Raw genomic sequence first — 288,358 nt, forward strand, 5'->3', positions numbered from 1 at the left:
CTTTTCTTTTCTTTTTTTCCTATACCCATTGATGTTTCCAGGTTTTCAGCTTCTCCAGCACCCAGCATAGGATATATGAAGCAAAACAAAACAGAACAAAACCTCAGGGAACTCACTGCTTTGTCATTCCTTGGGTTCTGAGTTCTAAAGCCAGTCTGCCTTCTTGTCTACTTTTCAGACTCTTTTTACGTTTGTTTTATAACCAGTGTCCAGGGTTTTAAACTGTACTTAGCAGGAGAAATAGGGAGAAGTACACCTACCACATCTTTCTAGAAACAGAAGTCTCACTCGTTTTTTTTTTTTTTTCGGTACGCGGGCCTCTCACTGTTGTGGCCTCTCCCGTTGTGAAGCAGAGGCACCGGACGCGCAGGCTCAGCGGCCATGGCTCACGGGCCCAGCCGCTCCATGGCATGTGGGATCTTCCCGGACCGGGGCATGAACCCGTGTCCCCTGCATTGGCAGGAGGACTCTCAGCCACTGCGCCACCAGGGAAGCCCTCACTCGGTTTGTTTTTAAACTTCATTTTATTATGGAAAAATTTAAACATACACAAAGGTAGAGAAATTAGTAGAATGAATCCCCTTTACTCAGCTTCAACAATTTTCAATGTTTTGCCAATCATGTTTTATTTATTTTCTCCACCCCAAGGTTTGTTGCAGTCTTTTAACTCAAATCCTAGATATAATATTACCTCATTCAATGTGAGTGTGTATCTATAACAGAAAATAGTTTTTTTGCATAACCACAATGCCATTATCACAATTTACTAACTAATAATAATTCCTTAATGTAATTAAATACTAATTCATATTCAAATTTTCCTGATTGTTTCAAGAAGTATTTTTAAAATTGATTTGTTTCAAAATAGGACCTAAACCAAATGTAATGTTGCATTTGGTCATTATCTCTCTTAAGCCTTTTTTAAAAATCTTTAAATTTCCTAAGCTAGGCACAGAAAGACAAATACTACATGGTGTCACTTATATGTGGAATCTAAAAAAGCCCAACTCATATAGCTGAGAGTAGAAGGGTGGTTTCCAGGGGTTGGAGGGTGGGGGAATGGGGACATGTTGGTCAAAGTGTACAAAGTTTTAATTATGTAGGATGAATAAGTTCTGGGGATCTAATGTACAGCATGGTCACTGTAGTTAATAATGCTGTACTGTATACTTGAAATTTGCTAAGAGAGTAGATCTTAACTGTTTTCACCATTAAAAAAAGGTAACTATGTGAGGTGATGAACATGTTGATTAGCTTCATTGTGGTAATCATTTCACAATGTATACATATATCAAAACATCACATTGTACACCTTAATATATACATTTTTTATTTGTAAATTATACCTCAATAAAGCTAGAAAAGAATTTGTAAGTCTCCCATCTTTCTTTTCCTCATTCTCTGTTATTTTCAATTAAAAATACACTTTAATTTTTAGAGCAGTTTTAAGTTTACAGCAAAATTGAGTGAAAGGTACAGAAAATTTCCATATACCCTCGTCCCTCACATATGCATAACCTCCCCCATTATCAACAACCCCCACCAGAGTGGTACATTTGTTATAATTGATGAACTTACCTTGACACGTCATGATCACCCAGAGTTCATAGTTTACATTAAGGTTCATTCTTGGTATTGTACACTCTTTGGGTTTGGATAAATTTATAATGACATGTATCCACCATTATAGTATCATACAGAGTATTTTCAGTGCTCTAAAATCCTCTGTGCTCAGCCTATTCATTCCTACCTCTCCCTAACCCCTGGCAACCACTGATATTTTTACTGTCTCCATAGTTTTTCCTTTTCCAGGATGTCATGTAGTGGAATCATACAGTATTAGTTTACCTTGTAGTTGTTTTATTTAAACATTTATTGTTTTCCTCATCTTCTTTTAAATGCCATTTATCATTTAAAAATGGGTCATTTTTCCTATAAAAAATTCCACATTCTGGATTTTGCTGATTGTTTCTTAGTGGTGACACTGAACTTGTTCTTCTATTTCCCATATTCACCATCAACTGGGAATTAGAGCTAGATACTTGATTAGATTTAGGTTCAGTTTTTATATTTTTGGCATCAATATATAATAGATGATGCTGTATGATTCCTACTGCATCACATCAGAAGGCACATAATATCTAGCTGTCCCACTCTTAGTGATGCTAAAATTGATCAGTGGGTTCAGGTGGTATCAACCTGATCCCTCCATTGTAAAGTTCCCCATCATCATTTGCCTAATCTTTCTTTTCAATCCACTCATGATCATTGCCCTAGATTAGTGGTTCTCAACCAGAGATGATTTTGTCCCCCAGGGGACATTTAACGATGTCTGAAGACATTTTTGATTGTCACAAGTGGGGTTGTGTGTGTGGTACTAATAGCATCTAGGGAGTAGGGACCAGAGATGCTGCTAAAAATCCTACAATGCATAGATAGTCCCCAAATAAGGAATTATCTGGCCCCAAATGTCAATAGCACTGGGGACGAGAAACCATGGCCTAGATTTATTATTTCACTAGGGATTATAAATAGTGATATAGTAATTCTATCATTCCTTCTGCATTTGCTATCTGAAATTGTTGCATAAAGAAGAATATCATTAACTATGGGAAAGGTGGGATAAGTTCTTAATTTTTATCTTTATTAATTTTTGCAACAATAATTTGGTGCCCTAGCATCATCCAAGGGTGACCAATGTTTTTTTTTGGTTTTTGGTTTTTTAAAGTTATTTTTGGCTGCGTTGGGTCTTCATTGCTGCATGTGAGATTTCTCTAGTTGCGGCGAGTGGGGGCTACCCTTTATTGCAGTGCGCTGGCTTCTCATTGTAGCAGCTTCTCTTGTTGCGGAGCATGGGCTCTAGGCACGCAGGCTTCAGTAGTTGCAGCACGTGGGCTCAGTAGTTGTGGCTCATGGTCTCTAGAGCGCAGGCTCAGTAATAGTGGTGCATGGGCTTAGTCGCCCCGCGGCATGTGGGATCCTCCCGGAGCAGGGATTGAACCCATGTCCCCTGGACTGGCAGGCAGATTCTTAACCACTGCACCACCAGGGAAGTCCCACCAATGTTTTTTTAATGTCATTATGAACTCATATTTTATACATTTGATGGTTGATTAATTGCAGATTTTTTGATGCTCTAATATAGGCAATAGGAATATATAGGCAAATATAGGCAAATAGGAACTCCCCTTCATCTTGGATCCTGTGTTCTTTTGACATGACTACTTTAGTCTTTGCTATCTTCCTTGCTCTTTGACAAAAAAAGATGTCCCAGGATCATTTTGTACATTTCCTGTTAAATACCTATAAACAATTATTTCTTCAAGGAAGATTGGTTCCTTTTGGTAGGAAATGAGATTTAGAGACCACAATCTAGGCATTAAATATACACACTGCTAGTAGGTTGTCATTGCTGCTATATCTTTTCAGTGGACAGAGCTAGGAAATATTTATTTTTAGAAAGAGAAAAATAAATAAATCATAAGTTCATAATGTTTCTGTAAATATTTGTATTTCCTCATCTTTCTTACACAAAAGCTAACATACTACTGTATATATAATATTCTATACTTTGCTTTTTCCACTTAACAATATATCCCAAATATTACTCCTAAATATTATATAGAAATCTATCTCATTCCATAGTATTCCATTTCATTTTATTAAAATTTTTTTGCAGCTTTCCATTTTATGGCTCCACTATAATGTATTCAACTGGTTCCCTAGTGGTGGACATTTGTTTTCTCCCAGTCTTTTGTTATTTCACATAGTGTTGCCCTGTGCATATGTCATTTTGCACTTTGTGCATAGTGTTGCACTTTGTGCATAGTGTTGCCTCGTGTATGTGTCATTGTACTTTTGCTGGTGTATGTTTGGTTTATATTCCTAGAAGTGGGACTACTGAGTCAAATAGTGAGTGCATATGTAATCTTGCTAGACATTGCTAAACTCCCCTCTATTGAGGTTATATAATTTTGTCTATATTGCTTTTTGTGGTTTTAAAAACGAATAATACTTACTTGCAACTAGTAGATAAATAGATCTTGGTGATCTAATGCACAGTGTAGTGAATATAGACAACAATATTGTATTATAATCATCAAACTTTCTAAGAGACTAGATCTTAATTATTCCAACCACAAGAAAGAAATGATAATTATGTGATGTGATAGAGGTGCTAACTATCTCTACAATGGCAATCCTATTACAATATATAAATGCATCAGATCAACACATTGTATACCTCAAATTGACACAATGTGGTATGTCAAATATATTTCAATAAAAATAAATGAAATAAATAAGAATTTAAAAAATAAAAATAGGAATAAGGTTTTGAAAAAGAGGAGAAAGTGTGATTAAGATTTTAAGTACCAGTTTTGGTACAATACTACAAGATCTACCTTTCCCACCCTTTGAACTTGAAAGAGACATTTAGAACAAGCACAGAAAGTCAGATTCCACACTTTGGTGAATAAAATGGGAGAATATGTTCTTCATTGTGCCTCTGTCTAAACTCAGACCCAGGGCCATGCTATATTCCACAGGGCCAACCTCCAGCACTGGAAACAGATTTTGGGATTCCAGTGTTTTTCTAAAAGGCAGAGGTAAGATAGGTGGTTGGCCAGATGTGCACCAGCATGCAGGAGGCTGTTCAGAGCCCATGTTATGAAGCAGAGAGGTAAGGAATCAAAAGTGTAAGTCATTGCAGCAACACGGATGGACCTAGAGATTATCATAACAGGTGAAGTAAGTCAGACAGAGAAAGACAAATATCATATCACTTATATGTGGCACCTAAAAAAAATGATACAAATGAACTGATTTACAAAGCAGAAATAGATTCACAGACATAGAAACCAAATTTATGGTTACCAGAGAGGAGAGGGCAGGGGGAGGGATAATTTAGGAGTTTGGGATTAGTAGATACAAACTCATACAAACTACTATATATAAAATAGATAAATAACAAGGACCTACTGTACAGCACGAGGAACTCTACGCAATACCTCATAATAACCTATAATGGAAAAGAATCTGAGAAAATAATACATTATATATATGTATAACTGAATCACTTTGCTGTATGCCTGAAACTAACACAACATTGTAAATCAACTATAAATCAATACAAAAAAAGAAAGAAAAAACATATAAGTCAAATGGGGCAGCAGTCTGAAGAGGTATAGTCAGAGTTGCTGAAGACTGAGGGAAGCTAAGAAACAGACTACTGGAAGCAATATGTGGTGAAAACTGGGAAAATGGCTGGTTAGCATATGATGTAGTATATAACCTACATCTTTGCTGTCATCCCTCACACGCCTGACTTTGCTCTCTCTATGAGCCTTTCCTTTCTTTCAGCCAACAAAAGGCCTGGGCCATTGGAATCACATGGGTGAGGCTACCCAGGGCTCTATGTGTGCTTGAAGAAGGCCTTAACTTCCATTCTCTGCCCCCTTCCACACCACTAGGCCTGCTGCTTCCTTTTATAGGGCTTGCATCTCCCGGAAGCCTGTGGTGGATCCTGATGAGCCCATCACTTAGTTCCCTGGTTGCTGGTATGGCTCTGGGGATGCAGGGTGCAAGGCCCTGTCCTGCTACAACGATGAGCTGGGCTGCTGAGCTGGCTACCTTGGTCATTATGACCAGGCCAGGAGGCTGGCTATTCCTGAACTTAGGGCAGCTTGGCATGGCCCAAATGGGATGGGAAGAGCCCAGCTGACCAGCTCCCAGACCTAAGGGCCTTAGTGCTGAGTGAACTTGCCTTTTTCCCTTTCTTTAGCCCAGTGAAGACTTGCGGACCACTAGTGGGACGTCAGGGGCCTGGACAAAGTAGGTTTCGGATATCTTATTGTTGATGGTAGATATATTCTGAATGGGAACAGGTATAGAAGCAGAGAGTAAGCATGAGCAAATTCAAGGTACTTATTGTTTTTGTGCCTTGGTTTCATTTGTACAGTGAGAATAATATTGGGACCTACCTCATCAGGGTGTTATGAAGTTTAAATAACTTAGTAAAGTACTTATCAAATAGGTGTGCCTGTAGTATCAGAAACAATAAATGTTAGTTACTTTTACTTGATTATAATTATTGTATGTAAATCATAAATTATATCATGTCATTCCCTTGCTAACCCCCCCAATGATTCCCATCATAATTGGGATAATATTCAAATCCTATACAATGGTCTATGAGGCTCCAGGTGATCTTGTCCCTGCCTACATCTCTATACTCATCATCTTGTACCACTCTCCGTCTTCCAAATTCAAGCCAATCTGGCCATATTTTCATTTCTTAAAATCATCAAGCTTCTTGTCTCAGGACCTTGCACTTGCTCTACATGTTTATACTCAGAAAAACAAAACAATACAACAACAAAAAACGTGAGAAACTAAAAATCCAGAATCCATAAAGTTTGTGAATCTTGACTACATAATAATATTAAACACCATATGTTTAATATCACCAAATGAAATAAAATATAATAGTTAAATGATAATTGGGAAAATAAACATATGACAGCCAAAGGACTAATACCTAGTAATCTAAACTCTAGATTCCAACTGCTGGGTTTGAATCCCAGGTACATCATTTACTAGCTGTGTCACCTTGGGTTTCATTCAATCTCTCTATGCCTCAGTTTCCTCATCTGTAAAATGGGGATTTTAACAACACCTACTTCTTAATATTGTAGTGAGGGTTAAGCAATTTAGTAGAATGACTCTTGGTATACTTCAAGCATCATGTAAGTTTTACTTATTATTAGGGTTACTAAGAAGCCAAAAGAAAACTAGGCAAAGGATGTAAGCAGGCATTTCACACAAAAAAAGGTAATACAAAATAATCAATAAACCTGAAAATATGGTTGACTTCACTCATGATGAAAAGCATTAATTTGTTTATTTCACATGTATTTACATATGTTTTAAGTGCCAAAGAGGCATTGGGAATAGAATAGTGAACATCTTACTCTCATGGAGTTTACATTATAGTAATTGTGTGTGTGTGTGTGTGTGTAATATTTAATACATCATGTGGTAATAGTGTTTTGAAGAAAAATAAAGCAGGGATGGGGTATCATTTTATATAGAGGCCAAGGAAGGGCTCTGAGATAAGGTGATAGTTAAGCAGTGATCTGAAGAAGTGAGGGAGAAAGCCATGAGGATTTCTAGGGCTAGAGCTTTCCAAGCAGAGTGAACAATAAGGGCACAGGTTTGGAAGCAGGAGCCAGCTTAGCTTATTCAAGGAACAACAGTACGTATAGTTTGTTTGAGGCAAGGCTGAGTTGATAGAAAATGAAGTCTAAGAGACTGAGGCCAGATTCTACAGGGCTTTACAGAACAGGATAAGGACTTGGGACTTCACTAAGAGTGAAATGGAAAGCCTGCTCACTTGGGAAATGTATTCAGCTACGCATAACAGGGATCCAAATAACAAAGGCTTAAATAGGATGATGTTTCAAGTGTTATATTGATTCCAGGACACATCATTATTTGATGTACCAAGAAAGAGGAAAAAAACGCTGGCAAATATAATCCACAAGCTGTCATTCAAAGATTTCAGAGATGTTGAAGCATGAAGAGATGTACCTTTTAGAGTTGGTAACATACGGCATTTTTTTCTCATGTAAGATTAGGTCCTGAGGTAATCAGTTTTTTGGTTGCAAGATGGCTACTCAGCTATAGCCATTAAATCCTCATTTCCAGGAGGAAGAAGGAGAAATGAAGAAAGGGGAAATGCCTTTTATTCTTCCATATTAATTTTGTAAAATTCTCCTCCAAAAATCTCATTGGAATTTTTATTGGCATTGCCTTGGTTGTGTAGATCAACTTAGAGAGTGCTGCCTAATGTCCAGCATATAGTGCTAAGTTGCTGGTCCATACGTATATTACAGTCTCATTTATTTTTCATAAAAAGGATAAATGTATAAAACATGCTTGTATTTGCATAGAAAATTTCCCAAAGGATACATGACAAACTGTTAATAAGTGGTTATTTTAGGGGAATAGAACTGGGTTTGATTGGCAGGGGAGAGAGGGGCTTTAACTTTTCATGTTATGCCTTCTTTTATCCCCCTTTTAAAAACCACAAATATTGTATATATTACTATATATATATACAATAATATATACAATGTATATATTATTTTATAATAACAAATATAAACCAGCAACCTTAAAAGTGGAGTGTGGGGCTTCCCTGGTGGCGCAGCGGTTGGGAGTCCGCCTGCCGATGCAGGTGACACGGGTTCGTGCCCCAGTCCGGGAGGATCCCGCATGCCGCGGAGCGGCTGGGCCCGTGAGCCATGGCCGCTGAGCCTGCGCGTCCGCAGCCTGTGCTCCGCAACGGGAGTAGGCCACAACGGTGAGAGGCCCGCGTACCGCAAGAAACAAAAACAAAAACAAAAACAAAACAAAACAAAAAAAAGTGGAGTGTGTATTACCCTGGGGCTATAGGACTTTCCAAGGGGTAAATAAGCACTTACAGTTTTAAGGGGATCGATTTCTACATCCTCAAATTTCATTTTCATATTTCCTAAAATTGATCTGCCAGAGAACACACTAGCCGTGGAAGAATCAAGCTGGATCTCTTTTTCCATCTCCCTTTTCACAATAGTCCTTTTTGCACTTTACAAAAGAAAAGCATATCTTTGAAAAAATCCTCAGGGAACCAGAGAGACAGTTCCAAACACTGCTGCCGATGGTGAAGAAACAAATTGCTCAAACAAATGAATATATTGGTATCAAATCCTTTTGCAATTCAGATGGCTTCCAGTAAAATTGAAAGCGAACCCAATGGAGCTGTCAGCTGGCTAATCATGAAAAATAATTTTGAAGGTAAATCATTGTGTAATTTCCCCCCATATATCTTCAAAGGAGTTCAAATACTTGAGTGATACTGCTAAAACAAAATATTCATTCCCATTTACTTATTTATATAAAAGAGGTTTCTGTGTGCTAACGTTTAACCAAAAAAAAGTAGGAAGAGAATTGATGCTGAATCCTGCCTCACTCTAAAAATAAGCAATATTTATCTATGGATACACCAACCTTTAAAAAAAAAAGACTTATCTATCTTTAGTAAATTTTTGTTTTTATGTTTAATAATTACCCATCAAAATTTGTAATATGTTTACAATTTTTTGTAATATGTTTACAATTTTTTTGATCTATCATATTGCAATACTAATTGTCATGATAACTTGAGCAAAAGTAAATTCTGAACAACACTTAGAGCTTTAGGATCACAGCAACATTTAAAAAGCATTTAAATAGCAGAATATACACATATTTTTGCTGCAGGGAAATACGATAGGATAATCAATAAAATCATTTCAAGTGCAAAAATATATATTATAAAGATAAAATTCTATTAGAAGAATAAAATGGAATTGAGAATCCAGGGAGAAAAGGGAAAATGTACACCTTCTAACTATCAAAGAAGAGCTCGGTTATGAATTTTTAAAACATGACGGTGGCTCTCAAATCACTAACGTATTTAGGCTTCACTGCTTTCACGTAAAACTGTCACGTTTTGTTTGTGAATGTTAATATCTGTCAGAAATCACATTATGTGCAGCTTGACATTTTGGATGCAAAATTTGAGATGTCAACCTAAATGTGTGTGAAGGAGCACAACGTTAAAAAATATTTTAGAGAGCATTTTGATATAAACCAAGTTTTATATAAATATACAAAACAAATATCAGAGGGAGCATCATATACTCTCTTGCCACCTTGTGGCCAGAGTTGTATTCAACCCTAGGCATGGCAGCTGTAATGAGGAGGGGGGTCTCTTCTTAGGTCAGTCCCTCTGGCTAGCCTTCAGTCAGGTCTTTGTGAGGCAGAGATGGTGGCATTCGCCCAGGACTGAATCCAGACCCATACAAGCACGAAGCATCGAAAGGATTATGCTGGCCCCCCCCACCCGCCCCCGCATGTGATTCAGAGCAAAAGCAACATGCAATCAGGAAAGGAATGTAAGGAAGTACAATAAAATTCTGACTTTTCCCATGAGGACTGTTTAAAAAAAATTGAATGTCAAACTGTTTCTGATATTCTTTTCTTGATTCTTTTGTTTTTGGTGTCTCTTCTCTGCTGGTGACCTAGACACTTCCTCAGTCTGCCTTTTGGGGAACCCAGCCCTGATTCTGGCCCTGGAGCAAGTGTGTTTGGTACAGCTCCTAGTACAACACCTGGTCTGGGTTGGAGCTGAATAGACATTTGTCGAGTGAGTGAATGATGGCAGAGTCGCCCCTTCCATTCCAGAACATGCTGGACGTGGGGGCTTCTGCAGGAAGATGATCCGTAAAGCAGTCAGGTTGCCATGGTTAGTCTTCAGTGGCAGATAGCCTTGGGTGCACTGAGATGTTTAGGTCTCTTTGACGTCTGTTACTCTGTGGAGGTGGGATGAGAGTATCTCCTGTGCTTCCCCGCCTCCACCCTTGCAGGAGCAGGATTCCTTCAGTGGGTGCTCTAGTTGCAGTTCCTCTTGTTGCAGGCCAAAAAGGGCAGGCATTTATTGGAAGGATGCTGAAAGGGGAGGCACCAGGGCAGCTCTGGGGACCTCAGGTGTATGGGAATCAGCATCCTATCCTCCTTAGGGGCTCCTGATTCCTGACAACCACCTCCTGCTGCTGACCCCAGGAGGCATAGGCACATCCCCCTACCTGGAGGAAGGGGCCAGGTGGAGGGGTGATATCCAGCGCTAACCAGGGAGAACTCTGCCACAATGTAATCAGGCAGCACAGCCCCACGGGCCGGGCCGGGCAGTGCAGTGTGTACTGGGCCAAGGCCGGCTTTCACCAGGACTCAGGGGCCAGACTCTTCCTGGAACAGTCTCCCTGGCTCTCGAGCATGGGCTATCTGCTTCTCCTGAGCCTTGTGCTGACGCCTGCCCTGGGCTGCACTCCCCGGGACCAGCACCTGCGGTCGCTTCCCAACATCCCCCAGCTGCCCAAGACCTAAGCCGCTTGTCCTGGGCTCAGTCTTCGTGGGCCCCTTGGTGCTGCTGCCCACTGCCAGCAGCTCTCAGCGCAGCAGCGCTTCCCAGACGCGTGGCCGCCCACTCCCCCCACGGGTAGCTCCACAGATGGAAGCTGCTTCCCCGCCCCTCCCACCTGCTGCCCGACCCGGGTCTCTGCTACGGCTTGAGGGTCTTGGGACAGTGTCCTGTAGTTCAGGCCCCTCTCTCAGCTGTAGGGGAGATGCCAGCAGCAGGCATGGCCTTGTTGTGCCTTGTTCCTCCCACTGCTCCCGGGGCGGCTCAGCGTCTGCTGGGCCAAAAGGCTGGCTGCCAAACCCTCAGCCCACCCTTGGCCTTGGGAGCCCGAGGAAAAGGTGAAGAGGAGGCGAGGAGCAGGCACAGACTGTGCAGAGCACCAATAAGATGGGCGTGGGACATGCCTCTTCGGGCCCGGTGGCCTTGGGAGCTCTACCCCTCTGGATCTGGGGTCCAGGCCTGTCCCAGAATGGAGCTGGGGCTTCATCCTTATGGGGCAGAGCAGAACCTGGGGTGGGCGGAGAGCCTGGGACAGGGATGGGGACACGCTCAGTCTCAAAGATGATGGCCTATCACAGCTTCTGCCAGCGCTCCTCAGGACCCGGCCTCTGGGGGCCCATTGCCCAGCCCCAGGGGCGTTTCTGGACTTGGCTACCCTTCCGTCCCTGGCCCCGCAGGGCTGGGGGAGGATACATGGATGAAGGGAAGGACGAGGAGAGGGGAGGAGACGATGAAGGGGGTCAGAGCAGCGATTGGAGCCGAGAACTGGAAGCGCCTTAAAGAGACTGCGCGGTCCCCGCCCCCCTTCCCGCCAGCCTCAATGAATTAGAGCTGTGTTTCCCAAACTTGCCTGATCATAAGAATCCTCTCGGGCCCTAGTTAAAGATACAGGTTCCGGAGCACGTCCCTTCGAGACTCTGATTCAGTGGGGCTGCGGGTGGAGCCAAGGAATCTGTAATTTTAACACGCTCCCCACGTGATTCTCGTGAACAAGCAAGTTTGGGAAATATTGAATTAAAGGAAACGGGGCCTGGCTGCCGAGCGGCCTCCGCTAGAGGGCTACGGCGGGAGGATTCCCGGGGGCGTCGCCTGCTTCCGCCGCCGCCTCCTTCAGTGAAAGTCCCTTTTGGTTCCAGCTGCCACAGCCACCGCGCTCCCTCAGGCCGGGCGGGGGACACCCCAGGTCTGCGTGGCCCCCGCGCCACCACGCCCAGTGGCCGCCCGATCCCTGCGAGCAGGGGGAGGAGCCGCCGCCAGTGGAGGCGGAGGAGCAGAGGAGGCGGAGACGGCGGAGACGGCGGAGAAGGCGGAGAGGAAGGTGGAGGCGGAGGCGAAGGTGGAGGGGAAGGTGGAGGCGGCGGGGAAGGTGGAGGCGGCGGGGAAGGTGGACGCCACCGAGAAGGTGGAGACGGCAGGGAAGGTGGACGCTGCCGGGAAGGTGGAGACGGCGGAGGGTCCGGGCCGCCGGGTAGAGCTCAAGCTGGAGCCCGAACCCGAACCCGAGCCGGCACGGGAGGCGGAGCAGGGGCCGAAGGGGGAACCGAAGCAGGAGCCAGAGGATGAGAACCCGGCGCGGAGCGGCGGTGGCGGCGGCAGCGACGAGGTTCCTCTCCCCACCCTTCCCTCCGACCCCCCGCGGCCCCCCGATCCCTCCCCGCGGCGCAGCCGTGCCCCCCGCCGCCGACCCCGGCCGCGGCCGCAGACCCGGCTCCGTACCCCGCCGCAGCCTAGGCCACGGCCCCCGCCCCGGCCCCGGCCCCGGCGCGGCCCTGGGGGCGGATGCCTGGATGTGGATTTCGCTGTGGGTCCACCAGGCTGTTCCCACGTGAACAGCTTTAAGGTGGGAGAGAACTGGAGGCAGGAACTGCGGGTGATCTACCAGTGCTTCGTCTGGTGTGGAACCCCAGAGACCAGGAAAAGCAAGGCAAAGTCGTGCATCTGCCATGTGTGCGGCACCCATTTGAACAGACTCCACTCTTGCCTTTCCTGTGTCTTCTTTGGCTGCTTCACAGAGAAACACATTCATGAGCACGCCGAGACAAAACAACACAACTTAGCTGTAGACCTTTATTACGGAGGTATATACTGCTTTATGTGTAAGGATTATGTATATGACAAAGACATTGAGCAAATTGCCAAAGAAGAGCAAGGGGAAGCTTTGAAATTACAAGCTTCCACCTCAACCGAGGTTTCTCACCAGCAGTGTTCAATGCCAGGCCTCAGTGAGAAATATCCAACCTGGGAGACAACCAAACCCGAGTTAGAACTGCTGGGCCACAACCCAAGGAGAAGAAGAATTACCTCCAGCTTTACCATCGGTTTAAGAGGACTAATCAATCTTGGCAACACGTGCTTTATGAACTGCATTGTCCAGGCCCTTACCCACACTCCGATCCTGAGAGATTTCTTCCTCTCCGACAGGCACAGATGTGAAATGCCAAGTCCCGAGTTGTGTCTGGTCTGTGAGATGTCTTCGCTTTTTCGGGAGTTGTATTCTGGAAATCCATCTCCTCACGTTCCCTATAAATTACTGCACCTGGTGTGGATACACGCACGGCATTTAGCAGGGTACAGGCAACAGGATGCCCATGAGTTCCTCATCGCAGCATTAGATGTCCTGCACAGGCACTGCAAAGGTGATGATGCCGGGAAGGCAGCCAACAATCCCAACCACTGTAACTGCATCATTGACCAAATCTTCACAGGTGGCCTGCAATCTGATGTTACCTGTCAAGCCTGCCATGGTGTCTCCACCACGATAGACCCATGCTGGGACATCAGTTTGGACTTGCCTGGCTCTTGCACCTCCTTCTGGCCTATGAGCCCAGGGAGGGAGGGCAGTGTGAATGGGGAAAGCCACATACCAGGAATCACCACCCTCACGGACTGCCTGCGAAGGTTTACGAGGCCAGAGCACTTAGGAAGCAGTGCCAAAATCAAGTGCGGTAGTTGCCAAAGCTACCAGGAATCTACCAAACAGCTCACAATGAATAAATTACCTGTCGTTGCCTGTTTTCATTTCAAACGGTTTGAACACTCAGCCAAACAGAGGCGCAAGATCACCACATACATATCCTTTCCTCTGGAGCTGGATATGACACCATTCATGGCCTCGAGTAAAGAGAGCAGGATGAATGGACAGTTGCAGCTGCCAACCAATAGTGGAAACGACGAGAATAAGTATTCCTTGTTTGCTGTGGTTAATCACCAAGGAACCTTGGAGAGTGGCCACTACACCAGCTTCATCCGGCACCACAAGGACCAGTGGTTCAAGTGTGATGATGCCGTCATCACCAAGGCCAGTATTAAGGACGTTCTGGACAGTGAAGGGTATTTACTGTTCTATCACAAACAGGTCCTGGAACATGAGTCAGAAAAAGTGAAAGAAGTGAATACACAAGCCTACTGAAGTGACACACAGACCTACCTACCTGTAATGGAAGATGACAGCACCCATACTACAACTGGCATTGAGATTTAAAGGACCTACTTGCATGGCCCACGGGCCTGACAGAGTAAGAATTGAACAGTTCCCAGTGTCTAAAAGGTCCTGATTGGAAGAGAAATAGAAGGGGCGGGAGAAGAGGCTCTAGTCTAAGCAGTCATTTAAAGGAAGATTAAATGGCAGGATGCTCTGGGTGGGGAAGGCAGGAGCAGGGAAATCCTGACACTGGTACATATCCTATATTCCTCCAAAAGATTGTGTGGGAAAGTGTGGGGTGGGAGGGGGGTGGTGTGGGGGGGGTGTGTGCCCTTGTAACCATAAAACATCTTTCTCCATGGGTGTTTCAGCTTCAACTGACCAATCACATAACAGTTATATGTCTGGGGGGAAAAAGGAAAAGTTCATACAAATGTAGCCCATTACATATATGGGTATGAAAGCGGAAAAGTGGAGGAGGCAGGGATATCTCATTGACAAACACCTTTGCCAGTTTCTTTGTATTCGTGATTTTTTGTGCTATTAAATGCAGTATTAAACAAAGAAAAGCCCACATGGGCCTGTGAAACAAGAAAGAAGGGGGCTTTTGTATAAGGGGAGCAATTGCTCCAAAGGTAGAGAAGACAAGAGACACTGTAAGATAAGCAACCAACACAGACAGGCCTCAGCTAAGAGTATAGTGTGTGAGTGTTTTTTTTTTTTAAAGCTGTATGATATACTTGAGCAAATCAATGAACCTCTTTGCGATTGTTTTCTCATCTGTACAATGCAGATAATTCCTACCTTAAAGGGTTACTGTTAAAGATTAAAGGATATAAAATGTGTCAAAGTATAAAGTAAAAAGGCTTGGAACTTTGTAGGGGCTCAGTAAGTGTTCGTTGGATCTGAAACTTCTTTGGACCAGGACCAGAATGCATTAGAGGTGAGGGTCAGCCCTACCTGAGACCCATGGACAGAAGGGACACACATTGTGTCACATGTAGTCACACACACACACACACACACACACACACACACACACTCTCTTATAACTCCCTCCCTAGTACTGTCTACTTGGAGCCCCAAGGCAGTGGATCCCACTATTTTCCCTGTGTACAGGGCATCCCAGTCGGTTCCACACCTGGGACTGGGGGGAGAACCACAGCTGTCCCCCCAAAGTCATTATTCTGTCCATTTGGAAAACTGTCATGTTGTTATCATGACTCAGCACCCCAGTGATGGGACTCAGGGCCAGTAGACTGACAGGCTTCCACGTGAGGGTGTTGGTGGTCTTTGCCCTCCAAAAGCATTATGGGCATAGCTATGTTCACCTACAGGCATAGATCAGGAGAAAGACTGTTTTCCAAAGCTCACTGGTCCATCAGCCCAGAGGTAGTGGGGGAGTGGCATGTTGGCCTCCTCTCTTGATTCTCACGGAGGGCAGAGTGGCCTGTGGAGGGCTAAGCTCAAACAGATGGGATGTGCCCAGGATGGGTTAAGCACTGGTGGTGGTTCCTTCTTTTCTCCTCAGCATCAGATACAAAAGGACCTAGTACCTAGAAAATCCTGAGGGGGAGGAGGGGAACTGAATGTTTCAGACCCATGGGGCTTGGATTCACTGGCTCTGGTAAGAGGCTGGGCTCCCCCAGGGCTCCCCAAGTCTACTTCATGGTCAGCTCATTTGGAAATGTATATTTATTTGTGTGGTTGTGGATGCATCCCCCGCTAGCTCATAGGCATTTTTAGGACAGGGGTTTTGTCCCCTCTTGTACCCCGGGCTATGTCCTCAGCCCCTAGCACAGACCCTGGCACATAGTATTTGAAACATTTTCCAGATGGATGAATTAACCGAATCACCTTCCTTTCATAACCAAATTTTCATCATCCCCCCACCCCAAGGCTCATAATCCTCAGGAGAAAATGTAAAAAGTGTTATTTTTGATATCTTGTAGGCTGGGGGAGAGCAAGAGGTAAGTGGCCTCAGGTGCCACTTGGCACCTTCATGCAGGTATCTGACTCCCCTTTGGGATGTGCAGGAGCCCTGCCTGGGAAGACCGCCATGTCCTCCTTCCTCATCTCTGCCACAGGAAGAGTTCAGTCGGGCATGTGCCACCAGATCCTGACTGCTTGCACAGATGCTGTCTTTTACATTTGTAAAACGTTTTCATTTGGAAATAATTTCAAACTTACAGGAAAGTTTCAAAAAAACCAAATAGTATAAAGAACAGATTTACCTATTGCTAACATTTTACCCCATTTGCTTTATCGTTTGCATGTATGCACTCCCGTGTGTGTGTGTGTGTCTGTGTGTGTGTGTGTGTGTGTGTGTGTGTGTGTGTGTGTGTGTGTGTGTTTGGACCGACTGAGGACAGATAACATCATGGCCCTTTATGCCCGAGTACCTCAGTGTGCACTTCCTAAGAATAGGCATGTTCCCTACATCACAGTATAGTTAACAGCTTCAGTAAGTTAAACATTGGTATAATACTATTGTTTACCATTTGTACTCCAGTTTTGTCTGGTGACCCAATAATGTCCTTAATAGCATTTTTCCTCTTCATCACAGGATCTGGTCCAGGATGAGGTATTGCTTTTAGCTGTCATGTCTCTTTAGCCTCCTTTAATCAGGAATATTTTCACAGCCTTTCTGCATCTTGTATGGCATTAGCATTTTTAATAGAATATTCTTCATTTTGGGTTTGTCTGATACAGAAACTGTCTTTTAAATACCCTGTACTCAGGAATAGTTCTAAGAGATATGAATGGCGCGAGACTGCTGAAGCTGATCTCCCTGTCTCCACCAGAGGGAGCAGCTGTACCTGGCAGTTCCTGATTGAAGCATTCACCTCTGTCTGGAAAACACCATTGTCCCTCAGCAACAGGGGAGCCATTCAAGCCCAGCCCTATGCCCCTACCCATCACCAACCCCCAAATTGAGCCATGGAGTGTAACAGCAGCAGGGCCTGCTTTCAGATCACATCACTGTGGGAACCAGGGCATCATGTATTTGGCAGGTATGTGGTACCTTGAGCTCAAATGCCATTCAGGCATGTTTGAGCATGTCTTGTACATGGGCGGGCACCTCCATGGTTGGGGCCTTTAGGGGGATCAGGAGGTAGCACCCTTGGCACCTTCATCAATATTCCCATGGTGGGCACAGCAGCAGTGGGGTGGCAGGGAGGGCGTAAATACTCCTGAAGGAGCTTCATGGGCAACGCACATAAAAGTGGGGCCCAGAATAAGTGAGGAAGAACATGGGAGATGCCCAAAACAGATTGGTTTGTGACATACTGGGGACTTTCAGACACAATTGGGCTATTTTACATGGGGGCTGGAATTCCTGTGTGAGCAGATGTGGGCAAGAGCTGGTGAAATTTAAGCTAATTCTTTAACTGAGACTCTCTACTTCCACAAGCTGATAAAGCCAGGGAAACCCAGTTCATATGTAGGTTTATGATCTGGGCCCAGAAGGGTACAGGCAAAAGATGGGTGCTCACAATTGGGGGCCTTATCCACCCATAGAGCTCAGGATGAGGGACCAAACAATGGGGTACTTACCTTTTACCCACTACACATGCTTCCCACAGTTTCTTGGCCTAAGAAATTGGAAATCCAATTTCCAATTGGATTTGGAAATCCAGAACCCTATCACTTCCCATTTCCTGGAGTAGCCAGGTGCTAAAACTTACTCTGGCCTATAGTTCACATTTGGTAACTGCCTCACTTCTTCCCCATCCACAGGGAATCCTGATCAGGGATGCCATCAACCAAGAGGTCTTTTCCAATCAAGAAAAAGCACTGTATAGCACATAGAATTCGACTCAACACACTGTAATCACTGTAAGAGAATATATAAGACTGGTAAGAATATGGAAAAGAATATATATATGTCTCTCTGTAAGTGAATCAAGTGGATGTACACCAGAAAGACACAGCATTGTAAATCAGCTTTACTCCGCTATAAAAATAAAGATAAATTACAAACAAACAAACAAACAAAAATGGACCCCATACTACTCATTGTCATAACGCAATAGACCTGGTGCCAGGAACCTATGTTTGCACCAAATGTGTATTTCACACCCAGAAGCAAAGGCCCTGGTCCTCTGAGAGTATGTATCCGAGCACCCACAGTAGTGTGTCATTTACACACTGACCTTCCCCTGCAGGTGACCTAATGCTACTTTTAAACTCTTGCATTGAAGCATATCAAATATACAGGAAATACACATATCATCAGGGTACAACTTCATGAATTTCTACAAAATGAACACACCTCTGTAAACAGCACTCAGATCAAGAAATAGAACATTACCCATAAGTCAGGCCCCCTTTCTGCTTCCTTATAGTCAATAACCCCGAAGGGTAATCCCTATTCTGACTTTTTTCACTGTAGATCAGTGTTGCCTTTAAAGTGCCATCTATAAAAGGAACTGTTCAGTATGTACACTTTTGTGTCTGGCTTCTTTTGCTCAACATTATTTTATGAGCTTCCGATCTGAAGTCTTGTTGTCAAGAAAAATTATGTAGAGTGTCATTATTTCTGCCTAATGAACTAAAAGTAAGGGTTTCCTACTCTTCCTAGTGATTTCTCACTTATTGAACCAATTCAAAGGGACCCAGGCCATTGCAAAGTTGGACCTTGAGAGGGTCTTTAATCACCTTCATGTACAAGAAAACAGTGGATGGAAAAAAGCCTGCCAGATAAGTTTGGGCTTATTTAGGCACCCAGAAATGTTAATTTTGGGCAAATACTCCAACCCTGTTCCAATAGCTCCTGAATAGGCTACTCTATTCTAGTGAGGCCTCAAACTTAAACGTGCGTCAGAATCACCTAGAGGGCTTGTTAACATGCAGATTGCTGGGTCCCACCCCCAGAGTTTCTGATTTCAGTAGTCCTGGGATGGGGGCAGCATTGAGAATTTGCATTTCAAACACATTTCCAGTTGATGCTCATGCTTCTGGCTCTGGGACCACACTCTGAGGACCACATTCAATTTCTTTTCACACTGTGGTACTTGGTGCCCAAGGAATCTATGAAGATGGCCCTGGAGAACACCTTGGGGAGCTAGAGGAGGGGCAAATTGGTGAGAATCAGGAACTCTGAAATATAAAATTAATAAGAGGGAGTTATTGATTTTATATTTGGGTGTTCCAAGTAATATCTGAAGAAAGAGTTCTGCTACTAAAATTTTGTGAAGTTGAAAATCACTCTGCTAAGGAACTTTAGACCCCAGGGGAGTGATGTATTTAAACTACATAGGTGGTGTATCCAGAGAATGATCCAACATGCTACAGAGACCTGGCCTCATATGTACCCTTAATCTACATGGTCCTGAGGGGGACTTAATTTCCTTGGAACTCAGAGAAGTGCATATTTATGAGGATGGATGTGATAAGAGAAAATGCTTAAGTATAACTACAGTGCAAAATCATATGTATAAAGTATGATTTTCTTCTGGCAATATAGCACACTAAGACGACATGAATAGTGCCCCCCTCAACTACAAACACATAATAACACTAGATAAACTGTAACAAAAATTTTAACTTATAGCTGAGCTTAAAAAAACAAAAGGTAAAATTTCCAGAGAAAAAAGAAAAAGCCAGTCTAGTAATTGTAAATGGACACTGCAATAACCTATTTGTGGTATTGGTTCTAGATATCAGGCCGTAGGGGCTGGGGCTCAGAGCTGCGAATCTAGTGCTCATGCAGGTACTGGCAACACAGCCTCAGGTCCACCAGAGGCAGAGAAGCTGTAATTAAAGCCTCTGGATAAAGCCTTTAGTAGCTTCTCTGTTCATTAAAAAGGGGTTTGGAGAGTAAGCCATGAAAAGTCTTATGCTCTCTCTGGAGCCACAAGAAGAAATAAAAATCCCAGGCCTATGTCATATGTGGATATGGGGTCTAAATTTACCCTACTGTGTATAATGGGAATCACATGCTGAAAAATTAAAACAGAAATTGGAGCAGAACAATTCAAACCTCTAGAACCTCAGCTAAAGCAAACACATTTTTACAATACTGGGCACATAGAATCCCACAGAAAAAGACAATATCTGCCCAAGATGTACTCAGAAACAAACAATAAAAAGATTGTACTTGCAAAGAAATGACATGCCACGAAGGTGAGTCACCAGTTGCCACAAGGAGGAGAATTAGTACTCCGAAGAAATACTGATGAGATGGACTTCTACTCTTTTTTTTTTTGAGAGTGGAATAAGGACGTTTTCAGAAAAAATAAACCTAAGAAAGTTCAGCAATAATAGACAACTAAAATAACTACTGAAAGATGTACTTCAGGAAGAAGGAAATTGAAATTGGAGAGGAGGAATGAATAGGAGGCAAGGAGCAGTGAACAAAAATTGGTAAACATGGAGCAATCTAAATAAGCATTAAGTGCATAAAACAATAATGTTGAATCATATGGAGGTATAAAAAAACTGGCACTAGAGCACAAAAACCTGTAAAACAGCAGGAGGCTATTAACATTTAAAGCATTCTAAGGCTCTTGTATTGTTTGGGAGGAGAGTAGAGATATTGCCTGCGTTTGGACCTTGTTAAGTCAAGTATGAATGTTTAAACATTTAAGAGTGTGGACTTCTAGTTTCTGGCAATGGCAGACTTGGTTATTTGATTCAACTTTCCTACTGAAGTAATGAAATATACTGGATAAAAAGTTTCAAAACCACTGAAGAGCTGAGAGGACAAAGGGAAACTTTCAGGCCAAGTTTTGGATGAAAGCTTGTAACCAGACAGGTTAAGTAGAGTATTGGCACACCAAAGCCAATTTGCTCTGAGGGCATTTGCCTACATTGCCCACCTGAGCTTTGAACCAGTGGCCACACGGGGCTGGAGGGAGAGAAGTTAAGGCTCAGGGCCAGCCCATGGTAGGGGTTTAATAGGAGACCCTCTCCACATTAAGCTGAGACCCCAAAGAACTACATCAGCTGTATAAGGGCCAACCAGAATGAAATCTGCCCCCGTTCCCAACAGTCCCAGAGAACTGTACAAAAGGCTGTCTAGGCACCAAGCAGAGCTCTCTTGCTAAAAATAAAGGGTATAAAAAAGGGGAGTGGGGGGGCTTCCCTGGTGGTGCAGTGGTTGAGAGTCCGCCTGCCGATGCAGGGGACATGGGTTCGTGCCCTGGTCCGGGAGGATCCCACATGCCGCGGAGCGGCTGGGCCCGTGGGCCATGGCCGCTGAGCCTGCGCGTCCGGAGCCTGTGCTCCACAACGGGAGAGGCCATGACAGTGAGAGGCCCGCGTACAGCAAAAAATAAAAATAAAAAAAAAATAAAGAAAAAGGGGGAGTGGGATGGAGAACAGTATGGAGTTTCCTTAAGAAACTAAAAATAGAGTTACCACATGATTCAGTGATCCCACTCCTGGGCATATATCTGGGGAAAACTCTAATTCAAAAAGATACATGCACCCCAATATTCATAGCAACACTATTTACAGTAGCCAAGACATGGAAGCACCTAAATGTCCATCAACAGAGGAATGGATAAAGAAGATGTAGTACATATACACAATGGAATATTATTCAGCCATAAAAAGAATGAAATGATGCCATTTGCAGCAACATGACCTAGAGATTATCATACTAAGTGAAGTGAGCCAAACAGAGAAAGACAAATATCATATGATATAGTTTATATGTGGAATCTAAAAAAAAATGATGCAAATGAACTGATTTACAAAACTGATATAGACTCACAGACATAGAAAACAAACTTACGGTTATCAAAGGGGGAAGGGGAGGGATAAATTAGGAGTTTGGGATTAAAATATATACACTACTATATATAAAATAGATAACCAACAAGGGCCTACTGTATAGCACAGGGAACTATGCTCAATATCTCATAGTAACCTATAATGGAAAAGAATCTAAAAAGAGAATATATTACATATATATATAGATGTATAACTGAATCACTTTGCTGTACACTTTGCTGTAACTAACACAACATTGTAAATCAACTATATTTCAATAAAAGTAAATAAATAGATTATAAAATTTTTTAAAAGGGGGGAGTGGGTAAAAAAAAGTCATCCCTGAGAAAATGAGGCCACACTCCAGTCCTCAGATTTGCACCCCTATCACCCATGGCCTGAATCAGCCAGGGAACTTCAAGCTATTACTTTGGATTTAAGTGGCTTCCAGACAGGTAGTACTCCATAGTACTCAGTAGAAACAAATACAAAGCCTCTGGAGGAGAATCTATCCATTCCAGGCCTCAGGGAACCCCCACAAATAAGTTTTCAAGGGCACAATGACCAGAAAACAGACTAAAATTGGCATACAAAGAAACAAGGCAACTTGAGTTAGAAACAGCAGGGATGAGAAATAACAGAAACAGACTCACACAGATTTCAGATAAGGGAATTACCAGACCCATATTTTAAAACAACTATGCGTACATGTTTAAAGAAACAAATTGTTAATTTGAAAATATCCACAGGGAAGAGAAATCTATAAAAAGTGATATCGCATATTGGGAAAAAATGAAAAATAACTTCTAGAAGTGAAAAATACCAACTCAGTAAATGTATCTGGCAGAAATGTGGACATAAGTGAAGAGAGCATTAATGAGTTAGAAGATAAACCCGAAGACATGATCAAGAATGCTTTATGGAGAGACGAAATGAAATAGAAAATACAGGAAAGAGAGTAAGAGACGTGGAGGATACAATGAGAAAATCTAGCACACATCTGATTATAGTGTGAGAGAAAGAGAATATGAATATTGATGGGGCAGAGTCAATATTTGAAGAGATAAAGGCTGAGAATATTTCTCATCCTAATAAAAGAAATCAACCCACACATTCAAGAAGCCCAACAAATCCTAGGTAGGATAAATAAAAAGAGGTCTAACCCAGACTCTGCAAAAAAACAAAGAGAGAGAAAATGAAGTCAGAGAAAGATGACAGATCATGTCATAGGAACAGTCATTAGACTGACAGCTGACGTCTCAACAATCAGAAGATAGTGGAATGATCTTCAATTTGCTGATTGTTAACTTAGTATTCTATGCTCAGCAAATTTTTTTTTAAAGAATGAGAGTGAAATAAAGACATTTTCACACAAACATTGAGATAATTCCTCACCAGCAGATACTCACTGAAGGAAATTCAAAGGAGTGTATTGTGAGTAAAAAGTAGAAGGAAAATTATCCCAGATGGAAGATATGGGATGAATGAAAGAATGAAAAGTAAAGATGATGGTAAACATGTGGACAAATGTAAATAAATATGAGGTATTAATAATCATTGGTAGTCTAGACTTGAATACTAGACAATAATAAGCATGTGAGTTGGGACAGTCAATGGAGTTAAAATGTTCTAAACTCTTGTATTATGTGGAAGGAAGGTAAAGGAATTTTTTTTCATTTTATACTTTTGTAAGTTAATTATGCATGTCATTATTTCTGAGGTAATCATTAAAAAATAGAAACATAGTGCAGTGCATAATTTCCTAATTTACACACTAAGGGAGGGAGAAAATGGAATAATTTTTTTTACTTTTTTTTTTTTTGAGGTAAGTGGGCGTCTCACTGTTGTGGCCTCTCCCGTTGCAGAGCACAGGCTCCGGATGCACAGGCTCAGCGGCCATGGCTCACGAGCCTAGCCGCTCCATGGGCAAGAACCTGTGTCCCCTGCATTTGCAGGCGGACTCTTAACCACTGCGCCACCAGGGAAGCCCTGGAATAATTTTTTAAAGACTATATAGGGCTTCCCTGGTGGCGGAGTGGTTAAGAATCTGTCTGCCAATGCAGGGGACATGGGTTCAAGCCCTGGTCCGGGAAGATCCCACATGTCGTGGAGTAACTAAGCCCACGTGCCACAACTACTGAAGCCCGCGTGCCTATAGCCCATGCTCTGCAACAAGAGAAGCCACCATGGTGAGAAGACTGCGCACTGTAACGAAGAGTAGCCCCCACTCACTGCAACTAGAGAAGGCCCGCGCACAGCAACAAAGACCCAACACGGCCAGAAACAGAAACAAAAACAAACAACAACAACAAAACCTATATAACTTCCAAGCTACTGAACGGGAAAAACCCCATCAATCAAATTGAAGGCAAGAAAGGAGAAGAAACATAAAGAAGTGCTGAAAAATTAGGGTAAATAGAAAGCGCAAATAAAAATGGTGGTAACAAATCCAAATACAATAATACAAGACAACAATAATCCACATGGATTAAATTCTCCAGTTAATAGTGTCAGATTAGATTTTGAAAAATCTAGCCATGTGCTCTTTAAAAGAGACATATCTAAAACAGAAGGTCACAGATTGGAAGTATTAAGGAATGAAAAAAGATATTCAGGAAAATCCTAAATGAAAGAAAGCTGGCGTAGCTCTGTTTATAACATACAAAATAGATTATAAGACCAAAACCATTATTAGTGATAGAGAGCATCACTATGTAATGATGAAAGAAACAGTTCAGTAGGAAGATATAAAAATTCTAAATTTTATATATTTTGTAACATAGCTTCAAAATATATAAAGGAAAAATGGTCAGAATTATGAGGATAAACTGACAAATCTATAATCATAGTGGGAGATTTTAGCATACCTTCCTTAGAGACTGTTAGATTAATCAGACAAAAAAGCCAATAAGAACATATATCTGAACTGTACAATTATCAAGTTCAATCTAATGGATGGATATATATATATACACACACACAATAATATATATTACACACACATATATATATACATACACAAACACACACACACTCACAAATACATTGCCATGCACATAAGAGGTAATACATACACTTTGTTTTCAAGCACACTTGGGATATTGACCACATTCTTGGCTATAAAGTAAGTCTCAATAAATACCACAGAATTGGTTTCATCCAGATCACTTTCCCTGAACTAACTTAATTACAAATAAACAACAACAACAAGCTTTAAAAATTGTTTGGAATGTTTAAAAAACACTTTTAATTAGCTCATGGGTTAAAGAAAAATCATAATGTAAATTAGAAAGTATTTAGAACTGAATGATAACATTGATATTGAAACTTGTGAGAGACCGCTTAAGCAGAACTTAGGGGGAACTGTATGGCCTTTAATACTTTTTATTAGAAAGAAGGCTGAATTTTAAGGACTTAATCATCTAATTCAGGAAGTTAGAAAACTGACAACAAATTAAATGTAATGAAAGCACAACAAAGGTATAAGCTATGTAAGATCATAAATCAATGAAATAGAAAACAAGAAAGCAATAGAGAAGATCAATAAAACCCAAATCTGGTTCTTAGAAAAGACAAACCTCTAGCAAGACTGAACAAGAAAACAAGAGGCACAAGTGAATAATATTAAGAATGAATAGGGGGCTTCCCTGGTGGCGCAGTGGTTAAGAATCCACCTGCCAATGCAGGGGACACGGGTTCGAGCCCTGGTCCGGGAAGATCCCACATGCCACAGAGGAACTAAGCCTGTGCGCCACAACTACTGAGCCTGCGCTCTAGAGCGCGTGAGCCACAACTACTGCGCCTGCGTGCAACAACTACTGAAGCCCGTGCACCTAGAGCCTGTGCTCCACAACAAGAGAAGCTACCGCAATGAGAAGCCCGCGCACCGCAACAAAGGGTGGGAGGGAGATGCAAGAGGGAGGAGATATGGGGATGTATGTTTATGTATAGCTGATTCACTTTGTTATACAGCAGAAACTAACACGCCATTGTAAAGCAATTTATACTCTAATAAAGATGTTAAAAAAAAGAAATAATAAAGAGTAGCCCCCACTCACCACAACTAGAGAAAGCCTGCATGCAGCAATGAAGACTCAATGCAGCCAAACATAAATACATGAATAAATTTATTTAAAAAAAAGAATGGAGTGACAAAATTACAGGTACAATGGATTTTAAAAATAATTTTAAAATACTACAAACAACTTTCTACCAATAAATGTAAAATTGTAGATGAAACGAGCAATCTTCTAAAAAAATATAACTTTGCAAAACTTATTTAAGGAGAATAGAAAGCCTAAAAGTTATATAAATATTTTAAAAATTTGAATCAATAGTTAGTAAAAATCTTCTCTCCCCTAAACTAAATTAAAAAATATGTTTCTAAGGTGAGATCTATCAAATCTACCTAATAGAAACTGTTCCAGGAAATATAAAAGGACGGAATACTTTCACATCATTATGTGCAACAAATATATAATCTTTATGGATAATAACCAACTTCACTTAGAAACCTAGACACAAGAATCCCCAAAATGCTAGCAAACGAGCAATGTATAGCAATGTATATGAAAAAGGTATATCATGTCCAAAGGATGCAAGGATGGGTTAATACTAAAAAATCTATTGAGACATTTGGCTAAAGATGGAGGGTTGAATCCCGCATTAGCTCTTCCTCTCTCCCAAGACCCCACTAAATTAATAGTAAAGGAATTTTATTTATTTGTTTGTTTATTTAGTATTTATTTATTTTGGCTGCACCGGGTCTTAGTTGCGGCACGCAGGATCTTTTAGTTGCTGCACATGGGCTTCTTAGTCGCAGCATGTGGACTCTTGTGGCATGCATGCAGGATCTAGTCCCCTAACCAGGGATCAAACCCGGGACCCCTGCATTGGGAGTGCGGAGTCTTATCCACTGGACCACCAGGGAAGTCCCTAAAGGAATTTTAAAAAGCAACAAATCCACAAAGATAAGGAGAATGAGAGAGTATATAACAGCAATAAAGTTGGGAGATCTAGAAAGTAGCTTTGGTTTCAGCTCCAATATGTAAAAAGCTTAGAAGTTATTACTCCCATTCTTACAACAAGAAAGCTGGGTGAACTGAAAATAGATTATTTTCTTATACCGTCAGAGAACTGAAGTCACAGGGCAAACTACCATCTTGAAATCTAGAGAGACAGGCAGATTCAAAGAGATTCAGCACCCAAGATGTGCTTACCTGGAATAGAAGCCAGTGGAAGCCATAGCAGTGAGGCCACTTACTTAACGAGTAATTTTGACATATTGCTGAAAACTGAGTTTGGAGAGGGAGAGAGAATATATATATATATATATATACAGAAGAAATATTTGAAGCAATAATGGTCCAAAATTATTTACATACACAAAACTGCAGATCCAGGAAGCTCAGAGAACACCAAACAAAACAAAATAAAACACAAAAAAACCCACACCTAGGCATATTCAAACTTCAGAAAACCAAAGGCAGAGAAAGTCTTGAAAGAAGCCAGAGAAAGCAGATGGATGAATGACAACTGACTTAGCAGACCCAATGAAAGCTGAATCCTAAAATGGCAGTGGAGCAAATAGAGAGCCAACCCAATTTATGCCAAGAAATTCTCAAAACTCTCAGGAATTGATGTCGCCAAGAACCTCTGAAATTAGGGGTGATGGTGAGACCAAAAATAGAGGGTTTATTTGAAAATTTAAGAAGCAGTTAGTACTCAAAGAAAAGCCCAGGAGCAAATGGTTTCGCTGGTAAATTCTACCAAGTGTTTACAGTAGAATTAACAACAATCCTTCATAACTCTCCCCCAAAATACAGGAGGATGGAACACTTCCCAACTCATTCTATGAGGTCTGTATTACAACTCATACCAATGCCAGACAAAAATATTACAAAACTATAGACCAGTAATATACTTTATGAAAGTAGATGTGAAAATCCTCAACAAAATACTAGTAGACCAAGTCCAGCAGCATATAAAAAGGATTATACACCATGACAAAGTGGGATATATCCCATGATGCAAAGTTGGGTCGACATATGAAAATCAATCAATGTAATATACCCTATTAATAGAATGAAGGAAAACAGGTGATTCTCTCAATAGATGTAGAAAAAGGATTTGACAAGAAAAAAAAAGACAATAACAAGAGTTGACAAGGATGTGGAGAAATTGGAACCCTCGTACATTGCTGGTGGGAATGTAAAATGATGCAGTTCCTTGGAAAACAGTTTGGCAGTTCCTCAAAAAGTTAAACACAGAGTTATCATATGACCCAGCAATTCCACCCCTAGGAATATACCCAAGAAAGGTGAAAACATATGTTCATACAAAAACTTGTACATGAGTGTTCAAGGCAGTATTATTCCTCATAGCCCAAATATAGAAACAAGCCAAATGACCCTAAACTGATGAATGGAAAAACAAAATGTGGTATACCTATAAAATAGTATATTATTTAGCTATAAAAAGAATGAAGTACCAATACCTGTTACAACATGGGTGAATCTTGAAAACATTATGCTAAGTGAAAGAAGCCAGACACAAAAGGTCACTTATTGTATGATTCCATTTATGTGAAATGTACAGAATAGGCAAATCCACAGAGACAGAGATTAATGATTGCTGGGGGCTGGGGGAGGGGAGAGTGGGAGTAACTGCTAGTGGTTGCAGGGTTTCCTTTGGGGATGATGAAAATGTTCTGGAATTAGATAATGGTAATTGTTGCACACAATCCTGTGAATATAGTAAAACCCACCAAATTGTACACTTTAAAAGGGTAAATTTTATAGCCTGTGAATTGTACCTCAAATTTAAAATGTAGATTATAATAACAGAATATTTCTCAAAGAGTTGTTGTGAAGGTTCAAAGAGATAATGCATGTTTAGTCTTTAGCAGAATTCCTGGCATCATCACACTATCATAAGTATTCAATAAATTAAAGGTGCAATTCTTTCAAAAAAAAAAAAAAAGAAGCAGCAGCAGCAGTAGTGATACCAAGCAGGACCCTGTGGAGCTCCTTGGCACAAAAGCCTTCCTGTGTCCCCCATTTCTTTGATTACAGGAAATAGGCTTCATTCAGCCTCCAGGAGCTTCCCTGAGTTCCAATGGGCAGGTTCAAACAGTTGCTAATTAGGGAAGGGAGGAGATGCAAAACCAAAGAGAAATAGTCAAGAGAAACAATAGTGCAGGCTTGGGGCAACGTCTTGGTTCCCCACCGATGGAGACACACAACAATATCTTTGAGCCCTTTTGCAGATACTGAAACCTCCACCAGGTGAGAGAAGTTAACGGTTAACGATGGTATGCTGCCCAAAGCTGCCCACAAGCACGTAGACCCCTGACAGGTTGGAACCAAAAGGTTAATGATGCCGACTCCCACTTACCTCACCACCAACCAACCATAAGACTGCCCACGAGCTGATCATGCCCCCTTTGAACCATTACTATAAAACTTCTCACTACCCTTTCCAGGTTGGGACACACAGTTTTGAGGGCATTAGCTTGCCGTGGCCCCCTTTGCCTGGCAAAGCAATAAAGCTATCTTTTCTGCCTCATCCAAAACTCTGTGTCTGAGATTTAATTCGGTGTCGGGGTACAGAGGCCGGATTCGGCTTCGTTAGTTATACCCCAGAACCTGTCCCCTCTTCCTGTCTTCAACCATATAACTTCCTCTCTCCCATCTAAGCTGAGAAGGAGATTTATTCTTTGGAGAGGGTAAAAAAGGATCTCCATACCAGGGGACAAAAAACATAGTTGAAGATGGGGGTGATATCCTGAAAACAGGGGGTTAAGTGAAATTTTACAGAACAAATGACCCACCTAATTGCAAGGGAAGCTGCAGAAATGCTGTGTGCCCAGATAGATTTGGATGAGCAAAACTAACAATCTCTGCCACAAGGTAAAAACTGACAAAGATTTTCTCCTTGACCAAACTTTAGTCAGGCTCCTCTGAGACCTCTTTTGGACTAGATCTCATCCCTGGGCCCTGTCATCTGCCTGCCTAGTCCAGTTTTACCAGGAATCCTGCTAAGTTATTTTAGAGAGAATCCCCCACTTTGATGTCTGATCACCCTGGCTTGCCTTCAGCAAGAATCCTGTTAGGTCAGTTTAACAAGAATCCCCCTACCGCGATGTCTCCTCTTAGTAATTTCTCATCCACTGACCCCCTTATTCTGCCCACTGGCTATAAATCCCCACTTATCCTTGTTGTATTCAGAGTTGAGTCCAATCTTTCTCCCCTATTGTGATAGTCTTGACACCTATCACAAAAGTCCTGAATACAGTCTTCCTTACCATTTTAACAAGTGTCAGAATATTCTTTTTAAAAATAATATCAAAATAAAATAACATGAGTTGGAAGTTGTTGCCTCTGGGGAGTGAGAAATGGGGGAAGGCTAGAGGGGAATGTAGTTTTTCATAAAAAGCCTTGTAGAATTATTTGACTCTAAATGCTTATGTAACTTTGATAAGATGCAAATCTAAATTTAAAAATTATTTAAAGGAAATCTATAAAATTTATCACATTAACAAATTAAAGAAAAATGATATTAATAAATACATTTAAAACATTTAATAAAATACCCATTCATGATTTTTAAAATATTTCAAACTAAGAGTAGAGAAATTTTTCTTAACCTGATAGAGAACCAAAACTCTACAGCAGACATCATACTTGAAAATAAAATATTAGAAGCATTCCCTTTAATTTCAGAAATAAGACTAGGGTGCCTTTATCACTTGACTTTACATTCTATTTTATATTTAGTCTGTACTGGCGGTGGGGGAGTTCCTAACCAGTGTAAGACCAGGAGAAAAAGGTATAGGAGTTGGAAAAGACTCATTATTTAAAGATGATAAGATTAACTAGATAAACCATTTATTTTAGTTAGGATTCTCCTAAGAGCAGACCCTTAGACAGTAGGATTTGGGGACAGGTAGTTTATTTGAGAGGTGATCCAAATAAGCACAAGTGAGGGAGTGAGGAAGTTATATGGGAATGGGAGAAAAAACAATACAAGATATATTAATGAGCTGGTTAGCACTATGCGTATCTGGGAATCAACCTCACTAGGACCCCCTGTGTGCCACACATGTGGCACATGTGTCAGAGCCACTCCGCTGAAGGACAGGGAGATAGGAGCATTTATCCACTGACTCTCCCCACCCCCATTGGTTGAATATTACCCCAGAGGTGTTAGCTCCCCCACAGCCTTCCCGGTGGTGTCTCCAAGCTCTTGTTTTGCTGGACAAAGCCCTCAAGGAAAGAAGCAGAGACACTCATGCCTTTTAGGAGGAAAGTAGTCAGCTTGACAAATACCTTCTACCACAGCTGTAGATGAACACAGAGATGAGTCAAGGGGTATGGGACAGGGCATCAACAGTACCCCATTCGAGAGAGTTTACAACAAACTATTAGAACCAACAAGAGAGTTCAGCTGTGTTGCTGGAGACAAGATCAGTGTACAGAAATCGAACATTCCTATGTGCCAGCAACAACCTATTAGAAAATGTTTTTTTAAAAAAACTTTCAGGGGCTTCCCTGGTGGCACAGTGGTTAAGAATCTGCCTGCGAGTGCAGGGGACACGGGTTCAAGACCTGGTCTGGAAAGATCCTACATGCTGTGGAGCAACTAAGCCCGTGCGCCACAACTACTGAGCCTGCGCTCTAGAGCCCACGAGCCACAACTACTGAGCCCACGTGCCACAACTACTGAAGCCCGTGCGCCTAGAGCCCGTGCTCCGCAACAAGAGAAGCCACTGCAATGAGAAGCCTGCGCACGGCAACGAAGAGTAGCCCCTGATCTAGAGAAAGCTGGCGCGCAGCAACCAAGACCCAACGCAGCCAAAAATAAATTAATTAAATAAATAAATAAAAAATAAAAATAAAAGACTTTCACAATAGCAACTAAACATATAGTGTTCCTAGGAATATCTAACCAACAATGCAAAACTTACATGGAATATGTTAAAAATTTCATTGTAACACATAAATATGACCTAGATAAATGGAGAGATAGAGCATGTTCATGGAATTTTTAAAAATCTCACTAATTTAAAATTCAACACAAATCCAATTAAAATACCCAAAGATTTTTTCATGTAACTGGGAAAACAAATTTTAGAATTTATATGAAAAAACAAAGGGCCAAGGACAGCCAAAATAATTTTGAAGGAGAAGAAGGTATAGATAAATAGATCAATGGAGCAGAATAGAGAATCCAGAAAAAAAAATCCACACGCATATGGAAACTTTGTATTCAACAGAGGGAGCATTACAAATTAGTGGGTAAAGATAGAAAATTTAATAAATCTGCTGGGACAATTGATTACTCACATGGAAAAATTAAATTAAGCCAGTACTTGACATCGTAACCCTGAAAAAAATTTCAGATAGGTTAAAGTCTTATATGTGAAAAACAGAACTTTAAAACCTTCATAAGAAAATACAGGAGAATATAATAACTTCAGGATTTCTTATACAGAACATAAACAGCAAAAGGCATGAAGGAAAATATTCCAGATGTAACTTGAAGCCAAAAAAATTTGTTTTATATATTGAAATTCTATCAGTCCCTTGAAGAATAAAGTTTTATTTATTATTGCAAGAGCAAATTCTGCAATAATTAATGATTGGGCAAGCTGTTAATTTTATATCAAAAAGTGATTAAGAGATTTCAAATAGTTAAATAGGGACATAGGTTGACCTTTAATGCCAATATTAAGAGACAGTATGTTAGCTAGACAATTTTAGGAAAGGCATTATATGCTTTTTGAACTAACAGATGTTTATGTTATTTTATATAATAATCCAAGGCAGAGTAATAGATATTTGATTATACAATAATTTTATTGTTTGTAAGAGTTGTTTCCACACAGAGCATTCATAACGTTAAACAAAATAAAATTTAAGAATTACATTTAATTTTTAGTTGCTTAGTTCCATTTAGACTATAAGCCTTATTTGAGAATTCCTCATAGCTTGTGAAGATGGATTAAGAGCAATATGTCATCTTTTCCATGTCAAAATTTCGTGTGGTAGAAAAACTCCAAAATCATGTATAACAACATTTATTATAAATCACCTTTAGTTCAGACTTAAAGATTATAAAGAGTTCAAAAGGAAAAAGTTTTAGAGAAAAATGAGAAGTGCCCTAAGTATCTTATTCTTTTTTAAAAATTTTATTTTATTCAAATATAATTTGCATGTTGTGTTAATTTCTACTGTACAGCAAAGTGATTCATATATTCACATTATACATATATATATATATATATATATATACATTCTTTTTCATATTCTTTTCCATTATGTTTTATCACGGGATATTGAATATAGTTCCCTGTGCTGTAGAGTAGGACCTTGTTGTTTATCCATCCTATATAAAATAGTTTGCATCTGCTAACCCCAAATTCCCAGTCCATCCCTTCCCCTCCCCCGGCCCCTGGCAACCACAAGTCCGTTCCTACATCTGTGAGTCTGCTTCTGTTTCATAGATAAGTTCATTTGTGTCATATTTTAGATTCCACATATAAGTGTAAATATCTTATTTTTCCACTGATCTCAGTGGAAGGTGAGTAGTGTTTAGTACTAAAAATGTGCACTCTAGTAAGCACAGGAGGAGTCTAGCTGCTGACAGCACTGAGAAATTCATATTCCTGCATTATAATGTCAAATTGTTAAAAGTTTGTTAATAAAATTGTAATTGTAAAAACACTTACTGATAAAATTTCAGAATTATTCTTGTAATTCAGGAGTTTATGCTATGATAATGATATTCAGCTTTGGCCTTGACTTTGACTGAACATGGACGTCATTCATGTGTGTTCCGTGTACCTCTATTATCCAGAATATAGAAATCACTCTTATAAAGCAATAAGAAGTATATACAAACCAATGGGAAAAACGAGCAAACAGATATGAACTGGCAATTCACAGAAGGGGAAACCCAGATGGATGACATTCAATTTGACTAGCAATTAGGAAATGCAAATTAAACAATATTGAGACACATTTTCATACTCATCAGACTGGAAAATTTTTAAAGTCTGAGAATATCAAGTTGGTATCAGCAAGGATGTTAGAATAACTGGGATTTTCATATACTGCTGGCTGGAGTATATATTGGTACCACTTTAGAGAACAGTTTGGAGTTTGGTTGTTTTATTTTGTTTTCTCACAGGTTTTGAAAGGGACGTGGTACTAGCCAGCCACTGGGCTTCTAGGTATAAACCCTAGAGAACTCTTGCACACAGAGTGTTGCTTTTTTTTTTTTTTTGTGGTACACTGGCCTCTCACTGTTGTGGCCTCTCCCGTTGCGGAGCACAGGCTCTGGACGCGCAGGCTCAGCGGCCATGGCTCACGGGCCCAGCCGCTCCGCGGCATGTGGGATCTTCCCAGACCGGGGCACGAACCCGCGTCCCCTGCATCAGCAGGCTACTCTTAACCACTGCGCTACCAGGGAAGCCCAGGGTGTTGCTTTTTATAGTAAAATTTCCACCAGTGAGAGATGAGATGACTAAATGTTGGTATATTAATATGTGGAATGCTTTATAAAAATAAAAATCAGTTAATTTGGTCTATATGTAGCCACAAGGATAAATCCTACAAACATAATATTGAGTAAAAAACAAACTTGAAAGTTATACATACAGTTTGATATTATTTATATAGAATTTAAAAAATACACCAAACAGTACTAAGTACTGTTTTTATGGACACATACCTATAAGTGAAAGTATAGAAACATTGATGGGAAGAATACAGATAAATTTCAGAATAGTAATTACCTTGGGGGAGGGAGAGAGGGGAGTGGATCTGGAAGAAGAACAAAAAGGGGCTTCATCTGTAGTATCTTATTTCTTTAAAAAGACAAATAGGGACTTCCCTGGCGGTCCAGTGGTTAAGATTCGATGCAGGGGATGCGGGTTTGATCCCTCGTTGGGGAACTAACATCCCACATGCCGCACAGTGAGGCCAAAAAAAAAAAAAAGTATGTAAGCATGCCCAAATAACAAAATTTAGGGTACATGTGTATTTGATATATTATTCTGTGCACTTTTCCATATGTTTGTAATATTTTATAATAAAAGTGTGATTTATTGCTCTAACCCACCATAAGCAACACCAAAAGACTGATAACAAACTGTAAAAAATAGTTACAATTCATATCACACAAGGCTTATTTTCCTAAAATACAAAGAACTCCTACAAATCCATATGAAAAAGACCACAGTAAAAAATGTGGGCAAAGAATATTGACAGTTCACAGAAAAAGAAATAAAAGTCTCCTACATGTAAATGTTTCTCAACTTCAGTCATAATAAGAGAAAGGCAAATTAAGACTAAGTTGAGTTGCCATATTTTCTATATTAGATTGGCAAGGATTAAAAAAGATTACTAACCCACCATAGTGGTGAGGATGACAGAGAGATATTGTTGGTAGCTATTAAATGGATACAGCCTCTGTGTAGAGCAATTAGTCAAAATCCATTGTCCTAATAACTGTAATTTATGGTAAGTCTTGAAGTCAGAAAATATAAGCACTCCAACTTTGTTCTTTTTTTTAAATATTTGTCCTGGCTGTTTTATATCATTTGTATTTCTACCTAAATTTTAGAATCAGGGAATTCTCTGGCAGTTCAGTGGTTAGGATTTGGTGCTTTCACTGCGGTGGCCCATGTTCAGTCCCTAGTTGGGGAACTAAGATCCCGCAAGCTGTGCAGGGCGGCCAAGAAAAAATTTTTTAGAATCAACTTGTCAATTTCTACCACAAGGGCTTCTGGGATTTTGATTGAGATTTCATTGAATCTATGAGAAAAAGTTTGAGGAAATTCCTTTCTATGCCTAATTTGATGAGAGTTTTTGGTTGTCGTTGTTGTTCCTGAGTAGGTGTTAAATTTTATCAAGTGCTTTTTCTGAATCTATTTAGAGAACCACGTGGATTTCCTTTTTTAGTTTGTTAACATGGTGAATTTCGTTGATTATTTTTAAAAGGTTAGACCAACTTTCTGTTACTGGGGTAAATCCCACTTGGTCATGATGCATTATCCTTTTTATATGTTGCTAAGTTAGATTTGATAATATTTCGTTAGGAACTTTTCCAAGTAGGCTGAGGAGAGAGATTGGTTTTTAATTTTCTTTTCTTGTGATAGCTATACTTTTGGTGTCAGAGTAATGGTAGACTCATGATTAGTTGAGAAGTATTCCCGCTATTTTCTGAAACTTTCTGTAAGACAACTATTATATCTTCCTCGAATGTTGGATAAAATTCACCAGTGAATGCATATGGAATTAGGGTATTTTTTGTTGGAAGATTTTAAGTTATTTCTTTTATTCAGATGATATAGGGCTATTCAGGTATTTAATGTTTTTTTTTTTTTTGCCGGTTTTGGTTTTGTAATTTTTTTTAACATCTTTATGGGAGTATAATTACTTTACAGTGGTGTGTTAGTTTCTGCGTTATAACAAAGTGAATCAGTTATACATATACATATGTTCCCATATCTCTTCCCTCTTGCGTCTCCCTCCTACCCTCCCGATCCCACCCCTCTAGGTGGTCACAAAGCACCGAGCTGATCTCCCTGTGCTATGTGGCTGCTTCCCACTAGCTATCTATTTTACGTTTGGTAGTGTATATATGTCCATGCCACTCTCTCACTTTGTCACAGCTTACCCTTCCCCCTCCCCATATCCTCAAGTCCATTCTCTAGTAGGTCTGTGTTTTTATTCCCGTCTTACCCCTAGGTTCTTCATGACCTTTTTTTTGTTTCCCTTAGATTCCATATATATGTATTAGCATACGGTATTTGTTTTTCTCCTTCTGACTTACTTCACTCTGTATGACAGACTCTAGGTCCATCCACCTTACTACAAATAACTCAATTTCGTTTCTTTATGGCTGAGTAATATTCCGTTGTACATATGTTTTGTTTTTGTTTTTTGGGTTTTTTTTTTGCGGTACGCGGGCCTCTCACTGTTGTGGCCTCTCCCGTTGCGGAGCACAGGCTCCGGACGCACATGCTCAGCGGCCATGGCTCACGGGCCCAGCTGCTCTGCGGCATGTGGAATCTTCCCGCACCGGGGCACGAACCTGTGTCCCCTGCATCGGCAGGCGGACTCTCAACCACTGCGCCACCAGGGAAACCCTCCATTGTATATATGTGCCACATCTTCTAGGACTTGGTCTGTTTCTTATAAGTTGTCAAATTTATTGCAATAAATATGTTTAAAACAAAACAAAACAAAAAGCATATATTTATACTAAGCAAATTCACTTGTAGGAATTTATCCTATAGACATACTTGCATACAGGCAAAATGATATATAAGGTTATTTATTGCAATGTTGGAGACAACTAAACGTCTATCAATAGAGAACTGGTTAAATAAATTATGGTATCTCTAGGCAATGGACTAAAATGCAGATGTTAAAAAGACAACTCTTTATGTACTCAGATGGAATAATTGTCAAGATATGTTAAGTGAAAAAAAAGCAAAGTACAGAACAGTAAATATGAAATGCCACCATCACATGTGAATGTACTATCTATTCCAAAGATATGGTTTCAATTATGTTAGCTATATATATGTGTATGTAGTATTAACCTGTTGTCCACAAACTTGAGTGAAATAAATACAACTTTATTTCAATAATTCAACCTAATTTCTGCCCCTGAGCCCCCATTTCAGTTATACTATCTCAGACCTATCCCTATCTACCACCAAGTTGGTGCTATAATCCTGATATTTAATTTATTTGTTTGTTTGTTTATTTATTTAGAATTATTATTCTATTTTTTAGAGAACAAAAAGATCTATTTTTACTTTATACTTATTTTTCCAATAAAGGCAGAATTAATAATTAATACACTGTAAATAGAGAATGCTCATTTTATATATAGTAGTGTGTATATGGTAATCCCAACCTCCTAATTTATCCCTCCCTGCCTGATATTTTATTTTATTTATTTATTTATTTTATTAATTAATTTATTTTTGCTCTGTTGGGTCTTCGTTTCTGTGTGAGGGCTTTCTCTGGTTGTGGCAAGCGGGGGCCACTCTTCATCGTGGTGCGCGGGCGTCTCACTGTCGTGGCCTCTCTTGTTGCAGAGCACAAGCTCCAGACGCGCGGGCTCAGTAGTTGTGGCTCATGGTCCTAGTTGCTCCGCGGCATGTGGGATCCTCCCAGACCAGGGCTCGAACCCGTGTCCCCTGCATTGGCAGGCAGATTCTCAACCACTGCGCCACCAGGGAAGCCCCTCTGCCTGATATTTTAGACACTGCCAGGATATCGGAGATTGGCAGCTAGTCCTCAATCATCTGTCCCCATAGTTTGCTGCTGAGTAAATCTTGGACCTTACAGCCCCATGAAGTCTGGTGGCTATCTGATGAGTCCATACCACAGTGGGACATGTAAATCTTTCATAATGCTGCTTATTGTACCATCTGCTGAGATGCACCACACAGCAATACAGATAAACATATGACCATGGTCAAGTAGATAGATAGATGATAGATAGATAGATAATCACCTACTACATGTCAGGCACTTTACTGGACACTGGGAAAATAGCAGTGTCCCTGCTATCTGTGAACAAAACAGAAAAAAACCCCTGACTTCATGGAGCCCATATTCGAGTGGAAGAGGAGAAGCCTAACTCCAGAGTACTTCTTTTTTTTTTTTTTTTTTTTTTTTTTTTTTGCGGTACACGAGCTTCTCACTGTTGTGGCCTCTCCCCTTGCGGAGCACAGGCTCCAGACGTGCAGGCTCAGCGGCCATGGCTCACTGGCCTAGCCGCTCCGTGGCACGTGGGATCTTCCCAGACCGGGGCACAAACCCACGTCTCCTGCATTGGCAGGTGGATTCCCAACCACTGCGCCACCAGGGAAGCCCCCAGAGTACTTTTATGAGGATGCTGGAGTAGAGGTTGAAGCCCATCTTGCCAGTGGAGTCCTAGAGAGGATTTGGAGGTTTGTAGGAATGAGAAGTGGGACTGAAAACAGGGGAATAGAGTATAGATCTGCAATGGAAGTAAACATAAGCAGCCCAGCAAAAACTGGAAGGCCCCTTTGTGAAGATATGGTGTCACTAAAGGGCTTGACTCACATGGATCTGATGAATCAGAGGCATGGGCAGGGAGGGGAGTGGGGGGAGGGCCATGGGAGCATTCCCCGGGTGTTGGGGAGGAGTATTTTATCACTGATATTTATTTACAATTTCTGATGTTTGGTGATAATAAAAATCAGATTGAGTTTTAGTTGTTTTTTATTATTATTTTTAAATTATCTAAAGACAATACACTCCTTTATTGCCTTGCCACCCAGTGCAGAAAGCTGTTCCCACTACCCTTGCCCTTGGTAGGGCATGACAAAGATAGAGATGTTCTCCTAGAACAAATAAATTAATATGATTTGAGACAAGGTATTTGATACATTAAACCTATATCAAGGATGTGGACTGCTTTATAGTATTTTGCAACAGGTAGCTGACCCATCAAAATATGAGTGGTAACCAATTCAAGGCCTATGCATAGAAACTAGGGGGAAATGAGGAAAAGAGAAAGGAACATAAGCAAAAGGCAAATGAAGAGCATACACAGTGAGAAAGGGTACCAAAGAAACACTGGAAGTATTATAGATATCATGATGGTATATAGATACCATAGGTTATCATGATGGTATATAGTTATTATAGGTATCATGATGGCTCTTTAAAAAGAGAACAACTGAAAAATACTAGGGTCAAAAGAAGATATTGAAGACGGTAGGAAATTAAGAAAACAAGCTTTAAATCTCAAAACAAAATAGAAAAGAAAAATAAATTACAAAGCCACATTAGAAGCAAACAAGAAAAGAAACCCCACAACTGAAAAGGTAGAAACACTGTGAAAAGGCACAAGGAAATCACACCAAACAAAACAGAAAAGATCAATAGCACAATGATTATATATAGAGAGAACTACAGCTGATAAAGAAGATGAAGTTGGTGTGATATGTATCCCATTTCAGATACATAAATGCTGGATACATGTAATGGAAACAGAATACATATAGCCATGTTTAGAATCAAGAAAAGGAAATTCCCAAGCACCATAAACAAAGAGGGAAGGCCAAGTTAGATCAGTGACGCCGAGCTGAAGCTGAAAATGACCTAAGCAGGTATCAGATTTTGGCATACACTAGCAGTGATAATGAAAGGGAGGTCTAGGGACACCTCGGGGTCCCCAAGATCCTTTTAGGGGTCCACAAAGTCAAAAGTATTTTCACAGGAATGCTGAGATTCTCTTTGCATTTATCACTCTCATTTATCACTCTCTCCATCAAGTGTTTAGCAGTTTTCCCGAAGCTACATGACCTATGATACTGCAACAGATTGATGCAGAGCAGATATGAGAATCCAGCTGTCTTCTATTCAGCCAGACATGAAAGAGATTTGCAAAGATGTAAAACAATGAGATTACATTTTTTGCATATTTTGGAATATATAGTCACTTTTCATTACAAGTATGTTATTTACGTAACATGTATCCAGCATTGTTTTAAATGAATTAACAAATTAATATTTAATTTTTAAATCACTTGTAACTTCTATAATGGCAAATACTGATAGATATAAACCACATAAACAAAAGCTCTTTAGGATGTTCAATAATTCTTAATTTTTGTTTTTAAATGAATGTATAGTAAAATTGATTTTGTTGGCATACAGTTTGGTGAATTTTAACACTTGTATAGGGTCATTCAACGATCACCACAAACAGAATAATAAAAAAAAGTTCTATTACCCCCCAAACTCCCTTGTGCTACCCCTTTATCATACCATCCCCCCACCCCTAAGCCCTGACAACCACTGATCCGTTCTCTGTCACTATAGTTACATCCTTCTGATAATGTCATATAAATGAATCATACAATATATAACCTTTTGAGACTCGCTTCTTTCCTTCAGCATAATGCCTTTGAGATCCATTCCAGTTGTTGGGCGAATCAATAGTTCATTCCTTTTTATTGCTGAGTAGTACCACAGTTTGTTTATCCATTCACTCACTGAAGAACATTTGGGTTATTTCCACTTTGGGGCTGTTAAAAATAAAGCTACTGTGAACATTCCATGTACAGGTTTCATGTGAACATTTCTCTAAGGTAAATACCCAGGAATGGGATTGCTGGACCATATGGTAAGTGTATGTTTATAAGAAACTCTAAACTGTTTTCCAAAGTGGCTGCAACATTTTGCATTTAGAAGAGCAATGTAAAAGCATTCCAGGTGCTCTGTATCTTTGCTAGCAATTGGTTTTGTCTGTTTCATTTTAGCCATTCTAATATATATGTAGTGGTTTTAATGTATATTTTCCTAATGGTTAATGATGTTGAAAATCTTTTCATGTGTTTATTTTCATCCATAAATCCTCTTCGTTGATGTGATTGTTCAAGCGTTTTGGCCATTTTGTTTTTTGGGGGGGAATTTTTTTTTATTCAAACAGAAATTCACAAAAATTATAATCATCCTCATCAGTTCACTCAGTCCCATGTAATTAATTTTTTTTCATCTTGATCTTTTGTTAGCACTTTTATGAATTCATCAGTTTTCCATTAGAGTTCTGAAAATGCTTATTCATTCAGTTCAGCAGTATAGTCAGTTATCAGAAACCTGTACTTGTCAGAGTCTTTTCCATGAATTCCTTGAAGATGAAACCCTTTTATAGGAACATTTTTGCAAAAGCATCAGAGTACACCCAGAACTGTCTGTAAATGACAAAATACTTAAAAGTGACCACGGTTAAAGATTTGATGAAAGTTCATAATAATGCAATTGACAAGGAAATTCAGTTATTTCTGATATACATTTTAAAGTAATAACTAGAATTGTGACTTATAACATTATACCAGAACATATAAGATTTTTAGAAATTTCATGTAATGTCTGAAATATTTATATTAACATATTTCCATACAATGGCCATTTTTTAATGGAGTTTTTATTTTCTATCTGTTGAGTTACGAAAGTTCTTTATGTGTGCTGGATACAAGTCCTTTGTCAGATGTGGGAATTGCAAATATTCTCTCCCAGTCTGTAGCTCCTCTATCATTCCCTTAACAGTGTCTTTCACAGAACAAAAAGTTTCTGTTTTGACAAAGTCCAATTTAGCATTTTTTTCTTTTATGGATCATGTTTCAGTGTCATGTGAAAAAAGCTCTTTACCTAACCTCAGGTCATGAAGCTAGTTTTCCTACGTTTTCTGTTTAAAGTTTCATAGTTTTATGTTTTACATATAGATCTATTTTGATTTTGAGTTAATTTTTCTGTAAGGTATAAGGTTAAGGTTGAAATTCATTTTTTTGTACATCTAATTCCAGTTGTTCCAATGCCATTTATTGAAAAGACTACCTTTCCTCCATTTTAGGAAGGTATGAAGGTGCCTTTACACCTTTATAAAAAATCAATTGGTCATATTGGTGTGGTTCTGCTTCTGGACTCTCTATCCTGCATTGATCTATGTGTGTGTCCCTTCACCAATACCACACTGCCTTGATTTCTGTAAGTTCAAAGTAAAGTTCACAGTTAGTCTTAAAATCAGATAGTGTGATTACTTTGACTTTATTCTTTTCAAAATTGTTTTAACTATTTTCATTCCTTTGTCTTTTCATAGAAATTTTGGTATCAGCTTGTCAATATTTTTTTAATATCTTTTTTGGAGTATAATTGCTTTACAATGGTGTGTTAGTTTCTGCTTTATAACAAAGTGAATCAGCTATACATATACATATATCCGCATATCTCCTCCTTCTTGCGTCTCCCTCCCACCCTCCCTATCCCACCCATCTAGGTCACAAAGCACCGAGCTGATCTCCCTGTGCTATGCGGCTGCTTCTCACTAGTTATTTATTTTACATTTGGTAGTATTTATAAGTCCATGCCACTCTCTCACTTCGTCCCAGCTTACCCTTCCCCCTCCCTGTGTCCTCAAGTCCATTCTCTATGTCTGCGTCTTTATTGCTGTCCTGCCCCTAGGTTCTTCATAAAAATAGAACTACCATACGACCCAGCAATCCCACTCCTGGGCATATACCCTAAGAAAACCATAATTCAAATAGAGTCATGTACCAAAATGTTCATTGCAGCTCTATTTACAATAGCCAGGACATGGAAGCAACCTTAAGTGTCCATCAACAGATGAATGGATAAAGAAGATGTGGCACATATATACAATGGAATCTTACTCAGCCATAAAAAGAAACGAAATTGAGTTATTTGTAGTGAGGCGGATGGACCTAGAGTCTGTCATACAGAGTGAAGTAAGTCAGAAAGAGAAAAACAAATACCGTATGCTAACACATATATGTGGAATCTAAAAAAAAAAAAAAAAAAGCTTGTCAATATTGACAAAAAACTATTGCTGGGACTTTGATTGGAGTTGTGTTAAATGTATAGATTAATTTGGGGAGAACTGGCATATTTACTATGTCGAGTCTTCCAATCGATGAGCATGATATGTACCTCCATTTATTTAGGCCTTTTCTGATTTCTTCCATCAGCATTTAGTAATTTTCAGCATACACTTTTGGGTTTTGGACTTCCATGAGTCCAACCAGGTTACACCAGAAGAAATAAAATGGTAAACTTACTGATAATTCAGTAATACTACAAAATCTAGTCTTCTTCCCCTATCTACTCTATTATTTACTTTCAGAGTACTCAAATAGCTGTTCCATGCATTCTGTCCAGGTTTTACAGCTATATTTAGTGGGAGAGACAGTTTGGAATTTGTTTACTCTAACTCAGCAAAACAGAACAATAATTTTTAAGTGTAAATAGGTTCTGAGATGAAAAAGTTTGAGAATCGCTGCATTTTAGGTACTGGAGTTATAATACCCTTCCAGAGATGGACGATGTGGCCACAAAGCAGAAACTGAGTTCTATCCATTAAGCCCTGAGCCCTTTCACACAAAGGGAACTAGTAAAATTTCACCTACAGGGCCTGAAATACAGCAAAGAAGCTCATCATTTGTCCAAGACAATAGGTGGAAAATGGTCACCTATAAAAGAAAGGGCATATAGTGAATAACTTCAAAATCATTAGGGATTTTTAAAAAAGTGATTAATCCAAGAGAGGCAGGAAAAGAGGGGGAAAAAGAAGAAACTATGATTCAAAGATAACGCAGGGACTTTCTCTTCCAGTCATGATGGAGTAAAAGGAACTGGGCTTACCTTCTTGCCTTAAACAACTAAAAAGAATGGATAAATTAATAAAACAATGTTTTTCAGACATTGGACATAAGGCAGCAAAGGACACTGATCCTTGAGAGAAAGGAAACAAACAAAGTGAGCCCTATGATTACCTCAGCTTACTGCCTGGAGAGTTTTCAGGTCACAGCACAGGCAGGGGGAATCTAAACAGAGCTTGGCAGTCTTCCTGAGTCAAGAAGACTGAGCTGAAAATTCAAGGAGTACAAGGTGATTAGATTCACAGGGCATAGTATTGGGTTGGGGGGAAGGGGAGAGGGAGAGAGAGAGACAGAGACACAGAGAGAGAGAGACCAAGAGTGAGAGAGAGAGCATACTTGAGAGCTCTGGAAATATGCAGTGGGTTCTCCTAGACTCTTCAGCTGAGTACTGATCAGCACATGTATGTGAGGAAACTACCCAAGGCCAGGAAACGAATTACAAGAAATGAGAATAGAGAACAAGTTTATGAGCTCAAACTGGATTGGGAAGATTTCATATCCCCAATATCCAGAGTAGAGAGATCTTGTAATACATAGAGTTTTGGGTAGAGTACTCAGAAGAATAGTGCCACAGTAGAGGACAATATTAGCCTTAAACTGCTGTCTGATCTGTTGGAGAAAAACTAAAAGTACAATTTTCTGCCAATCCAGGAAATCCTCTCCATGAATCTAGACAAGAGAGAAAAAGTTTTATTATTGAATAGGCATTAAACCAGACTGTGATGCATTACAGGCAATCTGCTAATGAGATTGGAAAGAAAGAAATAAATCCCATTCTTATGTATGCCATGTATCTATTACATACATGTTTTTAAATTATAACGTGTCCTTATGTAAGAGGACTTGAAAGTACTGTTTGCTACACATTCTTTCGTAGTTCATCCTAAGTTCACCTGGTAATTGGAGTAGCCATCTGTGCTAGTTAATTGCCTTTATCTGAAGGAAAAATACAGCTTCTCATATCTCTGTAACAAGCAGGTGCTTACAGCTTAGGGCAAAGCACCTAGGCTAAACTCCCAGGATGCCAGAGAAATATAGGGGTGCTATCTTCCTTGATGTTTATTTATTTATTTATTATAAATTTATTTATTTATCTATTTATTTTTGGCTGTGTTGGGTCTTCGTTGCTGCCCACAGGCTTTCTTTAGTTGTGGTGAGTAAGGGCTACTCTTCGTTGCAGTGTGTGGGCTTCTCATTGAGGTGGCTTCTCTTGTTACAGAGCACGGGCTCTAGGTGTGGGCTTCAGTAGTTGTGGCATGTGGGCTCAGTAGTTGTGACTCGTGGGCTCTAGAGTGCAGGCTCAGTAGTTGTGGCACACTGGCTAAATTGCTCCACAGCATGTGGGATCTTCCCGGACCAGGGCTTGTACCCGTGTGCCCTGCATTGGCAGGTGGATTCTTAACCACTGTGCCACCAGGGAAGCCCCTTCCTTGATGTTTACATTTCAGAGAGATGGCTCCCAGTCCCTTCATAAAAACATTTCTGGATTAGAAGGCTGGCAAGAAGCTTATTTAGTCCTTAAAAAAGATTTACATACATATCAAAGCAACAGAGGATGAATTCACAAATACTAGGTTTCTCAAGGAAAAAACTCTAAGAAAAGGGAGAGAAAAAAAGATATCTTTCCTTTTTGGCAATAGGGAAAGTTCAATTTTATTTACTCTTCCAGATTTTACCTTACAAAGATTAAAAGCAACCCTCAAAAGGATCAAATTCTTTCCAAGTAAGTTAACTGTATCCCAGAGAAAGCTAAAAATCATTAAGAGAAATACAGAAAATTTAGTACCAAACAAGATAAAATTCACAATGTTTGGCATCCAATAAGAAATTACCAGGTATGCAAAGAAGTAGGAAAATATGACTCATATTAAGGAAAATATAATCAATAGTAACAGACCCAGAAATGGCACAGATGATATAGTTTCTAGATAAGGCCATTAGAACAACTGCTATAAATACATTCCATATATGTAGAGGAAAGTAGGGGTATGTTAAGGAGAGAAAAGGAAGATATAAATAAAGATCCATATTGAATTTGTAGATATGAAAATATATGTCTATGATATAAAATACAGTGGATGGGATTAAGAGCAGATTAGACATGACAATAAAAAAGACTAGTGAACTTGAGGACATAGCACTTAAAATGATTCAAAAAAGAAACACAAAAATGAAAAGTCTGAAAATAAATGAACAGAACACTAGTGAGCTATGGGATGACTGCAAGTAGCCTAATATATATATATGATTCCCAGGAGAGGAGAGGGAAGAGGGCAAAGAAAAATAATTAGGAGAAATAATGGCCCCAAATTTCCCCAAAATGATAACTCTATAAACCTATAAATCTAAGAAATTCAATAGACTGTGAGCACAGGAAACATAAAGAAAACTATATTAAGGCATATCAAAATCAAATATCTCAAAAAACAGTGATAAAGAAAAAAAATACTAAAACAGACCAGAGAAAAGACACATTATATACAGAGGAGCAAATATCAAAATTATACATATTTTTCACCAGAAACCATGAAAGGCAGGAAACAGTGAAGCAACATCTTTAAAGGATTGAAAGAAAAAACTGTCAACATTGAATTCTATACTCAGTAAAAATATTTTTAAAAATGAAGGAAAAATGAAGACCTCTGCTGACACATAGAAGCTGAAAGAATTAACCACCAGCAGACCAGTACTATGAGAAAGGCTAAAGGAAGTCTTTCAGGCAGAAAGAAAATACCCAGTGGAAACCTGGATCTACATAAAGAAATGAAGAGATTGAAAAAGGAAACTATGTGGGTAAATACTGTTTCTTGTCCATATATTACAAATTTCTAGACTAGATCATAGGTAGCTTAAAGCAAAAAGGATACAATGTATTATGAGGCTTATATGTAGAAACAAAATGTATGAAAACAATTGCACAAAGGCAAGGAGAGGGAAAGTGGAAGGATGTTGATGTAAGGTTCTTATACTGTACATGAACTGTTATTACCTCAAGGTTGATTGTGATAGGTTAAAGTATACTGTAAATCCTAATACAATCAGTAAAGTAACACAACAAAAAGTTATATTTAATAAGCCAAAAAGGAGATAATGTGGGATCCAAAAAAAAATCTCATTAATCCAGAAAGAAGACAATAAAAGAATAAAAGCGGGGGGACTTCCCTGGTGGTACAGTGGTTAAAAATCTGCCTTCCAATGCAGGGGACACGGGTTCAAGCCCTGGTCCGGGATGATCCCACATGCCGTGGAGCAACTAAGTCCGTGCGCCACAACTACTGAGCCTGCGCTCTTGAGCCTGCAAGCCACAACTACTGAGCCCATGTGCCACAACCACTGAAGCCCACACCTAGAGCCCATGCTCTGCAACAAGAGAAGCCACTGCAGTGAGAAGCCCGTGCACTGCAACAAAGAGTAGACCCCACTTGCTGCAACTAGAGAAAGCCAGCACGCAGCAACAAAGACCCAATGGAGCCTAAATAAATAAATAAATAAATAAAAGAATAAAATGGGAACAAGAACAGATGGGATAAAGAGAAAATCAATAGCAAGATGGCAGAGTTAAATATGATTATATCAACAGTCACATTAAAGACGTGTGGTTTAAATACCCCAATTAAAAGGCAGAGATTGCCAGATTGCATGAAAAAGCATGACCCAAATATAGGCTGCCTACAAGATACTCATTTTAAATATAAAAAGATAGGACTTCCCTGGTGGTACAGTGGTAAAGAATGCACCTTACAATGCAGGGGACAGGGGGTTCGATCCTTGGTCAGGGAACTAAGATCCCACATGCTGCAGGGCAGCTGAGCCCACTTGCCACAACTATTGAGCTCACGCACCTCAACTAGCGCCCATAGGCTGCAAACTACAGAGCCCATGCACCCTGGAGCCTGCACACCACAACTAGAGAAGAGAAAAACCTGCATGCCTCAACTACAGAGAAGCCCGTGCACCACAACGAAGAGCCTGCATGCCTCAATGAAGATCCCACATGCTGCAACTAAGACCCGATGCAGCCAAAAATAAATAAAATAAATAAATAAGTAGTAAATAAATCTTAAAAAAATAAACCTGCTGCACACTTAAACAATAAATATAAAACCACAACTATATTAAAAATAAAGGGATAGAATATGATATTCTGTGCTAATCAGAAGGAAGCTGGAGTGGGTATATTAGTGCAGGACAAAATAGATTTCAGGGCAAAGAATTTTACCACAGATAGAGTGTCATTCATAATGATAAAATGGTCAATTCATCAAATAACTGAACTTCAAAATGCATGAAATAAAACCTGAGATCTTCAAGGAGAAACAGATAAATTCACAGGTATGAGATTCCAACATCCCTCTCTCAATAAATGATAGAGGGCTTCCCTGGTGGTGCAGTAGTTAAGAATCCACCTGCCAATGCAGGGGACCCGGGTTTGAGCCTTGGTCTGGGAAGACCCCACATGCCGCGGAGCAACTAAGCCCATGCGCCACAACTACTGAGCCTGCACTTTAGAGGTCGTGAGCCACAACTACTGAGGCCATGCACCTCATCTACTGAAGCCCACATACTTAAAGCCTGTGCTCCGCAACAAGAGAATCCACCACAATGAGAAGCCCGCACACCACAACAAAGAGTAGCCCCTGCTTGCTGCAACTAGAGATAGTCCGCACACTGCAACAAAGACCCAACACAGCCAAAAATAATAAATAAATAAAAATAAATTAATTTAAAGAAATGATAGAACAAGGAGACAGAAAAATCAATAAAGGTATAGAAGACAAACAAAACTATCAACCAACATGACCTAATTAACATTTATAGAACACTTCACCCAAAACAGCAGAATATACATTATTAAGGGTCATACAGAATATGACCAAGACACCAAATTCTGAGCTATAAAAAGTATCAATAATTTTAAATGGCTTCAAGTAATACAAAGTATGTTCTCTGACCATAAAATAATTAAATTACAAATCAATAACAGAAAGATATCTGGAAAATCCCAAGATATCTGGAAACTAATTAATGCACCTATAAATAACCCATGGGTCAGAGAATAGGAATCACAGGGGGGACTAGAAAGCATTTTGGGCTGAATGAAAATGAAAATATGACTTACCAAATGTAAGGGCAACAACAAAGCAGTGCTTAGAGGGAAATTATAGCACTAAACATTTACATTATAAAAGAATAAAGGTCTCAAATAAATGACCCAGGCTTTCATCTTAGGAAACTGGAAAAAGAGAAGCAAATCAAACACACATTAAACAGAAGGATAAAAATAGTAAATATTAGATCAGAAATCACTGTAATATAAAATGGGAAAAAAATCAATAAAACCAAAAGCAGTTTCCTTGAGAAAAATCAATATAATAAATAAATATCCACTCAGACTGAGTAGGGAAAAAAAGAGAAGATACAATTTACTTGTATCAGATATAACACAAGGGAACATCACTACAGGTCCTAGACATATTAAAAGGATAATGAGGGAATATTATGGACAATATTATAGACATATTAAAAGGATAATGAGGGAATATTACGAACAATAGTTCACTCTAGAAGAAATAGATAACATACACAGACCCATAACAAATAAAGAAATTAAAATTTTATTTACAAACCTTCCCACAAAGTAAACTCGTGGCAAATGGCTTCACTGACAAATTCTACCAAACATTTAAGATGAAGGAACACTTTCTAACTAATGCTATGTGGCCAGCATTACTCTGATACCCAAAGGAGACAAATAAATTTGAAAGAAAAGAAAACTACAGACCAATATCTCTAACAAACATAGATGCAAAAATTCTTAAGATTTTAGAAAATAATCTAAAATATCATGAACAAGTGACTTATTCCAAGACTACAAAGAGGATTTAATATCTGAAAACCAACCAATGTCTTTCACAATATTAAAAGATGAAAAAATAACAAACCATATGATCACTTCAGCAGATTCAGTAAAAGTACTTTACAAAATCCAAGATCCTTTCATGATAAAAATTCTCAGCAAACTAGGAAAAGAAAGGAATCTCTTCAATCCATTAAAGAAAACCCACAAAAAAACTCTATATGTAACATCATATTTATGGTGAAAGATGGAATGCTTTGAGTCCAATCAGGAACAAGGGAAGAATATCTACTCTCTGCTTATATTTGTTATTCTACTGGAGGTCCTAGCCAATACAATAGAGCAAGACAAAGAAATAAAAGGTATACAGAGTAGAAAGGAAGAGTTAAAATTCTGTAGTCAGATGACATGATAGTCTACATAGAGAATGCTAAGGAATTCACAAAAGAAGCTACTAGGACTAATAAATGAGTTTAGCAACACTGTAGGGTACAAGATCAATAAACAAAAATCAATTGCATTTTTATATACAAGTTGCATACTATTGGAAGTTGAATTAAAAAACTATGCCATAAAATACTTGGAGATAAAAATCTAACAAAATATGTGCAAGAACTATGCATTGAAAACTAGAAAACATTGCTGAAAGAGATTACAAAAGATGTAAATAAATCAAGAGGTATATCCTCATCGTGGATCTGAAGACTCAATATTGTTATAATGTCAGTTGTCCTCAAATTGATTTAAAGATTCAATGTATTCTCAATAAAAACCCTAAAAGAATTTTGTACAAACTGACAAGCAAATTCTAAAATTCATGTTAATTCCAAGAAGTTAGAATAGTCAAATACAATTTTTTAAGGGGCATGCAATTGATTCCAGGGTCAGATTGTATCTTCATTTAAAATTTTATATTTTATTCAATATGGATTTTTACATTAATTTTGATTTTTTAAAATACTGAAATAAAGCACTATTTATTACTGAGTTATCTTGGTGTCTGCTTAAATTTATTTCCAACTTTTTTGAGATACAATTGACATATAACATTGTGTAAGTTTAAGGTGTACAATGTGATGATTTGATACACATATTCAAATACAATTTTGAAAAAGGAGAATAATGTTGGAATGCTTACAACAACTGACTTCAAGACTTATTATAAAGGTACAGTAATCAAGACAGTGTGGTATCGGCATGAATATTGGTAAATAGATCAATGGAACAGAATAGAGAGTCCAAAAATAGGCCCACAGGATTGATTTTTGACAAAGATGCAAAGGCAATTCATTTGGAAAGGATAGCATTTTCAACAACTGGTGCTCAAATGATTAGATATCCACCTGCAAAAAAGTAAACTTTGATGCATGCCTCTCCCCATTTATAAAAATTAACTCAAAATGGTCATAAATCTGAAGCTATAAAACTTCTGGGAAAAAACATAGTAGAAAATCTTTTTTTTAAACCTTGAGTTAGGCACATATTTCTCATAAATAATGCCGAAAGCATGGCCTATAAAATAATAAATTGGTAAATTGAACTTTATCAAATCGAAATCTGTTCTTAGAAAGATGTTGTTAAGAGAATGAAAAGACAAACATCAGATTGGGATAAAATATATGCAAATCCATACTTAACAAAGGACTTGTATCCAAAGTGTATATAGAACTTTCAAAAGCTGAATAGACCTTTAACAATTAAATAAGTCAAAATGGTAGTAAAAAATCCACTTAAGGAAAGGCATGAGGCCAAAATGACTTTACCATAGCTTTTTTTTTTTAAAGCCAACCTTCAACAATTATATAACGTCAAATTTCCTGGTGAATAGGACACTCATTTTTTGAGGCTAGAATAACCTTAGTGTCCAAACCTGACCAAGACAGGGCATGAAAAAAATTTTAGAGGCCAATCTTGATTATAAACATAAATGAAAACCTAACTGAAATACAAGCAGATTTATTCCCTCATGTATATTTTAAAAATATGCACAAGTAGGGTTTTCCCATTGTTCAAAAGTGATTTAATTAGAGAAACTGTTAATATAATTCACCACACTAATAGTTAAAAAAGAGAAAAACCATATGATCGTCTTAGTTGTAGAAAAAGTAACTGTTAAAATTGAACACCCATTCATTATTTAAAAACAAACAACAAAACATAAGATATATAGAGTTGAAAAAGGATACCTGCCCAAAATCTACATGAAACCCAGTGCCATTATCATCCAACATTAAATTGGAGGTTCTAAGAATGCACTAAGATGATAAAAGGAAATAAAAACAGGAATAGAGACTGAAAAAGAAGATAAAATATATATAATTCACAGATGACATGGCTCTCTATGTAAAACAGCTACGAGGATCTATAAAACTATTAGAATAAGAGAATTCAACAAGGTTGCTAGATATAAGAATTTCTCATAAATGTCAATAGAGTTCCTGTATGGTAGCAATTAACAGTTAAAATGTAATTTTAAAGAAGGATTTCATTTGCAATATAAAAAAAACTTATAAGGTATCTAGGAATAAATCTAAAACCAGTATTTTACTTAAAATAACATATATACATATAATACCACTTAAAATTTATTTCTATCTATTTAATTATTTATACCTTTGTCTCCATTCAATCAAAATTTTGAGTACCTACTATGTACCAGGCACTGTTTTTAGGGCCGTAGATACAGTGATAAATGAGACAAAGTTCTAGCCTTCATGAAACTTATATTCTAGTGGGAGGAAGTGATAATAAATGAAATGAGTAAAATATATAGCCTTGTAAAAAGTGCTTGAAGAAAAATAAATCAAGGGAATTGATGACAAAGGGGGTGGCATTTTAGGAGTGGTAGAAGGGAAGGATAAGACATGTGACTAGAGACCCAAATGAAGTGAGGAGCTTGCCAAGGGGATATCTGGTAGGGGTGAGGGTGAGGGTGAGGGTGAGGAAGGGCTTTCTAGGCGGAGAGAGCAGCAAGTGCAGAGGCCCTGAGGTTGAAGAGTATGGCAAATCCAAAACAGCAATACAAAGTTAGTGTGTCTAGAGGAGAGTTGTGCAGGGAACAGATCATAGGGCCTTTCTTGCATGCCATGATAAGGTGTATGGATTTTTGTTTGAGTAAGATGGGGAAGCTATTGGAGGGTTTTGAACACAGGAGTAGCATAATTTGATTTGTGTTATGAAAGGATCACCTTGACTTCTGTGTTGTGAACAGAATATAGGGTGGCAAGAGTAGAATCAAGGAGACCAGTCAGGAGAATATTATGGTAATCCAGGTGAGAGATCATGGTGTTTAGGAATGGTAAGGTAGTGGTGGAGAAGGTGAGAAGTGTATAATTCTGGGTACATTTTGAAGAGAAAACCAAAAGGGTTTGCTAATACATTGGATGCGGGGTGTGAGAAAAAGAGACAAACCAAACAGAATTGGGGATACAATTAGAGTTAAAGCTATGGCCAATGTATTTTGGCCTGAGTAACTGGAAGGATAGTTTTCTATCAACTGAGATGAGGCATGGTGGGGGTGGAACATATTTTTAAGGAAAAAATCAGGGGTTCAGTGTTGAACATATTAAGTTTGAGACACCTATTAAACATCCAAGTTGAGATTTCAATAAGGCAGTTGTATGATCTGAGATTTAGGGGAGATATTAGGTCTAGAGTAATAAGTTTGAAAGTCATAAGCATATTTTTAAAATTTTATTTTATTGAAGTATAGTTGATTTACAATGTTGTGTTAGTTTCTGGTTACAGCAAAGTTATTCAGTTATATGTATATATAGTAGTTTGCATCTGCTAATCCCAAACTGCCAATCCATCCTCCCCAACCCCCATTCCTCTTGGCAACCACAAGTCTGTTCTCTATATCTGCGAGTCTGTTTCTGTTTTGTAGGTAAATTTATTTGTGCCATATTTTAGATTCCACATACAAGTGATATCATATGGTATTTGTCTTTGTCTTTCTGACTTACTTCACTTAGTATGATAACCTCTAGGTGTATCCATGTTGCTGCAAATGGCATTATTTCATTCTTTTTTATGACTGAGTAGTATTCCATTGTATATATATATATACCACATCTTTATCCATTCATCTGTTGATCGACATTTAAGTGGCTTCCATGTCTTGGCTATTGTAAATAGTGCTTCTATGAACATAGGGGTGCATGTATCATTTTGAATTATAGTTTTGTCCAGATATATGCCCAGGAGTGGGATTGCTGGATCATATGGCAACTTTATTTTTAGTTTCTGAGCAACCTCCATACTGTTTTCCATAGTGGCTGCACCAATCTACATTCCCACCAACAGTGTAGGAGGTTCCCTTTTCTCTACACCCTCTCCAGCATTTGGTATATGTAGGGAAGTCACCAGCATATTAATGGTAATTAAAACCATGAGACTAGATGAACTCACCTAGGGAATGAACATAGAAAGGAGGAATAAGAGACCTTATTAGCCATTAATAAGCAGCGTATTAGCCATTCTGTTCTTGTGCAGTTAGGTTTTTAGATCTAAGTGGTGGACTCTATATTTTTTCCTATTCAGCATGGTATTTTCTACTTTTGTCAACGTTAGTGTCTTTCCCTGTAGTTTCTGTTGGAAATACCACTGAGTCCCTTGTCTCTCCCATCCTCACCTTTTCACAGCTAGGTCTATTAATTTCCTTAGCTGCAGTCAGTCCAGTCCCAGTTGCCCAAATAATTCATACTGGAAGCACAAAGAATTTCAGAAATATCAAGGTATTCCTCAGTGGGGCTTAGGATCCAGCTGCTGTCTGGCTGGGAATAGAACTCCCGTATCCAGGACTCTATCTCCATTGGTAGGAGTGAAGGGCAGGCCCTGAACACCCACCCTTTTCTCCCTCTAAACACTCACAGACTTGCCACCACAATTTGCCTTAGTATCACCAGAACTAAGCTCTTTATGCCTTTCAACTTTGTTTATGTCAGTCATCACAAAAACCCTGGGACTCCTTGCTCACTATCTGAATATTTCATGTTCTATCCCCATCTCTTAGCCCTGAAATCCTTCCACTTTGACCTCTAGAATCATGGTTCTGGTTTGCGCAGGACAATTCCAGTTTACACACGGTGTGCCACCATCCTGCCCAGTTTAACACTTGTCATTCTCATAAGTATCCCAGATTGGATGATAAATTATATAGTCATCTTAACTAGTACTCAAAGTCTTCAGCAAAATCCTCTATATTCTTTCCTGGTTTGCTGAATGCTTCCCTCACCTTCTTAATCTGATTGAAATCTAGATCTACCCAAGGACCTTACAGCCCTCTCGAGCAGTGGTTATTTTTATTGCCACAGCTTGAGGTTCCTCACTGCTATTTTCAAGTCATCCTCCCTTTCTCCTCCCTAAAAATCCCCATCTTTGAATTTCTGTCACAGAGTATGTTAAATATATTATACATGCTATATAATATTTTAGTTTCTGTCTCACTGTAACTCTCTGCAGTTAATCCTGTCTTAATTCTTTGTGATTTCAGTATCACAATACCTGATCCTTCTAACACCCTAGCCTCTCAGTCCCTTGAAATCCTCTCTTCCAGTTTTCTCCTCCACCTAATTGCAGTCTCTTGCCTCCATTTTGTCATTACCAATGACTCCTATCCCTCTCCTATATCACTGGAGCTGAACATGGCTGGAGAAAAACACAAAATGACACTCTCGCTTTAAATTCAAGACCACGAACCTCAAGTGGGCACTTAATGTTGCCAGGAAATCACATAATATTATCCCAGTCCATTTACTCTCCCTGTTTCCTAGACAACTATTTCATACCTTCTCCCTTTAAACCTCTAACACCTCCGCACCCGTCCTCACTCTCAGCTCATGACCTTGCTTCCAATTTCACTGAGAAAACAGAGGCAATCAGAAAACAGAGCTCACAAATTTCTACCACTGCATCTACTTACCTACCTAAATCTATGTATATATTCTACCCTTTCTCCTATGACTATGGATGAACTTTCCCTGCTCTTAGCTGAGGCCAACCCCTCCACTCCTCTTTTGGCAATTTTCTCCTCTCTTGCCCCTCAAGCATAATTTTTTTTCCTTCTATAGTGTCTTTCCCATTAGCTTCAACCATGCTGTTATTGCTCCCATTAAAAAATTTTAAACATCTTCTGTTGAGCCACCCTCCCTTGTTCTCTACCCACTTGATTTCTCTGTTCCCCTTTACAGCAAAATTCCTCATTAGAATTGTCTATACTCGATGTCTACAATTCCTCTCTTCCCATTCTTTAAAAAAACTTTTAATTTTGAAATAATTATAGATTCACCAGAAGTTGTGAAAATACTACGGAGGTCCTTTGTAAACTTCACCCAGATTTCCCCCGCAGTTACATGTTACAAACTATAGTATAATATCCAGTCCAGGAAATTGACAGTGGTACAAGTGTGTGAATACTTCTATGCCATTTTTATCACATGTGTAGATTTGTGTAGCCACCACTGCAATCAAGATACAGAACTGTTCCATCACCATGGAGATCTCCTTCATGCTATTCCTTTCTAGTCACTCCCCTCCCTTCACTATTCCTGATCCATGGCAACCACTAATTTATTCTCCATCTCTACAATTTTCTCGTTTTGAAAATCTGAAGTAAATGGAATCCTATAATATGTGACCTTTTGAGATTGCTTTTTTACACTCACCATCCTTGAGATCCATTTAAGTTATTGCATGTATCAATCATTCCCGCTTACCCATTTCCCCGTGTTTTATACAAAAAGGGGGTAGAAAGCAGTGCATGGGGACGGTGGCAGCGTCCCTGGGTCTAGAAGTGGGTGGTGATGCCATAGGTCTCAATCAGGTCATCCACGACAATGCCAGGCATGGTGCTGATCTTGGCCAGCTCACAGTGCTCCTCGGTTCTGAAGTGAAGACAGCAGTTGAGAAGCTGTGGTGACGAAGGTCAACACCACATTCTGTAGGACATAGTCCACACGCTTCATCCACCCGTTGCAGGACTTGTGGCCAGCGCAGGTGTGGCAGCACAGTGGTCAGCCTGTTTTGCAGCTTCAGCAGCTGCTGAAGCCCGATGCCACTATCCAGTGTGACAAACCACGTGAAATGCTTGTTCTCCCACACTACTGACTTTTTGCTGGGCCCCTAGGTGACCCTCCACCTGGGGTCCTCCAGATCATGTTCACTTGGGTGCCCACGTGGACGTCTGCCCACTGCAGCAGGCATATGCCCCCAGAACTCTCCTTGGCTTTCAGCAGGTACAGGTAGACCATGAGCTTGTGGTCTTGGACAGACACGCTGAAGCCCAGCTGAGCATTGTCCACCATGAGGTCCACGTTGTACACTTTGAGGGGTCTTGTCATCCCAGAACCTGAGGCTTAGAGTCTTGCTGTCCTACTGGTAGCATAGCAGTGAGGTGCTCTTCGGGACAGCCATGGCCAAGATGAAATGCTTCACAGTGATTACCTGGTGGAAGTACAGTTGGGCGCTAATGGAGACCATGCCCCTCAGCTTGCTGGCCCACAGGCTTCACAGGAAGCTCTTCTGGCTGATGGCTGATACCAGATGGCAGTTTCAGTGACACAGGGTGGTCATAGGCCTCTTCTGTTCCGTCTCATATAGCACCTTGAGCTTGTTCTTGGTTATATGCTAAGTATATATTTAGTTTATTAAGAAAATGCTAAACTGTTTTCCAGAGTGGCTGTACCGTTTTACATCCCCACCAGAAATTTATGAAACATCCAGTTTCTCCACATCCTTGCCAGCATTTAGTATTATCACTGTTTTTTTTTTTTTTAGCTTAGCAGTTCTAGGAAGTGTCTAGTGATATCTCACCATAGTCCTAATTTGCATTTCCTTAAACGCTAGTGACATTGAGCATCTTTTTAGGTGTTTATTTCCTTCCGTTTATCCTCTTCAGTGAAATGCTTCTTCATGTCTTTTGCTCATTTTCTAGTTGGATTATTTGTTTTATTTTACTGTTCAATTTCAAGTGTTCTTTATATATTCAATTCTTTTAGCCCTTGAAAAATGTTGTGCCATTTCATTCTGGCTTCCATGGTTTCTGATGAGAACCATGCCTTCATTCAAATAGTTCCCCTCCCCCTAAGTAAGGTGTCATTTCTCACTTGGTGCTTTCAAGATTTTTTCTTTGCCTTTAGTTTTCAAAAGTTTGATTATGATGTATCTTGGTGTGGATTTCTTTGCATTTATTCTGTTTGTGATTTGCTCAGCCATTGGATCTGTAGGTTCTTTCCCCAAATTTTGGAAAATTTCAGTCATTGTATTTTCCAGTTCTAAAATTTCCATTTGGCAGTCCCTATCAAAATACTCATGACATTTTGAGAAATCAATCTTGAGAAAAAAGAACAAATCTGGAGGTATAACCCTCCCAGACCTCAGATTATAGTACAAAGCTGCAGTAATCAAAACAGCATGGTACTGGCACAAAACAGACACATAGCTTGATGGAACAGAATAGAGATCCCAGAAATAAAACCACACACCTATGGTCAACTAATCCATGACAAAAGAGGCAAGAATATACAATGGAGAAAAGACAGTCTCTTCAACAAGTGGTCCTGGGAAAACTAGACAGCTACGTGTAAAACAGCAAGAACATGTGCTCACATTATATACAAAAATAAACTCAAAATGGTTTAAAGACCTAAATGTAAGAATGGAAACCATAAAATGCCTAGAAGAAAACACAGGCAGAACATTCTTTGACATAAATCATAGCAATATTTTTTTTTAGATCAGTCTCCTAGGGCAAAAGAAATAAGAGCAAAAATAAATAAATGGGACCTAATTAAACTTAAAAGCTTTTGCACAGCAAAGGAAACCATCAACAAAACAAAAAGACAACATACTGAATGGGAGAAAATATTTGCAAATGATGTGACCGACAAGGGGTTAATATCCAAAATATACGAACAGCTTATACAACTCAATGTAAAACAAACAATCCAATAAAAAAAAATGGGCAGAAGACCTGAATAGAAATTTTCCAAAAAAACATACAGATGGCTAACAGGCACATGAAAAATTGCTAATTGTTAGAGAAATGCAAATCAAAACAACAATGAGATGTCACCTCACACCTGTCAGAATGGCTATCACCAAAAAGTCTACAAATAAGAAATGTTGGAGAAGATATGCAGAAAAGGGAACTCTTATATACTGTTGGTGGGAATGTAAATTGTTGTAGCCACTATGGAAAACAGTATGGAGGTTCCTCAAAAAATTAAAACTAGAACTACCATATGATCCAGCAATTCCATTGCTGGGTATATATCCAGGAAAAAATGAAAATACTAATTTGAAAGGATACATGCACCCCAATGTTCATAGCAGCCCTGTTTACAATAGCCAAGACATGGAAGCAACCCAAGTGCCCATCAACAGACGATTGGATTAAGAAGATGTGGTGTGCGTGCATGTACTGTAATATTACTCAGCCATAAGAAAGAATGAAATTCTGCCATGTGCAGCAATGTGAATGGACCTAGAGAATATTATGCTTACTGAAATAAGTCAGACAAACACTGTATAATATCACTTATATGTGGAATCTAAAAAAATACAAATGCACGTATATGCGAAACAGGAACTGACTCACAGATGTAGAAAACAAACTTGTGGCTAGTAAAGGGAAGAGGGACGAGGGGAGTGACAAATGAGGGGTATGGGATTAACAGACACAAACTACTATTTATAAAATAGATAAGCAACAAGGGTATACTGTATAGCACGGGGAGTTATAGCCATTAGCTTGTAATAGCCTATAATGAAGTATAATCTGCAAAAATACTGAATCACTATGCTGTATACATGAAACTAATATAATATTGTAAATCAACTATATTTCTATTTAAAAAACTGTACTAAGGATACAATTTCCATTTGGTTCTCCTTTATGTCATCTATTTCTTTGCTGAGACTTTTTCATTCACTTCAAACCTGTTCAGAACTGCTCTTTGAAGCACTTTTATGTTGAATGTTTTAAAATCCTTGTCATATAATTCCAACATCTGTGTGACATAGGTCTTGGTATCTGTTGGTTGATTTTTCTTATTTGAGATTTTCCTGTTTCTTGTTATGACAAGTTATTTTCATTTGTATCCTGGACAGTTTTGACATTATGTGATGGGACTCTGGATCTTACTTAAATCGTCTGTTGAGCTGACCTCCTCTGATACCATGTCAGAAAGGGGATGCGGCCTTGTTACTACCAGTTAGAGGTGGAAGACCATATTTCCTACCTTGTTTTCACTGTGAGGCAGGAGAGGCACTTGTTACTATTGGGAAGGAGTAAAAAGAAAGACAAGAAGGGCACAGTTTACTGATCCCATTCTTAGCAGAGAGCAACGTTCTCTTCTCAGAGCCATGTTCTTTACTCCACCAGTAGATGGCGCACATTTCCACGTGATTAGATTACAGAGCGCGTCGTTCAATGGGGCCCTTCTAAACCGAGCCTGATTTTAATAATAACCATTCTTTCTGAACTATGTACCTGGCTATTTACATTCACCATTTAGTTCTTAGCGCAGCGTTGTGGAGAAGCTATCATTATCCCCACTTTAGAGATAAGGAGTCAGGCTCAGAGGTAAAATCTCTTGCTCAAGCCTGGATTCCAAACTACCTCTCTGATTCCAGAATCTCTGTTCTTTCCATCACACCATCACGCCAAGCGGTCTTTTGGAAAGCCTAAGGCAAGTTTTTCTAATTGGTGGAATTCTTGGGAGGCTCTCTTTGACTGGAGGGCTTTCTTAGTGCAGCTGCCGCAAAATGCAATAGGAGTCAGAGACTAATTTGGGCTGTTTCAGACCAGGCAAATCACTTAATCTGCATGCCTCATCTTCCTCATCTGTCAAATGGGAATGATAAAATCTGCTCTACTTAATTCCGAAGGTGGTGTTATGGTAGAAGCGGGAGAGAGATGTGAAAACACTCTGCAAAATAGGAAACACTAGAAGTATGATGTATTCAACAGTTTATTGCTGGTCCATGACAAGAAATTGAGATTAAATGTTTCAAAACCTTAACAGAAAATTGACAGAGTAATTTTATGTCTGTTGAATACAATCAGAAAAGAATTGGGCTTGTATTTCTCTTTTGTTTTGATTTCATTTTTCTAGTCATTCATTTTTATTGTGTTATATAAAATTATTGGTACACAATGGATTTGGGGGAAAAGGGTCCTTCACCATAAATGGTTTGAGAAGCTCTGCTGATGAATATAAAGGAAGTATAGGACATGGACCGTGTCCTCAAGGAGCTCTCACGGTAGTAGGTGAAAAGGCATCACAGTGGTTCTGAGAAAACACCACCACTACTCTGTGGGCTTGCACTGCTGCATGGAAAAGAAGGCAATACAGACCTGGATGGAATACAGAGTAGAGACCTGCACATCCTCAAAACCACTCTCTAAATGAACTCTCTTATTTGCGCCCTTAGAGCTTAGCAGCTCTAATCTAAATAGAATTGGACTTCTCTCAAATAGAGGGCAACCTGATATGGGATTTATACAAAGTAAAATTTCTCATGAAAACCGTCTGTCAAAAATTCTGCTGGGCCCAATTAGAGAACTATAAAGACTGAGTTTTTGCACAACATAGACTTTCTAGTATATGCTCACAGGCTAACAGGATCTTTCTTTAGCTGACACTAAGGCAGGAAGCTGACCAACTCTCTCTTCAATCTAAATATCATCCTTGACAGGCTATTCAAAAATTTTTCTATATTACTTTTTAAGATGCATAATTGAATAGGTAATACACTTCCATGGCACAAAATTGAGAAAGTACACAGCTCCACACCTTCCTTTTTTTCATAGAATTTTACATATAAGCACATAAAGAGCATATATAAAATAGAAACTGAATCACTGTGCTATACAGCTATACACCTGAAACTAACACAACATTGTGAACCAACTATACTTCAATAAAAAAGTTAAAAATTACATTAGTTATTTGATCAATCCTCTTCTGATGGAGATCTTGTTGTTTTTTATTTTTATTACTACAAACAATTGCACACAATAGTTTACACCTATGCAAACATAACTGAAGGAGAGATTCTTAGAAATGGAATTTTTGGATCAAAGCCTCATGTATTTAAAATTTTTATTGCTATTTCAAAGTTGCCCTCAATTGACTAATTGCACTCCCACCAGCAATTTGAGAGGACTCCTCCCACCTCCAGCTTTGTCAACACAGTATATTACCAACATTTTTATGCTTTACTGAGGGTAACTCACTGTGGTTTTCATTAGTGTTTCTCCAATCATGAGGTTAGCTACCATTATGTCCTAGAAACCATTTGTTAATTTTGATACTCAGCTCTCTAGGTACAAGGTGATTGGTTTTTTTGCTTTTTATTTTTTAATTAATTAATTAATTTATTTATTTTTGGCTGCGTTGGGTCTTCGTTGCTGCACACAGGCTTTCTCTAGTTGCAGTGAGTGGGGGCTACTCTTCGTTGTGGTGTGCGGGCTTCTCATTGTGGTGGCTTCTCGTGTTGCAGAGCATGGGCTCTAGGCGTGTGGGCTTCACACGCCTGGGCTTAGTTGTGGTGCATGGGCTTAGTTGTGGTGCATGGGCTTAGTTGCTCCGTGGCATGTGGGATCTTCCTGGACCAGGGCTCAAACCCGTGTCCCCTGCATTGGCAGACGGATTCTTAACCACTGCACCACCAGGGAAGTCCAGTACAAGGTGACTGCAAATGATCTTAGATCACTCTATTTTCAGACTTAACCTACTGTCTTGATAGATTCCCTGAGCTACAGAACTTTGTTCATTTCCTTTTATTCTGCCCCATTTTTTTAGAACTATTCCAGGCATCCCTTGGGCACCCCAGATATTTTATTTTATTTATGCATGGTATTTTATTTTCTTTTTTAATTGAAGTATAGTTGATTTACAATGTTGTGTTACTTTCTGGAGTACAGCAAAGTGATTCAGTTATACATACATACATATATTTCATATTCTTTTCTATTATAGGTTATTACAAGATATTGAATATAGTTCCCTGTGCTATGCAGTAGGACCTTGTTTATCTATTTTATATATAGTAGCCTGTACCACTTATTTTATTTTAAAACTAGTATCCCTAGGGGCTAACACGTGCCTGGCACAATAGTAAAGACTCAAACAAAATGTGGAACAAATAAAGAACAATACCAGAAACATTCACTTACTACTTTACATGGCTATGTACTCATGTAACTATTTCACTCTGGATTTGCAATGACAATTTCAAAATTAAAGATAAAGCTGCTTTATTATTTACAATAGCCAAAACATGGAAGCAACCTAAATGTCCATCAACAGATGAATGGATAAAGAGGATGTGGTATGGAATACCACACACAATGGAATATTACTCAGCCATAAAAAAGAATAAAATAATGCCATTTGCAGCAACATGGATGGACCTAGAGATTATCATATTAAGTGAAGTAAGTCAGGCAGAGAAAGACAAATATTATATGATACCACTTATATGTGGACTCTAAAAAAAGATACACATGAACTTATTTACAAAACAGAAAAAAGACTCACAGACATAGATAACAAACTTATGGTTAACAAAGGGGAAACGGGGGGAGATAAATTAGGAGTTTGCGATTAACATATATACACTACTATATATAAAATAAACAACAAGGATCTACTGTATAGCACAGGGAACTATATCCAACATCTTGTAATAATCCCTAATGGAAAAGAATCTGAAACATTATATATATATATATATATATATATATATATATATCTCAATCACTTTGCTGTTCACCTGAAACTAACACAACATTGTAAATTAACTGTACCTCAATTTTAAAAAATGGTTAAAAAAAGATAAAGCTGCTTTAGATATGACAGTTTAGGTGCCACTGTGACCTATTGCTCTAAAGGTTTTTCTTTTGCAAAATTAACTCTAAAATGCTACATTTTATTATACAGAGAAATCCACTGTTTTATTGTATCTTTATAATTAACTTTTAAGATCACATTGTGTTTACTCTTTACTTTGTAAGACCTGAAATGGCTCTTGACCGAAAGTCTGCTGATCACTGTGGGGGGTTGGGCGGGAACATTTTTTCAAGTTTTTCCAAGGATGGGGGAGGAGAACAGAGGGTCTCATTTATGTTGATCTATCTACACTCTTTTGGCCAGATCCACTTGTGACCGTGTACACACACTTGTGGGGCACCTGGCTAAGGTTCTCATGGGGAAGAGAACAGAGTTAACAGAATCCATACCTCCTGATTAAATTATTAACTTTGCCTCATTAGCACCACACTCTAACCATTGCACTTGGGAAGGTATTGTTGTATAGGCATTTATTACTCACCACATAAATAACTCCTGCAAAACTTGTGGATCCAAAGGAGGCTTATTAATCATCATCACCATTAATAGTAATACTAGCTCACATTTATTGAGCACTTAACATTTTCCAACTATTTAAAATCTATTAATACATTTTATCCTATTATTCATGTTACAGATAAGAAACCTGAAGGAGAGTGAAACTTGAACGACGTGACACAGCTAATAAGTGTCTGAGTCTGGTTGGTTCTGAGCCCAGGCAGTCTGGCTCCAGAGTCGATTCACGTAACTGGTTTTGTTTTGCAATTCGCAAAAGATAGAATGTTCTTTTATGGAGTGTACTCCTAAAACAGGAGCCCTCCGAGTTGTCAGCGGTCAGTGGCGACACCACGTGGTCATCTGGTTGTACTGCAGCCCTCATACTCTCCATAAATCACTCCTGCCCAAGCTCTCCCAAATAAACCCGTATTCCACGTAAAGCCAATATTTGCTCGCTCTACAGTGGTGGCTTCCAACCAGATTGCCATCCTGCAACCATCTTTTTCTTGTCTCATAGGGAAAGGCATCTTTTCCAAGCTTAGCTTGTATTTTGCATCTCATTTCTATTTCATGTATTTTACTCCACTATTTATCCCCTCCTTTTCTTGCCTCTTCAATTTCTGTTTCACTAGTGTCTCTTCCTGCTCAACCTACAGGTAAGCTCTGGTTTCTCCTATCCTGCAACGACAAAAGCCAAGCAACCAACCAACCTCTCCTTGAACAATTACTCCAAATTCACCTTCTTAAAGAAGAGTGACAGATATTAACTAGACTTATTGTGGTAATGATAGCGAGTCAGCACACCTGAAACTAATATAATGTTATATGTCAATTATACCTCAACTACAAAAAAAGAAGTGTCTCAATAAAGGGATTACCTTGCTCAAAAACCTTCTTTTTCAATCACTTTCTGAATTAAGTACAAATCTCAGTCCAACATTCAGGATTCTCCAAAATTGGGCCTGAATTTACCTTCTGGTTACATCGCCTACAACTTCCATACACTTCTTTACCCTAAGCTTCAACCATGGAGGACTACTCACAGGTCCTCATATGTGATTTCTTGCCTGCATACCTTTGTACAAGGTGTTACCTCTGCTTGCATTTACCATCATCAGAGGACTCAGCACAACCTGCCCTGATTCTTTCTAGTCGCCTGTGGCTATCCCCCACCCATGCACCCACCCACCTATATACTGCCAGTGCCTGAAAGCAGAGAATAAATGTTCTCAGGTGAGAAAGTAAAAATTAGCTTGGACTGAGAAAGCAAAAACCTGGCCTTTCATCAGGCTGGAATAACAGACACAAACAAAACCAGCTGTAAATTTAATGGGGAACAATATTTCTCCCAGAGACATGCTGCAGCTGTAAGAGGATAACAGTCTCCTTATCTGAGTGACCACCATGTTTTTTACTCACTGAGAAACTTTGTTTTCTACAATCATAGACTATCAGGAACTTTGCTGCTTGAAATCATATCAGTGAGAATAAAACATTCCACATCTGTCTGGAGTACATACGTTTCTTGGATCCAGAGAAGCAGCCTCAATTTCCAATCCAGGTGCAGAGCTTCAGATAAGGGGTATCTGGACACAACATTCCACATCTATCTTTACTTTGTGGTTCCCAAGGAAACAGGACTCTGGGTTCACTTCGAAGTCCAGACCTGATGTTGACCCCCTCACACAGCCCTGCTTTGAGCTTACTAAAACAATGCTTCGTTTAAAATTCACTTAAACTCCACCCTTCCCCCCAACACCATAATGACTTTTTTTTTGTTTGGTAAGATGTCCCATGGTTTCTCTGGTGTGCCGTCTCCCTTGTTGCAATAGGTCCAAAAGCCGGACTTTTTTGATTATAGATTTGTCCTTGGTGGCCTAGTGCTGACTGGTCTAGGATACAGGTTTTGTATCCCACACCACTTAGCTTGCCCAAAGCAGGCGTTCAAAATTGTTCACTACAGTGGACTCTGAATTAGCGTACTGGGGTTCTACTTAGATTACCTGGATTGATTATATAAATTCTAGTCTCAGTTCTGCCAGTAAATAATTAGCTGGATCATGTTAAGTAGGTCAACAAACCCCAAGGGCCTGTTTTCTCTTTTGTAAAATGAGGGGCTGTTTCTTCCAAACCTAGGCCAAAGGGCTTTGGAGTCAGGTAGACCTAGGTTGGAATCCCAGTTCTACCCCTTACCAGTCCTGTAATTTTTGCTTTCCTGAGCCTCTGTTTTGTAATTATTAAAATGGAGACAATACCAAAAACCGCAGTGTAGATTTTCCAGTGTTACTATGAGGATCAAGTTGGCTGTTACAAGCATCACTATATTTGATCACTATTCATACTACCACTATTATGTGAGCTCGGACAACCTTTCTGTGCCTCTGTTTTCTTATGAATAAAAGTGGAGAAATAATAGTACGTACCCCAGTGGGGTTATTGTGCACGTTAAATGAGATGAAAAAAGTAAAGGGCTTAGAACAGTGCCCGGCATATAATTAGAGGCTCAAAATACGTGAGCTAATGTAATTAGTATTAGATTTCTACCACTAACTATTCTGTGGGCCAGAAGCTCAGGATAAACAGTTTCGTTTTAAGAACAAAACCAAAAAAACATACCGTAGGCTCGAAAGAGTGAAACATAAAGGAGCATTTCTTTTTCAAAAGCAATTGACACGCCCAGCACTGGGTTAGGACCCGCCCAGTCCTCATTAAATATGGCAGCGAGCAGGGCCGACCTATTGCGGCTGCGCGCGCGGAAACTCCTCTGAGCACCGCCTTCTCCGCGGATCTCCCCGCCCTGCTGCCTCCTGGGCAGGCATCACCTCCTCCGCGCTTCGGCAGAGGTGTGGGGAGAGGGCTGGACGGGGCGCGCACGCGCAGGCAGCGGCCGTGCTTGGCAGATCCTTGCGAGGCGTCTGTCACATGAGCCGCGCGCCCGCTCCGTTCCCCCTCCTCCCGGCTGGGCTGTGAATGAAGCTCTGCAGGCTACGTGGGGCGCTAGCTCAACTTAGTGTCCCGGACGCCAGAGCCGACTGAGCGCTCGGCCCGCCGGCGGCGGGCACGGGCTCTGCCGCTCCGGACCTCGGCGACAGGTAAAGACGAATGGGCTGTTCCTACCCCAGCAGGTCCTTGGCGGGCCGCTGGCCCCCGGCCCACCTCCGGAGCACTCCCTTGGGCTCAGCGACACAGGGGAAGCGCTCCCCCGCTGGCTCCGTACCCGGGAGATGGGGGTTCCCCGTGCCCGGCCGCTGCTGCTTGGCACTCGGAGGAGTTACACCGGCCAGTTCTAGCCAGTGCAGGGCGGCATCTTCCAGGGAGCCCAGCCCTATTCTCCGAGCCAGGGTCCCTGCGCTGTCCCAGCGAAGTTTCCTAGCGGAGCCGCGCCAAGCCCGCCCCGCTTTTGAATGGGGGAGGTTAGCTGCAGGCGTCCCCTTTCCAGGACTGGGGCAGGGTGGCTTTGGCTGGTAAAGCCCTGTCGAGGCCCCGTTCTTATCCATCCTGCTCTGGACTGGCAGGTTCGTGTGGGTCGTAGCGAAGCCGAGTCCACACTCTCGGAAAAGTAGTTGCTCCGTTTTCCTTTTCCCACTTAACGCGGGGAGCTGGTTCTCTCTAGACTTTACAGGCTTGCGCTTGAGCGCCTTCACCCACCCCAAGGGCAAAACTTTACCTTCACATTGATGCGCGTGTACTTTATTAATATTTCAGAGCAAATCAGTTTCCAGGAGTGCCAAGTGAAGTTGTACGTGTGCCCGTGTGATAACGTCAGTGTAAGCTACCCCGAATAAGTGAGGGAAATCCAGAAGTGTGGAGTACAAAAAGCCAGTAAGAATCTGCTTTATGAACGCTTCATACATTTATTAGCAACTACCCGGGTTTGACTACGGAGATGTTAAATTCTCCTGGTCCCACGAGGCGCGGAGCAGTACTATTTAACTGCGCGCTAAATAAGAGGGAAAAAAAGGCAAACCAAAACAAACTGTCCTGGGTGCCAGATAAGTCATCAGAGCGCTTTTTCCTGGTGAATTCATCCTGGGACTTTGTGAGTTCCTAGTTTTCTTGGACTTCACAAGCCTTTCCTTATCCAAAGCGTTGTCTTTTCTCTATCGGCTTTTTGGGATTAGTGTACACATTCACACTTTAGTCCTTTAAAAAAAGGTATTTAAAAAAGGCCAAAATGATGGCTCTCAAGTTCGTATTAGTCTTCAGTATGTATACGTTAGCGTTTTCACTTAAGGGGTGGAGGTGTTGCTTGTATGAAAGCTATGGAAATAGCAATCTGCTTTGAAGTTCCCCAGGTCAAAAAGGTGAGGACTTTTTCTTAGAAAAAGCAGATTGGCTTGTATGCTACAAAAGGAAGACTTAATGAAGAACTTGTTTAAATGGACAAGAAAAGCATTTAATATATTCACCTTCTGAATCAAACGAAGTAGTCAGGCCTTTCATTTTTTTCTCCCATTCCTAGCGCCTTTCATATCCTTCCAAGTAGTACTGTCCTAAGACTGAATTTGACATTTTAAAAATAGGAATTATCTGAATTAATTTGGTTTTACTTAAATTAGTATTCTTTTTTTTTACATTTTTCTTTTCCTTTGGTTCTTTTCTTTCCTGATTTTAAAAGCAGTCTATGCTCTCTACAGGACATTGGCAAAATGTGGGAAAATATAATGAAGCGGAGAGGAAGCACCACGACCTTGAGGGCATCGCTCTTCAGTTTTTATTATGCCTTCTTTTCTTTTCCTATACGAGATCTGTTTTAAACCTTTTAGTCACAAAATTTCCTCTCCTTTCTACAAATTTTTTGTTGCAGAGTTGGGTGTTTTGGGGAGGTTGGGGAGGGCATCGGATATTATGCTGTTCTTCATTCCCCCAAAGTGTGGAACTTTGAGATAGGAGAGACACTTAATGGTTATCTCATCCAACCACCCATCCTTTGAGATTCTGAAACCCACTTAGTGAAGATCCAGTGATTCATGCAGAATTGGACAGCACTCAAGGGCGATATTAACTGACTCCAGATCTCCCCATTTTTTTTTTTGGTGAGATCTTGTTGCTTAGGTGGAAACTTAACACTATCCATGTCTGCTTATCTTTGAAAGAGAGGTCCAGAGAGGGACAGGAGATGATTTTCAAGGATTTGAATGTTTTTCATTTAGGTATTTGTTTTCCTGTTGATATTTTCAGGTTCTGGGCTTGAGCATCTTGCAGAAAACGAGACGACACAGCTGCTGTTCCATCTACATCCCAGTCGAGTCTCCCCACAAAACTGGGGGGTCCGGGAAACTCTGAGCCTGTGACCCCAGCGTGGGAGAGAATAGGATCAAGATGGCCATGTGGCAGGGTAAGAAGTTAGCACTTATGCCTTCAACTGGTTTTTCCTCCTCTATTCTCTATCCCAGCCCAACCCTCCAAGCCAGTGGCAGGCAGCCAGGCAGCGGTTTCTTTAATTTAACCCTTTGTCTTCACCAGGACAAAGCATATTGGTTTAAAAGGAGTTGCTGCTAGCTGGAAGTTCAGATTATTTTAAAGTAGGGGTGGAGGGGGGTGTGTGTTTGGGGGGGTAGGAGTAGCGGGAAAATGTAGTGCCAGGAGCATTTTCAAAGAACTCCCTTCATTTTAACGTGTGCTCGTGGGGGTTGTAGGTGAAGAGATGGAGGATATCTTTTCATATTTCTGTTTTTTATTTGGTTCCGGCAAATTTCTATCATAAGGTTTTCAAAGGTCGGGGAGACAGATGTCAGCACCTCCTTGACTTCCTCTTCGCAGTAAAGACTTGAAAGCATATTTAGCGTTATAATGATTATATTTGGTGATAGAAGGGAAATGCCTATTTTAATATTATGGAACGACTTGAGAGCAAAGCTCAGTGATGTCTTGCCTGATAGACTATATCTCTTGTGAACCTGTGAATTCTTACCACATATAAAGTTACTTTTTATTTTGGTGGGGTTGGGGATGGTGCCCTTTGGGAGAGTATCAGAATCTCCAGGGGTGTGTGGGATTTTTATGTTTATCAGAAGGGAATGTGGGTTTAAGAAATGGTAGACAAACACTACCCAAATTGGTCTGTGACCCACAGAAGGTTAAGGGCCACTTATATGCAGTAGAATGAAAGGAGCTTGAATGTCCATAAATATTCAATAGGTAGGTTTGTTGGTGGTCTAATGTATCTTTTAAAACCGTCTCCAGTTGGTTACAGCCGTAAGAAGAATTTTTGATGTGTGAGGGTTGTCAATTTAAAGATACTTTTTGATGTGAGATTCGGCCTGCATCCCTGCTTTGACTCACACAATGGGCATTTATCAGGAGGAGTTTGAATATTCTTGTTTAAATCCTGAGACATTCTTTCATTCAACAAGTAGAATACAGAGATGAGTAAGATGCAGAACCCTAGAGGGTTCCTTGTCTTATGGGGGAGACAAACATACAAACAAATAATTGTGTCAGGTTGAATAAGTGTTATAATAGGGAGAGATGCAAAATGTGATGGACGTCCAGAGAAAAGCATGATGAACTGTGAGTTTTGAGCTGGGCTAAAAAAAAATGAGTGGCAGTTTGCCAGATGGGCAACTGAGAGAATTGCATTCTGGGCAGACAGAGAAGCACTGTTTGGGAACTTCCAAGTTGCTCTGTTGGACTCGTGTGAGATGTGTGGGCCACGACCTCAGATGAAGCAGGGAAGGTAGTAGGAGGCTGGATAACAAAGAACCTTGTATGTCCTAGGAAGGATTTTACACTTTATCCCGAAGACAAAGATTCTAAACAGGGAAGTAACATAATCAGATTTTGTTTTAGAAAGATTACTTTGGCAGCAATGTTGAGGTGGGGTTGGAGCCGGAGAGAATGAAAGCCAAGAGGCAGTTGGGAGGTTTCTGTTATAGTGGTTTAGGGAAGAGATGGTGAGGGTCTGAGAAGAAGCAAGGGCAGCAAGGATAGAGAGAATGGGATGAATTCTAGAAATGTCCTGTGACTAGATGCAGGGAGACACCGAGCCTGGGTTGACAGCCAGTTTGGGTGCCTGGGGCCGGTGGTGCCGTTCACTGAGATGGGGAACATGGGAGGTAATGAGAGGGGCATGGGGACTGTGGGAAGTTACTGTGCAGCATTTGGTTTGGCCTGTTTTGTTTGAGACACCTGTGAGCTGTCGGGTCAATGTTTAAAAGACAGTCCTGAAAGTATAGAATTAGAGTTTGTGTAAGTGGGGAGCTAAAGTTTCCTAATGATGCATAAAGAGCTTGTGTGTTTTCTCTCTTTTTGATGGAAATGTCATCAGTAGTTAATGATTTATAATAAAAACATTTTAATGGATAACAATTCTTAATAAAAATGTCATAATTTCTTAATAAGTAATATATTTTGCTATCTCAGGCCCTGAAATCCGATCTGCTTAAGATTACATTGGAGGAAAACAATTTTCCTAGCATTAGTGAAGAGGGGAGTATTCCACAGAAATAACTGCAATCATTCCTTGTTTTCTGCAACCTCTGAAGTGACAAGCATAGTACAATGATAGTTTGGGTGGCAGTATGGTAGAGTAGTTAAAAGTATGGGTCTAGGTTCAACTCCGTTGGTTCTGTCACTTGGTAGCTGTGAGACCTTGGGCAAGTCCCTTAATCTTTCTGTCTCAGTTTTCTCTTTTGTAAAATGGGGATAACAATAGAACTCACCTTATAAGGCTGTTGTGATGATTAGTTAATATTAAACAAAACACTTGGAACATAGTAAGTGTCATATAAATGTGTGCCATTATTATTAGTAGTAAGACATTTAGAATATTGTCTATCATATAAGTGCTTAGTAAAATTTAGCAATAGCTGTTATTGTTACTACTACTACTTCTACTGCTGTCATTATTATTTGCTATAGCCTGGAGTGGGCCTGGCACCCTGTTCTGTGGAGGGAATTTCAGGTTGTCCTTGGAAGGCCTGCCCTGTAGTCATCTGTTTGGGTCTTTATGTAGAGGTTTAGATATGAAGAGATCCTTAGAAAACATCTAGCCCAACCCCTAGAGGTTAAGTGACATACCCACAGTCAAACAGGTTAATAGTAGTGATAGGACTAAAACCCAGGCCTCCTGATTCCCTATTCCAATATTCTTTCCATGGACTCGTGGAAGAGGGAATGTGTGGGTCTGTCCCCAGCTCAAGGGAGCTCTGAGTCAATCTCTGGATCTAGTAGAGGAACTCTAAAAGCTAGAGGAAGCCAAGTGTCGTTAGTCTCTTGGGTCAGTCCTGTCTAGTTCCTTCATGGAGAATTGGATCCGAATTCCCATGCCTCTTTAACATGGCCAACATTATTATTTTTGACTTCGTTTGATGGAGTCCTCTAAGACATTTCCTGGCCATTTTAAACAGAGTGTACTGGGCATAATTTAATATCTTTGATAACTCAGGGTCATCATTAATAACATCGGTTTCATTGGTCTAATGGTCAAGGAAATATTGAAGAGAATACTAGCCAGTTTAGGGCGGGATGAGAGTGGAGACTTGTGTTGTCAGATCTCATTTATTTATTCAATTAACATCAAGCACCAGTTGTGCACCAGGCACTGTGCTGAGCTCTAGAGATGCAGTGGTCAGTAAAAACAGGTATGGGCTCTGCTCTCACGGAACTTACCAACGAGGATAAAAGTAGAATTTCAAGCTTATGAAATGCTTTATTTAACAAATGTGCTGAAGTAACTTGGAAAAATGACACCAACGTAAATTTAGAAGGATTAAAATAGGGTTTCTTAATAAAGGAGGCTGGTGCATCGGAATTGCCTTTTAAAAATATTCCTGCTCAGCTCTATTTACAATAGCCAGGACATGGAAGCAACCTAAGTGTCCATCGACAGATGAATGGATAAAGAAGGTGTGGCACATATATACAGTGGAATATTACTCAGCCATAAAAAGAAACGAAATTGAGTTATTTGTAGTGAGATGGATGGACCTAGAGTCTGTCATACAGAGTGAAGTAAGTCATAAAGAGAAAAACAAATACCGTATGCTGACACATATATATGGAATCTAAATAAATAAAAAAATATATATATATGGTTCTGAAGAACCTAGGGGCAGGACAGGAATAAAGACACAGACGTAGAGAATGGACTTGAGGACACAGGGAGGGGGAAGGGTAAGCTGGGACGAAGTGAGAGAGTGGCATGAAGTTATAAATACTACCAAATGTAAAATAGATAGCTAGTGGGAAGCAGCCACGTAGCACAGGGAGATCAGCTCGGTGCTTTGTGTCCACCTAGAGGGGTGGGATAGGGAGGGTGGGAGGGAGACGCAGCGGGAGGAGATATGGGGATATATGTATACGTATAGCGGATTCACTTTGTTATAAAGAAGAAACTAACACACCATTGTAAAGCAATTATACTCCAATAAAGATGTTAAAAAAAAATTCCTGCTCAGTTCTCATCCCCCCCAGTTGTGATTCAGTCTTAAGACCTGAGCATTTAAAGAAGTGCTGTAAGCAATTCTGATGTGTAATCCTGTTTGGGAACTGCTGCATTAAAGAATTAAAAGTTAAAAAAAAAATTATAAAGAAACTGAAAAAATACAGAATACTCATATAATCGTGGGATAGGGAAGATCTTTGTATGCATAATATGAAAGGTAGAATAATACAGTTTTAACTGTGTGAAAATTTAAAATTTCTGCACAAAACCATAAAATTAATGAGAAAACTGGAAACAGTTGCAAAAAGACTCATTATCCTTAATATGTAAAGACTTAACAGCTCAGTGAGAAAAATACAAGTATTTTACTAGAAAAAATGTGCAAAGCATGGGAGTAGGAAAATACATACTCAGAAATCCAAATGGCCAATAAACATGAAAAAATGTTCTATCTCAGTAGTAGTCAAAGAAAGGGGGAATTAAAATAGCATACTATTTTCTCCAATATAATTTGCAGTGATTGAAAAGGAATGACAAAACGCAGCTTTGGCAAGGACCCGAGGGAGCAGGCATTTGCATACACTTCTGGTGGGGATGTCAATTTGGCAATATTCATCAAAAGCTTTAAAAACCGTGTTTACCTTTTCACCCTGCAATTCCTTTTCTTGGAACTCATCCTAAGGAAATAATGAAGGATGTGCACAAAGATGTATCAATAAGGATATCGATTGCAGCATTTTCTATACTAGGGAAAATTGATAACACTTGCATTCTGATGCATTGATACAATGCAATACTATAGTTACTAAAAATGATACTGTGGAGTTATTATACTTATTAACGTAGAAATAGGTTCATGATATGGTGTTAAATGGTGGGGTTGGGAAGCACATCCCAAATTATCAGTAGTTAACAGTGTGGCCTCTGGGCTTAAGAGCTGGATGGAAATCCCAGCTTTATGAGCTTCGTGGTTTTGTGAAGTTACTTACCTTAGTGTTCCTCAAACTTCCACATCTGTTAAAAGAGGGATAAAATAGCAGCGAACCTAACAGTTCTTAACTTGTACGTCCATTAGGATCACCTGGGGATCTTTTAAGCCCACCCAAGCCCAGGCCTCACACAGGCCGATTAAATCTGAATCTCTGGGAATGAGATGCAGCACTCCGGGAATTTTGAAGCCCCTGGTGACTCCAGTGTGCAGACAAGTTAGGGAACTGCTGAGCTAATATATAGGATGGTTGAAAGGATTAAATCAGAAAATCACGGTGCCTGGCATGTGGTAAGTACTTAATACATGATAACTATTATTAGTAACTGTTACTTTTTCTTATTAATAGTATGGTCCCATATTAATATATGTGGTGTGTCCATGTATGTTTTGTACAAAGAAAAGTCTAAGAGGATAGACACACGAGTATTTTAAAAAGAAATTACGGTTGACTTTATTTTTACTTATTTGTATCTTCCATTTTTTCTGTACATAACATGGGTTTCTTGTTAATTTTTAAAGGTATAATTTCTGAAGGAAATATCAGATATATGTACACAGCTTTATATACTAAGGTATTTATAAGTGGTGAAAAACTGAAGACAATTTCCATAGTAGGGGAATGTTAGTAAATTATGGCAGGTCCACAGATTAAAAATCCAGACCAATGCTGAGGAAAATCTTCATGACATAATGGAAGAGTATTGGGATTATTCCTTTTCTGTCTTCAATTTAAGTGGGGCTTTGTGTATATCTCTGTCTTTACATGTTATGTATATACCTGTGAATATATATATCCACCTTTGCCAGTGTGGATCCCTCAAGTTGGGACTGCATAACTAAAGCAGTTGCAGTTTTATTTTTTTACAGCTTTTTTTCCCCAAAATGATTTGTAGTTGTGTGTGTAGCACTTTGCCCTGCTATGTGTGCTCTGCAGTAAAAACCAAATCTAATATATTTCAAAAAAGAAAATACCTATGAATGTGACAATAAATACAGAATAGATGGGAATTATCCAAAGTTGTTGACATGGCTATCCCTAGGTAGTAGGATGCATTTATATTTTTTCCCTTTTATTTTTACTTTCCAAATTTTATGTAATAAATGTATTACTTTTAATAATTTGGAAGTGAGGTATAAAATAGCAGTGCCTCCAACAAAGAGTGAATTGTGTGGGCTTCTGTACAACTGTTTCAGCCTCTCTGTGCCCCCCTGCCTCCAAATTAAAGGAAAAAAAACAACCAAACTCCTGAGGGTTTGGTTAGAGCAGTTTTTTGCTACTAATACTTCCTCAAGTACTCTTGTAACTTTTAGCTGTCTCTCCTACTGACTCCAAAAACTCTTTTGAGAGTGAGATTGGGGACAGGGAAAGTGTACAAAAATGGAGAAATTACACTTAATTTAGTGTGGAAGTTACATAATAAGGTGGCGTGGCAAAGTATGTCAGGTAAGGGTGAAAATAAAACAGTTGCAATGAGAAACTGTTCTGTTGGCTTCAGATCCAAAGGAAGTAAGTTTCAACTTTGCAGTTTTTTTTTTAAGCACATCACAGTGTATTTGTAAACACTCTGGTGATTTAGCTAACACTTGGGGGCCAAGGGGAGCATCACAAAGCAGTCAGTGAGTTGATAACAGAACTTCAGTGTGAAATCTAGATGGCTGTGTGGCTTGATAGTTGGACCACCATCACCTAGGAAAAGCCATCTGGTTCTGTTCTGTTGATCAAAACGTTAGTATCTGTGTGTCTCATCTCCGACAGGTACAAGAAATGACTTCTTTGTCTCTCTGCATTATTGCCCTTCCACAACTCCTCAGCGGGGCAGAATGGGGGCGGGGGAGAAGGATTATGATGAAAAACGTTGAATAGGGGGTAACTAAAACCAGTCTTTCAGAAATTTTTTCTGTAAGAGCCAGTCATTCCTTCCCAAGCGTACACTGTGGAAGGAACATGGGCCTTGGAATCCGATACACCTGGATCTGAACCCAGCTCTGCCAGTTGGTAGCCAGAGTTCCCTAAGCTCCAAAAGCCTCAATTGTCTCCTCTGGGGTCAAGTGTAGTCTCTGGAGACAGACTCCCTGGGTTTGTATCCTGGCTGTGTCACTGATAGCTATGGGCAAGTTATTTCATCTGTGGGCCTCACCCTCTTCATCTGTAGAATGGGGTTAATAATAATCATACTTCAGGGGGTATATGGCCTTACTCTGTACTATTTACAATTGCATGTGAATCTACAAATAAAGTTTTTACCTCAATATAAAATTTTAATTAAAAAAAGAACAGGGGAACAAGGACTTTCTCCTACATAACAATAATAGTGTTCACACACGGGGAATTATCATCTATACAATAATTTTATCTAGTTTATAGCCTATAATTACATTTTTCTCAATTATCCTAAAATATCTTTTATAGCATTTCTTGAGGGGGCATTTAGTATCCAATCAAGGAGGAGGTATTTGATTATCTCTCCCTTTAATCCCCTGTTCCTTTTCCTTTGTTTGTTTCAATACATTGACAGTTTTGAAGAGTCCAGGACAGTTGTCATGTAAAACATTCCTCAGTCTGGCTTTGTGTGATTGTTTTCTTGAGATTAGATTCCAGTTCTGTGCTTTTGGCAAGAAAATTACATAGATGATGTTGTGTATGTCCCACTGCATTACATTTTGGTTGAAGACATGTAATGTCAGTTTATCCCATTATTGGTGATGCTAAGGTAATCGCTTATTAAGGAGGTGTCTGCCATATCTCTTCATTGCTGAGGTTCTGTTTTTCATAGATAATTAATTAAAAAACCTATGGTATGGTACTTTAAGACCTTGTGAATATCCTGTTTCCCAAATCATTCATCCAGTAATTTTAGCATTAATTGGCAATCTTTACCTGAATTGTTGAAAAATGATAATTTTTCTAATTTTATCATCCCTCTTTTTTAAAGCTAGAATTCATTTATAATGAAAAGTTCCCCCACATTTTATTTTATTTTATTAAATTAATTAATTTATTTTTATTTTTGGCTGTGTTGGGTCTTCGTTGCCGCATGCAGGCTTTCTCTGGTTGCGGCGAGCGGGGGGCTACTCTTCGTTGCGGTGCACAGGCTTCCATTGCAGTGGCTTCTCTTATTGCAGAGCACGGGCTCTAGGTGCGCAGGCTTCAGTAGTTGTGGCACGTGGGCTCAGTAGCTGTGGCATGTGGGCTCTAGAGTGCAGGCTCAGTAGTTGCGGTGCACAGGCTTAGTTGCTCCGCGGCATGTGGGATCTTTCCGGGCCAGGGCTCGAACCTGTGTCCCCTGCATTGGCAGGCGGATTCTTAACCACTGCGCCACCAGGGAAGCCCCCCCACATTTTATTTTATTTTATTTTATTTTCTATTTAACTATAGTGGATTTACATTATTGTGTTAGTTTCAGGTATACAGCGTCAGATTCTTTTCCATTATAGGTTATTATAAGATATTGAATATAGTTCCTTGCACCATACGGTAAATCCTTATTGTTTATCTATTTTATATATAGTAGCATATATCTATTAATCCCATACTCCTAATTTATCCCCCCCTCTTTGGTAACTGTAAGTTTGTTTTCTGTGTCTGTGAGTCTGTTTTGTAAATAAGTTGATTTGTATTATTTTTTAGATTCCACGAATAAGTGATATCATATAATATTTGTCTTTGACTTACTTCACTTAGTATGATAATCTCTAGGTCCATCCATGTTGCTGCAAATGGCTTTATTTCATTCTTTTTTATGGCTGAGTAATATTTGTGTGTGTGTTTGTGTGTGTGTGTGTGTGTGTATTTCTTTATCCATGCATCTGTTGATGCACACTTAGGTTACTTGTGTGTCTTGGCTATTGTAAACAGTGCTGCTGTGAGCGTTGGGGTGCATGTATCTTTTTGAATTAGAGTTTTCATCTTTCAACTGGAAAGGATCTTTTGAGGTGATCTGTTTCCAGTGTCTCATCTTGCAAAGGAAGAAACTGAGGCCCAGGGAGACTCATTCTGGGTCATACAGCTGTCTCGTGGGAATGCCAGTCTGTTAGCTCTACTGCATTACACTGCCCCCCATTCCCCCAGGCTTGACTATTTTATAATTTTCTATAATTGTTAGTCTTTCCCTACTATTGCTTTTCCTACTTTATTGCTGCTTTGGAAAGTTTAGGGTTTTTCCCCCCAAAGCATTGTTTTGTCATTGAGGTTTCCAGGATGTGTTTTTCTTTTTCCTGTGCCTCTGTTAGCATTTTTGAAATAAACTATAGGTTCCTTAGGTTTTAACCGGGATTATGATTCAGAGCTTCCTGTTTCATGTAACGCTGTTCTGTGTGTGGTGGGGCAGGGGGAGGGGGGCACTATGGGTGGCAACAAATGCCAGATTCTTCTTCTTCCTACCTTCTGTTAACACGCAGGTATTTATAGCCCTGTGGTCAGACCAGAGAAGCTGTTGAGGAGTTAATAGGATGAAGTAACCCCCGTAGTAATGACATATTTTCATGCTTTTCAACCCAATACCATTCAGGGGTGAGGTAGCATTTTATTGTATTTATTTAGGATTTCTGCCCTGACTACTTCCATGAAGAGCATCACAGAAATTGCAACATAGAAATAAATCCAGGACAGGGACGATCTAGTGGCAATGAAATAGATGTTATCAGGTGTGTGAGATATTCTGGGCACTGAAAATTTTTTTTTCCTTTTTTCCCCACCTCTTCTTTTCTTCTTCTGGCCCCCACACAAAAAGATAAGCACACTAAATTACATCACTGACATCTCCTGGCCATAAAAAGTGTTCAGATATAGAGGAGCCCCCTGGCCCTGTCTGTACTGGGTCTTATGGTCCTTCCACTGCCCTTCCTTGGCCTGGCCTGCTGTGTGGCCACCTATGACTAAGCACTGAATATTCCCAGGTTGAAATCATGATCATTCCTGTTTAGTTTGAGAGTGATGAGAAGCAGGTTGGCAGGGGAATGGCCACCGTCCAAATGCCCAACTCTGCCAAGGGCTTGTTTTCCTTGGGTTCTGGACCCTGGTAATAAATAATAATAGTAGAACCCCTCTTCTTACATTCGCTGTATTAATTGAACTACCATCTACCCAGATATCAAAGCCAAAATTCTGTGTGGCATCACATGGTTCTTGCTCTTCCCCACGTGCAGTCCACCTTTGGTGGCCTAGAGCATTTCAGTAGGTCACATTCCTGGCAAATGTCTACTTATCTTTCAGCTATCAGCTCAGAGGTCATCTCTTCTCTATAGCCTTTCCTGAAACCTTGCACATCCTCTGGTAAAATTCGCCTTTCCTCTCTTTGTGTGTTTCCACACTATATTGTATATCCCTTGAAGACATTGACTATTTTTGTTTAGTACTTTTGTTTTTGTGTCTGCCATGTGCCAGGCACTGCGTTAGGTGGGTGCTGGGGGTATAGTAGTGGCCACAAAAGTCATGATTCTTGTTCTCCTAAGTCTTACAGTCATATGGGGGAGTTGGAATGCAAACAAATAAATACAGAAATATTTCATTGTGAAGTGTCATGAGTGCTATAATGTCCTCTGAAAAAGAATAATAAATGAGACATAATTTATTGGGAGGGAGGGTCTGGGAGGAAGTGACAAGTTCGGCTGAGACTGAAAGATAAGCAGCAGTCATCCAGGTGAAGAGTTGGGGGAAGAGCATCCCAGGCAGAGGAAACAAAGTGGAAATCCCTGAGGTGGAAAGAACCTGAATTCTTCCCTAGCATGGCCCAGTGGGGCTGTACCATAGTGAAGGAGGTATAAAGGGGCACGGGATGAAATTGGAAGAGTGGGGACTTCCTTGGTGGTCCAGTGGTTAAGACTCCATGATTCCACTGCAGGGAGCACAGGTTTGATCCCTGGTCAGGGAACTAAGATCTTGCAAGCCGCGTGGCACAGCCAAAGGGAAAAAGAAAGAAAGAAAGAAATTGGAAGGGTGGGCAGGGGCTGGTACACAGGGTTTTGTAGGCCATGTAACGAAGTATCCTAAGTGCAGTGTGGAGGCTTTGCAGATAGATTGGACAGGGCAGGATATCAGTGAAGGAGAGGGTAGTGTCTCGTTCACCTTTGCATACCAGCTGTCTAGTAGAGAGTGCCTGCCACATACTATGGGTTCATTGAGTCTTTGTTTAATGAGTAATACTTGCCTGGCCTTCCTGCCACGATTGCCATGAAGATTAAAGAAGGTAAGATATGCTAAAGTGCTTTGCAAAATGTAAAATGTTAAACAAGTGTTATTCTAGATGCGATTCACTAGATTCTGTGCAGTGATGCTTACAGATGTTCACTACCACTGGGGGAAAAAAACCCCAAATTGTTAAACTAGCAAAATCTCTCTGGTGTTAGAGATAATTGTGTTGCCAGGAGAAGTATAGGTTTCTCTTCTGTGCTGAATTCACTCAATAAAATCTCCGAGCCTAAAGAGCCTAAAGAATTCGTTATTGAAGAGCTGGATGAATTGTGAGGAACAGTACCTCTGAATTTGCATTTGGATGGGGCAAGGCTAATCAGGCTAATCACAGCAAGGTGTGGCTGCCACCAGCCATGGCACCTGGTTTTCTAGACTGTGTTAAATAAAGTAAAAGATGTAACAAAATCATCAGTGTGCTGCTATTTTTTTTTTTTTTTTTTTGCGGTACGCGGGCCTCTCACTGTTGTGGCCTCTCCCGTTATGGAGCACAGGCTCCGGATGCACAGGCCCAGCAGCCATGGCCCACGGGCCCAGCTGCTTCGCGGCATGTGGGACCCTCCCGGACTGGGGCACGAACCCGTGTCCCCTGCATCGGCAGGCAGACTCTCAACCACTGCGCCACCAGGGAAGCCCATTGTGCTTCTATTTTCGTGTTAAATATTTAGTTCCCTATTTGAGCTGCAGGAACTTCAGACCAGGTGATTGATTTTAAAAAGCCCACCCTCTGTGCAGTGTTGGTGGGAGTATAAATTGTTAGAGCCCATTTGGAGGGCAGCTTGGAAGTCCTTATCAAAATGTAAAATTCACCTTTTGTCCCGGTGAATGTAGTCTAAAAAGGAACTGCACAAAAGTATATGTTACAAAGATGTTAGTTGCCTCGTTGTTGCCATTTTTTCACTGTCGATAATCATGATGTCCATCATGAGAGACTGGTTATATTAATAACGGTGTATACGCACTATGGAATGTATTTCATTAAGAAGAGTGAGATAGCTCTCTATATAATGACAGAGATTGATGTCCGAGATACATTTTAAGTGGGAAAAGAAAGGTGCAGAATGGTATTGTATGATCCCATCTGTACAGCATAAAGAAGGGGAGAGTTATAGGATAGATAGATCTAACTTTGTAAATATATATACTTACATATGCATAGACATTTTCTGGAATGATGCACATGAAACAATTATCAGTTGTTACTTGTGGATTAGGGATGGCTAGGGTTTTTTCATGTTCACTTGACACTTTTCTGTACTGCTTGACTTGCTTACAACAAGCTATAATGCCTTTAAATAATAAACTTTAAATAAAACCTGTATTCCACACAATTCTTTTCTTGACACTATTATACTAAGAAATAAAAGGTGTAATAGTGGTTGAGGTGAGAGGTCAGGTCTGAAGCACCAGAGGCAGAGTTTGGGCAAATCTAAGGCCTCAGAAAGCTACCAGGGAATCATCATGACCAGGAGGCTTGGGGGGTGGTGTGGGGTGGGTGTGGCTCTGTTTAAAGCTTAATGCTAAGAAAGTGAGATAAAATTAGGTAAAAATCAGGATTTTGTTAGGGTTTTTTTTTGTTTTTTGTTTTTTTTTTTTGCGGGACGTGGGCCTCTCACTGTTGTGGCCTCTCCTGTTGCGGAGCGCAGGCTCAGTGGCCATGACTCACGGGCCCAACCACTCCGCGGCATGTGGGATCTTCCCGGACCAGGGCACGAACCCGTGTCCCCTGCATTGGCAGGCGGACTCTCAACCACTGCACCACCAGGGAAGCTCAGGTTTTTTTTTTTTTTTTTTTTTTGATGAAGCAATTTTAATTATGTCATTAGTTTTGATCTGTGGGTATTTTAATACCTAAGTTGCATAGTTATTGTATTTTAGGACACAATTAAACAATTACGTGTCTCAGTGTCTGGATAAATAGTTCTTGTTCTTGTTCAACTTGTTTAAATATTGTAAGTGAATGCTAGGCTACAGTTTCTCGAGCTTTTTGCTTAAGGACCCGAGGAGGAATGCAGGTGTAGTCTTAAGTTTGAAGCGGAGAAGATTTAAGTTGACTATATTTACGTAATAAAGTTTTGATTAAATTAAATCCTCAAATGCTTCAGGTTCATTTTAGCCCACTCTCCCCCCACCAAAAGAAGGCTTTTGCCTGAGCTACAAGAGGTAAATGGAATTTCTAGCTGAATGTCCTCTTGATTTGGTGTAATGAATATTTCCTTCACTCAACTGTGTGCACGTAGAGGTGAGTCACTAGCCAGTCTTAACTGACCCTGGTTCTCTAATATTTGGAATTTTAGCCAGGTGATGGATGATAGAAGACTTAAAAATGGGTTAAGAAGCAAGACATGTTTTACTCTAGGATGTATAATTGTATGTGTAATTGGGCAGGTGGCAGAGGCTGGAGTGAGAAAGGCTAAGCAATTTCAGGCTGTAGATTGGTGTAGAAGGACTGGAATCATAAAGAGTGCAACTTTTGAGAGATGTTTCTGGTTGGTGAAACCGTAGAGCATGAGGAGTTGCCTGGAGTGTGGCTTTAGACTGAACCTGAACCTGGACCTGGAAGTTATGCTTAGAGAACCAGACAGGAAGATTCTTGTCTTTGCTAGTGATCAGAGAAGCTGTAAGAAACAGCCCCACCTTGGACTAGGCATAAAGGAGGGGGAAACTGGGACAAGAAACAGAAATCCTAGAAAGACAGAGAAGGTCCTGAGCGACAAATGGGCTGAACTTTGTATCTGCTGAGAGCCAGAAGTTGACTGCCCTGTGTAGAAAATGTTGCTGAGAGGCCTAACTCCATAGTAAAGTGTTCTGATTTGACTGAGGTCGAGGAAGAGAAGAGAACAAATAATAACGGCTATCATTTATCCAGTACTTGCTGTGTGCTTCTTCCAAGTGCCTTACATGCATTAAAAAAATAAATTTATTTTATTTATTTATTTTTGGCTGCACTGGGTCTTCGTTGCTGCATATGGGCTTCCTATAGTTGTGGCGAGTGAGGGCTACTCTTCATTGCGGTGCGTGGGCTTCTCATTGTGGTGGCTTCTCTTGTTGCAGAACATGGGCTCTAGGCACGTGGGCTTCAGTAGTTGTGCTCATGGGCTCTAGAACGCAGGTTCAGTAGTTGTGGCGCATGGGCTTAGTTGCTCCACGGCATGTGGGATCTTCCTGGACCAGGGCTCGAACCCGTGTCCCCTGCCTCGGCAGGCGGATTCTTAACCACTGTGCCACCAGGGAAGTCCTGTTACATGCATTTTTAACTGGTAACTGATAGAGCCTAGATCCAAGGCAGTCTGGCTCTAATGACCTTGCTGTGGTACTAATGAGGAAGTGAAACGATCTCAAGGCAGTTAAGAAGGCAGAAGACTTGAATAAACAGTTGATGGATAAGTGAAATGGAATTTTGTGGCCAAAATTCTGGATTCTTCCTAAATTTAAGTAATTTAGTGAGTATCTTTTGTGTGAAAGACACTGCTAGGTGTCACAAGTGGGACTAAGAGGAATCAGAAGTAAACACTGTCCTCCCCACAGCTAATCTCTGAGTAAGTTAAAATGTGTAGAAATAACTGTGACCCAAGCTAGTGTTAGATACACATGATAAGAGAGGTTTAGAATACCATAGGGGTTAGGCAAAGGTGAGGAGGTGGCACCTGAGGTAGACCGGGTAGTATGGGGTAGGTTCTTCTGTGGTTGTTGATGTTAGAGATATGATTTCAGGCAGCAAAGTACAAGGTACATTTGAGAAAATGAGAAAAAGTGTCATGCCAGGCCTGTTATATGCATTATATGCATTGTCTCATTAAATCCTCATAACAACCCTTTATTGACCAAATGATTTAATGTCAAAACCAGGACACTTTTAATCAAATGGCATTAGTCTAGACAGAGACTGATCCAGGAAAACCAAGACATATGAGGCAGTTGGTATCCTCATTTAACAAACAAGGAAAACGAGGCTCTTAAGTCACATAGCAGGACGTGGTAGAGCCAGGACTTGAATCCAACTCTGGCTCACAAACTAAAAGGTCCATACTTCATTCTGCAAGCAGTGGGGGCGGGGGGGGGCAATTGAAGGGCTTTTTGCAGAGAATGTCATGGTTAGAACTATGTAAGGCAGATGGGAAGGAGATACTGGAATTGCAGAGATTAGTTAGGAGATCGCTGAAAGAGATTCAGGTAGAACAGTGTGAGGGCCTGGATATAAGAAGTTAATTTGGGGGAATTAAAGGAAGGGATAAATGTGAGAGCCATCACAAAGGAAAACATGACAAAGCTTGATTACTGGTCAACTTTGGAGGGAGAAGAGTAAAGGACAACTCAGGATTTCAAATTATTTAGTGAAAACGTTGTTAACCAAAAGTAGCCATTGTAATGTAGAAAGGTAATGTGAGTTTTCATTAGCATTCTAGACTAAGAGGAAATCTGCTTCTCAGTACAGTTGACTTACTGGGTTATAATCAACAAATTATTTAACCCTCCTTTGCCAATATTTACTCACCTGTAAAATGTAGTGTTATCTGTCACTAAAAAGCCCCTGAAATAGCACAGCTTGTCTGAATGGATTTTTTTACCTCCATCTTTTCAAAATTTGAGAGCTTGTGCTCAGTAAAGTGAACTTGAATCCCAGTGTTGAATACATTCATTTTTATATTATATCAGCAAAACAATAATCATAATATTGATAATGATGTGTTGTCTCCCTCTTCTGAACTTCTGCTTCTGTTACCGCCTTTAACTAACTGCCAGATGAATTCTAATGCCCGCCTTATAATATCTTTTCTATCATTGTCTTAAACTGTTTCTTAAAATCTTTATTATGGTTTAACTTATTGAAATGTTTATCTTAGCTCCCCAGATAGAGTGTAAAATACTTGAGGGACAGGAACATACATGTTCCTAATGCCTTAAATAGAAGCACCCGGGAAATAGTTATTGATTTGATTTGACCAGTTCATATGGTACAATATGACTGCCCTCCTTTTGTTTTGTCCATTATACTTTATTAATATGGCCTCAAATAGTATTGAGTTTTTGGCAGCTACATCTTACTATGAGCTTGTAATGAGCCTAAGGCCTACTTCTTACTCCAAGTATGTCTATGTCTGTCTGTCTCTTTCTCTCTTTTTAATTATTTTTATTTACAAAAACCTTTCTATCTAGGCTTTTACTTAAACATTAATGTAGTTAAATTTTTATTTGTTTGTCTTGTTAGTTTTTGCATTATTATTATATATATTTTATGAATATCTTTATCCAAGTAATTAATAAAATTTTGCTTGGTGTATTAGTTTTCTATTGCTGCATAATAAATTACCACAAACTTCGCGGCTCAAAACAATACCCATTTATTATCTCAGTTTCTGTGAGTCAAGTCTTTCATGGCTTGGCTGGGTCCTTTGCTCAGTCTCTCAGGCTGCAATCAGTGTGTTGGTTGGGACCACAAGTCTCATCTGAGGCCTTGGGGTTTTCTTCCAAGCCTACATGGCTGTTGGCAGAATTTAGTTCTTTAGTTGGTTGTAGGATTGAGGCCTTCAGATCCTAGGGGCCACCTGTAGTTCCCTGCCACATGGCGTCTCCAAAGGCACTTTACAACATAGCAGCTTAGTTCTTCAAGGCCAGCAAACCATAAAGTCTTTATGTCACCACAGCAAGAAGGAATTATAATAATCATGGGAGTGACATCCATCATCCTTGCTGTGTTCTGTTGGCTAGAAGCTACTCACAGGTCCCACCCACACTGAAGGCAAGGGCATGAACACCAGGAGGTACGAATGATTGGAGGTGGTCTACAAGTGACTGCTACACTTGGCATAGAGCTGAATGAGGCTAATTGAAGACGTGCAACTTACCATTAAGACATTAAGGGACACTTACTGAGTAAGGCTGCTCTAACAGCTGTGACTCTAACTTTATTGTCATCCAGTGAATGTTTTTTTTTTTCATCTTGCTTACAAAGATATAATGAGAGGTGATGTTCAGTTATTCGCCTAATATCATTCATCATGTGGGGCCTTCCATTGAGACAAAGAGCACTGGAGCAGGAGTAGACTTGTGGAGACAGAGATTCCGGTTTGGATGCCTATAGGTATCCAAGTAGAGATTCATCTCCCCCAGGTCTGGGGCTTACGAGAGGGTTTGGGCTGTGTAATAGAGATTTGGGAGTCTTTCATATAAAGATGGTAAATGGAGTCTAGGGTGTGTGTATAGTTTGAGAGGGGAAAGGTGCCAAGGGTGAAATTCTGGGGAAACCCAAGTACTTTGAGTGAGTCCCCTGACCTCCCAATCTAACAACCCAAATGAAAAAGGAAACAAGTTATGCTGCTTCAGAGGAAAAGTTGTATTATTTTTGTCTGCTTCTGTCTTCAGTCCCATCTCTTCCTGTCTATTCTAGGTAGCATGTATCCAATTATCCCCCCTTTTCTTCTGGTATCTTTTCTTTCTTTCCACTGGACCCATTCGCTAGACTATCCATAAATGTTGTGGTCTCCCTTTGCTGTGCCCTCTAGCTACTAATACCTATCTAGCAAGCAGCCTAACCTTTCTGGGCCTCAATTTTCTCAAAGATTGAGTGGCAAAATATAGGCAGAAGGTTATGATTTTTAAGAAGCCTCTTTCAGATCTAAATTCTGTTCTGCTATCTTATTTTTCTCCCCCTTTCCCTTTTTGGTCCTGTTGACAGTTCAGTTCCTTTTTGAAACTTCCCTCCCTTGGCCACAGAGTTGTTGTACCCTGCTAGTTCTCTTTCTGCCTGCCTCTCCTGCTGTTGCTTCCTTCTGCCCCCTAATTATATCCATATTTGGGAGTGTCCTTTGCCTTTTCTCCCTTTATATTCTCTCCCTGTGAAATTTTGTCTTCTCTTCTGGCTTCACCTCTTTTGGTTTTTAATTATAGAAGTAACACATGATTACATGTTTATCTTAAAAAAATAATACAGAAGCATCGTGAGTAAAAAGTGAAAGTTGTCTTTCAACCTCCTCCTTAGAGGTAACCACCATTATCATGTTGGTGTCCTACCTTCCAGGTGTTGAGTCACAAACCCATAAACTTAGCTCTAAACTCTACTTTTTCACCTATAACTGCAGTCTGAATACCCTTAACTTGAATGCTCTACTATCAGCCTATCAAATGAGTTAGCTGAATGACTTTGGGCATGTGGTTGATGTGATTCTTTCTGTGGTTGTTTCTATTCTGTGGTTCTTTCATTGTCTAATGTGTATTTATTTTTGTGTCCCCATCGCGTTAAAGATATTCCTTATATGTTTGGTTGATCCTATTATTTTATGGCTGATAAGCTCTCATTAGTACTCCTTCCCAGTTCTAATCCCAAAGAAGTAGAATAACCCTCTGTCAAAACTTTAGATGAAAAGGTGGATGACTGGGTATAGGGCCCAGTCACTGGGAACCAGAACTTGTGAGCGGTTAGGTGAGTAAGAGGAAGCATGGGGATTTGTTGGAGGAGAATAAAGTGATGGATAGTTTATTGGAAACTTTGATCAGTAAATTAAAGCCAGGGTTCTAACATTAAAGAAAAATATCATGGGCTCTAAAACTTAAATATCTTAATCTAAAATATTAGCTACCAGAATCACTATTTGTGTGAAAACATTGTTTTGGCTCTGAAAAAGATATATGGATAAGCTCTGCAGTGTAATGGGTCACTTTACAAAAGTATTTTCCGCTGTATGTTTATTAAACGCAAATTTACTGGTAAGGTCATGCCTTTTGAGAATCCAGATTGCCAGTGGAAGTTGATTACTCCATGTCATTTTTTTTTTTTTTTTTTGTGGTACGCGGGCCTCTCACTGTTGTGGCCTCTCCCGTTGCGGAGCACAGGCTCTGGACGCACAGGCTCAGTGGCCATGGCTCATGGGCCTAGCCGCTCCGTGGCATGTGGGATCTTCCCGGACCGGGGCACGAACCCGTGTCCCCTGCATCGGCAGGCGGACTCTCAACCACTGCGCCACCAGGGAAGCCCACTCTGTGTCATATTAATGAAGCTGTGTCCTAAGCAGATGACACACTGAAAATTGCAGGTCTCGGTATAAGCTTAATTACAAAGGAATTGAGGGTCACCTCAATGTCTGGAGGCATTTCTGGTTTTCACAACTGCGGGGGATGTTACTGGCATCTAGTGGGTAGAAGTCAGAAAAACTGCTAAATATCCTATAATGCCCCCCACAGCAAAGGTCAGCCCCCTACAACAAAGAATGATCTGACCCAAGATGTCAGCAGTGCTGAAGTTGAGAAACCAGGGAATTTGGGGTTGAGAGAGATCCATGGAGGTGGTCATTGATGCCCCTTTGTATTTATGCTGATGTCCTGTAATTCTTAACCTTGGAAGATAATGATGATTGTTTGGATTCCAGTGATAGTAGCATAAATATCAGATAAAAGACCCTTATTTGCTTTTCTAGCTATTCTAATTATTTGGATACTAAAGGAAATTATTCCCAAACTTTGTCAATACTCATTTTTTCAAGGGAAACTTATTGCCAGAACACTTAAAGAGAGATAAACAAGAATGCTAAGACCTGATGCAGTTTTCAGTTATTGCTCTGGTGTTCTAATTCTTAATCCTGAATACTGCAGGTGACCTTATCTTAAACTGAGATATAGCTCAGGAGTTTAAGTTGCGTTGCCCAAGGTCACATAGTGATTTAATCAACCCTGGGCCAGAAATCAGGTCTCCTGATTTCTAGGCTATTGTTCCTTCAGTTCTGCCATCTCTTCTGTGTTGCTGCTTTTCCTGAAGAGCACAATCAAGTATGTCAAGATTGGATAGTCTTAGGTGCTGGGCATTTTGCAGATTTTTGCAAGAATATTCAACCTCACCAACAAAAATAACCTAAAATACTGCAGAGTAAAACTCAAGGAGTTATACTTCTCCACCAATTAACATGGATGCAATATTACACAAATGGGGGGTGGAGCTTAAAGGAAGTGGTAGGGTAAAAGGACTGTTAGTATAATATAGCTGGATGGCATTTCTCTAAGCTACCATTTTGAAAAATGTTGCCTTTTGGACTGACTCCCAAGCTCCATTTGGCTAGCACTTCGGAATTTTAAATGGGTAAAAAATATGATTTTCCGTTGCTCCCAGCTGCCCTGCATGGTTTAATAGACGAGTATTTATTTATTTATTTATTTAACATCTTTATTGGAGTATAATTGCTTTACAAGGGTGTGTTAGTTTCTGCTTTATAACAAAGTGAATCAGTTATACATATACATATGTTCCCATATCTCTTCCCTCTTGCATCTCCCTCCCTCCCACCCTCCCTATCCCACCCCTCTAGGTGGTCACAAAGCACAGAGCTGATCTCCCTGTGCTATGGGGCTGCTTCCCCCTAGCTATCTATTTTACGTTTGGTAGTGTATATGTGTCCATGCCACTCTCTCACTTTGTCACAGCTTACCCTTCCCCCTCCCCATATCCTCAAGTCCATTCTCTAGTAGGTCTGTGTCTTTATTCCCGTCTTGCCCCTAGGCTCTTCATGACCTTTTTTTCCCCCTTAGATTCCATATATATGTGTTAGCATACAGTATTTGTTTTTCTCTTTCTGACTTACTTCACTATGTATGACAGACTCTAGGTCCATCCACCTTACTACGAATAACTCAATTTCATTTCTTTTTATGGCTGAGTAATATTCCATTGTATATGTGTGCCACATCTTCTTTATCCATTCATCCGATGATGGGCACTTAGGTTGCTTCCATGTCCTGGCTATTGTAAATAGAGCTGCAATGAACATTTTGGTACATGACTCTTTTTGAATTATGGTTTTCTCAGGGTATATGCCCAGTAGTGGGATTTCTGGGTCATATGGTAGTTCTATTTGTAGTTTTTTAAGGAACCTCCATACTGTTCTCCGTAGTGGCTGTATCAATTTACATTCCCACCAGCAAAGCAAGAGTGTTCCCTTTTCTCTACACCCTCTCCAACATTTATTGTTTCTAGATTTTTTGATGATGGCCATTCTGACCAGTGTGAGATGATATCTCATTGTAGTTTTGCTTTGCATTTCTCTAATGATTAATGATGTTGAACATTCTTTCATGTGTTTGTTGGCAATCTGTATATCTTCTTTGGAGAAATGTCTATTTAGGTCTTCTGCCCATTTTTGGATTGGGTTGTTTGTTTTTTGATATTGAGCTGCATGAGCTGCTTGTAAATTTTGGAGATTAATCCTTTGTCAGTTGCTTCATTTGCAAATATTTTCTTCCATTCTGAGGGTTGTCTTTTGGTCTTGTTTATGGTTTCCTTTGCTGTGCAAAAGCTTTGAAGTTTCATTAGGTCCCATTTGTTTATTTTTGTTTTTATTTCCATTTCTCTAGGAGGTGGGTCAAAAAGGATCTTGCTGTGATTTATGTCGTAGAGTGTTCTGCCTGTTTTCCTCTAAGAGTTTGATAGCTTCTGGCCTTACATTTAGATCTTTAATCCATTTTGAGCTTATTTTTGTGTATGGTGTTAGGGAGTGATCTAATCTCATACTTTTACATGTAGCTGTCCAGTTTTCCTAGCACCACTTATTGAAGAGGCTGTCTTTTCTCCACTGTTTATTCTTGCCTCCTTTATCAAAGATAAGGTGACCATGTGTGCATGGGTTTATCTCTGGGCTCTGTATCCTGTTCCATTGATCTATATTTCTGTTTTTGGGCCAGTACCATACTGTAATAGACGAGTATTTAAAAGGGAATAGGGCTTCCCTGGTGGCGCAGTGGTTGAGAGTCCGCCTGCCGATGCAGGGGACGTGGGTTCATGCCCCGGTCCGGGAGGATCCCACGTGCTGCGAAGCGGCTGGGCCTGTGAGCCATGGCCGCTGAGCCTGCGTGTCCGGAGCCTGTGCTCCGCAACGGGAGGGGCCACAGCAGTGAGAGGCCCTCGTACCACCAAAAAAAAAAAAAAAAAAAAACCGTAAAGGAATAGAACCAACATTGATTTGCATTATGAACTTAGGAAATATACTTAGTTTCTTCATATGCTCAGTTCCTTCATAAAGTAAATGGAGGATGTTAATGATAAAAGTAGTTAATTTTTAAAAATATTACAGGTATCTTTTACTGAGGATTAAGAACATCCAAAGGTACAATGCTATTGATAGAACCACAAAGGTTGGAAGGGTATGAGGTTTGTAAATTGTCATAACAACAACAACATAAGAAGTTCTTTACACACATTATCTCAAATTATCATAATTACCTTACAAAGTGGGCCATGTTATGTTATTTTACAGATAAGAGAAATGAAACTCACAGAGTTATTCTGGGTGGAATGTAGAACTACTTATTTAACTTCCTACAGGTAGTTAATATTTATTGAGTCCTTACAATTTGCCAGGTACTGTTCTAAGCCCTTTACACATATTATTAAACTTCAGTACAGTGCTATAAGGTGAATATTGTTATTCCCGTTTTGAAATTGAGGAACCTGAGGTAAAGAGAGGTTAAATAACTAGCTTTTATAGCTAATAAGAAGTGCCTGATACGGATCGAGATATGCTCTAAGTGGAAAATACCCACTGGATTTCAAAGAATTAGTATGATAAAAAATATAAAGCATTTCAGTAATTTTTAATATTGATTACATGTTGAAGTGATAACATTTTGGATATATTGGGTTAAATAAAATCTATTATTAAAATTAACTTCATCCTATTTCTTTTTACTTTTCTTAACATGGCTTCTAGAAAATTTAAAGTTAACATGTGGCTGGCATAAAGTTAAAATTTAAAGTTGACATAAAGTTAACATGTTTTTTTGTTTGGTTTTTTTTTTTTGTGGTACGCAGGCCTCTCACTGCTGTGGCCTCTCCCGTTGCGGAGCACAGGCTCCGGACACGCAGGCTCAGCGGCCATGGCTCACGGGCCCAGCCGCTCTGCGGCATGTGGGATCTTCCTGGACCGGGTCACGAACCCGCGTCCCCTGCATCGGCAGGCGGACTCTCAACCACTGCGCCACCAGGGAAGCCCAACATATGTTTTTATATTTCTGTTAGATGACACTGCTCTAGAGAGTTTTATCAGGCTAGCTCCTGTGGGTGGGTGATATCTTACCCTATTATGTACATGAAGCTAAAAGCTGAGGAAGGCAAAAATATTAAATACCTTGGGCTAAAGTTTGCTGCGGTCACCAGTAAGTCTCTAAGGGGGAACTTCAGGGCTATTCTCTAATGCTTGCATTAAGGGGTGGGGAGGGAAGATGCTTTTAAACTTATGTAAGTTCTAAAGTTTTAGTCCTGTGCACATCTAATGAATAACTGTGGAAGACACTGTGTTGACAGTATGGCTCAGATAAAAATCAGTGACTTGGACCTTGCCACCAAGAAGCTTATTATCTACTGATAGTGAAAGAACCTGTACCCACGAGACTCTACATAAAGTCATATGTAATGAGTGGTAGAATAGAAACAAAGGGCTTAGAATCTTACGAGGACAAGAAGTAATTTGCAGCTGTGGTGAGGAAGAGGGAAGGCTCAGGAAGGAGGTGACATTTGAGCTGGTTGGAGAAAGATGGATAGGATTTTAATAGATGTCCCCTCTGTACTCCCAATGACATGCAGAAATTGGTGACAGTTCATTGAGCTGGCATGGTTTTCTGCTCACCAGACGGAAGCTCTGTGTGGCACAAGATGGAGAGAGGTCCTGTACATTGAAATGGGGATTTGTTAAGGACCCGTTTGTGTTGCTGTGCCTTCCTTTGGCAGATCCTTTTCTTGCACAGACATGGAAACTTCCGCTTACGGAACAGCCTACTTATCTAAGTCTTTTGATTTCTAATCTCCTGGATTAGCCAGAGAGCAAGTGTTGCTTAAGCACGTATCTCGTGCCCGTGCATATATTTTTAAGTATGTATAGATGGATGGGCAGGCAGATAAATTGTTTTTAAACTGTGGTTACAATGGACCAACCTTGAAATTTACATTTAACACCAATTTGTTCTTATAAATTGTTGTCTAATCTCTCAAGAAAATAATTGTAGCTCTTTCCATGGGGAGGAGTAAGTAAGGGGGTAGAAAGAGGCCAGAAATGTTATTCTAACAGAAGCTTCTCTACCTTGAAATGGAAGAAGTAGAAAATAAAATCATTCCCTCTCCCCCCACCAATACCACTGTGTTTAATTCTCTCCTGTCCTTCCACCTACCAATTGTGCATCATATTGACTGGTTTTGGTTTTGTGTGGAAGTCATTTGGCATTAAAAGACTGTAAAACTCTATAGCTTTAAGCGGTGGGGAGTCTCCACCCTATACTTGCAGGGCCTTTGTCTTCTAGGAAGGTTTTGTTTGTTTGTTTGTTTGTTTTATGCTAATAGAGTTTTGCCGCATTAATGTACAAGATGCTGCAGTGACCCCTTCCTGCTCTCCAGAGGATACCATACAGTTCATTAGTTTTTCCTTTCAGAGTCCAAAATGGTGAAGCTACAAAGGGATGCTGTTGTAGAATGTTAGTGTAACTAAGTCCCTTAAAAATGAAAATCCATCTCTTCTCTTAAAAATATTAATGTCATTCATTTTTATTGTAACCAGTTTTTAAAAACTAGAAAATACAAATAAGGGACAAAGAAAAATTTTAACATCCCAAATTTTAAAAAAAGAGAACATTTTTAACACCCGTGTGTGTAGGCTTCTAGGTTGTGTGTATAACTTTAACAATAAAATGAATTGTACCACTTTATAAACCACCTTTTTTCGTTTTTACATCATGGACCTATTTCTCTATTGTCATCTCTTCATTTACAATAACACTTCTGAATGCCCCATTGTATTGTTGTACCATGATTGATTTAACCAATCCCTTGTACATTTGTTTCCAGTTGTTGTCTATCATTACCAGTGTCACCATGAACATCCTGAGAGTTAAATCGTTGGTCATGTCCTTCACTGATGAATACTTTTATTTTACAGAATTGGCGTGGTTTTGTTTTTCTTAAGGCTTCTAATGAGCTATTCAGTCACCCCAGCCCTTAATTCCCTTGAAATGCTGTAAGCATAGCCATTGGCTGCTTCTGAATGCAGGTTGCTTATTGTGACGACCTTGGTTTATTTTTCTCTAACTTTTTTTTCAGAAATTCATCTGGATTTGACTCAACTTTTTATCTTCTTTCTCTACTTTTAATCATATACTCCATACCCCAAAGACAGTTCAGCCTACCAACTATTAAACTGACTTTCAACACGGCAGGTTTCTTTCTTTTTTTAATCTTTAATGAAGGAAAACCCTACTTTTATTTCCCCAGAGATAGAAATCTCAATTTATGTTCAAGCAGAGAAAACTTGTTAATTAAAACTGTCAAAGTGGAGTGAGCTTTGCGAATTTAATATATGTTGCATCAGTTGATGGGGGCAGGGGTTGAAATAGGAAATAATTCCCAGGTACTTTTGTGATTCAGTTATGATGACACTGATCTTCTGTTAGATCTTCAAACTGCAGATTTTGATGAAACCAAAACTGATCTGAATGTGTGGAGAACTGTACCACTACTTCCAAGGTGTCTTAGCTCTTTGGGCCTTATCCTGTTGCCTTCACTCTCAGACAACCTGCTTTAGAGCTAGTATTTTTTTGTTTGCTTGTTTTGCTTTTTTTAAAAATATCTTTATTGGAGTATAATTGCTTTACAATGTTGTGTTAGTTTCTGTTGTACAACAGAGTGAATCAGCTATAAGTATACATATATCCCCATATCCCTTCCCTCTTGTTTTACTGTGTTTGTTTGTTTGTTTTCAGTTTAGGGGCAATGTGGACATAACACACAATAGCATTGCTCTTTTAGTTACTATGCACATTGCATTATGCTGTTTTCCTCACTCATAAATCTAGGATAAGACTGAAATTATAGAATTATGGTCAAAATACTCTGCAAAAAAACAAAGGAGAGCAGATGTATAAGGAAATAACATAAACAACCATTACAAGATTAAAAATATATGTGTAAGAAATATTTTGACAGCAATGTCCCTTACCTTCCTAGTAAACTATATATTTCTTTTAAAAATGTTACTTTTTTTTTTGTACTAGAGCCATACCACTTTCAGAAGGGCACCACTTTGTATTTCCAGTCCAAATTAGCCTGTCATCTAAGATTCCTAGAATCCTGTTGGCTTACATTTGATTTAGTCCAGCCTCTGACTCAGGCTAGCAGTCCACTCACCCTGCAGTGGCCTCAGCGGGTGATTGTTCCAAATACCCCACATGTAGTGGTTCTGGAGTGGGGCTGCCTGAATTTGAATTCTAGTTTTGATACTTCACTAGCTGTGGTTATAGCCTTGGGCAGATTATTTAACCCCTGTGTACATTACTTCTCTCATCTGTGACATGGGGATAATGGTACCTACCTCACGAGACTGTTGTGACAGTACTTATATCTTCTAGCACTTTCTTGTTGCTCTTACCGCTATTGGTATTTCACTGTCATGAAGATTGAAATGTTTGAAAATCCTTCTTTATTTTGATCTGAAATATCTATCTTTGTAATCTCTAACCACTGTGCTGCACAGAAAGAAAAAAATCTAACCCTTTCCCTACTTGCCAGACATTCAGATATTGGACAGGTAGGGACACAGTGTGAAAGCACGTTGTAAATTGTAAAATGCCATGCTACCTCCAAAGGAGTATTTAATATTATCATTATATCATGGTCTACACTATAATTATTACTTTAAAATTTATTTTATTTATTTATTTATGGCTTTGTTGGGTCTTCATTGATGTGCAGGGGATTTCTCTAGTTGCGGCGAGCGGGGGCTACTCTTCTTTGCGGTGCGCGGGCTTCTCATTATGGTGGCTTGTCTTTGTTGTGGAGCACTGGCTCTAGGCATGTGGGCTTCAGTAGTTATGGCACGTGGGTTCAGTAGTTGTGGCTCGTGGGCTGTGGAGCGCAAGCTCAGTAGTTATGGCGCATGGGCTTATTTGCTCCATGTCATGTGGGGTCTTCCCAGACCAGGGCTCGAACCTGTGTCCCCTGCATTGGCAGGCAGATTCTTAACCACTGTGCTACTAGGGAATTCCCTACACTATAATTATTATCTAATGTGTCCCTTGCATCTGCCACATTGTATGTTCTCCAGGCTAAGTGTTTTGTGCTCCTTCTAGTGTTATTCATATAACAAGATTTCTAGATATTTAATCATCTTAGTTGCCTTACTTGGGATATACTCTAGTTTATTCACGTGTCCTTTAAAACATGGCCCCTAGGACTTGAACTTGGTCCTCTATATGCAGTCAGATTAGTGCAGAGCACAATGATAATATTTACCTCCACCTGCCCTTAAAAAATATATACTTCGTCATGAAGTGGAAAATTGTATTGGTTTGAGGGAATATTATCATTGTGTTGGCTAAAGGGCCTTTTCTTTTTAATTAATTAATTAATTTGGCTGTGTCGGGTCTTAGTTGCAGCATGCAGGATCTTCATTGCGGCATGCGGGATCTTTTAGTTGTGATGCATGGGCTCCAGAGCACGCGGGATCTTTCATTGTGGCACATGGGCTCTAGAGCACGCGGGCTCAGTAGTTGCAGTGCATGGGCTTAGTTGTCCCATGCATGTGGGATCTTAGTTCCCTGACCAGGGATTGAACCCACGCCACCTGCACTGGAAGGTGGATTCTTAACCACTGGACCACCAGGGAAGTCCCTAAGGGCCTTCTCAAGTGAACTCCCATTAAACCTGTTGAATATTTTAAAACTTGCCTTCACTTACTTTTTCACCATTTTTTGAGCCCTTTTCTTTGTGCCAGGCGTGGTGCTGTGTGCTTGGGATACAATATGGTGGGCTCCACCTTTGTCTCTATTGTATTTCAGTCCCTAGCACAGCCTGTTGATATTTTTGGATTCCAGTTTTGTTTGAAACCAGATTAGCTGAGTCTCTATGTTTTATATCATTCATAAACTTGATCAACATGCTTCCTCTGTGTTCCCTAACTTGTTGGGTTAAAAATGGTGTCTCAGTTGTGTCAGTACAGAGCCCTGAGATGAGCAGCTAGATCTCCTTTTGTGAGGTGGACATTGATTCGTTAATTAGTGCTCTTTAAAAAAAAACCTTGGGACTTCCCTGGTGGTGCAGTGGTTAAGAATCCACCTGCCAATGCAGGGGACACGGGTTCAAGCCCTGGTCTGGAAGATCCTGCATGCTGCGGAGCAACTAAGCCCGTGCACCACAACTACTGAGCCTGCGCTCTAAAGCCCACGTGCCACAACTGCTGAGCCTGCGCGCCACAGCTACTGAAGCCCGTGTGCCTAGAGCCCATGCTCCGCAACAAGAGAAGCCACCACAATGAGAAGCCCGTGTACCGCAACGAAGAGTAGCCCCTGCTTGCTGCAACTAGAGAAAGCCCACACACAGCAAAGAAGACCCAGTGCAGCCAAAAATAAATAAATAAGTAAATTTATAAAAACAAACCAATAAAAAGACCTTTTTTTTTTTTTTTTTTTTGCCTGCACTATGCGGCTTGCGGGATCTTAGTTCCCCAACCAGGGATCGAGCCTGGGACCCAGCAGTGAAAGCGCCGAGTCCTAACCACTGGATCACCAGGGAATTCCCGTAAAAAATCTTTTTAATTTGAAATAATTATGGATTCAGAGGATGTTGCAAAGAAATATATAGAGAAGTCCGTGCACACTTCCTTCCAGCTTCTCCCAGTGTTACCGTCTCACCCAACTATAGTACAGTATCAAAATCAAGAAATTGAACTTGGTACGATCTGTAGAGCTTAATTCAGATTGTGTGTGTGTGTGTGTGCGTGTGCATGTGTGTGTGTGTGTGTGTGTGTTTAGCCCTATGAAATTTTATCACACGTGTGGCCTTGTGTAACCACCACCACGATCAAGATACTTAACTCTGGCATCAGTGCAAGACTCCCTTGTTCTACCCCTTTATGGCCACATCTCTTCCCCCTCCCGCATGTCTACCCCCTTGGCAACTGTTCTCCTTCTCTATAATTATGTTGTTTCATGAATGTCACATAAATGGAATTGTGCAGTGTGTATCCTTTTGAGATTGTTTTATTTTTACTCAGTGCAATTTCCTTGTGGTTCATCCAAGTTGTTGCGTGTATCGATAGTTTGTTCCTTTTTGTTGCTGAATAACATTCCATTAGCATTCTTTTTGAGTATTCCATTAGTATTCTTTTTGCGTAAGGTTATTCAATCAATCATAAATCAACCTATCTGTATAACAGTGCAGAGCACATCTCGCTGTCTCATGTGAATGTATTCTACAGGGGAAAACACTTGGTGGCATTACCTCAATCTACCAGTCTCACTACCTACCCATTGCTCATAACTATAAGTTTAATACCCCATTGTAGACTGTTTTTCATCAAGATCAGCAGTCTTTGATTTCTGAGCTGTTTTAGAAATATCTGACTTTTGAAAATTGGGCTGTTAGTTGTCCAGTTATAGTCTTCCTTCATTTTTGTAGTTGGCTGTGATTTTTCAGAGATACCAGTAGTGGCTTCTCAATCAGGAATGTTGGGTATCTCAGTAGCATGCGGTATTCTTTTTTTTTTTTTCTTTTTGCGGTATGCGGGCCTCTCACTGCTGTGGCCTCTCCCGCTGCGGAGCACAGGCTCCGGACGCGCAGGCTCAGCGGCCATGGCCCACGGGCCCAGCCGCTCCATGGCACGTGGGATCTTCCTGGACCGGGGCACGAACCCGCGTCCCCTGCATCGGCAGGCGGACTCTCAACCACTGCGCCACCAGGGAAGCCCCGGTATTCTTTATGTGGGCCAACAGACCCAAACTGATTTGAAACTGTTTGCTTGTCTCAATATTTCAATATCTGTTGGGCTCTGACAAACTATTGTTCACATTTGTGCCACCATTTTCAATTTGAAAATGATCCTTATCATTTAAGACGGAATCAAAATAGGAACTGAGTCAGTCATCCCACTGGTGTTCTTGCTCCCTCACTTGCTCTCTTTGTCACCTGTTCACATATATCTTCTATTTAGGGTTGATGATCTTACCTCGAAAAATCTGAGCTTGCTATAGCTACATTAGTTCCTGTAGCCTACCAGCATGTTTCCTGTGTAGCTACATTGGGTTCTTTACTCATTTCTCCTTTGTTCCTTTCAGGATCATGGACGATTGATATTATGAGAACTTTCCCCTTGAAATCTTTTATTCCTCTTAAACAGTAGTCCACTTAAGAGTCACTATGGTCTCTTGTAGAAATGTCCATCCTTAATATCTGGGGAATATCTTGGTACCTATCACACTTTTTTGTTCTTGATCATTACCCAACAGTACTTAAGATGATATCATGGCTGTATCTCCTAAAGTTTCTTTAACTTCTACTTTTACCAATCAGTTCTTCTTTCTTGGTCAAACTTACAGAGTTGTAGTTCCCTTGCTGCTTCCTCAGCCTCCTAAAGGATGAAATTTCCCTCTTATAAGTTCAGTACAGCCCTTCCCCTTCCATAGACATATTGTTCCCTGGCTGACACTCCCTTCTCAGGTCCCTTGTGGCCTCCAGAACTCCTGTTCTTTGGTCAGGAAATGTCCGTATATTCTCAACTATTTTTCTGGAACTCTTTGCCTTGATGACACTATTTTCTTCACTACCCTCTTAAATGGAAGCTGCTCATTCTCTCATAGTTCCTCAATCTCAAAGCTGGCTTCTGCTGCCAGGATGTTGTTCAACACCATCCTTTTCCTTATTCTTGAATGCACATGCCATTGGGTAGTGTACCAACTCTCTTCATTGGCATAATCTGATCCCTGGCTTACTTGCTCAAATTCTTTGAGACCTCTGGCACCTAGCTTAGTGTTCTGTGCTATCCTGACTCCTGGCATAATCCTAGACCATGTCAGTGGCCACACTGATGCATCATCAAATGCTCCAGCATAACACTTCCTTGACCTCCAATACTGTGACCCTCATTTTTGGTCTGCCTCAGTAACTTCATCTTATGGCCACACTTTGGGCCTTGTCACCAGCTGGTACTGTCCTACCTCTGATATTTCAAACGCTGAAGTTCAGTTTTTTGACTAGTACCTTTAGCCTTCCACATCCCATATTCCCTTCCTCTCACAGAACCTTTCTGACCTCATCGTCCCTTTTCTTTTCTTCCTGACTTTCAGTCCTCTCCTACTTCTATGGTCTTTCCCACTCAGTCAGCCATTTCTCACCCCTGCTAAACCCTGCCAGCCATTTGATATCAATTCCCACCAGTATCCTCAATTACCTCACGTCCCTCTTGTTCCCCTGCACCTGCCCTGCCAATCCTTGAACCTCGATGGACTTTAGCATATGTTTTCTTCCGTCCTGTTCCCAGGCTGCTGAGTTGTCCTCGGGAAAATCACCTCACCATGCTGATTATATCCATGACCAAACTGTGATTTCTGACCACAGCTGGATCCTCAACGGCTGCTCACTAATCCTTTTTTACACATTCCTAGTTGGTTCCTTTTCCAATTTCCCACAGCATCTGTTCCATTTTCTTACTGCACCCCTCCATTGCCCTAATTTAGCCTTCCCTATCCCCAATTCCTTTCAGCAGATAATCTAGTTACGTACTTCCCTGAAAAGATAGAGCCCACTGGTCACAGACTCTCTTTCCCTTGAAACATTTATTTCCATGGCTACTTTTATCTTCATTCTTCTCATATCGTCTTTTCCAATGCTTTTTACTTATCCCCCGATGCCTCCTTAATGATATTCTCTGTTCCATTCATCTCTTCCTTCTGTCTCTTTAGTATTTTCCTCAAAGAACTCTTTTTCTTCTACTTGCACATATCCAAGAATCCCTCTTTCACTTACTTCCCCCAAATTCCATCCCTACAGACTAATGGGAAATCTTTTTTGTTTATTTTATCTGAAAATTTCTTGAAAGAGCCATCTATGCTTCCTCATTTTTCAGCCTTCAACTCATAAAATCTGGCTTGTGCACCCTTCCCTCTAGTAAAAACTGACCTCTCATAGGTTAGCATTGACTTTGAAATTCAGACTGTGTGGATTCGATGTCCCGAGGTACAGAAAACAGAGGAGGGAAGGAAGGAGTGTGTGTGTGTGTGTGTGTGTGTGTGTGTGTGTGTGTACATACAAGATTGCCCATGCTTGTTTAGAGGGGAAAAGAAGTATCAGGGAGAGGGGATAGAATTCAATACTATACATTTCTTCTGTTCCAGAAAAGTTCATAAATAACACGATGTAATAACATCACTTCTTTCTCTTTGCTTTATTCTCAGCTGTTGTTCACTGTGTTTCCACCATCTGGTTTATTAAATTCCATAAGAAAGTACTACTGCCTTTTTACTACAAATGATGATGAGGATGATGATGGTGATGATGGTGATGGTGATGATGATGATAATGGCCACCTTTGGGGTGCTTACTCTGTGCCACATACTGTGATAGATACTTGAATGTATTAAATAGCCTTTGCTTTTCATAAGAGCTTAGTGAAGTAAGTATTCTAATACCCATTTTATGGATGGGCCAGTGATGGTTCAGAGAGGGTAAGTGTTTTAACCAAGATTACGTGACAAGCAAGAGCCAGCACCCTGGTCGGCCTGACTTCAAACCTCTCCTTAACCATTATACTTTACTGCCTTCTGTGATCTAGTGCCAGATGCCATCTCACTCCTTCTTGATGATGGTAACTGTGAGGTCATTGCTTTCTGGTGTTTGAAGTGCCCCAGTGACTTTGTGTATTACTACTACTCTTTAAATCAGTCTGAGGACTTCTAAAGCCCTAGGCATGATTCTAGCTCTTTTTTTTAAAAAAAAAAAAACATCTTTATTAGAGCATAACTGCTCTACAATGGTGTGTCAGTTTCGATTCTAGCTCTTTTGTCTGGTTATCTCTTGAAGAGCAGAGGGTGTCTCTTCCACTGTGGTTTTTCTTTCTACGTCACATTTTTGGTGGTGTTTTTTTCTTTTCCTTAACATTTTCTTTTAAGTCCATATTCATCATGTTAATGAATCTCCAGCAAAATCATTTCTTCCTTGTCTGTGTGAAATTTCCCCCTCCTTTGCCAGAAGTTCATCATTCTGAGATCTTAAGTGATTATCCAGAGAACTACATCCTATTCTTTGACATCATCTAAGTAGCAACACTCATTTCCCATATCTTCCCTTCTGGTCAAGAGTCATGACCTTCAACAAGGAAGAAGAGGTAGAAAGCTCCCACGTGCCCCTAAAGTCTTCAGTTTTCTGCCTAAACTTACAAAGTCAGTAGATATAGTCCAGGTTCTTCTTGGTTGTATAATTTGTTGCCAGATCTAGACATTTTCAGGACTGAAAATAAACTGGAAGATGCATGGCATCCATGTCCATCTCACTGAAAGAGTCAAAAAAGTCCAGGATGGGAGAATTAGCTGGGACTGAAAAAAAAAAGTCAGCTCTTTCTGTTAATTGGGCTGGAAGGACAGACACCAATGAAGACAACTGCAAAGTTAACAGGAAACATTGTTTCTCCCAAAGTCAGGCAGCAGCTGTAAAAAGCCATAAAGATATACTCTTTCAGTGAATACTGCTTTCTTGTTAATGGTGCCCGAGATCCACTTTGCTGTTCCCATCCGTTACTGGGGATTCCCAATTGCTGAGCTGCCCTTGCCTCAGAAGAGCACCCAACCCTTAGTTTATCGCCGCTTCTCCTAATCCTGCCTCAAAAATAATAACCAATCCAGAACTGATCCCCACTTTCCTTAGGCCCTTCTCAGAATCATTCAGAAACATCCCTGAAAGATGTTTCCCTTCTTCTCGTTGAGCAGCATCCCATGGTTCCTCTGGAGTGCCCTCCCTTATGATGCATGAATAAATCTGACTTTGTCAGACTATAGGCTTGACCTTGGTGATCTCTAGGTGATTAAGCTTGAAACGTCATTCTCACCTTGAACTTACCCCAAATGAGAGCTTGGCCTATTTAAAAAGTTCAAGCCTGGCCCAGTTCCATATTTTCTGCCTTGAGAATGAAGGTCCCCACCCCGTTCCTGGCCCAACCAGGTATAGTGCCGATAACAGATTGATAGGGTGCCATCTTAGCCTAGAGGCAATAGCATGAGCTGAAAATCCAGTACTGGAACGAGATTAGGGACCTGACATACCTGGGCCAGTACTACAAGTGACGGTAAAAGGGGTGCAGACTTAATGAACAGCCAGCCAGTGACTCCAGAAAGAGGTGGGTGGTGAAAGAAGTGAGAGACATACGTTGGTTTTAAAATTTTTTTAAGGAAGTATTTGACTTGAGGTGGGGGCAAGAGCAAGTGATTCTGGGTAGAGCAGAATGACTTGTGTAAGAGGATGGAAGCCGGAATGAACAAGTCATGTTGGAGCAGTAACCCTTCCCTTGAGACTGGAGAGGCAAAGAACAAGAAAGCTGTGTTTGATCTCTCTTCCCAGTGAAGTACATGGTTTGAGGACTGGGGAGAGGCTGATTAAGATTTAAGAAGAGACTATTGCAACAGGTGGCCATCACAGTAATGTAAAAGTAGTCTAGAAAGGAGGAGGAACAGAAATGTCTGGCAGTACCCAGGACAAAGTGGTAACCACTTGGCTGCTTCTTTGAGGACACTTTACTTGCTACCTGTGGAGATGATGCTTTCAACTTCTGCTCACCTGGGCCACTCAAAGCAAGGAAATATTTCTTCCTGCTTGATTCCAGCCTTTCGTTAGGAAAAAGGGAATTTGATTTCCCACCTTAGAAGGTATCTCAGGACAAACGTTACAAACCAGCTCAGTATTCCCTGCAAAAGAGGGATAACAGGTGAATTCCATGTCATTTACTTTGTTTTTGTTTTTTTTTAAACATATTTATTTATTTGGCTGCACCAGGTCTTAGTTGCAGCACGTGAGATCTTCGTTGCCGTGCACAGGATCTTTGTTGCAGTGTGCGGGATCTTTAGTTGCAGCATGTGGGATCTTTTAGTTGCGGCATGCGGGATCTAGTCCCAGGGATTGAACCCGGGCCCCCTTCATTGGTAACGTGGAGTCTTAGCCACTGGACCACCAGGGATGTCCCCATGTCAGTTACTTTGAAGACCTGTGCTGTTTCCCAGTGAGGCCATTTAGGGTACAGTCCATGTTCTTGCTGTTTGTGGACCATTAAGTCTGTCTTTTTTTCTTGTTCTCACCAAAAAGTGCTAAGGAATGCCTGCATTGCATCATCATTTTGGCTTAAACCAAAGCCTTAATTCTGCTGCTTTTGCAGTGAACTAGCACCTTTCTTATCTTGGGCAACTTCATTGAAGTTGGTTAACCGGTTAGGTGGTAACTCTACCTCTTTTGGGTTATTTCCTATTTGGATGGGATGCATGTTGCATTTTTAACTCTGACTATAAAAACAGTAATGTTACTTTTGGTACATTTGCTTTGGTCTGGAAGAATATTTGTTCAGCAACCATTTATTGAACACCAACTGTGTGTCAGAAAATATCAAGCAATGTTTTGAATAATAGAGCTGTTTTGTTGAAATTAGAGCAGCAAACAAGGTATGTTCTTTTGAAAGAACTGTTACAGGAGGAGTAGGTGAGAGATTACTTCTTGAAAAAAACTTCATTAATTCCATCCAATTGTAGGTAAAGTCACTGTATTTTAGCAAAAAGTGTAGCTTGAAACAAACTTTTGCCAGTTACAGCTTTAATGAACAAGTAGCAGTGTAGTGCCAGGCTTTGTTCTAAGCACCTTACAAATAAGAACTCATTAATCCCCAACAACCCTGTGAGGTAAATACTATTTTCACCTCCATTTTATAAGTGAAGAAACATGGAGGTTTAACATCTTATTCAAGGTTACAAGATATTAAGTCATGATGTTAGGATTTGAAATGCAGGCAGTTTGTGCTACCTGTATTAAGCTGCAAGTAGATTCTTTCTGAAGGACGTGTAAGTTTAATTTGCTTAATTGAATTTGTCATGCCCCCGAAATCCTGCTTATGCTGTTGATCTGTTTATTGAACTTTCTCCCTTTTTGAAGATATTTTTCTACCTAGCTATAATCCAGTTTATGACAGATTCTGAATTAATAGTATTTATTTTTAATTTTTTTTATTTTTATTTTTTTTGCGATACGCGGGCCTCTCACTGTTGCGGCCTCTCCTGTCGCGGAGCAACAGGCTCCGGACACGCAGGCCCAGCGGCCATGGCCCACGGGCCCAGCCGCTCCGCAGCATGTGGGACCCCCCCCGGACCGGGGCACGAACCCGTGTCCCCTGCATCGGCAGGCGGACTCCCAACCACTGCGCCACCAGGGAAGCCCTAATTTTGTTATTTTTATTATTTTTTGCTTATTTTTTGAGTATCTACTATGTGCCGGGCACTTGTCTCCAAGGCTCATTCTTTCAGCCATCAAGAGTGTTCAGTTCCACAAGCCGTCTCTTCCATTGCTCCCTCAATAGCAGATTCCTACAGATCCCACATGGGACAATTTTTATCCTGCCTTAGTCTGTTAGTGACTGAGTGTCCCAAGTTCAAGGAAAAACCTTTCTTGAACTTCATCAATATCTACATGACTGAAAATTGTGTCACATACAACAAAGCATATGTGCTTCCAGAGCAGCCAGCAGGGGGATTGAAATAGGTCTGTCTTGTGTTGTCTCGTGCTGCTCATTCCACTTGGAAGTTGAACGCACAGGCTCATACTCCTCAGCTTAAACCAGGAACATCAAAGTGACAGAGGGGCCGAAGGATCTGCCCAGGATTGGTTTAATGATTTGTAAGAATCTGTTCGGCCTTGAGAATGTGTGATTTTTATCTTTTTTTTTTTTTTTTTTTTTGGCGGTACGAGCAGCCATGGCTCACGGGCCCAGCCGCTCCGCGGCATGTGGGATCTTCCCGGACCGGGGCACGAACCCGTGTCCCCTGCATCGGCAGGCGGACTCTCAACCACTGCGCCACCAGGGAAGCCCTTTATCTATTTTTTAATCAGCTTTATTGAGACATAATGACACGCAATAAACGGCACATATTTAAAGTGTACAATGTGATAAGTTTTGAAATATGTATACACCTATGAAGCCATCACCACAATCAAGACAATGAAAATATCCATTACCTCCAAAAGTTTCCCTTTGTTAATTCCTCCCTTCTCAGCCAGTGGAGACACCGCCCCGCCACCGACCCCCCCACCAATCTGCTTTCTATCACTACGTGTTAATTTGCATTTCCTAGAGTTTTATGTAAATGGAATCATACAGTACGTAGTCTCTTTTGTTTGGCTCCTTTTGTTCAGCATAATTATTTTGAGGTACAGCCGTGTTGTACATACCAACAGCCCATTGCTTTTTATTATCCTATTGTGTGGACATACTACAGTTTATTTATCCATTCCCCTGCTGATGGACATTGGAGTTATTTATGGTTTTTAGCTACTGTGAATAATGCTGCTATGAACATTTGTGAGCAAATCGTTCTATGGACATATGCTTTCATTTCTCTTGAGTAAATAGCTAAGATTGGAATGACTGCGTCATATGGTAGGTGTATGTTTAACTTCTAAGAAACTGCCAACTTGTTATCCACAGTGGTTGCTGATGGTAATGTAAAATGGTAGAGTCAGTGAGTTTCAGATGCTCCACGTCTGTCCCAATACTTGATATGGTCACGTATTTGACTTTGGCCATTCTAGTAGGTGCATGGTGGTATCTCATTGTAGCCTTAAATTGTCTCTTACTTTTAACTCATTTGTGTCATTATATGTATATATTTTTAAAAATAAATTTATTTATTTATTTATTTATTTTTGGCTGCGTTGGGTCTTCATTGCTGCGCATGGGCTTTCTCTAGCTGCGGCGAGTGGGGGCTACTCTTTGTTGTGGTGCGTGGGCTTCTCATTGTGGTGGCTTCTCGTTGTGGAGCATGGGCTCTGGGCGCGTGTGGGCTTCAGTAGTTGCAGCACATGGGCTCAGTAGTTGTGGCTCGTGGGCTGTAGAGTGCAGGCTCAGTAGTTGTAGCGCACGGGCTTAGTTGCTCCGCGGCATGTGGGATCTTCCCGGACCAGGGATGGAACCCGTGTCTCCTGCATTGGCAGGCGGATTCTTAAACACTGCACCACCAGGGAAGTCTCTATTTATTTATTTTTTAATTGAAGTGTAGTTGATTTACAATGTTGTGTTAGTTTCAGGTGACAGCAAAATGATTGTTATACAAACATATATTCTTTTTCAGATTCTTTTCTGAATGTTTTTCTACTGATAGACCTGTGCAATAAAAAGATTTGTGAAGCAACCCATCAGAGTTTGACAAAATGCTTTCACTATCAGCTCAGCTGATCCTACCACCACTCTGTGACGCAGGCAAGATGTATTTTCCCACCCCTATCAAATATGGAGAAACACTGAGGAATTTACTAAAGATATAAAGCTTAGCGATTGTTAGACCTGGGCCTCAACCCCAGGATTTCTGACCCCAGAGTTCATATGTTTCCACACCAAGTGACCTTGCTGAATAAGCTCTCAGCTGTCTACATGTGACTTTTCTACTTAGGAATTTTAAAGCCATTTAAAATCATATGATTCTACAGCCTGTGCCGGCTGCTTGCAACATACAGATTTGAAGACGTTGTGGCTCAGTGAGGTTAAGTGGCTGTTAACTTCCTTAAGCAAAGTAGGAAAAAGGAAACCTTACTGCCATTTCCCTTCCTCCTCTCACAAGGACCCCCCCCCCCACATCCTCAGAAATGTTTGACTTGACTAACAGCAACATTTATATGGTGCTTTACCAATTATAATGCATTTTAATACATTCTTTCATTTTAGATCCACACCAACCCTGGGAAAACAAGTCCCCAGGTGATGCATGTGTACCTTCAAGTCTGAGAAGCACTGGTCTAGGGCACTGACCCTTCACTTCTACTCAAGCCTGGCTCTCACCAACCTCTCTGGCAGTGCCTTGTCATGGCCTTGTCATGGCCGGTGCCAGAGAAACTTTCTCTGTAGTCAGACAGTTTCTCTTTAGTCAAAGGTGGCAGTCTTCAGAGTGGGATATACAAGACAATCTACTAGGATGTAGGAAGGAAATAATTAGGAAAAAACTTTTTGGACATTTCTCCAGCTGTTCTTCTATCTTCTTTTTTAGCAGCTTTATTAAGATATAATTCACACACCATCAGCTCACCCATTTAGAGTATATGATTCAATGGTTTTAATTATATTCACCCCCAACCCTAGGAGACCACTGCGCTACTTTCTGTGCCTATTCTAGACATTTCATATACATGGAATCATACAATACGTGGTCTTTTGCGTCTGGCTTCGTTCAGTCAGCATAATGTTTTCAAGGTCCATCCGTGTAACTGTACTCCATTCCTTTTATTACCTAATAATATTCCATTGTATGGATGTACCATATTTTGTCTATCCATTCACCAGTTCACGGACATTAGGGTTGTTTCCACTTGTATACTATTATGAATAATGCTGCTATGAACAGTTGCATACAAGTTTCTTGGTGGACATATATTTTCATTTCTCTTGGATATTAACTGTGTTCCTTGATCAATATAAACGTTATGTGTTACATTTTGAGAAAAGAAAACAATAGAAAAGTGAACATGATTCTTTAAGGGAATTAAATTTTTATTTCTTATTTGGCTTTCCATGTTATCCCTCTCACTCTCTCCCATTTTATTGACCTTTTATTTAGCTCTTTACATGTCTTCCTGACCGCTGCTTACTCCTGTCAGGGATGCTGTGAGGAGAAATGAAACATTTATTATTGAGTAACATTGAAGTGCTAAGTACTTCACGTTTAACTTCATAAAAACCTATGTAAGGTTGGTGCTGTTAAACCCACTTAAGGATAAGGAAACTAAGGCTCTGAGATTATAACTTGTTCAAAATCACCTAGTGATTAATAGGCAGATGTGAGATGAGCCCACTTCTATTTGATTCCAAAGCCCATGCTCTTTCCATAGATTGTCTACCAGATGAATATTTATTGAGGTTTAGAGGACAGATCTTGCTTCTCACTGAAGACACCAGAATGGATGTATGGAGTGAGAAAAATAAGAAGTGAGGGATTATGCCAAGATTTTGATGAGAATACATGAATGGGGTATGTGGGAGGTGGAAGGGATGGTAGAGGAATATAGAAGTAGAACCTAGTTTGTGGAAGGAAGGTGTTGGCGAGTGTTCAGTCTGGGACATACAGAATTTGAGGACATCATTCATTCAGGTGATACTTAATTTGAGTGGCTTGTCTGTGCCTGGCATAGTTCAGGATTCTGGAGATACATTGAAGAAAGGCCTAGTCATGGTTCTTGCCCTAATGGAGATTGTGGGCTTAGTAGGGCAGACAGACAAAAACAATTATAACTAAGTGTAATGGGTGTCATGATAGAAGTGAGGAGAAGGATTTAATTCAGGCGCCTGGAGAAAGTGATTCTATGAGGCTCCGGGGTTAGTAGAAAGAAGTTTAAAATGGCTATAGCTTGGATAAACAGTAAGGTCCTACTGTATAGCACAGGGAACTATATTCAATATCCTGTGATAAACCATAATGGAAAAGAATATGAAAAAGAATGTGTGTGTGTGTGTGTGTGTGTGTGTGTGTGTATATACATATATATGTGTGTATAACTGAATCACTTTGCTGTACAGGAGAAATTAACACAACATTGTGAATCAACTATACTTCAATAAAACAAATTTAAAAAAATAAAATGGCTATAGCTTAAGGTACAAATGGGGGAAGGACAGAGAATTACCAGAGACGGATATAGGAGATAAAAAGATTGAAGGGTTGATAATGTTGTTTTCCCCTAACTAACTCCTTCCTACACGGGGGGTGGGGGTGGGGTGGGGGGGAAGATGGTTGCCTACAGCTACAAGGAACAACTAGTAGTTCCCTGACTCTCATGCTTGGTTGCCTCCATGCCTTTGAGTGTGCCATGACCTCTGCCTGGAATTTTCCTACCCCATCCCTTTTGTCTAGCCAACTCCTGCCCATCTTTATCGTAATCTTTCAGAAAGTCTGCTGTGACCCCTTGTTCCGTGTCCCCACAGTTTCTTGGGTCTACTGATCACACTGGCTCTTCTATTAATTGTAAGTGCCTTAAGAGCAGGGACCTGTTCATCGACCTGAGTAGCCCCCCAGTGCTTGACACATAGTAGGATAGATGCATGGATGAATTAAACAAAAATGATCACATCTGGAGAAAAATCTGCATTTTATGAACAAGAGGAGGAGGCTTCATTACTTCATTAAAAAGAGAGCTTGGCTGTCAGTCTAACTCAGTGGTTCTTAACCTGGGGTGATTTTGCCTACCCTGGCCTCCCCAGCCCAGAACACTTGAAAATGTATGGGGACATTTTTGGTTGTGACAGTTGACTGGGGGGAGGGGGCAGGTGTCTACTGGCATCGAGTAGAGGCCGAGGATGCTGCTAAGCATTCTGTAGTGTACAAGGCAACCCACCACAAGTTACCCAGCCCAAAATGTCAGTAGTGCTGAGGTTGAGAAACCCGGGTCTAACCAAGTTTAGCTCTCTTCTATGTAAAGCAGTGGTTCTCAAAGTGTGGTCCCCACCCCGGCAGTGGCAGCATCCACCTGGGAACTGATAGAAAGGCAAATTCTAGGGTGCCATCCCAAAGCCACTGAAGGAGGAACTCCAGGGATCAGCCCACTCTGTTTGAACAAGCCCTCCAGGGGGTTCTGGTACAGGCTGACATTTGAGAACCACTTCTAAAGTCAAAAAGTGGGTTAGCAGGAATTCCCTGATGGTCCAGTGGTTAGGACTCTGTGCTTTCACTGCGGGTGGGGGGTGGGGAGGTGGGGGGGGAGCGGGTTGGTAACAGAGCCAGAACCAAAACCCCAAGAGACTCCCAGCATGGGAGTGGTGGTTAAGGAATAATGGTAGAACAATCCACAGGAGGTAATGGTTACCAGGGTGAAGTGGTCCTTGGTATCAGATATTCCTGAAGAACTGCTAAATATGAGAACAGGCAAAGGGAGTTGAGACTGCTGCTGATAGTTAAGACTCCTGAAATGGAGGGCAGCGAGGATAATGTCATTCAGAAGTGACAGGTTTGAGTAGGGGGGACCTGAAAGCTTTCAGTTTGCAGTCATCTATGCAAAAGAACTGCTTGTTAAAATTTGTATTTAATGTTAGGCTTCTGGAAATAACTTGCCAGGACTCTCATCCTTCTAACACAGCAGCTCTTATTCTTTTTGTGTTTTCTTTCAGGCTTTGTCTATGTACATAAGTATTTTTACAGTGGAGTGTTGCTGTAACAGTACATAAAAAGGTGTTTTCAAAGGTTATGCCAGAGCGGTAGGCAGCAAAGGTAAACTGGATCCCATGACCAGTTTGTTCTGCTTGGGGGAAGGGTGGTTTGGTGGACTTGGAGGTCCTAGGAAAAGCTAAGCAGGTGCCTTAGGCTAATTTTGGTTCTCTGGGAAGAAACCAATAAAAAAGCCAACTTCAGAACAGAAATTTTTCTCAAGCCTCATTAAGGAAGTCAAGGATATAGATAAGACAATGGGAGAGGAAAAGTCTCCTTCAGGGGAAAAGCTTGTATCGTAAATAGTAGATACCCAGAGCGATTTGGATTGGATAGTTTTCTAAAGAAGCTTTTTATTGAGTGGGCGTGAGGGTAGAAAAGAATTTTAGAGCCTTGTCTATGTTGGGGGAGGGAGAGTTAAAATAGGTGCTGGTATTAGGGATTTGTTTCCCTAACAAGTTGAGTATGTTAGAGAAATGCTGACATTGAATATAATTTTTTAAAGCAGTTATTTTCCATACAAGGCTTTAAAAAAATTCTCTTTAAAAAGAAACTTCATGACTATATGTGTGTCAGGCACAGTGCAGTGAATCTTTAAGCACACTTCATAAGCCAGGGAAATTAATGGTGGTATCCCCAGTTTGTAGGATGAGGAAATTGAGGCTATAAGAAGTAAAATGATGGGCCTGGAGTCAGGCAGCAAGTAAGTGTCAGGGCTAGAATTCTAAACCCTGGTATGTTTTTCTGCAAGTCTACTGTAATTAACATAGCAACAGAGTTGCTATAGTGATCAGTTTCCTAGAGGTATCTGATATATCTTCATACCTCTCCTTATTGGACTACAGTCAGTACCCAAGGTTGAACATCAGGACCACAAGGGGAGTTTTCAAAATATGTGTGTCTAGACTTCCCCCAAAGAGGATCTATGGAGGGAGACTGAAAAAAAAAAAAAAAAAGAACCACTTTCCCCCCACCCCCATTTCCTCCTAGTGCCTCCTCTTTCCCAGAAGCCAGGCTGTACAAAGGCTGATTTTAGAGTGTGGAGCAGGTGGCGGGCAGGGCTGGGCCAGCCAGCCTCAAGCCAATTCAGCTGTGATGGTGACAGCTGCTCCTCTCCAGTTGCCCATAACTAGCAGATCTCAATCACCTGGAAGAGGGACAGGGAGCAAAAGGGTCTTTTGTGGCCATGGGCAACTGGCGTCAAGCTTTCTGGATTCCAGTTTTCTCTCTGTTGCACATCAACGGTGTGACATTGGGTAAGCTGATCCCTTAACTACTTTTTTTTTAAAGCAGTTATTTTGCATAGAAGACCAGGAGACAGGATAAAGTAGTGGTTGGGTAGGTTTGGTCTGTAGACTCTCCCAAAAGGATGGACATTTTTTCCAACCAAGGTGGAAGATAAAGGTAGGAGCAAAGTATCTATGGATGGAGTGGGGTGTATATTACTTGAGGGGACAGCAAGATTGAAGGAGTGTCTGTGGTTCTGTTTTAAATGGAAGGAGTGGACCACGTGTCACTGGAGATATAGGGGTCCCTTGGAGGCAGTTGAACCAAAGGCCCGCACAAAGGTGAGGAAGAAGGTAGTCAAAATGCAGGTTAGGGGGCCAACTTTGCAGAGGATGGGGGGAATTTCATCCTCTGAAACAAGGAAAAAGGTTGAATATAATATGTTTTTCTTTACTGTATACTAATATACCTGAAAAGAGGGCAATATCTTCCCCACAACTCTTACCTCTGTGTCCTTATGATTTTTAGTGAAAGACAGATGTTTTGTGTTCTATCTTCATTTTATTTTATTAAAGTCTTGCCTACAGCCCACTTCTTTTCACACCCTCCACCACGGGCCACACATTTATCATTTTTCATTTTTGATGGCTAGATTTTAGTCCGTCACTAATATACCACAGTTTATTTAACCATTTACCGATTTTAAAACTTTTGGGAAGCAGATGATTTCTTTGAAAGAATGAACTTGTCCACAGTTTTCTCACATTGCTCATTTCTGTGTATCGCAGGATAGTTCTGAAGCTTTGCATCTGCCTTGAATTATTTCTGTCCATTCTTCAGACTCAACAAAATATAATTCACTTTCAGCCCATCATACATATCTACTCGTTTGGCCGTGTCTTTGTGAATTTAAAAAATATCCTCCATTATTAGGTAAGCGTTAGGTGACTTTTTAGCTCCTCTGCTTGCTTCACTTCTTTGGCTATGCTTTCTCTACTTTTTGTTCCCTATAATTTTTTTGTATTGAAGCAACTTTACTTTTATAAATTCTAATTAGTCACATTAAAGGTCTAGTACTGTCTAATGTATTTAGGATTAAAGATATAAATATTCTTATGATTATTGGGATGCCGAATTAATTATATATCTGTATGTATCTCTTAGTTTTATATTACAGAGTTAAAATAACATTTATTTTTATTGATATAATTAACATATAACATTAAGATGTACAGCATGTTGGTTTGACACATTTATATATTGCAATATGGTTACCACGGTAGTGTTAGCTAACACCTCTATCATAAAATAATATTTAACATCTAATGCCACTTTTAGAATAAATTCAGCCAGTCCTTCACTGTTGAAAGCTTTGTTTCTCTTCATAATATAGGCTTTAATGAAACAAAATGATTAAAATAGCCCAAAATGCCTTTTTAGAAGTATGTTTTAAATGTTGTAAAATCACCAGAAAGTGTATAAAAGTTATTTATTGATAAAGAAGCTTGTGACTGGAAATATTTTCAACCAAATTTGCAAAAGCAGTTTCAGTTAATGGCAGAAATAAACTGGAGAAATATTTATGAAAGATTGCCAAACAGATTTAGGCATAAAAGGCTAAAAATCTGAAATTAAAAAAAAATCTGAAAGGAACTGAAATGCTAAAAACATGCCCTAAAGGTTACAGAACTATCCTAGTGGTGCATGGAAATAGTATAAAAAATGCCAGGGACCAAAAAATATGGATTTTTTTCCTGTTTGTTGCTTTAACTAATTCATCTGGAGCCAATAGAGTACTGTAACCTTAAAAACTAGTATCATTTGTCAGGAGAATAAAATGTGGCTGTAGCATTGAATTTTATTACAGAGTTAATAGGTAGTGCTTTAATCGCCGATGAGGCTAAACAGTTTTCAGTGTTCCTTTCTTGGTGACTGACGTAAGATTTTTATATTTTTTAGCTACTTACCCAAAGGAAAGTAGTATTAACTATCAGGTTGTATCAGATCTTTATTATTTTCTGTATTAAGTTCTTTTTCCATCAAAATCATGGCTGCTTTTATCTGTATTGCTTTCTTTTTAAACTTTGTAATTTTTTAATGTACGAAAAGCTTTATTTTTATTTAGTCATATTTCATCACCCATAGGTGATAATTTCTTCTTTTGCTTTGGTATTAATAAAATTCTTTCACACATTGATTATAAATGTACCTTTCCATTTTGTTATAGTGTCTCATAATTTAAAAAAAAACTGAATCCTTGACTCATCTGGAATGAATTTTAATTGTTTTCCCAAAAGCATTTATCGAAAGTTCCTTTCCCCAGTGAACCGTCATTTCTCACACTGTAATTCAAAGACATTGTGTGAATTCTTTTTCTGCTATCCATTCTCCCACATAGTTGAAGTTGCTTGAATCCTATTCTAATTTCAGATTTCATGGTAAATGCATTCCTCCATCTGTGAGCCTTATACATATCTTTCCCTACTTAAAAAAATATATTTCCCTACTTTTTATTCTGGAAACTCAACCCTATACTACACCCTAACCAAAAGAAAAACAGTGATAAAACAAACAAAAAACTGCATCTTGAAATTGCATGGAAAGATACCATAGGTATTTTATTTTATTTTTCCATGCCTCAGCATCTCAGTTTTAGCAGATTTTTATTCCATTTATTTACTTATTTTTTAAGTCAAGTTTTCAAGTACAGAAGTCAGGCCTTTCAAGATTCAGGATTTAAATCCAAATATTACTAAATTCATTTCTTTCTGTTACTAGTAGCCAGAGAGCAGCAGCTGTTGAGCTTTTGAGAGAATAGCAAAGAACACAGAGAATGTATTTGGACTACCGTTAATTGTGTTCAAGCTAAAATATGAAGCTGAAACCAATAGAATAAACCTTCTAAAGATTAAATTCACCAAACTCTCAGTGGCATCATTAAGGAAATTAGTCTAAGTCCTCGGGTCCTGTGTTGAAGGCTTTGTGATGCTTCTAACTGGAGCCAGTGGCCATACGTCTTCGGGAATGGCGGGGGGGGGGGGGGGTGGGGGGGTGGGGGGCTGGGAATTATCTTGGCTTTTGCTGCCGTTCCTCTTTTCCCTTTGACTGCCATTATCATCCGTGCTCATTTCTTTCTGTGTTTTTGATCTCCTAATTTTGAGCTGTTTTTCAAAGTGGCAACAGAGACAAAACAGTGTTTTCAATGCAGGTGACATTTAGGAACAAAATAAGTTGGAAGTTTTAAGACTAAATATAAAATCCCTTTAAATGTCCTGAAGGGCCAGGGGGAGCCTAAATGTAGAGGAGCCCCTTGCCCCCTGGTGGGAAACTTGTAATGTCGACTTTCAGGATTCCTTTTTACATTCCAACAAGTAGCATCATATAAAACAGGATGGGGGAACTTGTATTTTATTTTTTCTATCAAGGGTCACTGACCCACTGAAAGATTTCATTTAAGGATCACAAGTTTAAAAAAGCAACTTTTTAAAAGTAAAGAAATATAACATGTTCCGTTCATCTGTTTTTAAAATTAGAAAAAGGGAACATAAAACCCCCTATTCAGTAAATGCAGCAAGTACAATAATTTACAAGAAGTACTTGGGTTTTACGTTATTGGCAGTTAGAAGAGAAACAGAGGAGAAGGAAAAAGCGGGGAATACTGAGTTACATTTACATAAAGGCTGGTCTCCCTGTAAAAAAATAGAAACAGAAGCAGCTAGATAATGCCAAACTTTGCCATTGAAAGCATTATAGAAGTTGCAGTGCAAGTTTGTATGCATGTGTGATTTAAAACACCAACTGTTTATATTATTGTACATTTCTTACACATTCTTGTCTCTCTCCTTTGTTTCTATTTGTGTGTATAGAGAGAAAATCTTTCCACATTGCTTTTACCATTGGTTATGCAGTTTTTTGTTTTTGTCATTGATAGACCTTTTCAGCTAACATTAGTTTTTACACTTCCATGTATCATGATATAACACTTATTTAAATGGTTGAATTAAATAATATCACCCAAGTTCCTTGATATTAGAGAGTGCATGTTTCGTTCATGTGTGTATCACTTGAACAATCAGTGAGTGACGGGAATAAGTGCTATATTGGAGTTGGTTTAATCACATCTCTGGGATTTTTAAAAAAGATTATGAATGCAATTGTGACAATTATCTTTTGTGCAAAGCACCCTTTATAAATGGGAGAGGAGAGATTTACTTTGGGGAGGGGGGCGACCTGTTCCTGAACTGAGAGTACTGGGTCAGACAGTTGGTTTATGGGGTAATATAGTCAATAGCATCTTGAGTGTGTCTTCATTATCCCAATAGCCCACAGTCATTTGGCTTTATTGTTTTACTAACACAGTGGGTGAATATGGTACTAAGTAATCATTTACTTGTGGTTTGTACATCATACTGTCACATTACAGAAGTAAACTTGACAGGATTCAGCAAACGTCTATGCAGAAATGAAGGCCTAAACATTTCTGTATTGTATTAAACTGTTGTCATCTTTGCCATAGTTAGTCCCCACAAAGTATATGTGGCCCAGTTAGGATAACTCTTGGGTTAACTTTTTTTGGTGGCTGTTGCTGTGGTAAAACAAATTTCTGTAGATGTTTATTATTGGCATGCAATAGATTTTTGAGATTTTATCTTATAATTTGCCCCTTTGTTGAAGTCATTACTTTTAATTTTGTTTCTTGAATATCTTGGTCTTTCAGGTTATATAACTACATAATGTGCAAAAACTGCTGTTTTAATTTTATCTCCTTATACTACTTGCTCATTTTTCATGTGCCGTTACAATGGTCCAGTTTTCTAACATGATTAATCAGGAATGGTGACTAGATATCTTTGTGTTTTTCTGCTTTTTTTTTTGGATGAATACCTCCAGTGTGTCTGCTTTAAGAATAGTGTTGACTTCTTTCAGACATATCATATTTATAGTTAAAAGAAAATCCTTTTTTAAAAATCAGAAATGAATTTTCAGATTATTTAAACCATATTTATTCACTTAATTTTGTGTTTATTATTTTTCTCGTGAATCGCTGGTCTTATTTAGAAATCAGCCTTGCAACCTCAGGCTAAAACCTGAATGCCCATGAAGATCAATTCTTATAAAGTGTTGGTATATGGTTTGCTAAAATTTCATTTAGAATTTTGCATCTACGTTCACAGATAAGACAAAACTATAATTTTCCTTTTCAGAGTTTAGCCATAAATGAGGTTTAGTAATCAAGCTGATGTTCACCTCATGAAAATGAATTTGATACAACACTTTTAGGAAACATTTGTGTAATAGGATTATTATTCATTTACTATTTAGACATTTAAGTGCCATTTTTGTTTCTTTTGAAGTTTGTTGATAATGTTGCTTATTTCTCTGGTCTATTTAGAGTCCTTATTTCACTCTGGGTACTTGGGCTTTTCTTTTGAAGAAAGTTATTCCTTTTCTTTTTTAAAAAAAACATATTTGCATATGGAATGCCCTAATAATGTAAATCATCTTTGCATGAATTATATATCTTTAAAGTCAGTAATTTGTGTGCTTTTCTCTTTCGTTGAATTGTACTACCAATTTCTCAATTTTATTAGTTATTTTAAACCGCTCTTTTCTTAAGAGTGGCATGTAGAGCTATGAATCTATTTTGATTCATATTTGAATTTTAAATAGTCCCTTACTTTCTTGGTTTAGTTGTCATTTAAGAAAGATATATTTTATAATTTCCATGTGGTTTGTGTTCTTTTATCCCACTTTTATCTTACTGCTTTGTGCTGTGTAAAAATCCTGCCACTTCATATTTATTGAGAATGTTTTTGTGTCTGAGTATATGATAAATATTTTGTGAAAAAAATTTTCTCAAAATTTTCCAGTTGAATATTATGATAAACCTGATAGTTGTATTGATTGTTTTGTTTAGATATATTGAATTCTTTCATTGTTTTTGTTGCTAATTCGATTTCTCACATTCAAATAATGGAGCAGTTCTCCAACTAGAATTGTGTTTGTCATGTTAAATTGATCAATTTTTTGTTTTGTAAAAAAACATTAGATTTTCTTTTATTTCCAGGATATTTAAAAAATCATTATCTAGAGCTTTGAAAAATCATTTTATGGGCTTCCCTGGTGGCACAGTGGTTGAGAGTCCGCCTGCCGATGCAGGGGACACGGGTTCGTGCCCCGGTCCGGGAAGATTCCACATGCCGCGGAGCGGCTGGGCCCGTGAGCCATGGCCGCTGAGCCTGCGCGTCCGGAACCTGTGCTCCGCAACGGGAGAGGCCACAACAGTGAGAGGCCCGCGTACCGGAAAAAAAAAAAAATCATTTTAAAATGTCTGTTTTTGGTTTAAAATTTGCTTTTTTTTAAAAAAAATTCTGTGACTAATATCTTTTAAATTACATTAGCAAACCTAAAAGGAGTAGCCTTTTTAAAAAGAATGAAGTATAGTTGATTTACAATATTGTATTAGTTTCAGGTGTACAGCATAGTGATTCAGTATTTTTGCAGATTATACTCCATTATAGGCTGTTACAAGATGATGGCTGTAATTCCCTGTGTTGTACATTGTATCCTTGTTGCTTATCTATTTTATACACAGTCATTTGTATCTGTTAATTCCATACCCTTAATCTGCCCCTCCTCCCTTCCCTTCTCCCTTTGGTAACCACAAGTTTGTTTTCCATATCTGTGAGTCTGTTTCTGTTGCCATTTGCAGGAGTAGACATTTTTTAAATGTATTTTTATAGGGACTTCCCTGGTGGTCCAGTGGTTAATACTCTGCACTCCCAACGCAGGGGGCACAGGTTTGATCCCTGGTTGGGGAGCTAAGATCCCACATGCCACATGGCGCGGCCTAAAAAAAAAAAGTAGTTTTGTAATCAGTTAGGGTCAGATTTTATTTAAACCAATCTATAATTATTTTTATTGGATTTACTGCATAAAATTTAGCATTGTGATTATCCTGTATTTTTCACTTAACAATGAACTGTTTTTCTTTTTAAATTCATGCTCTAATAGATTTACTAGATGGTTCAATGATGTGGAAGGATAGCCTTAATTCCTTAATTTATAATATTGCCTCAGTTTCTTATAGACGTGCTCAGTGATTTTTTTATTTTTAATAATCTAATGGCTATTTGCCATCGAATGGTAGTCTTTCTTATATACTTGTTAGGCCATCTATCTTATATTTGTTTTTCTTATACTATCTTAATTGCTACTGTTTTCACCCTGTCCTTGTGACTTTGCATATTTGCTTTTAGTGTTGTGAAACTTTTTACTTGGACCTGGCTTGCTTTTTAAATAATGGCTGAAAATTTCCCTAACCTGGGGAAGGAAACAGACATCCATATCCAGGAAGTCCAGAGAGTTCCAAATAAGAGGAACCTAAAGAGACCCACACCAAGACATGTAATTAAAATGTTAAAAGTTAAAGACAAATAATATTAAAAGCAGCAAGAGAAAAACAACTTGTTACACAGAAGAGAACCCCCAAAAGACTATCTGCAGATTTTTCAGCAGAAACTTTGAAGGCAAGGAGGGAGTGGTGCAATATGTTCAAAGTTCTGAAAGGAAAAAAAACTTCCAACCCAGAATACTACCTGGAAAAGTTATCATTCAGAAGTGAAGGACAGAGAGAATTTTCCAGAAAAGCAAACGATAAAGGAGTTCATCACCACTAAACTGGCCTTATAAGAAATGTTAAAGGGACTTCTTTAAGCTGAAAAGAAAGGGTGTTAATTAGTAACACATGTGAAAGACTAAATCTCACTGGAAGGGTAAATATATAGTAAAGGTAGTAGTTTAATCACTTATAAAGCTAGTATGAAGCTTAAAAAAAACAAAGTAGTAAAAATAACTATGATTACAGCAATTAGTTAAGGGATATACAAGGTAAAAGATGTAAAATGTGACATATAAAACATAGTGGGGGGAGAGTAACAATGTTGAGTTTTAAAATGGGATCAAACTTAAGTTGTTATCAAGTTAAAATAGACTGTTATAGATATAAGTTATTATATGTAAGCCTTATGGTAACCATAAAGCAAAAACCTATAGTAAATACACAAAAGGTAAAGAGAAAGGAATATAAGCATACCACTAAAGAAAGTCATCAAACCACAAAGGAAGAGAGCAAGAAAAGAAGAAAGGAACATAGAGGAACTACAGAAACAGACAAAAAACAACTACAAAATGGCAACACACACATACCTATCAATAATTAATTTAAATGGACTAAATTCCCTAATCCAAAGAGAGAGAGTGGCTGAATGGATTAAAAAAAAACCAAAAACAAACCAAAAAAACCCACGACCCATCTATATGTTGCCTACAGGAGACTCACTATAAATATAAGGACACACACAGACTGAAAATCAGGGAATGAAAAAAGATATTCCATGCAAATGGAAACTAAAAGAAAGCTGGAGCATCTAGAAAAAGAAAAACAAAGCCCAAATTTAATAGAAGGAAGGAAATACCAAAAATTTAAACAGCAATAAATGAAATCGAGACTAAAAAGACAGTAGAAAAGATCAGTGAAACTAAGAGCTTATTCATTGAAAAGATAAATAAAATTAACAAACCTTTAGCTAGACTCACCAACAAAAAAAGAGAGAGGTCAAATAAAAACAAGTGAAAGAGGAGATGTTACACCTGGTGCCATAGAAATACAAAGGATCACTACCATGAACCAATTACATGCTAATAAATTGGACAACCTGGAAGAAATGGATACATCCCTAGAAAAGTACAGCCTACCAAGACTGATGAAAGAGAAAATCTGAACAGACCTATTACTAGCAAGGAGATTGACTTAGTAATCAAAAACCTGCCAACAAATGAAAGTCCAGGACCAGAGGCTTCACTGGTCATTCAAAGAAGACAGCTTCATTTCATTCAAAGAAGAATTAATACCAATCCTTGTCAAATTCTTCCAAAAAACAGGAGAGGAGGGAACTCTTTCAAGCTCATTTTACAAGGCCAGCATGACCCTGATACCAAAACCAGATAAGGATGCCACAAGAAAAGAAAATTAGAAGCCAATGTTCCTGATGAACATAGATGCAAAAATCCTCAGCAAGGTATTAGCAAACTGAATTCAACACTTATATTAAAAGGATCATAATAGGATTTATTCCAGGGACCCAAGGATGGTTCATCATCAACAAATCAGTCAATGTGATGTACCACATTAACAAAATGAAGGATAGAAATCATATAATCATCTCAATAGATGGAGAAAAAGCATTTGGCAAAATTCAACATCCATTTATGATAAAAACTCTCAACAAAGCAGATATAGAGGGAATGTACCTCCACATAATAAAGGCCATATATGACAAGACCACAGCTAACATCATACTCAACAGTGAAAAATTGAAAACTTCTTCTAAGATCAGGGACAAGATAATGATGCCCATTCTCACCATTTTTATTCAGCATAGTACAGGCATACCTTGTTTTATTGCACTTTGCTTTATTGTGCTTCGCAGATATTGTGATTTTTACAGATTGAAGGTTTGTGGCAACCCTGCATCAAGTAAGCCTCTTGGTGCCATTTTTCTAACAGCATTTGCTCACTTCATGTTGCTGTCACATTTTGGTAATTCTCACAATATTTCAAACTTTTTAATTATTATTTGTCATGGTGATCTGTGATCAGTGATCTTTGATGTTACTATTGTAATTTGGGGAGATGCCATGAATCGTGCCCATATAAGACCGCGAACTTAACTGATAAATTGTGTATGTTCTGACTGCTCCACTGACCAGCTGTTCCCCTGTCTCTCTCCTTTTCCTCGGCCTCCCTATTCCCTGAGACATAGCAGTATTGAAATTAGGCCAGTTAATAACCCTACAATAGCCTCTAGGTGTTCAAAAGGAAAAGTCAGTTGATGGGGCAAACTTCACTGTTGTTTTGTTTTAAGAAATTGCCACGGCCACCCCAACCTTCAGCAGCCACCACCCTGATCAGTCAGCAGCCATCAGCATTGAGGCAGGAGCCTCCACTGGCAAAAGGGTTATGACTCGCTGAAGGCTCACACGATGGTGAGCGATTTTTAACAATAAAGTATTTTTAAAATTAAAGTATGTACATTTTTTTAGATATAAGGTTATTGCATACTTAATAGACTACAGTACAGTGTAAATGTAACTTTCTTATGTGCTGGGAAAGCAAAAGATTCATGTGACTTGCTTTATTTTGATATTTGCTCTATTGCTGTGGTCTGGAACTGAACTCGCAATATCTCCGAGGTATGCTTGTATTGGAAGTCCTCGCCAGAGCAGTTAGGCAAGAAAAAGAAATAAAAGCATCCAAATTGGAAAGGAAGACGTAAAACTGTCACTATTTCCAAATGACATATTATATGTAGAAAACCCTAAAGTCTCCATCAAAAAACTGTTAGAACTAATAAACAAATTCAGTAAAGTTGCAGGGTACAAAATCAACACTCAAAATCTGTTGCTTTTCTATAAATTAATAATGAACTATCAGGAAGAGAAGTTAAAACAATCCCATTTACAATTGCATCAAAAAGAATAAAACACCTAGGAATAAACTTAAACAAGGTGGTGAGAGACCTGTATATTGAAAACTATTAAGACATTAATGAAAGAAATGGAAGATGACACACAAATAAATGGAAAGATATTCCATGCTCATGGATGGGAAGACTTAATATTTTTAAAATGTCCATATTACCCAAAGTGATCCACAGATTCAGTGCAATCCCTATCAAAATACCAATGGCATTTTTCAAATAAATAGAACAAACAATCCTAAAATTTGTGTGGAACTATGAAAGACCCCCAATAGCCAGGGCAGTCTTGAGAAAGAAGAACAAAGCTAGAGGCATCAGGCTTGCTGATTTCACACTATATTACAAGACTAGAGAAATAAAAACAATATGGTATTGGCATAAAAACACACACACATAGATCAATGGGACCTAATAGAGAGCCTGGAAGTAAACTCATGCATATACGATCAATTTATGACAAAGGAACCAGGAATATTCAATGGGGAAAGGATGGCCTCTTCAATAAGTGGTATTGGGAAAATTGGATAGGCACATGCAAAAGAATGAAACTGGACCACCATCTTATACCATACACAAAAATTAACCCAAAATGGATTAAAGACTTGTACATATGACCTGAAACCATAGAACTTCTAGAAGAAAACATAGGCAGTAAGCTTCTTGACATAGGTCGTAGCAGTGATTTTTTGAACCTGACACCAAAAGGAAAGGCAACAGAAGCAAAACTAAACATATGGGACTACACCAAACTAAAAAGCTTCAGTTCAGCAAAGAAAACCACCAACAAAATGAAAAGGCAATGTACTGCTTGGGAGAAAGTATTTGCAAATCATATATCTGATAATGGGTTAATATTCAAAATATATTAAGAACTCATACAACTCAATAGCAAAGACCAAACAATCCAATTAACAAATGGGCAGAAGATCTGAATAGACATTTATGCAAAGTAGTCATACAGATCGCCAACAGGTACATGAAAAGATGCTCTACATCATTAATCATCAGAGAAATGCAAATCAAAACCACAATGAGGTATCGCCCCATTCTGGTGAGAATGGCCATCATCAAAAAGTAATAATAAATGCTGGGGAGAGTGTGGAGAGAAAGGAACCCTCCTACACCGTTGGTGGGAATGTAAATTGGTACAGCCACTATGGAGAACAGTATGGAGGTTCCTTAAAAAACTAAAAATAGAGTTGTCATATGATCCTTCAGTCCCACTCCTGGGCATATATCTGGATAAAACTCTAATTCGAAAAGATACATGCACCCCAATGTTCATTGTAGCACTATTTACAGTAGCCAAGACATGGAAGCAACCCAAATGTCCATCGACAGATGAATCAATAAAGAAGATGTGGTATATATATACAATGGAATATTACTCAGCCATAAAAAGGAATGGAATAATGCCATTTGCAGCACATGAATGGACCTAGAGATTATCATACTAAATGAACTAAGCCAGACAAAGACAGATATCATATGATATCGCTTATATGTGGAATGCAAAAAAAAAGATACAAATGAACTTATATACAAAAAAGAGTTAGACCCACAGACATAGAAAGCAAACTTATGGTTACCAAAGGGGAAAGGGGGGGTGAGGGATAAATTAGGAGCTTGGGATCAATGTGTACACACTACTATATATAAAATAGATAACCAACAAAGGTCTACTGTATAGCATAGGGAACTCTACTCAATATTTTATAATAACCTATAAGTGGAATAATCTGAAAAAGATATATATATATATATTTATATTTATATATCTGAATCACTGTGCTGTACACCTGAAACTAACACAACATTGTAAATCAACTATACTTCAAAAAAAACACACAATGAAATATCTCACACCTGTTAGAATGGCTATTATCGAAAAGACTAGAAATAACAAGTGTAGGGGAGGATGTAGAGAAAAGGGAACCCTCCTACACTGTTGGTGGGAATGTAAATTGGTGCAGCCATTATGGAAGACAGTATGGAGATTCCTCAGAAAAGTAAAAATAGAGCTACCATATGATCCAGCAATCCCACTTCTGGGTATTTATCTGAAGAAAATGAAAACACTAGCTTGGAAAGATATTTGCACCTTCACATTCACTGCAGCATTATTTACAAGAGCCAAGATATAGAAACAATTTAAGTGTCCATTGGTGGATGAATGGATAAAGAAATTGTGGTGTGTGTGTATGTGAGTGTGTATACACATATACATACATACACATGATAGAATATTGTTCAGCCATTAAAAAAAATGAAATCTTGCCATTTGCAACAACATGGATGGATCTCAAAGGTATTATGCTAAGTGAAATAAGTCAGAGAAAGACATCATATGGTCTTTGTTATATGTGGAATCTAATATATATAATATATATATATATTACAGCTTATAGATACAGAGAATAGATTGGTGGTTGCTAGAGGCAGGGGGTGTGAGGTGGAAAAATCGGTGAACTGCTTTTTGGGTTTTAGTTTAAATAAATAAAAATAATTAAAAATAATATGTATTGAACATTGTAGTTATGAGCTTTATTAGGTGTGGTGCTAAGAGGTTTACATATTATCCCCTCCTCAACCCAAGAAATAAATACTTTTATTATCTCCATTTTATAGATGAGGAGAAAAGATATCATAGTAATTGCATCCTATCTTGATTAGTTTTTAATTAATAATATTCATTATTCTTTGAGATTTGAAAAAAATTTTAATGTGTTTAATTTCAAAGGAGCTGTTGTTTTACCATATCTGCTGAGATGTCTGGCTTCTTGTACAGCTTTAGTTATTCATTTTCTCTACTATTAAGAATTAGTATGTTTTTAAAACATCTGTAGAATTTTTTTCTAAGGACATGAAAATAAATTGCTTTTTCCTTAAGTCAAATGTATGTAAGGATTTGTTTGTTTAAATTAAAAAAATATTTATCTTAGGTGTGGTATTTAGCACATTCATATGTGGCAAACCTTTAAAGATGATTGTTTTCCTTTGCATTCATGGTTTAATTTTCCATCTTTTCTCATCATTTTTAATTTAGAAAAATGTCAGTTATTGAAGAAAACATTAGAAATCAACCTTCCTCTATGCACTAGCAGCTCTAATAAACTGTCTTAAAATTTAGCAGTGTATAATACAGCAAGTTTTTTCCGACAAGCAAAGTGGACTATATTATCTTCTAGCTTGCTTATTACACTGTATCTTAACATTTAAAAATACAATTATGTAATATATATGTAATACTAAATCATAAATATATATATATTTATAAGCTTTAAAAATATATCCTCAGTCAGGTCTTTCTGTGAATGAACAGTGTGTGGCTACATTTACATCCCACCTGCCTTCCTCCTGCCGCCTGTCTGATGTTTTGGCAAATGCTCTCCATCAGTGTCAGGAATAAAAATGAAAAGTATGGAAAGTACAGCTGGGAAAGTACATATACTTTAAAAATGTGAAATGAATTGTGATACCTAGTATAAATGACTTTTAAATACTGATTTTAAAATACTGTGCTTAGGCAAGGCAGCACTTCCTACACAAAACAATGTTTTCCAGGAGGTTCAGAAGCATTCTAAGAGGGGGAGAAAAGGTTTTTAAAGACCATAGAGCAATCATACTTAAAAAAATTTTTTGAGGTAACATCTCATGTAACCAGGTGTTCCATAATTCACAGTTTAGAGAATGCTGGTCTAAGGAATATATACTTGCACTCATTCAAAAGAAGCTGCTGGACTTGATAATCTTCAAAAACAGAAGATTATGTAATAAGGAATAATGCAAGACACGCTCAACAGTTAACACAGGTGTAGACTAGGTCAAAAGCTTGAGTGCTGACAGGAGACCCAGCTTATGTTACCCAATACATTTTTGAAATGACATTCTCATCCTCACCCCACCTTGTGTCTCTAAACTATTTCATTGGCAAAAGTTCATTGACATTGCCTGTTTATTGAAGTTTCAAGAAGTTTGACCCCTTAGGAGACTGTAGCCCCGTAATGCTTTCTTATCTTCTGAACCTGTCCAAGGTTGTTTGTGGTCCACCCTACCCTTACCCCCTTGGTGGGTGGTGTAAACAACACATTTCTTGTACAAGATAGGTGATATCTGATAAGACTTCTCTCAGCCAGATTCTGGGAGCAATTTGTCTGTATATCCTTTTGGAAAGTTACTAACAGTAATATATTTATATAGAAGCAGTCTATTAAATATTGCTTATTAAATCCATTAGAATCAACCCCTGACAGGTACATGGGTTGATACTTATGGTAAGGGGGGAAAATCACTGCCCTTTATATAAGACCAAATGTTAACACACCAGTGGTGTTATAATTGTAAACTTTGTATGAAGATGTTTTCAAGTCATTATAAAACTTTTTTTTTTTTGGTGGTGGTACACGGGCCTCTCACTGTTGTGGCCTCTCCCGCTGCGGAGCACAGGCTCTGGACGCACAGGCTCAGTGGCCATGGCTCACGGGCCAAGCCGCTCCGTGGCATGTGGGATCTTCCCGTACTGGGGCACGAACCCATATCCCCTGCATCAGCAGGTGGACTCTCAACCACTGCGCCACCAGGGAAGCCCTATAAAACATTTTTCCTGGAAGTCCTCAAGCAGAGGCCATCTTAATTAGACTCCTGTTAAATCTCAGGTAACATTCTCTTGCCTGTGCCTGTGAGAAGAAGCTCAGGGAAGGTCTGCTATTTAGACCTTTACAGAAAGGCCCCTGCCCCAAAGTGCAGCCATTTTAACATACACTAACTCCAGTGTGGAGGAATCTCAGAGTAGAAACTGTATAGGTTAGTTTATAGATTATACAGATTCGATGAGGTACAGATACATAGTTTCAGTGTTTATAGTGTTACTCTTCTAGACCTTTCTTTCTTCCCATGGTTATACCCCTTGCCTTCCCCCACTCCCAGAAAAAGCCCTCCATCTTCCAAGTAAGTGTTTTGGGTCTCCCACGTTCCTTACTAGTCTGTCTTTACCTGTCATCCTTGTTCAAGGCTTAGCTTCTCCTTTTAGAGAAGTGAGGTCCCTTTGTGTCTGGCCTCCAGCAAGAAACCTTGGAGTTCTGTTTCACCTTTTTCACCCCCAGATAGCTAGTGTACTAAACTTTACCCCTTGTTCCACAGTGCGATTGTCCATCACCCCAGGCTAGGGGAGAATCAAGTTCAGCTTCTTCACCAGGTTTCCAAATTACTCCAATCCCTTTATTTTCCGAGAGATTGAGCTCCTTTCCAATCCAACCCAACCAATGGACTCTGCCCTACAAAATAACTGCTTTCTTCATGTCACTTCCTTATTGATGAACCTAGGGTGATTTTCCAATGCTTATTGTCTCCAGTGTAAACTCCTCCATGTGTTCGGGTTTCAAGGTCTTTATTATCTTGCCTCACCTCATTTATCCATCTTTGTCTTCCTTTACCTCTCCTCCACACCCCAGCCCCTTGAGTCAGACGTACCATCAATCTTAACCAGTGCTTCTCAAGGAGCTGTGCTGAGAGACCCACTGTTTTTTTTGCTTTTGTTTTAGCTTCTAACCCATCGTGAATTGATACTTTTGCATAACACAATAAAAATCGTTCAGAGAATCAAATTATAAAGACATAGAAAATAAAGACATACAAAGCTTCATATTTATTATTAGTCATGAAACATAAAATTACTCTGTCAAACAAAGTTTCTAAATGCTTATTAATTTCTGGACTTGCCTTGGTGAGCACTGGTAATAAAGTTTGGGGCCTGGCACTAGGCTTTGAATTATGCTTTGAGTACCACAGCTCTGCCTCCTGCTGATTTACACTGCCTTGCCCTTTGTTTAGACGTACCTGCCCTGGCTCAGAACGCCCTATTTTTCAGTAATCTTACCTGCCCATGCTAGAAGATCCAGACTGTGTGCCCTCTCCTTCCTCCACTTCTGCAGCTATACTAAGCCATACTGAATATACCCCTTCCTTAATCTGCTGCTCTACTTACAGTTAATACTGCACCGCTTAGCACCTGATTACACACCATATTTTATTTTTCTACAATTGTTCCATCTCTGTTAATACCGCCCACCCTCCTGCCTTCCCAAGTAGCCTGAGATGCTAAAGAGTATAAAATGTGTCTTCCAAAAAAAAATTGTATCCTGGCACCTAGCCATGTAAGTTCTTTAATATATATTGGTTGAACAAATGAATGAATCTTCTTTTATTCAAATAAAAATAACATTTTCTCCCCCTAAAATGTGTCTTCCACAATGCAGAGTAGGCACTTGATTGAAACATGTATTTTAAAAGTATATTAAATTGACTATAGTCTGGGTACATGCAGAGTACTCACTTTCCAATACTGCCCTGTTACATAATCTGTGGGCCACTGTATAGGGTTGACTATGGCACAGGTTAGGTGTACCGCCTCACATAGGCATTTTCTGCTGCTTCAGACTGGTTATTCTCAGCCCTGATTTGATGATTCCATGGAGTGTCACATGTTAAGAATGTTGTGAAACTTCAAAAATTGATTCCTATTTACCCAATTTCTATTAATTTTTGTTACACATTTACACACCATGCAGTGCTTTTTCCCTTTAAAGGTTAGAGGAAACTTTAAACTGAGAGAGTATTACAGTTGCCCCAAATTTGGAAATTGTTGGATTGCCCTGTTCTAGGTTAAGTGGCCCAGTCTGCACACCCCTTAATCAATGAATAATTTCTCCCCTATGCCTTTATTTATTTATTAATAAATTTATTTATTTATGTATTTATTTTTGGCTGCATTGGGTCCTCGTTGCTGCACACAGGCTTTCTCTAGTTGCGGCAAGCAGGGGCTACTTTTCGTTGTGGTGCGCGGGCTTCTCATTGCGGTGGCTTGTCTTTGTTGTGGAGCACGGGCTCTAGGCGCGCAGGCTTCAGTAGTTGTAGCACGTGGGCTCAGTAGTTGTGGCTCGCGGGCTCTAGAGTGCAGGCTCAGTAGTTGTGGCGCCCGGGCTTAGTTGCTCCATGGCATGTGGGATCTTCCCAGACCAGGGCTCGAACCTGTGTTCCCTGCATTGGCAGGTCGATTCTTTTTTTTTTTTTTTTGCGGTACGTGGGCCTCTCACTGTTGTGGCCTCTCCCGTTGTGGAGCACCGGGAGCACAGGTTCCGGACGCGCAGGCTCAGCGGCCATGGCTCACGGGCCCAGCCGCTCCGCGGCATGTGGGATCTTCCCGGACCGGGGCACGAACCCGTGTCCCCTGCATCATCGGCAGGCGGACTCTCAAGCACTGCGCCACCAGGGAAGCCCCTGCAGGCGGATTCTTAACCACTGCGCCACCAGGGAAGTCCTCCCCTATGCATTTAGATGCAGGGTTGGTTCTTATCGTCCTTGTGCCAGTAGTCCACAAGTGCTTATGTTTCTATCTCAACTAGCGAGTCTATTCCAAATGATTGGAATGCTATGCCATTTAAGCGTTTCTGCAGCAAGGTGTTTAATGATGCTACTAGTTTAGTCAGAGGATGCTGGGAAGGGTTTATGTTTTTTAACTTTTATATTATAACACACCTACAAAATAGTGTGCACTCCTTTCACAAACCCAATGATGGTTCCTTAAACATGTGGTGTTAGTTGGAGTGTACATTATGAAGTGTAAATTGTAATCCATGTGCAGAGGTGCTGCTCAGTTGACTGAATTAAGCCTTTGACTTGTATCATTGTCCTGAGAGTATTGACGCCATCTGTCTGGCAGCACAAATTCTGACAACTGCCCAAATCTATAGGGTCTTTCAGTTCACTTCTTAAAAAAAAAAAAAAAAAAAACTTTCCAGGTGTTTTGAATTATATTTAGTTGTGGTTAGTGGCAAATTTATGAGCTGGCTGGCTACATCTTCTTGACTTGTGCTGTAGAATCTGCAAAAGGTACAAAAAGATATTGGGGTCAGTCTCTACACCATGCCCCACCCCAGTCTATTTTTTTTTCTCTTTTGCCTTCTGCATTTCAGCTTGGAAAAATTATAAAAAGTTTCCCACATCCTTATCTTTCCATGGTTACTATTTTCTTTGGGCTTTCAAACGATGAATTCTGACATACTACTGGGTTGGCCAAAAAGTTCCTTCGGTTTTTAAGTAAAAAGACACATTTTTCATTTTCACTAAAAACTTTATTGAACAATGTATTCACCATTTTGTTCCACTACCTTCTGCCATTTTTCAGGCAACTTCGTAACTCCATCTTCCTGAAACTTCTTATCTTTTTGAGCAAGGAACTGTTCCAGATGCCTTTTACAGTCTTCCAAGGAATAGAAACTTTTCCCATTAAGAGAATTTTGTAAAGACCAAAATAAATGGAAATCCGAAGGTGCAGTGTCTGGTGAATACGGTGGATAAATCAGAACTTCCCAGCCAAGCTGTAACAGTTTTTTCCTGGTCATCAAAGAAACATGCAGTCTTGCGTTACCCTGATGGAAGATTATGGGTTTTCTGTTGACTAATTCCGGGTGCTTTTAGTTGAGTGCTGCTTTCAGTTGGTCTAATTGGGAGTAGTATTTGTTGTAATTAATCGTTTCATTTTCTGGAAAGAGCTCATAATAGAGGACTCCCTTCCAATCCCACCATATACACAATATCACCTTCTTTGGATGAAGACCAGCCTTTGGTGTGGTTGGTGGTGGTTCATTTCACTTGCCCCACGATCTCTTCCGTTCCACATTGTTGTACAGTATCCACTTTTCATCGCCCGTCACAATGTTTTAAAAATGGAATGGTTTTGTTACGTTTAAGTAGAGAATCGCATGCTGAAATATGGCCAAGAAGATTTTTTTTGCTTACCTTATGTGGAACCCAAACATCAAAGCGATTCACGTAACCAAGCTGGTGCAGATGACTTTTAACGCTTGACTTGGATATTTTGAGTATGTCGGCTATCTCCCGCGTGGTATAACTTTGATTGTTCTCAATTAATATCTTGATTTGATCTCTGTCAACTTCAACTGGTCTGCCCAACTGTGGAGCATCATCCAGCGAGAAATCTCCAGCACGAAACATCGCAAACCACTTTTGACACGTTCGATCAGTCACAGAACCTTCTCCATACACTGTGCAAATCTTTTTTTGTGCGTTTCAGTTGCGTTTTTACCTTTTTTGAAATAATAATGCATAATACGCTGAAAATATTGTTTTTCCTTTAATATTCAATATTAAAATGGCTACACAAAAATTCACCAATTTTGATAAGTTTTTTAAAAATGCATGCTGATGTGACAGCTGTCACAGTACAATCTAACAAAATTGTTTTGAATGTAGTTAAAGACAACTAAGTGCTACTAGAGCCATTTTACAGAAAAAAACGAATGAACGTTTTGGCCAAGCCAGTATTTTATGTGTCCTACCATGGGATTAGACACAGCGCTCATAAAGTACCTGCGCTGGGAAACCTGCCTGTTTTCTTCTTCGAGGTCCTGTGTGGTTTGTGGGGTTGGCATTTTAATCAGTACCCACATTAAAATACCCAGTTACCATCCAGGTGCATCACTGGCAGAATCTCCAAGACCTCTGTTTAGGAATAAAAAAGGAACAAAGAGAAGAAATACTTAAATATTGCGGTTTGTGTCAAGGAAAAAAAAGGGCCACATTCCTAAAATCTATTGCAACAAAACTCGCACTTTGCTACTACAATATGCTAAATGTTCTGCACGTTGTTTTCTTCATTCTCCCCCTAGCAATAATTTCTTTACTCAATGATATATTAATTTTGCAGCAAGCCAGCAACCTTTTTTAAAGATTGTTTTTAATGCAAGTAATTTGCTTGCCCTTATGGTTAATTGAGGAACATTGAAAATCTAAAGGTTTGCATATATGTGGAGCTATAATTTTTACTTGGTTTATAACGTAGTTAAGTAAGTTCTGCTGGCCCATAAAAAACTAATTGTTGCAGTTACTCTTAGGCAGAGTACAGAAGGGTGTGTGACTGGTGTGCTGTTGTTTCCTTCAGCTAACTAGAAAGGGCTTGTTACTTGGTGGCTGGTGGGTGATGCGATAAGCAGTACAATAACTTAAAGAGATTTAAGCGTACAGCAAGACAAATTAGGAAATGAGACCCCCGCCCTTGAACTTCTGGTGTTAGAGAAAGATGTTCTGGGCCCCAGTGGATTTGGGTTTCTTCCTCTCTTGGCTTGAGCCCTAGATTCTAGTTTCTTCCCCACACCCACCTTCTCCACTACCAATGTCAGCTTCAGAGCAGCATTTCCCCAGGGACCTGAAGAGGAAAGGTTTCCGGTTGTCCTTGCTTTTTAATTTAAGGGCTTTGTTTAACCTGACTCCTGTGGGCGGGAAAGCAGTTTTTCACATTTAAGGGAAGTATCTAGCGTTATTTTGTGGTCCTTTGTTACTAAGGTTCTCAAATTACAGACTTTTAGTACCATATGTATGTTTTTCGTGTGTTATGTTTCATGTGTTAAAGGGAAGGAGAGGAGTAGGGAGGTGGACCAGAGTGTCATGACTCTCTTGGGCCCTTCTAGATTCAATATGTGATCACTGAGGAGAGAAATTAGAGCAGAGGCTTTCAAATTAAATAATATAGTTTGAACGTTAATCATTGCATAACCAAAAAGCACTTCTTGAGTACTCGTTATGTGTCTAGCACTGTGGAAGAGGATATAAGAGAAAAATGCCCCCAACCCGGCTTCTCTTGGCCTTATTATTCAAGAAACAACAAGGGGGGTGGAGGATGAGAATATTGTCAACAAGTGAGTAGCATTGTCCAGTGGGAGTTTGGGAAAAGCAGAGTGTCTTGAAAGTGAGTCTTGAGCTGGGCCTTTAAAACAGTTAGCATTTGGACATGCAGAAAGGGGAGGTGACAGTCCAGTCTGGCCCAGTAACACAAGTTTGGTTGGGGGTGGGTAGGGGTTGACCATGAGGAAATTGTCTTGACTGAGCAAGAGGATTGTAGAGATTCTGAGTAGGAGGGCAGGGGAGTCTGAGATTGAATGTGGCAGTGGGGATGGTCTTGGAGAGGAATAACAGATCATGAAGGGTGTAAAGCAGCCAGGGCCAGACTCCTGTGAGAAAGGTGGGGATAGAAAGTAAAGGAACAAATATGAAACATTGCAAACCAGAAAGTTTGGACTTGGTAACTAATTAAATATAGAGATGACAGTAGGAGGGAGCAAAAGATAATTAACATTCTAAATTGGTAAGCTCAAAATAGCAATAGCAACTGCAGGCAACTTGGGGGTTAAGGAAATTTGCTTTGGGGAAAAGTAGTGAGTTTAGCTTTAGGTATGTTTTTTAGGTGTCAGCCTTTTTATTTTGTGATAAATGCTTTGTGATAAATGCTTTGAAATATCCTGTGGCTTGAATGGGAGAGCAGGAATAGATACTTAGAATTTGTTTGAGAACAATGACGTCTGAAACCTGAAATAGAACTCAGAGAGATGATTAGAAAGCCAAGGATGTATTTTTGCCAGGGGGTAGGAGGGGTGGGGGAGGAGGGAAGACAAACAGTAGGAACCCTGAAGAAGGAAGAGGTGGCAACAAAGATTGAAAAGAAGGAAAGCTCAGAGAAGCAGTAGGAGAACCATACTACAGTACAGAATAACACAAACGAAGATGAGGGCATTTCAAGGATTGGGGAGTCACCTTATGTCAGATGCTTAAAAGAAAAAAATGAGAAGAGTAGGAAGTGTAAAAAATTCCCTTTAGCTGCGTTAGGTTCTGGAAGATATTAAGCCCTTTTGACCTGGTAAAGTTAGAATCTCACTATAACACAACTTTTTTTTTTTTTTTTGTGATACGTGGGCCTCTCACTGTTGTGGCCTCTCCTGTTGCAGAGCACAGGCTCCAGACGCACAGGCTCAGCAGCCATGGCTTACGGGCCCAGCCGCTCCACGGCATGTGGGATCTTCCCGGACTGGGGCACGAACCCGTGTCCCCTGCATCAGCAGGCAGACTCTCAACCACTGCGCCACCAGGGAACCCCTAACACAACTTTTAATAGTGCAGAATTTGATACAGTCTTGGACTCCATTCTAAGAAGGGATATATTTCTAGAAGAATCTTACCCATGACTCCATTCTGCTGCATAAACCTGAGGGACAGCATAAAATACAGGCTTATGCATGTTATCTTCAAATATATATGATAGGTCACAAAAGTTAAACAAGATTGGGTGAATTTTTCCACAAAGTTTCAGCAGACTATTTTCTCCCCAAAACAAATGTTTAGTCATATCACCATGAGTAGCTGGAGACATCAGTGACAGGGTTGGAGCTAGAATCCAGTTCCCCAGATTGGTTAATATGTTTTTTGTTCCTCTAGCCCATTGAGAAAATAAGGATTAACCTTCAACTCTATATATCTTATCTCTTGGAACTAAATTCAGATCAAGACTTATTCATAAGCTTACATTTAAGAATTACAGAGTGAGGTGTAGGCGGTAATTTGTCAGACTAGTAGTTGCCATGCCTTGCGTGGGCGGTTAGGCAGAACAGTGACTGAAGAATGGAGTATGTGTGTGTCCCCAAACCTGACACACCCTGAAATCTTCCTGAATGAGTAAATCATTTTATCCATATCTTCTTGCACAATAATGGGGAAGGGGAAGTAATTTGAAGAGCCGCTGATATGACCTTTGTGGGGCCTTGTAATGGCAGTACTTCAAACAGAATCGGAGCAGCTGTACTTAGGTTAAAAGCAAACGGATTCATCTCACAGTTAGTTATGGAGCTTCTACCCTGTATCTGAGGCCTCCAAGTGAAGTTAAGGTCAGTCTCTTCCCTTTGGGAGAGATAAGACACAGTGCAAATAACTGGAACGCAAGGCCGAGTGTGTGTACGTGCTATGGGAGCCAGTCAGAGGAGAGACAGTGCAAAGGCCTGACAGCTACTAAGAAAAGCATAAATGAAGACATAATGACTCTATTCATCCTGCCAGTCCTCCAAGTTGTAAGACGTAATAAGTTTATGTACCAAATGAATGGTGTAACTGTGTCTATTTTTAGAGGGGACTTCAGCTCATGAGTCAAGTCCTTCCAAGTTGTCGTTTTTTGTTTAAATTTCCCTTGAGTAATAAAATAAAATCCACTCAACTGCCAGTTTTATCACATGTTATATCTTGGCTTTCGAGCTACAGGGGTTGGGAAATGAGAGGAAAAATTAGTGTTTCACCTTGGGAACACCGTCACAGATAGGTAGCTTGCCCAGAATTCAGAGTAGCAAAAGTATATTAAATGCATTGGTATCTGTGCAGCAAACGGCATTCTGTTGTTTAGTGCTTTGCAATACAACATGATCATTTCAGTGAAGGATGCTAAGACCCCAAATACCTAATGCTTAGCCCAAAGCCGTTATCTGTGTGTTAACGCTGGAATCCTTGGCATTTTCTGATGTAATCATGCCCCAGCTTAATCATCCAAGTTCTGTACATTGTTTAAAGCATCCTTCATGCCCATCACATTTATACTGACTCAGCTACCACCCTCATCAAGCCTTGTTTCGAACACTGTCACAAGACTCATGTTCATAAAACACCGCATAGTGTGAGTTGCCAATTCCTGCTCTTGAAATCTACCGAATCTCTCACCACCCTGCCCAGCATCACTTCCTCTCACAACTGTCAGTCATGAGAGCTGAGCTTTTAAATTGATCCCCCTCGTGCCAATCCATATTTCCATTTGCTGCTAGACTAAACTTCCTGAAGGAGCATTTTGTTCTCCAACTTATAAAACGTTGGAAACTGCCCATTGCCTATAGCTGTGTTTCGCAGGCATCCTAGTCATTTGCATCCTGCCTTCACAATCTTCATGTCCATCCGGACTTGTTATCTTCCTTTGAATCAGCTCATTTTAAAAATTAAATCTTTTGGGCTTCCCTGGTGGCGCAGTGGTTGAGAGTCCGCCTGCCGATGCAGGGGACACGGGTTCGTGCCCCGGTCCGGGAGGATCCCACATGCCGCGGAGCGGCTAGGCCCGTGAGCCATGGCCGCTGAGCCTGCGCGTTGGGAGCCTGTGCTCCGCAACGGGAGAGGCTACAACAGTGAGAGGCCCGCGTACCGCAAAAAAAAATTTTTTTAAATAATAAAATGAAAAAAAGAAATTAAATCTTTTAGTCTCATCTCAAGCAATAAACTCCATAGAAATGCAAGTTGGAGTTAGTTTTAGTTTATTCCTCTTTGACACTAAAGTGGACGCGTTAAGAATTCCCTCTCCAGAGTGGTTGCTCACTGCATGGATAGTCCAACTCGTTATTGTTCTTGCAGCATTTAAGGACCACAGCATGGCCTTGGCCTTATCCACCCTCATCTTCCTGGCAGAACTTTCCACTCCAGCTAAACTGGTTTATTTGTAGCCTCTTAAGTAGCACCTTAACATATTCTCCTCCACCTTCTGGAATACTGTCCTCCACCTCCTCTTCCTCTTGACCTGTCAGCATCTTTCCCATCCTCTTTGGTCACTCTTCAAGCCAACCCATGTGGTCTACAGCAGTGTCTCTCCTCTCTAAACTCCTGCATTTTACCCCTGCTGCCATGTGTCACTAGTTCAGCATTTCATTTGATCTGGCTTAAGTCTGTCCTTAGGGCATCACAAAGTCTCAGAGCTGGGATGGCGCTTAAAGAACTTTGCCTAGGACTTTCTTACTTGATGTAAAGACTGCAAGCTCCTTGAGGAAAGCAGTCACATTATACATATCAAGCCTCGAACATATGGCTGCTTTTTAGGGTTTTCTGCACTCTGGATGCCATTAAATGTGTCATTATCTCATGATTTTTCAGGAGCTCATTATCTAGCCTATCCTGTTGATCACCAGTGTTTCCCGCAGAGCCATCAGAGTCACCACTTGATTATCTTGCCTCCCATGTGTCATGTCCCCATTGTACAGTGTCCGTCCTTCACCCCTTACCTCAGTAGCTCCTTCCTCTCCTCCAGAACACATACATACAGCCATTTCGGTCTCCAGTCCATTTTGCCAGCTCCTTTACTTCAAAATTAAAACAGTGAACATTTTTATGGCAGATTCCACCCCTGGGTCTATCTTCTTAGTTCTCTCTTTCTCCCTCTCTCTGAGCCCCAGGTTGTTGAGCACAGAGTGGAGTCTGGGCCTCCCCTTCTTTAGCAGCTCCTTTCTGGCCCCAGACAAGGGAGGAGGTGAACGGTTGGGATGTGCAGGTGCCCTACCGCCTGCCACTGAGCGGGCACCTGCACATCCCTGCACAGAGGGATGGACTGTCTCATGAGCAGCCCCCCAAAAAAGGTGCAGAGAAACAAGGCTTCTCACCTCAGATGTATAAGCACATGCACTCTCTGACCTGCTTGCTACCTCACAGGCCTTATATATGTCAGAGTGTGACTTAAAATTTTTTTAATTCACCAAAATTTAAAAAAAATTTTGAACAGTGTGATCTTTCTCAGTCTGCTTCCCACACCAAAGGTTTGCAGGCAAACGAGCCTTTCCCCGTCTCCTCACACAGAGAGCCCAAGAGAAGAGCCTTCTGACCCCATCACCCTTTTATATGGCTTCACCCGAGGAGAGTGAACTTTCCGAATTCCACCCCCAGCTGTGGAGTTTGCAGAAGTGAGCCTTCGCCCAGCAGGCAGGACGGAGATTTCTTCATGCCCTTCTCATAGGCACGCTGCACAAGACTGAGCTTTATTACAGTGACACCCTCCCTGCCCCAACACACACACAGAGATGATGCACACCGGTGGTGAGAGGAGGAGGCTCCTGATTATCCCCCCGCCTCCCTGTACCTGTGTCGGTGCACGTTCTCTGTCTGAGGACCAGCAGCCTTCTGACCTGTTTGGGCTCTAGTGCCTCACATGTTGGGTGTGAGCTGTCTCAGGTCCCCTCCCACACACAAGCTTTATAGGTATACATGCTTTCTGAGCTGTGCCCTGTCTCTTACACCTAGCATGCCTTAAAGTTCCCTTCTTATAAGCATGCTTTGTAGAACAGCAGTGAACTTAAAAAAAAAATTGCCTCAGACTCACAGGCACATATGTATTTAGATGTGTACACAAACACACACACACGAAGCGAGGGAGAAGAATCCTTCTGCCTGTTAGTATTTGTCTTGGATGGTGGAGTGTGTGGAAGAATAAAAACTATCTGCCCCTCTTAACTTAGTGGGGACAACAGAAGGATCAGAAACTGGAGTTTATCCTTCAAGGATGGCATGGAACTTCTAAGCTTTCATCTGTTGGCCAACAAGATTGAAAACTAAAGAAAAAGTGCCAAGGTGAATATACATTGGGCTCTTTACACTATAATTAGCGTTGTCGAGCAACTGACATGTAAGGAAAAGAGTATGAGAATCATCCTACAGCTGATAAGTTTGCTTGCTTAGTCTATACATTAAAAGCCCTTTATCTTTTAGTTGTTTCAAAGGTTTTGGAACTTTGTTCAAATAAGTATTTACATCATAAAAATAGTGTGACTATTTCTGTTTTAACATTTTTATAAGATTCATCAGTAAGCATTCTTCTTCTTTTTCTTTTTTAACATCTTTATTGGGGTATAATTGCTTTACAGTGGTGTGTTAGTTTCTGCTTTATAACAAAGTGAATCAGTTATACATATACATATGTTCCCATATCTCTTCCCTCTTGCGTCTCCCTCCCTCCCACCCTCCCTATCCCACCCCTCCAGGCGGTCACAAAGCACCGAGCCGATATCCCTGTGCCATGCGGCTGCTTCCCACTAGCTAACTACCTTACGTTTGGTAGTGTATATATGTCCAAAGCATTCTTCTTATACCTGTCCCATCTCTGCCTCTTCTTTCCCCTCAGCCACCCCCCACTGTCAATGCAAGAGTGCAAGCCTCTTGAATTGTCCCATCTTCTCTACCTTGAACATGTAGGACTATGAGCTTGTTCTTTCTTTAAGCTTACCCAAACACATACATACACACACACACACCGAGTGACCCTGCTGACAACGTATTCTCTCTCTTACGTGTCCTGTCTGTTGGTGTGTGTTTTCCCACCCCCGTCCCACTAGCCTCTCTCTCTTATCCCGCAGTCCTCTTTCTTTCTTTCCCATGCACACGTGCGTAGTCCGCATTGCTTGTGCTACAGTGTCAGTCTCCCTATTACTCCTTTCTCTGTGCCCACCCCCACACATCTATGACAGCAGCTTGAGCCTTCTTAGGACACATCCTTCATCTTTTTCCCTTCTATTTCCCCGCTCCCTCTCCCATACATGTGTGCCCAGGATGCACCGAAAGTGAGTCCTTATTACCTGTGGTTCTTGTACGCGCATGGGCACACACAGCTTGGGGTTTGGTGGTTGGGTGTGCTGTCTCGGCAGTCAGACTACCTGTGGTGGAATCCTGGTATGATCCCTTACCAGCTTCGCGATCCTGGACAAGCGACTTTTCTTCTTGTTGTCTCAATTTCCACAATATATATATTAAAAACTGAAAAAAAATTAAATTGAAAAAAATTAAAGAACTAAAAGGCACTACCTCCTTCCTTGACCCTAAAAGCTCCTCCAGTTTCTCCCCATTTTGTTGTTCCACTTTACAGAAAAACTCCTTCAAGGAGCTAACTCCATTTATGCTTCTCCCATTGTCTCTTGAACGCCCTCCAATTAAGGCCTTAATCCTCACCACACCACTAAAATCACTCTTGTCAAGGTCCCTGATGCCTTTAGCACCCCCCAGTTCATTGGACAATCTTGTCGTCTTTTTTGACAGATCCACACACAGTTGCTCATTGCCTCTCTCTGGTTTGCAGGACTCCATTGTCTCTCAGTTTATTGTCCTCTTACCTCAGCAGCCTCTCTTTCTCAGTCTCTCTTTTTTTTTTTCTTTGCAGTACGCGGGCCTCTCACTGTCGCGGCCTCTCCCGTTGCGGAGCACAGGCTCCGGACGCGCAGGCCCAGCGGCCATGGCTCACGGGCCCAGCCGCTCCGCGGCATGTGGGATCTTCCCGGACCGGGGCACGAACCCGGTCCCCTGCATCGGCAGGTGGACTCTCAACCACTGCGCCACCAGGGAAGTCCTCTCAGTCTCTTTTGATAGCTCCTCTTCTTCTTCCTGAATTCTAAACCTTAGAGAGACACAGGGCTTAGTCTTTGGATGACTTCTTTCTACTTCTCATTAGTCCTCAGCAGTTCTTATGTTGTCCTGTGGTTCTTAACACCATCCTATGTGGATGACTTCCCTATTGATATTTCCAGGCTGGGCCTCTCTCCCTTTCTCCCCCTCCTTTATCCCTCCCCCTCCCCCCTCCCCCTCTCCCATTTTGTCTGGTTCTGTCTTTTTCCTCTCACTGTTCCCTTTTCCCAAACTCAGCTTTCCTCTGACCCTGCTCCCATATGCAGTCTGAACAAAAGGGAGGCTTATTGCAGTCCCTCCCCTGCCTTTCAGCCATCACCACACATGCATAGTTCAGGGACACAGGCCTGCAGGAAAATGAGCCACCTTATTTGGCCCAGGCCCTGGCTTTGCTTTTCTACCTGCCTACCCATGGCTTACACACTCCACATTCTTTCTGCATCTTGTTTGGGGCATGTACACACACACATCCATACATACAGGTATTCAGGAGAGTGAATCATCTCACCTCCTTTGCTTGCATCTTTTGCCCAGTGGAGGGTGAGCTTTCTGAAACCACTGCCGATATGCAGGAGAGGGAACCTTGGCTTACCTTGCTCACATGCCAGTAAATAAGGCTTTTCTTCTGTTCCCTTTCCATCTCACATCCTTTGCCTGCAGAAAGTGGTACTTTTTAAAAAAATTAATTAATTATATTTTTGGCTGTGTTGGGTCTTCGTTGCTGCACGCGGGCTTTCTCTAGTTGCGGCGAGCAGGGGCTACTCTTCGGTGCGGTGTATGAGCTTCTCATTGCAGTGGCTTCTCTTGTTGTGGAGCATGGGATCTAGGCACGCGGGCTTCAGTAGTTGTGGCATGCGGGCTCAGTAGTTGTGGCTCGGGGGCTCTAGAGTGTGGGCTCAGTAGTTGTGGTGCATGGGCTTAGTTGCTCTGCGGCATGTGGGATCTTCCTGGACCAGGGCTCGAACCCGTGTCCCCTCCATTGGCAGGTGGATTCTTAACCACTGCCCCACTAAGGAAGTCCCAAAAGCTGTACTTTTTGAATCTCCCTCTTATGATCTGGCACCAAAGGGAAACTTCTTAGCAAATTGATCACCTTGTCTCTCCCTCTGACACTCTTGTGCTTTGTTTTCCCACACCCAGACCCTATCATTTTTCATGCCATGTGTGTAGGGTTGTGGACTTTAACACCTACTATAAGCAGGAGAATGAACCTCCCTGTTGCATACAGCACACACGGAACACAGATCTCCTCCACCTCATTTTCTCACACTCACACGTCCTTCCCTCCATGCAGCACAAGGGGAATATGAGACGCTCACCTATGCCTTGCACAGCCTAGGATTCCTGCCATCTCACTCCCTCATATGCATACAATTGTCAGCAGGTTGCGCCACCTTTGTGGGGCCTCTTTCTAAACAGCAGCATCTAAGATTCTGAGGTTTCTTATCACGTGTCCTCTCTGAATGGTCCAGTGTTGTTTCATACATAAAATAGAGTGATGATTACCTTGTATATATTTTATGGGGATATAATAAGTTAATATATGAAAAGCACTTGGAACAGTGCCCTCTAAATAATGAATGCCATACTGGTGTTTGGAATAAAAAGAAAGAGAAAGAAAATGGAAAAAAAATAGGCAATAGTGAACATTCTTGAAGGTACATATTGTGCATGGACACACAGACACACAGTCTCATTAAATGGGAAACATTTTATATATGGGGCACAGTCACATACATACCTGTCCAAAGTATCTGGGGCACACACACACACACACGGGCGCACACACACACACACACACACACACACACACACACACAGTGTACAGGAGAGCGAATCTCCTGACTTGCTTTCTCTCTTACATGCCTTGAGTGTAGGACCGTTGGCATCTCAATTACCCTCCCACACCCAAGGCTTGCAGGAGGGCCAGCCTTCTCCTCCCTCTGCAGTGCACAAACATGAGCACAAACACGTAGACACTGTAGGTGATCCGGGTCTTGATGTACCCCTCCCTCCTAAGCCGTGTGTGCGCTACACCAAACCCCCCACCGTGGCTGTCCCGCTCCATGTGTGCCCCTCCTGGCTTACCCCCCAACACTCCTCCTTCACTCCTTTGCTGCCCATGGGCAACCCCCAGGCTGCTGTATCTCACTTTCTAGAGGGTACCCACACCTTGTGCCAAGAGAGTGAGCCTTTCCCTGCTCCCTCTCTCACATCCCTTGCATGGTGGAGGGTGAGCTTTCTGAAAACCCCTCCCACATGCAGGGTTTGCAGGATGGTGAGCCTTGGCTTTCCTTGCTCTCTTGTGCCTTTACGCCTACACATACACACACCTTCAGAAGACGGACATATCCACCGGCAGTGGGAAGGAGGACAACCCTCTGCCCTATGTCCTTTCTCCCATCTCAGTCATATGTAGATCTTGCAGGAGAGGGAGTTTTCTCTTACCTTTATCTTGTACAAAGTGCAGGTCCTCATACTCAGGGATGAGGACAACTTAGAAGGAGGGTGAGTCTTTTGACCTGTTCCTTCCTTGTCAGCACCTGGCGGGGAGAAGAGAGAGCCTTTTCAGTATTCCCATACATGGGGTATGATGGAAAGGGAGCCTTCTAGCTCATTCTCACAAACCCAAGGTGTGAGGGAAATTAAGAAGTGTCTGTTCCTTAACACATATGGAAGTGTGCATACACGCACACATCCATATAGGGTGCAAGAAGTGGGGTTCCTCACTATCCCATGCCTTACCCAATGCACATTTATTTGCACAAGAGGGCGTGTGAAGGTCTGTTTTCTTAGGCATTTCCATAGACATGAATCAGAGTGTGAGCCTTCTCTGTTCTCTTCCCAGATGCAGAATTTGCAGCTTATTCAGTGAGCCATTCATTCAACAGATATTTATTGAACATCTAGTATGTATCGGACAGTCTCCTACGCACTGGGGAAACATCAGTGATGGAAAGAAAAGAATTCCTTCCCTAGTGGGAGGGAGACAGGCAGTGAACAAAGTGAGCAAGGAAAACGCATAGTGTGTCAATTAGTGATAAGTGCCAAACGAAATAATGCCATATGCAGCTACATGGGTGGACCTAGAGACTGTTATACTGAGTGAGGTAAGTCAGACTGAGAAGGACAAATATCATATAATATCGCTTATATATGGCATCTAGAAAAATGGTACAAATGACCTTATCTACAAAAGAGAAATAGAGTTACAGATGTAGAAAATAAACTTATGGTTACCAGGGTGTAAGGGAGGGGGAGGGATAAATTGGGAGATTAGGATTGACATATATACACTACTATATATAAAATAGATAACCAATAAGGACCTACTGTAGAGCACAGGGAACTCTACTCGAGACTCTGTAATGGCCTATATCGGAAAAGAATCTAAAAAAGAGTGGATATATGTATATGTATAAATGATTCACTTTGCTGTACACTTGAAACTAACACAACATTGTAAATCAACTATACTCTAGTAAAAATTAAAAAAAAAAAGAGAGGGCTACTGTGTTCTAGGAACAACAAAGAGGCCATTGTGGCATGGGAAGTAGTAAGATCCGATGGAGGAAATGGAAAGCTGATGATTAGTATGTATCTCTAGAAGATGAGAACTCTTGTTTAAAAAATCATAACCATAATACCATTATCACACAATAATAGTTAATAAGTTCTTAATATCATCAAATACTCATTGTTCAAATTTCTAGTTTTCTCAAGAATATCATAAATTAGGATCCAGGGAATTCCCTGGTGGTCCAGTGGTTGGAACTCCGCACTCTCACTGCCAAGGGCCTGGGTTCGATCCCTGGTTGGGGAACTAAGATCCCACAAGCCGTGTGGAGTGGCCAAAAAAAAAAAAATTAGGATCTAAATAAAGTCCATACACTGCATTTGGTTGATAGAGATCTGAAGTCTCTGAATTATACCTTTTCCCACCATCTGTCTTTTTTCTCTGATTGTAATTTATTTGTTGGAAGAAAGTGGGCTATTTGTTCTGCAGTCTCCCACAGGCTGGATTTTTCCGATTGCATCCCTGTGGTGTAGTTTACATGTTGCTTTTCCTTGTTTGTGTTTCCCGTAAATTGTTAATTGTATCTAGAAGCCTGATCAGATTCAGGCTTAATTTTGGGAAAGGGGGCAGAAGTACTTCTGTCAAGAGGCACATAATGATGGGTTGTCCCTCCTTTTGTGATGTTAGTTGCCATTGATGCTCAATTCCTAGAGCCATTATTTCATTAGGTTTGCAAAATGATGATATATTCTCTCTTATTTGTTAGCTGAAATACTTCTGTAAAGAAAAACTTCCCCTCAACTACTGTTTGATTACCCAGTGGTACAGTTTTTATAGAAAAGGCAGGATAAATGCTTGATTCTCTTTATCAGTGCTCAAAATAATGAGTTGTCTCACTAGCTTACTCCAAAGAGAATCTTTAAAAAAATTATTATGATAAACTCATGGATTTAAATATACTTGATCTTTCCATTGCAGTTCTTGTCCTCAGTAAAGCTAAAATGTCCCATGTTTAGCCAGGAGACCTTCAACTTGGTTCCTGAGTTCTTTTGACATGGCCCCAGTATTGATTCAATAGCTTCTCTGCTTTCTGGATTGAAAAATTGTTCCAGGCTTATCTCAGACATCTCCTTCCCCAGACCTGGAATCTGCCATGTCTTCAGTAAGCCTTGGTTCCTTTTATTAGATGTGGTATTTGGAGACCACATTCTAGGCCCTAGGGGTGCTCACTGCCTCTGGATTAGTCATTGTTTTCAGGCTTCTTTAATGACCAGAACAAAAAAAAAGGTTTTGTTATTGTTGCTTTGTCTTGTTTCTAGATAAAACATGAGATCAGGGAGTTCCCTGGCCGTCCAGTGGTTAGGACTCTGTGCTTTCACTGCCGAGGGTGTGGGTTCAGTTCCTGGTCAGGGAACTAAGATCCTGTAAGCCACGTGGTACGGCCAAAAACAAAAACAAAAACATGAGATCATTCTTACACTTCCAATTCAAAATCATAACAGGGGTTTTACATGCCTTTGTTTCAAAAGTATCATGCTGACTGTTGTGTGGTGAATAGACTATAAGTGCAGAAACAGGGAGAACGATTGAAATAATTCAGGTGAAAGATTGATGGAGACATGGTGGTATTGGTGGTAGTGGTGAAGGTGGTGAAAACTGGTCAGATTCGGATCTATTTTAAAGTTAGGGCCAATTGGATTTACCAATATATTGGATGTGAGGTATGAGAGAAAGAGGGGTCAAAGATTGTTCTTTTTCCTCTTTTTCATGTGTCAGTTGGGCACCTGTGCCGACACTGCTTGTGTGAGTGCCTGAGTTTTCTGCTCTGTTCCCCCCTCTCTAATCTTAATACCCAGATGGAGGTACTGTCTTGGTGCAATGTACCTGAACAAGGATTCAGAGGGTGAGTGTCTTCTACACAGAGAGAACAGTGCCTATCTATCACCTCTCCTCATTCCTTTCACAGATCTTTTTGAACATCTCTTGGATTTGAGAATCTAAGCAAAGCATCAGGGGCCCTGGGCTTACTGTCCTGTGAGCTTGTGCCACAGAATAAAATTCCTCACTCCCGTTAAGCCTGCCTTCACGTGTTCAAGGGGCTGGGAAAAGTGAGATTTTTCTGTCCTTCTTCCCGCACCACCCTTGGGAGCCCTCTCACTTGCTCCTTCTCTCTAATCCTTGTTAGCTGGTTGCTAGTGCTTTGTACACGCAATGCACCTGGGCAGGAATTTCGAGCAGGCTGAGCCTCATCTGCAGATGGAAGCACAGATGTCACCTGTGATGGTGCCTGTATGTCACCTCTCTCTCCTTCCTGCCTGCCATTATTTCGTTACCTCCTACTATGTGCCAGACAGTCCACTGGCTGTAGGGAGCCAGCAGCAAACAGGACACTCATATTCCCCTGAGCATACTGGCTAGTGGGCACATAAAGGAGGATGAACCTCATTTGTACCCACTGCGCAGGTGTGCACACACGCTAGTGAATGAGTTTTTACTCTTTAGACTCCACTCGCCAAGCACCCTGCCTCACCCCCAGGACAGCCGGGCATCTACGTAGGGGTGTGGACCTGCATGCACAGAGTCCCACTGGCGGGGTGAGCAGGGATGGAGCCTTCCTGCCCTTGACCCTGCTCTCTCATACTTCCCAGGAAGAGCAGTGAGCTGTCTCAGGGTTCTTCCCTTGAGAAGTTATTGAATGAAGGTGCACTCGCTTGTTAGTGCTTGCTCTCACGTTCACAGATACACAGATACCAGCATTCTCATACACACCAGCAAGATAGACGGGAGGGTGAGCGTGCACAGGAGGCCCACGCATGGCCAAGTTTCCAGCGTAGACAGGCAGGTGAGCTTTCAGAGATGGGAGACAGCTGGTGCCTTTGGTTTTATACTCACAGGGGCAAATGCCCCATTCTCATTCATCCACTTGTATGTTTTCTCTATTTTTCTCTCTCTCTCCCCACCCCTTCCCTCCCCACCCCTCACCACAGGCACATACGGACTCTCACTCAAAGAGTTCACTTTCTGACTTCTTCTCCTCACCTGCTCCTTCTCACATCCCTTGCCTGGGAGGGTGAGCTTTCTAAAACGCCCTCCAACATGCAGGGTTCTCAGGAGGGCAAGCCTCATCTGCCCCATTCTGGTGTGGGGGCGTATGTGCTGCCCCCGCCCCCCACGCCTGCATGCAGAACTTCATGCATAATGGATCCCCAGTACAAAGGCACAGGCCCTCTGGTTCCACTGTTCTTGCAGTTGAACAGTGAGCTCTCTAAACCCCATTCCTATGTGCTACGTTTGCACAAGGGTGCCAGGGTGCATCTCGTTGCAGTGGTTCCCCACTGCGCCCCTCTCTCTCTCTCTCTCTCTCTCTCACACACACACACACACACACACACGCACATGCACGCCGAGTAGAGGAAACTTCTGATGTTTTCCTTCATATTCTTTATATATGATGGGGTGTGAACTTTGTTGATAAGGGAGATTGAGGGAGAGACAGACTCGTCAACTCACGCACACAAGGAATTCAAGAGAATGAATCTGTTCATCCCCCACCCTTGCAGGTACTCAGTCTCACAGGTATTCAGGCCTCTTCCCTCTCATGTGTCCCTTGCTTGCAGGAGTGTGACCCCCACCCTTAAAAATGGACACTCATTCAAATACACAGACACATATAAGTGGAGGGTAAGAAGTACAAGTGACGACAGACGCGTGACAGGTGCGGCACTCCACTTTGCGTTTATTTGTCATCCTATTTCGTTTTCTTGGCACCGTAAGGAGGTAGGCTTTATTGACCCCATTTTTCAGAAAGTGTTGATTCTCTAAGCTCATTCGTGGTGGAGCTTGAATTCGAACAAGGGTAATGTGAATACCCTGAGTATTCACAGGGTCCATGGTTTTCCCAGCACACCACTGTAGTCCCAGACACTAGCAGTGGCAGCAGCTCCTGGGAACCTGTTAAAAATGCAAATTCTTGGGCCCTTCCCCAGGCCTGTGGAGTCAGAAACCCCTATAACCTGTGTATTACCAAGCTTTCCAGGTGATCCTGATGCATGTTGCAGTTTGAGAACAACTGTGCTCGACTGTATGTGGTCACATTCACACAAAGGATTTGGGGGATAATGAGCCTCAGTGATATTCATTTGTTTTCTCTTTCCTCTCACACTCTTCTCTCCTCCTGGTCTCTTTGTCCTAACAGGTTTATACTTCTTTGTTGTTGTTATCTGAGAGAACAGACGAAATATCTGTTCAACTGGACATCTTCAATGTGAAGCTCCAGAACCTTGTCTTTACTTCTGTGCCACAACTAAGCAGCTTCTGTGAAGAAGAGGGAGCCCTCTGATTAAGTCCACGCGGGGCCTTCTGTTCTGGTTCCCCTCTCTAATCCTTGCTACCTGGGTGAGAGTGCTGTCCGAATGCAATGCACCTGGGCAAGGATTCTGAGAGTGAGAGCTCCATCTTCATACAGGACAGAGCACCTTTCCAGCCACCCCACCAATGTTTATTGATCACCTCTTCTATACATGGTACTAAGCTGGGCATTGAGCCTACAGTCGTCAACAAGGCACACCGCTTTCCTACCCTCATGTTGCTTACAGTTGAGGGAGGAGAATGGAATTCCTCATCAGCCATTACCCCTACCTGCCCCGAGAGTGGGTGGTCACAGAGTGGCCTTCTCATTGCTGCTGTCACCCACAAGTACACAAAATCAGGAACCTTCTCTGATCTCACATGGAACATTCTCTGCCGCTCTATACCATCACTCATCAATGTATATACATGAGGCCAAGACTCTTTGTCATAGCTACACACACACACACACACACACACACACACACACACACACACACACTGCAGGTGCCTGAGCCTTCTTGTCTGCTCCCCCTCTCGAATCCTTGGAACCTAGGTGTGAGTGCTGCTCTAGTGCAACACACCTATTCAAGGATTCAAAGAGGCTGAGCCTGGTCTGCATGGAGAAGGACCGAGCACCTCTATATCACCTTTCCACCATCCCACCGTCTTTATAATATTTGCATTTGCTATGAGGTGCGCTGCACTGGGTGTTAGAGATTCACTGGTGAATAAGATGGACTGGCCCAGAGTCCTCGTCCCTGGGTTCTCTGGAGGGCACATGTGGGAGAATGGGCATCATTCCCCGTGGGCAGGCTTATACCTATGTCAGGGCATGAGCTCTCTCTTTATTCTGGCTTCCTACGTTCAGACACTGTAATGGAGAAATATCCAGTGGGTGACGAGGCTCCCACAACCAGTTGTTGCCCTCCCTGAGCTTATAGTTTAGCAGAGGAATGGAAGGGGGCAAAGTAGCCTCTTTACTGTACCATCCTACAGCATGTGCATGTACATTGGTGATCATCCCAGCCTTCTTGTTAACCCACACACACAGCCAATATGCATAAACTCTCATGTACGATCTGAAAAAGATGCTGCTCACGGTCTTTGTTCAGAGGCTGTCTGAGAGAGAATGGCCATGGGACCTCGTGCATGGAGATGAGTACACATGCACATGCTGGGGAAAGGGATCAGTCTCATTACATGCACATAGTGATACTTCGTGGGAATGGGACCGTGAGAGTTAACTATGTACATATGCACACATATAGGGTGCCAGCACCAGTACTTTCTGCTCTGTTCCCCCCTCTTCTTTTTTGTCCGTGGGTGAGAGCGCTTTCTGAATGCAGTGCACCGGCACAGAGGTTCTTGAGGGCGAGCCTGCTCTGCATGGAGCAGGACAGAGGATATGGACATCACCTCTCTGCTGCTTGCTGCATGCTTGCCTGCCGTCTGTCCCTCATTCATTCTTTCATTTTACAAAAATATTTATTAGGCACCGTGCTGGACATGGGACACAGAAGTTGGACAAGACTGACTTGGCCCCTGCCCTCCTGGATCTTACAGTCCAGGGAGGAGAGTGGACTTTGTCATCACCCATCACCCCTGCATGTACCCAGGGTGAGTGGGCCACGTCAGGGACTTATCTACCCCACCCCCCAACATACAGACAAGTATGACACTTCTCGTTGCCGCTTTCACACTGATCTGTGTAGGAGAACCTTCTCTTAGCTTTAGTTCAATCCTACATAAATGCACTGGGCAAGAATGGTGAGCCTCCTTGTTAAATACACATGCAAGGCATGCAGGTTCTGGAATCTTCTGTTCTGGCTCCCCCTCTCTAATCCTTGCTACCTGGGTGAGAGTGCTTTCTGAATGCAATGCACCTGGGCAAGGATTCTGAGAGAGGGAGCACCACCTTCGCATAGGACAGAGCACCTCTGTGTCCTCCTCCCCTCCTTTCTACAGCTACCTACTGAGTACCTGCTCTAGCTCAGTTGCTGTGCTGGGCAACCGGCCCACGAGAGAATGAGCCGCGTCTGGTCCCTCCCTGCAGGTTGGAGAATGGACCCCTTTTCGTTCATCATACCCACATGTCCTGAGGGTGGGCAGGCTGCACACTGGGACTTGACACGGCCACCACCACCCCCAATCCTGGTCACAGCCAGATGTGTGTAGGAGAATCTTCTAAGCCTCAGTACAGTCCTACATAAATGCGCTGTGTGCAGGAGAAGGGCCCGACTGGTTGCACACACACAGACATGTGCCCAGGCTGGGTGCACCACCCTCCCTCGTTCAGTCTAGGAGCCCATGCTGTCTTGAGTCACTGCCCCTGTTTAGGACTCCAAGGGAAGGAGCCATGTCTACATTTAGAAGGACAGAGCTCCTGTGCAGCAACTTTCCTTCCTTCTTTCCCTTCCTTCCGCAGATATTTGAGTGTCTACTAAATGCCAGTTACTATGTCATCACAGAGGATGTAGCAGGGATCAAAACGGACATGTTTGCTACCCTTACATTCTGGTGGGGGACTAATAAACACACTATGACACATGGATGCTGTGCACGAATAGGCCACTGTTCAGAGGAATGAAGGAGATCTCTATGTTCCCTGCTGCCCATTCTGCAGACACAAACATGTGCAGGATATGCCACAGTGCGATTTCTCAACACCCCAGCCTCCAGAAATGCTCAGCAATGTGGACCTGTGTGCAGAGACTCCCGCTTACAGCAAGGGCAGGAGATGGAGCCTGTTGTGCCTTCCCACTGCCACCCCAGCGTGCAGACCCATCAGCTTTCCTAACCCTCCCATGGATAGGAGTCAGTGAGGGAGGCCTTCTCACTGCTGCTCCCATTCATGCTGCTGTGTGCAGGAGACAGCCTTGTCTTTCCCTCTCTGTACGATTACATGTGAACACACTGGATGCAGAAAAGTGAGCCTTCCCTGTAAACACACACACACACAGAGCACTCAGGCATAGAAACACAGAAGGTGTGTCCCCTGTACCCAGAACTGCATCCACGGAGTGTGCGGGATACTAAGTGTCACTGGCAGTGTGCTCTCGCCCGTATCCAGTGTGCAAGACAGTGAGCTTTCTGCACGCTTCTTCCACAGCCAGAGCCTGGGTGGAAGTCACCCTTATTTATTGCTTATCCCACACATGCATATGCAGAAAGGGCATGTCATCTTCGCACAATCATAGGAAAATCACCTGTGAGCAGGAGAGTGATGTTTCTTGTACCTGCGTGCGCACACACACACACACACGAGTGATAGACTAAGTCTGAAGAACCCTGAGCCTTCTATTCGGGTCCCTCTCTCATTCTTGGTACTTGGAGACAAATACTGTCCCAGTCCATTGCCCTTGTACAAAATTTCCTAGAAAATGAATCTCATCCATGTTTAAAATAGTAGAGAGTCTTTACATCACCCGTCCCAGTCTTTCATTTCTTTCATGTCTGTGTAGAGTGGTGGCTCTTGGGACTTCCCTGGCGGGGTCCAGTGGTTAAGACTTCGCCTTCCAGTGCAGGGGGTGCAGGTTCGATCCCTGGTCGGGGAGCTAAGATCCCACATACCTCATGGCCAAAAAAACAAAACATAAAACAGAAGCAGTATCGTAACAAATTCAATAAAGACTTTAAAAATGATTCACATAAAAAAAATCTTTAAGAGTGGTGGCTCTCAAAGCATGGTCACTGGACCAGCACCATTAGTATCACCTGGGAAGCTGTTAGAAACGCAAATTCTTGGGCCCCACCCCTGACCTACTAAATGATGGACCACAGCCATCTGTATTCTAACAAGCCTTCCCGCTGACTCTGATGTTCGCTCAAGTTTGAGAGTCACTGATTTAGTGGAAGTGCTGGGGATGCAGTGACAAGCAAATCAGCCTCCGAGTGACTTAGCCCATAGAGGGTGGAAGGGAACACGTTTCCCCATTTGTCATGTATGTGCCCAGTGCTGTGTCCCCGCAAGCTGTGGCAGAGGGTACGTGTGCTCATGACTAGAGCCACACACGTGGTGAGCAGAGGAGGTTATGTGAAGTCACAGCCAAGACTCTATCAAGGAAGAGCCTTATCATTACTTTTCAGGGTATGCACTTAACATTAGACACACACACACACACACACACACACACACACACACACACACGGTGTGCAGAAGAACGAACTGCTCCTTCTCCCATACCCATTGCATATCGGAGTTGTGAATTCTCAAAGCACCTCCTATGTGCATGGATTACAGGAGGGCGAGCCCTGTCATCGTGCACCTTCTGCTGAACGATCCAGTCATTACATGTGTATTGATCCCTTTCTGTGTTCCATGAACTGGGCTGGGAGCATCCTGCTGAATACGGGATAGCTTCTCTCTTTACAGGACTTCCTGTCAGGTGGAGGTGTGTGGTGAATGAACTCCCCCAAGCCTAGAACACAGGCACGCAGGGTGTGCCAGGAATTGAGGCCTCTCATTGTGCTGTGCGTACCCATGTGCCCCCGTGCACATGCACACAGACACACCTAAGTAGAGACAACATTTCTGCCCCAAACTGAAAGGCGGGAGAGAGACTTTGTTAGTATTTACACTTGTTTGTAGAAGCTCGAACTTCCTTGTTGTGCACACACGCTCAAAAGCACGTATGGCGTTGCCTGGACCGTGATTTTCACTTCTGCTCCCCTCTCCTTGCAACCTAGGCTGAGTGCCAGCTTTGTGCCGTGAGCTTGCGCAAGGATGCAAGATGGGGAGCCTGGTCTCCGTGTAGGACGAAGCCTGTACAGCACTTGCTTTGCTGTGCTTGATGCTCTTTCAGTCAGTTATTTGTGTGTGCATTTTTTTGTTCATCCATTTAACACATTTACTGAGCTCCTGCTATTTGGGGGTGCCACGGTGAGCTAGCTGGTCAGGCACGCCAACCTCACTGTCTAGAGGGCCCTGGGACAGTTGGTTTTCTCACGACAGTGCCTGTGGATACACAGGCTCAGCGTGTGGGGCCTGGGCTTCTCTTTATCCCCTCACACAGATGCGCCTGTGGTGTGCACGTTCCAAGCCTTCTGCTCTGCTCCCACTTCCCTTGAGCCCCAGATGTGAGTGCTAACACCTACTCCAGGACCCCAAGCGGGGCCCTTTTCTACAGGTGGAAGGACAAAGCGCCTGTGAATCACCTCTCCTCCTTTTCCCCTCCCCCTCCCTTCCCCAAGTACTTATTGAGCAAGTGTGCTGACATTGGGCTGAGAAGATGGATGTGGTCCTTATCTCAAAGGATATGTGTAGGTGAGTGGACTTCTGTGGCACCTAATATCCTGCATGTGCTGAGTTTGGGTGAGCTGCGGAATGGGGCTTCTTAGGAATTCCCCTCCCAGGGCACACAGTGTGCGGACTTCTGCTTCCTGCTCTTGCAAAGACTTAGGTAATAGAGAACCTTCTCCGTGTTGAGCTTGAGCCTTCTGCCCTGCTCCCCCTCTCTAATCCTTGCTATCTGGGTGCTAGTGCTGTCTTGATGCAATGCACCTGAGCAAGGATTCAGAGAGGGTGGGCTGAACTGCACCAAGGACAGTCTATAAATCACCCCTCCCTCCCTCCTTCTCTCCTTCCTCCCCTCTCTTCTCCCCTCCCTCTTCCCCTTCCTCCCCTCCTCCTCCCCTCCCTCCTTCCTTCCCTCCCTCTCTCCTTCTCTTCTTCCCTTCTTCCCTCCTTCCATCCCCTCTTCCTTTCCAGTAAGAGTTTTTGAGTGACTGGTGGATATTGGGAAAGCACAGGAAAATAGAATAATCAGGGATTTGGGGCTCTCTGTCTAGTGGGCTTGCCAGTGTTCTAGAAGAGATGTCCTATTAAATAATGTCTATGTGCTCAGATGTGCAGAGTGCTAGAGAGTGAGCTTCCCTTTTACTCCCTTCCTGCCTTCTCCACCTGGGGTGGCGGGCGGAGACCAGAGCCTTCCCACCCCCTCCCTCCCTCCTTCCCTCCCTTTCAGCCCAGAAGTGAGCACTATCTCAAGTGTTGTCTCCAGTCAGGGCTCCAGATAGCTGGAGCTTTGCCTACATAGGGCAGGACTGAGTTCGTTCTGTCTCCCTTTTTGCCTTCCTGAATATGTACAGAGTTTCTGCCACATGTCAGGCACTGTGTTGAGTGTTAAGGATACAGTAAGGAATGAGACAGGCAGAATCACTGGACTTGCCCTCTGGTGAGCAGCTTTAGGAGAATGAACTTCAGATCCACAGTGCAGATGGGCATGAATGTTGGGGGTGCCAAAGAGTGAGTCTTGATATTCCCCCAAATCAAGAGGGCACCCTCACCCCCTCTCCTCTGATGATGGAGAGGTGCGCACAATTGTGGAGAAACTTCCTGCCTATAGGATGTGTAGGAGTTTGCACTCATAAGCTGTCCCTTATCTCCCAGGACCTGCAGACAGGACTGTGAGCTTCCTTAAGATGCCTACCACAGACTCTTCTTGAACTCGGTGGGGGATAAGGGCAGGGGGCCCATCTTATTGCTCATCTTATATGCATACCACACACTATGGAGATGAGAACACCCTAGATTTTTATGTTACCATACTGTCTATTTCCATCTCTCTCTGTCTCTGTCAGTGTGTCCCTGTCTGACTCACCTAGGGCATGCAGGTGCATGTGCGGATTTACTCCGTCTCTCCTGTCCTTGGTACCTGGGAGCGAGTACTCTCAGTGCAGTGCCCCAGTAAAAGGACTCTAGGAGGGTGAGCCTTGCCTGACATGGAAAAGTGTAGAGTGCCCTTAGATTACCTGTCTCTCCCATCATTTCTTTCTTTTTTAAAAAATTTTTTATTTATTTTACATCTTTATTGGAGTATATTTACAAGGGTGTGTTAGTTTCTGCTGTATAACAAAGTGAATCAGTTATACATATGTTCCCATATCTCTTCACTCTTGCATCTCCCTCCCTCCCACCCTCCCTATCCCACCCCTCTAGGTGGTCACAAAGCACCCAGCTGATCTCCCTGTGCTATGCGGCTGCTTCCCACTAGCTATCTGTTTTACGTTTGGTAGTGTATATATGTCCATGCCACTCTCTCACTTTGTCACAGCTTACCCTTCCCCCTCCCCATATCCTCAAGTCCATTCTCTAGTAGGTCTGTGTCTTTATTCCTGTCTTACCCCTAGGTTCTTCATGACCTTTTTTTTTTTTCTTAAATTCCATATATATGTGTTAGCATTACAGTATTTGTCTTTCTCTTTCTGACATACTTCACTCTGTATGACAGACTCTAGGTCCATCCACCTCATTACAAATAGCTCAATTTCGTTTCTTTTTATGGCTGAGTAATATTCCATTGTATATATGTGCCACATCTTCTTTATCCATTCATCTGTCAATGGACACTTAGGTTGCTTCCATGTCCTGGCTATTGTAAATAGAGCTGCAATGAACATTGTGGTACATGACTCTTTTTGAATTATGGTTTTCTCAGGGTATATGCCCAGTAGTGGGATTGCTGGGTCGTATGGTAGTTCTATTTGTAGTTTTTTAAGGAACCTCCATACTGTTCTCCATAATGGCTGTACCATTTCACATTCCCACCAGCAATGCAAGAGTGTTCCCTTTTCTCCACACCCTCTCCAGCATTTATTGTTTCTAGATTTTTTGATGATGGCCATTCTGACCAGTGTGAGATGATATCTCATTGTAGTTTTGCTTTGCATTTCTCTAATGATTAATGATGTTGAGCATTCTTTCATGTGTTTGTTGGCAGTCTGTATATCATCTTTGGAGAAATGTCTATTTAGGTCTTCTGCCCATTTTCGGATTGGGTTGTTTTTTTGTTATTGAGCTGCTTGCAAAGTTTGGAGATTAAACCTTTGTCAGTTGCTTCATTTGCAAATATTTTCTCCCATTCTGAGGGTTGTCTTTTGGTCTTGTTTATGGTTTCCTTTGCTGTGCAAAAGCTTTGAAGTTCCATTAGGTCCCATTTGATTATTTTTGTTTTTATTTCCATTTCTCTAGGGGGTGGGTCAAAAAGGATCTTGCTGTGATTTATGTCATAGAGTGTTCTGACTATGTTTTCCTCTAAGAGTTTGATAGTTTCTAGCCTTACATTTAGGTCTTTAATCCATTTTGAGCTTATTTTTGTGTATGGTGTTAGGGAGTGATCTAGTCTCATACTTTTACATGTAGCTGTCCAGTTTTCCCAGCACCACTTATTGAAGAGGCTGTTGTTTCTCCACTGTACATTCCTGCCTCCTTTATCAAAGATAAGGTGACCATATGTGCGTGGGTTTATCTCTGGGCTTTCTATCCTGTTCCACTGATCTATATTTCTGTTTCTGTGCCAGTAGCATACTGTCTTGATTACTGTAGCTTTGTAGTATAGTCTGAAGTCAGGGAGCCTGATTCTTCCAGCTCCATTTCTCGTTCTCAAGATTGCTTTGGCTATTCGGGGTCTTTTGTGTTTCCATACAAATTGTGAATTTTTTTGTTCTAGTTCTGTGAAAAATGCCAGTGGTAGTTTGATAGGGATTGCATTGAATCTGTAGATTGCTTTGGGTAGTAGAGTCATTTTCACAATGTTGATTCTTCCAATCCAAGAACATGGTATATCTCTCCATCTATTTGTATCATCTTTAACTTCTTTCATCAGTGTCTTATAATTTCCTGCATACAGGTCTTTTGTCTCCTTAGGTAGGTTTATTCCTAGATATTTTATTCCTTTTGTTGCAATGGTAAATGGGTGTGTTTTCTTGATTTCACTTTCAGATTTTTCATCATTAGTGTATAGGAATGCCAGAGATTTCTGTGCATTAACTTTGTATCCTGCTACTTTACCAAATTCATTGATTAGCTCTAGTTGTTTTCTGGTAGCATCCTTAGGATTCTCTATGTATAGTATCATGTCATCTGCAAACAGTGACAGCTTTACTTCTTCTTTTCCGATTTGGATTCCTTTTATTTCCTTTTCTTCTCTGATTGCTGTGGCTAAAACTTCCAAAACTATGTTGAATAAGAGTGCTGAGAGTGGGCAACCTTGTCTTCTTCCTGATCTTAGTGGAAGTGCTTTCAGTTTTTCACCATTGAGGACGATGTTGGCTGTGTGTTTGTCATATATGGCCTTTATTATGTTGAGGAAAGTTCCCTCTATGCCTACTTTCTACAGGGATTTTATCATAAATGGGTGTTGAATTTTGTCGAAAGCTTTTTCTGCATCTATTGAGATGACCATATGGTTTTTCTCCTTCAATTTGTTAATATGGTGTATCACATTGATTTGCGTATATTGAAGCATCCTTGCATTCCTGGAATAATCCCCACTTGATCATGGTGTATGATCCTTTTAATGTGCTGTTGGATTCTGTTTGCTAGTATTTTGTTGAGGATTTTTGCATCTATGTTCATCAGTGTTATTGGCCTGTAGTTTTCTTTCTTTGTGACATCCTTGTCTGGTTTCGGTATCAGGGTGATGGTGGCCTCGTAGGAGTTTGGGAGTGTTCCTCCCTCTGCTATATTTTGGAAGAGTTTGAGAAGGATAGGTATTAGCTCTTCTCTAAATGTTTGGTAGAATTCACCTGTGAAGCCATCTGGTCCTGGGCTTTTGTTTGTTGGAAGAATTTTTTTTTTTTTTTTTTGCGGTACGTGGGCCTCTCACTGTTGTGGCCTCTCCCGTTGTGGAGCACAGGCTTCGGATGCGTAGGCTCAGCGGCCATGGCTCATGGGCCCAGCCACCGTGGCATGTGGGATCTTCCCGGACCGGGGCACGAACCCGTGTCCCCTGCATCGGCAGTCGGACTCTCAACCATTGTGCCACCAGGGAAGCCTTGTTGGAAGATTTTTAATCACAGTTTCAATTTCAGTGCTTGTGACTGGTGTGTTCATATTTTCTAATTCTTCCTGATTCAGTCTTGGCAGGTTGTGCATTTCTAAGAATTTGTCCATTTCTTCCAGGTTGTCCATTTTATTGGCATAGAGTTACTTGTAGTAATCTCTCATGATCTTTTGTATTTCTGCAGTGTAAGTTGTTACTTCTCCTTTTTCATTTCTAATTCTATTGATTTGAGTCTTCTCCCTTTTTTTCTTGATGAATCTGGCTAATGGTTTATCAATTTTGTTTATCTTCTCAAAGAACCAGCTTTTAGTTTTATTGATCTTTGCTATCGTTTCCTTCATTTCTTTTTCATTTATTTCTGATCTGATCTTTATGATTTCTTTCCTTCTGCTAACTTTGGGGGTTTTTTTGTTCTTCTTTCTCTAATTGCTTTAGGTGCAAGGTTAGGTTGTTTATTCGAGATGTTTCTTGTTTCTTAAGGTAGGATTGTATTGCTATAAACTTTCCTCTTTGATCTGCTTTTGCTGCATCCCATAGGTTTTGGGTCGTCATGTCTCCATTGTCATTTGTTTCTAGATATTTTTTTATATCCTCTTTGATTTCTTCAGTGTTCACTTCATTATTAAGTAGTGTATTGTTTAACCTCCATGTGTTTGTATTTCTTACAGATCTTTTCCTGTAATTGATATCTAGTCTCATAGAGTTGTGGTTGGAAAAGATAGTTGATACAATTTCAATTTTCTTAAATTTACTAAGGCTTGATTTGTGACCCAAGATATGATCTCTCCTGGAGAATGTTCCATGAGCACTTGAGAAAATGTGTATTCTGTTGTTTTTTGGATGGAGTGTCCTATAAATATCAATTGAGTCCATCTTGTTTAATGTATCATTTAAAGCTTGTGTTTCCTTATTTATTTTGATTTTGGATGATCTGTCCATTGGTGAAAGTGGGGTGTTAAAGTCCCCTACTATGAATGTGTTACTGTCGATTTCCCCTTTTATGGCTGTTAGTATTTGCCTTATGTATTGAGGTGCTCCTTTGTTGGGTGCATAAAGATTTACAATTGTTATATCTTCTTCTTGGATCGATCTCTTGATCATTATGTAGTGTCCTTCTTTGTCTCTTCTAATAGTCTTTATTTTAAAGTCTATTTTGTCTGATATGAGAATTGCTACTCCAGCTTTCTTTTGGTTTCCATTTGCATGGAATATCTTTTTCCATCCCTTCACTTTCAGTCAGTATGTGTCTCTAGATCAGAAGTGGGTCTCTTGTAGACAGCATATATATGGGTCTTGTTTTTGTATCCATTCAGCCAGTCTGTGTCTTTTAGTGGGAGCATTTAATCCATTTATATTTAAGGTAATTATCGAGATGTATGTTCCTATTGCCATTTTCTTAATTGTTTTGGGTTTGTTATTGTAGGTCTTTTCCTTCTCTTGTGTTTCCTGCCTGGAGAAGATCCTTTAGCATTTGTTGTAAAGCTGGTTTTGTGGTGCTGAACTCTCTCAGCTTTTGCTTGTCTATAATGGCTTTAATTTCTCCATCAAATCTGTATGAGATCCTTGCTGGGTAGAGTAATCTTGGTTGTAGTTGTTTTTCCTTCATCACTTTAAATATGTCCTGCCAGTCTCTTCTGGCTTGCAGAGTTTCTGCTGAAAGATCTGCTGTTAACCTCATGGGGATTCCCTTGTATGTTATTTGTTGTTTTTCCCTTGATGCTTTTAATATGTTTTCTTTGTATTTAATTTTTGACAGTTTGATTAATATGTGCCTTGGCATGTTTCTCCTTGTATTTATCCTGTATGGGACTCTCTGTGCTTCCTGGACTTGATTAACTATTTCCATATTAGGGAAGTTTTCAACTTCCTTTCAACTTTCTTCAAATATTTCCTCAGTCCCTTTCTTTTTCTCTTCTTCTTCTGGAACCCCGATAATTCAAATGTTGGTGCGTTTAATGTTGTCCCAGAGGTCTCTGAGACTGTCCTCAGTTCTTTTCATTCTTTTTTCTTTATTCTGCTCTGCAGTAGTTATTTCCACCATTTTATCTTCCAGGTCACTTATCGGTTCTTCTGCCTCAGTTATTCTGCTATCGATCCCTTCTAAAGTATTTTTAATTTCATTTATTGTGTTGTTCATCGTTGCTTGTTTCATCTTTAGTTCTTCTAGGTCCTTGTTAAATGTTTATTGCATTTTCTCTATTCTATTTCCAAGATTTTGGATCATCTTTACTATCATTATTCTGAATTCTTTTTCAGGTAGACTGACTATTTCCTCTTCATTTGTTAGGTCTGGTGGGTTTTTATCTTGCTCCTTCATCTGCTGTGTGGTTTTCTGTCTTCTCATTTCGCTTATGTTACTGTGTTTGGGGTCTCCTTTTTGCAGGCTGCAGGTTCGTAGTTCCCGTTGTTTTTGGTGTCTGTCCCCAGTGGCTAAAGTTGGTTCAGTGGGTTGTATAGGCTTCCTGGTGGAGGAGACTAGTGCCTGTGTTCTGATGAATGAGGCTGGATCTTGTCTTTGTGGTGGGCAGGTCCACGTCTGGTGGTGTGTTTTGGGGTGTCTGTGGACTTATTATTATTTTAGGCAGCCTCTCTGCTAATGGGTGGGGTTGTGTTCCTGTCTTGCTAGTTGTTTGGCATCGGGTGTCTAGCACTGTAGCTTGCTGGTCGTTTAGTGAAGCTGGGTGTTGGTGTTGAGTTGGAGATCTCTGGGAGATTTTCGGCGTTTGATATTACATGGAGCTGGGAGGTCTCTTGTGGACCAGTGTCCTGAAGTTGGCTCTCCCACCTCAGAGGCACAGCACTGACTCCTGGCTGCAGCACCAAGAGCCTTTCATCCACACGGCTCAGAATAAAAGGGAGAAAAAGTAGAAAGAAAGAGGATTAAAGAAAATAAAATAAAGTAAGGTAAAATAAAATAAAGTTATTAAAATAAATAATTATTAAGGAAAAAAAAATTTTTTTAAGTAAAAACAAAGAAAAAAAACGGACGGATAGAACCCTAGGACAAATGGTGGAAGCAAAGCTGTACACACAAAATCTCACACAGAAGCATACACATACACACTCACAAAAAAGAGGAAAAGGGGAAAAAATCATAAATCTTGCTCTCAAAGTCCACCTCCTCAATTTGGGATGATTCGTTGTCTATTCGTGTATTCCACAGATGCAGGGTATATCAATTTGATTGTGGAGCTTTAATCCGCTGCTTCTGAGGCTGCTGGGAGAGATTTCCCTTTCTCTTCTTCATTCTCACAGCTCCCAGGGGCTCAGCTTTGGATTTGGCCCCACCTCTGCGCTGAAGGGCGTCTTTTCTTCGCTCAGACAGGACGGGGTTAAAGGAGCTGCTGATTCGGGGGCTCTGGCTCACTCAGGCCAGGGGGAGGGAGGGGTACGGAGTGCGGGGCAAGCCTGCGGTGGCAGAGGCCAGCGTGACGTTGCACCAGCCTGAGGCGCGCCGTGCGTTCTCCCAGAGGAGTTGTCCCTGGATCCCGGGACCCTGGCAGTGGTGGGCTGTACAGGCTCCCTGGAAGGGGGTTGTGGATAGTGACCTGTGCTCGCACACAAGCTTCTTGGTGGCGGCAGCAGCAGTCTTAGCGTCTCCCGCCCGTCTCTGGGGTCCACGCTTTTAGCCGCGGCCTGCGCCCGTCTCTGGATCTCCTTTAAGCAGTGCTCTTAATCCCCTCTCCTCGCGCACCAGGAAACAATGAGGGAAGAACAAGTCTCTTGCCTCTTCGCAGGTCCAGACTTTTCCCCGGACTCCCTCCCGGCTAGCCGTGGTGCACTAACCCCCTGCAGGCTGTGTTCGTGCCGCCAACCCCAGTCCTCTCCCTGCGCTCCAACCGAATCCCAAGCCTCAGCTTCCAGCCCCGCCTGCCCCGGCGGGTGAGCAGACAAGCCTCTCGGGCTGGTGAGTGCCGGTCGGCACCGATCCTCTGTGTGGGAATCTCCCCGCTTTGCCCTCCGCACCCCTTTTGCTGTGCTCTCCTCCGCGGCCCCCAAGCTTCCCCCCTCCGCCACCCGCAGTCTCTGCCCATGAAGGGGCTTCCTAGTGTGTGGAAACCTTTCCTCCTTCACAGCTCTCTCTCAGTGGTGCAGGTCCCATCCCTATTATTTTGTCTCTGTTTATTCTTTTTTCTTTTGCCCTACCCAGGTACGTAGGGAGTTTCTTGCCTTTTGGGAGGTCTGACATCTTCTACCAGCGTTCAGTAGGTGTTCTGTAGGAGTTGTTCCACGTGTAGATGTATTTCTAATGTATCTGTGGGGAGGAAGTTGATCTCCGCGTCTTAGTCTTCCGCCGTCTTCCCCCCTCCTCCTCATTTATTTCTTTGATAAATATTTATTGAGTGGCTTTTGGGGGGGTGCAGTGGCCTTACTGTCTAGGGGATTTGTGTGAGAATAAACATCTTTATTATCATCGTGTCTGCATGTTCAGTGTGCACGGAAATAAGCCTTGTGTTTCATCCTCTCAGTGCATAGAAAGGCAAATCTTTTTAGCAGACCATTGGAAGCATATGGAAGAGTAGATTTCATCATTATCTATTATGTACACGTGTAGTGTGTCGGGATGGGCCTTGTCATTGCAGGTAGGTGGAAGTGCTTGCACATGTATGTACACATACTTTTCCCATACCTGAGCCTTCTGATTGGCTCCCTCCCTCATATTCATTACATGTAGGTGCTGGGCTTTCTGAACCCATCATCTATATGCCTGGGTCTAAGGAAAGTATGCATTGTGATCATATAGGAGGACCGTTCAGATTTACATCACTTCCCTCAGATTTGGTCACTCTTCCAGCAATTATTTAGGGAGCATTTACTATGCGCCAGCCACTATGCTGGTTGCTAGAAAAACTGAGGTGAACGTAATAGACAGCATTGGATGTTTGGCTTTGTGGGCACATTTAGGAGTTTCTTAGAAACTCTTCTTATGTTCTCCATCCACCTTTTGACTACGTACATGTTTGGGTGTAGAGAGTGGCAGAGGATATTGTGCCAGAGTTCAGAGTTGCTTATCAGCAGCCTGTTTTGTCTCCTGGAAATGAGGGATAGTCCAATGAGTTATGCTATCTAGGATCAATCTTTAAGAGAAAAGAGGGAGGGGATGGAGAATGCAGATTTAGTCTAGCATTTTTAGGAGGCCTTAGCAGTATTCTCCAGTGCACTCTCCATTTCAGCTAGGCTGATCTGTTCATTCCTACCTTTCTTAGTGCCTTTGCCCATTGCCCATTACAGATTTATGATTTCAGGTCAGTATAGCAATACAGTATTACAGATGGTGAGAGAGACACAGAGAGAGAAAGAGTGTGATAGGAAAAGACAAACAACTTTTCAATCTTTTCTCAAGTTCTTAAATAAGTGGGACTTGTTCTCTCCCAACTTCGCCTAATGTACTCTGCAAAAAAAGACTCAACTTGTTTAATATGTGCCTTGTAACTTTTTGTGTACTCTAAAACCCCATTTTGGTGGCTGCTCGGCCTTGCTCTTATTTTTCTCAGACTTTACATCTTTCTTGATGCACAGGGCCAGCAGCACCAGCATTCCCAGGGACCTTGTTAGAAAATCAAATGGTCAGGTCCCACCTCAGACTTAGGGAATCAGAAAATCGGGGGTGGGCTCCGGTAGGCAGCCCAGCAGTCTGTGTAATAAGCCCTTCAGGGGATTCTGATGCACGGTGCGCTTGGAGAACCACTGGTTTAAATAACTTTAATACAGATTTCTGTGTTCCACAGGATGATTTTTAAGAGTCAGAATTTCCTTATGTGTAAACTCTTTTAAGAGTTCTTGGGAATTCCCTGGTGGTCCAGTGGTTAGGACTCTGCAGTTTCATTGCTGAGGGCCCGGGTTCAATATCTGGCCGGGGAACTAAGATCCCATAAGCTGCGCAGCATGCCCAAAAGAAAAAAAAAAAACTTCTTTAAGAGTTATTTGTATGTTTTGGGTACCAGTCCCTTATCAGGTGTGTCTTTTGCAAATATTTTCTCCCATATGTGCCTTGTTTTTTTCATTCTTTTAGCAGTGGCTTTTGCAGAGCAGAAGTTTTTAATTTTAATAAAGTCCAATTTTTCAACTTTTTTCTTTCATAGATCATACTTTTGGTGTTGTAGCTAAAAAGTTATCTCCAAACCCAAGGTCACCTAGGTTTTCTTGCAGGAGTTTTATAGTTTTGCACTTTACATTTAGGTCTATGATCCATTTTGAGTTAATTTTTGTGAAAGTTGCAGATCTTTGTCTAGATTCATTTTCTCTTTTGCATGTGGATGTCCAGTTCCAGTACCGTTTGTTGAAAAGACTGTCCTTTCTCCATTGAATTGCCTCTTGTTCTTTCTCAAAGATCAGTTGACTATGTTTGTGTGGGTTTATTTCTGGGCTCTCTAGTCTGTTTTGTTGATCAATTTGTCTATTCTTCCACCAACACCACATTGTCTTAATTACTGTAGCTTTTTAATAAGTCTTGAAGTTGGGTAATGTCAGTGCTCCGACTTTGTTCTTCTCCTTCAATATTGTGTGAGGTTTTCTGACTTTTTTGCCCTTCCATATAAACTTTAGTATCAGTTTGTTGATATCCACAAAATAACTTTCTGGTATTTTGATTAGGATTGCATTGAATCTATAGATCAAGCTGGGAAGAACTGACGTCTTTGACAGTATTGAGTCTTCCTGTCCATGTGCATGAAATATGTCTCCATTTATTTAGATCTTTGATTTCTTTAATATATAGATCTTGTACACATTTTATTAGATTTATACCTAATTATTTCATATTTTTGGTGCTAATGTAAATGGCACTGTGTTTAATTTTTTTTTTTATTTTACAGTTTTATTCTTGGCCAAACCTAGATGTGTGATTCTGGAGCTAAGACTTACCACTGCCCTCAAAGAGTTTATGATCCTTGGTGGGTGGGGTGAGGGAGCACATTTTACAAATGTGAAAACTGATATTTAGAGAGGCAGAGGAGGAAGGGACACAGGACTGGGTTTCCTGACAACCAGTCCTGAACTCTTTCCTTCTCTCCAGTCCTTTATGTGTATTTTCCTACTATGTTAGGGGTTTACATCTCATTCCATCAGTTGAGCTTTTGATACTAGGGCATCTGTTTAGGAAAACACTGCCAGGTTCTCTGTAAGAGTGGTGTAGAAAGAGATTTCATGACATGATCTATTCCGAGATGACATGCATCGTGGAGAGGCTTCCTGCCCTCCAAGCCCGATGACTTTCTGGGAATCACTGACGTTGTTATAGTTCTCTGATGAGTATCTCTATAGCCACAATCTCCAATTGAAAAACTTTATTATAAACTCTTTCAAATACCCCAGAGTGGCTGTTCATGATACAGGCAAAAAAGATTGTTTCCTATGGTGTAAACTAATGTTGGAGATTTTCCAGGCTAGAAGGAGTAATGATTTCTGGTTCATTTAGTCCTCCCCACAGCAGCACATTTTACAGCTCTAATGGCATTGTGCTTTTAATTTGAAATTCCATTTGTTCATTGCTGATATACAAGAAAGTAGTTGACTTTTGTATATTAACCTTGTATCCTGCAACCTTGCTAGAGTTAATCATTAGTTCCAGGAGTTTTTTTCTGTGTAGACAATCATGTTGTCTGTGAACAAAGACAGTTTTATTGCTTCCTTCCCAAACTGTATACCTTTTGTTTCCTTTAATTGTTATTGCATTAGTTGGGACTTCTAGTATGATGCTGAGTAGGAGTCGTGAGCACAGACATCCTTGTCTTATTCCTGGTCTTAGCAGGAAGGCATCTAGGTCCTTACCATTATGTTTAAAATGTTAGCTCTAGTTGAGGAAGTTCCCCTTCATTCCTGGTTTGTTGAGAGATTTTATCATGAATGGATGTTGGATTTTTGTCAAATGCTTTTTTTCTTTTTGCATCGATTGATACGTTCTTACGATTTTTCTTCTTTAGGCTTGTTGATGTAATGCATTATACTAATTGATTTTTTAATGGTGGACCTGCCTTGCATGCCTGAAATAAATCATACTTGGTTATGGCATATAACTCTTTTATACATTGTTGGATTTGATCTGCTAATATTTTGTTGAGGCTTTTTGCAACTGTGCTCATGTGAAATATTGTAGTTTTCTATTCTTGTCTTTGTCTTGTTTTGGTATTAAGATAATGCTAGTCTCATAAAATGAGTTAGGAAATAATCTCTCTGCTTCTATTTTTTGAAAGAGATTGTGGAGAATTGATATAATTTCTTTAAATGTTTGGTAGGATTCACTAGTGATTCCATCTGGGTCTGGTGCTTTCTGTTTTGGAAGGTTATTAGTGATTCAACTTATTTAATAGATATAAGCATATTCACTGATCTGTTTCTCTTTGTGTGAGTTTTGGTAGACTGTATTTTTCAAGGTATTAGTCCATTTCATCTAGGTTATCAAATTTGTGAGCATAGATTTTCTAATAATATTCCTTTATTATCTTTTTAATGTCCATAAGATGAATAGTGATGGTTCCTGTTTCATTTTTGACATTATTAATTTGTATCTTCTCTCTCTTTTTCTTAGTTAACCTGGCTATAGGTTTATTAATTTTATCGATCTGTTAAAAGAACCAACTCTTGGTTTTGTTGATTTATTTTATTAATTTCCTGTCTTCAGTTTCATCGATTTCTGCTCTAATTTTTATTATTTATTTTCTTGTGCTTACTTTGGGTTTAATTTGCCCTTCTTTTCCTAGTTTCCTAAGGTGGAAACTTAGAGGGTTGATTTTAGACCTTTCTTCTTTTCTAATATATGCATTGAATGCTATAAATTTCCCTCTAAGTGCTGGTTTTGCTGCTTCTCACAAATTTTGATTTTAAATTTTCATTTACTTCAAAATGTTTAATTTCTCTTGTGACTTATTCTTTGACCCATGTGTTATTTAGAAGTGTGTCCTTTAATCTCTAAGTATTTTCGGTTTTTCCAGCTACCTTTCTGTTGTTGATTTCTAGTTTAATTCCATTACGATCTGAGAGCAAACTTTGCATGATTTCTGTTTTTTTTTTTAATTGTTAAGGTGTATTTCAGGGCCCAGAATGTCATCTGTCTTTGTGAATGATCCATGTGAGCTTAAGAAGAAAGTGTAAAAAAAAAAAAAGTGTATTCTGCTGCTGCTGTTAGATGAAGGATTCTATATTTGCCAACTTGATTCAGTTGGTTGATGCTATTTAGTTCAGCTATGTATTTACTGATTTTCTGGTTCTGGATCTGTCCATTTCCAGTAGAGGGCTGTTGAAGTCTCCAACTATAATGGTGGGTTCATCTGTTTCTCTTTGCCATTCTGTCAGTTTTCGCCTCATGTATTTTTATGCTCTGTCGTTAGGCACATACACATTAAGGATTCCTATGGCTTCTTAGAGAATTGACCCCTTTATCATTTTGTAATGTACCTCTTTATCCCTGATAATTTGCCTTGCTCTGAAGTTAGCTTTTTCTGAAATTAATATAGCTGCTCTAGCTTCTTTTTAATTAGTGTTAGCATGGTTTCTTATAGACAACATAGTTGGGTGTTGTATTTTTATCCACTATGGCAGTCTCTGCCTTTTAATTGGTATATTTAATAGACTATTGATGTGTAAAGTGATTACTGATATGTTGAGTCCACATTATCTGCCATATTTGTTACTGTTTCCTATTTGTTGCCCTTGTTGTTTTCTTATTTTATCTTCCACTCTTTCTTTGCCTTCTAGTTTTAATTGAACATTTTGTGTGAGTCCATTTTTCCTCCTTTCTTAGCATATTAATCATACTTTTTCCTTTCCTTTTTATCTTTTTACTTTTTTTAGTGGTTGCCTTTATGTTTGCAATATACATTTACAGCTAATCTAAGTCTTCTTTCAAATAACACAATTCTACTTAATGAGTAATAATGCAAGTACCTTATTTTCAGAGTATTCCCACTTCCTCCCTCTGTCCCTTATAATATTCCTGTCTTTCATTTCACTTATCCATAAGATATCATCACTGAATATTGTTGCTGTTATTATTTTGCACAAACTGTTGTCTGTAGCTCAATTAAGAATTAAAAAATATTTTATTTTACTTTATTCTTTCTCTAGCACTCTTCCTTTCTTTACATAGATATGAGTTTCTGACCTCTATCATTTTTCTTTTTTCTAAAGAATATCTTTTAACATTTCCTGAAAGGCAGGTCTACTGCTGACAAATTACCTCAATTTTTGCTTTTCTGAGAAAAGTCTTTATTTCTCATTCAGTTTTGAAGGATAATTTCTCTGGATTCAGAATTCTTGATCCGTGGTTTTTTTCAATACTTCATATTTTTCACTCTTCTCTCTTCTTGATTGCATGGTTTCTGAAGAGAAGTCTGGTGTATTTCTTATCTTTGCTCTTCTATAGGTAAGGTGTTTATTCCTCTGGCTACTTTCAAGACTTTGATTTTCTGCAGTTTGGGTATTATATGCCTAGTTTTAGTATGTATGTATGTATATATTTATCCTCCTTCATGTTCTCTGAGCTTTCTGGACCTGTGGTTTTTATTGCTTCATTATTGCTTCATTATTATTGCTTCAAATATTTCTTTTGCAGCATTTCTTCTTGTTATTGCCGTTATGTGTATGTTACACCTTTTGTAATTGTCCCACAGCTCTTGATATTCTTTTCATTCTTCTTTTCTCTTGGCATTTCAGTTTTAGAAGTTTCTATTGACATTTCTTCAAACTTGCTGATCCTTTTCCTCTGCTGTGTTCAGTCTGTTGATGCATCTATCAAAGACATTCTTCACCTTTTTTTTTACAGCATTTTTCATTTCTAGTATTTCCTTTTGATTTTTTCTTTTAGTTTCCATCTCTCTGTTTACATTACCCATCTGTTCTTGCATGTTGTCCACCTTTTCCAAGGCCCTTAGAATATTAATCATAGTTACTTTAAATTGCTGTTCTGAAAATTCCAACATTCCTTCCACATCTGACTCTGGTTCTGATGCTTGCTCTGTCTCTACATGCTGTTTTTGTTTTTTTTTCCTGGTCTTTTAGTATGCCTTGGAATTTTTTTTGAAAGCTGGACAATGATATACTGGGTAAAAATAACTAAAGTAAATAGGCCTTTAGTGTGAGATTTTATGTTTATCTGGATGGGGGTTAGGATATGTTTACTGTTTGCTGTATCTGTATGTGTCAGAGGCTAAAATTTTCTCTAATGTCTTTGTTTTTGTCCCTCATATGTATTTGGGTTTTGCAGTTCTTATAGTTATATGCTCCTATTGTTATTCATGAGCCCTGTTGATGTGTTAGTAAGGCATGGAGGAAGGGATGTGTTCTATAGTCCTATGATTAGGTTTCAGTCTTTTAGCAAGCCTGTGCCCCCTTGACTGTGAACTTCACAGGTGCTTCTCAGTTTTATTTTCTTTTGTTTTTTCTCCTTTATGTGAGACAAGAAGGCTGGAGGGAGCTAGACTTCAGTTTTCCTTTCCACTAAGTTGGTTAGGCGTTGGTAAAATAGTTTCTCCTGAGGACCAGCCTTGTAAAAAGAAGAGAATGCCCTGTTCATTTTCCTGCCCCTACTGGAAGCACGAGGGGATTTTTCTCTGGTCTTCACTGGGCCTTTTCGAGTTCTTAACTCTCAAATTTGTCCACACTAAGCCTCTAGCTATTCTTCAATTACAGTTTAGGTTCTCCTACCCTGGCACTGGTTCTCAAAGAGGGTTCCGCTAGTGTAAGCTATGATTCTCTGTATCCGCCTGTCTGTCTCCCTAAGTTTGGAGACCGTAGTTTGTCCTGTAATCTGAGTTCTCTGATGGATCTAAGGAGAGTTGTTGATTTTCAGTTTGTTCAGTTTTTTCTCATTGTGAGGATGAGAATGAGAACTTCCAAGCTCCTTATTACATTCTTGACCAGAAATCCTCCTTTAATCTTTACTTGAATATGTGCATCCACCTTTTTTATTACCTTTATCAATGATGACACAGATTTGTTCCTCTGTTCTTTTCACTTCATTTTATTACATACATTCCCTGATGCAAAATGTTATTTATTTTACTACATATTAATTAATCCATTTTGTATGTGTCCATGGTCAGAAATAACTTTGCCTGTCCACCACATCTGGAATGAATATACTATTCTGTGTTATTTTAAAAATCAACCCTAAAAAAACCCATTTGGAATTTATCACAATGTGGTATATGTTGTAATTGTACATTGTTTTCCATTTTGATATCTAGCAATCCCTCAACTATTTACTAAAAAGTGGTTGATCCTTTCCTTATAGTTGTGTTGCTTCTGGTTTATCAGCTATTAAGTTCGTAAAATAGTGCGTGTCCACTGCTAGAATCTCTATTCTTAATCCAGTGCCATAAGGTTTTGATGATTGTTTCTTTGTAGAAGATTAAAATCTGACAGGTTATGTTTGCCATATTTACTTAAGAAAATATATACACTAGTATCCTTGCCTACTTATTCTTCCAGGTAAAGTTCACTATCAATCTTTCAAGTTATCTAAAGGATGCCATAGGGACTCTAGATTAATATATAGTTGTAATACAATTCAGATTGGTGTCTGTTTTGTTCTTACTATATTTAGACTTTCTATCCATGAGCATGATACTTCTTTGTTGATTTATGTCATTCTTTTTTTCCTCCTACTTGGATTTTATAAATTTTACAGTAATATTGTGTTTCAAGTGTATGTCTCTATCATAAATAAATTATTGTATTTTCTAGTTCTGTGATAGTACATGGGAATGCAGTTGTTTTTTTGTCTATTTGCCTTATAATTTCTGAATTCATTTATTACCTTTAGTTATTTTTAGTTAATATTTTTAGAGCTGTATAGATATGTATTCATGCAATCCAAACATCAAAATATATTTCTTCCTTTCCTATATGCATTCTTCACTTTTTTCCTCTTAAAGTTTTCTTTTACCATGTTAAATATAATAGGCAACAGGAGGCATCATTATCTTCCTGTATTAAGGGGAATGAGATTTTGCTTCTTGGTTTTAATTAAAATTTTCTGTATCATGTCAAGAAACAAATTTTCCACCTGGAATATTTTTAAAATATTTTAATCTGGAATAAATATAAACTTTTAAAATCTGTTCTTGACATCTGTTGAGATAATTATGGCTTTTAAAATTTTATCTGTTAGTCTGATAAATGATGTCGACAATTTCCCTTGTGATATCAGTCTTGTGTTCTTGGAATAAACTCTCCTTATTTATAGTAGGCAAATCTTTCAATGTAATGCTATATTTCAGTTTCTTAAAGTTTATTTTGGTGTTTTACTCATATATTCCAAAGTGAAAGTGATCTATAAAATATGAGTGGTGTCTTTGTCAGGCCTGGCAGGCTCTTGTCCTTGAACTTCAGGGTGCTTCTCTAGCCATCTTATTTGTCACTCTTGAAAGCCTTTCTATCAGAGTGTTACCATATTTGAAGAATCTCTGAGGGAATTCCCTGGTGGTCTAGTGGTTAGGACTTGGCACTTTCACTGCAGGGGCCTGGGTTCGATCCCTGGTTGGGGAACTAAGATCCCACAATCTATGTGGCACAGCCAAAAAAAAAAAGAAAGAAAGAAAGAAAGAATTTCTGAGATAAAACCAAAGAAATGCTAAGGGACAATAGCATATTATTGTTTCAATTTTAATTTCTCTGAATTTTTAAAACCCCTTTCCCCGTTTTCTTTAATAAATTATCTACTTACCAATATCTTTTGCCCTTTCATCTGTTGGGATTCAGTTTTAATGATTTGAACAATCTCTTTATATATCAAGGCTATTTCTCCTTTGGAAAAATATTTATAGGAAATATTAGTTTGCTTCACTTCCACTTCCTTCATCTGTCAACACGGTCTCATCTGACTGGTTTGTCCTCTTCCTCCTTCTTACCAGTCATGAGTGTTGCCCAAGTATGGTTTCTCCATTCTGTGTTCTTTCTCTCCTTTAACAATTCTCAAAGAGTGGTCTGTGCTTCCTGAGACCCTGTCATGGGGTCTGCAAAATCAAAACTATTTTCATATTAATATTAAGATTTTCTTTGCCTTTTTCATTCTCATTTTCTCATGAATATGCAGTGGAGTTTTCTAGAGGCTGTATGACAGGTGCTGATGTCATTGCTCTGATGGCTAATGGAATATGTGTCCTCTTAAGGCAGACATTAAAAAGATTTGTGGGAATTCTCTGGTGGTCCAGTGGTTAGGACTCTGAGCTTCCACTGCAGGGGGCCCGGGTTCGAACCCTGGTCAGGTAACTAAGATCTTGCAAGCAGCGTGGTGAGGCCAATAAATAAATAAAAGTAAGAATAAAAAATTTAAAAATCTAAAAAATTAAAAAATAAAAAGATTTGCAAAATGCCTCTCACTAATTTTTTTTGGAAAATATAGATTTTTTTTCCAAAAGTTAACATAAACATATAATGGGAGGAGTATTATTATATTTAAATACATTAATAAATATTTATTTTGAACATTTCTGGGGTTTGATTTCTAATTCAGTAAATATCTATAGATAGAACCCCTATAAATACAAGCTCTTTAGGTCCCTCAATAATTTTGAGGACTAAAGGGATCCTGAGACCAAAAAATTTGAGAACTGCTGTTCTCGTACTGCCTGCTCTGAGTTCTGTTTTTTCTCATAACCCCTACTTGTCTGTGAGGATGACTCCCAGATGAAGACCACACTGTGAGAAGAAGCATTGTTATTTCCTCCTGGAACTTTTTACTTGAAATTTTGACAGGTAGAGAAGGTGACTTGGGTTAGGATTGGCCCAAACCTCTGAAATAAGGCACCTCAGAGACTACTGTCCAAGATTTGCATTTCATTTCTGCCTCTCAAAATAAAGTAACTAAAACTGGAATCGGAGTATAATCTAGATTATTTACTGAGCTCTCTTTGTGTCAGGCATTTAGGAATACAGATTTAAGGTACCCTGTCCTCAAGTAGCTCAAAGTATAGTGGGTAGAAAAAGGGTGATTTTATGTATGTGCCAGTTCTTGTCACCTTCAATGTTATACTTAGGATTGACTTAATGTTCTTTCTTTTAAATGATAAGACAATACTTGTATCTTGGTAGGTTGTATAATGCCTCTCTTACCCTTTTTTCCTTTTGCATCCTCCCTTTTCCACATTTGTGGTATCTGGCATATTACGTACATGGAATGCCATGTGCAGGTCAACAGTTATCGTTCTTGAACCAAAATAAGAAATAGAAAAGTTTATTGCTTCTTTGTGTTTGTTAGCATTGGAATATGTGACATACTTTATATTTTTATTTGAAGGGTTGTGTGTATCAGCCTGCCCATTGGTTTATACATTTGCTTTTGCCAAATGGGCTAGTTGAGATGGAGGTATTAATTTGTTTGTACCAACATGTGTTGCTGTCACTAGTTAAACAAGATGCTAGTATGCCATACCACAAATTAGCACCATCCCACCCCATCCCCACCTGGCTCTTTCAGTACAGCTGTTGGGAATATGCACTCCTCCTCCCCTTTTCCCCCTTCTTCCTCCATCCTAAATGACCTACGTTGAAACTGGAAGTGGTGAACTGCCTTCCTAGCCTTTTCATCCTCTCTCTTCCAGTCCACTGCTGCCACACTTACCTCCTAAAGTTATGTTTTTATCATGTTGCTCCTCAAAAACTACAGCGACTCCATTGGCTTCCCAACCATTTGCTCACATACAGCTACCCTGTCCTCTAGTCAAGCACAGATGCCAGCCTCATTCTCATCTCAAGCCTTTGGCCATTTTGTTTCCTGGTCCTCGAATACCTTCTTTCCTCCATGAAGGCTTCTCTAGCTTACAATCTCCCTTCCATTTTCTAAATGCCAGTTTCACTTTTATTCTAGCAGTTTAACACTTAGCTGTTGTATAATTACATTATGTGGAAGTTTCCTCCCCAACTAGATAATAAATTCTTGAGAGCAGTGACAGGGTAACAGATGTTTTTTGTATCCTTAATCCTCTACCCTCATAGTGCAAGGCATAGATTTATTGAGTATTGGCTATGTAAATATGTTGACTGGCTATTAACCATTCCTCCCCAACTAGAATCCTCCTCAATAAGCATTTATTGAATACCTTCTCTGGAACAACACTAGAGTTGTTAAGACCACAAAAATGAGAAGGATACGGTGTAGTCACAAGACTCAAGTGGAAGAGATTATGCAATCAGCATAGATGTCTGAACAAAGGGAGTGTTGAGGAAAAGCTTGTATGAGCTGGCCCGAGATGGATTGAAGGGGATTTCACCAGGCTAAAAAGAGGATGGGGGCTGGGTGGGATTTCAGATAGAATATATGGCCTGAGCAAAGGTATGGAGGTGTTAAAGTACATGGCCTATGTGGAGTATAACAAATCTATGGCAGGAGGTAAGTCTGTCTGGGTAGATGGGATCTAGATTTGATAGGGCTCTGAATACCATACAAAGAAATGTAAACTTGACCCAAAAGGCAATGGGGAACCAGCTTATGATTTTAAGCAAGAAGGTGACAAAAGGCACTGAAAGTGTCAGCTATGTAATGCAGATATCAACCAAACATTTTTCCCTGTTTGCCCTCCCCCCATAACCCTTCCTTGTATGACGAGCCCTATAGTAATCCACTAGTTGGGATAATAAATCCTGTTACTTTGTTCCTGGTCTACCCTAAATTCCGGCTGACCTCAGGCTTGTGACCATCTAGAGGTTTGATTTATTCCAGATGTGCCATTCTCTGGACTGACATGTCATAGGGAAGCCCCAGAGTGTTATGGAAAGAGCAATAGGCTTGGAGTTCAACTAAATGCAGGATCAAATCTCAACTTGGAGGAACTTTAAATTATTTCCTCATTATTCTGCTGCTTTAACTTTTTGTCTGGAACTTTTTTATATCTGCAAAATAAAACCAACTACTACCAGAATGGATTATCCACGGGCAAAATATCACTTTGAGTTTTACTGATTATGTTCTTTTTCTTTGTTGAACTCCAGTTTGTTGCATCTGTTTTGCTTGATCTGCTTGCTGCTTCTAATTTTCTTTTGTTGACCCTTTATTTCTATGTACTTATTAAGGAAGCACTTTATAACCCAAACACTGAACCAGATAACTGTTCCATGAAATGTTTGAAATGAGGCAGCTCAATTTAGCTGGGTTGTTCTGTGTCAGTGGGTTACAGGAAGGAGTTTGTAAGGTCCTAATGGGGAAACGGAAGAGTTTTCCAGCTTCTCCTTTGTTGAGTCTTCATCTTGTAGCGTCATTATTTTGTTTTAATGAATTCCCAGAACAATAGGTACACCTTCTGAAAATATGACTACAGGACATATTCCAAAGCCAAATATAAATTATTTTTGGACTCCCCATACTTTTTCTTCCTATGATTTGTGTGGCTAATGTAGAGTTGCTGAAACTGTGTATTTTAAATCATTTCCTGAATGAAGCACATAACCAGTGAAGAGAGAGGGAAAGGATTCTGCATCATTTTGCAAATTTTCTTGCCTACTTTCAGTGCTAGTCACTGGAATTCACAGGCGTTGGATGAATTTAAACAGAAAGAAAATCTCTCAAGTTCTTCTCATCAGCTAAAATGGTGCTCGTTTTCCGTTAAGATTTCTAGAAACCTGGAATACCTACTTTTGAGATTGCTTTTATAGGTTCGTTGAACGTAGTAAATCCCAGAGTTAGACAAATATTAAGTGCAACTATTGACTCTGATGCCACCTACATTTAAAAGGGAAAGTTGATATGAGGGGTGAGGGCAGGAAACATGCTTTGTTTGGATTTTGTTATTTGTGTTTAGGCTAATGTTATTTCTGCTTGTTTTTCATTTTCATCCTGTTGAGTTTGAAGCAGCAACGGAAGTGTCAAATGGAATTCTTGGGAATTAAGGACTGGAGCTTGAGATAGAGATGAGGGCTAGAGATAGTAGGTTTCCTTAAAGGATAAGATAAAGTAACTCAGAGTAAGGCAGGTAAGGATCTGCTATCTCAGTCAGATCAAGAACAAAATAGAGAGACTAATTTTTTTCTTAAATAAAGATTAAAGACACTTCCTCCTGGATGACAGGAGGGAAGACTGAGAGATTCAGAATTTCCTGTGTGTCGTTGGTAATAGGAAAAACCTGCTAAGGATCCCTGGTAGTCAGGTTAGACTTGGAAGCAGCGGCAGAGTCCGCTTTTTCACCCTCTTGCTTAGAATCATAATTCAGAGGAATTCGTGTAAGTGCATTTTTGCAGGTGTGCTCAGAGAAGGGGCGTGAAGGAAGCAGGATAGAGCAGGAGGAAGAGTCTAGCGAGGATGAAGGATTGGCTGGCAGCGAGGGAGCTGGGCTGAAGATGCAAAGCATGGATTCTTAGTATCCTAGGAAACATTTGATCCACATAGGAAGGTTAGAGGTTTTGTAGCTGAGGGAATGGTTTTATGATAGATAATTTTCTAAATTATTAGTACCTCTGGGTAAATGACCCTACCGTCTCCACCTGACCATATGTCACCATGGAAGCATGGTAATGTTCCTGGAGAACCTGTTGTTTAGATTCATGTCTGCACAGAGTTCAAGCTATTGGTGTATACTAAAGAATGTTGTTGAGAATGTGTTTCTTTTATTTATATTCATCCTTATCCATAAGTGAATGGCAGATTTCCCTTAGAATATCTGTTCTCTTGATTTCAGTCATCACCTTGATGTTGATAACTCCCAAGTCTTTGCCTCTCAATCTTCATCTCATTTGGCCTACCCAGCATCATTTCTGTATCTGTCCCACTATCCCACAATGCTTCATACATAATAGGTGGTTCATAAATGTCACTCATGCTGACCTCCTCCTTCAGGCTGACCTCTTTATCATAAGTGAGATGTTGTGAAATTGAACACATGATTTGGAGCTTACCGTCTTTTAAAAACACTAACTGGGCAAGTTACTTAGTCTCTCTGAGCTTTGGTTTCCTCATCTGCACTAGGAGTGCTAATGCCACAGCTTAGGAACGCTGGAAAAATTAAGTGAAAGCGTTCACTTTAAGCGCATGGCCCAGGGCCTGAAAATTAATTGAAGTCCTGGTAAATGTTGCTTATTTCTCCTTTATGCTCAATGTTTAAAATATTTAATTTAACTGCTGTGATTCCAATTTTTTTTAGGCCTAACATTTAATTAATTAATTTTAAATTAATTAATTAATTAACTATGGCTGCTCAGGGTCATCATTGCAGTGCACGGGCTTCTCTAGTTGTGGCGTACGGGCTCTCCAGTTGCAGTATGTGGGATCTTAGTTCCCCGACCAGGGATCAAACCCGGGCTCCCTGCATTGGGAGCACAGAGTCTTAACCACTGGACCACCAGGGAAGTCCCCCTAAAGTTTAATTTAACGTATTTGGTATTTACCACATTCTTGCACATAATTCTGATAACCCAGAGTAAGAAGTTTCTTAAAAGAGTATTATTTAGGGCTTCCCTGGTGGTGCAGTGGTTAAGAATCCGCCTGCCAATGCAGGGGACACGGGTTCGAGCCCTGGTCCGGGAAGATCCCACGTGCCATAGAGCAGCTAAGCCTGTGCACCACAACTACTGAGCCTGTGTCTGGAGCCCGTGAGCCACAACTACCGAGCCCGCTTGCCACAACTTCTGAAGCCCGCGCGCCTGAAGCCCGTGCTCCAGAACAAGAGAAGCCACCACAATGAGAAGCCCACACACCACGACGAAGAGGCACCCCCGCTCACTGCAACTAGAGAAAGCCTGCACACAGCAACAAAGACCCAATGCAGCCAAAAATAAAATGAATGAATGAATGAATGAAATTTTAAAAAATAGTATTATTTGCCTAATCGAATAGAACTTTGCTGGCTATGAAACTTGATCAAGATTTCATCAAAAACTGGGGTGATGGTGGTGCAGGGCTAAAGTTGGCTGTAATGCTGTTTTTCTTTTTTTTTTTTTAAATGATCAATATACTAAGATTTTTTTGAATAAAATTTTATGATCTGAAGATTCCCACTTGGGATGTGGAAAGTGTTTCATCTTTAGTATTAAATTCTTGAGCAGAGAACAACATTGAACAGCACAGTATGCCTCTTTTTCCCAGTATTTCTGTGCATCTATATTGTGTTAAGAACTCTGGGAGAGCCGGAGGCATAAAATAATATTTTTCCACTCCCAGATGGCTAGCACATTTCTGAATACTGCTGTCTAGTTTTTATTTCAGATTTTTATTGTGAACTTCCATGAGTTTTGTATGCATGTCCTCATTTGATTTGCTTATTTGCAATGGTTCTCAAAAAACCAATATCAACTACATTGTAAGGGTAGTGGTATGTTATATCTGGAGGGTAACTGACTATGCTAAGTAGTTTGTGTGTCTATACTGTCAAAGTAAGAGCACGAAAGAGGACATACGAATAAGTGGTAACCCAAAAGGTGAAAACTACCCAAATGTCCATCAACTGATAAATGGATAAATAAAATGTGGTATATCCATACAATGGGTGTTATTCAGTTCTAAAAAGGAATGTCATACTGATACATGCTACAGCATGGATGAGCCTTGAGAAAATTATGAGAAGTGAAAGAAGCCAGACACAAAAGCCCACATCTTATATGATTACATTTATATGAAATATCCAGAATCAGCAAATCACAGACACAGAAAGAGAACAGAGGTTATAAGGGGCTGGGGTGGGAGGGAGATGGGGAGTTATGTTTACTGGGTAGCAAGTTTCTGTTTGAGATAATGAAAAATTTCTGGAAATGGATAGTGATGATTGCACATCATTGTAAATGTGCTAAATGCTACTGAATTGCCAGTTTAAAATGGTTTAAATGGTAAATTTTATGTTATGTGTATTTACCACAATAAAAAAAGAATAAGTGGTAAGGGACTTGGAAATCATTGTAATAAGCCTCCTGTTTTTTTTTCTGTACAGGAGCCATGGATAACAGAGGCTTTCAGCAGGGGAGTTTCAATAGCTTCCAGAGCAGCTCCAGTGATGAGGACTTGATGGACATACCAGGGACAGCTATGGATTTCTCCATGAGAGATGATGTTCCTCCCTTAGATGGAGAAATAGAAGGTATCATTACTGCTGATGACAATTTATCTTTTTAAAAGTTATTTCCAATGTACATACAATAACATTTATTTATCTCCTGGCACACAGTCCTATGAATTTTAACACATGTGTAGATACTTGTAATCACCACCACTGACAGGATAAGAACAGTTCAACACCCCCAAAGCATTCCTTCTTATTACCCTTTGCAGTCAGTCCTCCCTGACCCCCAAGCCCTGGTAACCACTGATTTGTTCTCTGTCCCATAGTTTTTCCTTTCTGAGAATGTCATATACATGGAGTCACATAGTTTCAACTTTTGAGACTGACTTCATTCACTCAGCTTAATGCCTTGGAGATTCATTTAAGTTGTTCATTCCTTTCTCTTGCTGAGTAGTATACCCCGGAGTGGGATCACTGGATTGTGTGATAAATGTATGCTGAACTTTGTAAGTAACTGCCAAACCATTTTTCAGAGTGGCTGTACCATTTTGCATCTGAACTAGCCATGTATGGTAGTTCTTCCACTTGTTCTGCTCTTAGTATTTTCAGTAATTTTAATTTTAACCGTTCTAACAGCTATGTAGTGTTATCTCATCATGGTTTTAATTTCATTTCCCTAACGGTTTATGATGTTGAACATCATTTCATGTGCTCATCTGCCAACCTTATATCCTCTTCGATGAAGTGTCTGTTCAAATCCTTTCCCCTTTTTATAATTGTTTTCTTATTATCTGGAATATATTTATAAAATGAGAATTCCCCTTATCTATTATTTGGTTATGCAGTAACATCATTCTCTTCATTGGCTGCATACAATTTCATGGTATAGCTGTACCATAGTTTACTTAACCAAGCTTCTATTGTTGCACATTTCAGTTGCTTCCAATCTCTTGCTATTACAAACAATGCCACAATGGACAACCATGTGCGTGTGTGTGTGTGTGTGTGTGTGTGTGTGTGTGTGTGTCTTTTAAGTGTATGAGAGCATTTCTGTAGCATGAGTGTGTAAGAGTGCTTATTTCCCCTTTCACCAGCCTTGCTGGTGCTAAATATTATAATTCTTTTTTCATCTTTACAATATGATAAATAAATAAATACATCCCTATTATTGTTTTAATTTTCAATTTTTAAAATTAATGAGCTTGAGCATATTTTCATGTTTATTAACCATTTAAATTTCTTTTTCTGGGGAATTCCCTGGTGGTCCAGTGGTTAGGACTTTGCACTGTCACTGCCGAGGGCTTGAGTTCAATCCCTGGTCAGGGAACTAAAACCCCACAAGCTGTGCGGTATGGCCAAAAAAAATTCTTTTTCTGGAAGTTTCCTGTTCATATGATGTTCCTATTTTTCTAATGGGCTGATTATCTTTTCTTATTTTCTCTCACACTTTTTTTTTTGTTGTTGCGGTATGCAGGCCTCTCACTGTTGTGGCCTCTACCATTGCAGAGCACAGGCTCCGGATGCGCAGGCTCAGCGGCCATGGCTCACGGGCCCAGCCGCTCCACGGCATGTGGGATCTTCCCGGACCGGGGCACGAACCCGTGTCCCCTGCATCGGCAGGTGGACGCTCAACCACTGTGCCACCAGGGAAGCCCTTTTCTTATTTTTTTATAAGAGCCCTTTATATTATTATTATTAATCTTTTGTCTAATGTAGGTTGAATATGTATATTTTCTATTTCTGGTTTGCTTTTGTTAACTTTGTTTTTTTTTAATCTACAAATATTTTAAAATTTTTGTATAGCTAGGTATATAACCCTTTTATGACTTCTGAGTTTCTTGTTGTAATTAGAAAGGACTGTATCACTTTAAGATTAAATTTATATACTTTATTGTCTGGTTCTTTAAGTGATTGGGATTGCCATTCTCAAAGTGAAATCAGGGGACAAGAAACTACTGTCAGAATTCATTATTTAGCAAATTTGTATTAAGGGCCTATGACATTACAGATATTTTGCTAGGTTCTGGGAATTAGCAAGGCTTTAAGGCACCATCCCTGCCTTCATGAAGTTGATTCTAGCTAGCCTAACAGACACATAAGTACTTATGATAGTACCTACCTACCTACCTACCTCTTAAGAGTTGTTTTCAGGATTAAATGAGATAATAACATATAAAGTGCTTATGTACCCAGCATAGAGTTAATGCTCAATAAAATGTTAGCTATCATAATCATCAGCATTATTATGTCTATTATAACCCTATATTACAAGGACTTAGCAGAGGATGCATTCTCTCTCTCTCTCTCTCTCTCTCTCTCTCTCTCTCTGTGTGTGTGTGTGTGTGTGTGTGTGTGTGTGTGTGTGTAGGATTGGAAAAAATTTCACAGAAAAGGTGTGTTTGAGAAGGGCCTTGAAAGGTAAATTATTTGGTAGGAGGAAGAGCATTTGAGGCAGAAAGCAAGCTTTTACAGAGATAGCAACAGGCATAATATACAGAGGTATAAAAAGACAGAATATAAGCCCAAATAAGTAAATTGGGGCCTGAATGTCATGCTGAGAAGTTTGAATTAACCTTATTGTCACTGTGAGGACAAAACTCCTTCACATACTCATTCAACAAATACTTTTCGAGCACCTGGTATGAACCAGGTACTGCTATAGGCACTGGGAATACAGTGGCAGGATTAACATAGATAAGATGCAAGCTGATCTGGAATTTAGATCTAGTTGGGTAAATAAACAGATTCTCTAGTTAATTACACATTGTGATAAGTTTGAGGATGGAAATAAACTGAATGATAATAGATGATAACTGGGGAATACCACAATAGTTGGAAAGGTCAGGGAAGGCTCCTCTGAGGGGAGGTGCCCAACTTGGGATGAATATACAGGTAAGAAAACCACAGGTTCAAAAGGATAACAAGAAATTTGCCTGGTAAAGGTACCTCAGGGCAGTGACAGTAGAAGAGAGCCCCTGAATTTAAAGTTCATAAAAGAAAGGTACTCATGGTTTGGTATTTAGTGGGTTTTCCTATTTGCCTACTAATATAAAAGGGACATGTGTGTGTCATGTCCATTTATGAGTACTTACAACCACAGTGAGTCAGTCATACCAATTACTGGCTCTAGTGAAGTGGTCAGTTAGGGTATCCATTAGCTTAAACTGGCTACCTCTACTTAAGCCTTCTGGCTAAACCAGAGTGGTTTAGCATAGTTACCATCATTGCTTCTAATGAAAAATGATTTCATATGGCATCTGTATGACCAAAGTAGTTTTTCTGTGTTCACGTTGCTCTGGGTAGGTGATTGGGGCAAGTATCCATTATTCCTATTTAATAAACTAGAAAACTGAGGCAGACAAGATTTTGACATTGCTTATGATTGTGGAATATAGTTTTAGGTGAGTAGTCCTTCATCACTTATCACTAGCCTTTACAGGAGAATTACTACTTGTGGCTTCCAACGTCTGACCGTATAATAATGAGGCTGTTTTCCATGAGCCACACACAAAAATCAGTCCACTTACAATACTCCGTAGTGTTATAATTTTCTTGCTTTGCTTTTTAATTGTTCTTATTTTATTTAATGTTTTCACATGGGATTTCCTAGTGAACACAACAACAGAAAAAAAAGGTCATAAAGTCCTTGGTATTTGGTGGTGAAACTGTGCATAAAATATTACACTTTGTACCAGGCACAATGGCACGTACTAAAAAGATTAGTTAAAAGGAGCTTGAAAGGCAGTAGAAGTGGTCCTTGTTTTCCAGATGGCTGGAGGGATTGATTTATGAGTAATGAATAAATAAATTATGCATGTCATGGTTAAATGCATCTGAGGTAGTGTTATAGTAGTCTGTAAATTAGAAGAAACATAAACACAGAGATCTGAAAGAAGGGGAGGAGGAGGCAAATAGAAAAAGGGTTTGAGTAACAGGAAGAAATTCAGAGCTATTCTCATAGTCCATCTGTTCTCACTTGCCTGCCTCCGCAGCCTGGAACTCCTGGTCAGCAATTCAGCGATTCATTCATTTATGGAACACCCAGATACGAACTGTGTTGTTTTGGTAACGTTCTTCGATTCTCTTTTCCCCCTCGCTTCCTTGTCTTTCTACCTAGCATGCCTTGCTGCTACTCCCTAACTGTAGAATGAGGAGACATTCCTGGCAGAAAGAGCAGCACAGGTAAAGGCACATAGCAGCATGAGAGAGCGTCCTCTGCTCAAGAAACAGAGTCTGTATGTCTGAGGCCTGAGACTCCAAGGGTGGGGATGGTGAGAGTTGGAGCAGGATATAGGCTGGGTGATCTAGTTAGAAATCTAGGTGGGGTCCAGATTGTCTGTGCTTTTGGACCTCATCTTGTAACCAAGGAGTCACCAAATGATTTAAAAGCAGAGGAATGATGTGATCAGATTGGTGTTTTAGAGAATTATGGCAGTGTGGAAGATAGGTTCAGGGGAAGAGTATGCTGGAGACTGGAAGACCAGTTAAACTGTTAGTTTTGAACAATCTAGGCAAAAGAGCAAAGGCCTGAATTAGGACAGCAGGAAATGGAGAGGGGGAAAGAATAAGTTCTGGAGAAATTTCAGAGTGGGGATCAATAGGACCAATTAGACATGGAGAATAAACCAGAAGAGACACAGATGACTTCAAAGCCCAGGTGGAGCATGAGCAGGCCATTTCCCTCTCACGTGTGAGAACATGCCCAGACCACCCCTGCCAGCCTCAGCATAACCTCCCGATGTCCCAGGGAAGGGAAAAATCTTTTAAAATGAAAAACATGACGGTGCATGAAATCCACCATGGAAGCTGTGAAACAGTTCTGTTTGTTCTGCCCCGCTGTAAAGAAAGATCATAGTATTCCTTCAGAGAGAAACAGAAAACATCTTAGGCTTCAGCTCATGGAGAATCCTCCCTTCATCATCTCAGTTAGGCTCTCCCAAACTGACTCATTTGTGTGGATGGTGCCAGGAGGAGAAGGAAAGGGAATTTGGGAACCGTCACCCTCATAATATTCAAACTTCCCTAAACGCTTAGCCTAGGAGAATGGCAATTGTTATCGCTGCTTTTTGAGCTTGAAAAAAAGAAAAAGTAGCCCTTATCAAAAGCTCCGTGGGGCCATAAACCTCACCTGTTTTAATATGCTGACCCCATAAAATGAGGCCTATGGTTATGGTCCATAGGCTTTAAAGGCTTCCTTTAGGTTCTTTAATGGGAAAATACCCGGTCAGATTTCAGAATGTATGCCCTCTAATCTCTCCCCCATTTATATATTTATATTTTTGTCTTAAGTATATGTTTTATTCAGGTCTACTGAGTTTTTACCGAATGTCCCATCCAGGACACCGCATTACATTTAGTTGTCGTGTCTCCTCGGGCTCCTCTTGGCTGTGTTGGTTTCTTAAGACTTTCTTTGTATTTGGTGACCTTTGACAGTTTTGAGGATTACTGGCCAGGTATTTGTAGAATGTTGCTAAGTTGGGATTTGTTTGATGTTTTTCTCATAATTGGACTGGGGCTTGGGGGAAGACTAGAGGTAAAGTGTCATTCTTACCACATCATATCAAAGGTATATACCATCAATATGACTCATCACTGCTGATGTTCACCTTGATCACGTGGCTGAGGTAGTGTTTGTCAGTTTTCTCCCCTGTGAAGTTACTCTTTTTTCATCCTTTCCATAATGTGTTCTTTGATTAAGGAAGTCACTGCGTAGCTGACACTTAAGAATAAGGAAGTTATTCTCTACCTCCTTGAGGGTGAAGTATCTACAAACACTATTTGGAATTGTTCTTCATCGGAGATTTCTCTATTCTCAGTTATTTATTCATTCACTTATTTATATCAGTAGGGACTCATCTGTTTAATACTTTGGGCTATAATCCATTATTACTTTATTTTATTCAAATTTTTCTAACTTTGCATTTGGAGCTCTTTCAATTGGCTCTGTCTCCCTTTGATGTATCCCTGTCACTGTGCAGGTTTCTTAAGCACTTATTTACTTTCTGGTACTACAATATGCTCCAGGCCCATGTTATATACTTCCTGCCTCAGTCCTAGAATCAGCCATTTCTCCAAGGAGCCCTAGTTCCTTTCAGCGGAGATTGGTATTAGAAAGCAAGATCTGGGCAGGAGGTGTGCTTTTTTCTGTTGGGGCGTTGTTGCTTCTAGGTCCTCTCAGTAAGGAAATATAAATATATGTGTATTCTGACCCATGTATTTACACATACCTGTAAATAGATTATCTGTATGTAACTATCTGCATCTATATTAAGCTAAACATGAGATCATACTGGTGTCTCTAACTGTAATCCGTTACCACAGGGATCATTCTTGCCTCCTCCCCTTGCTTGTCTGTAACCTTCCCCTCCAGGTAGTGAGAAACGTGGCTCCCACCATCCACCATCCAATATTTAACTGTTCATTTCCAGTGTATGTGCATGGTTTCAAATTGTTAACCCATACCCTCCGTGGGAAACTACTTTATCAACTACAGTAAAGTGCTTATACAAAATTCTTTTACCTTTAGTCTTACAAACTCCACTCATTTCCAGTTACTTGGGTCAGCATCTTTTTCCTTTAGTGAGGCTGTTTCACAAATTTGTGATATAATTGGATTCTTTTGCCACATTCTGCATTCCATCCTGAGATTTTCTTTTTAATTGCATACATTAAGGTTCACTCTTTGTGCTGTAAAACTCTATAGATTTTGGCAAATGCATAGTGACATGTATCCACTATTACAGTATCATGCAGAATAGTTTCACTGCCCTAAAAAATCTCCTGTGTCTTACCTATTCAGCATCCTTTCTTCTGAGTCCCTGGCAACCATTGATCCGTTTTCATCTTTATAAATTTGTCTTTTCCAGAATGTCTTTATAAATGGAATCATACAGTACATAGACTTTTCAGATTGGCTTCCTTCACTTAGCAGTATGCATTTAAGGTTCTTTCATGTCTTTGTGTGGATTGATAGCTCGTTCCTTTTCATCCCTAAATAATATTCCATTGTCTGGATATACCACAGTTTGTCTATTCATTCACCTACCTACTATAGGACATCTTGGTTTCTTCCAACTTTTGGCAATTATGACTAAAGATGCTACAAACATCTGTGTGTAGTTTTTCCTGTGGGCGTTAAGTTTTCAAGTCAGTTGGGTAAATATATAAATGCAATTTCTGGATTATATGGTAAGACTATGTTTGGTTTTATAAGAAATTGCCTAACTGTCTTCTAAAGTGGCTGTACCATCTTGTATTCCCAGCAGCAATGAATGAGAGTTCCTGTAATTCCACATCCTTGTGAGCAATTGGTATTGTCAGTGTTTTAGGTTTTAGCCATTCTAATAGGTGTGTAGTGGGAACTTGTTGTTAATTTGCATTACCCTAATGACAGATGATGTTGAGCATCTTTTCATTTGCTATTTGCCATCTGTATGTTTTCTCTGGTGATGTTCAGATCTTTTGATTTTAGCTCTTCTTTTCTAATATACACATTTAATATTATAAATTTCTAAGTACTGCTTTTTGCTGTATCCCACAAATTTTGTTATGTTGTATTTTCATTTTCATTTACTTCAAAATGTTTTAAAATTTGTCTTCAGACTTCTTTGACCCATGGGTTATTTGGAAGTATGTTGCTTAATTTCCAGGTATTTAGTCATTTTCCAGCTATTTTTCTGTTACTGGTTTCTAGTTTAATTCCCTTGTGTTAAGATTTATGTTAAACTGGCTAGGAGTTGGGCTTTGTTTAATGTTTGGTGTAATTATTAGTGCCAGGGGTTAAATTCCTGTAGTGTCCTTGTTTTTGTCTTCTCTCTTGATTTTGAGTTTCCTTAAGTACAATTCCTTGAAAGAGATTCTGTGTCTTGCAGCTGTAATCCACTGTTATTAAGATATGGGAGCCCCATTGGTGTGGTTGTATGGTATGGGGGAGCAGGTTATTTTATAATCTTCTGATTAAATTGCATTGTCTGTTGGACCTGTGTCTTGTGTCTTTAACCTTCACAAAGTGTAATCCGGTGTTATAGCTTTTTGTTCTCCCTGCCCCCTACTCCTGTCTCTGACCTCAGCATTCCCAGCCCATTTCCAGGAAGCCCAGACCCCTACTGACTTTGCTTTTTTTCCCTTAAGTGAGACGGGTTACGGCTGGAGAGGGAAGAATGCCCTTCCCCCAACTGGGATAAGGCTCAGGCAAAGTATTTTCCCCTGGAGCATAGGCCTTTGTTACAGAGACAGGTCTGGCCTATTTCACAATGATAGCTCTTCACTTCTTCTCTGAGCTAGGAGGACATGTTTCTTAGCTCTTCATTTTGAGAACTTGGTAGGGTTCCTGGAGATAAAAGCCACCGAAGTATAGGCTCAGGAGATCCTTACTCTCACACAAGTCCACACACAGCCTTCAGCAATTCATCAAAGTTGCCTTTAAGTAGCCCTACCAGTTATGGTTCTAGCAGTTTCTACTCCAGGTAAGCAGATCTCTCTGTGTCTTTTTGGATAAGCCTGTCTCTTCAGATTTGGGGGTCAGAGTTTCCCTTGCAGCAATTCTCCGGTGGGTCCAAGAAAAGTTATTGATTTTTTAGTTTGTCTAGCTTTTTCTTGCTGTACGAATGGGAGCAACAACTTTTTTGTTTTTTTAATTGAAGTATAGTTAATTTATAATGTTGTATTAGTTTCAAGTATACAGCAAGACAATTTCTGAGCTTTTTACTTGCCAGAGCTGAATCTGGAAGCTCCCCGTTTATTTTCTAATTAGTGAGACCACTTTGGTCCCCTCTCAAAGGGAGAAAAAAATTAGAGGGCGTTTGGCCTCTAATAAATCCTGAGTGGATTATTATGAACCTCACCTTCTTCCAATTTATGGCATTATGTGGTAGATGAGAGGGTTGCTGTGATGTTTCAGGAGTGTGTGCTGGGTGTTTCCGGGGTCTGTGGCTAGCAGGTACTCCAGAGGTACCGTGGCCATGTTGGTATAGTTCTAGTTAGGCACAGACTGGAAGTGTTGGGTCCCAGGTTGTGCTCTACTTCATCTCTCAGCTGAATCTTACTTTCCTAAGGATTGGTAGTACCATTTATTGATCTTGCCAGAAGGGTATTCTGTGATAACTCTGCAATCAAAATACCATTTGGAATTCCTCAAAGCTAATGTCTTCTCAGAAGTCATTCAACACAATGTACGAATAACCCACAAATAATCATTGCTAAAATTATAGAGTACGAGAGTTGGAAAGGACCGTAAAAATCATACATGCTGATATGCCCTCATTTTTGCGATGGGGAACCTGAAACCCACAGAGATCAAGACAGTTGCCCAGGGTGACACAGTTAGTGAGTTATGGAGCTAGGGTTGGAATCTGTATCTTCTCACTGCTGGACAATGGATCTGATCACAAAGACTTCCTTCCTTCCTTCCTTCCTTCCTTCCCTTCCCTTCCCTTCCCTCCCCTCCCCTCCCCTCTTTCTTTCCTTTCTGCATTGGGTCTTCATTGCTGTGCGTGGGCTTTCTCTAGTTACGGCAAGTGGGGGCTACTCTTCGTTGCAGTGTGCGGGCTTCTCATTGCGGTGGCTTCTCTTGTTGCGGAGCACAGGCTCTAGGTGTGTGGGCTTAAGCAGTTGTGGCACGTGGGCTCAGTAGTGGTGGCTCACAGGCTCTAGAGCACAGGCTCAGTAGTTGTGGCGCACGGGCTTAGTTGCTCCATGGCATGTGGGATTTTCCCAGACCAGGGATGGAACCTGTGTCCCTTGCATTGGCAGGAGGATTCTTAACCGCACTGTGTCACCAGGGAAGTCCTCCCATTGACTTCCATGTAAAAATTTAGTTAAGTCATCTTCCTCTTGGTGCTTTCCTCCTAGTGTTCTACAGAAACTGTCACCTGCTTTGTTTCTAAATACCCCAGTGGTCTGCCTCTCAGAATGGAAGTCTTCCCTTTGCAATGTCTTGTCTCTACTCTTCTAGCTGCATTATCATTATTTTTATTTTTAGAAACACTTATATAACACATAAATACACGTCACTGTTAAAGATTCAAACAATACACATGTATATAAAATGTGAAAGTTCCCTCACTACTTCCCACTCCAGAGATAACCCTTCAAAATAACTCAGTTATGACCCTTTCAATTCTTTTTCTATCAAGTTAACACAGAGACACACACTTTAATTTTTTTAAAAAATCTACTTATTATTTTGTAACTTGCTTTTATCACATAGTAAGTTTGGGAGATTTTTCTATTTCAGTACACATCAGTCTACTTCTATCCTTATGCTATTCCCCCATTACTGGACTCTTTCATTGTTTCCAGTGCTGCAGTGAATAGCATACATACATTGGTGTGCACAGGTACAAGTGTTTCCTTAAGAGCAATTCCTAGGTTATGTGTGTGTGTGTGTGTGTGTGTGTGTGTGTGTGTGTGTGTGTTTAACTGTTTTGTTTTTTTTTTTGTCCATGACATCACACTATTCCCATGAATCCAAGAAGAATCTCCTACTTGGTATTTCCTCTCTTGAAGTTTTTTCTCCTGCTAAAGAATAGTTGCTAATCTTTTTTCCCCAACTTCCTTTTGGAGATTAATAGAGAGAAACCAATGCAGACTCAATATAGAAGAACTGGAGAAATGCTGCTTCTAAAATAATAAGCACAAGTAGTCACACAGGATCGTGCTAGCCAAAAGCTTTCTCAATACTCTGGTATGGAATGTGCATTTTAGAGCAGGGTTTCCCTACCCATTACATTTACCAGTCTTCTTGTCAGTCCCTTTTATGTATAAATCTGAGAAGGAAGGAATGAAAAACAAGTAATGGAACAGAGGGCTATTTTCTTTATGTGGACAACCCTCTCAGCAACATTGTCAAACCTATCCCCTCTACTTCTATTTCTACATTGATTTTGTACAGTGGGGGTCTGCAGATATCAAGCCATACTCCTCAAGCTATTTTTCCTAACACTGGTAACTCTGGCAATTAGCACCCTGGCTCCACTGGTAATGAAAGTGATTTGGGTGGGGAACTTCCGCATTAGAGTAGATGCTGGGAATAGAAGGCACAAAAGGTACACTGTCAAGCAAATGTCTACAACCCAGTGGGGGCAGAGCTGTATCCAATGGGAACCAAGGAGTCTGAAGGTGGTATAAGAATCTAGATTCACGCATATCTTGAAAGCCTTTTCCCTATCCCTTTCTCCCATGCCCCACCTTCCTATATACTTCTCATGGCCCTCACACTTCATTTTAATAGTACATATCATAGATTCATTATTGTTTTTGCAGTCCCGTTCCCCACCTCTCTCACCACCTCTCTGATTGTCTAGCTCAGCAGAGCTGGGATAGAGAGTTTCCTCTTTGTTGTCCTTCCTGCCTCTTAGCTTCACATTTTAACGTGCTGTGAGCAGGAACCAAGCAGTCAGTCCTTAAATGAAATGGGTGCAGGGTGACAGTCAAAACAACACAGGCACTGACCCGTCAGATTGGATGTCAGATATAGCTGCGGGTAGTGTTCTGGAGCCTCCTAGTGTTCCAGCTGCTGCATCATGGGAAAGTTCAGGAGCCTTGGGGGGGATGGTTGTGGGGGAGGAGAGTCCTTGGGAAAGAGTAGTTACTTATCTACAGCCACAGGTATTTCACTGTTTAACAACCAGTATGGCTGTACAGATGTGTATCAATGGAATAGTCACCCTGAATAAGTGTCCTGGGGCCGAACTAAGGTAGTATATTAAAACATAACATGGTCCTGTGACATTCTCCAGGGCTTACATAGGAAGACATTTGCTTTTCAGGGCAATCCCCTGGCGGTCCAGTGGTCAGGACTCTGTTATTTCATTGCTGTGGTCCTGGGTTCAATACTGTAAGCCGCAGGGCGGTGTGGCCGGGGCGGGGGGGAGGGGGGGGAAAGCATTTGCTTTTCAGCCACTGGGTTTCGGTAAGTGGGGAAGCAAAATGGAGGCACAAGTTGATATATAGAAAGGTCCTAAAAATGTTGACTAATTATTGGGGCTTCAACTGTAATGTATTCTCAAACGTAGAGATGAATGGAATGTGAAAGGGTTCATGGCTTATTGGGAGATCTGGAATGGATGAACCAGTACAAGAAGGGAAAAGGGTGCAGGTATGGAAGTGAGAAGTGGCTCATAATAGACCCTTAGTACTTGCTGTTGAATGAAGGTACAGTTTAAAAGATTGCAGGATGAATATCTGCTGATGTGTGCTAGGTCGAGTGTTGACTTTTTTGTACACGTGCTTTTAGCCTTGCAAAAATACAATATATCCCTGTAAAAACTGAAATACATTCTAAAAATGGAACTATTTTCAAGTCCTGTGATACGTACCAATAGCCCTGCTCCATTTCTTTGAGTGCTTATTTCTTTCTTTAGGCTGCTGCCAATAAGTGAGCCCTCATGCAGCTGTGGTTATTGCTAAAGCAGTACTTCAGGGTGCACGAGGTTTCCTTCTATCCTCTTTCCCCTTGTGTCTTTGTTAGTGTTTAACTAATTCACTTAATCAGTTACTGTTCAGGTCCCCAGGGAAATGTCTAATGGCATATTGGTTAGGGATTGAAATAAACATTATTCTCAAATTGGAGTTTCTTTTCTTGTATTTTAAGGGGTTTTCCAGTTTTAAGCATCATGTGATTTTTAGAAAAAAATTAGAAAGTGGTTTCCATAAAGGAAAATGAGCTAAATACATTCATTTATATGCCTCCTCATTCAAGCAGTGTGCTTTTAAACACCCATTAATTAAGTTTTTAGACCTAAGTGTAACTTACCGGGAAAGCTGTTTCAAGGTTGACTTATTTTTCTGACTTGTTTTTTGTACGTTTTTTCCCAGACTCAAGCAATCCAGGTTAGCTCTTGGGTGACTTTTATCATTTAAGAGCTAGATGTACTTTAACCTGAATCATTTTCCTGCTAGAGCATTAAATCATTTTAAATATAACTTACTTTGAAGGGCACACTATGCCTTCAAAAACCTAAGTTTTACTTTTTTTTTTTTTGTATAGAGGCAAGAATCTAGAGTTGCCTAATAAGCACCCCAATCTGATATTTAGGGTCGTTGTTTAATTTTACTCTTCTTCCCTTGGTAGAGTATTTACACACCAGAAGCTTAAATCTTTTAATTCCTTTTTTTTTTTTTTTTTGGTACGCGGGCCTCTCACTGTTGTGGCCTCTCCCTTTGCGGAGCGCAGGCTCAGCGGCCATGTCTCACGGGTCCAGCCGCTCCGTGGCATGTGGGATCTTCCCGGACAGGGGCACAAACCCGTGTCCCCTGCATCGGCAGGCGGACTCTCAACCACTGCGCCACCAGGGAAGCCCGCCTTTTGTGTTTTACTACTCTCTTTGTACCTCAGTAGTTGGTCCTGAATGGAATAATCTCTACTGCCATTCCTGACAACTTAGTTTTATGACATTAATATTTCTTTCTGCTAAGTAATAAAAATGCTAAGAAAAGAAACCAATTGGATGTGGAATAAGACCCACAGCTTAAGCTGTTTGTCATCAAGTCAGATATAGATACCTCTGTGAAAGAGTGCAAACAGTTTCATCCCTCTCATTGGTAAAACCTTAAAAAATTAGCAGTGTCATTGTCATCATCCTTATTATACATTTAAAAATATTTTTTTCCAAAGTGGTTGGAAAAATATTTCAAAATCTTTTTTTTAAACAACACTGCTCTCTTTTGTAAAAATTTACTTATTTAAAAAAATAAAATAATTTTTTCCTATTCTAAAAATTATAATGAATATCTTACAATTCCTAGTCCACACTTGTGCCAAATGCTCATTAAGTGGTCTTCCTATGTTGAAAGTTTTAAAAACATTGTTGTACGAGCCACTAACGTGTTAGAAACAGAAAATGATCTGATCAGATCTGTGTTCCACAAAGATAACTCTGTTTGTCCCCAAATATTAACTTTATCATTGTGGTTTTATCATAGGATGCATTAAAAATTGGTAAGCATTTCTTTCTCTTATTTCCATAATAATATGTTGACCTGGCAGTCTGTATAAAGAAACATGTGCTAGAGATTACAAATTTGGCAGAGAAGGGAATAGAGGGGTAGAAAAGAGTAAAAGAAGTATGTCAAATTCTGAATACCAGTGCCTCATTTCTTTTTTTTTTAAATTGAAGTATAGTTGATTTACGATGTTGTGTTAGTTTCTAGTGTACAGCAAAGTGATTCATATATATTTTGGGGGGGATGGGAGAGAATTTTACTACATTCACCAAGTTAAAGGACAAGAACATACTGTAAACACAACTTAAAACAATTTAGAATCATAAGCAAAAAGTGAGGTAGACTGACTACTAAAATTCACCAAATTTTGGTTAAGAAAATTTTACAATAATGAAGTAACACAGGTGCCTCCTTTTCTAAAAAATCACAAAAAGCAATTGCATAAATTACAGCCAAAAAAATACAACAATTCTCATTGTAATTTTAGTGTGTGTGTGTGTGTGTGTGTGTGTGTGTGTGTGTGTGTGTATTCCTTTTCAGATTCTTTTCCCTTATAGGTTATTACAAAATATTGAGTATAGTTCCCTGTGCTACACAGTAAGTCCGTGTTGGTTATCAATTTTATATATAGTAATGTGTATCTGCTAATCCCAAACTCCTAATTTATCCCCCTCTCCTTCCCCTTTAGTAACCATAAGTTTGTTTTCTATGTCTGTGAGTCTGTTTTAATTTTGTAAATAAATTCATTTGTATCATTTTTTAGATTCCACATATAAGTGATATCATATGCTATTTGTCTTTCTCTGAGTTACTTCACTTAGTCTGATAATCTCTAGGTCCACCCACGTTGCTACAAATCCAGTGCCTCATTTCTTAATCTGAATTGTAATTAAATCTCATTTTAGTATGAGGACTGTGTCATGGCTATCAGCCCTCTAATTTTCAAAAGAGGTAAATTTACATGGAATAAAAAAGTTCCTCCCCTAGAAGCACTGATGGAGTATTTGAAAAACACATGAACTTTCATCAGAAGTTATTGACATGGTACTGGTTATGCAATCCAATCACTGTACATTGAAGAACTACACACTTTTTAAGTACCAAAAAGATAGTATCTTAAAGTATAAAATAATCTAAAAAGATAATGTAAATCTTATTAAAGTAAGTTAATTCTGTAGTGGTCTTCAGATACTATAGGCAGAATCCTATTGAGTAAAGAATAACTTTGAAGGAGGCTTGTGAGGTTGGCCCTGTCATCCTCTCTAAGTAAGATATACATACTTTTCTAAAAGTGTAATTGTATAAGACAGTCACACTTGGGCCATAGGTTTTGCTTTTTAAGCTTTTTAGTTCTTTGCCACAATACTTTCCATTGCCACTTCATTTTACTTCTCATTAGTGCTAGGTTAGTTCATCAAGAGACTGAGATGTCATCATATATGGTGATATATGATGGACGGACCAAAAGCATACAGGTTCCATGAAGCGCCTCACATTTCCTAAGGTTTTGTTGTACTGACATTTCAGGATGCATTGGGCGTTAAGAACTGATGAGAGTAATCACAACATTTGAAAGCCCTACATTCAGGTCTGATTATTGGAGCACACTGACTAGATTAATGTTCAACAGTGGCTGTTCTGTGGATTCACGTAAGGAGTTCGGAGATGGCAGGTTTTTTCTTTTCTTTTTTCCAGTTCTATTGAGAAATAATTGACATACATCACTGTATAAGTTTAAGGCATACAGCAGGATGCTTTGATTTACATATATTGTGAAATGATTACCACAGTAGGTTCAGCTAACATCCATCTTCTCATATAGATACAATAAAAGGAAAAGAAAGAAAAGAAAAAAGGAAAAAGTTTTCTCCTTGTGATGAGAACTCTTAGGATTTACTCTCTTAACAACTTTCCTATATATCATACAGCAGTGGTAGGTATAGTGAGAGATGGCAATTTCATTCTTCTTTACTGGACTAGCCTTACTGCACAGTTTATTAAAACCTGCTTAAAAATAGCCTTTGGAATAAGACAAGAGAAGGGAAAGCCTTTGAAACAATGCAACTGTAGTAGTGAATTAATTTTCATGGCTGAAATAGCTACTTTTACTCAGGTTGGATTAATGAGATCAGACTTGATGTTGCTTTCTAGGTAGAGCACTACCACTAACACGCCTCATTTTCTCGACTGCTTTCTGAGTTTTCAAAGTTACTAGGTGGTATTAAAGAACTGACTTTGTATAGTAAGTTCATATGTGGTTCAGTTTTTCATAATTTTCTCTATGATGTGTGCAGAGAAAGACATAAAACATGTGTGTACAGTTTAAAGAATAATTATAATGTGAATACTCAGGTAACCCCTGCCCGGATTAAGAAAAATTGCCAGCCTTCCAGAAGCCCCACCCTCATCATGTGCTCCATCCAGATGGCGACCCCCTCTCTCCTCTGGTTTTACTTCTGGCTTTATTGTCTTTACTTCTGTCATTTTCTTGCTTCTCTTTGGAATGTAGTCACTTACATTTGTGTCCTAAAATGATATAATTTAGGTTTGGCTGACTTTGAATTTACATGAATAGAATCATATTATGTGCTCTCTTGTGTCCAGCATCTGTCACTCATTTCACTTATTTAGCTTGTTACATTTGTGAGATTTTATCTGTTATTGGTATCCAGTGCCCTTTTTTAAAAAGCCTTTCTATATTTGCCTGTCTCCCCTGCCTCGTTTTTTTTTTTTTAAACTTAGGGTCTCTGTAACTCTAAATGCTTTCCGATATTTCTACTTTGCCTTCATAGATTTCCTGCTAAATGAGGTCTGAAAACTAAAACTTCTGGATCCCAGTTTTCTGAACTGACCTGACTGCCCCAAGTTTGATGACATTTGTTTAGATGAGACTACATCTTTAAGGCTTCTGTGCTCGGTTAAAAATCTTCCTTTCTCCAAGGCTGGTCCAAGGGTCTGGTCACGTGATTCCAACGGTGACATCACATTCTGACCGCCAGGGAACACTGGTGGTTCTTTAGGTGGCGTTTGTTCCTGTGAAAGGCAGAGAATGCAGCAAGTGCCCTTCTAAAGCAGTTCAGACAGGGGCTCCTTCTGTAAAAGCTCCTCAACCTAAATGAGCAAATGCGGGCTGCCAAGGTTATTTCTTCCTTGAGGCAGAAAAAAAGAAAGCTGTGATTGAAGGTAAGCAGACTTGAGCCTGGCCAAGGACCGAAGCGTGACCCCAGGGAGAAGGGGATCTGGAGAATCACAAGCAGTCTGTTGTCGGATTCTAATCACTGCCTGCTCTTTTAGAGCTGCCTGACAATTTGCATTTATAATAGGAGACTATCTACAAAGAAGGATGATGCAGTGCTCATGTTACCTAGTGATGTAATAGGGTTTTTTCTTTCCTGTTAGGAAGCTTGTTGCAGATCTTCATTTTGTCTTAATATTCTTCCAGCTGGGGGCCTCATTTGATATACAGCGTAACGTTAGGTAACTATTGGGTGCTTTTAAAAATCAGTTTCACAAAATCCTTTGAAAATTTCTCCTGAAAGGAGCACACTTAAACCAGACCAAATTCAATTGAAGCATTAACCTGCTTTAAAAAGTCAGTTTCTGGTTGGTTGGTGTCCTGTGTTCATGTCAGCGTTTGTCTTGAGAATTGAAACAGCTTGGTTCCCCCCTGCCCCACATACTTTAGTCTCTTTCTGCCCTCATTTCCCGGTTGGCTGTTTCCCTCCAAGCTCTCAAACAACGCACCAGCATTAATCTTTATCAGTATGCCACTGACATGATAGGAAATGCAGCCAACCATTTTATGGCCAGGTATGCTTGAAGATATGGAAAGGACTTTGGTTAGGGGTTTTAAGATTAACTTGTTCATCTCCTCCACTCCACCCTCACCCCACCCCCACCCTTATTATGATTTGGATTCTGCAGAGCTTTTCCTTTCATGTGTGTGTGTTGCTTGGGAAAGGTACGCTGAACTAGGTATTCAGGAGACTTAGACTTTGTAAACCAGGTGCAACTTGGGTGTTAATTCAAACTTATCCTTTGAGGGTGCTCAAGTTTGTCTATTAGGAGTTTAGAGTGAAGGTGGGGGTATGGATGGGGGAAGAGGGGGTCAGCTCAGGCCCACTTTGGCCTTCTTCACAGAGGGATTCATCACCAAACAGTCTCGCTAGAACTTTGTCCCTGCCAAGGTTGATGCTGCAAATGTGAGCTGTGGCTGGTTGAGTTCATTGATGGCATTACTCTGCATTTTTCCTCATTGTGCATTTGCATGCATTCCTGAATACGGTTTTACATTTTGTGTTTAATAGTGAAATCTTGTTTCACCAGAGGATTGTGGAAATATTTTGAAGAAGTTTGTTAAGTAATACTAAGGAACCTTGTGTAAGTGCAACTTCTGAGTTTGAACACTCCTCCCTCATCCCAACTGTTCATCAAACAAACATGGGTTCAGCTGATATTTATTGGGTCGTAGCCATGTGCTAGACACTGGAGAAGGCAATGGTAAATCAGATAATAGGGCTACCCTCAAAGAGCTTATAGTCTAGAAAAGAAGATAAAGCATTTGCTTAAGTAATTGTAGTAGAAGTGCTAAAAACGAAGCAGGTGAAGGACTGTGATTGTTGGCCAAAAGGATATGTTTCTTCCAGTTGAAGGATCAGGGAGGGACGTGTCATCTCTGAGCCATGCACTTTTTTAAAAATCTCTACTTGGAAATCTTAGACTGTCCTGGTATACTCAGTAAAAGTTTCCACAAACCCATGGCATCAGGAATCAAAGTCTTATAACTATGGAAGGGAAATATGTACATTCCAGCCAGCTTAACTCTAGAAGAGACCTACGTGCTTTCTTTGGAGTCCCCACTCAGGCAAAAGCCACCTCTGAGGATGGAATTACTGCCTTATAAATGTAAAATGGTTTCTGACTTGATTTGTCTGCAAAGACCTTTGACCCTTTTGTCTTCATCCTAGAACAGAAACTGAAATACCTAAGCTGCTGCAAGCTCCTGTTTTTTGTTTCACAAATCCTTTCCCACTGAACTTCAACCCCTGTCAATTCTCCCTTTGTACTGTGGCTCTCATACGTCCCTTTCCATTCACACTGCCTCGAGATGCTCATCGTTTTGTGCCTAAGCCACAGAAACTTCTGAATGTGATGGATGTTCCGACCAGGTGATTATTCTGCTTTATCAGCACACCCTAACAGCAGTCATCTGATAGTTTAAGGGCTCACCTCTTGGTGCTCAGAAAAGAGGTATTAAAAATGTCCAGAGTGTCTGAAGTACTAATGTCTGTTTTCTGTTCAATCCAGAGGACAAGTCATACAATGGTGGAGGAATAGGTTCTTCAAATAGGATGATGGACTTCTTGGAGGAGCCAATCCCTGGTGTGGGGACCTATGATGATTTCAATACAATTGATTGGGTGAGAGAGAAGTCTCGAGACCGGGATAGGCACCGAGAGGTAAGACGAAAGGATGCTTTGTGAGTGAGTGTTAGGAAACTTCAGGAGAAGAAGTTGAAGATATAGATTCTTTATATGTATTCTTTCCCTCAACACTGGATGTGGCTGAATCTGTTTTCTGTTGGACTTGTAGGGTTTTATTTTTAATATATTTTTATTTTTAAGGTATCTTGTATATGATTTTGAAAAGAATTTATATTTAATGGTGATTTATCTCCCGATAGTAAGTGGTTGAAAAGGATCCTTGGGTATAAATGCCTGTGCAGAGAGGTGAAAACAAAGTTGGTGGGAGGAACCAAATTAAATTTCAAAGATCTTCCTTCCCCATCTCATCTCTCTTTTATGGTTTTCCCTTGAAGCAGGATTTTTACACCTAAGAAAAGTAAATGGGCTCTTTTTAAAGGAATAAAAGAAAAAAAATCTCAGAGCTGTAGTGTTTACTGAAGCTTACAGGGTAAACCCGTGATTATAGCTCTTGTACAACCATAAAACCAAAGCAAATTTACGCATTCAACTCACACAAAACCACAAGACCAATCAAATTCAAATCAATGACATTAATATGATAGGTGATAGATGGTACTTATAGCTATGGCCCAGTTTGTTTTGAATATGACAAGAGAGTCTCCCTACTTTTCTCTTTTCAAAGTACTGTGAAAACTTTTCAGAGCAGTCCACCAAGGTCATTTGCCTTTAACTTATTGCTGTGTATCATTTAAATCAGGGAATCACAATTTCTAGTTTGTGTCAGGAGCACATAGAGCGCTTATTCAAAAGGTAGGGCCCCAGCCCCAGTCATCCTGATTCAGTAGGGAACATTTCTTCAGCCAACAGTAAGTATGATTATTTTTTCTTCCTTACTATTTCTGCTTTGATTCCAAATTTAAAATTCGATTTTTAAGTTGACTCCATTCTCTCCTAAATTCATGATTTCCTCCTCTTAGACCTGAGTGAATCTCCTGAGCAGTCAGGTTCAGATCACTTTTCATTCCTTTCCGAGCTCCTGACTGGCTTTCTCAAGACCACCTAAACCCAGGAGTCAGGTTGTCCCAGGTACAGGTTTTGAGAAATTTCTTTGTAGTCCTTGGATTTGTCATAATCCCATAGAGTTTTCTTCTCCTAACTCAAAAAGGTGATCTCTGTAAAACATTCGTTTTTTTTTATAAGATTCCTGCTATTTGGGAACATACACACATATGCTTTCTGTTATATCAATTCATCAGGCAGCCTTTAAAATATAGAATCTTACGGCTTTAGAATTTTTGCTATCTGTATTCAGAGTTCAGTTTGTCACCATTTGCTTATTCAACATGTTACTCAGATTGTGAAAGCCACCTGTGATATGACAAGGGCACATTTCCCGTTATATCAAAATGGTTGCATCTGAGGCACATTATATCAGCTAATAATAATTTAAAATCAATTAAAATGTGTTTCTCAAATGTTCAAAGGTGACCTTTTTTAGCATTAACTGTTCATCATCTGAATGGAAACAGTGTCATAGGGAAAAGTATCACCTCATCTACTTTCAGCACTTAAATTGGAAACTTAAAGTCATAAGTCAAAATGAAATTTTAAACTGCTTTTAAAATTTTATAGTAATTTATTACTTGTGATGTTACTGCAGATCAAGATGGGTAGCTAACTTACACTTTCAAAGATAAGAAATAGAGGTACAGGGCTTCCCTGGTGGCGCAGTGGTTGAGAGTCCACCTGCCAATGCAGGGGACATGGGTTCGAGCCCCAGTCCAGGAAGATCCCACATGCCGCGGAGCAGCTGGGCCCATGAGCCTGTGCGTCCGGAGCCCATGGCTGCTGATCCTGCGCGTCCGGAGCCTGTGCTCCGCAAGGGGAGAGGCCACAACAGTGAGAGGCCCACGTACCGCCAAAAAAAAAAAAAAAGAAAAAGAAAAAAAAGAAACAGGTACAGAGAAGGGGGAAGCACTAATGACAAAGCTGTTAGAATGCTTGGTTTTGAAGTGTGGGCACTGAAGGGTTAAATTAACAAGGCTAGGACCTAAAAGGTAAAAGTTTCTGCACCTCTTGAAAGCTGCAGATATTCCCAGCAGGTTTTTGAAAATGAAAGAGATCATCCCTGATATCATTTAACATCTGTGATCACTGTACAGTAAGAGGTTTGTGGTATCAAGTCTTGGAATTTGCCTGACCTGAAGCACAGCCCCAGGTAGAAAACCACAAATTGTACTTTTAACCCCTCAAATAAGCCCGTGTTTGTTTATTCTTTGAAAAACAATCAAACTATTTGCTGTGAGTCAAGAGACCATCTTTGGACTATCTGATGTCCAGGCTAGAAAGAGACCGCTGCAATAAGCAAAACAGATTGATGTTATAAGAATTTAGCAGCTAATAGGGAAGTCCTGAATAAGGTACTTGCAGACATTGCAATACTGGAGATGAAGGTGGGTTCAGTAAGACAGGGTTCAATAAAGCTCAAAGTTCGCGGTGGCGTTGGTTCAGCCAAAGATTTGAGAAGTAACTCTAAATTGGAATCTATTTCCAATGAATAGGTTTGTCTTTGTGTTTCTTTATCGCACATTTTGAGGTAAAAAAGCAAGAGTGTGTGTAGAATGTATCAATGTTTTCTCATCTCTCCCTAGATTACCAATAAAAGCAAGGAGTCAACATGGGCCTTAATTCACAGTGTGAGCGATGCTTTTTCTGGCTGGTTGTTGATGCTACTTATTGGGCTTTTATCAGGTATGGTAAACCATGTGAGCTTTCTAAACAAATCTCCTAAAATTGTGGTGTGCCCCTCTCCCAAGTCATGAACTGAATTGAATACTGTGCTTTACTGTTTTCCTACATGAACGGAATTGTTTGTGGACCTTTGGGAAGCTTGATGTCCCCGTCTATAAAGAGGTAGTAATACCTCATCTCCTTCCTTAAATAAATGAGGTTAAATGAGGAAATGCATTTAAGTGCATTTGTATGCTATAAAATATTGTATCCATTTAAAGGTGCTGTTAGTACTGCCTTTTGGTGCTTGTCTTGAGGAAGAACCTTTCTATTAGAGACAGGGTTTTCTTTTTTTGTTTTTTGTTTTTGTTTTTTTGCCGTGCTGCGTGGCTTGCAGAATCTTGATCCCCGACCAGGGATTGAACCCGTGCCCTAGCAGTGAAAGCACTGAGTCCTAACCACTGGACAGCCAGAGAATTCCCCCCCTTTTTTTTTTAACATGTTAGTAAGCATGGGGTTTAGGAAAGAACATGTAGAAGAGGACTTCCTGAGAGATTTTTGTAGCTATTTCTTAAATATCTGCTCTCTCATTTGGGAGTAAAGAAAAGCATGTAAGATATGGCTCATACCCTTAGGGGGCCTAAATTCTTACTCTTTCATGGTGACCGAGGACTGGGATGGTACCACCTTTTCCTATCTTCTCCATCAACCTTCTAAGCCACTCCAAATAATATATAATCTTAAACACGAATAGCACACTTGCTATGCAATACAGCTTTAAAGCAGGTTCCCAAGCAGGCTTCCCCTCCCATGGGGAAAGCAGAAAGCCAAGAATACCAGGCAGAGATGCTGAGACTTATATCCTTGTGGCATTAGAAGATGGGCCTAGGAAGATTTAGTATATTGAGCTAAAATAAAAGGTGGGAAATTGGATGGCGGTTGGGATGGAATGGTAGTTAATAGCACAGGCTCTAGTTTATGGCTACCTGGATTTGAATCCCAGCCCCACCGCTTGCTAGTTTTGTGACTTCAGGCAAGTTTCTTAACCCTTGGAAGTTTTAGTTTACTGACTTGTAAAATGGGGATAAGAGTACCTATATTACAAGTTTGTTGCAAGAATTGAATGAAATACAGCGATACAGCACTCAACACAGCGCCCAGTTGTTCACAATGCTGCTGTTACCTAGAGATAATTCATGAGCCATGGAGTATAAAATGATCGCAGCAAATGAGAAATGGTTCATCCATAGCAGAGTTTTCTAAGATTATCTGGGCCAGGGGTCAGCAAGCCTTTTCTGTAAAGGGCCAGATAGTAAATATTTTAGGATTTGTGGGCCAAATTGTCTGTATAGAAAGAATGTAGCCATAGAAAGTAGGAAAATAAACTCGCTGGACTGTGACCAAGAAAAACTCTATTTAAAAACACAGAGGCAGATTTGACCCTCGGGCCATAGTTTGCCAACCCATGGTCTAGGGTGTTAATGCTGTCCCTTTTCTGGCTCGCACAGAAGAGAGACGTGGTCTGGACAATTTAGAGCTGGCTCATAATAGACTGAGTGGTCTGTAATGTCGAGTATTGCACAGAAGCTGCCAAGAAGGAAGGGGACTGAGAAAAGGTTATGTAGTTTAGCAGTTAGGAGGATACCAGTGACCTTGAAAAAGCATCTCAGATAAATATTAGGAGCCAGATTTCTTTTTTTTTTTTTCTTGGCTGCGCTACGCGGCTTACAGAATCTTAGTTCCCCTACCAGGGATCGAACCCAGGCCCCTGCAGTGAAAGCACTGAGTCCTAACCACTGGATCACCAGGGAGTACCCAGGAACCAGATTGCAAGGGAAGGCAACCATTGTAGAAGTTTTGGGGATACTGGGTAGTCACTGGAAGGAGAGAAGGGACAGAAGCTTGAAATGGTAGCATAGACAAGGGGAAGCATTTCATTCTTTAGGGTAGGGGAAACCTGCTAATATTTGTAACCAGGGAGGAAAGAGCCAATTGGGAAAAGAAGGAGAAGGAGATGTAGACGGGAAGATAGGATGAAGGGTACCAGTGTTAGGTAGAATAAGACATGCACACGTGAAACAACCAGAGAATTAACCAAACTCTTTAACATCGTGTTAGTTTTCTGAATCCAGGCAATAAGTGCAATAGGAGTTAGAAGGAAGAGACAGCGGGAACTGGAGTGGCCAAGAGTAGGTGTCAAACAATTTGTTAGATTTGACTAGGTTATTCAAATATGTAAATAACTAAGAGAGTGTGTTAACACTCTTAGCGCCTACCAAAACATACACATGACATGGCCTCCAGCCTGTTGGAACGTAGGCGTAATATCCTCAACTTTTTAATGTATATCTTGTCACTAGGTGGTCAGTGAATATTTTTCTTTCCCTCATACACACAGGGTATTTTGTTTTTAAGCATTGGAGAGCAACAATAGAAGCAGTGTGTCAGAATGCAGGAACAGTCTGGGAATTCAGGGGCTGTGAATTTTATGATGTCTTTGCTATTTCCCTAAAGCACGATTCTAGACCATTTAATTTCTTTATGCCAGCGTTTCTTCATCTGGACAGCAGAAATGATGAGAAGGGCAGAATTGAAAGTACTATAACTATCTTAACCCTATCAGTCTATTAGCCGCAGTGCATTAGTCCCCATTCATTTTCTCATAATTTTCTTTGAGGAACGTTCTGTATAAAATATTATTTGTTCCTTGTCACTAAGAAAACTTCAGAATGTTCACATCCTAGGCTCAGGAGGCTTCAACCTACCTACAGCTTCATCTAATCTTCCATGTACATCACAGTTTGTGCTTTTATAACTTCAGTTCCCTTAGCCTAGAATGCCTTCCTGCCACCACTCAAATTCCCTCGCTGCTGGAGCCAAATCGGTGTGGAGACTGAGCCCTTTTCCTCATAGTGTTCATCAACTGCCCTTGGCAAGCCATCTCAAATAAATATCATATAATATTCTTCAACGTGGGCAATTCACATTTTCTCAGTTTTATGTATAAAGTGAGAATAAAATAAACTTTAAGAAACTTGACCGTCTTTATGGATCAGTATTCATCAACTCTAAGTCAAAGCAGAGTCTTTGCCGGGGAAGCAGCTAAAAGTCAAATCCACTCGCCCCCTGCTCCCACCCCACCACTTTGCTCTCCTCTAAGTTTCCCATATACAATAAAGATCCTGCACACACAGTGTTTAATGCAGACAATGTTGTTGTTGTTATTTTTTCCCCTCTTGAACAGGCATTTAATAACAGGTAAAATCCATTAGAGATAAAAGGTGAAAAGCAAGCAGACAGACAATCAGAAGGAGGTTGCAGATGGAATGAGAAAGTATATACTTGTCCATTATTTTGATTCCTTTTCCCTTATTTTCTCTGACAACTGTGGCCTTTCCTTCCCTCCCCTCAAATCAGGTTCCCTAGCTGGCTTGATAGACATCTCTGCTCATTGGATGACAGACTTAAAAGAAGGTATATGCACAGGGGGAATCTGGTTTAACCATGAACACTGTTGCTGGAACTCCCAGCACGTCACCTTTGAAGACAGAGACAAATGCCCAGAGTGGAATAGCTGGTCCCAGCTTATCATCAGCACGAATGAGGTAACACGTAGTGACGATTTCTGAACCACTGATTTAATTATTCTTACATTTACTTCATTTCTTATACTGTCCCTGTGGCAAATGTGGAAGCTTCCTTTATTTTCCTTTTCATGAAAAGGGGAACCAGTGCCAGCTGCCTTTCTCTGTGGTTTAGTGCAGTCCTATTTCTATCTCTTCTGACATGTGGAGTTTTTTGATGCTTACACAACAACTTAAAATGTTTTGCTTGTTTTAAACAAGCCTGATGTTTCTTCTTAGTTGTTAGTACACCGTGTGACTGAATCTTTCTCTAGCTATTTCCGTAGAAATGTCAGAGTCAGCCAACAGGTAAGCTATAATTTCTAACAAAGGATGGAATGGGTTAAAAATGTGTTTAAGCGATTTTTCCCTGAGCATTGCATTAGAACATTAAAAAAATTATGATACATTCCATAGCAAAGTAACAGAAACCCAGGGATAAAATTGCCCATACGTTTTGAGATTAAAATGTTCATTTGTCATTGTCTTTTAGCGTATCTTTTTGGATGTAAAAGTAATTTTGTTTTTTGGTTCCTTACCTTTCTCTTACCATTTGGTTTGTATGTTAGATCTCTCCTACTAAACACGAAAGCACACAAAACAACTCTCAACTCCCAATTCCACTCTGGCTTCCACCAACTAAAACAGGTACTATCTCAGCTCACTCCTCATCTACTCTGTTGGTAAAGTGAGGGGGACAAGACTAGGATGTTTGTTTGTACTTTTAAAATTTATTTTCGTACCTATCTTGGTCCACAAACAATTTGAAATGGCACACACCCCCACAGATTCAGTGAAGGTAAGAGAAGGATAAGAAAATAATAAAGTCAGAAATAAGAGTGTTTATGTACATATATCTGACTGTGCATATTGGCTTGGGTTAGCTACATACTATATGTGTGAGAGGGTTTAAGTCTGTGCTTCTCAGACTGGGGTTAGGTCAGCGTACCAGAGGGTATGTGAAACCTCAGGATACATGCTATGTGCTTTCCCAGAATATCAGTTTTTCCTGATCAGTATTTGGAAGAAAATTTTTTTCAAAAATTAAATGTAAACAATCATTAAAAAGGAATGCAAAAGTCCTATGTTTAAGATAAAACAGAATATCTATTTCAGCTCTGCTCTGGGTACCCCACCCCCTATCCTCTCTCCTAGATTAGGAGTATGTACTTGGGTTGAAAAGTTTGAGAAGCTCCGGATTTAGGGTGAGTCTGTGTGTGTGTGTGTGTGTGTGTGTGTGTGTGTGTGTGTGTGTGTGTGTGTATAGTTCTCCACAGTTTTAGCACATGTGTAGATTTGTGTAGCCACCACCACAATCAAGATGTAGAACTACTGTTCCATCACAACAAGGCTCCCCCATGCTACTCCTTGAGAGCTGTGTGCATGCGTTTAAGTGTTCCAACCATAACTTTCAAACTGGAGCCAGAGATTTGCACAAGTGACAACTTTCTCTGGCCCTCCTTTTAATGAATGAAATTCTTGCCTGGGGAAAGAGTCTTCTAGGTTTTAAGAAGAGTTCTCCTGCCAAGAACTTGACCTCCTGGTCTCTGCCTCTAGTCAGTTTCAGCTACTTCCTCTTTCCCTCCCTTTTCCTCTTTGTCTCCTACTTCTAGAGTATTCTTCCTCCCTAGCTACATTCTAAAGGCCAAGAGAGCAATTATTTGTTCCTCTGAGGGACTAAAATAATGGGAAACCTGTGTCAAAATTATAACTCAGAAAAAACCTGAGCATTTTGGTTCTCCTTGTCTAGGTCAATGAATTATTTTGATAGTGTTTTAGGTTTTAAAAAGTCGAAAGTCCCTTGAGTTTTGTGTTTCATGTAATTTGAGTGAGTTTCAACTTCAAATGTTTCTATGAGCAAGCATCATCTGGTAGTGTTCAAAATATCTTTTTTTGTAAGGCATAGCTATTTTGCGAGCCCTTTAATGTTGGTGAATGCTTGCTAGTGGTCAAAATTAGATTTCTGGCAGATTTCATTATAATAGGGGGATAGTCTCATAAATATATTCTCTCCATTTTTAAAAATAGCTGTTGCTGTTTTATTCTTTGGGATATCTGGCATCTCACTGATTTTGTTTGATGGTCAGAGCCCAAAACTTTCTACTGCATTTTCTTGTTGCCAGTCAGCAACTACACCTTTGCTACGACAGTGGCAAAATTCTCTCAAAGATGTGGTGGTCTCTACAGAATGTCATTGCTTATTTTAAGAAAAATACCAAAGAATTTTAGATACTCTAACCTATGAGAATTTGACACCAAGGTAGGTAGTAGGCAAGGATGAATTTAATGGAACTCTGGAGCCAGTCTTCACTTCAAATGTGTAGTCAAGGTTCAGCCATTCCAATAAAAGGGCTGTTAAGACTCTTAATGAAATTGACATAGTATCATATATATTTGACTACAAAATCTATCAAAGCACTCATATAGAAAGTGAATTTGCTTCTTCGTTCTTGTCCATCCTTAGAAGGGATTGTCAGTGTCCTCTGGGTGTAACAAAGGCTCTCATTTTCAGTAGCAAGTGGGCTGACAGTTGCTTTGCTGACAGTCTGGGAAGGAACATCTTGAGCAATTTAATGTTGTTTTTTTTTTCTTTCTGACCTCCGCTCCTGAAAACCCATTCCTCAGAAGAGATGCATGCCTCACTGGGGCTGTCTGGGCTAAAACAAGCGTCTTTCTTTTTCCCCTGTTCCAGGGAGCCTTTGCTTACATAGTCAATTACTTCATGTATGTCCTCTGGGCTCTCCTATTTGCCTTCCTTGCCGTATCTCTTGTCAAGGTGTTTGCACCGTACGCCTGTGGCTCCGGAATCCCTGAGGTGAGTCTCTAAAATGGTTTATAAATGGTAACAATAATGAATCCTTTTTAGTTAAAACGATTTAGTATGTATTCCAGCATATACCACAGTTGAATATCAAGCAGGATCAGATCACGAGGCAATCTAGGGCCTCTCTAGATCTTCCCTTCAGTCTCCTCCCAGGCTGGGCTACCTGGACATTAAAGGGAGTTGAGGGACTTCCTGGTGGGGCAGTGGTTAAAAATCCGCCTGCCAATGCAGGGGACACGGGTTTGATCCCTGGTCCGGGAAGATCCCACATGCCACGGAGTAACTAAGCCCGTGTGCCACAACTACTGAGCCTGCATTCTAGAGCCTGAGAGCCACAACTACTGAAGCCTGCACGCCTAGAGCCCGTGCTCTGCAGCAAGAGAAGCCACTACAATGCGAAGCCTGTGCACCGCAACAAAGAGTAGCCCCTGCTCGCTGCAACTAGAGAAAGCCTGAGCACAGCAACAAAGACCCTACACAGCCATAAATAAATAAATATTTTAAAAATAAATAAAGGAGTTGATTCCTAGCCTCCTCCGGGTTCCTGGTGAACCAGGCCCCTGAAGACCTCCCCGACTCCCTAACCAAGAAGCTCCTAGGGTAGATCCCAGGCTTCTGGTCTGAAAAAATAGTGGTATTGTTAACTTTGTTAGAGCAGAAGAAATAAAACTGTTTTGCTACATTTCCTGCAATATGATTTGGGCTAGAAGGAGGGTGACTAAAACCCTATTTCTAAGTACTTTTGGTTTAGATTGCTTGACAGTGACTGAAACCACAGAGATTTTAGGTTACCTGGATGACCTTGCCCCCTCTCTGTTTCCTGACCAAGTCATAGTTACAGATTCCTTGGTAGAGAATCAGGGCTATACTAGCCTGTAAGGATTAAGTAAGGGAAACACCCTCCCTCTCTGCCGCCCCTTCTCCATACAATGCACTCTCATACTTACAATACTACCTTGCCCAGCTATCACATGGCCAAAAAGAAAAAAAGGAACATGAAAGTTTAAAGAACATTTCTCACTTTCTTGGGCTGCTGGGCTCCCTCCCAAACTGGGATCACTGTGGGTCAAGCATTTATATATCAGTTGTTTTCAAAAGGTGCAGTTTCTATAACGAGGACCAGATTTATAGCTTCTTAGCCTTGTTTCCTTACTTAGTCTGTATTCAATCTCTCTGTGTTTGACCTGCAGATAAAAACTATCTTGAGTGGTTTCATTATTAGGGGCTATCTGGGTAAGTGGACCCTGATTATCAAAACCATAACACTGGTGCTGGCAGTGTCATCTGGCCTGAGCTTGGGCAAAGAGGGCCCCCTAGTGCACGTGGCTTGCTGCTGTGGGAACATCCTGTGCCACTGCTTCAACAAATACAGGAAGAATGAAGCCAAACGCAGAGAGGTAATAACAAACGGCCTTAATAGTCTCTTTTTTGGTGAGAGCATAAATGGTACAACCTTAGGGATGAGAGTTGGGAGATTCTACCAGTGTTAATGCAAATGCCCTTTGACCCAGAAGTTCCACTTCTAGAAATGTATCCTACAGACATCCTACCATGTGTGCACAAAGATGTATAGGGATGGACAGTGAAGCATCTGTCAACATCGTGAAAAACTGAAGCAATCAAAATGTCCATCAATGGGGGACTGATTAAACAATATTCTGTCCATACTCTAGAATACTGTGCAACTGTTAAAAAGAATGAGATAATGCTATGTATACTCACATGGAATGATGGCTATAAAATACCATTAAACTTTTAGAAGCCAATCTCAGAATAATGTGTATAGTAAAAATCAGTTAATGTTTTTGAAAAGTATGTATATATGCACCTAGAAAGAAAATGACTGGAAAGTGGTTTCACCCCAAACTGTTAAAAAATGTCTACCTCTGGTGAGGGGGAAAGTGAGGGAGAAGTAAGGATGTCAACTTTTTATTATGAATAATTCTATACAAGCATGTGCTATTTCTATTACAAAATAAGTACAAAACTAATGGAAGATTATTTTAAAAGAAAGTTGTTTATCCCTGTGAAAGAATATAAAATTCAGCATGTGTTTAAGATGCCAGCTTTTCCATCTTTTATTTCTACCTAACAGGACGCTGCATTGGTTTCTCTCTGTATTGGATCTCTCTCTCCCTTGTCTTCTGACTCAACCCCGCTAAATTAACCCCGCTGCAGCATCTCTATAGTTGTTCTCGTGTTTATACAGTTGTTAATGTATGTCATTTTGAGGAGGAAGAACATTTTTTTAAAAGTTCCAAGTCATTGGTTACTTTTGTCCTGCTATAATTAAGGATTTAAGAAAATGGTTCTTGCTCTATTTTCCTTGAATTACAAAGAAATCACATATGGAATGGGTCAAGACCAAGGTCATTTCATTGGAAAGGATTTTTCACAAAATTGGAACCTAATGATTTGTTCTGAAAACAAAACAAAACAAAACAAAATTCACCATAACACTCGGAAGGAAACTCAAACATGTTGAAATTTCAAATATGGAATACATTTTGATAGTTCAAGGGGGAAAGTTCCTGGCAGGAGAGGTAGGCTAGCAGGAGAGAGAGGGGGAAATCTGAGTAGGTTGTTTAGCTATCTGTCAAATGTAGAGGGACATAAAGGCAGTATTAAATTAGTGAGGTTGTTAGACAGGAATAATGTATAACAGAAGCTAAAGACATGAAAAAAAAAACATTTTAACTGTCAAGAGTAAAGTGTTGATTGTTGCTGGTTTTGCATAGGTAGAGGTAACTTTGAAACTGTAGATTGCTGGTTACTTTCATTCCATAAAAATTGGCATTTTTGTTCAAATAGTTCTTTATAAAATAAGAGAGGAGTTTCATTTGGCTGGTTCTCTGTACAGATGTCATATATATTTCTAACTAAACTCATGAATATTTGAATGTCATTCACTTCCTGTTGCTTATTCAGACTTTGCAGTTATTTTTTCCTGTTGTTCTCACCATCAGCAGTAACCCTTTTATGTCCCAGGGCCTTGTCAAAGTGGCCAGATGGTTGAGAGTAAAATAGAGATTTGAGAAGGTAGGGTGTAGATAGACCCTACTCTACAACATAATATTAAGGCAAATAGGCCACTTCGATTCTTTCTTCTCCCTCATAATTCAACCTAAACAAAGTCACTGAAATCCCCTTTCTCAAGTTCCATGTTAAATGTCCTCATCCTTCTCAGATGAAAGTCATTCTAGCCTTGAATTTCAAAGTCCTCCCCAGCTAGCACCAGAGATCACTCTTCCCCCCCACCCCCTTCATTTTCTTTGGCCATCCTGCACTCCCAGAGAAACCTGCCTATTTCTTTTTGCCAAGAACCATTTTTTCTTCAAAAACTCTTAATTTTATTCAACTTCCTTTTAAAAATAGTTCCTCACTACCACAAATTATATACCACCCCACAGCAACCAGAATCCAATGAAAGGACTTTATGCTTCTATTAATTCTGGTGTGTTTGTCATGCACCTTTTACATACACACGCCAATGCCTATGACATACAAAGATGGTGCTCTCGAAATATCACTTGCTCTCTTTCCCCATCTCCTTGTCCCTTTTAATTTCTCTCTCACAGCTTCTTCCTCTTCCCCTCCCTCCTCACCCTTTTCCTTGCCACACCTAAACACATTTAGGTCTTCTCTTCCTTTCAAAATCTATCCCCAATTTTGCCTCTAGTCGCCCCCCTACTTCTGTTTCCATAGGTCACTAGGCATGGAGTAGGGCACATAGTACAGGAAACTCTAAATACTTATTGTCTGAATATTTTCAACTTCTGACTAGCTGTGAGCCAATCATTACTTCAGTTTTGTATCATTAGAACCTTTAAAATCTCATTTTAAAAGCTTTCCTTTATAAAGAAAGTGCTATGTAAATACATCACTGGAAGTATCTCATTTAGGTGATAAATAGGTCTGCAGACTCAAAATCAGTTACGGAATTGGGAGTGTTGGGGATGGGGGCATAATTTGGGATCAAGTACATGCCTAAATTAATTACGAAGGAAGGCCCTCTACATGTACCAGCATGTGAACCATGTGTTCAAAATTCAGCATACAGTGTTTGCTCTCAAAGTAAATATACATTGAACTTCATTTTTGATAAACTGGATATGGAGCATATAAAATTGTTTTTTTATTTAGTAACCACTAACATTCCTTTTTAAAATGTGATTGAAGGTAGGAAAGTGGCCTTGATCTATTCACTAATTTTGGGTTTTGCATCATAGGTCTTGTCAGCTGCAGCTGCAGCCGGTGTATCTGTAGCCTTTGGGGCACCTATTGGCGGAGTATTATTCAGCCTAGAAGAGGTAATACTTTTATCTGTCTGTAGAGCCACGCACATGATTTTGTGCCAGGAATTCTGGCCATTGTCTGTGTACATTGCAGTCCCAAAGTGCTCTGCCCAACTCCAGTGCTTTGCCACGGGGCCAGAGATCTCCAGGCCATTTTCATCCTCAACTCTAATTCCTGCAGCACCAGTTTTCACCCCAGTTTATGCACGTTATCTGAGCTTACTTTCTCATTTTCTCTCTTATAGGTCAGCTACTACTTTCCCCTCAAAACACTGTGGCGTTCGTTTTTTGCTGCTTTAGTGGCAGCATTCACTCTACGCTCCATCAATCCGTTTGGGAACAGCCGCCTGGTTCTATTTTATGTGGAGTTTCACACCCCATGGCATCTCTTTGAGCTCGTGCCCTTCATTCTGTTGGGCATATTTGGTGGTCTGTGGGGAGCTTTGTTTATCCGCACCAATATTGCCTGGTGTCGGAAGCGTAAGACCACCCAGTTGGGCAAGTATCCTGTCATAGAGGTACTCGTCATGACGGCCATCACTGCCATCCTGGCTTTCCCCAATGAGTACACCCGTATGAGCACAAGTGAGCTCATTTCTGAGCTGTTCAATGACTGTGGCCTTCTGGACTCCTCTAAGCTCTGTGATTATGAGAACCGTTTCAACACAAGCAAGGCGGGTGAGCTGCCCGACAGACCAGCTGGTGTGGGAGTCTACAGCGCAATGTGGCAGCTGGCCTTGACACTCATACTGAAAATTGTCATCACTATATTCACTTTTGGCATGAAGGTGAGGAGATTCTTTTGGTCCTTGGTGGATATTTGTGTGGCTGTAAGTTTGGAGGGCAAAGCCAAGATATTGTACGATTCTCATAGTTCGTGTGGGGCATCCAACTTCAAAGACCCAAATCCCTTTTTACCCCCACGTGTTCTCATAACTTCTTAGATGATTGTACCTCTATCTAAAACTGTGCAAGCCCAGTTTTAGGCCAAATGCAAACCTCAGTGATGAGATTTCAAGTAGAAAGATTTTCTCCTTTTCTGTGGAAAACATATTTTGCCTCTCAAAAAGGATGCTGAGGTATTTATTCCAGTGCATTTTATATCAAAACAATATCTGACCAACACATTTTTGGTCCTTATAAAGTGGCTTTAGAGTTACGAATAAAGCAAGATAGTAGGTTGAACCAAAAGAAGTTGCCGACCATTTTGACCACTAAAATAGCAATTTCATATGGCTCAACCCAATAGGTAGCTAAATGTATTTTTTACAGTTATCAGTGTCCAATTAGCAAGAACTTCACAGGTGATCCTAAATTAGTATTTAGATTATCAACAGCTGGTATTAGGCCAGCATCTTTTATTTTCAGTACCCATTATCATTTCCGTGTGTCAGAAGAAACCAGGAAGGAAAATTTGTAAAGTATTTTCCTTCTCTTCCTTGGTTTTCATTTGTTTGTTTCTTTTTTTAGCACTCAGCTACCAAGGTATTTCCTCTTCTCTAGGGAAATGGAGATTCAAACCAGAAAATAAGAGCCAGCAAGTCGGTTTAGGCAGTACTGTAATCTCTGAATTGATATGCATCCTCCTCAACACCCTGGACAGATTTTCAGTGCTTCTTGAGTTACTTTTTACCTCGTGGCTTCATTCTTTCATCTAAAGTGAATTTGCAGACCATCAGACCCACCCTGATTCAAATATATTCCAGAATTGAATACAAGCTATTTTAAAATAATCTGCTGTTTGGATTATCTCTGTCATCATTTTCCCTCTCTTAGCACAGAAAATTGAGAATGCACTATTGTATCCTAGGAGTCAAAAAAAGAGTGGGGACAGCTTACCCTTCCCCCTCCCCATATCCTCAAGTCCATTCTCTAGTAGGTCTGTGTCTTTATTCCCATCTTACCCCTAGGTTCTTCATGACCTTTTTTTTTTTTCTTAGATTCCATATATATGTGTTAGCATATGGTATTTGTTTTTCTCTTTCTGACTTACTTCACTCTGTATGACAGACTCTAGGTCCATCCACCTCACTACAAATAACTCAATTTCATTTCTTTTTATGGCTGAGTAATATTCCATTGTATATATGTGCCACATCTTCTTTATCCATTCATCCGATGATGGACACTTAGGTTGCTTCCAGTGGCATGGACATATATACACTACCAAACGTAAAATAGATAGCTAGTGGGAAGCAGCCGCATGGCACAGGGATATTGGCTCGGTGCTTTGTGACCACCTAGAGGGGTGGGATAGGGAGGGTGGGAGGGAGGGAGACGCAAGAGGGAAGAGATATGGGAACATATGTATATGTATAACTGATTCACTTTGTTATAAAGCAGAAACTAACACACCATTGTAAAGCAATTATACTCCAATAAAGGTGTTAAAAAAAAAAGAATGGGGAGACAGATGGGGGTTCCTTTTTGGGACAGTCATGCAACCATAGTCACTATCTCATTAAGAAAACTTAATCATTTATTCTTTCTTTATACTGTTAAAATAAACTGAAACCTCATGTGCCATCCTTTTTGTGTGAGTAATGGGTCAAGATTCAATACATGAGAGTGGTTACAAGCATTGCATTTAAACCGCAGTACCAGCGTTTACTAAATCTTGGCCTTGGGTGAGTTCCTTAACCTCTCTGCACCTTAGGTCCTTTGCGAGTTGGGAATTATAACACCTGCCTCCTGGGGTGGTTGTAAAGAACCCATGAAATCTGGTCCATAGAGCATCCAGCATTGAACATTGTAGATAGTCAATAAAGGGTAATTGTTGTTGATTAGAATTCAAAATTGGGGAAAATGTCTGCATATATGAGAAACTCCATCTATTTTCCTTTTTCTTTGGGAAAGGCTTAATTTCTGCCTCCAGTTCTGTGTTGGTCTGGAGAGTTCAGGCTCTTGCCTGATGGACCCCGAATCAGGGTAAGCGTCTTTGCAGTCGTCCTTGCCTGCACGTTCCAGAGAACCTCTAGTCCCTGTAGTGTTACACAAATCTTTGCGGCCACTTGCTAGCGTAGTGCATAGTTAAATTGTCATTGGCCTGTTCGCTTCGCAGAGGGTCAGTCCTCTAGCCCTTACCATGTGCCGGACGATCACATCACTTCTCACTGACCATCTTTTGCTTTCTCTTTGCAGATCCCTTCTGGCCTCTTTATCCCTAGCATGGCTGTTGGTGCTATAGCGGGTCGGCTTTTGGGAGTAGGGATGGAACAACTGGCTTATTACCACCATGACTGGGCCATCTTCAATAGCTGGTGCAGTCAAGGAGCGGATTGTATCACCCCTGGCCTTTATGCGATGGTTGGGGCTGCAGCCTGCTTGGGTGAGTACTGTTTGCATTGATTCCAAAGAGATTGCTACCCAGGTGGCATTATAAAGACGAGTGATATTAAACACAATTGACTGTAGATTTTTTTTTTTTTTTGCGGTACGTGGGCCTCTCACTGTTGTGGCCTCTCCCGTTGCGGAGCACAGGCTCCGGACGTGCAGGCTCAGCGGCCATGCCTCACGGGTACTAGCCGCTCCGCGGCACGTGGGATCTTCCCGGACCGGGGCACGAACCCGTGTCCCCTGCATCGGCAGGCGGACTCTCAACCACTGCGCCACCAGGGAAGCCCGACTGTAGATTTTTTTAAAGATGACTCTCCATTTCTTGTTGGGCTTGCCATTTTCAAGTGCTTTAAGAAAGCATTCTTTACCATATATCTCCATTCCTCCCCTTTGAGAGTAATTCTTCTCTCAAATTCCGTCATATTGAGGAAATAATCAGAAATTTGGGCAAAGATGATCTGCACAAGAATGTGCATCATGGTATTATGTGTAATAGCAAATAACTGGAATCAACCTAAAAGCACAATAAGGGACTGGTTAAATAAATTATGGTATAGTACATCCATATAATGCCATACCATACAGCCACTGAATGTGATGCTAATAGGTTTAATATCTTTAAATACAATGTTAAATACATTTGTACTAATATACAAAGTATTCCTAATATAAAGTTAGGAGAAAAAGCATGGTGGGGAATTTAAACGTATAATATGAGTTCATCTGTATAAAAACATACGTTTTTGAAAAAAGTCATTTGAAATTTTTACTCAGCATATTTCTAGACAGTGAGCTTATGGATAATGGCTTTCTTTTATATACTTTAAAAATATATGTATTTTCTTATCTTTCCACCGTGGGCCTGCACATCCCAGAGAACCTCTCGTATCTGTAGTGTTACACAAATCATAGAGATCTTATGCAATTACTTATATAATTGGGGGGTGGGGAGCAACAGACAAATGAAAAAAAGACGAAGAATGAAGGAGGTATCTTGTACTTTTGTAGAGATTATTTTTAGAAGTCTGACTCATGTTCACTGTAAACTTGCTTGAATGCAGTTGCAGGGGTCTATAGGTGAGGCCTCCTTTTAGTGATGTTTCTGGTTAGTAGCTTTTTCTGGATGGGGCCTGTGACAGGCCCATAACTGTAATGAATCCTATACTTTTGCTCCCTTCAGTAAGTAGCCTGTGTCTGTTTTTTGCAGGCGGGGTGACTCGGATGACTGTTTCTCTTGTTGTCATAATGTTTGAACTAACTGGTGGCTTGGAATACATTGTGCCTCTGATGGCCGCAGCCATGACAAGCAAGTGGGTGGCAGATGCTCTTGGGCGGGAGGGCATCTATGATGCCCACATCCGTCTCAATGGATACCCCTTTCTTGAAGCCAAAGAAGAGTTTGCTCACAAGACCCTGGCAATGGATGTGATGAAACCCCGGAGAAATGATCCTTTGTTGACTGTCCTTACTCAGGACAGTATGACCGTGGAAGACGTAGAGACCATAATCAGTGAAACCACTTACAGTGGCTTCCCAGTTGTGGTGTCCCGGGAGTCCCAAAGACTTGTGGGTTTTGTCCTCCGAAGAGACCTCATTATTTCAATTGGTAAGGATTTCAGAAATGGGATAAGGGAATCCACTATGGAAATAAATAAATATGCATGAGGGGAAGGGAGGGATAAATTAGGAGTTTGGGGTTAACAGGTACAGACTACTATATATAAAATAGATAAGCAACAAGGCTACTGTATGGCACAGGGAAGTATATTCAGTATCTTGTAATAACCTGTAATGGGAAAGAATCTGAAAAAGAATGTTTATATATATCAATATATATATATAATTATATGTATATATACATATATAAAACTGAATCACTTTGCTGTATACCTGAAACTAACACAACATTGTAAATCAACTATACAATCAATCACTAAGCATGCATGCATGCGTGAAAAGGGGAAGGACAGAGTGGAGAGGGGACTGGTTAGGGGCCAGAAGTTTAGAAGTAGTCATTCCTTTTTCAACCTTTTGTTTTCTACTTTTCAAATAGAAAATGCTCGAAAAAAACAGGATGGAGTTGTGAGCACTTCTGTCATTTATTTCACCGAGCATTCTCCTCCAGTGCCACCATACACCCCACCTACCCTCAAGCTTCGGAACATCCTGGATCTCAGCCCCTTCACTGTGACTGACCTTACACCCATGGAGATCGTGGTAGATATCTTCCGCAAGCTGGGACTGCGGCAGTGCCTGGTTACACACAATGGGTGAGAGCTCTTTGGTGAAGGCAAATTGGATTTGGGAGGAAAAGAGAATGTAGAGAGATAAAGAAAGAAGAACCCAACTCACATGAATATTTGTAGCATTTATAGACCTTTTTGAAGCTCTGAGATGAAGATGAATGTGTTTCTTTTTTTGTCATAATTAATAGAAAAGGAGTTTGGGGAAGATAGTGGGTTTGAGAGATGCGAACTGCTGGTTGTACATTATAAATAACTCAGTTCCTCCCCCACAAAGGAAACAACTATGTTCTCATGAACAGGCAGCACTGAAATTATAATGGTATTAGGTAGTATATGTATAGTATTTGGTGCTTACGATACCTTTGTTGTTATTATTTGAGGGTGAGAAAACCAAGTTCCAGTGAGGTTTAAAGATTTGCACAAGGACCCTCAGTTACTGTCTAGTAGTGGTAGCCTTTATTTATTTATTTATTTTGGTCTCGCCACACAGTTTGCGGGATCTCAGTTCCCAGACCAGGGATTGAACCCAGGACATGCAATGGAAGCCCGGAATCCTAACCATTAGGCCACCAGGGAACTCCCTAAACACAAGTCTTCTGACTTCCAAGGCTAAGGCTCTTTCTTTCTGGGATATTTCTTATCCAGTAAAGGAAGCCATGCTATTTTTATTGGAAAAGAAAGGAGGTTGAGGAGAAGGGTGCGTGTTTTTGTTTTTGTTGTTGTTGTTTTTGACCCTGGTATGTTAATCTAATGATTATATAAGAATTTCGCCCTCTACAGTTTCTGAATAGCGTAGCAGATGTCTTGCAGGATTGAGATCAGTTAGGGGACTTTTCCTAACTGATCCATTCAACCTTTACTGAATCTGTACTTCATGTAAGAAGGCATTCCACTAGATTCTGGGGAGAGGCAAAAAGCAATGAGACCCTTCTCTGCCCTCAAGGAGCATACAGTGTTTATAGGGAAGCTGAGAACACAGCAAATTGGACAAATGCTACGGAAGAGGTGTGCACAGAACATGCTGTTCCCAGGAGGAGGGCACAGTTATTACTGGCTCGTAGGATCAGGGAAGGTGTTCTGGAAGAGGGACATTTGAACTGGGTTGCAAAAGGTAAGATTTGTATATAGAGAGAAGAATATTTAAACCACAGCAAATAGCAGGATTTAAGACCTAGAGGAAGAAGTGCTTAGAGCATGCTTCGGGACCCATGCATTGTCCCATTTACCTGGTACATGTAATCTAGTCCTGTCATCGTTCTGTAAGTACAGATAGTATTCAAAGACAAAGATGAAAAGGACCACAAAAAGTGTCACCTTTGAGAATGTTATTTTAACTACAGATTAATTTTTGTCTTGTTTTATCTTTTAGGCGATTGCTTGGAATCATTACCAAAAAGGATGTGCTAAAGCATATAGCACAGATGGCGAACCAAGATCCTGATTCCATTCTCTTCAACTAGAATCACAGGGTTGTACTGGATATAAAACAGGAAGGACATTGCAGACCATGGATATATTTTATTAACTGGGTACCCAAAAAACATTTCCCACATTTGGATGGTGAAGTTATATTTGTGTGTTGTCTCTTTCCTACAAGTTAACCAGTTGCACTACATAATCTCTGGAAATTAATCTTCTCTTTAGGAGAAAATTCAGTTAGGCTTCTGTGATATTGCATTAGGAAGATTTCATGAAAGAGTAAACAAGATTGCTATGGTTTAATTCTTTTTCTAAAGATTTTTTTAATTTAAAACATAAGTATTAGCCAATATGCAATCACTGAAAACTATGCAAGAAAAATTCCAACCGTCCTGACCTATAGCCTGCAGGAAGCTCATGAAAAAGTCACTTTTTTGGACTCTGTCATTGGTGGAAGATGAAGTGTAAACCAGGGACTTTGCTTTTCCAACCACAGAAAGGAAAACCAGAAGGAAAATAGGAATGGTATTTTCCAGACTGTGAATTCAGTTCAAATGTTATCTTGTTCTTGTTACAATATTTAGCATTATTAGTTTATGTGTGTGTATGTGTATGTTAATTTTAATACCTGATTATAAGACAATGCTGCTTTGGTTAATCTCCTCTAAATGAATGTAGAGAGGTTGACTTTTATAGCTTGCTTGTTCCTGGTACTCTTTTGAAGTGCACAAAAGATAAGTTATAGAATTTTCTCCTTGTCTGCAAAAAGGGTAATTTTCCAGATGGCCTTTGTTAGCTAGTAGACAAGGACTTTGCCACGAATTTGTTAGTAGCAAGGAATGATTTCTCCATCTTCCTTGAAACGAATGATTAGTAAAGTTCTAAGCAAAGTCAATAACCAGGACTTTCACATTTTTGTGAGGTCCCAACTCTTACCCAGATGCCACCTCCATGAGTGATGGTGCTTTTAGCTTCTGGAATATGTAAGAATAGTAAAGGGAACCAAGTCTAGACTGCATACTGGTAAACCAGGGAAGATCCCGAACTGTATCTGCGTTCTCATGCATTCCTTCATAACAACCACCAGTACTAAAATGACTGGGCACTCATGCCTCCTCCCAGTGTTAAGTACATATATATAACAGGCCAGTGTTGTCCCCGTGATCGTGAATTTAGACTTGGGGTACTTTCAGGTATATTCAAGGCATTGGAACAGGATAGGCAGCTGTGACTCTCTTGAGGCTCCTTAGAATTCTAAATAAAATGCAGAACCTTCCTGAGACCCAGGGGTGTGGACAAGGCCTGGTGACACCAAAGGTGCTTGTATACAATTGAAAAGGTGCCTGTCTCAATTTCCTACCACCTTTACTGCAGTAGAAAATATCACACTCTAGGGACACCTGGTGGAGTTACAGAGCCACCATCATCATTCCGACTACTGTTTCGTTTTCTACAGTTTTACCCACGTGCTGTTGTTCCCCCTCCATTCTCCCTTTCCCACGCCTCAGTCCTGAGTCCTGTCTTTGGGATTGAGTAGTGTGCCCGGTTAATCATTCCTGTTACAAAAAAGTAACTCCCAGGGCTAGTTAAATTGTAAACCCAGCCTCTACAATCTTACAGCCCATGGACGAGAGGTGACGCACAACCATTTGCTTTGCTTTATAGCCCAGTAGCTCCATTTCCATGCTGACGCCCACAGCAGTGAGACTCAAATGCTAGGGGTGGGAGTTGAGCCTTTCCCATTTTACAAGTCTGTTCCCAGCGCTTCCCACCATGCTTCTAGCCTAGAATCAGCAGTCACTCGGCACAGCCTCTCCTCCCACTCCAAGCACCTCAGCATACCTCATTTTAAAAGTTGTCTATCTCTGATTCTAGGATTTTTTACCCCTAGTTTCTTATCTTTCCAAAATCTGAAATTCTTTTATTGCCTAGAACTGGGGAGCCAAGGCTTATTTTGATTTTTATCTTTAAAATATCAAGGCAGTCACCAGAGTTTCTCCTCTTAAGTATATCACTCTAGCATTTTAATGAAAAAGACAAAAACCTCCCTAGGTTATATTATATTATAGTCACGACTCAGTAACTTCACGTCTTTTGTCCCTTCTGTACCACTGATTCCCTCACACGAGATGAGGCTATTTGCCTGACCACCGCGTCTGTTGTGCGCAAATCAAAGTTCTTATGTGTGTACTTCTGGTTCACTACCTGTCTTTTCTTATCAGCCGTCCAACTAAAGTTTGCAAAACAGGAAATGTTAGTATCTCTGGTATTTGGTGATGGTGAAAGGTTTGGTCGCATTTCATAGTACAGCAGTGATATGGAGAGTGTCTAAGTTTGCCTTTGTGTTTCTTCTAGGCTCTGTTTTTGATTTGAGACAGATGAGCCAGTGTTCAGGTGCTACTTCAGAGAATAAATTCAAGAAATCAGATAACACTGTGCCAAGGTATACTTTCTAGATACTAAGCACCGATTGGCCCTCCAGAGAATAATATCCCTTTGATACCTCACTCCTGATAAATCTCATTCATTAACCTCAGCTTCTCAGGAATCCTTGTAACTCATATGCTAGAAGTAGCTGTAGTGTATGGTATCCATTATATGTCCAGTCCGATGGTTTGGCTCCAAGTTTGGCTAATTGTGGTAGAGCTCTCTGCTAGACTGCTAGCTCAGCACCTTAACACTCAGAGTTTCTTGTCTTGAGGCAAAGGAAAATGTTCTTTCTGCCATTGCCAATTCAGCAGTTGGACATACTTAAACCAACAAAGCTGATATAGGGGGGTCTGTCAGTAGTCTCAAATGGCCACATACCTCAATGGCAAAAGACTGGATAATCTGTGATGTAAAAATTAGTATGAGCCGAGACCAGTCGATTCTGGTAATAAGAAAGAAGGTTTCCCGACACACGGAAAGGATTTACAAAAGAATGCCAATAAGTGCTTCGAGAGAGTTAGGGCTTTCCAAGCCAAAATATCTGGTAGGCATCCAGGCCACGAAAGGAATGAGAGTCTATGGATTTGTAAAAGTCTAACTGCTATATTTTGTATCTTCAGATCTGTGATGTAAAGAATTAAAGAAGCCGAAATAGTTAAGGCATGATTAGTTACGCCACTGCCAGAAGCAGGGGACTGAACAAGCAAAATAATGGCCACTTTTAAGATCACTTCTATTTGGATGTACGTTCAGACACTCCCCCTCTTTTCTGGCTCTGGTGTCCTTCAGGCTCAGCCCAGCTGTGGAGTAGAGGTGGTATAATCCACAGAGCAGATATCCTCTGGTGGATAATCTGACATTGATGGTACTTTGGATTTGCCAGCTGGCAGAGCAGTCGATTAATTTGCTGATGGAACTGCAAAGCAGTTCCGTTGTTTTGGCACCAGAGGCTGAATCTGAACCCTTTACAGGAAGAGCAGAGAAGAAGCATAAATGTCTCTAGCAAGTCTTCAGTTGTGCTTGAACACAAGAATGATAAAGTAATGGGGACTTTGGGTGGTCTAAGGCTGTGAAGTAATTCTTAACTATGAATTTATGAACCCATTCAGGTGTCGGGGGAGCAAATGTGTTTTTCAAAACAGCGTGCAAGAGAGTCGATCAGGGAATGTAATCACTGCTGTATGTTTTAAGTATTTGGATCACCTGTCCCGGTTGGATCCTGACCTTGATTTGTTTAGTTAGGTGATGAGTAGGAAGGTGTACTTGTTACCCCACAGTATCTTTTGGTTTTATTTTTTAATAAATCACAAGGAGTGCAGTTTTTGAAGTTGAGTTTTTAATAAATGATAGTGAAGACAGTTGAAAATTTGACATGACCAGTGTGTTTTATATTGCCAGAGTACTTACTGATGACTGACCACATTGTATTGTGAGGAATCGGTTTACTTTCACTGGATCAGAGCCAAACGCAGGCCACTCATCTGTTCAGAGAAAGCAGGAGAGCATCTTTCATGGTGGTGCATAGAGTATTGAGCTCTTAAAAACTCTGAGAAAAAATGAGGAGTTCAGAAAGTAAAGGGGAGGTGAAATATTGAGTCCTTAAAAAAAAGGTGTCTAAATATGTGGTCTGAACTTCAGTGTCCGACGACCTTGATTTTTTTTTTTAACCACCTCTGGGATAACCTGGATTCCCTTTGGAGAGAGAATGGAAAGTTATGGCAGTGGAAAAAGCCTAGTAAGCAAGTATACGAGTTCTTGTAAGATGGTGGGAGGAAGGCCATTCCATGCCCCAAGCCAAACACCCCGACATTTATAAACTGCTTGATCATGTGCCTCAAGGAGAGAAAAAATTAGTAGTCTACCAAAGACCAGGCTTTCCAAGCAACCAAGAGGCTCAAAGCAGCATTTGGTGGAGGCAGTCTACTTTTGTGGAGAGGGCTGACCCAAGACCAGACCCTCTTGCGGAGGAGGGCAGCGTCTACTGCCATTGCCTAAGTGATAAGCTTTAGGTAGCTTATCTTGAATTTTGATAGCAAAATATTTAAAAAATCTATATTGTTAGCCTCCCTGGTATGTACTTATTGTAGATTAAAAAGAAAAAGGTGAGGCTTTCTCAGAGCTCAGGGAGCTGTGTAAATTTGACCTGTGGTAACCACTGAGCTGTGCTCAGCCTCAATTTTGGTTGCTTGCCCCAAGGGGAAGAGTTCCTGGACTAGTAGGTGTTAGCAACTTCAAGTTACTCCCTAAATGTTTGCTGGTCACAGTCTCATTTCTAAACATCTGCATCTCGGCAAAGTTTTGAAGTGACGTAGGGAGCAAAATCGGTTTTTCCACCTTGTAGTCTGATTTTGCCAAATCACCCAAGAAAGAAAGAAGGTCTATGATGTGCGGAGTTTGCGTTTCTTGGATGGGACCTATCAGGTCATCCAGCCCAATCCCGCAGTCTTAAATTCCTACCTCTAAGTTCCTGCCAAAGGGTCTTCAGCCTCTGGGTGCACACTCGTTGAATGAATGCCTTGCTTAAAGTTTGGCCTTTTAAGGGGAAGAAAGTGTGTGATGGTATAAAAATATGAGGGTTTAAATAAATGATCTCTGGCTCTCCTCCTCTTTCCTCCCCACCCCTGTCTCTCTGTCTCTCCTCACCCCAATACCCTGAATTCAAAAAATTTTCTCAGTTACTCTAAGTGTATTATTTTGAATGTGGACCTTGGGGAGGGAGAGGATCATTCTGAGAGTAGAGAATGGAAGATACTTCTGAGTTGATGGAACCAGTGGGGCTTTGCTCCACTGTAGGGGCTAAAGCCAATGGTATCTGTTGGCAGTGTCCAGGGCTTTAGCATCTTAATGCAGACATGTGAAGTATTCATTGCTAAACCTTGTTATCATCTACTAGTCCAAATCTGTTGAAAGTCAGAGGCGGTCTAGGGTTTGATGAGTGAAATGCCACCTGGCAGAATGGAGATAAGGGAATGGCCCGAGATGGTTTTGTCAGGGTAGGAATGTTTAGCCTCATTATCTTATTGAGTGTACCTCAAATATATGGTCCTTCAAGAGTGTTCCTTTTCCCTCCTCCATTTCACTTTATGCCTTCTCTCTCTTTCCCATTGTCCCACCTTTTTAGCACTCAGATTTTAATAAATATTTACTTTTTATTATATATTTGGTCCCTTGGGACTATGTAATGATTAAGAATTAATTTCATTCTAGGTAAAAAAAAATGATGTGTTTAATATTTTGTTCTTTTAAACTGTCTTTTGAAGCTATGCTGCTAACCAGGTACAGGCCAGAAAGGAGTTGGGCTTGACGGACAGCACCCTGGTCATGTCACCTAAGGATGCCATTGATGTAATGATGGTGACTCTTCTTCATTTGACCAAGGCCAGCCTCCTGCTCTTACCTCTGTCCATTCATTTCTGGCTGTGGGAAAAATACCACCTGTCAGGTGAGCCAGTGAGGCCAGGAGGATCAGAGGGGCCGGTTCCAGCCCGTGGACCACTATATGAATGTCTCTGTAATAAGCTCATTTGTAGGGCCGGCTCCAACTGCAGTAGCCAAAGAAAACCTGTCTGACTCGACATTTTAGTTCCTGAGAGTTGGTAAAAGTTCAACCGAAGCTAAGGTATAGACATTAGCAGTAGCTAGGCGTCCAGAAACTAGAGTCAACTGAAGCTAATAGAGTTTCCACAGGAAACTTGGTGCTGAGCTGTTCAGAGCAATTATTTATCTGAGTGTTGCCAACCCTTTAGTCACGCTTTCTTAGCTTTATTCTAACTTTTAGAGACATTGGTCCCTGTTCATAGGCACAGCCTGTACCAAAGCTGTGGCTCACTGCACAGTTCATTCTGCTCCCTGGTCAAGCATAGGAACATAGTCCAAAAAGGAAGATGTGGGCTGGGGAGTTAGGAGACCTGGTTTCTATTCCCTATGCTTCTACTAACTAGCCTCGAGATCTTAACCGCTCTGTGCCTCAGTGTTCCCATCTGCAAAATGGGGATAGTGTTAATTGCCCTACCTACCTCACAGGGTTGTTGTGAGGATAAACTGAGACAATGAAAGGAAAGTACTTTGACAAGTAAGTGCTATGCAAATTGTAAGAAAAGGAAACAATCACGTTAAAGGCAATGGAATGGACTTTGGCAGAAAGGTTAATGGGATTGTCCAGCCCTTTCTCTGTGTGGCTTAAACCCAGGTCGCCATTGCTTTATACATTTTTCACTTAGCACAGATTTGTAATTATGCATGTAATAAAGCACAGCCTTATCCAACTTGGTGTCTGGTGTGTTTCTGAAGACTCTCAATTTTGTAGCTATTGATTTCTGATCATAAAAGCTCGGTGTGGAGGTTGGGGGAGGGTAGTGTAAAAGGTACCTGCAAATTCCTGCTAGTAGGCTCACTTCTTAAAATGATTTATTAAAGACTTAATTAGTTTTACAGATCGAGTAATACTTTTTACCATAAGGAGACAAATGAGGAGCACCTTGTATTTTCTGAGAGATTCCAGATACCTCATTCATTATGGCTACTTAAATGTTCCTGTCTCATACATTGGTGATCCTTTCCTGATGAAATGAGGATTAGCTGGAGCTGTGTTTTTTCCCTCTCTTTTTAAGCTTTTAATGATGTAAGATTATGGGCTTTGACAGGCCTCTTGCCTATAGTCAGTTCTTACAAGGAGTAGGATGGGTGATGGAAATGTTCCTCCAATGAATAGTAGGGCTAGTAGTATCCTCGCTATGGTGGGTTGGGATTAAAATGTTTTCTGTGGGAAACCCTTTGAAGTAACTGAGGAGTGGGGCTTTTCGGGGAAGTGGTTGAATATGCAAACATTTCCATTTCACACCTCTCTGGAACCCAGAAAACAAAGGAAAGCTATACTTTGAAGTATGGTTTTCCTACTTTCTCACTCTATTTTTCCTGTATCTGATTCCTCCTCCCCTCTCCCTCCCTCTCTCTGTTAGCCAGACCACCAGGAAGGCAGTTTACTGTGTGTCCAAGTTTTCATTTAAGAGTTTCTCCCGTTGACATTTGATTACATCTGCACTGGTGTTGACTTGATACCTTGTTGCTACCAAGAACTTTAATGACTTTGGCCTACTTGGTATCATTTCAAGAAGGACACCTCTATGTATAAATAACTCCCTCATAAGCCTGAAATTCCACAAGGAAACTTCAGTTTTTGATGTTATTTATCATTTTACTGGACCCCTTCCACACTTATCATCATCCCTGCCTCTAATCTAAATACCTTCTAAGAAAAAAAACACTGCATCTAGCTGTTACCAGCTCTCAACAACTTGCGAAGAATTAGAGTATCATGTCTAGTTGCTGTAGGGCTCAGATAAAAATGGCTTTGATGGAGTATGGGGTACAGATTAATCCATCATCTAGTACAGGAGCTGCCCAGAGAAGAACCTGGAAATGACCACCAGATGTCAGTGCAATCATTAAAATACTGGTATAGCTCTGGTTTGGTCAGAAAAAAACTGTCTGAGGGTAGTAGGCAGGGCAAAAAGCGTTAATTCATACGTACAGCTAGATGCTGGGAATACAAAGTTCAATCACAAGGTATCTCTTAGTTGATCAGATATTCTCTTTTTAACGTATATAATAAACTGTGTTTTTCTTATTGTTAAAACAAGTCAATCACATGGCAGTCCCTGCCTTTAAGGAGCCTATCGTCCTGGTGTCTGAAAGTTGTAGTTTCTTTTTAGAAGCAGTGCCTCAGATAAAAACAATGAGGAAAGGACTCCAGTTCTTCCTTCATTAGGATCGCCATATAATTTATTGTGTGACTAAGACACTTCTGACAGTGGGATGGTGGTGTTAATAATTACCCAGGGACAACAGGCACAAACTGGGACTATCCCAGGTGTGTTAGTCAGCTCAGGCTGCTATAACAAATGACCGTAGACAGAGTGGCTTATAAACAAAAGAAATTGATTTCTCACAGTTCTGGAGGCTGCAAGTCTGAGATCAGGGTGCCAGCATGGTGGGGTTCTGGTGAGAGCCCCTCTCCCAGGTTGCAGACTACAGAATTGTTGTATCCTCACATGGCAGAAAGAGAGCTAGAGCGCTCTCTGGGGTCCTTTTTATCAGGGCACTAATCCTGTTCATGTTCAGGCTCCACCTTCCTGACTTCATCACCTCCCAAAGGCCCTACCTCCAAATACATTGAGAGTTAGGATTTCAATGTATGAATTTGGGAGTGACACAAACATCCAGTCGATAACACTGGCAAACCAAGAAGTGTGGTCAACCGCTCTTCCTGAGGGATCTCCAGCTCCTGTCCTTTGGACTCTAGCTCCAGGGCTCCTAAGTTCCTTCCCTAGGATCAAAGGTTCTGCCCTTCCCTTGAGCTCCCAAAGCCCCTCTCCTGGCCTCTCTTCCCTCCTTCATAATAAGCAATCTCATCTTAACTGCTACTGGGACATGGGGTAGAGAGGTGTTCAGACAACCACAAAAAAATTTTATTCTCAAAAATAATAATAGGACTCTGAGCAGAGAGCAACATTCAGGGTAAGAGAAAGACACTTATGGCTTTTGGGTTCCCTTAGGCCTCCTCAAGCTGTTGGGTTGAGGAAGTTCTGTGTCTATACATTGCCCACTGCTAGTGTCTCTAAGTAGACATTTTAGGATCTTGATTCAGGAGGCTGCAGATAGAATAGAAGACGGAGAGAATGGAAAAAGCATAGAATTTGGAGCCAGGGGGCCTGGACTTGAGGCTTCCTATAAAGGAATTGCTACCTTTCTCCATCAAACAAAACTCAGGATCTCTGAGATTGGCCTTGGAGGAAGAGTCTTCTCTTGAAAAGGGGCTCCTGGACCACACAGTGCAGCTGTGTGTTCCATAAGATTCTCCTTCCTGCTGAGACAATCTTTCTGGTTACCTCACTGGCCTTGGGGTGTAGTGGAGATCACTCCTTTTTAATATTCTAGTCTGAAAGTGCCTCTATAGCACAGCTGAGATGGAGGTAGAAATTTTAATTTAAAAGTTTGGGGAAAATGAAGCCATCGTGATGTGCAATGAGCTCATCGGGCTGACCCTGACTGTGCAGCAGAATCATCTGAAATGGGTATTAAAATATAGATTCTTGGTGGTTTGGTGCCAGGTCTTGGACTAGTATTTGAAAAACCATATGGGGGATATTACAGGCTTCACCCTGCCCTGAAGCTTTATCAGACTTCTACGTGGTGGGCATCAACTTAGTACCACCTGGGAGAATTCATTGTCCCTCCTCTTGTTCACTCTTGTATCCCAAGTGCCAGATAGAGCGCCCAGCACAGAGCAAGACCTCTGAAAATGCAGTACTGGTAGAATAGCAGCCTGTGTAAAACTTGCCTTCTTAGTTCCTGTTGCCTGCCTGAAGATGTGTCTCTTCCCTAGATGTATACCACCTTCCAGGGACACCAGGCTTACCCACCCCCAAGCAATTCTTATAATTTATACTACAAGTCACAACCTGATAAGCACCATCTCATACAACCTTTGTAAGTGAGGAAGAGCATGTTTATTTCAGGCTCTGCTACTTATTCACCATGTGATTCAACCTCTGTGACCTCAGTAACCTCATCTGTAAAGTAGTAATGATGATAAAACCTGCTAATTGGACTGTTGAAATGAATGAAACTAGGTAAGAAAACAGGGTTTTACAAGTTGGCTATGCAAACATCATTGTTATTCATTTGGTCCTGAGGGCTAAAGGAGGTAATGTATGAGAATAGTCAGTTCGCTCAACCAGTATTTATTGAGCACCACTAGGCAATGGAGATTCAATGAAAGGAAAAAATAGACCCATTCCCGAGATGACAATCCAAAACACAGTCAATTAAGAGTGGCATCAACCAGCAGTCTGTTCTAATGACAAAGAGATTTTTTTCCAAGTCCGATATCTGTGGGCTTAGCAGCCTCTGCTGAGTATTAGCAGAATCTTGGCACCTCCTCTCCCACCAAAATGTTTTCCAATTATTTCTGCCTCTGAGACTCTGGAATCAGGGCATCCCAGCTACACTCAAACCAATCTGTCAGCTATGGTTGTCAAGAGGGATGCACCTATATTTTTTCCCTCTAGCTCCAGCCCCCACTTGACCACAGCTGAAGCCTGCAAAGCCACTCAGAGAACCCTTCCCTACCCCAGGTATCACCCAGCCTGAGAAAATCGATTGTACCCTTTCCTTTCTTGCCTGTCCTCCAGCATAGCTTCTCTTTCTAGTTCTAGTTACTCCCTCGTATGTGGGTGAATACCAACAGATGCGGCTGTGTGAATATGGGGAGTGGAGAGGAGGGTTGTCTACGCTAGCAGCAATATACTTAGAAATATTTTGTTGCACAAATACCCTTGAACTTCACATCAACCCCGTGAGATAGGCAAAATATGAGGATACTAAGACTAAGACTTGTTTGTGATTTGCTCAGTATCTCAGAGGCAGGAAGTGTTGTAACAGAAGCTGGAACTCAGTGTTTTTGACCCCAGATCCAGACTAATCTTATGGCTATGTGCTCCTGTTGATCCTGACTGTTTCTAGGCCAGTTTATGGGAAGAGAGTAACAGGAGCCTGCCTGGTTGGGCAGTTGGCCTAGTGTTAAAAATTTACTGTGGGTAAGAATCTGTATAGAGGCGTGTAGAGGTGATCAGAAGCAATCCTAGGAAGGGGATCGCCAAGGAGATTTTTTTTAAAATGTGCTTGTGTAGAAAAGTGAGAAGTGGGGATGGATTGGGGTTGGGGAGCAGTGTCTGGGGGGCCTGTATTTACTAATTGACTTCCCTTCGTATTATTTGAAGTTTTTACCGGGAGCATATGTCACTTTTATATTTTTTTAAAAGTAAACATCCAGGAAAGAAAACAATATTTTTATATGTGGCTATAAATATGTGTTTATCTCATCAGTTGGAAGCTAAATTTGTTTTTCTTGCAAACTAATGATAAATAAAGAAAATTAAAGCCTCAGGTCCAGTAGATGGTTGTTATGATGAGAATTCCCATCCCCAGTAGGGGAGCCATATGACTCATGCAGGCACAGGGGCTGTTTTCTTTCATATTCTAACACAGCAGACAGAATGATCCTTTTCAAAGATAGATCATGTCAGTTGCCTGATTTGAAACCCTTTGGTAGCTTCCCATTACATCCAGAGCAAACCCAAACCCCCTACCCTGGCCTCTGAGGCCTTCCATGACCTTCATCTGGCCTATCTTGCTAACCTCATGTTATGCGTTGAATTGTGTCCACCTAAAATTCATGTGTTAAAGTCCTAACCCCCAGAATGTGACCTTATTTGGAAATAGGGCCCTTGCAGATGTGATTAAATTAGGATGAGGTCATACTGGAGTAGGTCGGGCCTTAATCCAATATGACTGATGTCCTTATAAGAAGGAGAAATTTAGAAGCAAGTGCGCGCGCACGCGCACACACACACACACACACACACAGAATGCCAGGTAAAGATGAAGGTGGAGATTGAGGTGATGTGTCTACAAGCCAAGGAAGACCAAAGTTTGCCAGCAAACCACCAGAATCTAGGAGAGAGGCACAAACAGATTCTCCCTCACACCCATAGAAGGAACCAACCCTGCCAACACCTTAATCTTGGACTTCTAGCCTCCAGAACTGAGGCAATAAACATTTCTCTTGTTTAAACCACCTGGTTTGTGGCACTTTGTTATGGCAGCCCCAACAACCTAATACACCTCATCTCTTAGTGTTCAGCCTCTCTCTCACTTGCTACCAGCACACTCCCTTTTTTTTTCTTCAGTTCCTCACACACCCAGTTTATTCCTGCCTCAGGATCTTTGCACTAGCTGTTTAATTTTCCTCAGATGTACCTCCCTCAGACTTTTGCATGATTAGTACCTTCTTATTATCAGTTTAAATGACCTCTCTTATAGAAGCCTTCCCTCACCTCCCAGTCATTCTTAATTACTTCATGCTCTTTTTTCTTCAGAGTAGTCATCGTCATCTGAGGTTTTCTCAGTTATGTGTTTATAGTATATTTTCCCCAATTAGAATGTAAGTTCCATAGGGATTTTTGTCCACCACTATATGCCCAGCTTCTACCTAGACGTACCTGGCACACTATAGGCACTCAATAAATATTTATTGAATGAATGATCGAATGAATGAGAAGAGTTCTTCACTGATAGATTTGTTTATTAAGCATTTATTGAATCTCTACTACTTGACAGCCACTCTGACAGAACTCGAGGCACAAAGGCAAATAAGATAGGGTCCCTGCCCGCTGTCTTTCTAAACGTCTGTGGCTACTGCCAGATCCCAATACTGCTGTAGTAGAAAGAGCATAGGCTTTGGAGTCTGACAGGCCTAAGTTCATGTCCTAACTCTCAGTTACTAGCTGTGTGATCCTGGGCAAGGCACCTAACCTCTCTGTACCTCGGTAATCTTTTCTGCCAAAGGGGGATAATGTTAATACCTAACCTAGAGACTTGTGGTAAGAAATAAATGAGACAGATAATGTGTGTAAAAACCTCAGCAGTGCCTGGTAAATGCTTTAAAAAATGGCACTCTAGGGGCTTCCCTGGTGGCGCAGTGGTTGAGAGTCCGCCTGCCGATGCAGGGGACACGGGTTTGTGTCCTGGTCCGGGAAGATCCCACATGCTGCGGAGCGGCTGGGCCCGTGAGCCATGGCCGCTGAGCCTGCGCGTCCGGAGCCTGTGCTCTGCAACAGGAGAGGCCACAACAGTGAGAGGCCCGCGTACCGCAAAAAAAAAAAAAAAAGGCATTCTACTTCTATTTCGCTCTAATTAAATAACCAGGGCCCTTCTGCTCACAGTTATTTGCCTCCCTTTGGGGGAAATTAACTATTCCCCAAGACAGTAGTAGAAATAATTTGGTCTAAAGGGAGTCCCTGGATGGCCCCAGTACTTGTATCAGGGATCTCCGGGGAGCCATTCAAGTGGAGAAGACACATGTTGGAAATAAACACCCAACCTACTTCCCTTCATGCCCCATTATGAGGTAGTCATTCATTCATTCATTCGTTCGTTCATTCATTCAACAACTATTTATTGAACATCAATTCTGTCCCAAGCACTGTGTTGAGTGCTGGATGTACAGCGGCCAACAACACAGACATGGTCCTTGTCTTCACAGGGCTTACAGGCTAGTAGAGGCTTTTTGTTTCTTTTCCTTGTACTCTTTCAGCAAATATTTATTGGGCCTGGTACTTCCAGGCTTTTGCTATCTAGAGAGAATGGTGACATCATGCCACTACCAGTTGTTACCCGAGATGACCAAGTAGCCCTGGATCTGGGGCAGCCATAGGCAATGGTGTTCATCCTTGGGGTTTTGCAGGCTTAGGAACCCTCCACAAATTAGCATTTACAAAATTTCCACGTATTGAGTGCTTGCTTTGTTTGAAGTGGTAGATTCCATGCTTTACATCTATTATTTTGTTTAATCCCCACAACAACCTTGAGAAACAGATACTGTTATTATACCCTATGTCAGCTGAGGAAAGGGATGCTCATGCTGGTGGGAGGGTGAAGTGACTTGTCCTAGGTTATACAGTTAGGAAGTGGTGGAGGTGGAATTCAAGTCCAGGTCTGTATGACTCCCGAGCCTCTTTCTATAATACCACGACGCTTCAATATTTCCATAGGCTATTGGCTATTTTTGCTAAGGAAGCATTACACAGGACTGACTTACTGAAAGCTAGGAGAGCTCTTTTTTTTTTTTTCTGTACATGCGCCTCTCACCGTTGTGGCCTCTCCCGTTGCGGAGCACAGGCTCTGGACACTCAGGCTCAGCGGCCATGGCTCACGGGCCCAGCTGCTCCGCGGCATGTGGGATCTTCCCAGACCGGGGCACGAACCCGCGTCCCCTGCATCGGCAGGCAGACTCTCAACTACTGCGCCACCAGGGAAGCCCCTAGGAGAACTCTTGAAAGAAAAAATAGGACATTAAATAGAAAGGAATCTCCAAGTTTCCATACCTTCTTTTATTAGTTGTCTATTGCTGTGTAACACTATTACCACAGACTTAGTGGCTTCAAACAATACACATTTATTATCTCACAGTTTCTGTGGATCAGGAGTCTTGGCAAAGCTTAGCTGGGTTGTTTGCAAGGCTGAAATCAAGGTATTGGCCAGGGCTGTGCTCTCATCTGAGGCTCACCTGGGGAAGAATCCACATCCAAGCTCACATGATTATTGGTAACATTCAATTCCTTGTGGGCTGCCCCACTGAAGGCATCAGTTCCTAGCTTAGTGTCAGCCAGAGGTCACTCTTGCTTCTTTGCTGTATTAGTTAGGGTTTGCCACAGAAACAAAACCAATTGTGTGTGTGTGTGTGTACAGATATGGAGAGTGAGAGGGAGGCGGGGGAGAGAGAGAGAGGAGGTTATGAGGAATTTGCTCATGTGATAAGGGAGGTGGCAAATTCAAAGTCCACAGGGTGGGCCAGCAGGCTGAAGACCCAGGGAAGAGCCAATGTTGTAGTTTAAGTCCAGGAATTCCCTATTGCTCTGGGGAGGTCAGTCGTTTGTTCTACTCAGGCCTTCAGCTGATTGGATGGAGCCCACCCACAGTATGGAGGGCAATCTGCCTTGCTCAAAGGCATCAATTTAAATATTAATCTCATACAAAACCACCAGAAACATCCAGAATAATGTTTGACCAAATATCTGGGCACCATGGTCCAGCCAAGTTGACACTTAAAACTAACCATTACACTTGCCATTGTGGGCCTCCCCAACATGACCACTTGCTTCATCAAAGCCAGTAAGGAAGAGAGTGTCCTAGCAGGAAGGTCCTTACAAGATTATGCAACATAACCACAGAAGTGCTAACCTGCTACTAGTGCCATATTCTGTTAGAAGAAAGTCACAGGTCCTGCCCGCATTCAAAGGGATGGTGATGATGGGGGTTCTGGGGGCCATGTTAGAGCCTTTCTGCCACAGTCCACCTCTTGACTTCCAATGATTCACATCCCTCACACATTCAAAATACATTCACTCCCTCCCAAAATTCCCCGAGGTCTCGTCCCATTATAGTATCTACTTAAAGTCCAGAGTATCATCACTTAAATCAGGTCCAGATGTGGATGTGGTCCTTTAAGTATAATTCCTCTCAATATGATGATCTATAAAACTAAAGAGACAAATAATCTACCCCTATACAACCAACAGAAAATGGTGGGGAGGCATAGAATACCCACTATAGACATTTCCATTTGAAAAGGGTGCAGGGGGTCTTGGGAGGCATCGAAGAGTCCATGGCAATTTTGAAATCCAGCTAGGCAAATGTTAAATATTCCCTGATTAGTTCTGAATCACTTGGTTCTGCCCTCTGACTTATCCTTCCTTTTTCATGAAAGGTGGCACAAGTTTGCAGCTGAGTAGTTTTATCAGCCTGCTTCCTGCCAATAGAATTTTGGGGGGTCCAAAATTTCTTTAATTTTTTACTCTCTGTCTCAGTCCAAGCTAACAGTGTCTCTGCTGAAATAACTTTCTCAAAAACTTTAGGAGTCTTCAGTGGATTTAATTGAGGTTCACTCCATTAGAAAAAATACATACACACAGATCTGTTCAAGATAAGCTCTTCTCTACCTTGGACTCCTGAGATGGCTAGGTACATAGCTCTTAAGCTTCCTAGAGGCCCTATTGTTTGAAAGGTTCCGGGAGGCATACCCTTAATCTCTTGAAAGGGCCCATTGTATGAGTGAATACCACTCTGATCCTTTGATCTTTCTGAGGTTTTAACAGAAGGTTGTACAGCCACTCTCTCAGCCTTTTCTCAATGCCATGCTTTCTTAAGAGTGCTTGGAAGCCATTTCCTTCTTTCTTTCTTTCTTTCTTTTTTTTCGCCACACCGCGTGGCTTGTGGATCTTCCCCGACCAGGGACTGAACCTGGGGCCACAGCAGTGAAAGTGCTGAGTCCTAACCACTGGACCACTAGGGAAGTCTGCCATTTCTTAATTTTTGCATCTTCTGCCTCTGGAGCGGCTGAGAATCAATCATGTACTGGTTTCTTCTAGTTTTAACAGTTTTTTTCCTTAATTTATTTCTCCCCTCACATTTTATTATGGGTAGCAAGAAAATACCAGGCCACACCTTCAACACTTTGCTTGGAAGTCTTGTTGAGTAAATATGCAAATTTATCACTTTCGTGTTCTACTTTCCACATTAACTTCAGGCAACAATTTCAATAAGCTTTTTTTCCACTACTTAACAGGGATTCCCCCATAACCCTGTGCCTGTCACACGGTAAATGCTTAATAAATTTTACTGTTGTTATTGTTACATATACAAGAGGAAAAACAACACTTGTCTTCCAAGATTGTTGTGAGAATTTCGTAAGATTATTTGTTAAACTGCCTGGTCTTTAGTAGTTATGTAGACCCCTTCCCTTTACTTCTGTTATGGACTGACTATTTGTGTCCCTCTAAAATTCATATGCTGAAGCCCTAGACCCCCCAGTATGGCTGTAATTGGAATAAGGACGTAATGAGTTAAATAAGGTTGCAAGGGTGGGGCCCGGACCCAACCCAATAGGATTAGTGTCCCTTTAAGAAGAGACACCAGAGAGCTCACCCTCTCTTGCTCCCTCTGTGTGTACTTACTGAGGAAAGGCCATCCATGTGAGGACACAATGAGAAGGTGGTTGTCTACAAACCAGGAAGGGAGCTTTCATCAGAAACTGACCATGTTGGCACCCTGATCGCATACTTCAGCCTCTAGAACAATGAGAAAATAAATTTCTCTTGTTTAGGCCACCCATTCTATGGTATTTTTTGTTATGGCTGCCTGAGCTGACTAATACACCTTCCTTGGGTAAAGTTCTTAGAATCTAGCGATCAGAACCCACCTCCCTCAGTTCCCAACTGCTCAACAGATGACACTGGGACATGTGAAAAGCAACAGTCTGCTTTTTAAAACTATAATGTTCCATTTTCTCTGATTATAAAATGTAGGATCATTGTCAAAAAATACAGAAAATCATAGTGAAGAAAGTAAAATTACCTATAATTCCTTCTCTCTGAGATACCACTGTTAAGGTTTTAGTGAATTTATTTTTAGTATTTGTTCTATATATTACAGTTTGTACATACACACACAGAATTAGAGTGATGCTGATTCATAGTGCCTTATATTTCTTTCTCCCATTTAATATTTATTAGAGCAGATTGCTTTTCACAGATGTCTTTTCCTCCAGAATGATCTCTCTCCTGGGCTTTTGACTTCCTGTTCTCCAGCCTATTCTGAGCCAGCTTCAGCCTGTTTCAGGCTCTGGCTCCAAGCCCAAAGGAAGTTTGCCCCCTGTGGACTTGCCTCAGGTCATATGACTGTTCAATAACTATGTTTTCACCTGCAACCTCACTGGGGAAAATGAGAAATGGCAGCTCTGGGAACAGGTAGAAGGAGTGAACCAGAATCTGTGACTCCCTTAAGTCACAGATTCAAGCCCTTTTTTACTAAAGCACAGCAATAGCACGAGAGCCATAGGCTATGATTTGTGGCATGGGAGCAAGAGAATGCAAATGGGCACTGGGTGATAAGTAAGACCCAAGGTTAATAATGAGCCAATGATCAATACCAAAAGTGAAGAACGGAGCTTTCAGTAAAGTCTGCTACATACACAGATGTCTTTTGTGAGTGATTTTGGAGGAAATTAAGGAAAAGGGACTGAGTCTCATGGAGTGGTTGCTTCAGAGAAAGAAGAGATCAGCCACAGGAGGTAAGATACAAGTGAGATGCAGAGTACTTCAGTAACAGTGGGTTCTTCGAGCCAAAAGTGATCAAGTGACATTGAGAATATAGACATCTTGGAGAGACAGTCGAACTCCCAGGTCTGGGATAGGGGAAAATTTGTCAACTGACATATGGAATTTAAGCCTGTGGCCTCTGGAGTCAGACATACTGGTTTGAAAATGTGGCTCCAATACTAATTAGCTATGTGAACTCGGGCAAGTCAATTAAATACCCTGTACTTCAGTTTCCTCATCTGTTAAATGGGGATGATAACAGTACCTGTCTCATAGGTTTGTTGTGAGGCATAAAATTATTTTGAAGGTTAAATGAGAAGCTATCTGGAAATTACTTAGAATAGTACCTAAAACAAGGTAAGTGCTCAATGAAAGTTAATGTTAACTGCTAATATCATCATCTAGCTGGGTTACAGAAGTAATAATATATTTATTGAATATATAACTACCACATTTCCTCAATTCTATGAATTGGTATCTTTTTCAAATTTCTGAAATTGGGACTCATCACACCATTGTTTTACATTTGCATTCAAAGTCATTTTCTCCCCATCCTGCCCCAAAAGAATCCAAAACCTGTCAGACTCCCAAAACCATGCTCTAGGTCAGTGTTTCTCAGACTTTCATGTGGGGACCTTGTTAAAATGCAGATTCTGATTCAGCAGGTCTGGGGTGGAGCCTGAGATTCTACAGTTCTAATGAGCTCCCAGGTAATACCATTGCTGCTGGTCCTTGGATCACACTTGAAATAGCAAGGGTCTAGATCTCTGGACCATAACCAGTCTGAGGCCAGAGAAACCATAGGTTGGAATGGGCACCATTTTGGAGTCAGGCCTCAAAGCAGCCTTCTTGATGTAGCAAACCCCTGGTCCACCAGGCCTGGGACTGAGGTTTTGGAATAGTGCTGAAATCTGCAGGTGAAAAACAATGTCTGAGGAGGATAGTGAGTGTTTCTAAATTAGCAACCTTGGTTACATGTAATAGTCGTGTCAGCCATTCTGAATTGGAACTGTTTAGAGGCCAGAAATTTCAGAAAGGAGATCTGAAGACCTTGGCCTTGTTGATTTTACCTCTAGGTAAACCTTACTAATTGGAGTCTTCTGCAGTCACTGCACACATACCCAATATGAAGGAAACAGACTGCTGGCCTCAGTTCTCCACCTAGAGTAAAACCAGCCCTCTAGCCATTCAGCAAACAAGTATAGTTTTCTCTTCTCCCTTCTTTCCTAATACCTTAAATAGTTAGGCATCAGGGTCTGGGGATTCTTTCTTTTCTTAAATTTTATTTTTAAAAACTTATTGTGATAGCATGTAACATGATAGCTACTCATAAATTTTCAAGTGTATGATATTGTTGTAATGTATGTATGTATTGTTGACTATAGGTACAATGTTGTACAGCAGATCTCTACAGCCTATTCATCTTACTTAACTGAAATTTTATGCCTGATTAATAGCTCCCCATTTCCTCATCCCCCCAGCCCCTGACAACCACCATTCCGCTCTTTATCAATTTGACTATTTTAGATACCTCATATAAGTGGAATCATGCACTTATTTTTGTCTTTCTGTGAGTGGCTAATTTCATTTAGCATAATGTCCTCAAGTTTCATCCATGTTGTTGCAAGTGACAGGATTCCCTTCTTTTTTAAGGCTGAATAGTATTCTGTTGTATGTATATACCACATTTTCTTTGTCCATTCATCTTAATTCACAACATTTCTGCCATCTGGTTCCTCCTGTGTTAGTATATCCCTGACCTGTCTCCTGTACTGCCACAGCCTCCTACTGCACCCCCGCTCCATTGACTTCCCCATCCCAAATTGTTCTGCCCACTTCTCACAGTGATTTTTGCCTAAAATGTCTCCATTTTCCCCACTGCTTTAATACTTTTCCTCCCCAATCATTCCTTTCCTGCACAAATTTTCCACTTCTGGTCAGGTCTCATCATTGTCCTAAGAACATTATCCGCATTACTGAATCCAAGCTTTGATTCACTCCGTGCTTCCTATCCACAATACCTTCCCCCTTCCAGGAAAGGTTTTAGGAATAGCTAAGTGTCGCTACAATTTATTGAGTACTTACTCTATGCCTAACTCTGTGCTAGGCACTTTACATAGATTATTATTTACTATAATAGCCCTATGAGCTAGATATTTTCTAATTATTCCCATCGGATGTGAGGAAATTAAGGGTCAAATAATTTACCCCAGTCTGTCTCTATACATGTAGACTATGCCTTTGTCTTTTCTTACTAATTCCCCCCCTCTCTCCCTCTCTGTTTAAATAACCATCTCACTACTTTCAAAGCATATAGGAAATAAATTAACTAAGCTTTGGTTCCTTGAAGTGCTTCTGGATTCTGCTTTCATGAACACATTATTTATGGTTTGCTGTAGGGAAATGGTGCCTCTAAAGCTTTTGAAGGACTTTTAAGCCATTTTGTTCACATACATTGTTTAGCCATTCTCTGCAGTCTTTATTAGTATTGAAGTGCTCAGCACCCCCCCTTCTTTCTGGATATTATAAAGCTGAACCTCAGCCATGCCCCGGCACAAGCATTCCAGTCCCAAATGAGAGGACTCAGAATGAGTGCTGGTGCATTGGCATCTAGCAGAGTGAAACTCATGGGCACACAGCAGTGTCTCTGCAGCTCTGAGGACAGAGTGGGACTGATGGGGTTGGGGAGGAGAAAAGGGATTTTCCCTTTTACTCTCTATACTTCTTTATTGTTTGATTTGTCTTTATACAATGAATGTTATTTAGTACTTGTCTAACAAAAAGAGATACAATTATTTAATTAAAAATAAAGGACAACAGACAAAGAGGGAAGTTCGGAGAAAGACTGAAGAAGAATCATAATCATCCAAAGCTAGTTATCTCCAGGAATAAACAAGTGATGCCATTTGTGGTCTATCAGAATGACAACAAATATTTTAAAGTTTGATAATGCTCATGGTCAGCAAGCATAAGGGGAAATAGGTGCTACCCTCCACTGTTGATGGATGATTGGTACAGGTTCTCTGGAGGCAATTTTGCAGCGTGCATCAGCATTTACCATTTATGTATCTTTGACCCAGCAAGACTACTGCTAAGAATTTACCATATGTATATATACTCAAAAGCATGTCATGGTGTAAGTATATAAAGATACTGCAGAATTTTTCATAATGGCAAAACACAAAGTGTCCATCATTGAAGTTTGGTTAAATAAACTGTGGTTCATCTATTAATTCTGAGAACATTAAGCAGCTATGTAAAACCAGGAGGTAGAGCTGTAGTGCTGATGTGGAATGATCTTTTTTAAAAATTTATTTTTTTGAAGTATAGTTTATTTACAATGTGTTAATTCCTACTGTACAGCAAAGTGATTCAGTTATACAGATATATTAATTCCTTTTCATATTCTTTTCCATTATGGTTTATCACAGGATATCGAATATAGTTCCCTGTGCTATACAGTAGGACCTTATTGTTCTCTCTTTCTCTATATAATAGTTTGCACCTGCTAATCCCAAACTCCCAATCCATCCCTTCCCCACTCCCCCCTTGGCAACCACAAGTCTGTTTCTGTTTCATAGATAAATTCATTTGTGTTCATTAGATTCCACATATAAGTGACATAATATGGTATTTGTCTTTCTCTGTCTGACTTACTTCACTTAGTATGATAATCTCTAGGTCCATCTATGTTGCTACAAAGGTCATTATTTTATTCTTTTTAATGGCTGAGTAATATTCCATTGTGTATACGTACCACATCTTCTTTATCTATTCATCTGTCGATGGACATTTAGGTTGCTTCCATGTCTTGGCTATTGTAAATAGTGCTACTATGAACATAGGGGTGCATGTATCTTTTCGTATCAGAGTTTTGTCTGGATATATGCCCAAGAGTGTGATTGCAGGATCATATGGCAACTCTGCTTTTAGTTTTTTGAGGAAACTCCATACTGGTTCCATAGTGGCTGTACAAGTTTACAATGATGTGGAATTATCTCAATGATTTGTTCTTAAGTGTGAAAAGTAGGAACTGTGACTATAGTATGCTACCACTTGTATCTTTCTTTTTCCTGGAAGAATACACAAAATTGTCAAAAGTAAAATTACATTTGGATAGAAGGACTAGGGTTCTGAGGCTGGAGAGTTGGGTTTTTTTGGCCATGCCCCATGGCATGTAGGATCTTAGTTCCCTGACCAGGGATCGAACCCATGCCCCCTGCATTGTAAGCGTGGAGTCTTAACCACAGGACTACCAGGGAAGTCCCCTGGAGAGCTTTTAATCTAAGATTTTAACTATTCGTACATTACAAATATTTTATCATGTGTGTATAGCTTCTAAAGAAACAAAAATACCATTCTAAAATATCAAAGAGGGCACTGACAGACTTGAAAAGCTTGGTCCATGGACTCCAGGTTAAGAACATTTGTTTTAGAGGAAAGAGCCTGCCCAAATATTTAATGTTCCAGCTCTTCAGTCTGGTAGTTCCCCAAGATCAAGGGCTCTATAGAGACACTGGTGGCAAGGTTTATATCCTGGAAAGTCACCCCTGGGCAAATAGTCTTTAGCAAACAAGGGCCATGTGAGTGTTAGAAAATTAGGGCATAGCTTTAACTACCAACTCTAGGTTTCTTTCTTTTAAAAAAACTTTTCATTTCTTAATTATTATAAACTCACAAGAAATTGCAACAACACAGAGAGGTCCTGTGTCCCCTTACCCAGTTTCCCCTAGCAGTAACATCTCACATAATTAAAGTGCATATCAAAAACAGGAAATTAACTGGTTCAATACAATTATCTAGACTTAGCTCTTACTCAGATTTTACTAGTTTTTGCATGCACTCATTTTTGGGGTATGTCTTTGTGTATAATTCTATTACATTTCATCACACGTGCACTTGGATATAACCCTCACCACAATCAAGAGACAGAAGTGTTCTGTCACAACAAAGGAACTCCCAATGTTGCTACTTTATAATTATATATTTCCTCTCATTCCCTATATGTTCTTAGCTGTTCTCCATCTCTATATATAATATTGTCATTTTTTGAGAATTTTATATTCTCAGAAGGGAATGGAATCACAAGGGATTAGCTTTCTTTCACTCAGCGTAAGCCCCGGGGGATCCATCCCTGTTGCTGCCTGTATCAGCAGCTTGTTTCTCTTTATTACTGAGTTGTAATTCATTGGGTGGATGTATTACAATTTGTTTAATCGTTCACCCACTGAAGGATGTTAGGGTTGTTTCCAGTTTTGTGTAATTACACATAAAGCTGCTTTGAATATTCATGTACACGTTTTTTTGTGTGAACATAAGTTTACATTTCTCTAGGATAAATACCCACGAGTGCAATTGTTGAATCCCATAGTACAAAATTGCCAGAGTGTTTTCCAGGGTAGCTTTACCAGTTTTTGTTCCCACCAGGAATGTTATGAGAGTTCAAATAACTCCATTCTGGTCAGCACTTAGTATCTTCAGTATTCTTCATGTTAGCCATTCTAATAGGTGTGTAGTGATATTTCATTATGATTTTACTTTGCATTTCACTAATGGCTAGTGATGTTGAACATGTTTTCATGTGTTTTTAGATCCATATCGTCTTCTTTGGTAAAGTGTCTGTTCAAGTCTTTTGCCAATTTTTGAATCAGATTCTTTGTTTTCTTATTGTTCAATTTTAGAGCGTTCTTTATATATTTATATATTCCGTGTACAAGTTTCTTGTTGGACCTGGGATTTGCAAATATTTTCTCACAGTTGATGGCTTGTCTTGTCATTCTTTTAACAAGGTTTTCCCACCGATAAAAAGTTTTAATTTAAAAAAAGTTTTAAAATGATGGGAATACAATAGGAGACTTAAAAAAAATATCTCTTAAGTTCCTTCAATTAAAGACCCATTGGATGTGTGTGTGTGTATATTTTTTTAAAAAATAAAAAAGTTTAATGTATCTATTTTTAATGGATTCTGCTGGCACCAATCACTGGTCAAGGCAAAGAGTGTTGCTGTAACTGTCATAAACCAATCATGGGCTCATCTCCTAGTGCTGGCCCACCCCTCCCTGAGGTCAAGAGTTCTCTGTTGGAGACTTGATCAGTGTTGGGGTTCTGTTAGCAAAAAGATAGGAGAATGCCTGCCAAAAGTGTCTGTCACAGAGTGTGAACTCACAGAGGATAGGCTTCTTGTGGTTTACTCCGTCTGATGCTGGCTTCCTTCAACTTGCAGGCCACCTCATCCAGACCTTCATTTTCTTCCTCTGTTTTCCTCCTGTTGCATGGTATTGGACCAGTTTGTGGCTTCTAGCCCATCTCCTAGAAGGGGAACAGCTCTGGTGAAAAGGAACAGATGTGGCAGAGAAAGGTGAGTGAAAAGTTTCAAGTTACTATTTGCATGTTCTGTCTGCCTTCTTGCAGGAAGCATTAGGTAGGAAATATCTAACATACAAGGCCACATAGCATAGGGGTAGGCGCTGGACTCCAGAGGCAGAATTTCTGCATTCAAACTACAGTGTCAATAGTTAATTGTTGTGGTAACTTTGGCCAAGTAAGTAGACTCTCTGTGCCTCAGTTTATTATGTACCTCATAGGGTTGTTGTGAATACTGAAATGAGATAATAAATACAAAACCCTTAGTATAGTGCTTGCACATAGTAAGTACTCACTAAATATTACTAGTTATTACTCTATTATTCACACTACTAGAAAAGTCTGGAAGGAAACAGTGCTGTGTCTGAATGGTGGCTTTCAGGGGATTTTTAATTTTCTTCCTTACACTGTTCTGTATTTTCCAAGTATCCTACAATGAAGCATATATTTCTTTGACAATCAGAATATGACACATCAAATTTCATTAAAATTAATAAACCTACCTATGGAGACAAAAGAGCTGCATGCAGAAAACTATAAGACACTGATGAAAGAAATTAAATATGATACAAACAGAGAGAGAGATATACCATGTTATTGGATTGGAAGAATCAACATTGTGAAAATGACCCAAAGCAATCTACAGATTCAATGCAATCCCTATCAAATTACCAATGGCATGTTTCACAGAACTAGAACAAAAAATTTTCACAATTTATACGGAAACACAAAAGACCCCGAATAGCCAAAGCAATCTTGAGAAAGAAAAATGGAGCTGGAGCAATCAGGCTCCCTGACTTCAGACTATACTACAAAGCTACAGTAATCAAGACAGTATGGTACTGGCACAAAAACAGAAATATAGGTCAATGGAACAGGATATAAAGCCCAGAGATATACCCACACACATACAGTCACCTTATCTTTGATAAAGGAGGCAAGGATATACAATGGAGAAAAGTCAGCCTCTTCAATAAGTGGTGCTGGGAAAACTGGACAGCTACCTGGAAAAGAATGAAATTAGAACACTTCCTAACACCATATACAAAAATAAACTCAAAATGGATTAAAGACCTAAATGTAAGGCCAGACACTATAAAACTCTTAGAGGAAAACATAGGCAGAACACTCTATGACATAAATCACAGCAAGATCCTTTTTGACCCACCCCCTAGAGAAATGGAAATAAAAACAAAAATAAACAAATGGGACCTAATGAAACTTAAAAGCTCTTCACAGCAAAGGAAACCATAAACAAGATGAAATGACAACCCTCAGAATGGGGAAAATATTTGCAAATGAAGCAACTGACAAAGGATTAATCTCCAAAATATACAAGCAGCTCATGCAGCTCAATATCAAAAAAACAAACAACCCAATCCAAAAATGGGCAGAAGACCTAACTAGACATTTCTCCAAAGAAGATATACAGATTACCAACAAACACATGAAAGGATGTTCAACATCACTAATCATTAGAGAAATGCAAATCAAAACTACAATGAGGTATCACCTTACACCAGTCAGAATGGTCATCATAAAAAAATCTAGAAACAGTAAATGCTGGAGAGGGTGTGGAGAAAAGGCAACCGAGTCTCCTTTTGCCTGGCCAAACTCAAAGGATCTGAGGCTAATTATCATGATCCTATCTGCACATATGTGCTTCCAGTCTTGCAAAATATTTTCTTATCCAACATTTCATCACTTTCTCCCAGGAATCCTGTGAAATACTGGCCCAGGATTTTGTAGTCATGCTGATAGGCAGTAACATGTATTCTTTTTGATGGTTTCAGATGTCCCTATTTAAGACCATTCTTGAGTATCATGGTGAGTTAAGGGTAGGAATACTGATTTAATTTTAATGAAAAAAAATTTAACATCTTTATTGGAGTATAATTGCTTTACAATGGTGTGTTAGTTTCTGGTTTATAACAAAGTGAATCAGTGATACATATACATATATCCCCATCTCTCCTCCCTCTTGCGTCTCCCTCCTACCCTCCCTCTCCACCCCTTTAGGTGGTCACAAAGCATCGAGCTGGGACGAAGTGAGAGAGTGGCATGGACATATAGTGATGAAATGTTGGATGAGAAAATATTTTGCAAGACTGGAAGCACATATGGGCAGATAGGATCATGATAATTAGCCTCAGATCCTTTGAGTTTGGCCAGGCAAAAGGAGACTGGGTTGCTAACAGCTGAGCTTTCTGAATGGGCAGGACTTGGGCCCAGAGTTATGAGGCTGGAGGCCAGTTGGGCATTTTGAGTTGAGACTGGGGCTTGGAGAGACAGTGGTACTGGGGCCCTGTCCTGAGGGCATAGGGAAAATAGGAGTAAGGGAACTAGCATTTGTTAGCCACCTGGAGCTGTCAGTTACTTTACATAAAATTTCAAGGAACTTAATCCTCACCCACAATTCTGTGAAGTGGATTTTTCGGTCTGCAATTAAAGATGTGTGAATTAAATCTCAGAAAGGCAAAATGATTTTCCCAAGGTCCCAGGAGACAAGAGCATGGATTTATGGATTCAAACCATATGGATTTTATCTTTACAATGTTGGGGCCTTTATCTTATGTTATACCATGTTCCTTGTGGGTAGAGTGACCATACAACTTGGTTTGCCCTGGGCCAGTCCCAGTTTATACCTGTATTCATGGTATAATAATGAATAGCATCTTTTTACTTTCAAAAGTGTCCCAGCTTGGATGATACATTGTATGGTTACCTTACCAATGGGGAACAGCAATGGGGGACAACCAGGTCAGAGGGGTTCACTCTCTGGTCCCTCTGTCTTCCTTGAAATGCAGTATAACTTATACGCTTTCTCCTTTGATCAACAGACTCAGTTCAGCTTTGTCTTCTTGTTATGAGTAACAGCTACCATTTTTGAATTCTCATTTAATCCTCACAACTCTATCATTAGTCCCAATTTAAAGATGAAGAAGCAGGTACAGAAGGACAAGTGACTTGCCTAAGGGTCCAAAGCTAGTAAGTAGTAGAGGCGGAGCTTCAACACAGGTCTGTTTGACTCCATAATCCAGGACCCACTGGAGAATCTCCATGTGAACCTGCCCAAGCCACAGGGCTTAGGATCTATGATAATGTCATACTAGGACACTGCACAACACTCTGATTTCACTCCCTTTTCTGTAGCAGAGGGAGGAAAAGTTCATGGTATCCCTGTTCTCTTCCAGATGGTCTCAAAGTCCCCCAACATAGTCCATACTACAAATTTCAGAGAGACATCATATCATTGGAGTATGTCCTTCAGACATTGTGCTCAAGTCATCAACCATCTTTTCATTCTTTTACTCTTAGATGTCTCTTACCATGGTTTTCGTACATGAAAATCCCATGAAGCAACTATCCTGGTGGACTTGGGATTTTGAATAATTGGTCCATTCACAGGAGAGCCCAGGGAAAATACAAGCAGGAGTCTTCCCATTAAGGAAGAATTTGATCAGAGCCAGGCAGAGGGTCAATGACAAACTCAAAGGCCTGTGTGAAGTTCCAAGAGGACCCCAATCCCAACAAATTGCTAGAGTTTTGAGAGGAGAAACTGAGGCAAAAGACTGGGCCTTTGTAGCTAGTTGATACCTGGAGCCTGGAGAGAATTACAGAAAAAAGAAAGGAAAGAAATAGGAATGGTTACAACTTGGAGGCCAGTCTCAGGTGTACTAGGAAAGACTAGAATAAGGAGAAGGAAGTGACGGATGACAAAAAGCCTCTTTAGCAGCCTTACATATTTATTTAATAGAAATAATCAACAGGAACAGATATAAACACAAGGGACTGCACAATTCTCAAGTTCAGGGGCAGCAAGAACCTACTTCTCTCCTTCCTTCAGCAACAGCATTTTTATCCAGTAGGTTAGCCTTCCCCACTTCCTTCATGCTCTGAAGAAAAAGTAGGTGCTGCTTGTCCTAACAAGAGCCGTCAGGAAGTGCTCAGTGGAGTCACTGTCTCATAAGCCACTCTCAGAGAATTCAGCTCTCAGTCCCTGGCTATACTCTGCCAGCCCCAAGGGTGATGCCACGGAGGTGGGCAACTGCTGTTTTCCTCTGAAAAGGTCTCCTGCTTCTCTTCATCCTCAGCTCTCTCCTCAGCCTTGTTCACTTTGGCCATCAGGCTCTACATAGGCAGAGGGGATGATGTCAGGCCTTCAGGCATCTCATGGACTAGGTTCTTGAGAAGGAGAGGGGGAAGGGGACCCAAAAGGCCAGCCCTAGCTGCTTGGCCACAGTACTGGCATCTGAGTATCTGGTTATTTTTAGTTCTCATGCTGAGGGTTCACAAGTCAAGAAAAATGTGTGATCTAGTCTAGCTACTCCCTAACTCCAGGCCACGAGCTTGGTCACATGGCCAGATGGAAAGTCCCCAAATAATTGGGTGTCCTGTCAGTGTAATCTACAGAGAGGGATGATAAGACACAAAGAGCTCTCCCTACTCCTCAACTCAAAGATGCCCAGCTAGAATAGAGCCTGTAGGCTACACTTGATCTTGAGTGACCAGCACTTGGTGGCCATACCCTTGAGGAGCAGAATGGGATGGTGGTAATCAGTGTAGCAGTTGATACCTTGTATCAGTACTGGATTGTGAGGAAGGGCTCCTTGTCTTTAGCCCTGTTACTGAAGCAAAGGTAGACCTAGGTGTACACATGGTACTTGCCACCCTGACTGAGCCAAAGTGCCTCTGCCTGGTAGGTGAGGTTGTGCAGGGAAGACAGCAGATCTCAGGGCTTCCAGTTGTGTAGGAGTGATGACTGGGGCAGCTCCTCAGGATGGATTGGAGTTTCTGGAAGGAAAAGAGTAGCGGGTGGCTGTTAAGGATGAAGGAGACCTTCAGCTTAGAGTTCCATCAGCTCTTCGGACTCAACTCACCTCTATCCCAGCCTTCCAAAGGACCTGAAGGTTTTTTAAATGGGAGAGCAACTTGTTTAAATTGTCTAAAGAGCCACAGACCTAGGTTTGCGGCTGGGCTATACCACTAACTAGCCAGGTAACCTTGAGCAAGGGATTTTAACTTCTCTAAGACTCCACTTCCTCAAAACGTAAAACAGGGTAAATATTTTCTACTTTAATGTGGAGATTATATTAGACAATGTAGGAAAAGTACCTGGGACAGTTTGGCACATAGGGGACGTTCAACAAACAGAAGTTATTACTCTTATTACTGAAAGGAAGACCAAATGAATTAGCTAAATTTTCAAGCCCCTCTATTACATGGCCCTAACCTGTGTTTCAGACTTGGTCTCCTACCACTTCTCTATTGTGGCTTTCAGCTCCAATTGCATGGGATAAATTCCTGTCTCCTCGTCCTGTCCATGTGTGCTTCCACTTCTATGTCTTTGATCATGCTCTTCCCCAGCTCAGATTGTCATCACTCTCCTCTCTGCCTAAGCAAATCCAGCCCATCCTTCACATTCCCATCCATCCAGGAGGCAGAGCTGCAGGGCAACAGAGTGAGGTGAGCAGAGGTGAGTGAGGAAGGGGTGGTCAGCTGCCCCTCAGATGCACTGGCAGTGTCCATCCTGGCTCTTGTTGGGGAAGTGGAAAAATAAGCCTCGTTGGTAAAGAGCATGGGACAGAGGTGGGACAGTGGTGCAGAAAAACACCATTTGAAATTTCTGAGACCTCTGTGTCCTTAGATTGACACAGAGGGAAGGGATTGCAGGCCACTCCAGTTAATTAGCCCACACCATCCCAATAAGAATCTAAGTTCTCAAGGTCCATAGACCAAGTGCTTCTGGGCCACAGAGCTGAGACCAATTAGAGTTAAAATTTCTGGAAATTTACTTTTAAATACTTAACAAAGAGAGTGGGATCCATGTGTGTGTATCTGGTTAGTGTTGATCAACATCCTAGGAGCTTTTGGTTAACATTTGAAGTATCTTAATTAGAAATGCACAAGCCATGTGTTAGTTTTCATTTGAAGAAGCCCACACTCCAGAGGGCTGTCACCAATACTTAAGTTTTCTCCAGTTGATACCAGAGATTGTGAAATAGCATAATGCAAATTAGAAATGAGTTTTTCATTGGTGAAATGAATGCTGCTCAAGACATGTAGACTGGCTAGAAATACACAGGCTCTCCCACCTCTTATGTACAGGCTACAAGAATTTAGCCAGCCCAGTAGCATAATTCCTGTGGAATGGTGCCTCTAGGCTTGCAAGTCCCAACTGGTCCAGTGTTCTGAGGCTTACTGCAGCATTTGTCACCTGAATCCTACCATTAAAAGATGTGACATGTCCTTTGCCTCCTTCTGCTACAGGAGGACACAGCAAAAAGACAGCTATCTATGAACCAGGAAGCAGTCCTCACCAGACACTGAATCTGTTAGCACCTTGATCTTGGACTTTCAGCCTCTAGAACTCTTTTCTTGCAGCCACCTTCTTCCCTGTATATGAACTGGTGTCTTGCTGGGAGTAGAAGCAACAGTAGCCAGCAGCATCTCACCATGTTGCCCACAGATAGCAGCGCTTCCACAAAGGAGACAACATATGACGACCACAAACAACTTCCTGCCCATAGTCCTCCAGATCCAAGCCATCAGTAAAGTCCAGGATATTCACAGCTGTTTTGTTCACTGATGTAGCCCCAGTGTCCAGGACACAATCTGGCATGTAGAATACCTTGAGAATATTTGTTGAATGAGAAAGCAAACCAGTCTTAAGTCTGACCTTACAGGTGAGTTACCCCTTGGAATTAGCGACACTGCCTCTGGAAACACCTGTTAGAAGTAGTATATTTTCTATGAACACCACACAACAGAAGGGAAACTCTTAGTCTCCATCATCCTAAGTGTCTGCATGAAATAACACATGATCCTGAAACTCAGTTTAACAGAATTTTCATAAAGACTACAGATTCTCAGTTTCTCTAGCCTCTTAGATGAAGGTACCAATTCAGGTCAATCAACATTTTCTAAACGCCTACAGTGTTCAATATGGGCTGTATATTACTGGCCCATCTTTTCAAAACCAACAATCATCAGCATGATACATTCATTTACATTTATATTAAATTCTTTTTCTCAGATCTAACCAAAAATGTTGAAAGTCAAGGTTGACAAAAATTAAAACAGTAAACACAGAGATAACTTTTTCAATTAAGATAAGTAGGATGTGAATTTTCTTTTTCATACTGGAAGTAAGTAAAACACACGTACACACACAATTACCAAAATAAAATAGAACCTCTGGGGGAAAAAATACAACAAAACGATGTCACATGAAAAGCACTAACAGGGAATCTAAAGGGATCTGAGATTTTAGTGAACTTATAGAAGAGGCCGTATTTTTGTGCCTGCTTATTCTCTCCCTTATACTCTACATCTAGTCTGTCAGCACATCCTGGTGGTTTGACCTTGGAGATATTTATCCAGAATGCAACCACTTTTCACCATGCCCACTGCCATCATTCTGGTGCAAGCCGCCAGGAATCACCTTTAACATGATTGCAAGAGTCTGCCAACTGGACTTCCTGTTCTGCCTTAGACTCCCTTAAATCTTTCTTTCTCCATAGAGCAGCCAGAATGTTCCTTTTAAAATAGACATCACATAAGTCAGGTCATATCACTTCTCTGCTCAAAACCCTCCAATGGCTTCCTGTCTCATTCAGAAGAAAAGCCAAACTGCTAACCATGGATCCCAAGAACATAGGGGATCTGGTGCTCCGCTCACCCACCAATCTCCATAGTTAGTCTTACTTTATTACTCTCTCTCCTCATTCGCTCCCCTCCAGCCTCATTGGCCTCCTCACTGTTCCTCAAGTATTCCAGGCACCAGGCACCAGGCACCCTCTCTTCTCAGGCCCTTCTCACTTGCTTTTTTCTTTGCCTGGAGTGTTTGCCCCCAGAGAGGTGAATGGCTATTTCCCTCACTTTCTTCAGCTCTTTACCCAAAAGTCTTTTTCTTCTTCTTTTTAAAAATAATAACAGCTGCTGTTTTTTAAAGAAATCAACTAATTAGGCTGCGTTGGTCTTCATTGCTGTGCGTGGGCTTTCTCTAGTTGTGGAGAGCGGGGGCTACTCTTTGTTGCGGTGCGTGGGCTTATTGTGGTGGCTTCTCTTGTTGCAGAGCACGGGCTCTAGGTGCGCAGGCTTCAGTAGTTGTGGCACGTGGGCTCAGTAATTGTGGCACGTGGGCTCTAGAACGCAGGCTCAGTAGTTGTGGCACACGGGCTTAGTTGCTCCGCGGCATGCGGGATCTTCCCGGACCAGGGCTCGAACCCGTGTCCCCTGCATTGGCAGGCAGATTCTTAACCACTGTGCCACCAGGGAAGTCCCAAAGGTCGTCTTCTTAATGAGGCTTTCTCTAGCCACACTACCTCCATTCCAATGCTTCTTATTCCCCTACCCTGTTTTCTCTCCTTAAAACTTGCAAGAATCTAACATACTATATATTTTACTAATTTCTTTTTTTTGTTGCTGTTGGGGATAGGTGTTTATTAATTAATTAATTTATTTTTGCTGTGTTGGGTCTTCATTTCTGTGTGAGGGCTTTCTCTAGTTGTGGTAAGCGGGGGCCACTCTTCATCGCGGTGCACAGGCCTCTCACTATCGTGGCCTCTCTTGTTGTGGAGCACAGGCTCCACACGCGCAGACTCAGTAGTTGTGGCTCACGGTCCTAGTTGCTCCGCGGCATGTGGGATCCTCCCAGACCAGGGCTCGAACCTGTGTCCCCTGCATTAGCAGGCAGATTCTCAACCACTGCGCCACCAGGGAAGCCCCTATTTTACTAATTTCTTATTTGTTGTTTACCTCCCCTGGGAAGATGTAAGCTCCACAAGTGCAGGAATTTTTGTGTCTGCTTTATTTCCCACTATTGTCTTTAGTGACTAGGGTATGCATGTAGTAGACATTCAATAAATATTTGTTGAGTGAATGAATGAATGTTTCTATAAGACTGGTATGGCAGATTAAGGTTAATAGCAAATCTTTTGCTACCCTTCTCCCTGAGAGGTAGAGTCTAATTCCCCTTGCCTTAAATCTGGGCTAGACTCAGTGATTTGCTTTGCCAAAAGAATTCAGCAAAACTGACATTCTGGAACTTCTGAAGTTAAGTCATAAGTCTTGTAGCTTTCACACAGGTTTCTTATAACACTCACTCTGGAAGCCTTAAGCTGCCATGTAAGAAATCCAACTACCCTGAGACTGTCACGCCACAGAGTTCCCATGTAGGCACCTTGCACAACAGTGTCATCTGAGCCCAGCCTTCCAGTCACCCCTACTAAGGTGCCAGATATATGAGTGAAGCCATCTTGGACGCTCCAGACCATCCCAGTCCACCAGCTGAGAGCAATCTCAGTCATGTGGGACACAAGAATCATCCAGCCAAACCCTGATGGAATTCCTGACTCACACAATTATGAGATATAAGAAAATGGTTGTTTTAATCCACTGAGTTCTTTTTTAAAATTTTATTGGGGTATAGTTGATTTACAATGTTGTGTTAGTTTCAGGTGTACAGCAAAGTGAATCGGTTATACATATACATATACCCACTCTTTTTTAGATTCTTTTCCCATATAGGTCATTACAGAGTACTGACTAGAGTTCCCTGTGCTACACAGCAGGTTCTTATTAGTTATGTATTTTATATACAGTAGTGTGTATATGTCAATCCCAATCTCCCAATTTTATCCTTCCCTCCCTTTCCCCCCTGGTAACCATAAGTTTGTTTTCTACATCTATGACTCTATTTCTGTTTTGTAAGTATGTTCATTTGTATCACTTTTTTGATTCCACATATAAACAATATCACATGGTATCTGTCTTTGTCTGACTCTCTTAGTATGATAATCTCTAGGCCATCCATGTTGCTGCAAATGGCATTATTTCATTCTTATTATTTACTTATTTAATTTTTTGGCTGCATTGGGTCTTCGTTGCTGCACACAGGCTTTCTCTAGTTACGGTGGGCAGGGGCTATTCTTCGTTGAGGTGAGTGGGCTTCTCATTGTGGTGGCTTCACTTGTTGCGGAGCATGGGCTCTAGGCACACAGGCTTCAGTAGTTGTAGCACGTGGGCTCAGTAATTGTGGCTCGTGGGCTCTAGAGTGCAGGCTCAGTAGCTGTGGTGCACGGGCTTAGTTGCTCCACGGCATGTGGGATCTTCCTGGACCAGGGATCAAACCCATGTCCCCTGCATTGGCAGGCGGATTCTTAACCACTGCGCCACCAGGGAAGTCCATATTTCATTCTTTTTTATGTCAGGCATTAAGTTCTGGGGAGGCTTGTTACACAGCCATAGATAATTAGGACCCCCAGGAAATATGAACCTATCTTTCTCAAAAGTCCTTCCTGGGTCCCTGGGGAAGCAACTGACGTTTCTGGATACTGTGCTAGAGAATATTATCAGTCCCTTGAAGGAAAGCTAGACAACTCTGAGAAGACCAACTTCTGGTACGCCCCACCCCATTCCCACATTAGGGGCAGAGGACAGAGGCTAGAAGGAGGAGGCTGTCGTCACTGGACAGCCTGTCAACCTTCTCACTCGCTCACTGAGGACACATATTTCTTAATACTGTCAGCCAGCTTGAGGCACATCTGGTCAGAAGTCAGGGGACACTGGCAGGCCCTTGAGCAACTGTAAGTATTTCAATTCTTCAGGACTTCCAAGTGGTTGGCTCTTTAAGAGAAAACATAACAAACCGATGACTTAACCTTCCAGATGGTAGGAAGCTGAGCCTGAATTACAACAGTGTTATCTGTCCCTGACCTTGTTCCAAAGGAACCTGAAGAGGAAAGAGAGGCCCGTTCACTAGTTACACTTTCTAGTCAGGTCTAATTCCCTTTTAAAAGTGGAAGATTCATCATGATGATCATTTTGTAATATGTAGAAATATTGAATCACCATGTTGTGTACCTGGAACTAGCATAGTGTTATAGGTCAATTTTACTTCAATTAAAAAAAGAAAGAGAAAAAAAATCAGTGCTTAACATCCTTGAGTGTATTTCAAGCTTTAACCTGAAAAAAGTCATATGTATAACATTTATTTATTACTGATAAATAAATATATTTTTACATTTTCTTGTTAGCTTTGAGGCGAACCTTATGTCTACTCACCAAGTGGCAGTTATAATCTGGAATGTAGAGTGTGATCCATTTAAACCAGATCAATTTGAAGTAGGTCCAGGCCTAGAGTCCTTGGTCCAGCACTAGAAACTGACCAGATGCCTATTATTAAAATAAATTCTTTTTTTTAAAATTTGGCTGGGCAAGACTTTTATTGCGTACAAGATGATCTTTTTTTTTTTTTTTTTGCAGTACGTGGGCCTCTCACTGTTGTGGCCTCTCAGGCTCCGGACGCGCAGGCTCAGCGGCCATGGCTCACGGGCCCAGCTGCTCCGCGGCATGTGGGATCTTCCTGGACCGGGGCATGAACCCATGTCCCCTGCATTGGCAGGCAGACTCTCAACCACTGCGCCACCAGGGAAGCCCCAAGATGATCATTTTTGATAAAGAATTATAGTAAAGATCTTAAATGAAGATAACAAAGCTCAAAGAAGTTTGGTCAAAAGACCAAAGCAGATCCAGACTTGCCACCTGCCTTGGAATATGGGATTACTACCTGTTACCATTTCTCTGCAGTGCTTCAAAATGCTACTTGTTACAGGGCTTAAGAAGCAACTATCCCCTAAATAATGGTACCTGCCTCAGAGGATTCTTATGGAGACTGAATAAATACTACCTGGCATATAATAAGCTATTATTAAAGGCCCCAGGAATCCTATACTGTCGCTCATAGTTCTTGTTTGTCTGAATACTGGAGGAGTAGGTAGGCTGGGGTAGCCGTGTCTGGAAGGTGTCTAGAAGGGCACCACATGATATACAGAAGGATTCTCAGTCCTGAATCTGCCCTAGCCTCAAGAGCCCAGGAGGAATCCACCTTTGCCCCACTGACAACCCTCCCTCAGGACAATGATATGAGGGCAAGAAAGAACTACCCTTAAATCAAGGATAGAAACCCAGGGAAGCCAAGAGGTGCCCAGCACTGTGCTTTTGACACAGAAAGCCCTACCCTATGAACACCAGTGCTTGTGTTTGTGTCCCCCTCTCCCTTTTAGTTCCAAAGGTACTGAAGCCTCTAACTCTGATCTTTTACAGAACCAGTACCAGGCATTTATCAGAAGAGGCCAAGCCTCAGGTTTTCATATAGCCCTCCCAGTAGTGTAAAAGTAAATGTCAGTAATCTCATTGGGCCCTTAACCTGCAACCCAGCCTATAGCATAAATTGCAGTGCCTTGGCCAATAGTGTAGTAGGTCTTGCTCTTCTCCAGATATGGTGAAATGAAACACCTTGCTTCAGGTCCATTCCCTGTATCTCCTTGCATTTCCCCTCAATATAATTTCCTGATTCTGAGGCAGCTCTCACACCTCATTTTCCCCTAAAGAGGGAAAGCAAAAAGTAAATTTCTCTTACACTCAAAGGCTAATGCCTCCCTAAAATGAAGAATCAACAAGGTCTCAGCTCAAGTTTAATAAAACTACAAAAGACCAAAAGCGATAACCTAGTACTATACACATCAGTTTGCCTGCCGCATAATACAGCTCAGGCCATTCCCTCCAGAGGAAGAAAGGCTGGCCTCCCCAACCCCTGCAGGAAAGGCCTGTCCTGTTCCACACCACATCTGGGCTGAGTGTAAGGTCCTGTGTTTTAAGCATTACAATAGTACAAAATACAATAGTTTTGTTCTCATGGCCACCTACTGCAACCTGGCCCTAAAATGGCCCAGTGCTCACTTCTGCTTAGAGAAATATTCTTTGCTCTTCTGGACATCAGGCTTGATGGTATCACTGCCAGGCTTCCAGCCAGCTGGGCACACTTCCCCATGTTTGTCAGTAAACTGGAAGGCCTGAACTAGTCTCAGTGTCTCATCCACAGAACGGCCAACAGGAAGGTCATTTATGGTGATCTGTTGAATGATACCTTTATCATCAATAATAAAAAGGCCCCTGAATGAGATGCCTTCATGGGCCTTTAAGACCCCATATTCCTGAGCAATGGTGTGCTTGGGGTCTGATATCAAGGGAATGTTCATGGGTCCCAGTCCTCCTTGTTTCTTGGGTGTGTTGATCCATGCCAGGAGACAGAAGTGAGAATCCACAGAAGCACCAATCACTTGGCAGTTGAGTTTCTTAAATTCTTCTGCCCTATCTCTGAAAGCAATGATCTCTGTGGGGCACACAAAGGTGAAATCAAGAGGGTAAAAGAAGAACACAGCATATTTTCCTTTGTAGTCAGATAGACTGATATCTTTGAACTGACCATCTGGCATTACAGCAGTTGCTTTGAACTGGGGGGCATTGTGCCCAATTTTGGCATTTCCTGAAGACATACTGCTATCAGCAGTTCTCACAGACAAACCACAGAAGACAGTCAGGAAAGAGACACGCCAAAATAAATTCTTTGTATCCTCAAAAAGAAAAGAAAAAGTACTCTTGTGGAAAGATCCTCACCTCCCCCAGCTCAGCCATCAACTTGCTGTGGGGACCTCCTGTAAGGCATTTCATCTCTCTGGGCCTCGGTCTTCTCATATGTAAAATAGAGATGTCTTTCAGCATTTTAGAAGCTCCAGTTAGTCTGGGCTCAAAGAAAGGGAAAGAAAGAAAGGTATGAGGTAGTGTCTAAAATGGTAAGGTGACTTCAGCAAAAGTGCAATAGTAGTCCTAAGTCCTATTAGCTCAGAGTCCACAAGTCCTGGCCTTTTCTTCTACCCCCCTCTCCATCTTCCCTCTTGTCCCTGGTGTAAGGTTGTGTTTGGTTCTGAGACCTTCATTCCATCAATAAATATGTATGGCGATGGAAGCCCCAAGATTCAGATTGCCTCATTTCCTGTTCTCAAGTACCCCTCACAACCATACCCCTCCACTTCTCATTTCCTTCCACTGCCTACACATACCTTCCCTCTCTTCGGTAAGTGGTCCTCAGTGGGGGTGGGAGTGAGGGTGGGGGTCCATATTGCTCCCTAGAAGGCATTTTGGGAAATATACGGTGGTACTTTTGGTTGTCACAACAACCGGGGGGGGGGGGCGGAGGGTGGGCAGGGTTCAGGGTTGCTAAAGTCCTGCAGTGCACATGATGGTCTTATCTCATGTAACTTTTGAATGTCTGCTAGACATTCATGTAGGTGAAAAGACTGTTTACGATTATCCAAGCTTATAGCCCAACTCCATATTAAACAAAAACACCAAGTATTTTTAAACAGTTTAAATTAACACTGAAGTTTTCAAAAATGCAACAATCATGTAAATCAAGGGAAGATTGTGCGTTGTTTTATTCAGAATTTTACCAAGAGTTGTTCATCATTTGGAAAACCACATTGTAACCAAAAGTAAGGTCCAGCTGCTCGCCTCTCAAAAGCCAATAAAGAGGCAAGTTGGTGGAAAGGAAAATTTGCTTTATTTTGGATGCTGGCAACCCGGGAGGAGGGCGAACTCCTGTCCAAAGGCCAGCTACCCCCGACCCCCAACAACCAGTGTGCAAGAGCTTTTATAGACAGAGGGAGGGGGCTACATGCAGAAGCAAGAGTCAGCTCTGACAGTCCTCTTGAAATTGGTCATGTGGTGGTCTGACCAGCATCATCTTGATTGTTTTAAGTACAGTTAATCTTCAGTTCCAGGGTCGGTTTGTTCCCATTTCCTTGAGCCCAATTCTCAGAATTGTGGCCGCTTATGTCATGGTTATAGTCTGGTCATCCTGTAGTTAACTTCTTCTACCTGGTGGGGGTTTCAATATCTACAAGATAGCTCACAGGATATGGCTCAGAATATTACCTATAGCCCATGAAGAGGAACTAAAGGTCCTTGATTATGCTTAGTGACTATTATTATTTAGTCTTGGACTGTTTTCCTTTGTTTCTGAATTTTCTCACTCTCTGATTAAATTTATTCTTTAAGAAAAGTTTTTCCACAGACAAAAGGCAGGCAGAGGACATTGTGGGGAGGACCATAGGGTTCTGCTCCATTTCAACATCACTATGGCAATGCCATCTGTGGTATTTGAGTGACCAATACAACACACCTGTATCAGTTAGCATTTTCAGGTGGAGGTCACTGACTTCATTATGTCTTCCAGTATAATCATGATTAAGCATTTAGATATTGAAATATGTTTTATTTTGTTAAAAAATATAATTTTATGTCCTTAATATTACAGTTAGGACATTATGCTCATCTTTTCAAATTAGGTATATAGGTAAATTACTTATCCACAAACTCCATTTCAGGAAAATAAAAGGGTATTACAAAATATTTGTTATAAAGTCATTATTGAGTTTGGTGGTCGAGAATAACTATCTTAGAGATTCATTTTTTAATAATCCTCAATTCTTGTTCATGAGCCTGTCTCCTGGCTTCAAGTTATCTATGCTTCACAGCTGACATCCTCTACTTTCATGCTTTAAAATTCCCTCAAAATTCCTGTATAGTTTGTGGTATCCAACCTTCAAGATGGCCCCTGATGGGGTAAGGGGAGGGAGGGATGAATTGAGAGATTGGGACTGACATGTACACACTACTATATATAAAACAGAAAACTAATAGGGACCTACAGTACAGCATAGGGAACTCTACTCAGTACTCTGTAATGGCCTATATGGGGAAAGAATCTAAAAAAAAGTTGATATATGTATATGTATAATGGATTCACTTTGCTGTATACCTGAAACTAACACAATATTGTAAATCAACTATACTCCAATAAAAATAAATAAAGATGGCCCCCAGTGATCCCTGCCTGCTGGTATTCATACCTTTGTGTAGTCCCCTCCCACACTGAATAAGGTTGACCTGTGTAATCAATAGTATATTGTGAAAATGATGGAATACTGTTAAGGCTAGGTCATAAATGACTTTACAGCTTCTGCCTGTCTCTCCATCTTGGATGACTCTTCCTGGGAACAGCCTGCTGCCACATGATGAGGACACTTAAGCGGCCCTATGGAGATGAGGAACTGAGGCCTCCCGCCAACAACCAGAACCTTGCCAGCCATGTAAGTAAGCTATCTTGGTAATGAATCCTCCTGTCCCAGCCAAATCTTCAGATGATGGCAAGCCCAGCTGACATCTTGACTACAATCTCAAGAAAGACCCCGAGTCATCAACAAGCTATTACCAGATTCACGACCAGTATCAACTGTGTGAGATAAATATTTATTGTTTTTTCTTTCTGATTTCAGAGCCTATGCCTTTTTTAAAAGAATTGGAGTATGGTTGATTTACATTGTGTTAGTTTCAGGTGTACAGCACAGTGATTCATATATATATATATATATATATATATATATATATAATTAGTTATATATATATATATATATAATTAGTTATATATATATATATTCTTTTTCAGATTCCTTTCCCTTATAGTTTATTACAAAATATTGAATATAGTTAGTTCCCTGTGCTATACAGTAGGTCCCCATTGTTTATCTTATTTTATATATAGTTGTTATTTATTTTATATATAGTAGTGTGTATCTGCTAATTCCAACCTCCTAAATTATCCCTTCCCCTTTATTGTTATTTTAAGCCACTAAGTTTGGGGATATTTTGCCAGTGATGACTGACTTTTTTTTTTTATTATTGAAGTGTAGTTGATTTACAATGTTGTGTTAGTTTCAGGTGTGCAGCAAAGTTATTCAGATATATATATATATATATATATATATATGTATATTTATATACATGTATATATTCATTCCTTTTCATATTATTTTCCATTATAGGTTATTATAAGTTACTGAATATACTTCCCTGTGCTATACAGTAGGTCCTTGTTGTTTATCTATTTTATATATAGTAGTGCGTATCTGTTAATCCCAAACTCTTAGTTTATCCCTCCACCCCCTTCCCCTTTGGTAACCATAAGATTGTTTTCTATGTCCATGAGTCTGTTTCTGTTTTGTAAATAAGTTCATTTGTATTCTTTTTTAGGTTCCACAAATAAGTGATATCATATGATATTTGTCTTTCTCTTTCTGACGGACTTCGCTTAGTATGATAATCTCTAGGTCCATCCATGTAGCTGCAAATGGCTTTATTTCATTCTTTTTATGGCCGAGTAATAATACATTGTATACATAAACCACATCTTCTTTATCCATTTGTCTGTCAGTGGACATTTAGGCTGTTTCCATGTCTTGGCTATTGTGAATAGTGCTGCTATGAACATTGGGGTGCATGTATCTTTTCGAATTATAGTTTTGTCTGGATATACGTCCAGGAGTGGGATTGCTGGATTGTATGGCAACTCTATTTTTAGTTTTCTCCATAGTGGCCGCACCAAATTTACATTCCCACCAACAGTGTAGGAGGGTTCCATTTTCTCCACACCCTCTCCAGAATTTGTTATCTGTAGACTTTTTAATGATAGCCATTCTGACCAGTGTGAGGTGATACCTCATTGTAGTTTTGATTTGCCTTTCTCTAATAATTACCAATGAGGAGCATCTTTTCATGTGCCCATTGCCCATCTGTATGTCTTCTTTGGAGAAAGGTCTATTTAGATCTTCTCCCCATTTTTTGATTGGGTTGTTTGTTTTTTTAATATTGAGTTGTATGGGCTGTTCGTATATTTTGGAAATTAAGCCCTTGTTGGTTGCATCATTTGCGAATATCTACTCCCAGTCTATAGGTTTTCTTTTCATTTTGTTTATGGTTTCCTTTGTTGTGCAAAGCTTATAAGTTTCATTAGGTCTCATTTGTTTATTTTTGCTTTTATTTCTTTTTTCTTGGGAGACCGATCTAAGAAAACATTGCTACGATTTATGTCAAAGAATGTTTTGCCTATGTTCTCTTCTAGGAGTTTTATGGTATCATGTTGTATATTTAAATCTTTAAGCCATTTTGAGTTTATTTTTGTGTATGCTGTTAGGGAGTGTTCTAACTTCCTTGATTTACATGCAGCTAGGTGACTGACCTTTTTATGCCTTTCCTAAATTGTCAATGTCTCCTGAATAGAATATAAGCACTAGAGGGCATAAACCTGTCTGTTTTGTCCATTACTGTATCCCCCAAGTGTAGAACAATGCCTGGCACATGGCAGCTGCCCTGGCACATAAACAGCTGCCAAATATTAATTGAATGAATGAATTAACTTTGGCAAAAGAGATATAAATAATAAAAAGGGAAATATGACTATCATTATTTGTAAGCAATATAATTGTCTACATAAAAAATCCAAGACAGTCAATCGAGAAACCATTAGAACCAGTACAAATAATTTAGCAAAGTGGCAAAATACAAGAGCAACATACAAAAAGCAATAATATTTTCATACACCAACAATAATCTACTGGGCATTGTAATAGATTTTAAAAAGATCCCAGTCACAACAACTCCCAGAACTATAAATTACCCAGGGGAAAAAAATCTATAATAAATGTACAAAATCTAGATGAAAAAACCCCAAACTTTACAGATGGAAATGGAAGAATATCTGAGTGAAGTGATAGATATGTTGTATTTCACTATGGTAAAACTCAATATTGTAAAGATGTCAATGACCTATAAAAGTCTATAAATTTAATCCCAATCAAAATCCTAGTGAAAAGTTTTACAGAACTCAACAAATTGATTCTAAAAATCACTTGGAAGAGAAAAAGTGCAAAAATAGCCCAGACAATTTTGAAAAAGAACAGTGGGTTGAGACTTAACTTGCCCTATCAAATATCAAAACACACCATAGAGGTGTAGTAATTAAAATGATGTGGTAATGGAAGAAACACTGACAAATGAATCAATGGATCAGAATGAAGAGTCCAAAACAGATCCAACTGTATAAGGGAATTCAGTTTTTGACAAAGGAGAAAGGATAGGGGGCTTCCCTGGTGGCGCAGTGGTTGAGAGTCCGCCTGCTGATGCAGGGGACGCGGGTTCGTGCCCCGGTCCAGGAAGATCCCACATGCTGCGGAGCAGCTAGGCCCGTGAGCCATGGCCGCTGAGCCTGCCTGTCTGGAGCCTGTGCTCCGCAACGGGAGAGACCACGCAGTGAGAGGCCCGTGTACAGCAAAAAAAAAAAAAAGGATAAAGTACTCAGTAAATGGTCTTAGGAACACTTGTTATCCACTTAGGATAAATAAAGTTAGATCTTTGGTTCACAACTTTAATGAAAGTAAATTTCATATAAAAGCCCTGAACATAAAATATAAAATTATAAAAGGAAATATAGGGTAGGGTAGGCATAAAACATAGAGATACAAGTAAATAAATTTGATTGCATCAAAAGCACAAAATACCTCTAAGACAAAACAGGAAAACAAAAGTACCTCATAATGGCCAAGGGCCATCAGATTACCTAATATATGTTATTTTATGAGTTGAATATTAAAAATGATTTTGACAGATTTTGCTTTGTTTTGTGCTTTTGGGCAGTGAAGAAGCTATCTTTGCCTTATGTTTCAAGACAGCAATGCCTCTTTATCTTGGGCTATTTATAGTATCTATTCTCATGGATAGAGAATGTTGTACAACAATTAATAAATAATTGTGGGGATTTTCAGAATGGCTGAGTGAGGAGCTTGGAAGACACACTCCCCCCCAAAAAATCAATACTAAAACTTGGAAAAATGATCAAAAACCCCTTGGGTTTTTGGAAGTAACTGTTTGGCACCTCTAGAAGATGATGTCAAACAGTTATTTCCAGGAGCCATCAATGTAGAAGGCTCAGTAAATGATTCATGTAGACCGGTTTTCCCTGCCATAATTCAGCATTTGATTACGCTTTCCATTTATTTTATTTAATTTTTTTTGTATCTTTTCAATTTAGATTTTGCCTCTTTGTACTGCAGGCACAGGTCAGGGTACATTTATTGACTGTATTTATTGATATAGTCAATAAATGTATCTTATATAAATGAATTTTATACCAGCTCTATATTCTAGGGTAATGGGGGTGCTCAGAAAATAAATGCTGTCAGTTGGACAGAGCCAGTTTGGGATTTAGCCAACATAGGCAGGCTTATAATGCAGTTGTAGTACAAGGGCACCAGGGAGGGAAGACTTTAATAGCTGGCCCTAATAAAATCCCATCATTCATTCAAAAAATGTCACCAAGTACCAATCACAAAGCACTGATGATGCAGAAATGAACAAGGCACCATTCTTCTCTCAAGGAGTTCAGTGTAATGTTGGCAGACACATAATAAACACCTAATTTCAATTAATTGTGATCAGCACTGACACAAAGTGCAGTGGAAAGGAACCATTAACTCTACCTGAAAGAGTGATAAAAAGCAAAAGGTCACATGGGGCTAGTGTCAGAAGGCCTGCCAATGTTGTGTCTGGTAATGTGATGTCATTCATTGAGGGCAATACCAGGTTGTTTAAATAAACAGGTACCTAAGACACCAGCAAAGTAGGGCATCACAAAAAGTGGAATCAATTTTACATTATATATATACCATGGAAAAATCAGAAATTGGTTAGATTTTGTTCTGTTTTATGATTTAGTATCATTTTATTTTGAATTACATATGGGATGGGAAGCGAGGGGGCGTAACTTTTTCTAAAATATATTGAAAAACAAATACACTAACATAAAAATGCATAAAACATAAATGTACAGCTAAAAGTTATTATAAAGTACATCATGTGACCATCACCCAGGCAAGAAATAGAACATAGCCAGTGGCATCCCAGGAGCACCACTTAGGATGGCCAACTGTCTTGGTTTGCCTTGAACTATTACAGTTTTAGCACTGAAAGTCCTGAATCCCAGGAAACCCCTTCCTGGGATATCAAAAGTCTTAATTTTCACTGGTGGGTGCTAAATATTGTTGAGGGGGGAGTATAAAACCTGTATGGTGGCCCCCAAAATAGGGGGTGAAAACAACACAGTTTTTAGTGTGAAACAAGTATGGTATAGATTATCTGCCTTCTGCAGTTGTTGTAGCTGTTTTTTCCCCTGGATACTGATATTGACAACCATGATTTTGGTTCACAGTAATGGATCATTCATTATTGCATCATTCTGAATGAATAATGGATGATTCATTGTTGCATCACTCTGAATGATGCCACTTCAGTGTGCAACTTAAGTGTATTGTAATCATGAGCATTAACAGTCTGTGACTTTGCCTATACTTTGCAGTAATTGTATTGAAATAGTGCTAGTTTAACCTTTAACATTGTAAATATTGTCACCATGTGTCTTAGTCTGCTTAGGCGGCAGTAACAAAATACCATAGACTGGGTGGCTTAAACAACAGAAATTTATTTCTCACAATTCTGGAGCCTAGGAAGTCGAAGATCAAGAGGTTGGCAGGTTTAGTTTCTTTGGATGCCTCTCTCCTGGCTTGTAGATTGCTGCCTTCTCCCTGTGTCCTCACATGGTCTTTCCACTGCATAGCGTGCACTCCTTGTGTCTCCCTGTGTGTCCAAATTTCCTCTTCTTATAAGGACACAGTCAGATTGGATCAGGGCCCACCCTAACAGCCTTAAATCACCTCTTTAAAGGCCCTATCTCCAAATAGAGCCACATTCTTTGATACTGCGGGTTGGGGCTTCAACATATGAATTTTGGAGGGACACAGTTCAGCCCATAACACCATGTTCTGCAAGAATGCAGATAATGAAAATGAGAACGATTACAATACCAATACTAGCATCATTGAAAAAGAAGGCTAAACTACTGTGTTATTTTAGACAGGTGAAGACCATATACAACTGGATTAGGGAGGTAAATAACCCAAACAGGACCTATTACACAATATAAAGAATTTGGGATTGGGCATGGTGAAGAACGGTATGTGAAAGCACATATAGAGACTGAATCTTACAAGTCCTGGATAAGACTGGCAAGTACTTCTAAATCAATCAAAAGTCTCCACAAAAGACGCCACTGCTCGGTTGAAAATAACAGCCACTGAATTACCTTGGGCATACCACACAAATGAACATGCATTATCATGTTATTCCTTTGATTACTCTATGAAACTGACTAAAGTTACATATCCTGATTACGAGGTTGCAAATCTAGGCAAACAAAAGGGGGAAATTTTGATAACAGATATGTAGGTCCCTTATAGCATAGATCTGATTCTGTCATATCTTACCAATGATCATGCTTTTTACGGTGTGTCAAATGATGAGTCTGATCTCAGCAAGAAAAAACTTAGTTATTAGGTACTTCAATTTTTTTTAAAAAAGGTAGAGTTTCATATTGCTTTCTTGATACCTATGAAGATGTTAATGAAACCACAGAAAGCAGAACAATACAAACTAGATTTTGCTCATCTATCTGCATATTCAGCAGACAGTACACACATAAATTTTGAAAATTCCATTCAGTCTATAAACGTACTAAAGAAAATGAAAATATTTTGCCCGTTAAATGTCCTGCACACCTTGTACACAATGCTGCTTAAAAGGAGTGTGTTTTGCTTACCTGTGAAATTAGAGCTTTGATAATGAAAGTTTGGGGTCATTTTCAACTTCCTCAAAACATGCAGAAGCACATAATGAGATTTCTTAGTTTATAGAAATGGAAGGAGGCAGCATCCTTAGACATGTGCCTACAAGATGCCTATCATTATTGCTGGCCATAGAAAAGGTGCTAAAATGTCAGCCTGTCATAACATCATAATTTCAAAGTGTAGTACAAGAACTATGTCCTTCTCTAATTTGGAAAGACATTGAGAATGTGAATGGAGAAAAGGATTATAATAAAACATAAATTTATCTGCGCTTTCTCTGAAAATGTCTTTGAAGATCTCTGAAGAGGTCATATGAAGCCTAGAAAAGGGTGAACTCCCTGCACCCGAGCTGTTTGATGTTATGTGTACATTGCAACAAAAATTCATATGGCAAAAAAGACTCATGTTTTTGAAATAACTTTAAAAAAAGTTCCCCAAAAGGGCAGCCACATTAAACAGGACTTTCTCAATTTCTTTAATAAAACTATAACTTATCTGGAATCCAACTTCAGTTTCACAAGTTCAAATTACCTCATGCTTTAGAACCGTTTTTCCTGAGAAAGAGAAGTTTATGACATCTAATTTGTTTCAGAGGATTTAAAAATGATAGGCATGTTACACGTGAATAGTCCATATATGAATTTAAAGATGCAAAAGACTTGATTGACAAATAGCTGATTTCCCCCAAACAATTTCTTTTTTAGTCCTTATGCTCCCGAAGTCTTAATTCAGCTTTGAGCTAGAGTGTGAGGGTGGAGGGTGAAGTGTGTACTAAAATTTGGCTGGCTGGTAATCTCAGGAGGCAAGTTTATACCTCTGTTTAGGGAGAGTCCTAGTTGTGAGGGGGATAAAACCAGGAGATGGGACTCAGTGGTTATAGGCTTGGATTCTGTTACTCTCCATCTGAGCTAACCTCTGAACTTTGGTTGACTCCATTCTTACAGTAGTCAAAGGCAGATTCTCTACCTCCTTCTAAGAGTAGTAGAGAGGGCTCAGAAATGGAGAGGAATGTGGCGATGGGAAAACAAGGTCACTGTTCTCCCTTGTTCTTGATCTCTTCCTTCTGAAAATTATTTCTTCTGCTTTGGGAATCACTAGATATTTATTCAACAAATCTGGAGCGGAGTCAGAGGTTTCTTCACTCCTTAGAAATCAAAGTTCTTGGGACTTCCCTGGCAGTCCAGTGGCTAAGGCTCTGCACTCCCAATGCAGGGGGCCTGGGTTCGATCCCTAGTCCGGAAACAAGATTCCATGTGCCACAACTAAAAGATCCCACATGCAGTAACGAACATCCTGAATGCCTCAACTAAGACCCGGCGCAGCCAAATAAATAAATAAATAAATAAATAAAAAGGTCAAAGTTCTCATTGGGCCAGGAGCCAAGTGTTTCAAGTTTTTGTGTTTGTTGATTTGTAAGGGGTGGGAGGGATGAGGTAGCTGGAGTTGGTGATTAATGAAGACCTAGTTTCTTTCTTTGGAGAGTACTCAGGTTAGCTTATAGGAAAGTAGGCTTGTTTCCTGGGTTCTGCCTATAGAAGGGAAATAAGTTCCCTCTTCAGAGGAAACTAACAACCCCCAGGAACCAGGAGTCATTATGCTAAGTAAAGGAAGCCAGTCACAAAAGACTATATACTATATGATTCCACTCATATGAAAATTCAGAAAAGGGATACATATAGAGACAGAAAGTAGATTAGTAGATGCTTAGGGCTGGGAGGAGGGACTGAGGAAATAGAGGGATGATAGCTAAATGGTTTCTTCTTGATGTGATGAAAATGTTTTAAAATTAACTGTGATGTTTACACATATCTGTGAATATACTAAAAACCATTGAACTGTACATACACTTTATATATATATATATATATACTTTTATTATTAACCCATTAACTCCATAATATGCCAATCATGAGCTAGTTTTCAGCAGTTACATTCCCTTGATCACGGCTGCATAATGATGTGATTAATTGAAAAACAGGGAGACCAGAGACATGGCCAGAGGTGACATCACACAGCCTATGCCATTGCAAAACAATTGTCAAATTCAGTGGTGGTTTGTAAAGCCAGTTCAGTTCTGCTCCCCTTGCCAGAGATTCTCACGTTTGTGAAAATTGGACCAACAAGTGGTGGGGCTCCATTTCCTGGTTTGAATTCTCAGTGGCTTTATCCAGAATCTCACTGGCAACTGGTTACTGTAACACCAGCCCAACCTTCTCTGCCCGCATGCTGGGCACTTCCAATTGTTAAGATAATACTGTAGGTTGCTGTCCCCTATGCTGAACTTGAGCTTCTTCAGGAAGGTTTTGTTCTCCATAAGATCCACTGCATTGAACATGTCAAACCCTTTCATGTTGGTGAGATCGAGGGCATTGCTCATAAGGTCTAGAGGAGGGGTCTGGATATGAATATAGTAGAAAGAATAAGCAGCCTTTAGACTCTTGTGGGTTGGGTGGTTTATGATGGTAGACAGAAGTGTATAAAAGCTCCGCTCATCTGTCACCTCACCGTTTGCACTCTCCACCACAAAAGTGTCAGTGATATTCTCCTGGAGGTAGAACCAATGTTCCACCTCCTCCTGGCTCCTGACTGGCATGTGGTGAAACTGCTTCAGGTACCAGGTGAGGAGCCGGTACACTACTGGAACGTCCTTTTTTCCCATTGGTTGTGGCCCAGCTGTCTTGGGAATCTCTGGCAGTTGGTAGAACTTCATGGTGTGTTGCATGGTCATATTTCTGCTCAAGTGGGAGAACTTCACTTCATTCAGCTTCCGTGGGTTTAGGGACCGATGCTAGTACCTGCAGGTGCCAACAGGCTTTGGTAATACCATCCCAGCAGTGTAAACAGCTTGGAAGATGCCCTCCAGGTGAACCCTCTGGGTTATCTCACGCATCAGGACTGGAGCCACCCTCTTGGAGTGCAGCTTCTTATGGACACACAAGAAGTTGACCTCTACCATCTTCTTCTCTGTGTCATAGATACGGATGTTTTCTGGGATGGCGATGATGAATCCAACCAGTTTCTGACTTGAGACCACTACAACACCACAGTGCCACTGGGGGAGCCAGGCAGGCAGCCGGAGAGCCCACAGAAGAAATTCTGGGGAATAATCAAATTGGAACATGTTGTCATCACCTTCCACATAATTCTCGTTCAGGAGGATGTATAGTTCTTTCAGCACACCACGGTCCCCCTGATCCAAGGCGTCCCAGGTGAAGCCCTGGGGCAGGGTGTAGGGCTCTTGGCGGATGTTGTCTTTGTCAGGCTCCACAGGACCATGCATGTTCACAACTTCTCCCAGTTTGGGGACGGGCTGCATGTCCCAGAACTGGTAGCCTCACTTGCTAGCCTCCTCCATGGTTTTTGCAGGTCCCTTGAGCCACCAAAAAAAGTTCAGTGGCCTTCTGTATTTCCTGGATCCTCTCTGCTGGCAAAGAGTTCATCTTAACAGGCTGATCCTGGGCTGAATCTGTCTCACGGCCTTTTTCTTTCGTCTTTTTTTGTTTCTTTTTCTTCTTTTTGGCTCCAGTGTCATTGGCTGGACTCAAATCACCTCGTTGTAGCTGTTGTCCTCCTCATTCTTGCAATCGCTGAAGTGCTCATGGCCATTTCCATTGCATTTCTGGCTGCATTTCTGGAATGCACTGGAGGTGCCTGGGGCTTCACTGCTGTATCACTCTCGTCCGCCATCTTGAGTTGCCTGTACATACACTTTAAATGGGTGAATTGTATGATATGTGACACGTGAATTACATCTCAAAGATTTTAAAAAATCATATCAGGGATAGAAGGAATGAGAAATAATTTAATCCAAATAAAAGAGAGCAATAGAAGGGCTTGCTTCACCTCCTACACACATGCACGCACACACTACCCTTCCAACTCATCTGTGGTACCTAGAATATTTCCTGTGGCATATATAGTAGGTGCTCAAGAAATATTTGTTGAATTAACGAATATAGTTTATATCTAAGAATGGATGTATTGGGGATGGGCAAAGGAGTAATACAATAACTGAAGGTTGTCCACTGGGGGAGAAGAATAGGGTCTAGATGGGCATGGGGTGTGGAGGAGTAGTCACTACAAGTTCTCTCTGTATATATTTTGTCAGCCTGGTAGACAACTAATGGTTGGCCAAAAAGTAACATGGAAAACCCGAACGAACTTTTTTGCCAGTCCAATACTTCCCTGAAATCCAGGGAGACACATCAGTCTTTTTTAAATTAATTAATTAATTAATTTTTGGCTGCATTGGGTCTTCGTTGCTGCATGCAGGCTTTCTCTAGTTGCGGCGAGCAGGGGCTACTCTTCGTTGCGGTGCGTGGGCTTCTCATTGGGGTGTCTTCTCTTGTTGTGGAGCACGGGCTCTAGGCTCACGGGCTTCAGTAGTTGTGGGATGCAGGCTCAGTAGTTGTGGCTCATGGGCTCTAGAGCACAGGCTCAGTAGCTGTGGTGTACAGGCTTAGTGGCTCCACGGCATGTGGGATCCTCCTGGCCCAGGGATTAAACCTGTGTCCCCTGCATTGGCAGGCGGATTCTTAACCACTGTGCCACCAGGGAAGTCCCGAGACACATCAGTTTTTAGCCGCTTCATCCTAGACTCAGTCACCACTTCCTCTAATCAAATCCCTTTTCTTGCCAACTGCTCTGTCATATTCTGCTCTTCCCATGGCCATCATTTCCCTTCCTCTCTTGCAATCCCACTACCTGGATGACTGCAATCCCACTAGGAGTAGAGCAGACTCAACATCAAAAGAGCTGTCTTATGAGGTAATGAGCTTCATGTCACAAGAGGTGCTTAAGCAGAGGATGGAGACCTACTATTAGGATTCTGTAGACACCATTCCTGTATGAGATTCCATCACATACTATATAAGCATGGTCAATTTACATAACATCACTTAATTTCCTCATCTGCATGCACACATACACTCCCTCAAACTTAATTCAGATAGTCCCTACTTCAAACAAATCCACAATAAGGAATTCTGGATTTTCAAGTCAATAACCTTTTAAAGGTACAGGAAGGATATATATTTTAAAAATAGTCAATAATAATCCAAATAAAAACCCAAAGTATGAAACACACGAGTCCATACTGATAAAAATAAATGATTTAACAAATAAATAAATAGAGGAGAAGGGAAAAAATCTTTCATACAGAATGATTCCAAATAATATATGTATTCCCTTCCTCTAGGTGGTGGAGCTTAACACCCTCCCCCTCGACTATGGGCTGGACTTAATAACTCACTTCTAACCAGTATGTGTACAGAATAGAGATGTGTATAGAAATGGAAACGTAGTAACTTTCTGATGGAGAAATCTGGTAGACACTAACTAGAAAGGTGATGAAAGTTCACACCACCAGTGATGTCATGTGGATGTCATGCCCTCCCTGATACCATGAGATGAGAAGGGCACTTCACCTCGGTGGTGTTCTTCCTCCAAACCAGTCACCCCCAGTCTACTTATAAGGAAAACATCAGGCAAACCCAAATTGAGGGACATTCTACAAAAATACCTGTCCAGTACTCTTCAAAACTGTCAAGGTCATGAGAACCAAGGAGAATGACAAACTGACATACCAGAGGGGATTAAGAAGACATGATAACTAAATACAAAATAGTAGCCTGTATTGAAGCCTGGAACAGAAAAGAACATAAGTGGAAAAACTGGTATAATACAAATAAATTCTGTAGTTTAGTTTACAGCAATGTAACAATGTTGGTTTCTTAATTTTGACACAAGGGCCACAGTTACGTAACATGCTAATATAAGGGGAAACAGGGTGAATTTTTGGTACTATCTTTGCAGCTTCTAGACTTAAAGGATCTTAATTCAACCATCCATCCAGGATTTTTATAGAGAGAGGCACTAGAGCATAATGGTTAAGAATTGATTGAGGGCGCGCCGCACAGATGGGGGCAGTTGTCTATGACGTCAGCTCGAGCTCTCCAGGCCCGGCGGCTCCAGGTTAAGCGCCCGCCACGCCCCGCGCCGCCGTCCCCCGCCCCGCGCCGCGCACCTGGGACCCCGCCGCGCCCCGATACGGGCGGCGTCCTGCAGCAGATCATGGCCATCACCGACCGGAGCCTGGAGGAGGCGCGGGCCAGAAAGCATGCTCTGAATTGCCATGGGATGAAAAGCCTGCTCTCTTCATTGTGCTCTGTGAGATCAAGGAAAAGACAGGTGAGCAGAGTAAAGCTCCGGAGAGAGAAGATTGCAAGCCAGTAACCCACATTCAGGCTCCATGCTGCCCCTCCACACCCTGTCCTGGCTCAGGGAGGAAACCCTGCACCCACAGCCCCCGGGCGGGGGCACTGTCTGTGCGGCTGCTGCTCTCACTGCATCCATGATGGCTCCTGGCCTCTGCCATCTGTCTATTCCTGTGAGTGCAGGGTCTAGGACTCACCGTGTCCTAGGACTGCCCTGGTACCTGGCACACAGTGTACACACCTTATATTTTTGTTGAATGAAGAACTGTATCTAGTGACTGATACCTTTTAGGTGAAATCCTTTTTATCCTGTACACCTTATGGGAGTTCAGGAAGATTGAGTGTCTGGGGCCTGACTTAGAACACAAGGCTTATCATTCATATCATCCTGAAAAGAAAGCCACCCTGCATGTAAACCTAGCATTGGCGGATGTTCCTGGAAGCACTACCCTATGAGTTCCAAGAATTGCCTTCCCATGCCTCCTCTGGCCTGTGGGAGGCACGCAGGTGCATCTTCCAGGGTTGATATGCAGGCGCTCCACCTGTGTTCTTCTCTGTGGTGTCTGCCTGCAGCAGTCTCTGAAGGCCAAGGATACCCTAGGAGTACACCCCCTTCCCGAATCCTTCCATTGAAACAGCAGTCCTTCTTGGTATCTGGAGGAGCTGTCCTGAAAAAAACAAATAAACCCTTTTTGGAGAGCTTTGAATGTAGCTGGGAGGACCCGATACTGGCCTAGTCCCTTTCCTGAAAACCTTGGGGCTGGGTACATTACAGAACTCAGAATTTTGGGTTTTAGGTATGTGGTGTTGACAAGGGCTGAGTCAGAGCCTGCGTTCAGTGACTTTTAGCGTCAGAGCGGTAACAGTCACACACGCTGGTGTGGGTCAGGTTTGCCTCCAAGTGAACTTGAGTGCCAACTTGCGTAAAAACCTTTGGATCTTGGATTGCAGATGGGTATCCCCTTGAAGAGCTGCCAGGCTCCCTGGGCACTTCATACCGAGGGGCTTGTTCTGTCTTCTCTGAGCCGTGACTGTCCCCTGTGCTGGCCTCAGGTGCGCATCTGTGCCTCACTTTGGTCAGTTCTGGGTTCGCTTTGTCTCTGAGGAACAAGAAGTCCCAGCTCCACCAACCTTGTTCTCAGGCCAAGGATCCCTTGCTGTGCTGTGGGAGCACAGGCAGCTGCTGTTGGGGGAATGGATGTAAATAACTCATCACACAAGGGAATGCCCTCCTATTTCCTCACCACTGTTCCTGAGCCTGGCGTGGAGTCAGGCATAAGTAATCCAGCAGTTTTTTACCTCTGTTTCCCTTCCTCCTCAGCCACTCAGTTCTGTAGCAATTGCAACATCATGATAGGTAGTTTCAGCCTTCTGGTTAGGGCCAATGTGTGACTTCTTCCAGAATTTGGATCCCTTTTGTGATTGGCTGGACCAGGGGCCGAGACCCCTGTGCAGTATTTCATCATGACCGTGCAGGGAGCAGACCTCCTAGAGCTGGGGGGGTTATTTTTCAGGTTGCTTGGAGTGTCCTTTCTTGGCCGCACAGTCTCAGAGTGACTCGTGAATCGAGCCTCTGATTCTGATCAATCTATCATAGCTCCTCTGCAGCTATAGACTGTGGGTTTGAAGTAATTAAACTCAAGTATAATTAAATAAGATGCTTTTCAGCCACACTAGCCACATCTCAAGTGCTCAGTAGCCACATGTAGCTGGTGGCTCCCACATTAGACAGTGCAGATCTAGAACGTTCCAACATTGGAAAGTTCTATTGGACAGACAGGTGGATTAGTATAGAAAAATAGACAAATCAAGGATTATGAAAAACTAACGTCCATGATGACTAGAGAAACAAAATGTGGTCCCTATGTACAATGGACTGTTGTTCAGCCATAAAAAGGAATGAAGATTTATGGCATAAGCTACAATATGGATGAACCTTAAAAACTTTATGCTAACAAGGCCCTACTGTCAGGGAACTATATTCAATATCTTGTAATAACCTATAATGGAAAAGAATCTGAAAAAGGAATACATATATATATAACCGAATCACTTTGCTGTACACCCGAAACATTGCAAATCAATTGTACTTCAGTTAAAAAAAAAAACAACTTTATGCTGAGTGAAAGAAGCCAGACACAAAAGTTCACAATAGTGTGTGGTTCCATTTATGTGAAACGTCCAGAAGAGGTAGAAAGAGATCAGCAGTTGCCAGGGGCTGGGGTCGGGGAATGGGGAGTGATTGCTAATGGGGACAGGGTCTCTTTTTGAGGTGGTGAAGAAGTTAGGTGGTGGTTGTACAACCTGGTGAATGAACTGAAAACCACTGAATTATTCACTGGAAAGGGGTGAATTGTATGTCACATGAGTTATATCTCAAAAAAGCTGCTGTATAAACCAAAAAAGAAAAAAAAGAGAAAGGATTGAATCCCAGCTCTGCTGCTTATCAGCTGTGTGACCATGAGTAAGTGACTTAACCTCTCTGTGCCTCAGTTTACTCATCTCTGAAATGAGGATAGTAATAGCACTTACCTCATAGGTCAATATGAGGTTGGTATCTGTTAATGAGTTAATATTTTAAACTGCTTAGCACAATGCCTAGCACTAGTAAATGCTATATGTTTGTTAAATAAAATATAAAGTAATACTTATGAAAACTTCTGTATAGGCCCTACCAGTGCAGCAGCCCATCTTATACCTCAGTGCACACCCACTGGATTCATATAACATATCCATATTATAATTTAGGGCTACTTATGAAACTAGTAACCTGTAAGATGGCATTCACAAATCCTCAAAAGGTGACCAGAGAAGCTGCTTTAGAATAACAGGCTGCCCTGGGGACTCCAGCTGCAGACTGGCAGCTAATGGTAGATGATGGTATGTCAGGAAGAAACCTACTAGACACTGGTGTGCCCAGGGAGGTATTTATTTTCCTTACCTCACAGATTCACTTGGGTTGCTTTCTTCTCCTAATGTTCTCCCCACTCACTCTCTGATTAATTAAGACCTTCTTTTCTTTAACACCCAACTTAAATCCTACTTTAGCTCTGAGGCCTCCAGGGTAGTCTTTCCTCTGAACTCCAACAATGCTAGTTGGTTTCTTCATTTGACCTGGAGAATATGCTATCTTATGCATTCTTTTCTCTCCTCATTCAGATCATAAGTACCTGAAGGGTAGGCACTGCCCTTGTGTCCCTCACAGGGCAGCTTCCCTCTCCTTGGGAAGTCAATCAATAATTAGTGTTCAAGACAGAACAGAAAGTCCACTCCTCCTTTCATTCCTCAAATACGTTCTGAGCCCTGTGCTTGGGACAGAGGATCTGGAGGATGAAAGAGTGGTCATTGTCCTCAGGAAGACCACAATCTTGAATCAAAACTTTACACGTTAAATTCATAATACCATTAGCTTCTAGTGGGTGTTGGGAAAAATGGGATGGGGGCCGGGGGAAGCAACAAAGCAACCTTCTCAGTAATGTCCTTTTATACATAATTTAATTACCTGCAGAAAAAGAAAGTCTCCTGAGGGCATCAAACTGAGACAAAGGTAGAGGAGAGAGAGCAATTCTGATAGTAGACAGAGAGGAATTTAGAGTGTGGGGAAAACAGAGGACAGGGCTTGGGAGAGATAGGAAAATATGACCCTTCCCTTAGTTTCTCCACATCTTCAGTAGATTCTGTTCTCCGCCTCTAATTTTTTAAAAATAAAAGCCTTGATGCAACTGGATTGCTTGTGAGAACCAGAGAAAGCACAGGTAATACAAAATGCCCTCCCAGAGTTCAGCCACAGTAGTTTTGCGTGAATAACTACCATCTCTATATAGGTACCCAAACAGGGAACAAGGCATACGGTGCCAGCCTTCCTAAGGCTCCCAGTCTAGGGATGAGACAGATAATAAATAAGCAGAAAAGTAAATACATAATTTCAAATTGTGATAACTAACAGGAAGAAGAAATATCAAGAGAAAATAATGAGCAGAGGGCCTACTTTAGATTTGGTATACAGAGAAGGCCTGTCTCAGGAGGCATTACCTCAGCTGAGACCTAAAGATTAAGCTGCCAGCAGTACAAAGCCTGGGTGGGAGTTGGGGAGAGTGCTCCAGGTGAGGGGAGCAATGAGACAGAGAAAGATTAAAAAGAAGAAGAAAAAGAAAAAAAAAGAAAAGAAAAACAAAAGAAGAAGAAAGCATAAGGGGAAATATTAGTAGGAGATATTACATCCCCTGAGGCTCAGGGTAAATGACCTGCTCAATACCACACAGCTAGTCAGCGACAAATGAGAGGATTGCTGAGCTCTATCCTGAGAGATAAAACTGAACAGAAGGCTTCTGGGGCTTCAAGGAAGCATCTAGCAAGAGACGTAGGGACAAAACAACAGGGACAGGGACTCGGAGTACTTTCTAAGATTCTGGAAATTTTGTCAATATTCCAGTTTTAGTGATTTTTGTTAACCCCTCTGTTTCCCTGAAGGGGCTGACAGCAAAACCTTTGAATGAAAATCATGAGTATCAAATTAGTAAAAGTTTCCCAGGTGCCCGGCCATGGCCCCTTGTCTCTGGGGGCAGCAAAGAAGCGGGGACTGCAGGCCTGGATTCCACATCTCAGTCAATCCTGCAAAAGCTGAACCTCAAGACAAAGAGCAAAGGCTGACAGCTCCTGAAGGAGAGAAAAGCAAGCTGAATGCCTGGGTTTGTGGAAGAATCCAAAGCAGGAGGGCTAGATGGTTGGATACATGGTGGGGGATTGAAGGGATGGAGGGGGCTCAACAGTTTATCAGAAGACTCGGACAGAGGTTATCTTGCTGAAGGTCACATAGCAAAGCCAGGAGCAGAACCCAGGTCTGACACATTCCACAGCCTTTCTATTAAATCACTTCAGATGATTTCTCCCACAACTCCTCTTTAATGTTGCTGTTAGGTTGTTTTTAGAACGATTTTTTTAAAAAGTGTGTGTGAGTGAGAAGAGTGAGTGTGTGTTGAAGAGAGACCCGATTAGATGAATGTGCTTCTGCTCTTTTATTTGCACATTTCCTCTGTGTTTACCTATGACTTCGTGGGATTATTCGATAAATGCATTTCTTGCTGATGAGGCAACCTAATTCCAGAGAATTCAGGGAAATCCCTGAACCTAAAGAGAGGGGCCTGAAAAATATTGAGAATCCCCTTCTGACCAGACCGTTTGGACTCTTGGGACAGCTGAGCAAGGGCAGAGAGGAAGCGTCCAATGGTGTACATGGGCAGCCATCCTGAGCTGTAGGCTGGGCCTCCATGATTGAGGTTCTGTGGGAATATAAACCTGGAAGGAAAGTCAGACAGTGACAGGTAGAGACACCAGTCTTCCAGTGTTAGAGAAGGACGAGGCAGCTGAATGTTGAAAGAGCAAGAACAGGATAAGAGATCTGGGCAGCTTGTCATCTTTTCCTGATCATTTCTTTCACTGTGTAGATTCCTTCAGCTGAAATTGCTATCAATTCCCAGCTTCTCAAACACAGTATAGATGTTAAGAGCAGAAACTCTGAAGTCTCCAGTATCCTTGGCAAATAACTTAACTTCTCTGAACCTGGTTTTCCCCATGTGTAAAACAGGAATAATGATGGTACTCATCTCATAGGATTGCTAATGAGGTTAAGTGGTATGGAAAGCAATTGGAACAGAGCCTGGAACACAGTGGGCCTCTAGTGCACAGTATATATTATTATTTCTTACATTGAATGCAAATGTCAATGACTATTGAATTATCTATACCGCTGTGTACTACTTTGAGGCCAAGTTGCAGAACCACTGGCCTGGAAGGAATGCTAGAGATTATCTATGGCTCTTAAAATTTGAGACACGAGGAACCTAAGACCCAGGGGAGACAAGTGCATCTGAGGAAAAGGAAAAAGCTTGTGCAAAAGCAAAAGGTAGGAAAAGGAATGAAAACGTATTTAAAGTGGTTGTAAGCCAGATGAAAGAGTGTGTGTATGCATGTGTTGGAGGGGTGGGGAGAAAGGAGGAAGACTGGAGGGTATATAAGGCTATAGAAGAAGCAAAGACGAGAATATGATGTGCTTTTGTGTCAAAGTCAGGAGTTTGGACTTTACCTAGACCAGTACTGTCTATTAAAAATATAATGTGAGTGGTGATCATTTTCAAATGTATAGAAATACCAAATCACTATGTTGTGTACCAGGAACTAACACAGTGTTGTAGGTCAATTATGTTTCAAAAACAAACAAGCAAACAAACTCATAGAAAAAGAGATCAGATTTGTGGTTCCCAGAGGAGGGAGGTGGGGGTAGGGGGAATTGGATGAAGGTGGTCAAATGTACGAACTTTCAGTTATAAGATGAATAAGTACTAGGGATGTAATGTACAACATGATAAAGATAATTCACACTGCTGTATGTTAAGAGAGTAAATCCTAAGAGTTCTCACCACAAGGGAAAATTTTTTCTTTTTCTTTTATTTTGCATCTATATGAGATGATAGATGTTCACTAAACTTATCGTGGTAATCATTTCATGCTGTGTGTAAGTCAAATCATGCTGTACACCTTAAACTTATACAGTTCTGTATGCCAATATATCTCAATAAAACTAGAAGGAAAAAATAATAATGTGAGCCACATATGCAGTTTTAAATTGTCTGATAGCCACATTAAAAAAGAAAAAAGCAACAGACAATATCAACTTTAATATTATGTTTTATTTAAGCAAATATATAAAAATATCATTTCAACATGTAATCAATATAAACAATTATTAATGACATATTTTACATTCTTTTTTAGTACTGAATCATTGAAATCTGGCATGTATTTTACATTTATAGTGCATCTCAATTTGAACTAGCCACACTTCAAATGCTTAAGAGCCACATGTGACTAGTGGCTAGCGTATCTGTTAGTGCAGATCTAAGTGATGGGGAGCCACTGAAAGGTTTCAAGCTAGGGAGTGCCATGGTCTGATGTGTGCTTCAGAGCAAGAACTCTGGTGATGATGGGAAGGATGGATTGCGACAGGGACTCCTCAGGATTGCTATGTATAATTGCGCAGGTTGTATGGTACAAGAAGCATGAAAGGGGGCTGAAATCTAGTCCACATTCTACTTATCATGCCAAGTACTGGCCCAACACTGCCAGCTCAGAGGAAAGTGAGCCTTTCCTTAACTGGTTAGCCCAGAGGCAATGCCTGTTTCCTAATTTTCACAAAGATGCTATATGTGCTAACAGTAGCCCTGGGGAATACCAGGTCAGTGTTGGAGGTACAAACCTCATTCCACAACTCCAATGGATAAGAAATATCACTGCTCTTTATAAATCAGAGTTAATTCCATTTTGAGCTCCCAATCCCATAAGTCTGGAGGGAAACTCAACCTAAGTTATTCTTGGGACCCCTGACTCTGAGTTGTGCCTAGGTTCTGGAAATCTATATGCACAAACACATGGCAGTATGGCCCTCTAGTCATCAAGCCATCTGCTCACACTGGTAAATGTTGACATACACATTGACCCCTGTGCAGGGCCCTTCAGGTCTGGCAGCACTGTGATGCTTTTGTGAAAAACTTTTGCTTCTGGTCTCAACTTCCTAGATTCCCTACCTCACCACTTCTCACTAGGGCCTTCCGCATACGCTGCCCAGAAGCCAGGCCAGGCTCTGCCACTCTGGAATCCACAGAGCTCTTTCTCTCCTTCCTTTATATTGGAGAAATCTCTTTTTTAATCTGGGAAAATCCTCTTCCCTTTCTATTTATTCCAAGATGTTTTTTCTTTACTGCAGATTTTTCCCTCCCTCTGGGGCTCAAGGCTCTTGTGAACAAAAGCCAGCAAGTATTGTGGGAAATGTCAGTTTTCTGCACTTCTACAAACCTCCTGGTGACCAAGAGGTCCAGAACCTGCTTAATGGAAGAAAATAAAAGGAGGAATATATGGGGTGAAAAAATATATATATAAGCATATTAATCTCCTAAAATATTATCCAACTATAGAGCAACAGGAACTCTCGTACACCACTAGTGGAGGTATAAATTGGTACAACCTCTCTGGAAAATAATTTACCAGTGTCTGCTAAAGATGAACATATGCATGTCAGAAATATAATCTATAGGTATACATCAAGTATAAATGAGTGCTTATGGCCACCAAAAGACATGTATAAGAGTACTCATAGCAGCACTATTCTTAATAGGCCCAAAGTGGAAATAACCCAAATATCCATCCATCATAAAATATATGATTTAACATACAATGGAATATTATACAGAAGTGAGAATAAAACAACACACAACAACGTGATTGATTCTCACAAACATAGTGTTGAGCTAAGGAAATTAGGCACAAGAAAATCATACAGTGTGATTCTATTTATACATAAAGTTTTTAAAATGGCAGAGACTAGCTGTGGTGTTGAGAGCCAGTATAGCGGTCACCTTACAGGGAGAAGGGAAGGGGTAGTATTCGAGAGGGAGCAGGAAAGAGGGCCTTTTGGATGCTGGTAATGTTCTGTTTCTTGACCAGAGTAAGTTCAGCTTGTGGTAATTTATCAATACTATATTGGGCTTAAGACATGGAAGCAACCTAAATGTCCATCAACAGATGAGTGGATAAAGATGCGGTACATATATACAATGGAATGTTACTCAGCCATAAAAAAGAATGAAATAATGCCATTTGCAGCAACATTGGTGGACCTAGAGATTATCATATATTAAGTGAAGTAAGTCAGACAGAGAAGACAAATATCATATGATATCACTTATATGTGGAATCTAAAAAAATGATACAAATGAACTTATTTACAGAACAGGAATAGATTCACAGACATAGAAAACAAACTTATGGTTACCAAAGGGGATAGCAGGGAGGGGGGGAGATAACTCAGGAGTTTGAGATTAACATATACACACTACTATATATAAAATAGGTAAACAATAAAGACCTACTATATAGCATAGGGAACTATAGTCAATATCTTGTAATAAACTATAATGGAAAAGAACCTGAAAAAGAATATATATATATATATATTTATAACTGCTGTACACTTGAAACTAACACAACATTGTAAATTAACTATACTTCCATAAAAATGCATAAAATAATAATATATTGGGCTTATAATTTTGTGTGTTTTTGTGTATATAGCCAATACAAAGTAGAAAGTTGAATAAAAAAATAAAAATATCAGCCTGTCACACCAATTAGCTGACTGTAGCAATAATCCAGGTGGTAAAGAATAAAGACCTGAATAATTTAAGATCATGGAAATAAGGAGAGAGAAGCAAGGATCAATGAATGATTGGATGTGGACAGTATAGAGGGGGAGGGGTCAAAGACAATGCCTGGGATTTGGGCTTGGACAACTGTGCAAATGATGGTGTGATGGTTGAGATAGGGATCATTGGAAGAGGTAAGACTAGGTGAATGAATGGTAATGAAATCCGCTTGGCACATTATGAGCTCATAGTGTCTCTGGGACATTTGTGTGGAGAGGCAGTATGGCATGGGGTTTAAAAGTGAGGGTTGATTTTTGATTCTGGATATGACCGAGTAAACACACACCTCTCTTTATCGCCTACTGAGCCTGACTCTAAAACTTGTACAGAAAGCATGAACAACTCTTTAAGAACTCGGCATATATCAGCAGACAAATCAGAGAACACTAGAAATAAAAGTAACACCAAACTGGTGGTAAGTTTACCACTTTTGTTCCTCCAGCATCTCCCACCACCAACTCAACACATTCTGAAAACTGGAAGTGAGCAGAGAGGTGCAAAAGGAGATCCAGGAGGAAGCCTCTAGTTCTGGATGGAGGAGCAACAAAGGGAAATCCTAAGCCCCAGACAGAGTGCAGAAAATACACTGGTGCTTTCTTCTCCCTCCTCTTTGTTCTGTTCCCTCACGCCCCGGTCACCAGGTAGTCCCACAGCCGGGTATGGGAAATGGCAGAAGCCAAAACTCTGAAGGAGAAGACCCTTCCTCTCTCTTCAATGCACCTGCAGCTCTAAGAGGGAGAGGCGTCTCTGTCACCCCCTTCCTTGTCCCCTCCCACTTGTCCCCTCCCAGTCCCAGCGCAATCCTTGACATGGGTTCTTTCTAGCCCAGAGAACCAAACATGGAAGCCTGGGGAACGAGGAAGTCCTGGAAAGATAAGGAAGTATGAGGAGCTCAGGAAAGCCGCCCGACAGAGCTGTTTACTCTTGACCCCTGGGTGCATTAAACTGCTCCTAATTAGCATAACGCAGATGGAAAACTGAACTAACTGTTCTTCGCGAGGACGCAACAGACTACTGGTTGGCGAATGCATAGGAAAGACCTGCTTAACAGTGCACAATTTAAAAAACCCTGACATTGGAAACACAGCCTCCAGAAGGAGCAAAACAAAAAATGACAACATTCTTCACAGGAGGGGGTGAGCGGTGACTATAAAAGGATAGCACCAGGGCGGTTTTGGGGGATGATGGAACTGTTCTGTATCCTAGAACTGAAAATCAAACGAAGAAAAAGTCAATTTTATTGAATAATAGTTTTAAAAATAAAGTGAAAAAAAAAAGTGAAGGCTCTAGAGACAGGACTGCCTGGATTCAAATTCTGGGACCCTACTTACTAGCTGTGTGACCCTGAACAAGTTACCACCCCGCTGGGCTTCAGTTCCCTGATCCATTAAATAGGGACAATCACTCCTAATTTAATAAATTAGGAGGCTGGGATTAACAGATCCACACCACTATATATAAAGTAGATAAACAACAGATTTATTGTACAGCACGGGGAACTATATTCAATATCTTATAATAACCTATAACAGAAAAGGATCTGGGGGAATTCCCTGGTGGTCCAGTGGTTAGGACTCCACTCTTTCACTGCAGAGGACCTGGAATCTGGGGGTACTCCAACATTTATCAGATGGGCAGAGAAAGAGGATTCCATGAGGGACTGAGAAGGAAGGGCCAGGGAAGTAGGATGGAAACCCCAAGAGTATACTCAAAGGCAGATAAAGATATATGACAAATCATTCTAGGTGTGCCTGGTGTAGAAGCTGCATCGGGATGAGAAGTAAGTTGCTATATCAGTTCAGCAGTGGGCCCTTCGTTGCCAGAGGAGATTTCCCTGGCAAGCCCCCTCTTCCCTCCAGCAGATAGTCTGTGCCACAGGGCTGGCTGACAGGCACCTGAAATCTCAGACAGGAGAAATCTCTTTTTCAAAAGCAAGGTTTCTGGGAGACAGATGCTATCAAACCCCAAGAGGAAGGTTAGCAGGTCAGGCTGTTTGACTTTGCTTCTGCCTCCTGCTGAGTTCTGGAAAAGGATTTATATTTTCTGGGAGGTGTTGTGTGAAACCCTTTCAGGGTCAGAAAAAATACATCCATTTGTCATTTGGCGGTTGGGGGGAACATGGAATCTGGAGTCGACTGTTCTTAGCATCTGGTGAGAGTGAGAGTGTGAAATACAGGCGGTGAGACAAAGTGCAGGCATAGGGAAGGCAAGTGAAAACCTACCACTCTCCCCTTTACCAATTGGCTCCATAACAGCTGGGGTTTTCCTGACAGTCAAACTTTACCTCCCCCCACCTGCCCTCCAAGAGATGTGCTGGCCCTGATGTGGATAAATCCTTTTAACTGTCAGTAAAGTCCAGTGAGGTTGGCATTTTAAAAATGAAAAATGAAAGGGAGGAAAAAACCAGAAATAAACAAAGGAAGTAAATAACAGTTGAGCAGCACTCCTTCCAATCTATCCGTCCCACAGCAGATCGAGTGAACATTCCAGAACATAAATCTCACCCTGAAACTGCTGGGCTTCCAACCTTTCAAATGGTTTTTCATTGACCTTAGAAGTGAGTCCAAAATTTTAAACATGATATACAAGGCCCTTTGCAATCGGATGTCAGCTGAGTTTTCTAGCTTTGTCACCCATCACCTCCCCTTCACACACTCTGCATTCCAGCTACATATGTCTCCCCGCTTCCTAAACAAGCCACACTTTATTCATCTCTGAACTTTTGCACACGTATGGCCACCCACCAGCCACTTAAATCAAGCACAGTAGTTAAGAGTACAGACTCCAGAATCAGGCTGCTTGGGCTTAATCCCAGTTGTGGGCAAGTTTCTGATCTTTTTTGCTTTCATTTTTTCAGTTGCAAAGTGGGGCTACCAAGAGGGGTGCTGTGAGGATCAGATGAGAGACATGGCACAGAATCAGCACACAATCCACGTTAGCTGTTGCTCAACAAACATTGGTTGGCTGGCTGCCCAGTAGGTGGGAGGCCCTTTGCATCCATCCATCCATCCATTCATCCATCCATTTATTTATTTATTTATTTATTTAACATCTTTATTGGAGTATAATTGCTTTACAATGGTGTGTTAATTTCTGCTGTATAACAAAGTGAATCAGTTATACATATACATCTATCCCCATATCTCCTCCCTCTTGCATCTGCCTCCCATCCTCCCTATCCCACCCCTCTAGGTGGTCACAAAGCACTGAGCTGATCTCCCTGTGCTATGAGGCTGCTTCCCACTAGCTATCTATTTTACAATTGGTAGTGTATTGTCCATGCCACTCTCACTTTGTCCCAGCTTACCCTTCCCCCTCCCCGTGTCCTCAAGTCCATTCTCTACTTCTGCGTCTTTATTCCTGTCCTGCCCCTAGGTTCATCAGAACCATTTTTTTCTTTAGATTCCATATATATGTCACATCCATTTATTACATGCTACTTCCAGTCTAGAGGAAAGGCAGACATGTAAACAGGACGTTATAATACAGCGTGATCAAAGTGAGGATGGAGCTATGTGAGCCAGAAGGAGCAACTTGTGGGGTCCCTCCCTTCCACCCTTTCCTCAGCTGGATGCACCTCAGATGACACCTCAAATTCAGTTTTTAGCCAGGCCCTGAGGCTTGAGAAAGATAGGAGAAAGTAAAGAATTTCCAACCTAGGGCTGGCATTCAGACTTTAGGCACCAGTACAACCCTACTGACTGTTAAAATATTGAAACAACTTTCATACTCATTGACAAAGGCCCTAAGCACCCCAAGTATTCCATAATGCCTCCTTCCCCTCTGCCTCGTGCAGTCTGGCTCTGGGGAACACTGAATGGACACCATCAGGGACCACCCTTATTCCCCCAGGGCACATGCCTGCCAGCTTGTCTGGAGGTATTTTTTCACTCTGGTTCCCCTCCCCCCTAACCCCCAGGACCCACCCTCCATCAGTCGTGGCCCTGGGAACTGTGAGCAAATGTGAATTACCAGTTTGTCCCCTGAGGAGGCATTTTGAGCATCAGCTGTACTTGAACTTGGGGGTACTCCCTGTTCCGTGAGTCCCAGGAGCTGTATCTGCTTGTTTGTTGAGATGACTGCTGCTTTGAGGGTAGCTTTTGGCCTTCTTCTGGGCCCTGGCTTATGCCTGCAGTACCCTTTGGAAATCTCTGCTTTTCTACCAGCCTGGATTCCTTCTAGCCAACCATCCATCCCACTCCAGAGGTTCCTGTCACCTCCTAGATGTGTCCACTCCATTCTGCACTACACCAGGACTTATCCTGACAAGTGACTTTATGGACAAGGCCCTGGTATTCTATGAAGCAGCACAGAGTGGGAGCTTTGGAGCCAGGATTATCTGGGTTTGAATACCAACTCTACCACTTCTCACTGTGCAAGTTTCTCAGCCTCTCTGGGCCTCAGTTGCCTTATCTACAATGTGGGACAATAAGAGTACCTACCTCAAAAAAAAAAAAAGAGTACCTACCTCATAGAGTTGTTGGGAGGATTAAAGGACAAAGTAATGGAAAGCACTTAGATGAATGTCTGGCATATAGTAAAAGCTCAGTAAATGTTAGAGATTTATTATTATTATTTTGCATTGAAGTTTTAATGGGCACATTTAGGTCTATTTTTAAACATTTTCACCTTGCTTGTTGCCTCTTTGCACAACACCTCCAGAGAGGTAGATATTGAAAGATATTGATTAGCATCCTGATTTTTGAGGTGAGGAAACATACTTGGCTACTATATCAAGTGATGAAGTGTTATTAAGTGGCCATGGTTAAAGACAAATTTTCTGATTCCCCATTTAATGTTATTTGTCCCCATCAGGGAACACTGAAATAGGTGGATAGTTATTCATTCAATAAATATTTATTGAATGGCTACCATGTACCAGGCACAGTGCTGGGCAATGAGGACACAGTAGTGAACAAGATAGGCAGGTCCCTGTGCTCCTGGAGTTACCATTCTAGAGGGAAGAGACGGTCAATAGGCAAGTAAATTATGATAAAGAGGATGTATCAGTTAGTGTGATGAAAATAAAACAGGGTCATGTAATAAAGAGTAACTGTGGCAGATAGGGTGATGAAGGAAGTTTTTTCTGAGAAGGAGACTTTTATGACAAGAAGAGGGGTGAGCTGAAAACCTTTTCCCCTTGGATACGTAGCTGGGATCTGGGAGGGAAGTTCTCATAAAGGGGGAGTTCCCAGGGTCCTGCTCTGGGCCACCACAAACAAGTGGAAGGGGCAGGAGGGAGGGCTGCAAGTTAAAGGTGGCTGAGAGCCTGAAGTCAGAAAGACTTGCTGAATTGGAGGCTTTCTGGAAAGAGACAGAGGAGCAAAGAAACTTGTGAACAGTGGAAGGGTTTTTTTCCCTACAGGTATTAAGTTTAAATATATTTAAAACTAAACTTTATTGATCTAATTTAGATAGAATAATGTTAACTAATTTTAAGTGTACAGTTTGATCAGTC

At 40.7% G+C, this 288,358-nt stretch overlaps 3 protein-coding genes across 5 annotated transcripts; 2 read left to right on the plus strand and 1 right to left on the minus strand.

Annotated features, from left to right (window-relative positions):
* Positions 1 to 12,143: 12,143 nt before the first annotated feature.
* Positions 12,144 to 14,692, plus strand: USP27X (ubiquitin specific peptidase 27 X-linked). Its single transcript, XM_079910541.1, has one exon. The coding sequence runs from the start codon at positions 13,095 to 13,097 to the stop codon at positions 14,409 to 14,411; it is 1,317 nt and encodes a 438-aa protein (XP_079766667.1). The 5' UTR covers positions 12,144 to 13,094; the 3' UTR covers positions 14,412 to 14,692.
* Positions 14,693 to 67,416: 52,724 nt separating this feature from the next.
* On the plus strand, positions 67,417 to 227,189 carry CLCN5 (chloride voltage-gated channel 5). 3 transcript variants are annotated; one of them, XR_013825586.1, is made up of 15 exons: positions 67,417 to 67,688; positions 69,778 to 69,934; positions 180,596 to 180,742; positions 199,916 to 200,067; positions 202,686 to 202,785; positions 206,182 to 206,369; positions 209,080 to 209,202; positions 210,402 to 210,608; positions 213,441 to 213,521; positions 213,752 to 214,294; positions 216,648 to 216,834; positions 218,050 to 218,448; positions 218,896 to 219,112; positions 220,458 to 220,617; positions 226,198 to 227,189. XR_013825586.1 is itself a non-coding variant. In XM_079909645.1 (15 exons), exons 3-15 carry the CDS (start codon positions 69,919 to 69,921, stop codon positions 220,546 to 220,548), a joined length of 2,451 nt encoding a protein of 816 aa, XP_079765771.1. In that variant the 5' UTR covers positions 67,417 to 67,688; positions 68,302 to 68,418; positions 69,778 to 69,918; the 3' UTR covers positions 220,549 to 227,189. The 3 variants fall into 3 exon arrangements, 2 of the variants coding, with proteins under 2 accessions (XP_079765771.1, XP_079765770.1); XM_079909645.1 differs by adding an exon at positions 68,302 to 68,418 and having other exon boundaries at positions 220,458 to 227,189; XM_079909644.1 differs by having other exon boundaries at positions 220,458 to 227,189.
* A 30,521-nt stretch (positions 227,190 to 257,710) lies between these two features.
* Positions 257,711 to 258,362, minus strand: LOC307180342 (peroxiredoxin-1-like). Its single transcript, XM_079910542.1, has one exon. The coding sequence runs from the start codon at positions 258,354 to 258,356 to the stop codon at positions 257,757 to 257,759; it is 600 nt and encodes a 199-aa protein (XP_079766668.1). The 5' UTR covers positions 258,357 to 258,362; the 3' UTR covers positions 257,711 to 257,756.
* Between the last annotated feature and the right edge of the window lie 29,996 nt (positions 258,363 to 288,358).

This window comes from Stenella coeruleoalba (genome assembly GCF_951394435.1).
Source record: "Stenella coeruleoalba genome assembly, chromosome: X".
Lineage (NCBI taxonomy): Eukaryota > Metazoa > Chordata > Mammalia > Artiodactyla > Delphinidae > Stenella > Stenella coeruleoalba.

Bases quoted from the DNA above. Each gene is read 5' to 3' on its own strand.
- USP27X (XM_079910541.1), top strand. From the start codon at position 13,095: ATGTGTAAGGATTATGTATATGACAAAGACATTGAGCAAATTGCCAAA.
- CLCN5 (XM_079909645.1), top strand. The intron at 213,522-213,751 runs GTAATACTTTTA...TCTCTCTTATAG, and splicing joins TATTATTCAGCCTAGAAGAG to GTCAGCTACTACTTTCCCCT. The intron at 219,113-220,457 runs GTGAGAGCTCTT...TTTATCTTTTAG, and splicing joins TGCCTGGTTACACACAATGG to GCGATTGCTTGGAATCATTA.
- LOC307180342 (XM_079910542.1), bottom strand. From the start codon at position 258,356: ATGTCTTCAGGAAATGCCAAAATTGGGCACAATGCCCCCCAGTTCAAA.